General features: G+C 51.7%; 9 protein-coding genes and 1 long non-coding RNA gene across 29 annotated transcripts; 2 read left to right on the forward strand and 8 right to left on the reverse strand.

Moving 5' to 3' along the window:
• Positions 1 to 3,347: 3,347 nt before the first annotated feature.
• GPSM1 (G protein signaling modulator 1) lies at positions 3,348 to 85,530 on the forward strand. The gene is made up of 14 exons (XM_082327762.1): positions 3,348 to 3,461; positions 30,350 to 30,574; positions 31,123 to 31,258; positions 31,557 to 31,699; positions 33,222 to 33,345; positions 34,561 to 34,676; positions 34,956 to 35,111; positions 36,841 to 36,949; positions 39,992 to 40,118; positions 54,682 to 54,752; positions 58,329 to 58,508; positions 80,754 to 80,913; positions 84,201 to 84,409; positions 84,846 to 85,530. The coding sequence occupies exons 1-14, from the start codon at positions 3,403 to 3,405 to the stop codon at positions 85,032 to 85,034; spliced, it is 2,004 nt and encodes a 667-aa protein (XP_082183888.1). The 5' UTR covers positions 3,348 to 3,402; the 3' UTR covers positions 85,035 to 85,530.
• A 9-nt stretch (positions 85,531 to 85,539) lies between these two features.
• On the reverse strand, positions 85,540 to 87,666 carry LOC309597833. Its single transcript, XR_014229871.1, has 3 exons — positions 87,560 to 87,666; positions 86,584 to 86,790; positions 85,540 to 86,422 (listed from the first exon to the last, which is right to left on the reverse strand). It is a non-coding gene; the product is annotated as an uncharacterized lncRNA (long non-coding RNA).
• Positions 87,667 to 92,248: 4,582 nt separating this feature from the next.
• DNLZ (DNL-type zinc finger) lies at positions 92,249 to 93,833 on the reverse strand (the record flags this gene model as incomplete). The annotated part of the gene is made up of 3 exons (XM_082327763.1): positions 92,249 to 92,530; positions 93,200 to 93,339; positions 93,666 to 93,833. The coding sequence occupies 3 exons, from the start codon at positions 93,831 to 93,833 to the stop codon at positions 92,359 to 92,361; spliced, it is 480 nt and encodes a 159-aa protein (XP_082183889.1). The 3' UTR covers positions 92,249 to 92,358.
• Positions 93,834 to 94,013: 180 nt separating this feature from the next.
• CARD9 (caspase recruitment domain family member 9) lies at positions 94,014 to 106,852 on the reverse strand. Of its 8 annotated transcripts, none has more exons than XM_082327557.1 (15): positions 106,540 to 106,852; positions 104,452 to 105,096; positions 103,294 to 103,459; positions 102,872 to 103,095; positions 101,596 to 101,733; positions 100,822 to 101,147; positions 100,220 to 100,399; positions 99,883 to 100,032; positions 99,275 to 99,400; positions 98,961 to 99,152; positions 98,361 to 98,402; positions 97,692 to 97,737; positions 96,199 to 96,269; positions 95,369 to 95,445; positions 94,014 to 94,496 (listed from the first exon to the last, which is right to left on the reverse strand). In XM_082327557.1, exons 4-15 carry the CDS (start codon positions 103,053 to 103,055, stop codon positions 94,400 to 94,402), a joined length of 1,629 nt encoding a protein of 542 aa, XP_082183683.1. In that variant the 5' UTR covers positions 103,056 to 103,095; positions 103,294 to 103,459; positions 104,452 to 105,096; positions 106,540 to 106,852; the 3' UTR covers positions 94,014 to 94,399. The 8 variants fall into 8 exon arrangements, 7 of the variants coding, with proteins under 7 accessions (XP_082183683.1, XP_082183682.1, XP_082183681.1 ...); XM_082327556.1 differs by having other exon boundaries at positions 99,275 to 99,403; XM_082327555.1 differs by having other exon boundaries at positions 99,883 to 100,035.
• A 167-nt stretch (positions 106,853 to 107,019) lies between these two features.
• SNAPC4 (small nuclear RNA activating complex polypeptide 4) lies at positions 107,020 to 127,187 on the reverse strand. Of its 5 annotated transcripts, none has more exons than XM_082327549.1 (23): positions 126,342 to 126,572; positions 125,287 to 125,327; positions 123,950 to 124,108; positions 123,273 to 123,398; positions 122,332 to 122,410; positions 121,707 to 121,788; positions 120,740 to 120,844; positions 120,089 to 120,161; positions 119,606 to 119,770; positions 119,223 to 119,370; positions 118,103 to 118,209; positions 117,723 to 117,817; positions 116,903 to 116,997; positions 116,181 to 116,266; positions 115,068 to 115,469; positions 113,937 to 114,026; positions 113,465 to 113,705; positions 113,288 to 113,358; positions 112,864 to 112,962; positions 112,600 to 112,627; positions 109,840 to 111,944; positions 108,354 to 108,484; positions 107,020 to 107,433 (listed from the first exon to the last, which is right to left on the reverse strand). In XM_082327549.1, the coding sequence occupies exons 1-22, from the start codon at positions 126,535 to 126,537 to the stop codon at positions 108,365 to 108,367; spliced, it is 4,713 nt and encodes a 1,570-aa protein (XP_082183675.1). In that variant the 5' UTR covers positions 126,538 to 126,572; the 3' UTR covers positions 107,020 to 107,433; positions 108,354 to 108,364. The 5 variants fall into 5 exon arrangements, with proteins under 5 accessions (XP_082183675.1, XP_082183676.1, XP_082183678.1 ...); XM_082327550.1 differs by having other exon boundaries at positions 107,021 to 107,433; positions 126,348 to 126,572; XM_082327551.1 differs by lacking the exon at positions 126,342 to 126,572 and adding an exon at positions 127,025 to 127,187 and having other exon boundaries at positions 107,024 to 107,433.
• Positions 127,188 to 127,760: 573 nt separating this feature from the next.
• Positions 127,761 to 131,217, reverse strand: ENTR1 (endosome associated trafficking regulator 1). The gene is made up of 7 exons (XM_082327561.1): positions 131,088 to 131,217; positions 130,729 to 130,992; positions 130,087 to 130,160; positions 129,235 to 129,346; positions 128,557 to 128,619; positions 128,363 to 128,439; positions 127,761 to 127,846 (listed from the first exon to the last, which is right to left on the reverse strand). Exons 1-6 carry the CDS (start codon positions 131,199 to 131,201, stop codon positions 128,428 to 128,430), a joined length of 639 nt encoding a protein of 212 aa, XP_082183687.1. The 5' UTR covers positions 131,202 to 131,217; the 3' UTR covers positions 127,761 to 127,846; positions 128,363 to 128,427.
• Positions 131,218 to 131,414: 197 nt separating this feature from the next.
• On the forward strand, positions 131,415 to 138,676 carry PMPCA (peptidase, mitochondrial processing subunit alpha). The gene is made up of 13 exons (XM_082327246.1): positions 131,415 to 131,490; positions 131,617 to 131,819; positions 132,010 to 132,089; positions 132,486 to 132,568; positions 132,876 to 132,970; positions 133,132 to 133,232; positions 133,635 to 133,898; positions 134,138 to 134,230; positions 134,497 to 134,615; positions 135,096 to 135,186; positions 135,311 to 135,373; positions 135,617 to 135,761; positions 136,116 to 138,676. Exons 1-13 carry the CDS (start codon positions 131,438 to 131,440, stop codon positions 136,283 to 136,285), a joined length of 1,560 nt encoding a protein of 519 aa, XP_082183372.1. The 5' UTR covers positions 131,415 to 131,437; the 3' UTR covers positions 136,286 to 138,676.
• A 116-nt stretch (positions 138,677 to 138,792) lies between these two features.
• On the reverse strand, positions 138,793 to 149,190 carry INPP5E (inositol polyphosphate-5-phosphatase E). Of its 4 annotated transcripts, none has more exons than XM_082327245.1 (11): positions 149,064 to 149,189; positions 147,166 to 148,234; positions 145,297 to 145,420; positions 144,461 to 144,558; positions 143,634 to 143,758; positions 143,359 to 143,478; positions 142,863 to 142,970; positions 141,741 to 141,902; positions 141,031 to 141,146; positions 140,428 to 140,564; positions 138,793 to 139,301 (listed from the first exon to the last, which is right to left on the reverse strand). In XM_082327245.1, exons 2-11 carry the CDS (start codon positions 148,020 to 148,022, stop codon positions 139,169 to 139,171), a joined length of 1,980 nt encoding a protein of 659 aa, XP_082183371.1. In that variant the 5' UTR covers positions 148,023 to 148,234; positions 149,064 to 149,189; the 3' UTR covers positions 138,793 to 139,168. The 4 variants fall into 4 exon arrangements, 3 of the variants coding, with proteins under 3 accessions (XP_082183371.1, XP_082183369.1, XP_082183370.1); XM_082327243.1 differs by having other exon boundaries at positions 149,056 to 149,189; XM_082327244.1 differs by having other exon boundaries at positions 149,082 to 149,182.
• Positions 149,191 to 149,677: 487 nt separating this feature from the next.
• Positions 149,678 to 181,809, reverse strand: SEC16A (SEC16 homolog A, endoplasmic reticulum export factor). Of its 5 annotated transcripts, XM_082327825.1 has the most exons (33): positions 181,603 to 181,809; positions 174,199 to 177,444; positions 173,563 to 174,090; positions 172,831 to 172,976; positions 169,664 to 169,749; positions 168,556 to 168,691; positions 167,562 to 167,760; positions 166,242 to 166,419; positions 165,321 to 165,463; positions 164,395 to 164,456; positions 163,999 to 164,137; positions 163,501 to 163,743; positions 163,027 to 163,124; positions 162,242 to 162,323; positions 161,932 to 162,049; positions 161,578 to 161,689; positions 161,174 to 161,279; positions 160,544 to 160,684; positions 160,337 to 160,450; positions 159,462 to 159,666; positions 159,022 to 159,270; positions 158,234 to 158,322; positions 157,205 to 157,252; positions 156,867 to 157,025; positions 156,544 to 156,621; positions 156,211 to 156,267; positions 155,404 to 155,515; positions 154,935 to 155,072; positions 154,150 to 154,250; positions 153,715 to 153,789; positions 153,034 to 153,093; positions 152,050 to 152,124; positions 149,678 to 151,353 (listed from the first exon to the last, which is right to left on the reverse strand). In XM_082327825.1, exons 2-33 carry the CDS (start codon positions 177,367 to 177,369, stop codon positions 151,285 to 151,287), a joined length of 7,317 nt encoding a protein of 2,438 aa, XP_082183951.1. In that variant the 5' UTR covers positions 177,370 to 177,444; positions 181,603 to 181,809; the 3' UTR covers positions 149,678 to 151,284. The 5 variants fall into 5 exon arrangements, with proteins under 5 accessions (XP_082183951.1, XP_082183950.1, XP_082183947.1 ...); XM_082327824.1 differs by having other exon boundaries at positions 166,242 to 166,359; positions 173,563 to 177,444; XM_082327821.1 differs by having other exon boundaries at positions 173,563 to 177,444.
• Positions 181,810 to 186,323: 4,514 nt separating this feature from the next.
• NOTCH1 (notch receptor 1) lies at positions 186,324 to 230,983 on the reverse strand. Of its 2 annotated transcripts, none has more exons than XM_082327649.1 (34): positions 230,788 to 230,983; positions 229,002 to 229,083; positions 211,296 to 211,558; positions 210,588 to 210,926; positions 207,144 to 207,266; positions 206,746 to 206,979; positions 206,451 to 206,606; positions 206,145 to 206,330; positions 205,583 to 205,696; positions 204,869 to 204,982; positions 203,598 to 203,831; positions 203,156 to 203,266; positions 202,182 to 202,374; positions 201,788 to 201,933; positions 201,343 to 201,456; positions 200,224 to 200,343; positions 199,724 to 199,876; positions 199,036 to 199,264; positions 198,670 to 198,871; positions 198,371 to 198,524; positions 197,917 to 198,101; positions 197,589 to 197,721; positions 197,017 to 197,136; positions 196,794 to 196,906; positions 195,680 to 196,251; positions 194,461 to 194,889; positions 193,514 to 193,662; positions 192,679 to 192,895; positions 192,233 to 192,323; positions 191,791 to 191,956; positions 190,755 to 191,050; positions 190,260 to 190,407; positions 190,050 to 190,147; positions 186,324 to 189,598 (listed from the first exon to the last, which is right to left on the reverse strand). In XM_082327649.1, the coding sequence occupies exons 1-34, from the start codon at positions 230,843 to 230,845 to the stop codon at positions 188,129 to 188,131; spliced, it is 7,512 nt and encodes a 2,503-aa protein (XP_082183775.1). In that variant the 5' UTR covers positions 230,846 to 230,983; the 3' UTR covers positions 186,324 to 188,128. The 2 variants fall into 2 exon arrangements, with proteins under 2 accessions (XP_082183775.1, XP_082183774.1); XM_082327648.1 differs by having other exon boundaries at positions 197,017 to 197,274.
• Positions 230,984 to 278,754: the final 47,771 nt, after the last annotated feature.

Genomic DNA, 278,754 nt, shown 5'->3' on the forward strand with positions numbered 1-278,754 from the left:
GAAACTTGTTCCAGTACACTGGACAACAGCAAGGTGCTTTCAGAACCTACTGGTTTGCAAAAAAAGACAGTGTAAGGTGATGGTGTTTAATTACAGCTGCTGCCGGTAAGAGTTGACAATTATAGTGCCAGTTCAGCCTGGATTTGAGCTGGGGTCTGTCAGCTTCGGCAATCTGAATTGCAGTGCTCTTTTTGCACATAAACCCCAGCAGAGGCCACCAGCAATCCATTTCATGAGCTGCAGGGAAGCTTCCATGCTAATTAAGAGAGACCTTTGTGTTTTGGAGGGAGTGCCTGACTCTTCAGTGTGTCTGGATGATGAAGACATCGAGGCAGTGGAGGAATGCTTCTACGTCCTAGCCATCCTTAAATGATTGGCAAAATTTGCTGGTTGACTACTGTGTCACAGTTCTGTATTGCTGTCTCGCTGTCTTCCCTTCAGCTTTCTATGCCTTGCTGCTGTCATGGTTGTCTCTGCCAAGTGGTGGGAAACATGACGATAGTTAGAGCTCTTTCGTATTGTGTGGTGGTAGCTTTGGATATCAATTTCTAAAAGCAATATTAAAAACTGCTCAAGAAGTTTTAAGGATCCTGCAGTGCTACTGCTTAGCGTTGTGATCCTGCCTGTGTTTGTAAGTGAAGGTGTAGAGCCATTCAGAAACTAGGAGGAACAAGATGCTGTGCCTTAAGACGGCAGAAACAAAAAGCAGTTGGAGGTGCAGAGGTACACAATGTCTAACTACAATGAACCTTGCATCTCCTGCGATGGCTTCTAGCCCGGCTATTTTGCATCCCATCCTCTTTTTCACAATCCATTCCTCCTTTTTGCCGCTCTCTGCCGTAGCCCTTTTCATGTTTAAAGATTACTGCTCCACTTCCTCTTGATCTTATCTAACTGAACAAATCCATTTCTTTTACCTTTTCTCCTAGGTCACCCTTGTCACATTCATCTGGAGTCTTTCTAATTGCTCCGTGTCCTTCCCAACACATGACACAATGTGGACACGATTCACCAGATGAATTAGTGGCATTTTTAATGTATTGGGGTTTCTCTCTCTCTGTACTCTTGTAATTTGCCCGTTTCATTGCAGCTGAGCAATGGATCCGAGTTGTGGCTTAGGTCCAAGTACTTGCAGGGAGCTTCTTGGCATGAATATGTAGGGTTAACCAAATCCAACCCACAGCAAAGTAATTGAATTATTTCATCTAATGAATTCAAATCTATTGTGACCTGTTTGCCGCTTCTACAAGAAGAAAAAGAAGCTGAGTTTGTCAGATGATAAATTATCCGTTGCAAATTCATGAATATGAAGGCCAAAGGGGACCATTATGCTCATCTTAGTCTGACCTCCTGCATAACCCAGGCTGTGGAATTTGACCCAGCGATTCCTCTGTCATTAACATGTGGATGACTTGTTTGCCTATAGCTCTGGAATACCATATATCTGGCCAGAGCCCAAACTGGAAGCTGGCCTCCACCCTCCTTTCTTTTGCTCCTTTCCAGCATTGTTCCTCCAAAGGGCAATGACTCTAGCTGCCCACAGGCATTAAATGCCGACCCAGCGCTGCGGGCCTAGTGCAGCAAAGCACCCTCTGTCTCCTGCGGTTGAGGAGGGGCTGTAGCCAGCAGCAGCAGCAGCTGGTTTTCATCTTTTGCATTAGGATTCTTGACTTGAAGAGGGGGTGGGGGGGTGGGGGGGCACGGACAAATACACCCCCTGGAAACACTAAAATCTCTCAGGGCTGAACTTGCTTCCGTGCGCTTGTGCTGGGATGTTTGTTGCTCTCAGTGAAATCACAAAACTGGGTAAAAACTGGCTGGTGTGAGGCACAGTGTCCCAGCCTGGCCCGCGGGTTTGCCTGCGGTCCCTCCAGCGGGGCTTCTGCAGCTGGTTGCTTGGGGGTGCAGAGGGGTTCCTTTTTTTTTTGGGCGGTATGGGATGTACCCAGGACACCAGCACACCTCCCTGGGTGAGGAGGCAGCTCTCGGCAGGATGGTTTCAGCTTTCTCTGCTGTGGTTTATCTGCAGAATTGAGACTATTCCTAAGCTAAGACACAGATACAGGTTTGTTTATGGGTTTTTGTTTTGGATTTAAATGCCCAATCAACTAGCTCTGGGGAAAGAGGCTTCTGTGGTTTCCTAGCGGGGTGTTATTGATGATGTTTTTTCCGGAGCAGGGTCTCTGCGGGCTCTTGAGAGGGGCCCTTGTGCAGGTCCCCGGGGGAAACAGTCCAGTAAGTAGGGCATGGCTCTGGATTCCCTCTGACCACAGGGTTCCCGTGTCTGCAGAACAAGCTGCTAGAACCCACTGAAAGCCACAATTTATACCTGCGCTTCTTTGGGTGTCTGTGATGATAACGATGTTTAGTTTGGTGTTGCTGGATAAGTGGCACTAATTGACAGACAGGCCTTTGCTGAGCGACCAGCTCACCGACTCTTACAGGAGCATCTCAAGCCTTGGAAAGCAGACGGAGCTGGATGCAGCGTTTGAAGATGACCTGCATCCACCTCGAGACATTCGGTTGACAATAAATAGTAAAGGCCCCAAGGTCCATCAGGACACAGTTACCACAGAAAGCAAGCTGCTCTGGGCCGGAGGAAAACATCCCTTTTCCTGGTGAATTCCTCACTACCAACGATAGTAGCCAGACTTTGCTTGTGCAGACTTATGGGGAGGGCACGGGCCTCTGTGGCATTACCCCTCCTGACTCCAGAAGGCAGACACAGCTGTGCCGGGTCCTGCTCTCTGCTGCTTGCCCTAACGGCCTCCAGGTGTAGGCATTTACTTTCTAGGACAAAAGGGTTTAGGCTAAGCAAAACCAGAGACTTCTTATCATGGAATTAAGCGGCTACATATGGTATGGGGCACAAATCAGCAATGCTACGCAACCCCCTTTTGCATCAGCATACAGGGATGGTGTCTGCACCTTGCTGGGTGTGCGTGGGACCGCTGTGGCTCTGTCCTTCCCTGCTGCCGTAGCTCTGAAGGTGGGTGCGGAGGCACTGCGAGGTGATGTTCGATGCGTGTTCAGTACGCCCTGCTGCCGTGATGCTCCCCTACGCTGCGTTCCGGGCGGAGGGGCGATGGCGAGGGCAGCCCCCGGCAGCGGGGTGCCCGGCCCGGGCGCTCGGCCCCGCTCCCCCCCGTCCCACCGCGGGCCGCCCGGGCCCCGGGGCGGGCGGCAGCGCCGATGCCGGCGGGCCGGGCGGAGGAGGAGGAGGAGGAGGAAGGGCCGCTGCCCGCCGCGGGGCTGACATCAGCCGGAGGAGGGGCCTGCCCGCGAGTTTCTTTGCTCGGTGCATCACTTCCCGCCGCTGCCATACTCCGCTGCCCGGTGCCGGGCTGCAGCCGCGCCTGCCTCCGCCGCGGCGGGCGGCTCGGCTCGGCGGGGCCGGCGCCCATGGCGTGCCTGCCCGGCGGGGACAGCCCGGGCTCCGCCGCCCGCCGGCTCTACTCGAGGTGAGCGGGGCCGGGGCGGGCGCTCGGCCGTGGGGGAGCCCGGCCCCGGACCCTCCCGCCCGGCCCCGCAGCTGCGCCCGCCGCCGCGGGCAGCGCGTCCCGCAGCGCCCCGGGCAGGGAGGGAGCGGGGGGCCGGCGGCCGCGGGTTTGCTGGGGAGGGGGCGAGCGCTCGTCCGTGGGAAGTGAGACGCTGTTGCACGCGTGGGGACCCAGCGAGAGCGGAGGGAGAGAAGACGGGTGGGAGGGACGCGGCGTTCGTGGGGCAGCTCTTGCTTCGTGTGTAGGATGGTGGGTGCTGAGGTTGCCGAGAGGGAAGCTCTGGCTTTCCTTGGCACTAGCCCGGAGCGATCACCTCCTCTTAAGGAGGCTGATGCTGAAACCTGGTCTGTGCTGGGCACTTGCACGGGGGGCTCTTGATCGCACTGCGGAGACTTTAAGTCTTAGCTTTAAAATTGGGCGCTACAGAAATTCACACAAGGCTGGAAAAAAATAGCTTCAGGTTGTCGGGCGTTCATGAAAATACCATATCCCGCCCATTCTTTTCATTGAGATAAAAAAATAAAAAAGTCTGAACTGGACTCAATTTGAGGCCTTACGGCATTGCTTGGAGCGTTGTTGTTTATGCTGTTCATCCTCATTGTGTTTTATTTCTCCTCCAGCAGTCAGAAGTGGAGGTAATGCCCTATCTGGACTAGAGGGCAAAAAAAAGAATGCTCGAAGTATATGCAATATAGTAGCTTTTCATCAGTTCTCTTTGCATGCTTTGCAGTAATTAGCACAGCAGTTAGTGGGTTGTCTAGTTGAATGAGTATTGGTTCATTAGGACAGCAGGTGTTTCTTGGTTTCGTTGTATTGTATAGCAACTCCTGGGAAAATGAAAAGAGAATGCAGAGTTAAAACCATTGGTCTGCCTACCGTGGTGGAGCTAGAGCTGCAGAGAAACACACTGGCTTTTAATCAGACTGGATCTTTTCCTTTCTTTTGTTTTTCTTGAAAACTTTTTGGGGAATAGACTTCAGTCATTTTTGTGAAGGAAGTCCTGGGGGGGGCTGTGTACCACTACCATGTGCCTGTCCAGCACAGTAAACGCTGCTACCAGCTGTTTAGTGAAGAGAGAATAGAAAAGAAATGGGAAACGCCTCTCCTGTGGCTTAGTCTGGGTGGCTCTGGCAGGGCACATGGTGTTAAAATTCCCTGCAGTGCTCTTCAGGCCTTGATGGTACATGTCGATGAAGCCTCTCTGTCTTTACTGCACTGTTAACTTGAGTTGTAACTTAAGAGTTTCTTCCTTAACTTCACTTGTATCCTAGTGTCGAAACTTCTAGCTTGAAGTAAATGACTCTAAACTCCATCCAGTAGGCATATCTAGGGTGACAGGTGGAACCTCAGGTGACTGTTCGGTGGTAAAGCCAAAATGACTGGTATCAGTCTTCTGCAGTGTGTTGTTTTGCCTGGGAGCAGTAACTTGGATGCAAGAACTGCAGAAGGTGCCTGTGCTGGCAGAGAGTGCCAGACCCCTTATCTGGGGGTGCTGGGGAGGTAAATTCCTTTTAGGAAGAGGGATGGGGTGGAAGGAAGTGTGCCACAAAGAAATGAAAGTGTGTGTTCATTGCAACATCCCTTGGTATTTCCCTAAATTCAGCCCATCCTAAACAAAGGCATCTGTTCTTTGTTGTGCTTGCAGCGGGCAATCTGTGTGCTGACTGGGCCAAACTCCTCTATTTAGAGAGACCAAAGTCGGGAGTATCTCTGCTACAGCAATAATGCACCGTATGCGTTTTTGGAAAAGAGGTCCTGTGCAGCTCTTTACGTCAGCTCTTGCTAACCTTTCTGGTGCCATTTATTTCACTGCTGTTGCTACAGCAGAACTGTTGGTCTCGAGGGAGACTTGTTGGAAGTACAGGGCTCTGGAAGCAGTTGAGCCGTTGTGACTCTCTACAGGGCTGGTGCATCTGCGGTGGCCAGCTCCTGGTATTGACTGCAGGATCTCTGGCCAGAGCTTGTTGGAAACATCAAGCTCTGTGATCACGCTCCGCAAACTTGAGCTGAACAAGTATTACACGAGCCCGATGCTTTAAGTGCATCCAATTCAGCTGTGTGTTGACCTCTGAGGACTGTTGTCGGACAGAATCCGAGCTGTGAAAGACCTGTTTGCAGCAGGTACCCTTCTCTTCTCCGCTGCTGCAGGTACAACCTCGCTTGCCTTTTTGCACTGACTGGCTGACCTTGAATGTGTAGGAAGCACCAAGCCCATCAAATTGTTCCCCTGGACCGTGGTTCCTGAGCGTGTGTCAAGCTCGTGCTGGGGACAAGTCCACCAGTGTCCAGAGAGCTCCGCTGGGTTTGGCCCTTTGCTTTTAGAAGACCACTCTGGAGATTTCAGTCTGGGATTGAGGCATGGGCATGTCCTGGGGAAACCATCGCTGTGCTGCATTGACATCGCGGGGACGTTATTGATCCTACACCAGAAAGAATATTAGATAATGCTGCAATCGGACCAGAAATGTATCAATCTGGCATGAAAACTCAGATAAAAGCACATCTTCTTCCTCCCTCCTGGGCCTCCCTTTCCCTTCCCCTGCCCTGTGTTCTCTTGCAGTGCTCTGTATTTTCAACAGAGCTGTTGGCTTTTGTAATGTTTACTAACTTCTCTTGATTGTGTCATAAACAGTCTCCATCTCGCTCATTAATGTCGCTACAGTGGGTACCTGACCTGAATGCGCATCGGGCAATTAGAGTGCGCTCTCAGAGCACCAAATATTTTTTTTAGAGAAGGCAATTTTCTCCTGTTCTGATGGGAAAACTGAGATGGAAGAATTGTTGGCCTTCTGACATGCAAGGCAGCGAGAGAGGGCGTAACTCAGCATGTGGGTTAAGGCAGAATAAATCGGTATTTGTAAAGCAAATTGGGAAGAAAGTCCACTGTTGGGGTGGACGTCCCTCTGGAATGGTTCCTGTTCGTTTTGTACTTATCCAAGGGATCATAACACCATGAAATATTGTGAGCATTTTCCAGGTGCTACTACTTGTTAAGTAAACTTTCACAACTTTATAAGACTGGACTTTGTATAATGCTAAAAGCACTGTTGTAGCTTTTTTTTTCCCTTTTGAATGAACAAGAGGCATGTTGCTTTAATATCCAATTAAATACCACCTTTTAGGAAGAAGATAAATGTTTTGTATCTGCCTCAGAGGTAAAAATTAGCACCACCAGCAGTGCTAGTTCTGGTGTTCATTAGGAATTTTACTGCATACTCAAGCGAATAAGCCTTCTGGTGACAGCTACTGGCTCTGTATGAACTTGGGCTGGATTTGAGCAGCAGCGTGGTGACAAAGAGCTTTGTGCCTTGCTGCAAATCCTCTGAGCCTGAGGGCTGGAGAGTTGCTGGCTCACAGGATGGCAGAGTGCGATTAGCTTGTTCTGTGGGACTGGGAAGGGGCTCGGGTGAAGGGATCCCTTTAAACTTGCTAAAGATACCCCTGAACTACTGCAGTAGCAGCTATTGCAGACCCTGGAAATGGCTGAAGTGGTGGCAGAGCTCAGGAGAGGGAGCGTGCCCCACTCGAGCAGCCGGCTGGGGTGCCCGGCTGCTGGGGCGCCCGGCTGCTGCCGCCGCGGTGGTGTGAGCGGCCAGTCGGTCCGGCTGTGCGCGCGTCCGAGCCGGCAGCGCTTCGCCATGCGCTGAGCGGCCGGGCTGGGCGGGAGGCAGTGCGAGCAAGGGGCTCGCGGGACTGGCTTGGGTGTGCTGACGCCTAGGGTAGCTCTTGGTGGATGGATGGGAAGAAACTACTTGTATGTCTTTGCCTCATAAAAATACTTGGAGTTGGTGCAGGTGAAATCTGTTATGTAAGCAGGCCCTACATAGAAAATACAATGTTTATGTGATTTTTAACCTGTTTGAGCTTGCTGGCTATTTTACCTGCTGTTTGTGTCTGACTTGCTGGCAGATTTCCCCTGTCTCCCGATTCCGATGTTCCAAATTGCCACAGCTGTCCTCTTCTTGTCTCCCGGTAAAGATTTTCCTGCTGAAAATGAGTGTTGCGAGTACTGTGACTGAAGGTGGCCTGTCCTGGACGGGCAGGTTTGCAAAGTGGGGGCTAGTTGGCATCACAGTGAAAATGGGGTGTTTTGCACTGCCAGAAAGCTGGAAACGACCCCTTTTTGTCTCTTTACTCCATAGATCAAACTTGAAATTGCTTGATTAGTACATTTGAGAATGCTGGTTTAGAGGTTTCTAAAAGACTTCAATTTTTCTTTTGTAGGCCTGTGCAGTCGGTCTCCGTTAGGCAGAAGGATGTGAAAAACGGGACAAACATTTCTAAAATAGCTGTGCTGCATAATAGGTGGCCTGAGCAAAAATTATATGATAGCTTAGCATGCAGTATTGGTTTTGTTGACTTCTGTTTTGGGACATTTTGAACAACTCACTCGTAGTTTCAGCATTTGTGAGTAATGTGGTCATCCCAAAGCAGAGCTGAGCAGAACATTGAGCAGCAGGGAGAAGGGACCCTTGCTGGTCGGGCCTTGGACTGGGAACCAGTGTCTGGCTTTGTTGCAGGCTTCCCCAGGACCTTGGGCATCCTTTCTGATTCTTCTGTGTTTCACCTTGTGGGATGTGGGGAGAGCAGCTCTATTTTCCTTCTCCTTTTGGTCTCTGATATTAAATGGGTAGAGGATGTGCCCTGTACCTGTACAGTGCCTAGCACAGCGTGGTCTTCATCTTACTTCTGACCTCTAGGTGCTGCTGCAATACAAACAATCCTTGTCTTCAGGGTGTTAATTTGACTTGTATGTGCACATGGAAATCAAGTTGAGATGACACACTGATTTTTTTCATGTGCTGACTTGCACTTCGCTGACTCAAGATATGCCAGACCTCCTGCTCGTTGTGCCTCGTGCTTCTGGGGTGAGAGCTGTCCCTCTGGAACTAGTTTTGTTTTTTAAAACAGTATTTCAGTATCCTGAAATACTTTGCATTGTATGAGGCATTTGTGCCAAGCAGACTAGGAAGAGAACTTTGTGCGTTGGCCACATGTTCATGGGTTATACGGCGTTTGCTACTGTGTCAGCTGAAGTCAAATAAGTTTGTGACTCGTGTGTGTGGCCTGAGGGCACCCCTTGAGGCCAGTTCCCTGTGAGATGAACATTAACACTCTATTTGGTCACCCCAGGGCCTAACTGAATGGAGAGCTGGGTCTGGAAGTGAGGCAGCCTTTGACCCATCCCGGCTGGGATGTCATCTGTGAAGCTCGAGTGAGCCCTGCCTCCCGGTGCTCCGTGGCTACCTACCGAGGTGCCTTTTGTTAGCTGTTGCATTAGTCATCAGATACTTTCCCAGGAGGGATGCATCTGGAAGAGCTCATGGCAACAAGGGAGATGCTGTCTGGAAAGGGTTCCTATAACCAGGAGATCGGTGGGGGCCTGGCTGGGGCAGCCTTAAGGTCAGAGAAAGTCCTTGGGGTTTGTAGTGGTAACAAGGACCTCTTACCACTGGATCGCAGTTGGATCATGGTGACGGAGTATTGCAATTTAGTTGCCTCAGTGGGTGGTGTGTCCTGCTGGATCCAGGTCTTGTCAGAGCTTTGGCTGGTGTCTGCAGCATGGCTTGCTTATGCCACGTGAAAATCTTGCGTGTAATTAATTTCTGTTTTCCTGGTGGACGTAACTAATTAGGGATCTGCTGCCTTTTATTTTCAAAGTTAGGGGAGCAGTGCCTATTGCACCAAAGGATGCAAACTCTTTTTGAAGGCTGAGAGATTCATTTGTTATAGAAGAGCGATTTTAAAATTCCTTTGTGGCCATTCCTCTCTTCAGGCAAATGCAGCTGAACCATGACCACTCTGGTGACGATAGCAGAGACCTGGGAGGACTAGAAATACCTGGGTGAAGGAGAGAGCAGTGGGCTGCATAGCTCAGCTGGCATTCCCCTTCTCCAGTTCAGTGATGAGAGCGTCCCAGACATTGGATTTATTCCTGATACATTACATAAACCACAGGGGAAAGCCTTTCCTAAGTGTGTGCCTTGAGCATGAGCAAAATCATGGCCAGCAGCAGGAAGGCTTCAAATTGGATATGTTGGCAAAAGGCTGGGGAATCGGCTTCTTTCCCCACTGATCGAGGCCTGCAGGCTTGGAGGGAAACATCTGCAGTACGTTGTGCAGATAGGAAGGGATTTTATTTTTTATGGACTGGGGCTAATAGAATGACTTTGTTTTTTAAACAAAGCTCATCAGGATGGAAGATCCTGCCTGGATTCAAACCAGTAGAGTGTGTGTGTGTGTATGTTCCCATTAGAGCAAGAGGTCTGCAGCCCTGAAGGCTGACTGCCCTGAGGGGTGACGTGCCCGCTCCTGGTTCCCTGCACCAAGCTGGCCGCTGTGCTTGCAACGTTGCTGGTGCTTTCAGCTGGAGGTGCGTTTGAAGCTTGAGCGAGGCCAGAGGAAAGGCAGTGGGGAGATGGCAGTCCTGGGGCAGGACAGCCCTCCCCTCGCTGCTCTGCAGGACCACGCTGCTGCCACCTGCCCAGCCCTCCTCATCCTGCCCCGAGGTGGAGCTGGGGTGGCCCTGGCTTGTGTCCTGGGTCCTCTGCACAACCCGTGACTTCCCAGCTTGTCCTATGGCTTCCTGCGTCTCTGCTGTTTTAAAATGTCCTCAGGACACAATTGTGTTACCGCACCGTAACCACATGCAGTTTGTGCTCTCCCTGGAGCAAATACTGGTATATCACAAGCCTCATCTCCCTGTGCTCTCATGTTCCAGCCCTGTTTTCTACTCTGGGCTGCCTTGTCTCCTCTGCAACAGATCAGGCCTTCTTGTCGCTAGAGCATATAAACTGTATTTTTTATGCTGGTGTGGTTGCTTTTTTGCCGTCTTGTATTTTTGCGGTTTAGGTGATGTCCAAACTTGTGTTCAGCCTTCCTTGAAGAACAGGTTTGAATTCTGTCAAGTCTTATGCTGCAAGAAGCCACCAGCAGCAAGTTTCCTGAAGTGGAGGGATGCATCTTATTTAACTCTTGATGCTATTCTGCTTTAAGAGCAATTTTATCTCCAAATTGCTGCTCAAGTGTACCTAATTTCCCCCTTCCTCCCAGTCCTGCTCTGTGTATTGCTTTGATCAGCCAGCCTAGCTTCCAGAATTCAAAGCCACTTCCCTGTTATAAAAAAAACACGCCAACAAAAGCCATGAAACAAAAATTCATCCTGCGTCTGGGCATGCAGGCTGTGTAGCCTGACCACAAAGTGAGGCTGTTGAATTCTGGGCCTGGGCTATTTATATTGTCGGTGGGAAAGCTTTCCATTGACTGAGCTGCTCCCTCCTAAAGACACTCTTAATTAAATGTTATTTGACAGATCTGACTTTCTAACTGGCTTAGATTTAACTGGTATAAATGGAATTTTTTTTTTTTTCCCCCCACTGAAAGCTGAAGAAAGTAGGAGTAATCTTGTTGGAAGGCTACTTGCATTCAAAGTCACGACTATCTGTTGTTTAATGTAGTGAGCTGTAAAAAAAACAAACCCTGCACAATCAGAAAGGTAGGAGTCCTGCCCCGCCTGGTGAGGAGAAGGGGAAGGGGCCAGCAGCTGCCTCGGCTTGGAGGCAGCAGCTCTCTAAACAATGCCCAGCGATGTTATGCAACTGCCTAGGGAAGGAAGTGAAAATTTATCATTACAATGCAGTTTCAAGGGCAATATTAAATGAGCAATTTGCAGCACAACCCTGTACTTAACTGACTTGACAAACTTCTCCTGGGATAAAATGACAGAGCTGGTAAGGGCAATAGCAGCGGCCTCTGCTCCCACCAGGAGCGGAGCAAATACAGGCTCTTTTTAGAACTGAATCTGAGGCATTGGGCCGAGAGCCCTCAGCGTGGGCAGCCAAACCCCAAACCAGGGTAATGCCCTGATCCTGCAAGTGCCTGACTGGTCCCTGGCCCATGGAAGCCTGGGGAGCCAGCACGTGCTGCAGCATCTCATTGATATTTGATTGCTCTTCCTTCTTTCCGTGGAAGCAAGACTCCTCTGCAAGGCCCTAGACACTGGAGCAGCAACGCAAACTCTGAATGAATTACTTGGAAGGCAGTGCTACTATCTGATCACCACCTTCAGGGTAGAAATAAATAGCTTAAAAGTCTTCTGCTATTCCCAGTTTTTTTTTTCAGCAAGAGCATTTTGCCCAAGGATGACAGACACTGGAACCACAGGCCTTTCCTTTCTGACTTTGAGATTAGAAATGATGTATCTAAAGAAGCTTCATCTTTTGCTGTGAGTCAGTAGCTCTGTGCAGCTGCTAAACCTGAAGGAATTTTGAATGAAAGATATTGGACTGTCTTGTCTCCCCTCATGCTTTTCTGTTACCCTTTGCATTTACACCCTCTGGAGCAGCCAGAGGGGCTCTTCTCTGGGAGCTGATGCATCTTTTCTCCAGATGCTGCAGGAGAAAGATTAAGAAAATGGATTTAAAATGGGGAAAAAACCTATGTTTTACTAAACCCATAACTGGGTGTAGAAGCCATTTCATGTTGAGCCCTAGCTCCACCTGAGAGCAGATGTTTTGTCTTGGAAGCTGCTTTTAAAAATGTATGGATAAAACTTGGTGCCATCAGTTGATATATGCAGTTTGCTCTCTGAGCTGCAGAAAACGACGGCTGCGTTATGCTCCTGGGAAGCAGCTTTGAACACGCGCCGTACGCAGGGCTCCTTTCCTGCCCTGGGGATCCAGCTCCGTTTCCCGCCCACGCTCTGGCTGCCAGGGAGCAGACCGCGATGGCTTGAGCGAAAGCAAAGCGCTGCCCCTCTGAGCCCCTTTCCTGGCTGCTGTGCAGAGCTTGCTGTCGCCATGGGTCCGGCTGCTGATCCATGATGAGACCTGGGGCAAGTTATTTGATTTGCAGCCTCGCTCATGCTTGCCTGCCCTGTATACCCTGTGGAGGAATGACTTCTGCTATAGGAGCGCAGCAGAGTCAGCACAGCGAGACCAGCTTCGCCATGGGGCTTGCAAGTGTTGTGGCAACACAAATAATTAATAGTTGTGTTGAGTTCCTGAGGGGAACCTTCAGCACACTGCTGGGACACGCAAGTGGTCCATGTGTGTGCAGTGGAGTTTCTCCATGCCTTGATTAAAAGGGCTGCACAGCTGTGCGTGTCTCCAGGGAGAGTGGAGGGGTTTGCTGTAGCAAATGGCTTTGCCAGGTTATACGTTTCCATGACTTTCTTGACGCTCCTGTGATTTTGCAGACCAGCGGGGTATATTTGCTCTTTGGTGGGTATCCCAGCAGGTGCCTTTTCTGAACGCTCGCCCCATGCGGCACGCTGGGGCTTGGCTGGTGGTACCTCCCGGGGCGCTTTGGTGCAAATTGCTATGATTTCCTGTGCTCTGGCTTGGAGCAGCTTGAGTGCAAGTTAGCTGTGGGGCAAGTTTCTCCTGTGGTCCCTGCTGCACAGTTGAGGTTGTTCTTTGTGCACTCCATCTGTGGAGTCTCTGTTCATGCCCGAGGAGAGCTGGAAAGCGCCAATTAATATTAATCTCTCTGGGGCTATTTGTTAATTACTGTTATTCATGGTTTGTATTTATGGTACTGCCTAGTGTCCCATGCTGCTGTGCCAGACTGAGTGGATCCTGAAGGGGTTATATCCGTTCAAGGGTTTCAGAGTGCTTGGTAAACATCAGTATTTTATTGCAGCCTTTCTGGGAAATATTGTTCCTGTTTTCAAGGGTGAGAAATTGCATAGTCTTCAGGGTGAAATGGAATATAGGTGGCAAAGCTGGGAGCTGAACGTCCTGACTCCCACTCCTTCCCTTCAGCGCTTCCTTACCCACGTCACAGTGAGGTTAATTGTCAATTGAAGAGGAGACCTTGGCCTCGTCTTCTACTGAACCGTGCAGGGCAGTGCAGCACTTGCCTTGCACGATATTACAATGGTTCTGCTGTTCTGCTTAATATGGGAGGGAGCAAAAGGTTGTTTAGAAGGAAGTTACCAGCTGGTGAATTAAATACCAGGCTCTGCCCATTTACAAGGTGTGCCTTGCAAATGTGGTGGGAACGCTGCAAGCCACAGGCCCCAGGGGAGGAAAAGGAGCAGCCTGGGTGGCCATGGAGTCTGGTCACCATGAAGAGCCCAACTCCAGGCTTGAAGAAAGCAGGAGAACAGCCCTGAGTTGTTAGAGTGCTCAGGTACTCTACATAGTTATCTATCTCTCAGGTTTTGGGAAGAGAGCAGTTTTTAAATTTAAAAAGGGAGAGAAGGACACAGGGAAAAATGTTCCCTGTCAGAAAATCGCCTGCAAGTTAAATCACGTAAGAACTGAGTGGAGTTCCTGGGTGCCCTGCCTTGAGGGGTGGTTGTCTTTGGGGTATGGGGAGAGATGGAGAGAGAAAACCACACATCTCAATCCTTACAGTCGGGCAGGAAGCTTTTGGTATGGGCAGTGGCTTTGAGGAGGATCCTGTCGTTACCGTACTCCAGCTACGCTGTTGTGAGGTTATTGTATCACAGCTGATACCGCATCAGGAAACAGCCCCTTTTTTAGCAACTGTCTGCAGAGATTTGTGTTGGGAAAATGGCATTGGGGATTGTATCTTGCTGCAAAACACAGAGGCCATCAGATCTGACTTGTTTACTGGCCAAGCTTTCTGCAGCATGAAGGCAGGAATGTAAACCACCAGTGACTAAACAAGTGACAATATCTAGCGTATCATAAGCAATGTGCGTTTCTCTTTCCTTTCGGACAAATAAGCCCTTCTGATTTCAGCGAGGAGTAGCTTGCTTGGGAAACCCATGGGCCAACATCTCAGGGTGAGTGAACAGGGACTTACATACATAAAAGCAGATGAATGTCCTGGAATCGTGAGATTCCACGTGTGCCTCGAGGCATTTCCTGGCCTCTGAGTTCAGCCGAGCGTCTGAGCTCCTGCATGGGTCTAAATAATAAAACGTATGAGTTCACTGCGACGCACCCAGAATTTTAAGGCTGCAGCCCTTGGCCAGCTCTTGTATCAATTGCTTCCATCAGGGCTGTAATCCAGGAAACTGCAAGCATGAACTAGTTGGTTGATTGAAGTCTGTGGTTTGGTGCTTTCCTAGGTAAAGCCACTGGAGAAAGGGAGGCTGTCGTGTTATCTGCATTCATCCCTTTATGTGCACCACTGGGAGTGCAAACAGCAAACGTGTGCCAGCAAATACCACAGGCTCTGTGAGATCGCGTTCGACGGGGAGCTTTGACAACAGGTTCAGGTGTCGAAGGAGTTAACAATGAAATGGTTGAAAATACCCACTTTTTCCTCTGCTGTTCTGGAAGAAAATGAAAGCTCGCTCTGCAAAATGTACATTTTCTTCAATAAAGTCATTTTTTGGCATCAGTGTTTTTGGCAGAAAGTTGTCATCAGTCATGCCATTGAGCGAGCACTTTGCAGAGAGCTGTGTGAGAGCGCAGCAGTGGAAAAAGAAAGCCTGTGAAAGCTGCCTGGGTGTCTGAGGCACTGGCCTCCACCAGAGGTGTCCTGCCGTGCCGTACGCCCGCAGGAAGGAGCGCCAGGGCCGCGTGCCGTGGCTCTGTCCTGCCACGTGGCTGATGAGCACGTCGGCTCGCCCGCGAGCAGGCGTCCTCCGTGACGTGGTCTGTGCTCTCTGTGACCAGACTGGTCCTGGGCCCAGCATCCAGGGCTCTCCCTGTCCCTGTTTTAAAGCCAAATACGCAGCAACACAAGGATGAGGAATGAGCAGAGAAAACTGTTGTGTGGCCTGCCCTTGGCTTCCGCCCCCCACTGAACAAAATGACACTCTCCTGTGGTGGAAATCTCTCCTTCTGAAGGGCCCTGGGTGAGGGTCTGATCAGCGTGATTTTGGGGAGTCCTTTCAGGTCTGCTGAAGCAGGGTCAGACTCCAGCTGCGCTCGGTGAAGCTCCAAGCCCATGTGCAGAGGGCAGAGCTCGCCTGCCCGGGGCCAGGGTGGCTGTGCTAACAGCAGCCTTAGGAAGGGAAGGAAGGAGGTACCGTAGGGACCTGGCTCCCAACGAGAACTGAGTCATTTGTCAAGGCTGACGGCTCTCTCTGAGCTGGTTGCCTGAGGCTAACGTGGCACACAGACAGGAGACATAAAAATATATCTATCTAAATACACACACAGAGGAGAGAAAAGTAACAGCTCAAAACATGTGCCTAGAATTAAATAAAAAAAAAAAAATTCCCAATTAAAGCCATGTGTGTTGGAGGATGTAACTGCTCCTGAAAGGCTCGTAGAGGCTGTTTGTACAGCACAAACGCAGCCACTCCGTAATGCCCTGGATTAAAACAGGAGGCTTCTCCAGCTCACGAAATCCGTGTGGAAGCAGTGTTGTTCCTGCGCAGCAGCAGCTTCCACAGCCCCCCCTTATGCGTTAAGGTAAGGAGCTGTCTCGTCACCTGTCTCGTCCTCCTGTCACTGCTGCCTGCGCTCCTGGAGCATTTCTCTGTGCAGCCTGCTGTTGTGCCATGTCTTTCTTTTACTCCTAGACGATGATGTCTCTATACAGGAACAGATTTTTTTTTTTTAATTTTTTTTTTCTTTCTGAAGACATGCATTATTCAGTAGTCAGGATAAATGAACTCCCTTGATTTGGGCATGTGTGTAACCCTGATGCTATATCCTTCCTGCTTTCACCAGCGTAAGGGAGGAGGGGAGCAGTGAATTCTTTCGGTGCTACAGAGCAGCATGTGTTCTGTATAGAGCCATTGCAATACCTCTGAGGTTGCAACAAGGAGCTAACCTAAACATAAAACCGGTCTGTGGAGAGGTCTCCACTATCCATTCCTGCTCGTTCTGTCTCTTCAGCTGTGTGTTTCCATCAGGCAGGAAATACACGATATAACAAACTTCTGGCTTCATCCTTTCTACGTGCACAGTAACAAATGCTTGCCGTGCCGAGGGGGACTGTGCAGCAGCAGGGACAGTGAGGGTGAGAAAGAAATACTGGGGGTGAGGGGGGGAGGAATCGGAAGTTAAAGCCGTGAAGGACATGGCCTTAGGAAGCTTGATTTGGAAAGGGTGTCCCCTTCCCAAAGGATATCGGGTTCTGCCCCGAACCCAGCAGGTGTGGCTATAGGTGCGGTACAGCTGCGGGGCTGGTTGCCGCTCGGTACAGCGAAGGCAGAGCGTCCTGGTAAGCTGAGGATCTGCTCCGGCTCTCAGCTGGGCTAGGAGCCTCACCTGGCGTCCTAGGGATGGGAGAGCGTCTGCTGTGGCATAACAGTGGCTGTTGTGTCAGATTGGAGAGAGAAGTGCCGAGGTTTGGAGGGAGTCTAGGATATTTTGTTGGAGTTGGATGTGCTGCAGGCCTTCACCCTACCTTGTGAGGAAAACAGGAGGTTTTTTGGCATGGAAAAGCTTAAAAATCTGATGCTTCATCCTTTTATTCCCCTTACCAGAGGCTCAATTCCAAGAAACATATAGAAGAACATAATTTTGTTATTTTTTTTTGTAATAAGTTTTGTAGTTCTCTTAAAGCAAATCTTTATATGGACTAACTCACGATTTTATGGTAGCAATGAGAAAATTATTAGGGAGAGTAGTAGTGTTGTTGCTGTATCCAGGAAGACTTTCCAATAAACATGATGTTTATACAGATTCCTCCTATGGAAGAGCAGGACCAGAGTCCAGATGCAAAGACGTAGCATGCTTTCATCTATGTGGCAAACTCATATAACGATATATGCTTGCCTGTTATTTACGCACGTGATTGAGTTACACTAATACCACAGTGTCGGAGCAAAACCTGATGTGGTGCTGTGTCAGGGAGGAGCGGGGACTTGCCTCCGTGTGCTTGATTTGTACAGACGTTCAGTGCAGTGGTGCCAAGTGTTTCCAGGGTAGATGTTATCCGTGGAGCTATACTAGGACAGAAGTGCTAAAAATTTGGGAAAATGCGGTGGAGGACTAAGCCACGCGATCTTCTGGAAGAAGCAAAACCAGCTTGCAGGATGCTGGAGCTCCAGGGTTCCCCGCAGAGGCAGCAGACACCCGCCGCAGACTGTGCCGCACAGTGCTAGACGGTGGGTCTGTTCCCCTTGGCTTAGCAAAGCAGAGCGTCATTCTCCCCTTGCATGCGAGCTGCGTTGCCGTGAGGCGATGGCCTGGCCGCCTGGGAATCCTGCCGCACTCTGATTTATGGGCTTGCAGATTAATCGGATGGCAGGCATAGATTTTTCCATAATGCCATGAAGAACCCAAAAGCACTTTTGCTGCTGTTCTGCTGAGCCTGGGTTTGTACAGAGGAGCTGCAGAACCTGTGTCTAGAGATGCTGGCAGGGACTGCAGAGGACCCCTGGCTGATATCTGAGCTCTTGGGGAGCCTCTGTTTCCTGGTTTTTCAGACAGATGTGGAATATTATCTTCACAAAATCCAGAGGGGTGCTCTGTGGCTGTGCCAGGGAGAACAGCAGTGTCCTGCGCCTGAGCCAAGGCAGCCTTTTGAATGCATGCATGCGTCTGGGCTGATTTCTGATTTTTAGCACCTCTGAAATTTTCAGGGAGAGCATGACAATGCTTTTAACAGCCCTCAGAGTGTGAGACAGCTGCAGGAAGAACAATGTAGAATTGATGCAATCTGCTCTGCTACAGCTTTGCCAATGAAAATCTGTCCTAGTGTCTGGTGTCGCTTCCAGCCTGGACGCGAGCTCTGCCCACCTGCTCTTTGCGACCTGGGAGAACCACCACGTCTGTTTTCCTCTGTGGCTTTCTCTGATTTGGGCACAGAGGACTGTAATTGCTGAGGGAGGAACTATCACGGGTTCTTGCTGGCGTGCTCTTGCTCACTGTCACCCTCTTCACTGGCTTTACCAAGTGGCAGTTTGAAGAAGGAGTTGCTGCTTGTTTGGATTTGCTGGACTTGATTGCTTGGTTCCTGCTAATTGCTTTTCAACAAGTTCTGCAGAAAGTAAAGGAGGGCCAGGTTCACGCTGTTTCTGTCACAAAGATCACATCTAAATCCCTTTCAAGTGTGCGTGTTGGTGCAGAGCATCCGGAGCAGTCTCTTGGTGAGCTGTGATCGTTCAGCATCTCCCTGGCTCAAAGCCTGGATGGCCCAGGAGCATGAGATCTGGGGTGTGTGTTTCAGATAGATCCCAAAGGCCTCTCTCTTGGACTGAAATACTTGGCTTGGGGCTGAAGGGAAGCAGATGAGACAGGAAGGGAACAGAACCAAATTGGCCGTAGGTTGCTGAGGAGTCAGTGGAAAAACTGCGGTGTGAACTTTGTCATCGTTGCCTTTTACCCCGCATTACGACGACAGTCCGTTTGCCGTGCCCTGAGCACGGGTCAGTGGTTTGCCTGGGTGCGTGGGTAGGAAGGAGGCAGTGCGCAGGGAGCGCGTGCCGCTTCTCCGGCTGCTGGCGCTGGGCAGATGCAGGGAGGTTTGGGATGAGGCCATGCACGTGGAGGGGCACACGCAAAGGGCTGGGTGGCTGGGACAGGCAGAGGTGGCTTCCTTTGTCCGTCCGGGCTTAACCATAATACAGTCCTTAGTGTTGCTGGGACTTGGCAGCGTCTTTTCAATATGTAGTTGTTTTCCTGCTCCAAGGCAGGAGCAGCTGGCAGGTTGAGAGAGGAAGGAGAAGGGGGGGGGGGGGGGGGCTGCAGTTGGAGAAGTTTCCAGGCAGCTTGAACTGAGAAAAGACTTGGGCCTCTGGCCTCTGCATTTCTGGGAAAACAAGACTTGCTTTCATTTGGCTTCAGAAAAGTAGTCTGGGTGTGCAGAAAGGCAATCTCCGAAGGCCCCTCAGCCTGTGCAATTGGCCAGCACAACTGAAACAATTGTGCCAGGGGGTGTTTGTGGTGCTGAGCTTGACCCTGCAGGTGGGTGGGGTGGCAGGATCCCGGGGCAGGAATTAGGGGCAGGCTGTGGTGCTTCGCGGTGCAAGCTGTCTTATAGCCTGAGTCCTGGGCTGCGTGCTCACCTCATCTAAGCTGAGCTGTCACCGCTGTGTTGTAGCTCCACTGTGGTCCGTGAGAATGCATCCCTGGCTCTGATGAAGAGGGCAGGAGGGGCCAGGCAGTCCCCTCTCATCCCGGGAGAGCAGCTGGGCTGGGCTCCAGGCTGGCCCCGCGGGAGCTGGCTGCTGAGGCCCGCTGTGCGTCTGTGGGAGGCAAGCGTGGAGAAGTCAGCTGTGGAGAAGACGCGTCTGAGTCTGAACATCTCTCATCTCATTTACAGTGCTTCCAAATTTGGAAAGATAATCCCCCAAACCAGAATCCAGCTGTTTTCAGTAACAAATTTGGCATGAATGTGAACCCTTGTACACTGGTGGGTAAAAGAAGTTGAATAGCATAAATAAAATGGGTAATAAATAAATAAATCGGCTGTTTTCATTGTATAGCTATTTGTTTTTCTAATGTATATCATCACTTTAACCCAGTGTATTTTGTAGCAGGAGCAGTATGCTGATTTAAATCGCAGCATATATTTTAGTGAGAGGATGTGCTGACCTAATTGCCAAAGTGATGTTATAATGAAAAGCCATTCAGGCTGCGTGTCCTCTCTTGCCCTCTGGTTTCTGGAAGTGACTGAAGGAAATAGCACTTCACTTCTGGTGAAATCATCCCAAGAGTGTTGTTTCATTGCAGTGTGATGGATTAATTTCACTGAAGGCACTAGCACTGACTGTACAAGAAAGCAAAATGCTCTTGGAAAACTCGGGAAGTTTCCCTCATTGTGCTGAAATCAGAGTTCAAGTATCCTGTGACAAAATCTGAATGCCTAAAAAATCATCCTGATGCAGGGAATGTTTTGCTTGCTGCTCTGCACGGCAGATTTCAGATGTTAGAGCTGTTACCTTTGACCGTGGGCTGCAGGTACGGGGGTGAGAGAAACTACTGACGGCACAGATTTAGCATCTGCCTTTGTGCCTCCGGGGAAGGAGAGAGCATCCTCAGACACGACCATCGTGGTCCGCTAGCATTTGGCAAGGTAGGGCTGCTGGCCTCTACGCTTGTTGTCCTTTAGCTCAAATGGTAGGTGGTGGTGGTGGTTGGGTTTATACCCTGCTGATGAGCTGTGCAAAGAGATTATGATCCAGGCTCTTCAGAAGGTTTCAGTCTCACTCTTCTTGAAAGTGAGTTCTCCTGCGCAGTCCCTCTTCCACGGCATCTTGACCAGTTCATATGTTTGGTAGATTTTATTTTTTTTTTTTTTAAATCGGGAGTCAGAACATGTTTTAATGAATTAATTTTGGAATTGGTATCTCCTTAATCATAATTTCCTTAGACCCTGGAAAGTATTTGCATTTTCTAATTTAAGTGCTTTGAAACTGAGCATCAAGTGAAACTGTTAACCAGGCTGAGATGAAATTCACATTTGCACCTTAATCCCATCTGAGCTCAAATGCTGCCAGTTAATTACATCCCATCGCGACCCTTTGATATTTGAGTAATTTTGGAGGACAAAGGCTTAAATTTGTGCTCATTGCCTTTTAGAGGTTTCACTCCTCAGATGACATAGAAAAATTTCATTGTGTTCTCTGTTCTTGCTATTGATTAAGCTGTATTCGTGGGAAGGATTTGGTACGTGAATTCAAGATAATTATTACCAGTGTATAATTTATTGAGAGCCCAATCCTTTCAGGTGTAGAGTGGGTTTCTAGAGGTGATGAGTATCTTAAGCTCCTGGAGTTGAGGGCCTCTCTTTGGGCAGGGCTGGATCTTCAGTGATCGTTTGGCATCACGTTGAGCTGGTGGCGCGAGCTATGAGAGCATCCTTGCCTAGGTGGAAAATGCTGCGCCTCATCCCTAGCAGAGGCTCCAGTCTGAGCGGTTCACTTGGTGCTTGCAAGAGAGGACCTAGCAGAGGCGCCGGGAGCCAGGGCTCCTGGGTTCCTTTCCATTCTCTACAGCTGGCTCACTGTGGGCAAGTTATGTCTTGCTGTGTCTTGGCTTCCTTCTTGCAAAATGGGGTAATAGCTACCCTCACACCTTTGCAAAATATTTTGCTGTCCTTAGGTTGAAAAGTCTCTACACGTACCAGTTCAGCATCATAAGTTGCTTCACAAAATGGACTAAACCAGCAAATAACTCTGATCTGCCCTCAGTTCTCACCATCCCCATGGATCGAAGCGACAGAGGTAGCCGTTCTGTGTGGCCCTTGGTCAAATGGAGAGTTGTGTGAGCAGGGGAGTGCTGGATGACTTTTGCTTTCAAGCAGGCAGTAGGGAGTTTGAATTTCTGACAATGACGTAGCTTGTTGGAGCCATTATGAATTGAAATGGGGTCTTATTCAGCTCTGCTAATAAGAGGGTAAATGCAACTAAATACAGCTGTCTTCCTCGCTGTCATTTGGTATTTATTAGAAAATATGCAGTGGAATTGAATCCCTTGTAAGTACTCTGCAGCTAATGGTAGATAGCAATTAACTGAAATGACTACTGTTGAGCACTGATGCTACCATTAGAGAGTGGAAGAGGAAATCTGGAGCCAGCACACAGACCCAGTGTCTTCCAGAACTCCCTGTAGTTTTCCCCTCTGGATTCTCTGTTTCATGCCCTTACCAAAAGGCTGCGGTGAAAACCGCTTCATCTTGGTACTCCCTGGAGCTCCAGCTTGAACAAACACTTCTCAAACAGCAGTAAGTGTGTATGTATACATATTATTTTATCGTTTTCAGTTTGCGAGTCACTGAAAGGACTCGCTGCTACCAGTGGAAGTGTGTGGAGTGGAAACCTTCTCCCCGCCAGATGTGCTGGTGGCACAGAGCTGCCTCTGCAGCACCTCACGGGCTTCAGGAGCTGTGAAGGAAACTGGCCCAGACACGTGGAACTAATTCAGAAGCTGGGAAGGGCTGGGTGCAGCATTCATCGTTTCATCTTTGGCCTTTCCTCTCCAAACAAAACAAGAGGTTTTGTTTTCTTCCCCTCGCTAATAAGGTGACACGTAGGTCAAGGTGCCCCAGAGGTTCTGCCCTCCATTGACTGGAGGGAAACCCGCTTCCATGTGCTGGTTTCAAACTACCAAAAGTAGTTTGAGTCAGGCTAATTTCATGTGTATCTTGATTTGTTTGTCAGCCTTCCCTGCCAGCCTGTGTTTGATATGGTGCCTTGTGGGGAAACTGCTTGTCAGGAGGGGATTAGTGCTTGGGTTGTGACGTGGGTGGGAAGCGAGGGGCTGTGCTGCAAGGAGGGCTGTCGGCAGGGTGGAGAGGCATTGCTGGCCGCGTTGCACAAGAACTGGTCTTGGGAGCGAGCTAATTGAGTATTTTCATTAGTGCCTTCCCTGCAAAGCAGAGCAGGTTGCTAATGGGCGTGTTGATGATATGAGGTACGAGCAGTGCAGGGGAGGATGAGTATTGAATAGGAGGAACTGAATGATTGATAGGTCTGGTGTCATGGCAATGTGATGATATTTAATGGTATGAAGTTGCAAACACGTGTACTTAGGAGCTAGTAATAAGATTTTCTTCTCAGAGATGGGAGCTCATCGTTTGGGAGCAAGTGCGAGAGGGAGGCAGCTGTGTACGTGCCGGTGGCGCAATGACGCGAGCCCCCAGCTCGCTGTGAGGAAAGCGTCGCTCCATGAGGAGCGCGGACCCTGCCTGGGGCAGAGTAGCCAGAGAGAAACTGCCCAAAACGTGTTGTGACAGTGCCCCAGGCAGAGAAGAGCAATCCAGTCTGGCTTGCAGTGCTGGCCCAAGGCTAAACAGGTATAAATTCACCATGAATAAATTCGGGCTGTGCATCAGGAGGACCTGGGATAGCTTTCCTCATGTAGGGAAGCCCATGAAAACAGTCCGACCCGCCGTCAGGTGCAGCATGGGCTTTGGCACGGGAGAAGCGTGTGCTGGTTGGTGTGGGGCGTGCGCTCCCTCCGTCGGGTCCCCGTGTGGCGAAGGGGAACCGTCCCCGGGGAGCTGGAGCAGCTCCCACCTGGCTGTGTTATCTGGTGGTTCGGAGTCATCAGCTGCTTTTCATGCACAGGAGCTGTGCGAAGGCTGGGAAGGAAATTACTGAAGGGGAATAATTCCCAGCTTGATTACTTTCTATAAGGATGTGCTGCCAGTTAATTATTTAAACGCATATTTAGTTAGTTAAGGCAGTGAATATACATTTACACTGAGCACCTGATAAACTTGATCCCTTTTTGATTGGCAAAAAATGTTTAATTGCCCCTGTCATCAGTGCTCTGAAATTACATTTATTTTTGTATAAAATTCAATCAGATTGCAAGTAAGATGCTAAAATCTGTAGCTTCATTAATTCATATCAATAGATGTACTAAGGGGCTGTTTTACTACTGTTGGTGTTTTCCGTGGGTTTTTTTCTGCCTTACCTCCTGTCTAAAAGCTTGGGTTTTATTCCTGACTTTAGAACTACAGCAGCTCTGATTGGGAATGAGTTTTGCAATCGCCCCCACTAATACGAATCAAATACCTATAAATATTATTTTTTAAGGCAGTTTCACCTTGCGGGCAGGAAGAGGTTCTCTTGCCCTGTGAGACTTACAATATTTAAGGCAGCAGACAACCATCTCCTAGTCTGTCTTGTGACATGATTGTTTTCTGTGTCGCTTGGTGGATTTGTTGTCAGCAGGGTAAGTGCTGTGAGCAAGACGGTCCAGACAAGGCAGCCCTGAATGTGTGAAAGGGAGGGCTGGAGGAAGACAAGTTTAACTGCTGGACGCTGTACGGTCTCTTCTGCCTGCCTGGAGCGGACGCGGGGCTGAGGCGCAGACCTGAGCGGTGGGACGTCGCTGTGTCCTACTCTGGCTTCTGTGGCCCTGTCTCCTGCGCTGCAGGAGCTGCGGCAGCCCGGAGCTTCAGGTCAGCGCACAGCCCACGAGCCTGCAGACCAGCTCTTGGCTAAAGGCAGTCTGCACTGTTGTTTTCCAGCCTGGCACGGGGAGGATGCGTGTGGTGGTGTCAATGCAGTTTTATTTTCTTGGAATATTTAGCAAGGGAGGTGCAAAGATTTTGGGGGAGAGCAGGGTGTTGGGAGGTCTGACTGTAGGTAGCTCCAAGCTTCTGAACACACGTTATGAGTAGCATTCCCCCTCTGGGGACCTATATCGTCACCCAAGTCCTAATTATAGTGCTGTTTTAACAGCAGTCATGGTGATTGTTGTTAATGGCACTGATAACACCTTGTCCTGTTTGCTTTGTTTCTTACTTGGCAGTGTTCTTGGCATCCCCAGTGCTCCCGGGACCCTTGCTGCCTTCTCCATATTGCTGCGTTGATTGAAAACCTTTGATGTGTGAGAGTCCTTGCATTTTGCCCGTGCATCTTTTGTAAAGGAATGTTTTCGCTGTTAAGGCGAGGCAGCCAAAAGGCAATCTGTGATACAGATCATCATTAGCTGCTATCTGACAGTGATGGATGACCCTGGGAAACCTTGTTGTTAAAGGCAATATCTGCTCTTCCTGTTGGTCTTGGCTCTCTCTGCCTTCAGATCAGTTATCCTTTAAAGAAGCTGAGGAGGAGGGAGGGTGGCCCTGCCCTGTGTTGGATTGGGAAGAGACTTCCTCATCCCTGTCACCGCATGGTGGAAGGTCACCCTTTTCTGCCTCTCACAAGTGTCAGAAGCAACATCCATTCCTGGGTTTGAAATTCGCAGCTGTCGCATTGACGGGGGCCGAGTGATCTGCCAGCGTTGTGCCACTCACTCATTCCTCTGGCAGAATGCTGTGCAGATTGCCTAACTCATTTGTGGACAAACATTGGCTTTATATTTGGCCTCTTACTGCTTTTAAAAAATTTGTTCTTTTTGTTGTTGTTTCTTAAACACATATATTGCCCTTTTTGAAGTACCGTTTGCAAAAGGATCTCTGGGAGCCGCCTTCATTGCTGTTTTACAGGTGTGCAGAAGGTGCGGAGGAGCTGTGGGGCTTGCTTAGAGCTCCAGTTGGGAACTGATGCTGGGAGTCTTTGCTGTACGCACCAGCTCTGTCCTCATTTCTAGATTGGAACTGGTGTCTTCAAAACTTTATTCTTACCTGGCCAGACTTGACATGGTCTGTCATCTCCGCACATTCAGAAGAAAACACTTTGCTATACGTGATGTAGTCTTGGTTTGGTCTGGGACTTGATCACCTGGGAAGCTTGTGAGACCTTCCTGGCTGCTTGTGGTGGGTCTGGCGTCTGGGATGTGACTTCTGCTGCGACTTGGGGATCCTGACTATCCAGAGGAACATGCAAATCTGTACGAGTGGTTTGCACTGATTTAGGGCAAGGCTTATGAATGGGGCTGCTCCAAGTGAGCATCCCCTCCTCCCTGCGTCTGTGTTCAAACCCAGTGGCAGGGACATACCATGCTTTAGCTAAAAGGTTGAGTGGTGGGGGAATTGCGTTAACAAGCTCTAGCATCTTAGCTGTGGAAGTAAGAAAAGCAGCTCGTGTTCTGCAGTGTCTCTCTTCTGAACCACACCATATGGCCAAGCCCAGCACCTTCAGCTTGTCAGCAGTAATTTGCTGGCTCAGGAGGGACTGAATCTTCTTTTCTGGTATTAAGACATGAACAGTAGGTGCTTGCTGAGCTGAGGTGGTATAGGCCCAGGCGTGTTGCCTGTATGTCAGCGGAGAAATTTAATACCTGGGGGGTGGGGGGTAGAGGGCTGTGTCTTCTCAGATGGGGATGTTTTGGAGCCCATTTAAATGGGCAGGGATGTACTCCATGGGATCTGCCTTCTCCTGCTTTTCCCCAGTCTGAGAAATGCTCAGATCGCTTCTGGAACTTGCAAAGCTTCCTGGGTGGCAGATGGATGAGGCCTCATTAGAGCCCGTCGAACTAACGTATGCTTCTGCCCAAAGATGATCCTCTTTTGGAGGAACCCTGAGCTCCTCACCTGACAAGGAGAGGTTCATAGCAGCAGAAGTCCTTCCGCTCTTGGAGCGAAGAGGCGCCAACAGGAACAGCTGATGCGACCACAGAGGCAAAGCGCTTTGGGAAGCGGCCAGTTCAGAAAGGAGGGAGCTGCTTGCCTTCAATGCGGGCCGTCTCATGGACTCTTCTAGGGCCCTTTTGCTTCTTTGGGCAGCACTGAAAATATGTGAATGAACCAAGACACTCTCTTGTTTCTGGATTTCAGCTGTGAACTCACCTATCTGATACCTGAAACCAACAGTGGATGAAGAATATTTCTTAGGGGAAAGAGGACATTACTTCTCTAGGTCTCTGGAAACAAAAGCAATGCTCCTTTTTCCTTCCCTTTCAAGGGCAGCATATGGAGAGAAAAAGTGTCCCAGATAAACAAAGTTCAAGATTCCAGCAACTTGCTGGTAATGTTGCCCAAGCAGATGGAGTGAAAACTGGAGAGCAGTGTGTGTTGTACGGACATGAAGATGCCATCAGCATCTTCAAGACCCTGGATCCTACCTGTGAACTTAACGGAGAGACCTGTCTGCAAAATCGTTCCAAGCAGACCTCAGCCCCGCTGCTTCCTTCTGCCAGTGGGCTTGGAGCTCTGGGTTTACGTTCAGAAAATGCGTAACCTGCAGTAGAAGAGGTAGGGGAGGGCTCAGGCATGTGCTGTGGGAGGAACGGGGGCTGTAACCTGAGTCTGTCTTTATTCACTGTTTTCCCTCTCCTTTGCCACTCTGTCAAGGTGGTTCAGGTTGGCTCACTTGAACAGCAGATTTCTATCTTCTGCCTAAATCGCCCTTCTGGTCTTTTCTTATGGACAGTTGAGCTATGGCCTTTGGAAGCTGTTGTACGTGTAGTGTTTTAGTGTGCTTTGTTGTTAGAGTTTGTTTGTTGACCTTTAGTTGGTTCCTCTGCCCTCGGCATCGTGTTTGAGTGCTTTTAAGCCTGCAGTGACTGAACTGCATGCAGAGTTGCTTCCCAGAACTAGCTCTGGTGTGGGGCCCTGAGGACGTGGGAAGGGCAGGTGGGTTTTAGAAGTGGGTTGTGTTTCTATTAATAATTGCTATTCTTTACTCCTGTCCCTTTTGGTGGCAACAAAGGCTTGGCAGAGGGCGATGCAGAGAAAAAGCCTCTTTCTCCCTTCCCCTTCCTTGCTTAGGTCCCAAACTGAGCAGTGATGTTAATTAGATAAGTCAGACACTCTGCAAAGCAGCCTGGTCAAGGACAAACAGATTTTAATTAAAGGCTGTGTGCACTGGGAGGTCATGTCCCTGCTTGTGCCTGAAGAGTTACTGTGGGAACACGGGGAAGGCACCCAGAGAGCGTGAGTGTGTGCACGTGTGAGTGTATGGGAACGCAGGCCCCGAGGCACACGTTTCACGTCTGGTTGTGTTTCCACTGGCAAATACAGCCTGAGCGAGATGCCACCCTGGGGGGGTGTAGCTGGGTTTTGTTGCTGTAGGGTTTTCTGCGTTGCAGGGATGGGAACCCTCACTTCCAGCTATTCACATCACACCAGTTCGAGCTGAGCTAGACTGCAATGCCATCAATGAGGGAAATTGGTCTCCAGCTCAGTTTTTAGACTGTTTACAGTTGGTGAACTCAGTTTCTTAAAGATAACCTGGATATTGGGAAGAGTTTTTTGTTTGTGTTGAAATCTAAACTGAAATGATTTTGAAATTCTATCTCTGCTGTCTTCTAACTGGAATCCAACATTAATTCCTGTGATGGTGGCTCATTCCTGCATTTCAAATCCTCTCAAGATTCATCTCTGCTAAGCTGCCTGAACTTAATCTTGCTGATTTGAGTATAAGGTGTTCCTTTTCTTTCTTCAGTCCCAAGCCTTCTTTCAGCTGTTTGGGCCATATTGGCAGAGACTTGTCGGTACCTGGTGACACTAGATAACCGCTCTAGTGATCTACAGACCATGAACGTGCCTTGGCACTGATGGAAGTTTGGTATGACCCCCAAATGGGTCCCTCTAATTCAACATGTTGTAGCAGAAGCTCATTCTTACTAATTTTTCATGTGGTTTAGCAAGAGGATCAGTAGAGAGAAGCTAAACATTTTTACTCTTAACAGGCTTAATATTTTTATTTCCCCTAGCAAACAGAAGTTGAGGCAGGGACTGATGCTGCACTGGCACTGCGAACAGCCTTCTTGCACAAGTAAAATAGCCACCCAAAGGTGGGCTTTGCAGTGAGCCTAAAATCAAATATTTGTGTGGGAGTTTGGGGTGGGAGCTCAAATGAGCTGCTCCGCAATCCCGTTCTCCCTCTTGCTACTCGGTGGTTTTGGGAACAAATGAACACTGAGACAGGAGAGGTCACAAGTGTGTTTGGAGGAAAAGCCTGCACCAGTCTTTCACCGTTTTGTGGGTTGTCCTGCTTTGGAGGATGCCGTTGGGTTGCCAAGCATTGGGTGTTTGGAGCCAAACGCAGCCGACTCAGCAGGGAGATTGCCAGGCAAATAGGGTTGGATTTTAGACAGTTTATGCACTGCTCATAGAGGAACTGGCTTTGTTTCCTGGCAGCTGAGAAAACACTGTTCTGCCGGTTTGTAGGAAAAATGTATCAGGATTGGTATTTTGTACGTGCATCTCCCCATGCCCCTTCGTGGCAGGGGGAGGCAAGTGCTGGGTGCAGACTTGGGCAGAAGATGCCGGAGCGCGGACCTGGAGCAGGAGGAGCTCTGTCCCGAAGCTGGTGTGCACGGGGTGTGTGTGGGTGCACATGGCAGGTGCTGTCCTGAGGGAGAGAAGCCAGAGCAGCGCAGGGTGCCCCGGCTTGGCCAGCACACCTCGGCCTTGGTCTGCAGAGACCCTGCTTGCAGGGGCTGGGCCTTGGCTCATCACAAGGGGGGCTCTGGGGAAAACATCTTCTGGCGCTCAGCAGGAGACGTCAGCTGGGCTGCTGCTATTGCAGTGGCGATGAGCAAGTTCTCGTAGTCCGGGTACCACAGTCAAATTTCCTGCAAGTGCTCTTTGACTGAGAACAGAACAGAAACTGCCTTTGGACATTTATTTATATATTATGCTGTGTCTATCTGCCTCGTGAAGGGGCTGGCTTTGCAGCAGGCAAGATGCTTCCAAATGTAAGCTTTCAAACACATGCTCTGTCCCTTCTGAGAACTGGAGGATACACATGGTCTAACAGGGATGGCTGTAACTTAGAGAGGACTTGGAGCACTCAAAGGAGCACGCTTCCTTTCTCTTGAAGCACTATCACTGGTCTCGCTCCTCTCTGCTGGCTTGCAGAGCACTCACTGAGAGCACGGCATGCACCATTGCCAAAGGTGTCGAGAAGTGCAAGGGAGGAAAGCTAGGCTGGAGGCTAATGTGCAGAGTGCCTGTGGAAAAAGTGACAGCAGGGGAGTTAATGAAAAGCAGACACCAAGCACTGGAAGCTGCTCAGCCAAGAAATTCTGCACAGTCCAGGGTTTTCTCTGGTATCTAATAAAAATGTGTTACAATTTGGCTACCCTCTCTCTTACCCCAGGGAAAGTGGTGCAGGCGTGAATAGCCTGGGTCTGTGGCTTCTACACTGTGCACCACTGGGAAGAAAAACAGATGCCATGTTACTCCTGTGATGTGAACGTGCGTCTTGAGAGCCAGGAGCCCCGAGTTTCTTGTCCGGATTCCTGCCGGGAACCCAGGGGCTGCCTTTGGCCACTCGCCCATGCGGTCTGTAAATCTGGCTGCTCCTGTGCCTCATGCCTAGGAGGCTGGCTTCTTAGAGGGGCTGAGTGCCCACCACGTCCACTGAAAGCCGGTGTCCGCACCGCTGAGGTGTGCCAGCTGCGTGTCCCCAAGTTATTATTGCCCAAACAATGTTTGACCTGGGGCTGGTGCCTTGGTGCTTGGGGCTGAATGCAGAGAGGCAGCTGCTGCCTGGAGGGTGGCTCCCTCCAGGGTTGGGGTTTTTTTTTTGTAGGTTTGGTTTTTTTGTGGGGTTTTTTTGTTTGTTTGTTTTTTTCTGGTGCAGTGAGCTGCACAATGAAGTAACGTTTTTAACCGTTGCATAGCAGCATGGGTGTGCTGCAGTCTAACTCCTCTAGAAATGACGGTCTTGCTTTTAGCAGAATGGAAGCATCCTGCCTGGAACTGGCCCTGGAAGGAGAGCGCTTGTGCAAGTCTGGGGACTTCAAAGCTGGGGCAGCCTTCTTCGAAGCAGCGGTGCAGGTGGGGACAGAGGACTTGAAGACTCTCAGTGCCATCTACAGTCAGCTGGGCAATGCCTATTTCTACCTAAAGGAGTACTCCAAGGCCCTGGAGTACCATAAACACGACCTTACCCTGGCCAGGTAAGCATGTCAGCAGTGCTTTGTCCTAATTAGACGTAATCTGTCAGGGCTTGAGCGAAGGCAAGTTCTGTGGGGTCTGAATCCAGCAGCCTGAGGGAATCTGCCCCAGAAATAAGCATCCAAAACTAGCCCTGAGGCATGGGGTGACTGTCCTGTGGAGAACTCAGGAGGCAACAAGAATGGGCCAGCCACCTTCGGAGCAAGGAGGTGGAGAAAGGGGTATGGATGTGAGGAGGGCACTTGGAGCAAGAGCAGCGCAGTGTCTGGTGCTCCTATCCCCAGGTACTCATTGTAAGCACACCTGAAGTCATTAGAGCAGCTCACCTGAGACAGCAAAAAAACAAGAATCTGTCTTGAAAATTGAGAGAGCTTGTATGAAGCATTCCAGTCAGGTGTGTGTGCTGGGAACTGCTGGATGTGGTGTGTGTGTCATGTTGTGCTTGCTGCAGCTTGGCTCGCTGCAGCTTGAATTCTGCCTCTCAACGGTTGGTGAATAAAAGTCTGTGAGCTCTTTAACACCTCTCTTCTTTCCTCTGGTCATCTTGTAGAACTATCGGGGACCGCATTGGAGAAGCCAAGGCAAGTGGCAACCTTGGGAATACATTGAAAATACTTGGGCAGTTTGATGAAGCTGTCGTTTGTTGCCAGAGACACTTGGACATTTCTCAGGAGCAGGGAGACAAGGTAATTGGTTCATGGCATCCAACAGGATATATTTCCTAGCTTTAAAAATAATCTGTTTGCAAGTCAGTAAATGTGATATGGTGAAGGTGGGCTTTGGAAGGAGGTGGAGTGTAAAGCTCTCCCTTCTGACTGCATCACAGGTCTCATGCTGCTGACAGTAACAGCTGCCATGACAGTGAAGATGGGAAAGGAAAATGTGGGCCCTCCTGACTTTGACCATCTCTGCCCAGCAATGGAAAGGTCCATATTGGGATGTGAAGTGTAATACCTTGCTGCTCCCTGTTCTTCCTCCCTTTAGGTAGGTGAAGCCAGAGCACTCTATAATATAGGAAATGTTTACCATGCAAAGGGAAAGCACTTATCTTGGAACATGGCCCAAGACCCAGGCTACCTGCCTCAAGAAGTCAAGGAGACGCTACAGAAAGCTTCAGAATATTATGAGTAAGTATTCAAGCTTGGCCAAGCCTTTCTCCTGCATGGAACAGGGCTGGTCAGGCATCAGCGATTGCTAAAATGCACACAGATACACCTTTGCTGAGCTCATCCTGCTCAGATCATAATCTGTATTTGTGGTGTTCTTGTTCTGCTGACAGCTTTCAGGGTCTGTAGGTTAGCTGACCTCTGACAGCCGTTAGGCTAATGATAGCTGTATGGGGTGCAAGACAATACCGAGTCCTGTTGGAAGCATTTCTCATAGAGGGGATTTGTTTCCTGGCCACTGAGGATGTGGGAGCTCTGGAAGACGTTTCTTGCAAAGAATGAGACTGTGGGCTCAGCGTTGTTGAAAATCGGGCCACTGAATGAGATTTTGCATGTTGTAATGAATTAGGAATATTCCCCTGAGGTGCCCAGTTACGATGGCAAATGAATCTCAAGGAAGGTGAGAGAGGGACTGCAAGCTTTTATAAAATTAGACCTAAAATTCATCCTGGCATTGCCTTGGTAGAACTCAGTGGTAGTTTGAAGTATAATCATGCAATTATGTTCAATAGTCTGCTCCTTCTCAGAGCTGCATTTGGAAGCTAAACTATTAGCTCCTGTAGCCCCTGCTGCTCTCTGCTGGCCTTGATGAGAAGGATCCCTGTGTGTCTCCATCGCTGGGGCCACGAGCAGAGGCTCCCCTTCACCCAAGGGAAGAGGCTTTCACCTGAAGTCCCAATTGTCCTCCTCATGGATCTGTAGTTTATCTTGCTTGTAACATTCCTCCCTTTCCTAAGTAGTTTCAAAGATCACTCTGATGTCCCACACAAGAAGGTTGTCACCAGACTTTTGGGCTAATGTTTTTCTCCTTGTGCTTCAGAATTTTGCTTCAATAATGCAGGTTTTTTTAAGTAGACTTTTTTAAATTAAGAGAGTGATAAGATCTTATATCCATCGTCTCATATCTGAGGATGTGATAGTGCCTGTATATAACTCACCATCCTTTTTCCAAAGAATGGTGAATGTAGCCTAGCCAGTGGGTTAATTTGCACCAACTGGGAGCTCTACGCTTCCCTGTGTGTGCTGTATGTGTAAAGGGGGGAAAAATAAGGTAAAGAAATGCTGGGAAGCTCCATGAGCAGAGCCCTGGCATGGGACTGTAGATCTTGCTCCTCTCCCTACGTTTATCTCTGTCCTGCTGTAGGTAATCTCCTTTCTCCTATGCTCCTGGTTCTCCCCTGTACAGTGAGGTGGCCATTTCTTATTTAACATGGGATCCTATCAGACCATCAGCGTGTGAGCCGATCCTGTACACAGCTGCGATTGCCTGAAGTCAAGAGAGCAGCAGGCACTTACACCACTGGATCTGCACAAGCTCCCAGAGCTGCAGCTAGCATAGATCACCCGACTTTCACCTGCCAAGGGTTGCACAGGACAGGCGGCTGGGGAGGGGAAATGCCTTCTCCAGGGTTAGCTCTCCTTTCTTTACGGTGCGAGTCTCTTCGCTGTGTCTCACCAGACATACTGCTCTAACTTCTTTCAGGAGGAACCTGTCCCTGGTGAAGGAGCTGGGGGACAGGGCTGCGCAGGGCCGTGCTTATGGCAACCTCGGCAACACCCAGTACTTACTTGGCAACTTCAGTGAAGCTATAGCCTTCCACAAGGAGGTAGGAAACTGCTGCACCTTGTTCCAGGGGCCTGGGGCTGAGCCTGGCTGTGGGGGAGCAGCCTTTCTTCTCACCACAGCCTGGGAAGTACAGGGAGGCGTTTGCCCTCAGCTGTTTTTCTCCCTCCTGTGCGTACCGCAGGGTCTGGCCCTGTTGTACTAATGCATGCTGAGCAACATCGTACTCCGATCCCCATCAGCACCTAACGAGCAGCGTGAGGGAAGGGTGCTGTTGGCTTGGAGACTAAAGGAGGTATCTAAGGGCAAATTGCAGCTGTGCCTAGCAAGGCTTTTCTGCTCTTAATTTGTATTGGTCTAGAGTTTAATAAATGCAAGCCATGAATTTAATTAAGCTGCTGAAAGAGCTGTTGATCAGGAATAAATGTTGCTTGTAGAACATAATAACTTTCTGTAAAGCTTTACAGAAGGGTGAGGTGACACAGTCCCTGCCCCAATTGAAATGCAATTCAGCTTCTAGTTTAGAGTATAACCAGTTTCCTTCCAGCAGAAGGTGCTCAGCCGCTTGGAAAGTCAGCCCTGTCATAGCACTTCTGATTTTTAAATGCTGGAGGACAGCAGCCAGCAGTGCTTTGGGAGAAGGGTCTTGAAAAGGGGCAGGAAAACTCTGTGCAGTATTTGGGACCAGGAGCAGGTGCTGCAAAGTGGAGGATGAGAGGTGGGGAAGCGTGGGGAGCAAGGGGCTGTGAGAGGAGAGGCAGGACTGAGCTGCTGGTAAGGGCAGAGGTCTGGGGAGCAGCTGCAGCGCAGACGGTGAGAGGGAGTGCACACACATGCATGTTTGTTCTCTGCCACAGCACCCCACAAAGTGACAACCTTGTTCTTACACGTTAGTTTGCTGATCAACCACATCCCTTCACAGCCTGACCTACAGCTCTCCGTTTGCCCCTCTATTCAGCTGTTGAAGTATGTGCATAACTCCTTTTGCACTTCAGCTAAAGAGATGTGTACTGACCAGGCTGGAGCAGGAGTTAGAAGAGGATGCAGCATTACTCCCACTTCCCCAAAGGTCCTTTCTGATCCTGAATTGCAAAAGAGGGAGAGATTTCCTGCTGCATCCAGCCCTGATAGGCATGTGCGCCGCTTCCTTGCTGGGTGGGAGCTTTGCAAACCAAGAAGTTAACCTCCCAGAAAAGTTGCTGTGTAACAGAAACCTGGCAATGGCCAGCCTGTACTCACTAATCTGTGTCTGCTGCAGCGCCTTGCTATTGCTAAGGAGTTTGGGGACAAGGCAGCCGAGCGGAGAGCATACAGCAACCTGGGCAATGCACACATCTTCCTTGGGAGGTTTGACATCTCTGCCGAGTACTACAAGTAAGTGCCAGGGGCTAAGGCAGACTCGGGGCACGTGTTCCCTGGAAGCCTTGACCTATTGTAGTGAATGCGTAGGCTCAGGGGGATGTGACAAGGGACCTGGAGGCCAATTGCATGTGTGGTACTCAGCAGTGGCGAGTAAGGCAGCCACCTGACAGCCTGCAGTGTGTTACAGGCATCAACTTCAACGCAGCACGTGCCAAAGCGGTGACTTTCCTGTCGCCTTGCAGAGGTGCCCTGCAGTGACCAGGTCTCTTCATTTCCATCTGTTCCATGCAGGAAAACACTCCAGCTCTCCAGACAACTCAAAGACCAAGCAGTAGAAGCCCAGGCCTGCTACAGTCTTGGAAACACGTACACGCTGCTTCAAGACTATGAAAGAGCAATCGAGTACCATCTAAAACATCTGGTGATAGCACAGGAGCTGGGAGACAGGTAAGGGACTGCCCCAGGAGAGGGGCTCGGAGCACTGGCCCTTCCCTCTTTCCTTACTGTTTTCTACTGTTGGGGCTAAAGAACAGCAACGTGTATTCTTAAAAGTCTTTAGAAATCTCTCAGAATCCAGGCTTTAGTCCAGTCATGTGTCAAAAATTGTAACGTGATTGACACCTTTATCATGTCATTCAAACCTGGAGATTGTGCCCTTAAAGCTATGTCTGCGTGGGCTGAGTGAGATTTCTAATAAGAGGTACTTCAAGAAAATGCATTGTATTCAGTGCTTTGCCATGAGGCTACTGCTGCTTTATCCCAGAATGGCCCCTCTAAAACTCCTTCAAGTTCACAAAAATTGTATCTTCCTTAGAAACTGTGTGGTTAGGGCATACATACATACATACGTACATACACGCCACTTTGTCCTGTTGCTCTGACGTGATGCTGGAAGCTTCCATGTAGAAACAAATGACATAACATAGAGCATGTGGAGATTATATATTTTGCTTCTTAGCCTCATTCCTTCTTCTTTAGGAGGCTTGGCCGCCTTTTTTTTTTTTTTTTTTTGGAGAGAGGTTGGTTCCTTTCTCCTGGATGCTCTCTCTGTGATCTTGGAGCCTTCTTGCAGCTTAAGTGACTTTGCAGCTGCCTTGTTCAGTGTTATTGCTGCTGGCTCCTGGGAAGCTGGCTGTCCTCCACTAGATGGAGCAGAGACATTAAAATGGGAGATCTGTGGCACTATCCGGGCAGTATCTGCTCAGAGAAGGTATAATCCCACCCAAGGGTGAATCATGCTGTGGGGGTGCGGGCTGTGGGCTCCTGCATTTCTGGGAACACACCCTATGAGCAGAACGTATTGAACAGGGTGACAAGAAAAATGTTTAAATGCTGATCAACCCGCCCAAACCTCTGAAAAGGGAGTTGCAGTCACGCTGAACCTCCCCCTGCGCCCCCATGTGCTTTTTTTATCCCATCACCCCCCACATCTGCTCGTTTGCAGAGCTGAGCAGGCTCTGATGAGCAGTAGGGCTCTCCCTGCTTGTGCAAAAAGGTGCTGAAGCCTGCTCCAGAGACACCTCGGTGTCTGGCACGGGCTGGGGGTGAGGGCTGCCTGAGGCAGGTTTCACATTTGCCTCCTTTCTCTGGCTTCTGAAAACAAGAAGCAGCACCCTGGAGGCCTTGTGGAAATAGGTCAATATTTTCTTGGCTGTTGCATGCAGTTTCAGTTTGTGCATGCATCCTGGGTGACGTGGGGCTTGTATTTAGCAGGAGAATGTTGCATGCCCACAATATTTCCTCCTTGCCATGTTCTTGTTAACCTGGCTCTGGGCTGTTGTTGAACAAAAGGGCTGGATGTTACGTGCCCTCTTGATGTGTTGTGCACCTCTGGAGAGGAAGCCTTGCTGTGCAAGGTGGAAGCTGGACAGGAGCTCTGGCTTCTGCTCTCAGGCTGGTGCTCACAAATGAAGCCACACCATTCTGGGCCCTTGTTACACTGTGGGTGCAAGCCAATTTCTGAGGCTATTGCTCATCCCCTGATCTTACTGACCTTCAGCATAAGAGTTTAAGATGTACAGTGCATTTCATTTTCCTTTGCAGAACCTTTCTGTAGGTGAAAGCATAGCTAGGAGGGACTGGCTGTCAGTGCTCTCGAGGAGGAGGCCCTGAAAGGGCTGCTGTGCTGCTGGGTTTTGCCCAGCATTTCTGTGGTTGACAGTTTCCTGTTTTGCAGGGTGGGAGAAGGAAGAGCCTGCTGGAGTCTCGGAAATGCCTATGTCTCCCTGGGGAGCCATGAACAAGCTTTGCACTTTGCAAGGAAACATCTTGAAATCTCCCAAGAGGTAAGAGAAATTGGTTCAGATCAGAGGGAATCAGTCCTCCCTGTTGAGAGACTTTATTTTATGCCAATAAGTTATATTAATGTAGTTCTTCTCTTGCTATGACTGCTCTGGAAAGCCCTTGTCTATGTGCTGTTTCAATGGTGTCTTTAGGAACTGCAGAGCTTGGCTGGAAAATATTCTTTTTATGGGAGGCTCCCAGCCTTCCCCTTAATTACAGCCAATACATTTGCTTTACGTGGCTCAACCAATATTGCTCGGTGAGAAAGGTCCTGGGGACTAGCTGTCTCGTCTGCTGGCCAAGGTGGTGTGCACCCAGCTGGTGTGAAGGAACTCGGATACCTCTTGGCGTCCAGTCTGTTAGTAAGACCCCTCCTTTCCTGAGCACAGGGCTGAGAGATCCTGACTGAGATGGACCTTGCGATTCTAGCTGTGGTCTGACCCCATTTGCTGGCAAGTTAAGTACATGAAGAAAACAAGGCCAGCTTCTGCCCAGTGGCGGGGTGCTCTAAACCTGCTGTACTTTGCACTGCAACAGAGTCTACGTGTGCCCAAGTTTATCTCCTCTCAGTGGAGCTGGCGGGGGGTCCCAGCTGTGAGGTGGTAACCTCTAGCACGGTCCTAATAGAACCGATTGCTGACGCTGGACGAGCACAGCCTGCAGCTAGCCCGGTACCGCTGCCGCAGCATTTGGGGTTTCATGCGTGCAGCTACACTGGCTTTCACAGATGTGCTTGCCCAGCTAGCTGCAGCTTTCCTGGTGCAAGAACATATGGCATTTTTAGGTGGTTCAGAAGTACAGAAAGCAAGAATTCCATTGTTTGCTCTTTCCAGTGTGTTATGAGGAAATTGCCCGTGGCCTCTTTAGTCTTCCTCAGATGAAGAAATTGCCCTATTGAAGTACTAATTGAAATCACCATATGTAAGTGCTTTGTGTGTTCTCCTGCCTGTCTGTTAGGTTGGCTAAGTCTTGGGGTAGGGCTGATGTACCAGCCTAATTATGTATTTAATTATACTTATCAGACATGCAGAAGAAATACTGTTCTTTGGCCTTGTGCGTTTTAGGACAAATTAGCTTTTCCAGCTTTAGTCTGCTAGGACTGTTGCAGCGCGGGGCTGATTGCTCAGCCGCAGATGCAGCTCGGCCCTGTGCAGCGCAGATGAGGGGCGATGGGAGGACAGGAGCAGCAGTGCTCCTGCTGACTTCTGGGGCTGGAGGGGAAACCCGGCGGGGTGGGGGTTCACAGTGGTGTTTCCATTCTGGGGTGATGGCTGTGATTACGGGGCATGTCAGGATTAGGTGGCTAATAAACTCCCCCACATCATTAATTATGGAGCAGTGCAGAGACTGTCTGTTTGTGAGGAGAGCCTGCATTAGCTTCTAGCAGCTAGTGATTCTGTTAAAAAGCTGATGTTTTATTTTAGCCTTGGGAACCAAGTGAGCCACTTGTGCTGTTGGGGCAAGCACCAGCATTTTGCCCAGGGAAAACCCAGTGAAGTTAAACCTTTGCACCCTGATGTGTGTAGCTCACTTCCCATCACCCTCTCCCCCTTCTATCCTGACATAAATCTGATGGTGATATTTGAATCCAAATGAAATCTGCTCAGGGTAAGCACATTGGAGGCTGCTGCAGGGTGATCAGAGGTGACTGAAATTCTTTTTTCTGAAACAGCTGGAGTGAGGGATGTGTATCTAAAAAACCTTGGAAGCTGTCCCAGCCCTCCGACACTGCTCTGGCGTGCCTTTCCCATCTCTGCCTGTGGCAGGGGCTCCTGGGAAACAGAGACACCTGAGCTGAGGGCAGAAAACAGGGCTCTGCTATGGTGTGTGTGTGTGGTGGGTCCTGCCTAGGATTGTTGTCCTGCCAGTGTGCTCCTCTGATGTTAATAGGGCCTTGGAGAGGATCTGGAATAAGTGGAAGTCAGGGAAGCATTGAACAGAGCATCAAGGACTGCGAGACCTAACCAGGACATAGTAATTTCTCTAGAGATGATGTCAACAGCAAATCTCTTGTAATTGGCAGGGGTTTTATGCCTGATAAGCCATTTGATCTGCCTCTCTTTACTAGTGCTTGGGGCTTTGTCGTGAATAATGTGGGGATTTATGATTTTGTTCTAGGATGGCTCACTGCAGTCTATCTCGAAGGACCACAAAAGAGCTGTTGCAAGGCATTTAATAGGGAGTCAGGCTTCTCCAAGGGAACAGCCAAGGTCTGTTACGGAGGCTGCTGTTCCTCTAAAGATTAGAGGCTGTTTCTGAGTGACCTCTCTGTGTTTGCTGGTGATATGCAGCACAGGAATTTTCTTGTTTGGTTAAACTGAGGAGAGCCCAGCAGCACGTCTTATAACTCTGCATTTTAAGTAGCAGGAGCCACTGGAAAGATCTCTTCCTGAACATGTAACATCATCTTCCTCGGCCTCAGGCCAGTGAGAGATGGGAATTTGGAAAAATTTGGACTCCAAAAGATTTTTGGAGACTTGTGTGGGTAGATCCCTAGGAACAACTCAAAGCTGTATGGATCTGAGCCAGGAGAGAAGGGCTTTCAGAGCATCCAAGCCCTGAGTGTGGCACTGCCCACGTGGCTGATAGTAGTGTGGCTGTCTGGTGCTCAGTAACTATGGAAATACTTGAGGAAAGGGGCTGAGAGTTTCAGGGCTCTCTGCCAAGCTATATGTGGCTACGGGACGGACCAGACGTGCACGTTTACCTCTGTCCCAGTTCTGTAGCAGTGGGAGAGCTGTGCCCCCTCAGTTCCTTGTACCGAACTCTGCAGAAATGCATTTTGAGGTGCAGCCGGTACGCAGCACAGCATGCGTGGACCCTTGCCCAGGTTACCACTGCGGAATAGTTTTGGAGAGTTGCTTTGGTGTTGAAAGCTGAGCTGTATGGTCTCTCGGGGTGTCTCCAAGCTCTCTTCTGGCTGGCTGTTTGTTTGCTTTGATATGGGACTGGCAAGGCCTTTGCTAGGGGTTGTTTGCTTCGAGGATGTTGCCCTTTAACCAGCTGCCCTGTTGGTTTTCGCCCTGTTGGTTTTCACCCTGTAGATCGGGGACCGGAACGGTGAGCTGACAGCACAGGTCAACATGGCCCAGCTCAAGTCGGCCCTTGGCTTGGGCCCCGGCGATGAGGACGGGGGTACAGCTCATCACTATTCTGGCTACGAAGCACAAGGTGAGTTTCTGGGCTGTTGCTGGCATTGCACGGTCTCCTGAAAGATGTGGTATGGTGCGTGGGGAGGGGAGGTGTTTGCAAGTGGGCAACATGGGAGGAAATACGAATGCCAGAGCAAGATGAGGCTATCGGGTGCCTTTGCCAGAAAGGAGTCTGTGGTGTGTTTGCTCTGTGCTTTCCATAAGCTGCAAGGGCAGGGAAGGATCCACCCCAAAGAGGGCACAGAATGAGTTAATGGAATTAATCTGCATTGGGAATTAAATTCCACCTGCCAAGTAGCAAATCAGCTTTTGTCTCTTTTAAAGCTCTGCAGGGCCCTTTTAACTGATTTGACTGATAAAGCAAGCTTTCAAAAGGTGACTGGCAGGGATTTTTGGCCGCTCTTGTTCTGATTAGCACCCAAGGAACCAACCCTACAGCATGGGCTGAAGGCAGGTTGTGAGCATCAGCACATGCTGGGTGCCGTCTCACCTGTGGAACACCTGCAGTGATGCCCAACTTGGAAACAGAGATGTGGCCAGAAGTCGGTCACAGCAGACAAAATGGCTTTACTCGCTGCGCTGGGCCCTGGGTTGTTCTGCCTCTGCTCCCCAGGGAGCAGGAGAGCACAGCTGAGTCCTCGTCACAGCACGCTGTCAGCCTGACGTGTCCCCAGCTCGGGGACCGTCTGCCTGTCCTGGAACTGCCCACTGCAGACATTTGTGGGTGCCTGGCATGGGGCGCTTCCAGCTGGGTGCTCTGTTGCTGTGGACAGACTTATTAATTCACACAGACGAAACCGCATCCCAGGAGGTGCTGGCTGATTAAATATGACCTTGTTAGTGCAAACGTTTCCTCAAGCTGTGTGTTCTCTTTCCTGTTGGTAGAACTGGCGTAGAGAAGATGATGCTCGGGTTGAGGCACGGTGTTCTGGGAGGGAGAAAGACTGGCTGCGTGTTTGCTCTCTGTATCGATCTTGAAGGTGTAGCCTGCTACGTCAGTGCTGAATCTTTTCCTGAGAAGTTGAGCTGTGGGTGAGGGAGCCAGCGTGCCCTGCTGTGCCCCATCAGGAGCTGCACTGGAGCTGAGCTGTTTGCTCAAAGGCCCTGTGGGCCACAACGGCTGCCCCTGTCTCCTTTTGCACGTCAGGCCCATCTTTATAACTGCTGGGAAATATATTAGCTAGGGCCTTCTGTTCATTCCTGGGACCTCGTTAGGGGCTTCCTTTTGGCAAATTATTTTGCTCTGAAAGGGGAACAGGAGATTAACCTTAATGTTGCTGCTGCTCCTGGGACAGAGTGAAGTGTGGAGGAAACACGCTGATGGGGTGCCAGGTCCCTCGGGCTGGGGAATGGGGTGCAGGAGGGCAGCACCAAGGACCACATGGGCGTAAGCACTGCGTGCTGAGACATGTTTGACTGGATGCGTGAGCATATTGTGTGGAAGAGCTGCACCGGGAAGGAGTCAGGCCAGATTTATCTGGGAGAGGAGCTCTGCAGCTCTGACTGTATTGCATAACCAGGAGCACACAGCCTTTTCTTAGCTGGAAATAATAAAAAGAAAAAATAAAGCAAGAGGGTCTCTGCTCTCATAACTTACTCCCTGTTGAATCTGAGCTTGAATGTAACCTGCTATGGACTGGTCTGGTGTCCCACTGCAGGCAGGATGGTGCGCTTTGGGGGTCAGGGAGGGTCTTGGTCCAAGCAGAACCCTTCTTGGGGAGGGCTGAGCCTGGTGTGTGGCAGTGTCCCCCCCATGGGCGGTGACAGAGCCCCACTGTCTCCCTGGCACAGCCCCACCAACCACATCTCGCAGATTGAGACTCAGCGAGTGTGCGGCGCTGAAGGGTTAGGAATTTTGCTTAAGGCACATGGCAAGCCTGGCCAGTCACTGGGCTTAACTCTGAAGGTGAGGCAGGGCAAGGCTGAGCCAGCATGTGGCCTGCGGGCTGCTTGCTGCCCTCCAGTGATCCAGATGTGCCTGTGCTGTGTTAACATCTGGAGCCAGTAGTGATTTTTCTCATCGGACAGAGCCGGAGCCATGCTGGTCTGTGTGCGTGATCGCTGGAGAGTGGGAAGAGGGGCTGAGCAGCCGTAAGTCGGGACAGCCTCCGCTGGAGGTTGCAGTGACCTCGTTAATCTGTGGTGTCATTGCTCACGTTCCCAAGGCTGGGGCTGTTGTCAACAGAAGGACAGAGTGTTCTCTGGAGGAAAAACAGCAAATGACTGAGGCTTGCAGTGCGGGGAGGGAGGGACCGCAGGGCCAGGGGCAGGTTCCCTTGCAGAGTAGGGCTTCCCCAGTCAGTGGGATGTGGGGGATGCTGCCCTCGCCGGGTCCTGGAAACTTGCTGGGGAGGTACAAATCAGCTGGGGCTGTGCAGCAGCATCTTGTGCAAGGAAGGGAGCATGAGTGTTGCAGTGCTTAGCCACCTGCGGGCTCTCTGGTGCAGGCATCTCGGGTGGGAAGGGTGCTGTTCCTGTCACATAGAGATTTGCAGAGATGATGGGTCTGCAGGGCAGCCTGTGGAGAGGAGCCTGGCTCCCTTGATTTCTCCTTAGCTTTTATTCTGGCTTCAGCTCTCTTACTCTGAACTTGAGTGGAGGATAAGAGAGGCCACCAATGTGTCTCTGAGCCCTTGAGAAGAAGGGAGATGTATTTAATGGCTGCCAGGAACTTTGGTACCCTCCTGTGCACCTATTAAATGATTAGAAAAGCATAATTATTTATATTATTAATAGCAGCAATTTACAGCAAGAGGAACATCTGTTTCTGTAATAGGAAGCAGGTGAGAGAGTTGAGATTCAAGTTGACTTCTGAACCAGCCGTGCCTTTTGATGTCAACAAATCTTGTGGTGAGGAGAGCTTTCAAACATTCTTCCCTTCAGATTATTTTCCCTGCTTAAGGTTATAAAATGTCTGCATATTCATAAGGATGCTAAAATCATCTGATAGGGCAGGCATGTTATAAAACACATCAATTTCATCAAGCAGGTAGAATAAAGTTTCATAGCAAACTTGAGTTCTGGGAAAACCTGTACCATTGGCTGAGAAACCCTGAGGCAGACCATCAGGCTGATGCCCTTCCCAGGTTACTTCTGCTTCTAAGTCTTGGGCATTGCCCTCCGCCGGGGACCTGGCGGGGGAAGGAGTGTCTGATGTTTTCCTCTGCTGTTTTGGCTCCTCTTGCTGAGCTCTTTGTGATTTCAATTAATATTCTTAGAGCAATTGGACGTCAGAAGACAAAGCTGGAGGCCAGGGAAGTGGGGCAGTGCTGCAAAAGCCTTGTGAAATCAACGACCTTGTCAAGAAATGTAAACAGAGAGAGCTTAAAGCAACAAACAAAGAAGAAGAGAGTAGCTAAAACATGAAGCAAACAAACAGAGGTGGTGTCTATTTCTCCAAACACCCAAAAATTTGGCCCTGAAAACTGGTCTTGCCCTCTTACCTGTGTGTGTGTGTCTATATATACACACACACACCCACCTCCCACCCACACACACACCCTGCAAGTTAAGCATCGAGTACTGGTAGACTTTTGGCTTTGGAGAGAAGTAAGGGAACTTGCTCTGCCTATAAGGGAGTTGTTTTGTAGGGGTGAAGGCAACTGTGGACAACACGGAGCTGGGAGATGCCCCATGGTGCAAACAGCCAGCTCTGCCCTCGGCACCGCTGCTGGATGCGGGGTGGGAGTGCTGGCTGCCCGTGCCACCCTCGCTGGCTGCCCTTTTCTAGATCAGTTTGTTTGGGTTGAGGTGTCGGCATCTGCTCAGCCAGGAGTCGGCTGTGCCTCGCACTCCGCAGGTAGCGGTGAATCAGGAGTGTGGAGCTGAGCCCTTCCTAGGCTGAGCCTGGTGGCAGCGCCTGGGTGGGTAACTTGGGTCTCTGGTGCACACTGAACAGCGCTGCCTTGCAGTGTTCTCCTCTTCAATTCTTCCTTGTCTGGAAGCTGGCACCGGCCGGGGCAGCCTGCCAGCTGGGAGGGCAGCACAGAGAAGGGGCTTACCCACCACCAAAGGGGCGGAGGTGCTGGACAGAAGGCAGAGAGCAACCCTGTCCAAGCCTCAGTGCCTCTCCAAAGTGAAAACTGACTCTGGGCTGCTTTTCATTTGTTCTCAGCAGCACGTCAGCCTCGGTCGTCATCTGTGATGGCAGCTGTAGTGTTAGGAGACACTGAGCAACACCTCTCCTGGCAGCTGGGTGTAGGTGGGGAGGGATGCAGGTGTTCCGGAAGGCGTTGGCATGTAGATGCTTTCAGAGCATTGTAAACTGGTTTCTGGCATGGTTTCTGTGCTGTTTGCAGTACGCAGACACTGCTGCCCAACCATGCTCGACAAGCTCTGAGGGCAGGAAAGGACTTGGCCGTGAGCTTGGCTTCCCCCGCTCTCTGCACATCATCTGCTGAAAAAGGGTAGGCACAAGGCGAGTCTGCTTGTTTGGTGTTCAGGGGCCTCCGCGACGGGTACTGCTCATCCCCGCGTGAGAGGCAGCCGTGCTTCAGGTTGTATTTTCAGGTGGTGAAGTGGGCAGCTGAGCCTGGGTGAGCGTGAAACCCTTCTTCCTGAGCAGTAATCAGCTCTGTGTGGCTTTGAATGTGGGGCTTTGCACCCTCAATGCAGTTTTGAGCTTGCCTTCTTCACAGGAATCTTTGAACCCTTGGATCAATTAGACAGGGATAAAAGAAACCTGCTTTTATGTTTCCCAGCCTGTTTGTTTTTGTTTGTTTGCTTGCTTTAAATATCTTTGAAGTATCTAAGAAGTGTTTAGGGCTGCTGAAATATGCTAGATTGACCAGCCCTCTATTGATGCAAAGCAAGAAGGAGGCAGTGCTGCTAACCCATGCCAGCCTGTGCCTCGGGCCGGGATGCTGCCCAGGGCCAGGGATGTTCCTTCTCCATGGTTTGCTCAACCCTTCTGCGAAGGACTGTGCTGGATGACAGCCAAGAGATGTGGCCCTCTGAGACCAGCGTCCTTCTGACAGTGGGACAGCCCTGCTGACTGACTGCCATTGCAGTGTCTAGGGAGCGTTTGCTTCTGTTGAGGAGGTGAGTACAGGGGTCACATCGCTAACGGCTTCAGCATGGAACCTGCCCTCTTCTTAGCGGTCAGACTGAGTAAGCATAGCAATTGAAATTGCTTAATATTAAGTATCCTCAACTATATTTGATTTTTCCCAAGAGCTGATGGGCTGCAGCTCAGCCTTTTTGCATTCTGAAAATGAAAGCCCAAGGCTGTGCTGGTTAATTGTACCTGCTTATGCAGGGGTTTGATGGATGAGGTTGTTGACTGAAGCAGAGTAGCTTTTGGCAAAGTGGAAGGCAGAATGCAAGGTGGTCTGGTTGCTTTATTGTGCTCTAACAGATGCACAGTGGAGCCTTAGCTTCTGAGCTCGGAGGAGTGCCAGCGCAAATGTTCCCACGTGCCTCCCAGTAAGGCATCTGCAGGAAGGTGTCCAAAAAGACCTGGGTCTGTGGTGGTCCTTGCTGTGATGCTCGAGGGAGCAAGGTGGGAAGGACAGGAGTGCTGCTTGCATGGGGGGGCTTCTTGGGTGAAGATTTAGGGCTTCTAAAGGATGCCTCCTCATTATCTTCGTAATGAGTCGTCTTTAAATCTGAGTAACCTCTGCTGTTACAGCTCTTAAATCATTCCAGCAGCACTGATGGGGGCATGAACCTCTGAGTCATTTGGATTTAAACTGAGTAATTTAGCACTCAGTTCAGACTACCCCAGTATTGGCTTTATGAAGTTTTAAAATATTCTTCTCCAAGTGTTAAGAAGTATTTAACGTTGTTCTTTCATCTTGCTTTATACACGAGCCCCTTCCCAGCGTCAGTGTAAAGTACAGCAAGACTTCTCAGCTCACAGCAGAGGAAATGCTCCAGGACTGGAGGAGAAGATAGTGTGCTAATGAAACTCAGGTGCTTGTTTTATTTTGATGCCAGGGGAGACCGCAAGTGCTGGAGAGGAGGATGAGGAAGAGGCCAGTTCTTGAAGCCTGTGGCAGAGAAGATACAACGTGGCTTTTGGCAAAGCCATCCATTAAATCAAGGAACCTCTTGTTGTGGGGAGAGCTAACTTTTTGGAAATTGTCAGTTCCTTACACAAACTCCTGCTCCGAGCTGGGAAGCCTGAAGTTCCCGTTGGCTTCTGTTCCAGGCTCCTGCAGCCATCCCAGCTCTGGTGTCTGCTGCCTGGTTCCCAAATGCACTTTCCACAGACAGTTTCCTTTGGTAGCCAACATGCAGGAAATGCCTATGGTTACGATGATCTTCTGTCTAACAGTACAGTATTACTATTAGGAACAAGATGCCTCTGCTTACTGTATTTTCTTGCAGCACAGAGAAAGAAAGAGACTGAGAAGAAGAAAGTTCTCCCCCAGCTAGAATTACTTTTTACCTCTCAAAGGTTTTTGTATGGATGACCATGGTCTGCTCTGGCATTTCACTGAGCAAGGCAAGGCCAGACCCTCAGCATGGGTCACCGTTATCTCTTGACTGACCTCAGGAACCGCACTCCTTCACTCAGCAGCAAGGCTGGCCCCTAGCCTGGCAGGGACAAGCACTCAGACAACAGACCTTCGCTTAGCAAAGAGACCTGGCAGCTTGTAGAGGCAGAGCTCATGAATTCGAAGTCCGGTGTGGCCAGCCATGTTCCAGTAGCTGGAAAGTGCCTGGCTGCTGCAGTCTGGTGACTGATTCACAACAGGATCCCGGAGGAGGGGTCAAGTACATTGCCTCTCTTTTTAGAGGGCTTTACTGTGAGCGTGTGATCGCTGCAAAGCTCTGCTATGTGCGTTGCTCTTTCTCTTGCCCTCCCTGAGTCAGTCTGTAGGACACAGCTGCTGTAATTGGGCTTGTCTAGCTGCTGGAGATGTTGCCGCTGTTAATTACTGTGTGTCACTTTCTAGCTCAAACTCAGTTTCCTTTTGATCTCTGCTTGTTCAACACAAGCTGATAATGGAAGACTGGAGGTCATGAGACTCTGCTATACACTGGCAGAGAAAAACCTGCTCTTAGAAGAAAGCTAGGTGTTCCTGCCAAGCCTTTCACACTCTTCTTGAATTAGCCCTGAGGTTACATGCCTCCTCCCAGCCTGCTCCACCCAGTTGAGTTTATCTCCCAGAAAATCCTCATGTCCCCACAACTGTTAATCTGTAAGCAGACCATTGCCTGGGGGAGGTTATGGTTATAGGAGGCTGCTTCTAAGGTGGCTTCGGAGCTTCCCACAAGCTCCAAGGCTTGTATTTGACTGTCTGTTAGGTGTTGCATGATTGGGTGCTCTGCATTTTCTAGGTCCTGCAAATACGCAGCAAAATACTTCATTCTTTGACCTGAATTGCCAACACTTCATTTGCAAATAAGCCTTATTCCAGCCTTGTCAGTTAGAGAAAAGCTACTGCCCATTGCACGTGTGAGGGAAAACTGGAATCAAAGATGTGCCCAACATCATGGCAATGAGTAATAGTTGTAGGGCTACAAGATGTAAGATCACCTTGTACTCAAAGATTGCAGCTTTCCTGAGCTGCATTGGTTTTGCCCCCACTCGGGGAAGGTTAACTCCCTTGTGCCATCTCTGTTTCCAAGGATGACTTTTGCTCCAAGTCTTACCTCTTCCACGTGAATGTGAAGGCTCTTCTGGCACGTGGTCCAGAGCGTCTCCTTACTCCCTCTCCCCATCTGAGAAGCCTCTGTGCTAGCTGCTCACCCTGAATGCCGTCAGCCAAATGGCAAGGGGCTCCTGGGTGCCATGTCTCTGTGCAATATTGCTGTTATTTTCAGCCAGTTGTTCAGCTGCCAGACTGGATTCTGGAGGATGCGAAACTCGGGTGACACATATGCAAAGCATCTTCTCCCAAATCAGGCAGATGAGCATCTTGATTCAAAAGTAACTTCTCTTTATTACTGCATATTGTATATACTTTTTTTAAAGGAACAGTTTTGTCACGGAGAAAAAAACCTGCAAAATTGTTATTCTGGAGAAGGTTTTTGTAGTGCTCAGGATCTGTCTGGAAGGCTGATATTTGCTCAGCTGTGTGCTGTCTGTGTGCCAATGAATACAGCACATCAGAGCAAACATGCTGGACCCCGATCTTCCCAGCTGAAGAGGTTTCATTCCTGTCCTTTTGGCTCCCAGTTCTGGCAATGGAGAGCTGAGGATGGAGGGCCTTGCGTTGGGACCAAAGCACGTTCCTGAGGAAGTCTGATGTGACACCACATTGAAAACGACCTCCCCACAGCTTTCCCTGGCCCTTAGCTATGTGTTGACTTTATTATTTTCATGTGTACTGTCCTTTATGTTGTCACCTATACCTGCTCTTGACTTTTGTCTGGCTTGTGCCAGAAAAGCCCTCGGATAACTGATGGGGAGAACAAGGTTGGTTTGCCCAGCTAGCCATATCCTCAGACGCAGAAGGGGCCAGAGCTGTCAGGATTTCCCTGGTCCTTTCCTGTCTAAGGGATGGGGGCTGAGCAGATGGCCCTTCCCATGGATCGGCATGCCACAGCTTGGTGCCAGTATTTTATGGCGCAGTCATCATAAATAGCTGATGTTATTTGCTTTCTCTAAATAGAGGGAAGTATTGTTCTATCCCAGTAACAACTGGGAAAACAAATGCCAGCATTTATCATGCAAGTGCTGGCAATAATAGAGGTCAATTGGATTTATAGTGCCAGAACCCATTATGTGTTTGAAGACTAATTAAAGCCTTAAATGAGATGCTTGTCCCACTGGAGGCTGCTTTTTTTTCTTCCTTTCCCCTCTTTCTTTTCTTGCTGTTGTTTTTTTGGGTTTTTTTTTGTGTTTGTTTTTTTTTTTCTCCTCTTTGAAGAGCTTGCAGTAATAACGGAGCACTAGTTTGACAGAGCTTTCCTGATTAGATGTCAGCAGCGTATGATTTGAGATGCTCTGTGTGCATTTGGATTGCTGGACCGTATCTCCGCTGTCACTTCTGAGCTTGGTAGGGTTTACAGACCAGTCTTCCACCCTGAACAACTGCCTGGCTGGTCTGACTTAATCATGTTGAGCAATATTTAGAGTTGTCTGCCAAAATCAAGGTTCTGAAGTGCTGGGGTCTGTACAAATGTGGGGAGGCTGGAAAAACTCACCCAAAAAAACCAAGTCAGTATCTCAGTTAATACAGGTACGGAGAGAAATGACCTTTTCATGAAAATACAGCGAGTGCTTATGCCAAGCTTTGTTGTGTTCTTTGTGGTGCAAAGCTTTTGCTCCGTGGGGTAACCGCTGCCGCTGAGCTGTGCGTGCGGCTCAGCTGGGAGGGCTGGAGGCAGAGGGGAATGGTGTTGGCCATACAACCTTTACCTCTTGGTCTTCTGTGGAGTCCACTGTCAGGTTTAATTCTGCTTCCTCTGGTACAGCCACCCCAGAGGGATACAGCGTGTTCCCAGCCTGCAAATAGAACTGTCGCTCGATCTGTGTCGGGGGGGTTTGCTTCGTCTCAAGCAGGGGATGGAGTAGGCAGCTCTCCAAGCTGCTGGAGATGGGGGAGAGCCTAGGAGTTATCAAAGCACATGTCAGCTTGATGAGAGCTCCTGGCAGGGCTCCCTGAGTCGCTGCTACGCATGTTCTGCTCGATCTTGTCAATTCTGAAATCTCCGGAGCGCCAGCTGGATATGGAGACTGTCCATAGAGGAGCAAAACTCTGCCCACACTGTCTACCCAGCTTTGCAAATTTACATGGGGTGATCCCATCACCATCCTATGATAAAACACCTCCGTGTGTTTTCTCTGGCTACGTCTCACTTTGTAGCAAGGTACTGTTAGAGAATTTTTGCTATGTGAGCATTTCTCCTCTACTTGCACCCTGAAAACTGAGGACTCACTTGTTGGAGGGCCTGCCTGCGGTACAGGAATAGGGTCCTTCCCTCTGGAGACCGTACTGATCCTGCCCTTCCAGGCAGTGTGGAGCTGGTGACAGATACCAAGGGGACAGGAGAAGAATGGGGGGGAAGATGCTGTGCTCGCTGCATGCACCATGCCAGCTCTCTGGTTTAGGCTCTCCATCAGACATGCAGGGTGCAGTGTTGCTCTACACTGGTCGGCTTAAAAAGCCCAAGGAAAGCAGGGAGCCAAACCCTGCCAAACTTCTGGCTGCGAAGAGGAGATTGTAGATAAAGGTTCCTGTATCCATGTCATCCCAGGTAGCATAAGGATGTGCAGAGGGACCATCACCATGTCTGCAGGGTGGGGATGTGAGACAGGATAAAGATGGATATCTGACATGGATATGTTGGGTTAGTGTCCCAAAGACAGAAGAATAAGGAGTATTTGTGAGATGGGGGATATGAAGGAGCTGGAGGAAGCAAAGATGTCTCATACGCACACGAGTCAAGCACATAAGCATCCCCCTCTGCTCTGTTGCAGTAAAGTTCCCCCTCCCTGGAGTTTGTTGCTCCCTTCCAGGGAGGGGGGGACTGCTTCATCAAGTTTTAAAATACAGGAATGTGAAAACCGTTAAACTCGCCTCAGGAACCAAATTGCAAAATCAAAATGTAAAAAAAAAACAACGCTTGGTTCATGGTGATGTTGAGATCATGGAGGGGGGGAAGAGATTTTGAAAAAAATATTTAAAAATGAAACAACAACCCTGAGCCTGAGCACTGAAAAGAACAACATCCGAGGAGCTCGAGGAAAACAAGGCATGAATACGGCCAGTCAGTAGCGTTGCTCAGCTGATGTTCACAAGAAGGTTTCAACTTGCTCTATTAGAGACCTCAGTAAACCTTAAAGACAGAGAGAGCATTTAGAAATGCCCCTGAGGTTTTCCGTTACTCTGCAGTAGGCTTGGTAAACATGCCAATAAATACTGGGGAGAGAGGAAAAAACCTTCCAGAGGAACAGACCAAGGTTTTCAGCTGCTCAATCCTTTGCATCCACGGCTGCTGCTGCCGCTGTTGATCGGCACTGGGGAGAAAGAGGCAGAGTTGAACTTTTGCTGAGTATTAGGTGGTGCTGCAGGTATTTCTGGGAAAAATAACTTGGAGGAGGCTGAAAGTTACATCTGGAGCCATCTGAGGGAATGTCCTGGTCGGAGACAGAAAGTTAACGGGACTCCTTCTGTCGTGGGGTGCTTGTGAGTATGGAAATCTCTCTGCTCTCCTGGAAGATGAGTACGTGCAGGCTACCGAGCGCGTCTGCTGTGGAGTAAAGGGGAGAAGCTCCTGGAAGCGCGGTGGGAATTGCTGCGTCCGTCTGGTTTATGATAGTCCTGACTGATAGGTAGCTGCTTAATTTTTTTAGCTGTTCCTTTTAATGGCGCTGCTTGCTCCACCTGCGGGACAGCTCCCAGTGAGTGGGGGTGGCAGAACCGTGGGCTTTTGCGAGACCAGCGTTTGGCCCCAGCATTGGTCGTGTTTTTTTCTGGAAGAAAATAGCTGAGTTGGATGGCTCTGAAGTGGAGTTTGTAACTCAACTTCTTCCTCTCTTAGCTCAACTGAATGTGAAATCCACATGGTAACAGAGGAACGCCAGCATCAAAACAACTGAAAAAGACAAATTGTTCTGTGTGCCCTAATTGCTGGGGTAGTCTCAGCTGACTATGTATATTAAATTAACAAAGGGGAAGGCAGGTTTTCTCAAATCAGAGATTAATGGTTTCTGGCCAGCAGTTTAATGCTATTGCAAATGTACAAAAGCACCTGAGGACGGAGGTGTATAATTAACGACTCTTTAGACTGTTGGAAATGATGTGTGTTTATCTAATCAGACACACTTTGCTTCTTTCTTGCTTTCCTGGAAGTGGCTGTTAAAAGCCGCTGTGACGCACGCTCGCTTCCAGATGCTGGCCTCGCCTCTTGGGCATTGCTTTGAAACCCAAACGTACCATCTGATTAAGTGTTTGTAGGTGTCTTTTATTCCAGACCCACCTTGCTGCTCCACACATACAACCGTAGGTAATTCTGAGGGAACCGAGAGCCATGAGCAGCTATAGCAATGTCCAGAACGTCATCGCGTGTACCCGGGAGCCACGGGGCAGAACGCGCTGCTGCCTTCCCCTCGCTGAGCTCCTGCCTGCCTGACGTGGCAGCAGCCAAAATCCCTTCGCTCGTTTGGCAGCGTGGGAGGACGCTTGGGGCCGGCGGCAGCCCTGCCGCTCCGTGCCGATGCCCACAGGTTGCTGGTGGGAGCGTGGTGGAGCGATGGGAGCTGGGTGTGGGGCGTCTTGTGTCTCCTACTGAGTTGGTACAGGACCTCAGCTTTGTTTAAGAGCTCTGGGTTCTCCCAGCTGGACACTGGTATCACTGATGCCCCCAGGGAGCCTGAGCTTGGGCAGTGTTTAGCGTATGGGAGTCCTGTATGGCGTGAACCGGTCTCTCTGGCAGGGTGGGGGGTTGTGCTCACTGAGAGTGGGTGCAGCTGACTCCATTTTATGGTGGGAGAGGGCTTGGGCTTGATGGTTTCAGCTGTCTTCATAGCTGAGTGCACATCTAGCCCATAATAATAGATGTGTTCAGCTACCAAATAACCATATCATTTGGTTGGTATCCAACAGCATGAGCCTTTCCCATCTTGCTTACAGGAGGTGCTTAAGATAGATTAGCAAGCATAAGATACCTTAGATAAAATATATTAGTAAACATAAGCAAAGACTGGAATAAAAATGGTAAAATCAAGAGTTCTGCCTGCTTTGTTGAGGGCAGCAAAGTCCTTTTTTCCTGCCAGCTCCAAAGGAAGGGCAGTCCCGTGTCTGAACCCCTGCCAGCGTCAGCAGCAATTGCTGACCTTCCGGGATTAAATCCTGTTGTTACTGAGCTGCTGCCAAGCGAGCAACTGGCTTTGCAGTGCGGAGGGCGGTAGAATTCGGTAGGAATGGTGACTGCGTATCATTACATGTTTTCCTTGCTCTCTGGCTTTATGGTACGCTCACGTTAATATCTGTTCTGCACCTATTCACTAGCCCTGCTGTCAGTCCCTTCTGAATTCAAAGCCTAGTAATGAAGTCACCTTAAAACGAAGCTGATGCTAATGTGCTTTTTGGAGTAGAGAGACAGAAACGTGCAGAAACATTTTGCCTATTTGAATCTTTATGGCTGCAAGAGGTAGATCATTTCAGGGTAGTGAAGAAGCAGCGAGGGGCAGTGAAATTAGCTTTAGGTCATTTATAACTAACGTGTCATTTATCTGCATGACCTTTAGTGAAGTCCCAGCTGACCTGAGCTTCTCTTTGTATCTCATGAAGCGGAGCAAGGTTGAACTTCTCAAAGCAGCGGTGTCTTTGGAGTTGCCGTAGCTTAGATACAGCTGTGGTCGCATCTAGAGCCCTGGCTGATCTGGATGTGTGTTTGTGCAGGAATCCCTGCTACCTGGTGGCTTTTTCCATTTAATCCCCATGTTCTGCTTACAGTCGGTCTTGAATTAGTTTATTAATTTTGTGCCTTCTCTCTTGTTAAGTTTGTCTAGCGAGCAGCTCAGTGGCACCCTGCGTTTGAACAGGATCCGTGGGGCTGCTGTAACATAAGCAAGGGTGCTGTTGGGTGGTGGTGGGAAACTGGGGAATCTTTACGTTTGGTGAGTTTGCTGTTGCAGGAACCACACAAAGCTCAGTGGTTTCCGTTCTCAGGGCTCAGCATGGGGATGGGTTTCAATTCACATGCGTTCATTCGCCCTCCCCCAGGATTTCCCCTGAAGCTTGGAAGTTGTCATGGGACCTTGGGTCCAAAGCTTTCCTTTCTGCTCTGTTTGGTGTTGCTGGCGTGGGATTTCACGTGGTACTCAGCTAAGCTGAACCTTCAGGAACGATCAGGGAAGGGGAGCAGGAAGGTGGAAGGGCAGAAGTTTTCCCAGACGTGGTGGAAGGCATCCCAGGGCCATTTTGTAAATCCTGGCTGTGTTAGTGAGCAAGGCAATGGCAGCTGGAAGCAGGTTGGAGGGAGACGTGGAGGTAAAAAGAGTTTGGAAAGCAGGAGTCAGAGCTGAACTGTGTTTCACCCACTCTGTTATTGCTAGAATACTACGTTAAAATGAATTTTATGAAATCTCAAAGAAATATAATGAATGCTGTCAAATTTTCTGATTTCTCTGTCAGCTGCAGGGCAAGGTTTTGTTCCCTTTAAGGCTGGGCCTACGATAGTTAGAAAATATTTGCTCCCTTACTTAGTTTTCCAGCTCCTGTGACTGTAGAGAAAAGCTCAAAGCTGCATCCCAGCTATATTCTTTAAGTTAAAAACACAAAGATAAAGCAACAAATCCACATATTTATTAGACTATATTTTTGTTATGATTTTTCTCAATGTCAGCCCCCTGACTTTTGTTGTTTGGAGCGGGGTTGAATTCCAGAGACCTCATTTGAGATCAGGGTTGTAGCGTGACCCAGCCACTGGTTCGATAGCAAAACCTTCACGCAGCCCTAGCTGTTGCTGACTGTGCGGTGATAGTGTTTTGAAAAAGACCCAAAACAACAGAGGAAAAAAACATGTTTGAATCTCAAGGACAGCACAGCTGCAGCATCTCGTCCTTTTGACTTTGTAGTTAACTGGAGTGGAGGGTCTGCCCTGGTTTGAATTTTATCTGTGTGACATTAGTGCTGTCGGTGAGTGACACCCTCCTGATGCGAGAGTGCGTTGTTTTGCAGGAGCCAGGCCAAAGAGACTCCAAAGGAACAGCATGGACAGCTTAGACCTCCTGAAGTTCCCTTCTGAAAAGGTAAGCAAAGATGTCTGGCCTCAAAGATTAAGTATCAGTAGGAATCCGTAATGGCTTGTTGACTGGCTTCATTTGCAGGGAAGTATGCAATTAGCAGATATCATTGGAGTCAATGGGATTAACCAAAGAGGGTTTCTAGAGAGCTTGGAGGAGAGGAACAGCTGGTCTAACTAAAAAGGCACTTAACAACTGAAAGCTGAAAAAGCCACTTCTATGCTTTTTTTGAAAAAACAGCCCTTTATTGAGAGGATAATCATTAGCATTTTAGCCCCTGTAGTGGCTGGTGGCAAATCTCAATGCCTTATTAGCCCGGCGGAGTGCTGCATTCAGCACAAGTAGGGAAGGGGAGGTCAGAAGCAGGAGATGGTGCGTTGCAGGAGGCTGAGGGCTTTGTTCCAAGGGGCTCTAAGGATTGCCTCTGCTCTGCTTCGCTGCTGGAAATGTCAGATCCAAGCAGATCAGCGTTTTCTCAGTCTCCCCAGGGCAAAGGCTGTTTCTACAGTCAGCTGGGAGGTACTGAGCCTTTCCACCTACAGGGATCATTTAAGTTTCTCAGAAAATCCAGTGGCAGGCACTGGTGCTGCCATGGGGCCCAGTCATGCCTGTTTCCAGAGGAGGTGGCCAGGCAGGCAGCCGTGCTCTGCCTTTTTGGAACGTCTTCGGCACAAATAACGTACATGCATCCAGTGCTTTCCAGGCACGGCTCTCCTGAGTGTTCTTGGGAGCATTTCCCCTTTTACAGAAGTGTCACAGAGCGAAAAAACCTGCTCAAGATGCAGGTAGGTGCAGACAGTCAGTGGGAAACAACCTCAGGCTTGCAAAACCATTTGAGTACCTAAACATCCCAGTAAGCAGTGGGAGGGCCAAACAAAAGCTCTTCCCCGAATTAACTGTCTTTGGGAGTTAAATGCTAAATACACTTATGTATTTTTATTAATTCTCCCAACTGCCCACTGGCCGTTTTGGCTCCTACCTGCTTTAACCAGTGCAGCTCTGTCCCTGGGGGGTTGATAGCAGGGACAGCGATGCCCAATGTCGGCATCCTCATCGATGCGTATCCTCATCGCAGCAGCATGGCCCAGAGGACTGGTAGGGACAGTTTTGGTGATGTGTGATTTGCTGCTAATGCTGTTGGTTTCTTACTCTTTGCTGTAAAAGCTGAGCCTCATTCAATAATTCAGGCAGGGTTATGGGATTTCAGGGATTTCACAGGGAGGATGGAGTAAATAGGAGCTGTGGGTAGTCCATAACCGTGGAGTCAGACATGAGTTGTCCTGTTCCCCCTGCAGTGGTCCTGTGGAGCATGTACAAGTCCACCTCTCCTTGCGAGTGTGTTCTGGATGCAGTTCCCCTGCTGCGGCTCCTAGGGAGAGGTGATTACAGTCACGGGAGAGGGTTGTTTGCTTCAGGCTTGCTATGGTGAGGGTGATAAGATTGTAAAGAACAAATCAGTGGAGTGAACTGTGATCTCTCTCTCCAGCACCCTCTCGTTATTATCTCACCCTCTCTGCCCTGTGTCTCTGCCAGAGATAGCCTTCAAGCCAGCAGGGACTCCTTGTACCGCACAGGCCAGGAACTCTTGTCCAACGCCTCTGCATGGAGCGGTGTGTCTGGGCAGAGCCTGTCTGCCAGGATGCACCCGCGTCGGCTCTGAACGCCCCAGCACATAGTGGGAATGCTGCTTCCCTGATCATCCTGCTCTCTCCAACCTCTGCCTTATTCCTTGTTTTGAGCTTCCCTGGTTTTAGCTCCCAGCCATTGGTTCTTGTTTATTCCTCTCTCTACCAGACTAAAAATCTCTTTATCACATGCCGGTTTTTACCCTGAAGGTGCTTATGTGCCATAATTGAGTCATCTATTCTTTTTGTCATGAACTGAACAGTTTGAGGGCTCTAACTAAGGCAGTAAGGCATTGTAAGGCAGTTTCTTTCCAGTTCTGAAAGCTACTTTTGTGGCTGCTTTTCAAAATGCGGACACCAGCCTGACTGCTGTTGGTCCCATCGATAGCGTCTAGGGAAATGAATCTCTCCCTGCTTGTTCTCACTATTCCTGTTCGTATTGCAAGGAATGGAAAAGTCTTTGGCTACAGCATCCTACTGTGTTTTGGTGTGCTGTGACTTCAGATCCTGTTCAGTATCCTTGGCTTTTCAGTGTACGTGCCCTTAAATCCCAACCTCGTGGGCCCTTGGGTCATCTCCTGAGCTGTGCTCAAGCTTCTTTCCCCTGCATCGTAGTTGCCACAGTGAGGACACCCTGGGGAGCCCCCTCAGTGCTTTATGTATGATAAAGAGGCAGTTTGCAGCCTGGAAACACCGAAGCCCAAAGCATTAAGCAGGTTTAGGCACTCAGTTCCCACCAGTTACATGTAAAATGCCTGGTGCCTTTAATAAGTGTCTTTGGAGCTACACGCTGAATAGTCCTGCTAGTGCTTCTGTACGAGGGCCTCGTCTGCGTGACAGCAGTAATGAGGCTGTTCTGATAATACAGGCAGGGCCATTAACCTGAGTCTTTTGACAGAGAAGGAATAGGGTTGTGTGCGTTTTGCAGGAGCGGGGTGAGAATGGAGGAGCCAGGCACAAGGCAGGGCCTGGAAAAGCAAAGTGAGGAGCTGTAGTGAGAAGGGACAAAAATTAGAATTTGAGAGATGTGTAATCTCTGTGACCTCAGTTTCCCCATGCATTGCACAGGGCTGATAATGCTATATTTTATATGTCTATGGGAGCACTGAGCAGAAGCATTTAAGAGAGCAAAGGAGGACAGCAGTGAGAGAACAGGGGACTGCTTGTAACCATCTGTTGTAGTTAGTCGTGTTATCCTGCGGTCCACACGTGCTTCTGGTAGCATGAGGGTTGGCAAAAGAGGTGAATGGGACTTTCATGTTAATCTGCCGTTTAGGAAACCATTGGGATGGGCCTGTCTTCTTGCTGAAGCCAGTGGGAGACACTGAGGCAGGCAACGCTCCGTGTGTGCTGGGAGCCAAATCCTAGAGGTGGGAAATGCTGTGGAGCATCTAGCATAGCCATGTTCCCTGGGGCATGGTCAGGTTATCCATGGGTCAGTGTGGGCTGCAGCACGGCTGGGCACTAGGAAGAAGTGAAGATACAGCAAGTGGAGGGACTCGTGCCAAGAGTTTGGTATCCTGAGCAAGATGAGCGTGCCACCCTGTTTGCAAGAGGTTTTTATGAGTGCCGTTGCCAGAGATCGCTAGCAGCGGTGACTGCTTCTGGACCTTTCATCCATCATTCCCTATGCCTGTAAATAAACCAGCCATGTCTCTACCTCCATCCCTGGATTTTTTAAGAGTATGCTACTTCTCTGTGCCTTCTCCCTATGGAGGAGTTGACTGTGTGTTGTTTGGGTGATGTTTCCTCTCCACTCGTTAAAATCACCCATTGCGGAGACAGGCAAAATGTCCTCATTTAACTCTGCACATCGTGAGTGGCAACTCACACCATCTAAACTCCACGTTAACTTCTTGCTTCTGTGCATCTCCTGTTCAGTGGACATTTGCCAACAGATCTCCACGTAAACCTGAGACAGGCAGTTTTTGCAATGACTATTTCTTGCTTTCCCAAGGACCAGAATGGGGACAGCCATCACGTGGGAGACATGAAGATCTCTGGAAAAGAGTTCTTGTCATTACCTGCAAGGTCAAAGAAATACCGGGAGCACCAATCCAGTTCAGAGAGAAAGTCCCAGGGGTCGAGTACATCGCCACTGGATGCCAGCGAAGTCCGAGTCCAGGTGTCACAGTCGGTAGGAAGATGTTTTTTTCCTCCAGTACTGATCTGGGAGTTTCTTATAGCATATTCGTTCTTACCCCGTTTCTAACCTGGTATGGGGGTGGCAGTGTGGCCTGTTGGCTGGAAAACAGAGCCTGCGTATAGCTCTGCTGTTGACTCTTTGGGTAACTGTAGGCAAATCATTTTGCCTTTTTGAACCTTGGCTTCGCTATCCATTAAGCAGAACAATGGTAGTAACCTCCATTGTGAACTAGTTCATGAGAGCTTGGTATTTAGTGGTGGTATTGGTAACCTTTTCTTGAGGGATGAGAGTTTAGACCTGAATTTTCCTGAGTTTGGGACTGTCAGGAGGTGATGCCTTGAATTCCAGAAGAACAGAGCGATTTGGAGCCCTTGCTGTGCGGAGCCTGGCTCGATCAGCCTCCTGGGGTTCGTGAGGCGTGGGCTTCAAGAAACAGAGCCCTTTTCAGGTTTTTGATGAGCAACCAAAAATGCTGTTTGCCTTTGCCAAATCTGGGACCTTAGGTGTTGTTTCCTCTCATCTGATCACGTGGATGGTCTCCAGAGTAGCAATGTGCAGAGTGGTCTCTTTGAATTCATCAATCATTAGGCAGAGATGATAGAAAATCATTGTCTAGGAGTTAGGTGGAGCATGCTTCCTAAAGAGCAGCAGCTGGCAAGAGGAACTGGCCCTGATGTCAGTGATTTATGGGTTACTGGCCTGCAGTAAGTCCTGTGTTGGGCGTTGAAGAGCTCGCTCAGTCTGTGCTTGGCTCCCTGGAAGGTGGTGGGGATCCGTGTCCTGGAAAGTTCTCCATGTGCCTTTTTGAAGTCCTTAGCCTGAACAATTGAGCTGTTTGCTAAGCCATTATCTTCTGGTTGTGTGGATGTTTGTTGTGACACATGGCAAATACAACGTGCTGGGGAAGTTTCCTGCAGCTGTGTTGGTTTTGTTCTCAGTCCTGGAGACAGGAATCACACCCACAAGCGATGGCATGTTTCTGGATTGTGGGAAGGGGCTTGGAGATATTTGAACTCGGTGATCTCAAGTGAGAAGCCCCAAGTCCTCAGCTCGTTGTTGCCAGGAGATGGAGCATAACAGCAAAGATTTAATGATTGTATGGGTTCTTGAAAGTGTTTGGGCTTTTGCTTTATACTGAGGCTGTAACACACTTTCACAGTCCTGTGATCATGCAGTGATTCCAGATGGAATAAATCCAAGCCAGGAAAGATAGGCCTATTTTTTCTTGGTATTTAAGAAAAGCAAAATAAAATATTTTCATGCTGGCTAAGAAAGGGTCTGAGCTGCAGAGCTTGGGATGCAGCCTGTCTGTAAAGTGGGGCTGCTTGGAAGTGTTTCTAGCACTGAATCCTTTGTTTCTGGTCTGCGGGTCACGAGGAGAACATGTCCTGCTGTACCTGTGTGCATGTGCGTATGTACACATCCCTTTTTGCCCACAGGCATTCCTGATTTTCAGTGCTCTGACCACTGGAGACAGGATCTGTACACCAACTGGGTTTTTTTTTAGACTTCTCTGAGCTCATTCTTCATTCCCAACAGTGCTCGTGGAAATGTTCTAATAGGAAAAGCATTTCCTACTGCTCACCTACTGCAAACATGATCATTGAGAAGGAAAACAAAGCTCATCTGAGCCAGAAAGGAGATAGCAGCACGAGGGCATCCAAGGCAACACAAAGGCAGAAAAAAACCCACTTCTGTCAGAAATAGCCTTGTATTTTTAACTCAGACGTTCAGTCAGAAACCAAACAAAAGTCATGCTCCATCTAAGAGCAAGGCAAAAAGCATTCCTCAGGAGTGTAGCTGTGAGTACATAGGCTGTGTCTAAGAAAAGGCCCCATGGGACATTGCCAAGCACCAGTGACCTCGTGATAGTACGCATGGGGTTTTGGTGAACGTCCATGAAAGAGCAAGTGTAGGCGTCCGCACTCCAGTCACAGGAGGTGCCCGTCAGGCACCTGGGCTACATGATGGTTCCTGGCTCCGATGGAAGTGTGCAAGCAGGTGAGGGACACGCTGCTCCTCCCACACTTCAGGGGATGGGGGACCAGGCAGGAGGGATGCAAAGCCCAGGGTTTGCTCTTGCAGAGGGGCGGCTCAGGCTCTACCTGACTGCTGCAGTCTGGTTCTTTCACCAGCTGTTCTCCCAAGGCCTCTGCCCTGTGTGCCCTGGCTTTGCAGTGTGTGCGTGTTAGCTCCCCACTTGCTCTGGTTTTGGGAGCTGAATCCTGAGGGTATGTTTTTATTTCGGTTCCCAGGCATGCCTGGTGCTCATGGTAGTGAAACAGCGTAGAGTGAATTCAACAGGATCTGCAGAGCAGCAGTGTGCAGAAAAAAATGACATCATCTTCCTCGCAGACACTAAAGAGAAAATAGATCAATGCACTCCACAGCGCTCTTGGCTGGAAAAGGGTGGCTGCCTGTCTTAACGTTTTAAAGAATGCCCCTGATTTGGTATCTAATGGACCGTAGTCCATATCCCATAAAAATAACAGTGACAAGTGTTTTATTGGGATTTTCTACAGAGTTATGTAGGACGATTGGGGTTGCGGTCTTTGTAGGCAGATGCTCTGAATGGCAGAGGGAAGTTTGCTTGGCAAAATGCAGGTGGGACACCAAAGCCTCCCAGCATTGCTCTCGGTGGGGCATCCTGCCATCCTTCCTTGCCAAGGAGGCCAGGGCCCCCAACTAGGTTTTGCCCCTGCCTGTGCACCCACAAAGTGAAGGCAGGCGCATTTATATCCCCTTCCCTAAAGTCTTCTGAAACACCCTCAGAAATCCAGGAGCTCCCCAGAAACCAGAGCTGGAGAGGCTCAGGAGTCGTTTGAAATTCTGCCCTGGTCCCTGCCATGCCTGGTGGTGCTGCGCGTGTGCTGTTTGTCCAGGCGTGGGAATAAATGGTCCATCACCCCTGTCGCAGGCAGCAGAGCCCTGCTAGCACATGGCTTACACCAGCTGGTTGTCTTCAGACTGTGCCTTGTCACACACGAAATACCCTCCAGAAAGGGCCCTTTTGCCAGGAGAACGTCTCTGCAGTGTGTTCTGGTGGACGAGGCTGGGTCACTTCAGGTGAATTTTGTTTTGTGTTGGTGCTCCCAGCTGACAGCTAGGCCAGCCTGACTTTGTAGCGTAGGCTAGACCTCAGAACGTTTAAAGTCAATGTCGTCTTGCAGGTACGTGCTAAAAGCGAAACAACCCATTGCCTCGTGTTGTGTGTTTGTCCCTGTCTGTCAGCGGGCTGCCAGGGCCACATCGGTCTTGTGTATGGGAGTGTGGGTGGGCTTTTTTGAAAAGCTGTAATTCCCATCCATGTGAGAATTTTTAAATCAAATGTGGCAAACCCCACCCAAGATGGGGGAGAAGCTTTCCTTGGTCAAGCTGTTCAGACAAGAATCCCACCAGATTCCTCATTTTCTGAATGCTCAAAGCAAAAGTCCTCTTTAATCCACCAATAAACAGCAAGTCCTTAATTAGAGGTGAGCTCTAATGGTTGATTTAAGGTGCTTTTATTGGATGCCGCAATACCCGCTGTCCCATCAGAAGGCGTGAACACAGACTGCGCACGCAGTCCTGTGTGCTGCTCTCCCATGGTCGTTTTGCAGAGGGGAACAGAGGCTCTGTGCAGGGATGCCCAGGAAAAAAAACTCATCCCAGGACTCCCAGGCCCCAAGCAGAGTGCTGTAATCTCTGGATAAGTCCTGCTGTCCACACAGCCACCGACCTCCTTCCCAAGGGGCCGTCCTGCAGTGGGCAGCTCCCTGGGACGGGGAGGTCCCGCGGGTGCGGTGCCTGAGTCAGAGCTCCCGGATTCACTGCCCATCTCTGCCACCGACTGCCTCTTGTTTACCTCCCTCTTCCCCATCTGTGTGATGGGGTAATGCTGCTTCCCTGCCTACCCTGGGGAGGTTACAGAGGCGTGATGATGGCTGTAAAGTTGTTTGAGCTTTGGATGGCAGGAGCTGGGGTGGTGTTATTAGCATTGGTGATGATGATGCTAATTACTGAGCTGCTGGGAAACTCCCCATGGGAGGAGGCGGGAGAGGGGAGGGGAAGCAGGGAAAAGTGAAGGGAGGCGAAGTGAGCTTGGGGATGGAGAGGAGCCTGTCCGTGCTGGCAGCTCTGTCGGGCCCTGGGAGAAGGGCTCAGCCTGTTGGCAAAGCCGTGGGGATGCTGGGATGGATAGGAGAAGCCATGGCCCAGGTGCTGCGTAAGGTAGGAGAGCGTGCCAGGGCCTGCGGCAGGTCCCTCCATGCGGCTTAGACCTTCCTGCCTTTGCTGTGCAAGATGCTGGTGTTGCACACGATGGAGAGCTCGCGCAGGAGGGTCGCGCCACTGGCGAGGCAGAGAGATGGGCTTCCTTACCCCTCCCGTGGCCCTGTGAAGTTGGGGAATTTCCCAGCCATGGCTGGTGGTCGCCAGGAGGAGAGGGACCGGCACTGCCTGGGTCTGGGGGACGGGCAAGGGCAGGGTCCTCTTCACCTCTGAGGTCAGCTCTGGAGCTCCCGTGGGAATACTCAGGGCTGTGAGTGCCTGGTTCTCCACAGGCAGAGCAAAGGTGGGTTTGGTCTGGGAGAAGCTGGTGCGGGTGAGATGCGTTTGGTGACATTTTCTCTCTGTTGCAGCAGAGCCCTGAGCAAAAGTAGCCGCCTTAGAGCTCAGTCCCTGTGCCCGCAGTTGCGGGTGGCCAGATCCGAGTGCTCCCTGGGACTCGTGCACCACACACCTGAGTTTTCTCTCTTTTCAAAGTAACATCAAAGCAGAAGGTTTTGTACCACATGAAGCTTGCAGACATCAAAGGCTTGCTCATAAATTTAACCCCTCTGCTCTGCTGTGGGGATGGTCATAACGCTCCAGCTCTTGATTGACTTGGTAACAGCTGTATTTTAGAGGGTTACTAGAAGGATGGGATTTTTCTAACACTTCAGAAATATCAGAGGTTGTGTGTCCCTCAGTCCTCTCTCTCAGAGAGCAACCACTGTGGAAAAAGGAGAGGGTCCACGGAAGAAAGGGGCTGTGCGTTCCTGGAAAGACTGCCGGGGACCTGCCTCAATTCTGGGCCTCGCGTTTAAGGTCAGCACCGAGCTAAGGTCTCTGAGGTCAGTGGGACTGTCAACATGCCAGCGTTCAAGGGCTAAAACACTTTACTGGGTCAAGGTCTACCAGCTGGAACAAAATCATGGAGGGAGGTAAGGATCAGACCCAATCCTCTCCCCTCCTTGGGGGAGAGGTGCTCTAGAAACGGTCCTGTTTGTCTGGACTCTCCTCTGCCCAGGGGAGTGCATCAGCTCGAGGGAGTGCTTCCTTGCTCTTCAAACCTGTCCTCCACCCTGTCCTCAGCAAAGACCATTTATAGTCAAGAGAAAGAAGAGCCGTGTTTGAGTTTAGTGACGACTTGCAGAGATGGGTTGCTGATGTATTTAGACACTGAACAATTTGCAAGCACGCTGCATCGCCAAACATTCCCTAGGACAAATGTTTTTATAAAACCTTTTTTATTATTACAGTGAGAAGCAACCATAAAAGAAGGGAAAATTTTGTGGATCATATCCCCCTGCCCCAAAGGCAGGTTGCCGGAGCTCTTTTGATGGTTTTCTCTGTCATGATTTACTAGGGGATTGTCAGGTTGCAGGAGCGATGCAGAGAGCAGATGCTCGTGGGTGACCCTCTGCCTGGCCTGCAAGTACAAGCGTTCAGTTCCTGGTGCCACTGGGCAGGGAGCAGAGCTGGAGGGCAGCGTGGCATCCGTGGCAGAGCCGGGCAGGAGGGTCCCGCCTGTCCTTGCTGAATCGCTTGTTGTCCAGGCAGCGCTAGGATGTCAGGTGCCCCCTCCGTCCCCTGTGACTTCGCTGTGGGCTACAGAGTTGGCCAGATGCATGCCAGGGTGCAAGGATAAATACGGCTGCGGGGGCGTCCTCCCAGACACTTGTGCTCTGGCCCCAAAGCATCTTTTCCCTCGTCGTCTTGTATTGTTTGAGAGAAGATTAAACTGATATTTCCTTGCAGCCCCTCAGGAGCCCGAACATGGGGGGTTGCACCAGGCAGTCTTTGCGGTGGCTGGCTGTGCATCTTCCCTCTCTTTTAAGACGAGGTAGCCTCTTTGTCTCATTGATGTGTAAACTACCGCAGCTATTGCAAGGGCAGTGCAAACGCGCACCCTCCTTTATCCCACAGCCTTTATGTTTTGTTTAACTGCGTGGGTATAATTATGCCATTATCGTGGGTCAGGCTTTCTGGTGTAAGCGTGCTCTGAGAATCTGAGAGCAAGGGGGATGGAGAGGAAGAGAGAAGCCAGAGCCAGGGAGAGGGAAGGCGGCTGCTGCTAAATTTAAGACTGTTCCTATGACACCTGGAGGCTGCGGTGCTGGTGTCAGTCCTGTTGGAACTGAGCAGGTAAACACTCGGCCATGGCTTATTCTCATAATGCTTTATCTTCCTTTTCGCTTTGTGGGACCTTCTGTGGTGCTTCGGGCAGATGCAGACCTGGGAGAGAGGCTGAGATATTTCCTAGCTGTGGAAGCAGGATGTGCCGGAAAACTTTCTGGAGGGCTCAAGTCTGACAGGTATCAAGAGGCTCTTCCAGGGATTTGGGCTGTTTGGAGAAGCAGCCACTGATCTGGTTGCCTCCCCAGGGTCATCTTAAATTATCTGACCTTTCTTTCCATATGTCTGTATGTCTTTTTGTTAAGCTCTAGGGCCCTTCTTTTCTTTAGCTCCTCTACTCTGACTCAGGTGGGCTGGTTGCATGGATGCTGCATGAGCCAGGAGAGATTTATAAAATGGTCTCCCAAATCTAGAGGTGCAGCAGAGACAGAGGAGCCAGAGCCAAGACTCTCGTGATCTTTGCAACACAGAGCCCTGACACACGCTGTTCCTTGCTGGGACTTTGGTGCTAGCATGGGAGGCAGGGAAATAAACGGGCAGATAGAAAAATCTCTGCAAAATAACAGCACAGAGATGGTGGGGGGAGGCAATAGCATTTTCTGGCTTGCACTGCCTCTGCTGCATTCATTGCCTCAGAGGTAAATTATCAGTTTCTTCCTTAAATATTAACAGCTGCCAGGTAATGAATTCCCCCTCTCTGTTTTATAATGGCACTAAAATTGGGATTTGCCTTGGTTTTCTCTGTAATTATCCAATGAGTGTGTGAGTGAGAGGGAGGCATGGCAGAGCTGGGCCTTGCAGGCTCTGCTGCAGGCAAGCGTCGTGCCTGGGGGACTGAACCCAGGCACGACCCTTCCCAGCGGCAGCACAAGCAGTTACGTGAGGCTTACGGTTTTACGATCCTTCATTAAGTTACTTTTTCCTCATGCAGAGGGGTGGGTTTGGGAGGTAGGCTAGCTTACACAGTTGGAGCGAAAGCCAGAATTACCTGCCAGGCTCCTCGGCATCCCACGGAGGAGAAGCTGGTCCTGGCGAGGTGTGGTTGGGAGAGTGCGTGGGGAGGGAGCAGCATCCCCGGCAGGGAGAGGTGAGGCAGGAGCCGTCCTGATTCTTTGGAGGGCTGGGGCCAAATGCTGCACTTGCCTTCTCTCTGGGCAACTCCCTCCTCACTGGGGATGGTACCTGTGTTTCGAACAGCTCTGTGACTTGAGGTTTGGTTTTGTGAGAGACCAGCTGTCTTCAGAGAGCTGTGCATGGTTCCCTGCGCTCTGCTGCTGAGTAACAGTCGATGCAGTGCCAGTCCAAGGCTTTTCCTTTGCATCCTCTGCCTTGCTTATCTGAGTGGCCAGAGGAGGCTTCCTTAAAATCACTCCTGTGGAGTCCAAAAATGGGAGCCCAGAGACTCTGCCTTACGTGCCTTGGGCGCGATGGAGACGGCTGCCTGGCTTGATTTGAGAAGCAGCGATTGTCTCTTCTACCCCCAGCTATTGCTTATGAGAAGGTTACGGGCACTGGCTGCTTTAACCACCCTTTGCAGCCCGGTCCCAGGGGTGTCTCTGCTCAGAGCAATGGGCTTTGCAGCACCGAGGAGGCTCTCAGCTGATGCTGCTTTTGTTTTGGGAAAGTGACTGCTCTGTTACAGAGCCCCTGAAGGTGCTGTGAATGGTTTTGACATGTCTTAATTTAAGCCAGGAAAAGGCCAGACTGTGACCTCTGAGTCACCTGCGAATATTTGACCCTTTTGGGTGCTGAAGCAGGAGAAATGACCCTTACAAGGTGCCCTGCACAGCACAGGACAAGTGTTAACTATTCCCTCCCCTTTGTCCTGCAGACAATATGGAGGACAAAAGCCAAGTAGAAATGAGAACTGTCACCACTTAAAAGGGGCAGGTAGCTCCCATGCGCTCTGTGGGACAGGACTGGTGTTGGCAGGGCAGATGGTATCTGTATGGACCACAGCATGATCAGTATCCTTTATCTGGGGCGGCGATGGGTTGGGGTCTGCTTGCTCAGGGCTGGTCCCAGAGCTGCCCTTGCAACGTCCTGCCCACGTGCGGCTCTGAACAGAAGCAAGGCAGAGGTATCGCTGCCTCTGTGCCTGTGTGTCAGCCCCTAGGCCTTGTCCTTGGTGAGATGCTTCAGTGCTTAAGGTCCCAGAGATAAAGCTGAATTCCTTATCTTCCTGTCTTCAGGATAGTCTTGTTGCTGGGACACCCTCTTTCTGCTGTTTCCCACTACGCCTGTCCCTTGTTTTTCCTCCTCCCAGACTGAGGTCAGGTAGTGAATCAAAGCTGTGCTGTGGAAAGGAGATAGGAGGCAGGATTTAACACAAGCCTGTGCTTGTGCATCAACCGCATGCAGAAAAAAGAAGGTACTGGCTGCCCCACGTGCAGGATGGCTGTCCAAGCCCTCAGCTGTGCAGAAGTTACACCAAGGACCCAAGGTCTGGATGCTTCTCAGATCCCTTGGGCTGGTGATCAGGGGAATGTATGAAAGCATGTCTGAGACCCCATATTCCATCCGTAACTGCCTAAGTGTGGAGGCCAGTTTTGGAGCTGGAAAACTGTAAGAAAGAGCCTCTTACGAGAGAAACCTGCTCGAGGAAGGAGGTAAAAACTGAACTGGTTGTCCAAGGTCCCCCAGCAGACCTCCGTTGGAGATTACGACAGAAGGTCTTCAGACCGGCTAGTCCAGTGGTCCAGGCTGGAGCTGACTAACCAAGCTACTGAAATACTTTCTTCTTCCCCTGACTCATTGTAACTGAGTTTTCAGTTATTGGCACTTTGAAGCCATAATTGAGGTCTGCTTTCCTCCTTGCACAGCCTTTTCTCCCGGCAAATTGTCAGCCATCAAGTGGTATGAGACAGTAAAAGAGATGTTACACTCACCATTTCCTAGAAACTGTCACTTTAAAGAGAACAATACTAAAAAGAGGGATGAATCGGAGCCAGACCCAGAGCAATAAAACTCCAAATGTTTGACTTCTCTCAAAATCTGGAACTCTTCATTCGTTTCTAGGGTCTCTGCCGTGCCTGGGGCACTTCGTACGTTCATAGTTCCGGCCTCTTGCGTTTAATAAACTGCACATGCCAGAATAGCTTAAAAAAAAATCATAGTCCAGGTTCTCTTTGGATGTAAATCAGCATAACTCTGCTTAAATCACTGGAGCTGTGATGACACCAGATGACACAGGGGCCTCCAGTGACTGGGGATTTTGTTTGGTTTTCTTGGATGAATCTCTCTTGCTCAGGCAAATGCGAGTGCAAGAGGCTGTGCCTGTGTTTTGCCGGGGTGCCAGCAGTGGCCTGTACCTGTGCCAGCACCGGGGGCTGAGCTCCCAGCTGAGGCTGGGGGGATCTGGCACGTAAGGGAGCACCTGATGGATCCAGCCGGTCTCCGTGCATGGACTGAGGCTGGGAGGGGAGCGCGGTCTGGCTGTGCTTGCTGGAGCCGTGCTGTGTGCTTTTCCATTCGTTGGTGGGGCCATGTAGATAGCCTTTTCTGTACCAGTAACTTGGATGAGCTCTTTATATGATCTATATTTAAAAACAGGGAAATGCACCCTAATAATATGGGGTTTGGGTTTCACTTAAGGACAGACCAGTAGCAGTGCAGGAGCCTGTATAATCAGACTGGTTTTGTCTGTACCCTATCTTTGATAGTGGCTGTTACCAGCTGCTGGACACGGCTACGGTGCTGGAGACTCTCCCAGAAGACACAAACACAGCACAGCCTTGGGGCAGGTTTGGCTTTTGTCTGTTATTGCCCAGCTTTGGGGAGGCCAGATCTCAGCCTGTGAGCAGCAGCTTGTTCCGTGTGGTCACTTGGGTGTCCTGCCCAGAGGCCACCCTGCTACCTTCGTTCATCACCAGCGCAGCTCCGTCCCCGGCATTGGTTTGCGGTCAGGCAGGAGAGTTCAGTGACCCAGGCGATGGGCAGTAACCTCCTCTGGTGGGTGGCTGTTCTCTAACCCACTGCTTATGGATAGATGCGGTCCCGTCCAATGCCGGTCCTCTCTTCTGGATTTAGGATAGCCTTGGGGTGAGCAGCGGTTTTGGGATCTCTCTGGGCTGTCCTTGGGTCTGTGCTTGGACTAGGTGCAGGAAATGGAGGCTCCCTGGGAGCTGGCTGAGGGTCCTGCACGGTCACAGGAGTAAGGAGGAGGATAATCCAATAATCAAAGGAATCCATAAATCAAAGGAGCCTGAAATGAGGAAGGTTCAAGTGCTGTTTCTTGGAGCTCTCATGATAAAAAGCTGTCGTGGCAGCAGGAGGGCTCCCTCTGCCCCTGTATGAGTGTGAATACGGCTGTTGGGGGAGATGTCAGGGTTAGAGGTGCAGGCAGGCAAATCCCAGCTGGACAGGAGGAGGTCTCCCTGCTTTTGGCAGTCGCTGCTGGCTGCCCGCTGGGCAGGGCACAACCTGCGTCCGGGGTTAATGTGGCGATCACCAACCTCTGCTCACACCTCACCTTCAGCCTGCGTCCATGTTTCCCATTAGCACTGCTATTTTTGAGCCTCCCAAGGCAATTAACACCAATTAATCTAAAAAAGCCTAAATAATGGTTTTTCAGAGCCCCCGGCTCCTTCTTGTTCCCCATGCGGCCCTGGAAGACTGCAGCCCGAGCCTGGCAGAGAGCTGAGCCCGGTTAAGTGCTTTGTGTGCAGGGACTGCTGGGGGGAAGCTTCTTGGGGAGACGTGCAATTAGAGGAGGGCCCCGAACGATCCCATGGATCCAACTTTTCCATCCTGGATCATGGTGTGTGTGCCACAGAGAGAGCTGCACTTCCCTGCAGTGCTCATTGTGCTGGAGGAGAGGGGGAACCAGCTTGCAGAGGTGCAGCCCCCTCAAGAGCCAGCACAACAGAGTGAGAGCACTGAATATGCTTGGGTGCAGGAGGTACAACTCCCCTGGGACGTGCAGAAAAGGCCCTGGCGGATTTTTTGCCTCTATCTAAAGCCATTTGCACCCTAGTATTCTCTGGACACTGTCATGTGGAGCAAATCAGCCTCCCCGTCTTTGCCTTCCCCAAACGGGGCGTAATTTCATCTTGCCCTTTTAAACAGCATGTACCAGAGCAAGAGCTGCTTTTGCTGATAGGAGAAGCAGTTCCTGTGTTTGCATGTGATTTTTGTCTTACCTGTTTAAGCTCTTCTGAGAAGGGCTGTGTCTGACCATCGCTGAAATGGTAAACCCACGGGTACCGGCCCCGGGATCCTCCCTGCCCCCAGCAGGGCCAGGATTTCATGTTTTGTGGGGTGCCTTGCATAACAAGGCCTTGATCTTGAGCGCGGCTTTCAGGCATTACTGGAATATGAGTAAATAATAATTAAGATTTGGGCGTTTGCTGCAGTGAGGGGTATTTATATGAAGGTTATAGATGTGCGTTATGGGTGCTAATGAAGATGGGTGTGTGCGGATCCACTGACTACCTTCACCCAATCGTTACCACCCCTGGTAAAGGTGCTGCATCTGTTCAGCTGCTTTTTAAACAGCGCTGTGCTAAGAGCAAGTAGGTGTCTAAATAAAAGTATGTTTCAAGAAAGCAGCACAATTTTGGCAATCCGGAGACAAGTAGGCTTTTTTGCAAAGCGTTTTGAAAGCAAATTGTCAGTAGGTTCCAATTTCAGATGCACCGAGCGCAGTATATTGTAGGGAGGAGGGCATATCTGCTGCTGGGGGAGCGTTGGATCACTTCCATCGCTGAAGAGGAGCGTGTCCTTCGCTGGCAGCGGGCTTATAGGCACCTGTCTCCTCCATCACCTCCTACTCCTCGGTAGGGCTGGAAGTGGGGAGGTGGTGCTGCGGTCTAGTGGATACAGTAGGTGACTGGGAGTTGAGCACTAGATATTAACCTTGGCTTCTGTGCTAATTAATCAAGAATATGGGTTATATCCTTTAAAGCAATGGAGTTATTTCGGTTTAGCAAATTACTGCTGCTCAGCTGAGACTCAACAGCTGAGCGTGGTCCTAGTTCCACCCCCCTCCAACTGCAAAGTAAATCAAGTAGTGCAGCCAGTTTCAGCTAAAACATTGTGCTTTGCTGCTTTGGGTGTGCTACGGTGTGCACGGCCAGGTACTGCAGCTCTGTGCGAGCGTGAGCATCAGTTACACTCCAAGAACTTACTGCTTGCTGGCGTCTGCCTGTAACCTGAATTGTTTTGAGCAAGTAGTTCAGGTTCACTCCCAGGTTTGGCATTTAAGGGATCCTTCAGGTTTTTGATGGGCCAAATTGACCTCTATAGCTGCCCATCTTCTTCCATAGACTGGAGAGACTGACCTGGAATGATAACGCTTCTAACTTGTCTCCTTGGTTAGCAATTTAAGCTTCAGGTGCTAAATCTAGGCTTGTTTGTTTCTATTAAACGGCGACAGGGAAACCCAGCCTGGCATGGTAAGTGCTGTCAAAACCTATGTGGAAAAGTTGCTACGTTAACTACGGAGCATTGCTGTAGCTCTTTGAGGACTGTTTGAATACCCTGGCTAATGTATCACCTCCCAAAGAGAAACCAGAAGTCGTTTCCATGCCACAGATGCACTGGTCTCAGCAGTGGGGACTGGCTGCCTGACCTGTGATTCCAGGGTGGGTTACCGAGTAGCTGGGGAAAAAGTGTAAATCCAGTATTAATAAGGTTGTTGCACAAAGCGGACAAACCTGAGCACGGTGGCAGTAGCTTTCAGGCAGTCGGATCGGCACTGCAAGCAGCAGAGGTGTCAGTAACACTTCAGCCAGACACCCGTGCAGGCACGCCACGCTCCGTCTCAAAATAAAATCAGAAACGATATTGTCACCCGCTATTGATCCAAAGGCGTGGATTTAAGCTGCGCGTGGCAGTAGGGCATGCTCCCAACAGGTCAGCGGTAACTGTATTAGGGAAGGAGGGAGCGTGGGTGAGTTATTTTGATTTTGTTTGAAACAATAAAACCTAAGTTATTTGAAATCTTAACAACAGAACCAGCTTTTAGCACCGGCGTTTATAGGGATGAGTGGGCGAGTTGTTTAAAGGAAAAAAAATCTTTGAAAACAGTCCAAGTAAGGGTGATAATTTCATCCTACAAGGGAAGCGCGGTGCGCACGTCCTGGGTTTGAGCAGCCCGTGTATGGTCTGCAGCGGGGCTGTGGCGGCGCAGTTGGCAAAGCAGGCTGAAGGGCACACGCGTGCCACGGGCACGCTCGGGCGCACGCCCGCAGCTCCCTGGCGTGAGAGCTGGAACCCGCAGTTGCAGGTGGTGTCTCTGCAGATCACGGACCTCTCGCTCTCCTTTGCTGCATCCTAAACCCAGATGCAAAAAGTCGTTTCCTCTTGCTCTTCCAAGCACCAGCCTCTTGTGTGTGGGCTCTGCTCCTCTGTTATACCCGTCTTCTGCATTTCACCCTCAATACCAGCTTCAGATGCTCCCTTTCATAGCTGTCCCAAGTCAACTCAGCTCTTCAGGTAAGGGGCAGAGTCTCAGTTCTGGTTTGTTCCCCTCTTACCCCTCTCCACCAAAATGCCCCTTAACTCAGCCCCCCAGCAGTGCAGCAGCAGGGAAACGGCGGCCGCAGCGCAGGCGTTCAGCTCACGCGAGCTGCAGCAGCGTCTGTGCCCCCGCACTGAGTGTGGCAGCAGGCAGGTCGGCTGTGCCCTGCCCCTCGCCCTTCCTTGCCCCTTCTTTCCCTCCTCAGTCGCTGTAGCATTTCTGAAAATCACATCACAAACTAAATTGAAGTTTAGTGTGTGAGCTCCCCAGGCAGTAGCTTAGTTTGAGGCCGATTCCCAATTGTCTCTTGCCTTCCATAGCCTGTAGCACCAGAACAAAATAGGTGCAGAGTAATTGCCTTTTGCCCGCTCTGTCCTGATACTAGGATTTTGCAAGGTCCTGCGTGATGGAGAGTTGGCCTCTTCTGGCGCACGAAAGATGGGGCGGCCGCGCAGGACAGATCCTGGCCACATCGCTGGTGTTTGGGCGGGTCCATCTTGCATGTCTGCAGCATCCCCACCGTGGCAGTTCTGCCTGTGGCTCGTCAGCACAGGGTGTTTTATCACTTCTTGCTTCAGAGCTTGTGTGTGCCCCTGAGCACAGCCTGACCCCCTCCCCGTCAGCCAGATCGGCCTCGTGGCTACCGATGGATTCGCAGTCCCCAATCGTGGCTGCCCCGGCCTTGCTGCTCCCCTTCTGGAGATGCTTTATGCATCCGTGATGCCTCGCCCTTGGGTCCAGGATCATTGTGGAGCCCAGTGAGGCTTCACAGCCCCTCTGGGGGATAGGGGAGGGCTCTGGGGGCTGAGACCCGCCGTGCCCTGCGCCCAGCCTGGCAGCGGGCTGGGGCCAGGGCCACGTACAGAGCCAGGAGTCCTGATCTTGGGTGCCACACAGTTTCAGTGTTTCTAATTCCTGTGTGACTCCTGGAAATAAATTTACTGGTATGGAAAGGCACGGGCAGTCCCCAAAAGCTGCATTTGTTCAGGATAAAGAAATTTCCTACTTTTGTCATGAAAAATGAGAATGAAGTGTAAGAGGACAGCGTGGACAGAGAGCCGAGAGTGCCAACGGGGCTCTGTCCCTGTTTTGCCACTGCCCTGCCAGGTGGCCTTTGCAAGCTGCTCCTCTTCCCATTGACCCATTTCAGTGTCAGAAATTCACATTTCACAAATGGGAGGTAAGAACAGCTCTTTGGCTGTTGTGTGGCATTTCCATCTTTCCGTGTTTAAAACCTTCTTGCAATTAGAAATTTCCCTCTGTGGAACAGTGGTGCATTTAAATTGAGAGATGCTTATGGCTGAGCATCTTTGGCTCTTGCAATAGGACAAAAAAAATCACGTATCTAATAATATGTGGAACAGGAGGACTATCAGGAGCTAAAAATGGTCCTTCAATATTTTGGTGCTTTAAATCTGAGTGATCATATTGTGTCTGTATGTGCACAGTGCCTTTACTGTCGTGGTGCGTGTGCCTGTAGAGCTGAGTGTGTTTGCAGATGTAGTTTAGGAAAATTGATCCCAATCTATTTTTAAGGTAAAGTGTGTGTGGTGGGTAGGAGGTGAGGAGGTGGAAGGAAAGCTAAATATTCACATAGCTCCACTGTGTGTTTAAGAGCATCATCTAATAACACTGGGATCGTGGCAGCGAGGTGAGGGAGAGAGGAGCGCTGCGCTGGGGTCCACCCCCTCGAGCAAGGGCACAGGAGTGACTCCGGGAGGAGCGCGGCGAGCTGGGCTGTCGCTTTAAGCTGCATCTCGCACCCAGCGGGTCACTGGTGCTGGCGACGTTCTTCACATGGCTGCGCGCTCCGCATAAATCTCTGCTCCGCAGCCGGAGCGGAGCTGGGGAGAGCTCTCTCTGGCTGCTAGCAGTAGCTGAAGAGCATCGAAGCGGCAGCCCCGCATCGCCAGTCTCAGCCCTGCGAGGTGAGGTTGTTCTTGCCCGTGGACATGTAAAAGCTGGAGCGTGGGGAAGAGCTGGCTGCTGAGGTCAGTAAGTAAAACTCGGTTTTTGTTTGTGTTTCCCTTCTGTCCTCTAAAATGAGAGGCTAGATCGGGGGTAAGAGAAGGAGGTAGAACAGAAGATTTACTTGGGCCAGGGCTTGGATATTGCCTGTGTATGCTTGTTTTTGTAAAGTTTGCAGGTAGCTTCACTTTGAACTTTTTATTGTTAATGTTTTTGCAACTTTCTGGGCAATAGATGCAAGCAATGCACAGGCTGCTCGGGTGTCTGCCGATGTCTTACAGCAGAGCGTGGCGAGCGCGGTCGGTGGTTCTCTGTGCCTGGCTGTGCTTGCTGGGGGAGGACGGGGTGTCTGCCAGCCAGCCCTGCCTGTCGGAGGGAGCGTGGCAGCAGTGCCTAAGGGTTGGTATTGAAAGGGAAGTGCTGTCCTCAGCAAAGACTGGACAAGTTTAACAGCTTTTCTGACTCTGAATGGTGAAGGTATCAGACTCCAGCCAGCACCGAGCTGTTGGTGGCTGCGGACTGGGAGAGCCCCGCTCCCAAGCCCAGAGACAGTGCTCCGGACATTTCACCTCTCGGTAAAACAGGCTGAGGCTTTTGGCCAGGGGCTTCCTTCCACTCCTCTCCTCCAGCCCCCCCCACTTTCTGGGAGGCTTGCTCTAAACCTCTCCTCCAGCGCCTTTCACCAGGTGAAGTGATGATGTGGGGAAGTTGGTTCAGTGCCTGATGCACCTGCGAGGTGACGGGGTTTGGGGTCGTGGTCACGCCAGCGGTGCTGACCCCCACCACGGGTGTTGGGGTGGTGTGGGCAGAAAGCAAAGCCACGCACAGGGGACTGGCAGGCAGCGGGGCAGCCCAGGACAAAGTGCTCCCAGCACTGGCAGTCACCAGCACCACCCCAGCCCCCCTCCTATCTGGTGATTTTGAGGTCGGCTGCCTTGAAAAGCGAGGAGGTAAGCAGTCGTGATGCATCTAGTTTATAGAGGGAGAGACAGATAAGGCATGGCACGCGGGCATAGATGTGTTAGGATGAATGTCTGCCAGGCCTTGGGCAGATAACTGCCTGCTAGAACAAGGGGCACAATTTTTCCAAGAACTGTCTGCAGTCGAGAGCTTGGCCCTGGGGACAGATCGCTGGGTCCTGTCCCAGCTCCGCCACTGCATCACTGCAGGACATGGTCAAGTCACGTCATCTCCAGGTTGTCTCCTCGCTGAAATAAGGCAAGAAGGAGGAATCGTTGGTGGACACGTTTAAATGCCAAAGCAGTGCTCTCTGAGGGGCTGCTGTAGGAGTAGCGGTGAAGACTGCTGTGTTATCCCTGCACCTGCATCTGTCCTCACCTCGTCCCTGGCCTGGCCCACACCAGAGCCAGACCGCCTTCGAGCAGCAGCTCCTGAGCTGCATCTGCTGTGCCAGACCCGCCGAGGTCCATCAGCGGCCGGGCAGCGGGTCCTGCCCGCAGGTAGGACAGCGCCGTCCCCCTCAGAGGGCTGGGCGAAGGTGGAGTGAGCAGTCCTCGAGCTTGATGAGTCCTTGCTGCATTGGGGCAGGTCTGCCAGAAGTTGAGCCTGGAGGAGAGGTAGTGGACCAAAGGCAGGCCAGCGGCCTGTGGGGACACCGGCTGCGAAAAGAGAAGCTGATCTGACGGAGGAACAAGGTTTGGCCCTTTGGGTAGCTCATGAGAGCATCTGCAGTTGGTCTGCTGGGCAACGCTCCATTTGAAGGGGACGTTTCACCCATGCATGGTATATCAGGTGCTTTTGGCACGTGGCAGGAATTGCTGGGGGGCGTGCCATGGCTCTGCCAGCGCAGAAATCATCTGCCATGGTCCTCGGGGGCCTCTGGAGCCATGTCCTAGAGCAACCCGGGGGCGTGTTGTCGCACGGCCGTGATCAGACAGGCTTTTGGTGGGGCTCAGCAGTGAATGTGGGGAGAGCGGCATCCCGCCCTGGCTGCCGCTGCTTCCCAGGGCCCCCTCCGGCTCTACCCGAGCTGACTTTAAGCCCTGTGGGGGCAGCAGGAAGCTGTGGGAGAAGCCGCCGTCGCCAGAGCCGTTCGGTTGAGGGTATTTCTAACAGCAGGTGCCGGTGCGCCGCAGGGGAGCGCAGCCGGGGCCGGTGGTGGGTATGGGCTGCTCGGATGCTGAAGCGAGACTGGGGACAGGGGGCTGCTAGGAGCTGGAGCCGTGTGGTGGAGCAGAAAACCCAAGCCACAGTGCCAGTGGCATTGCCCTGCTCTGACCAAAGACTTAGGGCTTCTGGCCCGGGATGTGCTTGTGGGGCAGAGCATGAGGACGCCCCTCTGCCTGCCAGGGAGCACCATGTCCTGCTCCACAGGGCCCCCAGGGACCTCAGGCATGGGAACACCATGTGAAACTAGCACAGAAATAATTAAAATGTCCTCTGCTGATCGCGGGATGGGGCACTGGAACGGGAACGTGTCAGAGAAAGGCTCTGCTCTGCAGAGGCACCGGTGGGCAGCCATGTCCAAGGGCAGAAACGCTGCGGGGCATTTGTGGGCTGTGGCTTCGGGTGTTGGGAGCTGGAAAGTGGTTTAGTTCTTGCAGTTAGGCCTTCTACATTTGTTTAATGGCTTTCCTGAATCGGAGTGAAAATGGCCAAGGGGGTTTAGGCACAGGAGTCCGTTCTGACTTTGTTCTGCTTTGCCTGGGATCGCTTCAGCCTTGGCCTCACCTGCGCACCTGGAGCAGCCGATGTGAGGGGTCTCCCCGTGAGATGCTGGTCTGTGCCCTGCACTCCTGTGCCCGGGGGGCAGAGCCGGGCAGCCCAGGACCTTCTTGGCCAGAGACTGTGGAAGGTTTTACTTAGCATGAGTGAGAGTTTATCGGAGAGGTAATAGGGTGCATTTGTGCTCTGTAGGGCAGCGACCTGCAGCCTGGGAGAGGCAGGGGCTTGGGGCAGCCCCAGCACTGGGGTCTCCCGACCCCTCCTGAAGAGCCGCCCGTCCCGGCCGAACAGCGGGGCTCCCTGGGGCGGCATCGCTGCAGGGAGAGGAGCGGCAGCAGGCTCCCCATCGCTCCCCGCAGCTGCTGTTCGCTCCCTTTCCAACACCTCAGCTGTGTTTTACACATCCTGGATCCAGCCTGGGAGGTTAAACAGCATGCTCATCCACCAGCAAATGTATGCAAAAGCCTGGATGCCTTCCAGTGAGGGAGGCCTGTTTCAGGTGAGCGTGTCCTGCTCCCAGGCTGTCCTTAGCCAGGTTGCTCAGTTCTCCGATGAGCCGGCAGCATCCAGGTGGAAATACCACTCACAGAAAATGGGAGCAAAGCTCTGACCCCCAGGTACGGGGCCTCTGCCTTGCCTGGGATGGTGGCCGTCCCTGTCCTGGTCGGGGAGCAGGAGCAGAGATTCCATGCATGTCCTGGTCCCCACATGGGGCGAGACACGCGTGTCTCTGTGCCCGTGCTGAGGGCGAGCACGTTTGCAGCCAAAGCTGCGCCAGGGGTGATCTCTGCAGCGCCAGCAGCCCCCGTTCCGCAGGTGCCAGCAAAAGCCCCGAGTCTCTGCCCAGCACAAAAGGGGTTGGTTTGCGGCTTTGCCCATGATGGAGGCTGGCGAACCAGAGGAAGATAACAGTTGTCAGAATTTGGGCAGTTGTGGTGCTAGAGATGGAGGATGGTGATGAGGCCAGACAGAGACACCAGCCGTGGGGTAAGAAGTGATCTCGGGGCTGGAAACCAAAGCTGCTGCCCAGGAACCATTTGGGGCTCTGGGTCTTGGGCCCGTGGTGACCGGTTGTTGTGTGTCTGTGCTATCACAGGACTGTTGCTCAGCCCCGTTAGGGGATGCCCTGGCTCTTGGGAAGCCTCCTGACCGTCCTGGATGTGCCAAGCCCTGGGCAAGCACAGCTCGGCGGCAGACGGTGGGCCCCAGGGTGTGATTGCACATCCATCTGCCCTTGCAGCTCGTTCCTCGGGGCCAGGAGCAGACTGCGAGTGGAGGGAGCCAAGCGCTCCGCGCCTTGTCATATTTGGGCATTTTAATTAGAGAGGCGCAGGCCTGGGGCGCGGTTTGGCTGGGGCAGCGCTGGAGGGAGCCTGCCGTCAGCGGGTGCTGCTGCAGGCCCTGCGGCTCCCCACGTCCCGGGCTGGCGCAGCACGTGCAAGCCCCAACGCTGGCCCACGGGCACCGGCCTCCTGCCCCTCCGGGTGCCACCGTACTGGGAGGCACTCAGGCGTGCAGCCAGCCCTGTCCCGCACTTCACATGCACCGGCTGCTCTTCCGACTGATTCGGAGCTTCCTTTCCTCTCCCGGGCACGTTTTGAGCAGAGATCCTGACATGGGAAATTGCAGGGTCCCTGGCAGGATGGGCCCCGGGGGAATCTGGTCTCTGCCGGGGGGAAGCCCCAAGCTGGGGGCTCTGACCAGCGCTCTGCAAGGCAAAACTTCTCCTGTGGACCTGCGACTGCTCTGATTTACTCTGTGCGTTTGCAGGGAAGCTAGAGGGAGGTTTGGTGTGAATGAGCCGGCTTCCTCCTCTAGCCTGAAATTTGGGTCACGCAAGCCAACATAGCAGAGCTGTGAGAGATGTAGTTCATCCTTGGTTCAAGCCCAAGCAAGCTTTGATTTCCAAGGTGCAACTGTTGATGGTTCAGAGGGTCCGTCCGAGCCGCTGTTTCATTAGTGGATCGGCACGTGGGAAGAGGTGAGAGGGGTTTTTCCCCTCCCTGATCAGCTCCCACATTGCTAATGTTCCTCTCTGGCCCGCTGCTAATTTTGACGCTGCCCTAAATAGAAGCTGAGTGCATCTCATCTGCTTCGCTTAGCACACGGGAAAATTGTTTCCCTTCATTTACTGAATCCAACTTGCGGCTTTAACCCTGTCAGCACAAGGCTCTCCCCAGCCCAGCCCTCCCTTGAAGGGCGTCGTGTGCCTCTGTCCCGGTGAAGAGCTCTCTGCTGGGAACGGCACCGCACGTGGTAGGAGAGGGAGGGCTCCCAGCTGCCCAGGGTGGCCACCGACAGAGCTGGGAGAGGGGCTTTGCTTCGTGCACAGCCAAGGGGATCCCTTTCCCCGCTGAAAGGCCTGGCGCTCCCGGCCGGCTCTCCCTGCGCTCTCTCCGGTGGGGTGTGCTGCTCCCTGGGAGGAACCCGGTGCCCCGTCCCAGGCTGGCCTTCCCCAGCCCCGTGCTGGAAGGTAGCTCAGGAGAGGCAGACCCAGTTGTAGGAGTTTTGGGTTCGTTTCTGTTGTGGTATTTTTTCCAGCATCAGGTGGGACCAGCTCAGCACGCAGGGACCCTTCCTGAGCCTGGCAGATGCCCCTCTTATTGCTGTCTAATTTTATATCCCGTTCTGAGTGGCTCCTCGGAAAGATCGGCTGTTCCTACTGCTCCGGCTGCTCCAGAGCAGGACTCCGGGTTCGCTCTCCCAGCACGGGGCACCCAGCCCCTCTCTGCACTGGAATTGGACCCAACGCGGTGCTTTTGAAAGGCTGCCTTGAACGCGAACCTTCTGCAGTGCGACTTAAATATATCACTGTCTAGTGCAAGGTGCTTATTTGGGGCTCTCGTGCAAGAACTGTTTTCCTGAAAAACTATAATTTTGTGTCATTTGCAGCTCGGTGACTGTTACAAGTGGTGTGCTGAGGACACAGGAGCACCGAAAAGAAGCATTGGGGGCAGTGGCCTGTAAAGGCTAAATTTAGCTGGTTAGAGAGGATGGTTGAGTGCTGGTGTGCCTGAGCTCGAGCTGAGCCGCAGCTGGACACAGGACAGCGCGTCAGCCAGGGCATCCGCACGGTTCCCCCTCGTCCCTCGCGCTCCCGACCACGGTCCCTCTGGGAGCCCACCCCTTTGCCAGCCCAGAAGCTCCTCTTCCCCGTGGAGCTGGGCCAGGATGAATGCTGTCCCCTTTCCTCCCCTCTTTCCCTTTCAGCCTCCGGTTTGTTCCGAGCGCTCAGGATGCCCTGCAGCAGCAGAGGCTGCTCTGCGCGAGGCTCATCCGCTCGCTGGTAGGAGCTGGGCTCCGGTTTGGGCTGCAGAAGTGCCCAGAGCCTCTGGGGTCGGCCACAGCGCGAGTGACCTGTCAGAGGGGCTGCGGCTCTCCACGGATGCCTCTCGCGGAGCACAAGTCGCAGAGCAGCTCTTCACCCCATTCCTATTTGGGGGTCCCTGCGGGAGAGGGGACCTTTGTGATGCTCTGCCTGTGGCCTCCTCTAGGAGGACGGTGTTAGATTGTCCACACCGAAGGTGGCAAGAGAAAAAGGGAGAGGTTATTTCAGAGCCAGGAGGACAGAGAGACTAAGTAGCAGTGACCCCATTAGGCTCCAGACTGCGGGGCTTGGCAAGCTGTGGCCACAGCCCGGAGAGGGCACGACGCATTGCCGAGGCCACGCCAAACGGAGCGATTGGACACAGGGAGCTGTTTGGGGCATTCTGACTCTCTTCTGTATTTTACTGTCCTTCCAGAAAATCAACCGGACCCCGTCGGATGAGGAATGCTTCTTTGACCTGCTGAGCAAGTTCCAGAGCAACCGGATGGATGATCAGCGCTGCCCGTTGGAAGAATGCCCATCGGAGGCTGCAGAGGCAGCTGCCACACCGGTCCCTGCCCTGGAAGAACGCATATGTAAGCACCGATGCGTTTCTAAGTCACTATTACTATGGGAGTGATGCTGCTCCCGTGGTGTGGCCAGCTGTCGTGGGTTTACTGTGAATCCTGTGATGTTTTCCCCAAGCCTCAGCTCTCTGAACTCAGCTGTTCTTTGGCAATCTCCATCATTATTTAAGGAAGAAAGAAACATTCTTATGTTAATGGTTGCTGAGGGAAGGGCTGGAGAATATGAACTAAGGCTTGGAGGGTAAACCAGCAAGAGAAACGCAAAATATACTTGTTTTTTTTCAGTACGGATCTTTTGAAGGTCTGGCCTTCTGAACAGTGAGGTTGGCACGAGGACTTCTGCCTCTGCCAGCAGCTCCAGGAGGAAGATGCTGATGGTCATTACTGGGGGAGCCTTGTAAGAGCCTGGAGAGCTGGGGCGTGCAGAGGGCTGGGGGGGCTTCCACAGGCAAGTTAAAGCGTTGCCATGGAGGAAAAAACTTCTGGATTTTGTACGGTTCTTGGATGCTGTGGTGATAGGTGCTGTGTAAGAACAGAGAAGCCAGAAGGATGGATAAACAGTAGGAAGCTCCAGCAGGCAGACAGCTAGCTCACCCATAGGAAGAACAGGGATAAATTGAGGAAGCTGTCTGACAAATAGATGGGACAGGAAAGGCAGGTCAGGTCTGTGTTTGCTTCGGTTTCATGTCTTTTTTTATGATACGGTGTTGAGGTCCTTTGTTTAAACCAAGCTGGAGAGAAGACTACAATGTGCAGGTCACACTTGCACGCTTAAGCACCATCACAAAGGGCTCAAAAGCACTTCATGTGAACCGGTGGATTTGTTTATCGGTTTCCAAATGAACATGAAGTACAAACAGGAGACGAGGAGACCCCTGACATCCCTCCGAGCGCGGCAAGAGCCGCAGCACAAGGCTGCTTGGAGAAGTAGGTGCCAGGAGCAGGGGCTGGAGTGGCAGCGAGAGCAGAGCAGCGCAGAGGTCAGGCTGCGGCAGGAAGGCAGGTTGGCTGTGAGGTGAGCAGGTTTTTATCTTCTAAAAATAGGGTGGAAATGAGCATCGCTTTTTCAAGATACACATTTCTGATACAGAAGTGCATTTGGCTGTAACAGCTGTGTAATTTAGGAGAATCAGTTTAAAATACGAAGCTTTATAAAGAATGTACAAGTAGGCACACGTTCTGTCCAGCTCTCCTTTGGCCTCTGAGCCTTCCCGACGTGTTATTTTCAAGGTTGGTTTGTGAGCTGAAGGGGAAGAAACTCATCTTTGCATCAGCGCTGAGATTTTGTGTTTCCGCAAGCTGGGGCTCTAAAAAGAGCACGTAGTGTCGGGAGGCTCGGGGCAGCCTCTCCTCAAGGGCTGTGTGCTCACTGGGACGGGAACACCCGTTGGGCTGGGCTTCTTAGGGTTTTCTATTGCTTGTCCCTGTCCCCAGCGCAGCGTCTGTTGTTTGGGAGCGTTTCGCTGCCCAGCAGCTGCCAGGAGCCAACGGGCTCTTTCCATTGAGCGCTGCCCGAGAGGCGTTTCCAGGGCTGGGGGCTGACTCACTCGCTTTGCCCAGGGCCCGGCACTGCTCGTGTGCTGCGCTTGAAAATCCTCCGTTTGTCCCCTTGTTGCTCTGCCCGGCGCGAGCCCCTCGGCGGTGCCAAGGCGATGGCGCCCGGCGCGGGCACGCCGAGGCTGGGGTCACTGCCTGCGCAGGGCTGCGCTCCGGCCGCGCGGGGCCCGACGGCTCCTCCAGCGCTCCACCCCCAGGGCTAGAAAGCAGCAGGCACGTTGGTGTCAGGGTGGGATGCTCCCGCCGAGGGTTTGCAGAGTAGCGATCAGGTGTGTAGGTTCTGGACTGGGACCCCCTGCCGCCAGCTCCTGCCAGCCCCTCCCCGGCAGGCTGAGCCCAGGCTGGCTCGGCTCCGCTCTGCTCTGCGGGATGAGAAGAACCAGACCCCACGCGTGTTTTCCTCACGCGTGCTGTGACGCAGGTCCTGCAGCTCGGGACGGCCGGAGCGTCTGCAGGGCTCGCCTCGGCAGCGCCTCTGCTTGAGCTGGCCCAAAAAGGCCGGGCTCCTGGGGGGCCTGGGAAGGATGTGCCGCCAGGCGAGTGGCTTAGCCAGGCCTGGGCTTTGCTGATTACCTGCCTGTAATTACACCTGGCCCTCGGGACCGCGCAGGGTGCCCGTCGCTGAGCCACGCAAGCGCTCAGGAGCTCTGTGCTCACCCGCAGTTGCCCGTGCCCGCCCTGCCCCCTGCCCCGAGCGAGGTGTGGGTTGGCCGTCGCACAGCGGTGCCTCTTGGCTCGAGGTGGAAATCCGAGCGGAAGCAGCAGCAGAAGCTGCCTGTAGTTGTGCTGGAAACAACCGCAATCGCTCATTAACCGCTGCTGGTTAATGTCTGGGCACTGGATCTTCTGGGCTGAGGTGGCACCTTTGGTGCCCTCCAGGAGCTGGCCAAAGCGCAGCGCAGAGCAGGGAGCCCCTCGCGGGAGGTCCAGCAGCGGGAGATGTGTCCGTGAGGTTCTGCTCCTTACCCTGCCAAGGCACCTGCTTTCCCCCTGTGCTGCCTGACGGGTTTGCGTGTGCGTGGCGGGCTTGTTGCGGGAGGCGTGCTCTGGAGCGTACCGGACTGTTTTCACAGCCCGGCCCCATAAATTGGATGTGTTCGTTTAAGAAGTTTGTTGGCCGGGGAGCGTGCTGGAGGCAGCGTGCACAGCCCTTGGGGGAGCTGCGCTCCAGCTGGAAATGGAAACTGCAGCTCTGCTGAACAGGAGCTTTTCTGCTTCCCCCAGGGAAGGCAGGGCAGAGGGTCCCGCTGAAGGCGTTGGCTGCTGGGCCGGGAGCTGTGTGCAGGCAGGCTCCTCGCAGCCGGTCCTGCTCGCCCTTCGTGCAGGGCAATGGCGGGGATGCAGCCCAAGGCCTTTTTGGGAGGCGGGTACCAAGGGCTGCGCTGCGGCGCCGGCCTTCAGGAGTGGGAGTGAGTGGCTGCAAGATGGGGCAGTGGGTTTTGCTCCCCGTAACGCTTGTGGCTTTGACAGTAGGTTTTTGCTCGCTTGTGTTGCCGGCACTGGGATTGTTCGTGCTGCCCCACGTGGGGTGGAAGGAATGCCGATGGTCACGCACGAGGCCAGCATGCTCTACAGCATGCTCTCCAGGGGAGCACGTAAGGCTCGGCTGCAGCCCGGGTGGTTCAAGAGCAGTTTGGTGAGGAGGGGGACTTGGGCTTTCTGCAGCCAGCAGAGCTGCAGCTCTGGCACGAGCAGGCAGAGCCGTGACCCTGCTGCGTGCTCCTCTTCCCCGCTCACAGCACAGTCCTCCTTAATGGCGTCTCCGCAGACGGAGGAATTCTTCGATCTCATCGCCAGCTCCCAGAGCAGACGGCTGGATGACCAGCGTGCCAACGTGGGCAACCTGCCAGGCCTCCGGATCACACACAACAACCTGGGGCACCTGCGTGTGGAGGGGGACGCCCAGGAGCCCGGGGATGAGTTCTTCAACATGCTCATGAAGTGTCAGGTACGGGAGGGGACGCAATAGTTTCTCCCACACAGGGCAAATCGCCATCCCCTGATCCCACCTGCCCTGCCGGGAGGGGCTGTGGCCAGCAGCTGCCCACCCGCAGCCCTGGGCACCCAGGCAGGCCCTCGTCTTTGCCTCCAGGTCCTTCTTTCTCCCCTCTACCGGGGGCTGCGCTTTGTCCCCGCTCCCCAGGCGAGAGGGTGGCTGCAGAACCCGCCTTCCACGCAGCGCCCGCAGCCCTGGCCTGGGTCGCTGCTCTTCCCTCGCGCTGCAGCCTGCAGCGGGGTGCGGTGCTGCGGGTGCCGCTGCCCTGCGCCCCGACGGGGAGCGCGTGCTCCGGACACCTCCTGGGCACTGCCCCCAGCCCTTTACTTCCATGACGGGACCGTCTTGTCAGCGCTCAGTCCTAAAGCCTGTTCTCCTCCCCGCGCAGTCCTCCAGGATAGATGACCAGCGCTGCGCACCACCCGACTCCATCCCCCGCGGCCCCACCATGCCGGACGAAGACTTCTTCAGCCTCATCCAGCGCGTCCAGGCCAAACGCATGGACGAGCAGCGGGTAGATTTGGCCTCAGCCCAGGAGGAGGCAGGAGAGGAGCAGCAGAGGCCTGGTTCCAGCTAAGAACTGGGGTTTGGCTGGGGGGGGGTGTTTTGGTTTAATTTTGTTTTTTAAAAAGAGAAAAAAAGCGTACGTGGTTTCAAACCCGAGCGCTCCCGCGCTACCGCAGACTTCTCCCAGGAGCCGCACCTCCGCCTGGCTGCCCTGCGCAGGCAGTGCCACAGGAAGGCCCAGCAGGCGGGGGACGCTTTCTAAACAAGGGGTTTTTAGGACACACGGCCACTGCAACGCTGGGCACAGCACGAGGGAAGGAGACTTTGGCAGCCCCTTTGCTTAACACCTGAAAATCCAGGAACCTGTGCCGCCAGCCACACGAGGAGCCCGGAGCGGGTAGTTAACTCCAGCCTTGATGTCTTTTATTTCCACAACACTTTAAATTTAATGGGGGAAGGGAAGAGCATCTTTTCCATTTTGAAGTCCTCCTGTCTTGCCTGCATCGCGAGGTGACACAAATTGCTCCGGATTCTTCCCTGGAACGTCTTGCGCAGCTCTGTTCTTTCTACAGGAGGAAATGAGCCCGTCAGAGGCTCCAGCGGTCCTTCTAAACCTCGCCCCAGCCCCAGCCATGGTCCCCCCCACCTTAAAGTTTATTTTAGGACTCTGCAGCGAGCCCTGCGACACCCCCTCCGCTTCCCCAGCTGCAGTCCTGTGCAGAGCTGGCCCGGGAGCTCCTGAGCACGAGCAAAGCCTTGCCCGCCCTGAGCTTCGGTGGGAGTTGGGTACCTCTAGAGAAGAGCCCTGCAGCCCGAAGCGCGGCCCCGAGGCAGGGGCCTGTGCCTGGGAAGGGTGGAAGGAAGGGAAGTCTCTGCCCATCCGTTCAGCACAAGGCAAACGTGGGCAACTCCCTGCCTCTGGTGCCGCTGAGCCAGAAGTCTCCTGCAGGACTCTCCTGCGTGCAGGTGAGTGCGCCCGAGGCAGAAGCCTGCTTTTGGCCATGGCCTGCTCCGAGAGCCAGCACCGTTTTCTGGCCATGGCTCGTCAGGAGAGCGAGCGGAACCATCCCCTCCTCCCTGCTGTGTCCAACAGCAGTCAGAGATAAAGGCCCTTCCCTCCCCAGTCCTGTGCTGAGCTTCTCCCCGTCCCCGCAGGCCCCGGCAGAGCTGCCCTCGCACGGCGCTCCTGTTCTGCCCCCTCCCTCTCCAACAGCGGGGCCCGCGGGAGCTGCAGAGCGGGGTGCTGGCGGGGAAGCCGGCTCCACCCCACACACACGCGCAAGGGCCCGCATTTGCTTTCATTCCTTCCCCTTTTGGAACAGCTGGAAAAGCAAGCCCAGGGAGGAGGGGAGCAGGGATCCAACTTCAGGAGGTGGAGTATGTTTCTTTGCTTGACCAGATATAGGCTATCTTGGACTTCAGCCACTCCAGCAGAGTTCTGCCAAAGCAGATACGTTCCTATAGAGAACAAATCAGCACTTTCTATTTGAAATGCATTTGATGGAAACATTTCCAACCAGCAGTTAGACCAGTGATGCTGCTCATCGGGCATCTTAACCTGCCTGCACTGACCACGTGGAGGGGTAGCTGCGTTCTACCTGCTACCAGGGAGCACTCACCTGCTACGCTGCTGCGTGGACTGCCTGGCCGCGGCTCGGCCTCCCTCCTGGGGCTGCTCAGAGCTCTGGAGAAGGGACAGGAGGACCTGCCCAGCCACCGACGTACCGACCCGGCCGGCGTTTGTGAAGAGGAGGACAACGGTGAAGACGAAGATGACTTACCCGGCTGCAGGCTCGGGCCTGTGCAGCGCTCAGCCAGGTGGTGAACTGGAATCTGACCGTTAAGCTTTCAGAGGTGTTAATTATTTGCCATATACTTGAATGTATGAGCTTATTTATTTTTTACATGTGCATTTGCTAATGTCATTTTAATGGGGAATTTCCAACCCACAGGTACTTTTTTTTCTAAAAAATAATCTGCCAAATGAATTAATATATTAGAAATGAATACAGCTCAAGGGGAAGGGGGGTTGTGCTTAATAAATATTTGTGTCTAAGCTTCAGTGACAAAAATTCATTTCTGTTATTTCTGGGCCAGCCTGCCTGCTCTGCCGACAGCAGAGCTAACGCTGGCCCTTCGGAATGGGGGCGGGGGGTGGTCTCTTGTGGCTGACCTGACCGCGCGTAAGTGTTGAGAAAAGGCTGTGTGCACCCCCTGCCCTCCCCTTTACGTTAGGAGCACACAGGTCTCTTGGGCAGCAGCCACCACCCCCGGCTCTGCCTGCCTGGCTGCGGAGGGAGACACAAAGCCCTGAGCGTTCCCCGCCCGGAGCAACGGCCCGAGCCCAGAAGTTACCAGGCCGACGGGTGGACAAAGCAGCCCTGCAGCGGCCGAGAAAAGACTGGCTTTTCTCGGTCAGCTCGAGCCCTCCTCTAGGAACGCGGCCGAGTTCCTTTCAGGCCCTGCCTGGGGGCTCCGGCTCAGCCCCGGCTCGGTGCCTTCTCGGCGCCTGGCCCAAAAGCCGCGTCTTGTTTCCCCAGAGGGCAGCGAGTGCTGCGCAACGCCCTGGCATCAGCCCGTAGCGAAGACACTCACAAAGCAGTGGGCAGCAGCACCGGCTCATTCCAACGCAGCAGGCGTGAGCAGGCCACTAGGCTTCGCTGGAGAGCGGGCCTGAGAGCAGCAGATTTTGGATCCTGAGCCCTGTGAGGATAAAGCCAAGTCACAGCTGGTCTTCCCACGCCTGGCAGACTTGCGCTGGCCACTGCCAGTCCTGATCAAAGATTAATGAAGAGCCACCAGCTCGTTCTCATCAGGCGTTCTCACGCCGCTCGCTGCCTGGACACCAAAAGCCTGTGTGGGGCCTGGGGACAGAACCCTGCCCCCAGGTACGCAGCAGACAGAGGCCTGGACCCCCAGAACAGGTGAGTGAGTGACGGGGTCTCACCTGCGGTCTCCCTCTGTCCTTAGCAGCTGAGAAGGGAGCACACACGCTCCAGTAAATGTTCCCTTTCTCAGAGCGCCTACGAGAGAGAAAGAGCCCCTGTGAGCAGGAGGTAATGCCCACCATGGCCGCTGCTCTGCGGTCGCAGCCAGGGTGCAGCCCTTCCCTCTCCCGCGCTGCCAAGGCACCCAGGGCAGCAGAGCCTGGTCCCACGTCGGGAAGGGCTCTCCGGTGCTGACACCCGCCGGGCAGAGGCGGGATTGCCGGGGCCCGTGCAGCGCTAACGCGGACCGACTCGCTTCTCAGTTTTGGATTGCTGGGCGCTGCTGCAACTGTAAAGTGTGAGTTACTACGGAGCAGGGTGCTGTCCCCAGTGCAGGCCTGAAGGTGAAGAGGAACTCTAAAAAAAACCAGCAGAAACACAAGATTCCGATCGCTCCCACTCAGCTGTGCCCATGCCCTGAGAGGCGCTTGCGAGACTGGGCTGATGTGGGGATTTTTGCATTGCTCAACGGCCAAGTCACATCAGGGCTGAGCCTCCGCACTCACCCCTCCCCAGAGCCTGGTGCTGTTACTGCTCCAGCCGTCATTGAGCTTCATCTGGCTGGAAGGGCTCCCGGCCTGCGGGAAGGGATACGCTGGCCCACAGCACCCAGGCGCTGTGAAGTTCAGTCTGGAGCTGGACGGCTTTCGGCAGCTCCCCCCAGCAACCTCCCGGGACCCCGCCAGGCCAGGACACAGCCGCGGGCCAGGTTAACTCCTGCACGGCTTTGCAGTCAGGTGGGGCCGTGCCTGCACTGAATATCCCAGCCCAGGGACGCAGCGTAGACACGTGCACGCAGGTTTGAGTGAAGGCTCGCTTACCCTGGCTGTGCCTCTCTGCCTACGCTACAGTAGGACCTGGAGGCCCAGAACCGACCTGTCCGACCCTATGCAAGCAGCATAAATAAGCGGCGATTCGTTTCGCAGCCCCCAGCGCCCCTCCTCGCTGCCCGCACTGCTGCTACAGGAAAAGAAACGTAGCTGCCCGTTCAGCAAGGCGGGCGCATCCCCTGGAGAGGCTCCCAAGCGGCTGGTGGCTACAGCTGCGCCCTCCCCAGCGCACCCGGCCTGGCGGGGTTTAGAACCGCCATCGCTGCCTAAGGCAGCGGAGGCGCAGTCCCGTGCATCACACGCAACATGCTCACACACGCTGGTAGCAAAAAGCAGCAGGGGGTTCTGTCAGGAAGCCCCAGCCACCGAGCCTCTGCACCCCCAGCCTCCCCCTGCTTTGGGCCTTCCCTCAGCCTCTCCCCGCCCCACAGGGCCCCCGTCACCAAACACCACCGCCGTCCCGCTGAGCGCGGGCCAGAGCACCAGTAACCCCCGCAGCTGCAGACGCGACCCATCAGGGTCCCACACCGGGCAGATTAACTCCGGAATTTGGCTGCACTACCAAAGGAAGATTTGCTCAAAGAGGCAGAAAACAAGAGGCAAAGTATTTACCGTTTTTGCAGAAAAGCTCTCATAGGACAGGAGTCAGGAACAGGCTCCGTTCCTTAACGGACGCAGTGTTCAAGGAAGGTGCAAACAGCACTATGTTTGCTGCCCAGCCTGTGAATGCTGCTTTGCCCCCTCCTTGAAATCACCATCTCCCCTCCGTGCCGCAAAGATTTACCCTGCCCAGCTGCCCCTTCGTCGCTCTCCTCTGCTCTGCTGCACCAGGCCTTCACCTCACTTGTTTCCCATCTTGACGCACCTCCAGTTGAGGAGAAAGGCTGCTTCTCTTCTTCCCACTCCCTCGTCTTTAGCCAAAGCAAGGTCTGCTGGGCTCCTCCTAGACAAAGCGTGCTCACCGCTGTCCTCTTTCAAGAACAGACACACTTCCCTGTGACACATTTTTCGGAAAAACACACTTCAAAAAGCAGCACAAAATTCCTTTTTCACCTGCAATCTATTAGCAGCAAACCCTTCTGCATTATATGCAAATTCCCTCGCATAACTGCAACCCCCTCCCCTGCCAGCTGAAAGCCCCAGAACGTTTTGTCAGGAGAAGCACCGATTTCCCGCGCTGTTGCAGAACTGCAGCCTCAGCCCCGGGGGCTGCAGGCCCTACGCCCCCCGCCTGCTGCAGAGCTCTCGCGGACAACAGCGAGCAGCGGGCTCCCTGCGCGCCAGCCCCTCACCCTGACGATTTGCCCGCTGCCTGTAACCTGCTGCCTCCTGTTCTGGCCATGATGTGGGCCTGAACCTTCAGAGCAGCAGCAAAAATACGCCGCCCTCCGCCCTCAGACCCGGGTGCTGCAGAGCCAGGCAGGCTGTCCTGCCCCCAGCGCACCTAGGGCCAGAGGCGCCTCGACTGGGGAAACGCTAAAATCTGGTAACAGCCAACATGCACAGACTTTGCTACCGTGTTTACTGTAACACAGCAAAAACTAGCACCACCTTTCTGTAGCTGAGGCACAGGAACAGGTAGGAAAGGTAAGGAAAACAGCATTAAAAAAATCACGTTGTACATGAACTGTTTCTGAGGCCATGTGGATCCCGCAACAGCTGCTCTGTTCCACCCCATCAGAGGCGTCAGTGCAATGGGAGGAGAACGCTGATTTTCAGGCAAAATGTAATAAACCAACAACTCTTCCAGCAGAGCGCTAATACAGGCCAGCAACTTGCCACGGGCTGAGCACGCAGCAATGTTCCGAGATGCAAGGCTCCTGTTTCTTAATCGATACGTGGATCACTCTAGCATCTAGTCATCTCAGAGCGCTCCGCATTTCACCAGGACCCGATCACGCACAAGCCGGCTGACGGATGAAGCTCCTGCCCCTCAACGCCGTTTCATCACTCCGAACTTACGTACCAACAGGAAAACATGACTACTTTCCTGTCGCTCTGCCCCATGCTTATAATGCAACACGTATAAAATGACGATGAACGCTTCAGATGAACGAAGTAAACTCATTAATACTCATTAACACATGCAACGGCCTCGCTGAACACTGGGCTGGTTAAGGACCACGAGCACCTGGCCACGCTGGGCTGAAAGAACTGGGTTTCTTCAGCCCCAAGACACAAAGCTACGGGGGACTGGGTTTTGCTGCTTTCTACAGGTCGCTAATGGGAGGGCACAGAGAGCAGGGAGACGGCGCTCCTCAGCAGCGCACAGTGTTTGGGAAGAAGCTGAAACCAAAGAAATTTCAGTCAGGTGTTGGGTTTTTTCACTATGGGATTGGTCAAATACCAGAACAGGGGTCCAAACAAGTTGCGGGATCTCCATCCTCAGAGATATTCAAGACAAGACCCTGAGCATCCCCCTCTGAACAAGGGGTCGGACTAGAAACCCCCAGAGGTCTCTTCCAACCTGAATTATTCTTTGATTCCAAGTTTGAAACCATAAGAAAGCAGATACTTCGCTGTACTTCAGGCTAACGGACCTCGAGAGAAGTTAAACTTCCATGCAGGCAGAGGAAGTAAGCCCTAACAAAGTGCAATACGATCACCTCGCTGCCCAATTCATCGCTACCTGAGTGTTATATGCTGGTAAAAACCTACATTTTTCATTTATTAAATTATTATTTTTTCTTCTAACTGATCTTAACATGCAGCAGTAGCGTTAATAAGCACCTCAGTGTCTGTCAAGTAACTCTAAGACAACTTTCTAGGTGCTCTACTTATCTCCAACATGCTTCACAAATATTAATTTTGCCTTCACGCCCACCCTCCCCCTCACCAACAAGGAAGTTGTGTAACCCCAACGCCGGGGAGCCGCTCGCCGACTCACCGCCCCGAGTGGATTCCCGCGCGCGGGGGCTGACGCTCCCACAGGGCGGCTCACGCTGTAACCCACAAATAGAGAAGACTCAGCCCTGATGCGAGGGGCGCAGAAGCGAAACTCTGGAAGATGGCAAGGGAAAGGAAAAAGGAGCTCGTGACTGCAGTAAGAGCCAGCGATCCCACCCTCCTGCAGGGTTCTTTGGGCTTTGCAAACTCACACAGGGTCGGGGCGCGTCCTCCTCAGCTGGTACCAACTGCCTCTTCTGCTCAGCTGCTCTGCACCTCCACCAGCTCTGCAACCAGAGAGCGGAGCCACACCTGGGCCAGGCCAGGAGCCATCGCTAAGGCCTCCAGCTGCAGCTGCGGCTCCCCAGGCCACAGCACACAGACAAAGCATTACCAGCTCCCTTCTCAACACAAAACGAAGCAGGGGCTCCTGACACTGCCGAAGCACCGAGACTTGCCTAAAAGTCAGCAAAACAAGTACCATGAAAAATACCCACGCTCCATCTCTAAAAACTTTTGATCAAAAAGCAAAACCAGCTTGATCAGAGGCAAAACTACACAAGACAAAGACACACAACACAGAAAGACCAATGCCCGAGTTTATTTTAAACATAGAAATTTCCCATTGAAATCAGGGAATAAAGGTTAAGAGTCTCTCTTGCCATCAGCAGAACGACACAAATCCCATTCGTCAGGTCTGTCCCTTGCCGCCAGTCTCTGGGGGGGCTTCCCCGCTTTCTCCCTCCGTGGGCTGACCTGGAGACCCGGTATCTGCCACGTTTTCCAGAAGCAGTTCCAAGGCTTCCTCGCCAGCCACACGTCTCACCTTCTCCCCTTTGGCTGCCAGGATTTCCTCGATATTCCTTAACAGCGATTTGAAAACCAACAGTGACACCACCGCAAAGGCCAGACCTAGGAGCCAAGCGCAGGCTTGCTCTCTCATGCTTTGCTCTCAGGATTAAGCTGCGCAGTGAATCACACACGAGCATCACCACGGTGTTTCTCCATAAAGAGTTTAGGGAGCAGATAAAACCACCCAAACCTTTTGAGACTATTTTCATCTGTTAGGATCAATAATTTAGCAATTACAGCTAAGCAGAAATTTTTAAAGGTATCTCAGGGAGTTCAAAATCACTGAAATTCAGCAGCAGATGGGTCTACACGTTTGAAACGCTTGGCCAGGGAAACCTGGCAGTGATTTGATAAAGCCTGAAGGAGAACAGAAGAACCCCACACGCAGTAAATTCACCCGCTGACACCAACAAGGATGCCTGTGCGCCACACAGCTTCTGTCGCAGCTTTACACCATTTATTTGGATCCTAGGTAGCGGACGGTCAAATTACAGGAGATTATGAAGCTCAGTTTGTGTGCTTTAAGAAACTGAATGAAACAGAATTATACCCAGCAAAAACTTTGGTTTTCTCTGAACGACGTTTTAAAAGCATGGAAGAAATAACGTAGCAGGCTGCGGAGGATCCAGGTACAGCTCGGCAGCCCCTTCCCTTCCTGACCAAGAGCGTGGCACACCTACCTCTTTCCTTCCAGATCTGAAAACCAGCCCAGGTTGTCCGCGATGACGTGGTGGTTCCCGCAGCCCGGACACTTCACTATCACCACCCCGCTGTGGTAGGCTAACTTGGAAATTGATTTTGCTGACCGGGTCTGGCAGACCTACAAAGCAAACAACGTGGATTTTATGACCACGGTAACTGCAGCTTCTGGACCTTTTAAGAGAAAACCGCTTTATTTACCTGATCAAAAGGCCTCTTTCCCCCCCCCCCCCCCCCCCCCCCCCTCACCTCTAACTACTGCAAGGCGGCTGGATCGCGTCACGGTGCCGTGCAGCTTTGCAGTACCACGCTCCGCGGACCGGAGGCCGGCCCGCCGCGCCCCGGAGAAGGCGACCTTTCCCCGGGAAGCGCCGTTTACCTCAGCCCGCGGCGCCCCGGCCCTCCCACGCCGCCCCGGCCGCGCCCTCCCGGCCCGCCCCCGCCCACCTTGCAGGTGTACACCAGGCGATAGTGCGTGGCCCGCGGCTGCCCCGGGGCGGCGGAGCTGCAGGCCGGGCGGCGGGGCGGGCGGCGGAGCGGCGGGGGGCGGCGGGGCCGCCACGGCGGCGGGGCGCGGAGCAGGGCCCCGGCCAAGGCCCGCGCCGCGCGCTGCATGGCGCTGGCGCAGGCGCGCGGGGGGGTCGGGCGCTGAGGCGGCGGCGGCCATGTCGGGGGCGGGCGGCGGCCATGTCGGGGGCGGGCGGCGGCCATGTCGGGGGCGGGCGGCGGCCATGTCGGGGGCGGGCCACGGCGACCGGGCAGCGGGCAGCGGCCCCGGCGGCCTCCTCCCTGCGCGGGTCGAGGCCTCTCCAGCCCGGAGCGGGGCCTCCCCGGTCCGCAGGGGCGTCGCGCCAGGGAGCCGCCTTCAATTAAAGAGCAGCTCAGCCCGGGCCTCGTCGGGCACGGAGCGGGCACTGCACACGCAGCCTCGGGGCTCTGGACCCTCATCTGTTTAAATCCTGTTTGTTTTGTTTATTACCCGCATCACTGCGCTTCTAAGATAGAGATGGATGAGGGGACATAAGAGCTAAAAAACACCGTCCCGTTACAAACACAAACTTCTGATAAATATTTGTTCCAATGGCTTTAAAAAAAAAATCTTAAGTCCACTGAGAGAGAAACAGAGGGCATGGCCGCCCCCGGCCCAGGCCGGTGTTTCCCTCGCAGGTCGGCTCCCGCGCTCAGGAGCCTTCGGTGTCGGTGTTGTCACTGCCGGTGGTGTTCTCCCAGTCGGCCTCGTGGTGTCTGTCCTTCAGCACCCTTCGCATCGCTCTTTTTCTGAAAACAAGATGACATTTCATTTTTAGCCGATGTTTTCCGCAAGCAAGTGGCATTTGAATGCTTTGGGGAGTTTACTGGGCACGTTCAGCATGTATCAATGCACTTAGTGCTTAATTGGACGTGATGGTTTGCTCACACCCCCAACATAAAGCTGTGACGGGTAGCAAGCACAGGGTAAAGAGAATTGGTCTAAATTGACGAAGACGTCGTTACATTTCTTGAAGTGTGGTGTATTGTTGATGCTCAGTTGAAGAAGCTGACAAATCCTACCCAAAGTCCTTTCTTTAATAAAAATAGTAGTGTCAACAGTCAGAAGAGTCATGCACCGTGCCATTAGGAGCACTTCTATCTAGTGCTAGAACTAAGGTCCCTGTTTTACATGGTTTTCATGGGTCTCATGCTCCATAAAGGCAGGGAAAACACCAGGCATTTGGAGAACGGGCCTTCAAATGAGCATTTGGAGAGAACAGAGGGTGGAAATCTCCTCCCATTCACAGTCGTGGGAGCTTGGTCTTGAATGGCAGCAGCACGTCAGATGGACAGTGAATGTCAGATTTCACTCGCACAGGAGAAATCTATTGAATTTATTAAACTCGCAATTCTTTGGAGCCACCCCCGCTACCCTGCTGTGGAACCATCTGCGTGGTCCAGAGCGAATGCGATCATTGCTGTCTTGGCTGCCTCTGGTACTAAAACAGGAGTCTCAACCAGTTCAGCTAGAAGCATGAGCCTCTGAAGATCTGTAATGACTTTATGCCCTCTCCAAGCTTGGGGACAGGGGATAAGACAGAAAAGAAGTACATACAGCAAGCTAATCAGTTAAGTCACACGGGTATGTCTAAATTAGTCCTGCTTACTAAAGTCCAGACCTTCGGTAACGCTCAAAGCAGTCCTTCATCCTCCTCCGCTCCTTTTCTGCCAGCTCCTCGTTGGCTAAGCCACACTCCTTGAAGTGGAAAAAAATCCAAACAAATATGAACTGGATTCCTCTGAAGATCAGATCAATGTTAGCACCAGGTAGTGCAAACCTGCTCTGCAAATGTGGCTCGTTCTGAGGCTGATGCACTGCACCTGGCCTCTGCAGGTAAAAGGCTGCAGACCACCCAAATAAGCTCGGCCATTTCTCCTCTCTGACTTGTTTGTGCAATGAATCATTTTACATTTAAATGAAGGAGAAAAAAATGGGAACATATGCCTTCAGATGTCCAAGAACGGCTGTTCGCTACCAAAACCCTCATCCAGGACAGCAGTCCACTGCGTACAGCTAGCTTCCTGCATCTGCTTGGGCTGCAGAATGAAGGACAGCATGTTCATTTCTGGGCTGTCCACTACTGTGTGTGCAGGATGGTAATACATCTCTTTCACATCTTTATTCTCTCCCATTTGTAATTTGGGATTCTGTTTCCTGTACCAACAGTAATACTGCAGACAATTCAACTGGAAAACATCCACACCCGGAGATGAAGGCCAGAAAGTTAATAGAAGTTTCTAGGCACAGATGGAGAAATAACCACCATAAGTGTTCTGCTGTTCAGAGCTCACCCTTCTTGGAGGGTGAATTTTGCACAAAGTGCTCAGATTTTGGAAAAGCAGTAGCTGCTTACATGCTTCTCAAAGCTGGTAAATCCATCATTAACAAGAACATTAAAGATCACGAACCCCAGTCATAGCAAAGGAGAGCCCACAAAGATTCTCTTACACTGGGTGACTTTGGAGGCAGACTGCTCTCTTGAGTGCCAAATTTGTGGTTTTGTCCTTCGGGGCAATCTTCTAAGAGAAGGAGAAGTCACAACTTTAGTCATAGTTGCCATCGCCAAGTAACTTCTCCCTCCGCCAGTTCGTCAAACAGCAATAGTTGTGATGTAACAGCTGCCCAGCACTACAGAGAGTCAACAGCAGAACTGAAACCAAGCCTCAAAACGTTCAGGATTTGGTCTTGTGATCAATGCACGAGTCACTTCTCATTTTCCTTGAACCCTAAATCTTGCTTAGGGTGATGGAATTCCCCATCAGGCTCAGAGAGAGACAGCAGCTTTCTAGTTTCTGCTTATGTAGGAGCAAAACGAACCGTTGCAAAACGGCACCTCTGCTTAGCATCATTAAAAAAAAATAATCATGTTGGAGGTCACCACAAGAAATCATGTTAATCATTATTTTAACCATAATTTGTCCCTGTTCCCCAACAACTAAGTTGTGCTTATCAAGGCACTTAACATCAGACCATAGTTTAGTGAAACTCCTTATGTAGTGATGAGGTATCATGATGCATGTTTTTGAACTGAGCGAGGTAGAATAATAAAAGGCCTTTTGGAGCAGTGTTGTTTAGCTTTTGTAAAAAACCTCCCCTCTCGATGAATGAAAAGATCATTTAGATCTTCCAGGCGATCAAAACAGAAAATTTCTTCTCCTGTGCTAGCTTCCTTCCTTTCTCAACATATTTGGAAAGATAATTTCTTAGAGGAGCCTATTAATTTTTTTCCACACTGCTGAATCATTTCCACTGGGGATGCCACAGAAACAGAACCAGTGACCACGTTAACTACATGGTTCTGCTTTTGTGAAAATTACCTGCAACATAAAAGGGAAGAGGGGAGGGAAAAATCCCTGGAGCAAGCCGCATGGTCCAGCTGAAGTGGAAGGATGTCTGCTCTGGTCTCAACTCTGCCACAAATGCAGGAGGAGTGGGGGGAAAAAGGCACCCAGGAGCTATTTCTCAAAGGCACCAGGTGATTTTTCCTGGACAAATTCAGTAGACAGGTTACCTCAAGAGACTTGAGGTCCTAGAATAGTCTAATGATACCACTTTTCCCAGGTCATCCAGCTATATGAAAGACCCTTTCAGAGACCATGTAGTAAAAAGACAGCCTGGGGAGCTTCTTCTCTCAAAAAAGCTTTACAAGCATTCACTGTTCCCAGCATCTGGGGACATGTGCTCCTTGCTATAGGTGAGAAAGATGGTAGTATGGCAGAATGCCTTGATTTCCAGGTACCTGTTCCGAGTCATCTCAAGGAGGTCTTGCTCAGCGTGCCAGGCACACCCCACTGAGAAGCATCTCCCACAGACTGAGTCGCCAGTCAGACGACCTGTTCTTCACTAAAAATAAAACCCAGGAATGTCTTTTCCTGTCCCTTTGAAACACTGGACCATCCTCTCGAGAATTCTACTCTATGTTTTCCCAAGAAAAGCCTTACTTTTAGTCGGCTGTGTATCTTCATCTAGATGACCGTGAAGAGTAAGCTATGGGACAGAAACAAAGCAAGAACATGAGAACTGCCGCTTATTCTGTCTCACACAGTAGCTAGGAACAGATGGAGGGATATAAGAAACAGGACATGCGTAGAACCGACCTCTCCTTAGTGCATCTTGCTGTCAGCAAAACAGGAGATGGAGCCAGCAGTTACAGATCTACTCATGGATTTATCCTCCATGAATAGATTCAGTTCCTTTGGCCTCATTTATGCTTTCAGCCTCCAGACAATGTGACAATCACTTTCACACTGGAGTTATGAGCTAAGTGAAAACTCTTTACTACAGATGTCCCCAGGGTAAGACTTATTTTTGCCTCTTCTCCCACAAGAGAGACAATTAGAAGCAACTCAAAATAATTCAATTCCCCCCCATTTGCTTAGCCTCAACAAATCTTGCTGACTAACTCCATAACTGTGTCCTACACTTAGAAATCTCAGGACACAGGGAGATTCCGTCACTGGTCTGTTTTGCTGCCTCTGTACTTTCTGATATCACTGAAACGAGCCTGAGCCATGGATTGAAAACTGCTGTTACTTAGGGAACTGAGCACAAGTGAGGAATTTGAAACCATCCCAGAAGAAAGTAAAAGGTAAACAAGGCACCCTACTCACTTCCTGGGAATCTCTGGAGGAGGTATCGTCCAGATCAGAGGTCTGAAATAAAACCAGTATAAATTAGCATTCCTCATAAGCAAGGAAGTGGTCGTAAGGGAACACAGAGGAGACTGAAAGCTCCAGAAAACAGAGCAGTGTGGACTTCCTCCCCCCTACACTCCTGTCTCGCCACTTGGAGAAAGTACACAAGGTGCCACATTAATTGAAAGCCCTTGTATATCTAATTTCATTCCAGAACTTTTAGCACCCTTACGCCCTGCTCCCATTTCATCCAAATGGCTCATACATGGTCTCTAAATAGAGTTCACTCCTTGGTGGTTGAGGATCCCCTCATCATCTTTGGCCATGCTCCAAACACAAACAGAGAAGGCCTCCGCTTGCATCAGTCCAGCTTATCCATGCCTGGAACCAGGGTGAGGTAATAGGAACCATCACGTCTTTCTAAACTCAGCATTGGCATGGAAATGGTCACCCGAGCAGCTGGCCACCGCCTGCTGAATTTGAACGGGTTCGGTGCAAAGGCCTCGGAACAGCCACGCTCTGGCCCTGTGCTTGGCTTCCCAACCCGTCACACAGGTGACAGCCCCGCAGACATACCGGTGTGGGTAGCTCCAGTTGCAACCTTTTCAGCTTGGCTTCAGTAGCCAGTAACTGACTCTCCTTTTGGAAGAGCTGCAGTTGCATTTCATCACAGCGCTCCCCCAGTTCCCGAATCTGCTTGCGGTAAGCGTCCCTCTCAACCAGGTTCTTGGAGTACTGCATATAGAACTGTTCTCGGGTCAGGAGTGCCTGGCGTAAGGGACAACATGTCGTGGCATGTCATGTAGCAGTACATTCAGCATTACAGTATCTGCCCACTTCAAGCAGCGAAGCAGGGATGAGCAGCAGCTCCAAGAGGAATGTTTTATCACCTGGTCTCTTTCTGAAGCCACTTCCTCCATCTGCTGCAAGACAGCTTCAATCCGTTTTTTATACATCTGGGAGTCCTTCCTCAGAGATGTGCACTGTAGTTCAAGCATCTCTTTTTCCTCTGCATACTGCTGAAACAAGGTCAAAAGCACCCTGCTTGTGGGCAGAGCCCGAGCTAGACTCTCACCACTTCTGCTCCGTGCCACAGGTTGCTATGGCCAGACCTCCATGCAATGTCAAAGCTCAGCCAGACCGTCCAGTTGGAGCAAGGCCAACCAGAAGGTTGGTCAACATGACTAGGAGGACTGCCAACATGATGGCTTTACATGTACCTGAGCTGTCAATCATGATAAAAGCTCCCATTACCCTCCAGGCTGAGGCAGGGACTGTTAATTAACACAGGCATTAACAGGTAACAATTAATGCTACAGACACTGAATGCTAAAATATTAGTGTGCCTTTTTTCAACAACTATAACACAGACGCTAGAGTAGAAGCAGCAAGGATTGCTGCTGAGCAGCTCCTCTGCTCCATAGGCAAGACACTGCAGGTGCTTCATCTGCCTGTCTTGCCCACTGACCTCAGCAGGAATTTGCAATGCATCACGTACTTTGTCTTGGAGCACCTCGGCTTGCCGCAGCTCCTTGCGAAGGCTGTAAATGGTGTTCATCAGCTCCCGGCGTTCTTCTAGCATCTGGCTACAATCATTCTCCAGAGTCTCACTGGAGAGGCTCTTCTCCAAATTCTGTTCCCTGGCAACCTGCTGGACAAAAAAAGTGAGATACAGCAACTCCATGTTAACTCTCCACACAGCCCTATGTGCTCTATTTGACTTGGGAGAACAAGGTCACAGCTGACCCACACAATCTTCAGTGCAGCCCCACTGCTGCCCTGGCTGCTACAAATAATCACTTCTCAGGAGTCCATATCCAGCCACCCCCACCAACCTGGAGCGTGTTCTCCAGCTCCTGATTCTTGGCCAAGAGCAACTCCTTCTCCTGCTGGATCTCCCACATCACCTCATGGCTTGGACGCTGCTCTATGGCATGCTTCAGTTTCATCGTGTGCTTACGCTCCAGTTTGCAGTCATCCTCAGCCTTCATGAGGCTGTGCTTCAAGTGATCGATCTACAAGAAGGTTCAGAGCTTATCAGTAACAAAGAGAAAACTCTGGCCTGCAAAAGCGGTTCTCACTCCATTCCCCAGACAAACATGGGGCAAGTTTCTCCCCCGCTTTATTTTCCTCAGGATGCTTGGCTCTGGGGACCAGAGTCCTGCCTGTGTGCTACGTGGATACAACATGTTGCTCTCTTGAGAGGGCCCAGTCTTGAATGAGGGGAAGACTGTTAATTCTTCACAGCCTAACTTGTAATACGTGGGCCTACTGGGCTGAGCTAGGGACCACCGAGACATGCCACCTGCTAGAGAAGATTCACAGAACCTCATGCTGGACTGGTCCAGACCATGCTGGGCAAAGACAAGTCTGGTGCACAGCACAGCCTTCCAGGGATCAGGTAGGAAGGGGGAAGCTTTAGAAAAGGGTGACTGACCTCTAGGATCAGGTCCCGGTTCTTCATGAGGGCAGCGCTCTTCTCCTCGCTCTGTTTGGCGTAGCTCATTGCCAGGTTGTAGTTCTCGTCCTTGCACTTGCGCAGCTCCTTGCTCAGGCTGTCCCTCTCCTCCTTCATCTTCTGCGCCCGCTCTTGGTGCTTGCGGAGCAGGCTGTCCCTCACCCACATCTCTCTGATCGTGTCCTCTTTGGTGTGCAGCCACACGGTGAGCTCCTGGGCCTTCCGCCGCTCCTCCTGCACGGTGCTCTGCAGCTTCATGATCTCGTTCATCAGGAGCTGGCTCAGGCCGGATTCCCCAGCGGTGTCTGTTTGGTGGGCAGGCATTAGCCACCGCTGTCCTGTCTGCTCCCCGGACACACATACAGCACAGGTTCCCACCCACTTATCACTGCAGCTCGGGATCATCACATGCCACGCACAAGCATGCAAACCCTGAAGACACGTGTGACCAAATTATCCCCGCTGTTTGCTCCCTGCTCTGTGCCTTCCTACACCACAGTGTCACTGACAGAACAGGCAGAAGGAAGAGCCGATCCCTCTGCTTCCTCCTCCACCCTCCCAGGTCCAGCCTGTGACACCAGACAGCAGCGCCATTCGTGCCAGAACCCTTCCGAAGCACGCAGGGAGCAAGCCAGGGAACGCTCCCGACTCTGCTCACCAAAGCTGGGGAGAGGCAAAAGCAGAAGTGAACCCCCTCTTAATTTGCACAGCAACACCAAACGAAGAGCTGTTTTTTCAGAACACAAACATTACCTATAATCATAGAGAAAACCCTGCTGGGCTCCTTGCCAGTTATTTTCTTATACAGTTGTGGATAATAAAGCTCAAGACTCTCCAGAAATGCCTCAAAACCCTTGTGTCCCGTTCGCTGAAGAATGTCCAGAAGAACACCTGAAATAATAGCAACAGGATATTCTATTCATTTATTTATCTCTTTACCTATTTCTAACAACAAAAAATTGCTCCACTTTCTCCACATGCAGATTAAAGGCCCCGGGATCAAATCCCCCCGCCGATCCTAAGCCAATTGCCCAGTAACTACACAAAAGTATTTTAACTGTGAAGGAACAGTTAAAACTTAACCCTTGTACCTGCTCCTACTACAGCGGGTGCAAAAAGCAGGTCTCGGAAGAGCAGTCTATGTTATCCTGCTGATAATTACAGAAAAGGTAAGTTAAAACAAAGCACCACGACAGTTTCTGCAGCTCGAGGCTCCACTTCCAAATGCCAGAGGCAGACAAGGGAATAAAGGGCCACTAGTGTACGAGCACTGTCTGTAACTAGAGAGGTAGCAGGAACAAGCCTAAGAGAGCCTGGACTAAAAAGACTTTGGGCTCATTTCCCTACTTTGTCTAGAAATACTCTGTACCAAATCAAGCCCAGGGGGCTTCTTTCTGTGTTCTGCAGTTTTCCAATCTGGCAAACAGGGAAAATAAATTTTTTCAATGACCCTCACTAATTTATCAGTAAGAGTTAATCCAATCTAAAAGAGGTACTAATAGGATAATGAATTCTGCCATTCTCTTTGGTTGGGACGAGACCAGGACTGTATAGAACAGTCACGAATGATTTACTTAATGTGCTGCCAGTGCTCCCTCAAACACCAGAAGACAGGAATGAGGGACAATACATGCTGCATTAATCTTGGAAATCTCCCCCTACAAGATTGTTACACAAAAATAGCCTCGTGGGTCAAACCGAAGCAACTCCCTCCCTTATGCTAGCCTAAAGATCCAGAACACCAACAGGCCACACACCCTCCGTGCTCCTGTTACCCTGACACAGCTCGGGAATGCACCGATAGAGCCATCTCCATTCCTCCTCTCCCCACAACGATGCGCTGGGGAAGGGGAGGGGAAAGGGGCTGCAGAGCAGTGCCTACAACGTTTGTGTCTAAACACAGGCAGGTGGTAACCCAGAAGCGATGCGTTCCTTCAGGCCCAGTCCGTTAGCACGCTGTTGCAATCTGCTCCCAAGAGCTGACAGAGCACGGGAGCATCTACGGAGCCGAAGGCTGCGCTTCACCCACCTGCCTTCCGTTTGCGCATGACCAGGCTGGGGTCGTTGAGAACTTGTTCCTCGTCATCATGGCTGATCACTTTGCACTGGCGAAGATAGGGTGTTATACGGGAAGGATCTATCACGGAGATCAGCTTCACCCGGAAGTTCTCCAGGTTATTCCAACATGTCTCATCACTATCTTCTTCCAACATGTTGGTGAGTGAAAAGTATTAGTAAGCAGTGTTTTCCTCTCTTGAAAAAACAAAAACGGAAAAGAAACAAGCAGACTCTAAGCCTTCTGAAGTAGTGGGGGGGTGTGGTGAAAGCAAGTATGTTAACAGACTGAGAATGGAAAAGTGTCTTTTAGATACAGGAACACATCTCCCATGTAGTCTTTAACTCAGCGCTTGCAAATCACCTGCAGAACGCGGCGATACGCTACAGTCATACCTGAAAGAACGGTGCGGTACCAGACTGGAGCTATCAGCAGTTGCGAGGCTAGTGCCAGTGCTGCCGATGCGTACGTGAAGGAGAGCTAGCGTGAAATTCTGAGACAACAGAAGTCACCAAAACTTGATGATCTCCCTCCAACCAGCTGAACATCTCCCAGATCTCACTGCAGGAGGAAAGTGAAACTATTTAGCAACAGGTCCACTGGCAACAGGCAAGTCATTGAGACCCCCATGAACAGAGGAAAATCCAACTAACTCTAGATTCCCAACAGCGTACCCCAAGAAGGTGCTGTCAGATCTCACTGACTTCACCATGAGTTCTCTAGATGCTCAGCTATGCTTAGAATTAAATCTTTAATCCCCATAAATAACACAAAAAGGATGGAACACAACACAGGATAAGCTGATGGCAAACCACAACTTTTCAATTTGAAACTAAGCATCCACTGAAGAAGTGAAAACATCTTTAAAGCTCTCCTAATGAGCTGTTGCCTCTGCTTTACAAACAGTTCACTCTTCCTTCTCCACCTCCCAGCATTCGAGAGATCCCTGTATTCTGTGTGACCACAGAGTCACTACATCTAACACCCACAAAAGGCTCTGTGAAACCCCCCAATGGCAATAGCCTTAACTGCGTTCAGCTGTAATCATACAAAAGCTGTTTTTCTGCATGCTGTACTTTATCCGTGTGCAAGGAAGGGGAACACACAGCTGTACACAACTTTCACTGTAAACACAAGAGGTGCAAATCGTGCACCAGGAGACCACGCTGCCTCTCACAGAGATTCCACCTCTTCAGCTTCAGCGATTTACACTTACAACCACCACCCACACGACTAGCACGCAGACGCGCCGAGAGGCCATGGGAGCACTCCTGTTGATGAAGGGCGCTTCTGTGTGTTTGCTTGGTGGGAGCTTGCTGCAGTGCTCCCCTGCAGCAGCTCTACTCTGAGGTTACGAGTTACCTGCTTCCTGACAAGAGCCTACTATTAACCACAGGGTCAGAAAAACTCCTTCTCAGCCTGGAAGTGCGCAGGTAAACAGATGCAGAAAACCCAACACTTCTATACACATGCTTCATTGCTTTTTGAATAAGAAACTGGTATTATTCTTATTTCTTTGCCCCTTTGTGGTCAGACTGTTCCATAATGAGTACCTTCTGAAATCCCAGTCATTAATTACGATGCTTATATCACATGTAGGAGTTGACTGCAGTAGCCCTTGTCATTTCCAGGGGCTCAGGAAGGCTGCCAGGAACCTTAGTATTCACATTTTTAGTCATCTTGTTTAGGGGCAGGAAGGGTGGAAATGGAGTTCTGGCTATCAGCAGCTATACGGGGGCTGGGATTTCACACACATCTTACTGCATCTCTCTCCGAGGTCATCTCAAACCTTCATTGTTTTTCTGCTCCAGCATAGAGAAAAACTCCAAACATCTTCAGCACGTACTTGTTACACATTACATTGTCAGTTAACTTTAATGAGCTGGACTGATAGAGAACTAGTCATTACTTATCATGCAGAAAATACTCTGCCCTGCCTGACATCAGACCAGCCCCAGCAGATTACAAGAAGTGCATTCCCCCGTTGATAAACACCACATCCTTAAAAAAAAAATTTCCCTGTTAATATAAACCATCCTGCATTACCTGGACCAACCTGAGCCTGTGCAGTCAAAAGCCTCCTTGTTTCCTCTCCTGGTCTAGCAACACTCGTCTGTGTCCTGTCTCTGCGAAAACTTGTCTTGGATGCAGCCTCCCTTTATATTCTGGCTAGAGCAAAGATCATTCCAGGAGCAAAACTGGTTTGAGAAAAGAGAAAAGGGGAAACTACTCAGCTATACTCTGAGATGGGAAACGGAAGGGGCGGGGGGGAGATAAAAAAAAAAAAGGGGAAGCCAAAATGGGTGATGGGGGAGGAGAAAAATGCTAGTTGCATTGCGAGTCAGCAGCATTACATATGCAGTGATTTTAGACTCATTCTGGCTTTGTTTTCCAATCTGTACCGCTGAAGTACCAGCTAGGGTCCGGAAAGTTTCTTTGTGTAGTCATTAGAAAGACTAAAAACAGTGAAGGTCACAGGCAGAGGTCTGTCCAGCTGATTTCAGGGGACAAAACAAGCCACAGAGTTAGAAGGAAGAGGCTCTTCAAATGGTCTTTCAGCTGTTAACATAACATCTTTATACAGGAAAGAGGTGGCAACAAGAACTCTCTCTTGGTTTAGAGTTCAACTGAAAAGGATGATTTCTATAATGATGCCTCTAATTTTGGATGTCCTTAAGCTTCAAGCATAATTATGACAACTCAGTATTTTGAGGGAAAGGGAGTCAAGTCTTGGCAAAGCAAGGAACATAACCCACGATTCCCAAATTACAGGCTGTGGCTCTAACAGTAATTAAAGGAGCAGCACAGCAAGCAGCATTGTGATGATGTTAAGCATCAACATCGTACCTTTGACTGCCTCCCCGCCTTCCCACAGCCCTAGAACTGTAGCTGCAACAAGAACTCGCTAACAGTCTGTTTTAAAAAAGTCTTGAGAACGTACATGCTCTGATACCATGGCAGCATGACACATTTTCCCATTAGCTTCCCACTCTACTCTTTGTTCTGCTTTCTAAGTTTCTGGAGAGTTTCTCCATGTTATCATTAGGAGTGGGGCAGAGATGCTCAGAGATTCTTTAAGCCTGTGCTTCTTGTTAGGCATTAAATTAGCTTCACACTATAAAAAGATACAGTACCTCTATTAGCTATGCCCTTGCTGAAGGTAATCAGAATGTCTGCTAATTGACCAATCTAGCCTGAGGAGGTTTTGTTCTGTAGTAACAGATCAGTTTAATCCTGAAAAAGAAGGAAGGCAGCCTCTTCTTACAGTTATACGAAGTTTTTCCACAAGCACTAAGATTACAAGGGCATCTCTTGAGCAGCATTTGCAAAGGACCACAAGCGTTTAGAGCACAGATCACATTTACTAGCAGCGCCTCGCGGTAACGGCCCTGTGGTGAACAGCGCACAGAATTGCATGGCTGAGCTTCTGCCACTTCTGAATTTCTTGCAAAAATGTTATCTATACTGGCTTATGGAAAATAGAGTATGCAGCAAGAGGAAAGCCATTTCAAAATCATTCCTTTTGCTCCATAATGTCCTGACACCCAGTTACAGCAACACTGGTACCCACTGTCCCCTGACCCCAGTCCTGCCTGAAGGGCCCTCATAGAAGAGCTGCAACTCACAGCGCTCTAACTCACCACTGCACTCTGGGGAAGCTTAGCCACTGCAGTGGAATGAAGCTTTCTGCAGCACTTTCCTACTAGATTTTATCAGCTTTGACTCAGCTAGCTTTGCATCTCTCTGTAAGACAGAAATTGCTGTTTTGTGAATGAAGAAACAGGTTTTTGTTAAGTGATTTGCTAATGTCTGTATGAGGCAGGCTGTGGAAGAATCAAGAAAGAATCCAAGCCTAATTCAATCCTGCAGTTTTAGCCACATGCATATTCATTTTCCACATTCTCCCTGGTTTCCATGCAGCTTGCAAACTTCATTTTTCTCATTAGCAATCACACTCATACACACAGTATTAAAAGCACTATTTACCAGAAAAATAAACACACAGAATACATCAGTAATTTTTAAGTGAGAAAAATAAAACATCTGTATTTCAACAAATACTCAAGACTCATTTTGATACAAAATTAATCTGCTGCTTATTCAGCAGTATTCAGTCAGTTAGCTATCAAGCAAAACCACTGTCACAGCACTAAAAAAACACCCAACGAGCAACATATTCTGAACATGGATAATCACTGACATAAATAGGGGCTACCACAAAAAGGAAATAAATAACCATCATTGCTAGTTTCCCCAGATCTCCAGCAATCTTCCCCCCGGCATCTATGGCAGGTGCTAGTTTGAAAGAAAACAGAATTGGTCTATGCCTGAAAGACTTCCCTCCAGCTATTTTGGTTCATTTTTTGCAACTTCTCTAAAGATGCAGACTTTGTCAGGCGATGGGAAAACCAGTCCAGCCATTTTCCTCTCTTCCTCAGGTCCGTCTAGCCAGTTTGTTGGAAGTGTTAAAAGTGAATAGTGCAAAGAGTATCTCCTACTGCCGTGTAGGAAGGCAGACCTCATTCAAGCGATTCCTGTAACAAAGCACAAACAACTATTAGTCACAGCATTTTTATAGGGAAGCTGCCCTTTTGGAGTTTCTAAAACCAATTTTAAAGAAAAAACCCAAACAGTCTCATCCGACAACCCTGCAAGTCTACCACCGTTCACGTTCATTCAGTCTATTTCACCAAAAGCCCCAACAGATATTAAGACATCACACACCTGTACCCTATAGAAGCTGTCCTGTTATACGTGTAGAGAAATGAAGCCATATAAGGGAAAAAAAAAACCCCACAAAGTTGTTCAAAGATGAAGTGTTAGAGACAAATGCCAATGAAGTACCCACTGGTCTTAAGTCCCAGCCTCCCACCAGCTTTTAATACTATTCTTCACATCAAGACTCACGAGCCAGGCTGCAGAGGGCAAACTACCCAAAGAGCTGCTGCCACTCGCCCAGGATCTAGAGGATTGCCTGACAACCCCGAGCAAGGACGTCTTGCAGCCAGCTTGCTGGAACCTGCAGCAAGGATCTACTTTGGCTTCTGCTGCAACGTTTAGCATTCACACACACAAACTCCCTCTTCAGCAGCAGCTGCCCAGGCTTTCCTGTCCCACCAACCATGACCCTCTACTAGCCTCATGTTAGCAGCCAAGCCGGTAGAGTGCTACCAACTAGGTATAATACTAGTAGGCAGTAGCATGGACTACAAGGCTGCTAAATGTTTGACCTTCAAGCAGACATCAACTTTCCCTCCCCCGAAAGTCAAAGTATTAGCCTTAGTCTATGACTAACGGTTGATTGTAGAACTCTCTGTCCTAAGGGAACAAAAGTCGAGATAATTTCAGTCCTTTCCTAAGGTCATGACTCATTGTCTAAGCTGTACCGCAGACAAATGCATTTCAGGTTCTCTTCTCAGGCAAGAAATACAAGATTCACTGAGTAGCTACTAACACATTTCCTTCTCACACCCTCCTCCTTTTCCTGAAGCGGGCACTTCTCCTGATTTGAGGAGCACTGGCATCAGCCACATCAGTGCAGGAGTCCAGGACAGACTGTGCAGCATTCTCTTCAGCTCCCATGCCCTGCAACATAAGCAGAAGAGACTATCAACACCATGAGAGCTAGCGTAATTGCAAAAGAACCCCTTCAGCCATCTTTTTATTTTAGGGAGCTCAGCAAGATTTCCAAAACAATCTTCCATTTATTTTCAAAATTAAGCATGGGACAACAACATTTTATTACCAATGTCACAGCAAGCACAAAACATCCCCAAGTTTTCAGAGCGAAACCTTCAGCCAACGCTGGCGTTTCTTCCTGCTTCTGCTACCACTACCAAACTAGAGCAATTCCTGCTGTAGCTGCTGTCTGGGCACAACCGTTTGTTACGGGGGTTGCGAGCACAACCATTCACTAGAGAGGCTGCACGCCTGCCACAAGCGATGCTTTAGCTTTCACTGCTGGAGCCAGACAGTGCCCCAGACAACACAGGTCAACACAAACTTTTGCTTTCTCATAAAGCATACCCCTACCACAAACTTTTCACTGAAAAGCACCAGGAAAACCACCTGGCTAAAGCATTAATAAAAGGAGCAGGAGGGAGCCTGGTGGAAGATGACACAGGACAGAGGCTGGCAGTAAGGCCATCAGGCAGCGAAGAATTGCTGGTGAATTTTGGGTGAACGCCTCACAGTTCAAACTACACTGAACTTGGCCCAGACTCAAAAGTCAGAGCCAGAATAGAAAGATAACTACTGACTTTTACTATGGGAAAGCTCTGATTTTTAGGCAGCTTTGCCATCTTTCTGTAGAAAGAGCCATTTACCTTGTTTATTCATCTTCATTAGTGTTTTGTTTGTTTATTTTGGAGCCACAATGAATTGAAATACAAATTTGAGCTGCACAACTTCCTGGCATGTCCTGTAAGGAACAGTGCTGGGCAGTAGTGGATTTAGCTTAAAAATCAGAGACTGATTTTAGCTTGACATTATGGCTTACATCGATCCATATACTCTAATCAGCTCTAGTCATATAAAACAATTTGGGATGAAGACCTCAAATATCAATAGGAGCAAACATACACAATTCCCCTGATATTATTGTGGTTTAAAGGACACATACAATGAAAAATAAGGGCCTGATTTCAAAAATACAAGAGTCAGGGCAGCAGATTATAAACTCTAAGTGGAAGGGAGCGTTGATACCCACTTCTGGGAACTATCATGTCAAGTTTAACGTGCTACATAAAACAGACTTTTACCCTTGTGAGGACTAAGGGCTCCCAGCTGAGCTAGAGAGCTTTTCCTTTTATCAACTGCAAAACTATGCTTGTTCAAAAGGACTAAATTTCTGCTACGCTTAAGAACGGTGGGGGGTTTCACCCTGGATTCCAGTGCAATATTCAACTTTCTGCTTTTAGTCCCTGGCACCTCTCTTTTACCTGATTTAGTAAATCAGCATCTTTGTCTCCAGGCTCATCACCAGCTGCCCAATCCGACCGTACACCTGTGAATTCATTCCCAGAACTCTCTTCCTCAGACACTTCCTTCTCACTCTGCCACTCCTCTTCATCACTCTCTTCATATTGCTTCCTGCTGGCTGACAGAGTTGTTGCCACTTTTGGAGGAGACAGAGTTGCTAGTACAGCTGGGAGTGTAAAGGCCGCTAGGAATCTGGCTTTCAGTAGGAGGTAAGCAGGGTTATCACCGAGTTTCTGCTGCACCAGTTCTCCGATAGCGTGCAAATCAACCCCAGTGCCCTCATCCTGACTGGCGTCAGAAGGCAGAAGACATGCCGCTTGCTCTTCTAGAGCTGCTTTCTGCAGAAGTAGCTTCGAGAGGGTTTTTAAGTTGCACAGGAAAGGTGGCAAATAAGGCAACCTGGTGTGCAGTGATGGTACCTGGACACCTTGCTTCCCATTCAGCCACTCCCTCACTAGCCCCTCATCTTCAAGGGAAATCAGGCTAAAGTCAAGCAGATTCTTCTCCGCACTGGAAGTGGTTGGCTGGGGTGGACTGTCAGCAGGCTGCGTGGTCGGAGGTTTGCAGGCAATAGGTCTATTTCTCAATGCTTGCGCAGCAAAGCAATCAGAGTTCCTTGGGACGTTGTTATGGGGAACTGGATGTCCTGGCTGGATCACAATCCCTTTCGTGATGATGCCTGGATTGGAAGATGATCCATTTGTTGTAATGGAGCCATGGCTCTTTCCCAAGCTAGGGAGATTCGACACACATTGGGAATCAGACCCTTGAGTGCTTGCAGGTAGCTGCGCTTGGGGCAGCAGCACAGCATGCAGGGTTGGTGCATCAGGTGGAAGAGCAGTCTGAGCTGCAGAGGAGTCAGAAGCCTTGGAGAAGCCGTCTGAACACGCAGGCGTTGCAGAAGAAACGCTGGATGTGGTGCATCCAGGGCTCACTGAGGTCACAGGTAAGAGAATCGTGGGATGGTTAGCTGTCTTTCCCAAAGGTACTCCTTCTGCTAACTGGGCACTTGGTGCTTTTGTCTCGGCACTGTTGGGGTGAGGCGTATTGGATCCAGCTGGTACAGGAGGCGCTCCTAAGCCAGAGACATTGCCATTGGGAGTCACAGTTGTCTGACTTCTCACAGCAGCAGCTGGCAGTCCTTGGGGAACACCCACCACAGTTTGTACAGCGGTGGGGAGCAAAGCCTGGGGCGTTACGACCCACGTGAAAGGCAGTATGCTGTTGGGAATCAAATGCGAACCAGTTTGTGGAGTTACAAGAGCAGGCAATAGATTGACTGGCCTCTGCTGTGGCCCATTACTATTCAGCCCACAGGTAAGTGGCGTGGAAAGAGACAATTTGTTGGTGCCAGACTCGATGCCAACAGGCACCACTGTAATCTGATGTGGCAGAAAAGCTTGGTTTTGCAACACTACTGAAGCTGAGCTACCAGCTAGGACCTGACCATTGCACCCTCCCTGATGTGGGGCCTTCTCTGCTGCAGCTGGATTCATGCCAGGAGAAAACCCTCCCTCAGGGCTACTTTCCAAAGCTTGCTCTTTTAGTTCCTTATTGCATTGTCGTTCTGTCCCTTGTGAGGAACCAGGGCTTTCCCCAGTTTCTGGCACTGATGAGGAATGGTTTTCGAGCACAACAGCGGTAGAAGTTGAACCTGCAACAGATGTAAATGCTGGCAATGGAGCTGGTGCACACTGTACTTGGCCGTTTGTACAACCAGCTGCTGCAGGTTTGCTCCCTGCTTGTGCAGAAGGAATGATTTGCTGTGGCGGGTGCTGGATTATCAGAGGCCCTGAAACCAGCATCTGTGGGGCAACAAATACTGTCCTCTGCATAGCTTTCTTAGCCCGGGATTCTCTTAGCCGCTTTTCTCTCAGTAATTCTGAGACAGTTTTAGGCTTCTGCCTTTGCGCTTGGGCTGGAAGAGCTCCTTGCACGGCAGGAGCGCTGCTCTCAAAGACAGCGGCGGAAGTCTCCCTTGCTTTTAAGGTAACAGGTCTCCTGACAGCATTCCTTGGTATGCCCCTTCGCGAGTTCCTCTGAGTACAAGATTGCGATGAATTGCCTATAGAAGAGAGGAAATAAAACTTAAAAAAATTAAAAAGATAGAACAGTGTTTTCAAAAGCCATTCCTTAGCTATTAAGCATCAAGTACCCTGCACAGGAAGTAGCAAAATTCCTGTTTGTGAGAGTTCCTACAACATTATAGTCTTGATTTAATCAAGCCCCATCCTGACATCCTTCAGATAACTGATGCAGCAAGCTTACCACTTGTTCAGTAATGATGTAATTTTCCCCAGAAATCACAGATGGGCTAGGAACGCACCTTAGCACCGCACACGAGGAATTGTACTGGTCAGCACTACACCAGCACTTCGCAGCAGCCAGGATGACAACAACAAACTGGGGTTTTGGTCGGTGCCAGCATGTTCACTACAGCCTACAGCCAGCACCTTGCTGGAGAAAAATGTAACAGCCATAGTCTACAGAACTGGTGGCCCAATGCCACTGGTCCCCCAGCCCTTCAGTATTTTTTCAAGTCCTTACCAAAGGGTAACATATTTAGCCAATAACTGAAAATCCAAGAGCTAGCAAAAATGAGCACGACAATGTAGTTTTGTTCCAAAAGTTCTCCTTCAGTTATATTGGTCATTAATGTAACGGTGATGAATTAAGTGAAAGTTCTTGCACATCATAAAAATAAATGTTCTGGTAGGTACCTGAAGAAGTCTCCATAGTTTGGGAAGCCTGCCAAAAAAATTATATTAAATTATACTTCTGAGATATCTGAAGATCATTAAAACAGCACAGATGTGAATCAAACCCACATCTGCCAACATCCTATACATTTTATTATGCTTCTGAACCAAAACAAACCGGTAACACACGCACACAAACAGGACTACTGGCCACACACAATGAAAAATCTCTACTTTAGTCAAGAGTTCAGTGGGAAAAGCTTAGAAACAGATGATGTGCCATACCTGCTGAGGCCTTCTTGCATTAGCCCTAAGCAGCTCTGCCTGCCTTAGCCTTCTCTCACGAATAATCTTCATGCAGCCGTTGGTATCAATCTGAAAGAGCTGCAAGATAAGAATTTCATTAAAATTTGACCGAGAACAAAAATGTTCTGGTAGAGCCAGTGGCAATACGAGATGGATGGGAGAGGCTTCACATGCAAGATTCTGGGCACATTTTTTACACTTACAGAAAAAATCCTCACAGTATTAAGATTTTGGATGCAGGATTTATTTAAGAAACATCATATGCAAGCCATGAGGTCAGATTAATCCAGTAATTAGATGATTAGTTTAAGGAACAAAGATAAACCCTTTATTTAAGCAAATTCAGAAATAAAGATTACCACGGTTTGAAAGCAGATAATGCTACTAAGCCAGTAAAACCTACCTGGATGAAAAGCGTGAACAGAGGAGTGCTTACGAGACTGACAGACTTAATCTTCTCTTGAATGGAATCAGCTAGAAAAAAGTCCCAACATCAAAATCAGCTAGGCATTCTCTTACAAGATGTCAGAGAGCAGGGACAAAAAGTAGGAGAGTACGATCCCTGGTGGGTGACGACTACCTTTTGTCTGATGAAAAGCCATCTTCCCAGTTTGCAAGGTGCAAGGCAGTAGTACATTGCCCACCCAAGGTGTCACTGCCATTAGAAGCTTTCTGTCAAGGTTCATTCTTCTCAAACGCTCTCTCTCTTGACGATAAGTTTTCTCTGTGATATTCTGCAGCCCCTGAAGCTTCTGGCCAACAGAAGTACTACCTCCAGATATTTTTGTTAAAAAGGTGGCAGGTTTTAGCATCTTTGATTGCTGTGCATGAACAAAGACATAATTAAGAGTTCCAATCAGGAAGGTTATACCATAATTAGTCCCAAGACAAACTATTCATGGTGCAGTTATGAAGGGAAAAAAAAAAAAAAATTACGAGCTTTTCCTCTTGAGACTTACAGCGCAAGATTTGTAATTCTATCAAAAACCATTTCCCACTAAATACAGCCTGGCAGTGCTCACATCACAAGACCAGACAGAAGAGGCACTTACAAGTTTCCTCTGAAAGCATGTGTTATTTCTTAATACTCTTCTCACATTCTCCAGGGTAACCCGTAGCACTTGCTTTCCACATCGGGAAGCCTTAAAACAAAAGCATACAAGAAAAGATAAAAGGGAAAGTATACCACAGAAAATTACTTGCACTGACTATACACAGAAGGTAAAAAAGTTCTCCACATTCCTGCTGTTGGAAGTATCTTATTAAATGGGATCAGCCCTGAAGTGCAGATGCTTACCTTACCTCTTAGTCCTTGTGCATTATGACACCACCAAATCCCTACTTTGTAAAAGCCTTTCTGTGAGGTATCTACAAAAACCCACACCGAGGGCCAAAATTTATCGGATGCTTCTCTTTGCATTTTTTGGCTTAACAATAAAAGGGAAGGAACAGGAAGAGGTTTGGAAAAGCCACTGACTCTTCCCTAAACTTCTACTAGTAAAATAATGCTGTATCTGTAATAAAAATTAAAGCACTTGCAACCCTTGCATACCATAACCCCCAAAACACACGACTTCTGTAACCAACAAACTTGTCATCAGTGCAACTGGCCCTGCCATCTAGGGCACACGTGCAATTCTTAACACAAAAGTCAGGACATTTTTGCCTACGTGAACTTAAATAGAAATTTTTACATTTAATATTTTGCTAAGGAGTATCTTTCTGCAAAAATGCGCTAGGAGGGTGGTACTGTTTCAGTGCCTGATTAGGGGTGAAAACTCAACTCAGAGTCAGATACAGATGTGTAAGTAACTTAATTCTTCCAAACTTTAAGCCTATACGCCCTAGTCACCAGGGCAGAGAGACACCACAATTCACTGGACAATTCTGCTTTATGAAGACACAAAAGAAATTTTGTTCATGTGACACTATGGGTAGGAAAACACAACTATTTTCTAGGTGATGCATGGGGAGGCAGTGCTAGAAATTTCTGTTTAATCCCACAGCTCAGTTTCCAACAGCACCCCCCAATGGCATAATGAGAAAGCAGCCAACAGAAGTGCAAAAAAGATTTTGCCATCTACTCATCACATACTCTCTTTACTGCAGCAACTGCACTTCCTGGTCCCTTCTGATCTAAGCTCCAATCCCATCAAGAACAGACTGAGAGTCCCAGGACTCACCTTGTTCATTACTTCTACTGGATTCTTCACTATGATGTCCGTTGAATGTGGACGTGCAATGCCCCTCAGGAGGGTGTTCAACTCCGACGATTTATCGGCAACTCTGTCCTTGTCTCCATCACCCCCTGCACTTGGAACTTCGCTGCTACTGGTGTTTGCATCAGCACTCGCGGGAGAGAAAAGGGATGGAGTTTGGTATCTTCCTTTGTTTGACTCCTGCATATTTGTCCGTGTTGGTATCCACAAATCAATGCTGGGAAATGCACGCTTTTCCTTGCTTGTCGTCTCCTCCTCTGAACTGTCTGAACTGTCTGCTAAGTCCAGTTCTATGTCTTCGCTGCTACTCTCTGAAGAGGTGGAACTCTCTTGCACGTGTCGGCGTTTTGCTGGCCTAGATCTTTTCTTCTCAGTCAAAAAAGGCACAGAGAAGTTTTAGCCAGTGTTCACCCTGGACTTGCAAATCTCTCAAATTAAACAGTAAGTTAAACAGTTTTATGGGGCAGTATCGTATCAGTAAGGTGTGACTTCCAAATGGATAGTTCTGCTGTACTTCTGCCAAGATTAACTAAATCCAGTGCAATCTTTGGACACAGATTTTTATTGGTTTAGATTCTTGTATGCAAAGGAAAAACTACAGATAGAGACAAGTTTGTGTTAAGAACTGGTGCACGTGGAAGTACAAAGTGCAGTGCCCCATCTTGACACCTTCGGGTTTCCATGACCCCTTCCCTAGGGCAGGCGCTTTGCCAATGGAAACAAGACTATCTTTAACATGGTCTGAAGCAGCCAGAATTTCTGGAGCGCCTGCTACCAAAACTGGCAACTCCTGAGGTACATACATGAAACCCTAGGTATATCCCAGCCTTACAGGCACTTCAAGGCAGTAAAGAAATTCTGGATAACAGACAAATATGTAGCAAATTAACTTCAGACCTTCAAAACAAAGGCTGCTTTAACACATCAAAAAATTAGTCCATGAACATCCACGACAAAAATCTTGATTGTATGAAATCAATGTCAACTTTTGTATTAATTTCATGGGATTTCACTTTTAGTTTAGAGAACCTTAATTAAAGAGATGGGACTGTGACATAGCAGGATTTTTTACAATACCTTAGACCCAATCATGAGTTTCCACTTGCTTAGACATTGGGAGCCAGTCCGATGTGGCAATTCGGAAGCTATTTTACTCCAGTGACCTAAAAAAAGGACGCAGAGCAGAGCGTACCAATTAATGCAACAAACTGAACGACAGGCCTTTTCAGCGCAGAACATTATACACATATTACACATTTCCTTGTATAAGAGACAGAGTTACTATACGAATGGATCTCAAAACCTTAATACCCATTTGTGTTCTTCCATCAGACTTTGCACTACTATACACTCAGCTAAAGTTAGAAACTACTACAAAATGAACCAATATCGAACACCCTAACAGAACCACACACTCCCTTGTAGCAGTAAGAAAGCGCTTAGAAGAAAGCTTAAACTGAATGCTGAAAAGCTTCTATTTGTTAAGGAAAGTTGTCTTAAGAGAAAATAAGAGAGCTCTTTCACAGGCTGTTTAGGGGGGAACTCGACCCTCTAAACTGTCATAGCTCTGACACCTTGCTAACACAGCTATAGAACTCTGAACTACCCAATCCCTCAATAACTGAATTTCCAGGAACAGGCTACACAATATAAGGAAGGTTGCAATCACCAGTACGAAGCAGAGCCTTCTAGTATCAGCTGCAGGGCTTAAAATGAAAAAGGAGAAAACTTAAATGATAAATTCCTTAATAATACTTACTTCTCTAAACTTCTAAAGATTAAGCCACAGAAATGCTTACCCAGGCCATGCTTTTGAACCAGTTCAATTAGCTGCTCCTCTTCTTCTAAACTCCACTTGCCTTTCTTTACATCACAGTGCAATGCTTTTAAGTACCTTCAAAAACAAAAACATTAAAGGAACATTCAATCCTGCTCGTACAGTTCTGATCATCACTGCATACTCTTAGGCTGAACAACACCAGCATTCCTTATCAGATCTTTCCTTTTTCTAAGGGGTCCCATCCCTACTCCCTTAATACAGCACAGCTACAATCTTTGTTCTCAAAAATATCAGGCCATGTGATTAAGAATTACAACAAGCAGCTGTAAAATGGGTCACTGAAATTAGGACATACTGTACTCTGACTCTCCTGAAGTTGGGTCCAAGGCTGAAAATTGCTCAGCACCTCATTATTGGTGTTCAGTTACAGGAAGTCACGGACTAGATCATTTTCACAGACAGACAGACAATACCGGGATGACAACCTTCCCTCCCTGCATGCACTCATTCACGTTTAGTGACCCCTTTGCTTTATTTTGAACAACATCCTTCCCAACTTCTGCTAACCCACAGGCAACTATACTGAGGGAGCAGCATGCCACTGGCAACGATGCACTGTTCTCTGTTAAACTCAGTTTCAACTTTTTGACTTCGGTAACTACAAATGCAGGGTTATGTGGAGACAGTGTTACAGACTATATTTAGACCATAACCACTTTTAAAAAACAGCCCTTAAGGTGACACTGGTTTAAGCAAATCAAACGTATTTGTAAAATAAGTTGCATCTTGGCTCTCTGTAATAAACTTGAAAGCACAGTTGCTACATTTAGCGTACTTACCGATCTCTGCACTGAGCATCGCTCCTCCCTGGCACTTCTGTCCGAATTTTATACCAGTCACGCGCTCCATACTTTTTAATCGCAGCCAACAGCATCTACGTTAATCAGACAAAGCAAGAGTTAGGATTATTACGATGAAAATTTCAATAGGCCTGAGACAGAACGAGTTGTATTTGTTTCCAGTGTGTTGTAAATCTCTGAACAGAAGTGTTTAGGAGCTTCTAAGCCCTCTTGACGTGTAAACTGCCTGTCTTGGTCCACTTTACATTCCTTTGTGCCACTATTAAAGCTCAGATGTATATAGTCATGCAACATCTCAACAGTCTAACCTTTCCGCTTTTTGCACCCTGCAATTCTAGGCATCAGAGAACAGAGCTTACAGCATCTTCCTCTGGTGTCCAGGGTCCTTTCTTCAAACTGGGGTCCACGCTCTTTGTCCATCGGTAAATCAGCTGAGCAGAATCTCTTCCTTCCATGTAATAAGCAACTAGAAATGCAAAGGTGTATTTTAAAGTCTGTTGCAAACCACGTTGATCTTCCTTTACTTACATTGTAACTGTGATATTTTCCAACAGTGGATCGCCATAAGGAGCATTTAAACCTCAGCTTAAATACTTAAACAATGGTACACAACAAGAATTGGAAGAGCGTGGCATACACAAAATGTTACTATTTATAAGAGCATTATTCATACTAGAGACACGATGACCCAACGATCCATCTTGCAACAACAGAGAACTAGGAAAGGTTTCAGCTCCACTACATAACTGACAGGTTCAAGACACCAGGTGTTACGCTCACCGGTTTGGATTTAGGACCCCAGATACTTGGTTATATTTTCAACTCTACTCCTCACCAGTCATACTGCCTCCCATACTTCTGAGGAACAGAAGCAGCAGTACTGACCCCCTAGAAAAGGCTTCTGGGCACAGCGCTGAAAACTGCCAAAACAGCTGGCCATGAATGAATACTGGCTTTCTAGGGAAGAACTTTGATGATTTTGCTACAAAAAGCAAAGCTCACACAACCATCAGTACTTGTTAATAACTCTCAGCCAGTTTCAACCAAATTTCAGAGATGGATAAAGGTTCCAAGAAATACTATATCTTGTTGATAGAATGAAACTTCCAGGTAGGTGCAGGAAAGGCATGTATCACTGCTCCCACCAAGGAGAAAGAGAGGGAAAACTCAACCATCCTCCTTCATTCAGCTCACCAACGGCGATTTTTTAGAAATCGGTACATCTGTAGTTTCAGATGAGCCACAGCATTGTTGTGCCTTGTCTAGATCACAGGCTAGAAAAGTAAGGTGAAAACATAAAACTGTGGCTGTCTTGGAAATGGAAACATTAATAGGAAATAAAACTGCATTATTTGCTTGAATCAGAGCATGCTGGGTACTTTAGTACGCAGAAACATTAACAGACATAAGCCTGGTAGAATGAAAAAACCCCAACCATTACGGGTGAAGGGAAGACATTTCTGCTTGTAGGTCACTTACTTTTCTTGTATGGGATATGACTTCCTACTCTCATCTCTTGAACAAGCTCTAAAAGCATCCGATCTTCATCTTTGGTCCATTCTTTCCTTTTCAAATCTTTGTTATAGACTTGATACTTCTGCAAGCACTGGAAAGGTGTCCTGTTTGTCTTAATATAAGAAAAACAGAGCTACTCAGATAACTGGATATTTAGGAGGATAAAAAGCAAAAGGGCAAGGCTAAAGTACCAAACTTTTTTGGTACTGTTCTCGAACGCTTCTCAGAAAAGCATTAATTAACAATGAATTAACATTAACATCATTTTCTGAAAACTGACATGAGGCACAGTTAAGTCAGAATTAACTGACTTGTCGTCTCTTGTTTCTGAGCTCAGAAGACCTTACCCCCAGCTCCTGGGCTATAGCCTGCCAGTCCAGATAACCGTGTTCAGCAGCTATCTTCTTTAGCCTCTCTATTTCCTCCTCGGTCCATTCCTTTTTGTTGATGCTTGGATGCTCCCAATTTTGCCAAAACTTCCTTAGTTCTTCTGAACTACGTTGTCCATCAAACTAAAAGAAAGAGCAAAAATCTGTTTTGTCTTGTAGCTGGCACTGAAACAACCGTACAGACAGGAACACCGATATATGGAATATATTTTGTGTTTCACATACATCTTATTGCTAAGTTTTCCAGATTTAAATCATCAAATTTAACCAATAAGATCAAATTTTCAGTGCTTCTGTGCTTGCCAAGTTGAGACCACATAACAGTCAACTTCTAGAAATGCACGATGGGAACAGTGGATGCAAACTAGACCAGGTCAGGTAATTCTCAAGAGAAGGGACACAGATATCAGAAGTAATAAAGCAGTTGATCTCCCAACTTACGTGGATGTTTGAAATTTTCTCCCAGTCATGCTCATCGAATCTGTTTCCTAACAAGTCACTTTCTGGGAGTTGGCTAAAGCAGAAGGTACAAAGAGAAAGAACGAACCACATTACATGGTTAATTAAACAGTCACTTTGTCTTCCTGATCTTGCTTCATCTTATTCCTCCCACCTATTACTGACTTCCACAAGAACTGAACGCTTACTACCTCAAAGCATCAGGCTCTTTGACATAGTAACTTTGCCCAAAACAATGTTTCTTCTTGAAAAACAGTCCCATACAAGTTGATATTGGTTTAGCAGGAGAAACGATTAATGCAATATCAAAATACACTGCTCCAGATGTGTTAATAATCAAAAGCTCTCTGCTTCCTTGTTGCTAAATCAAGAACTATTTAAAAAACCACCTCTGTATTGGGTGTAGATACTATGTTTGTGTATCAAGATTCCAAACACCATTCTTAGTAAAGAACTGTGGAGATGAGAGCCCTGCAGAGTTTGAACAGCACTTAATTTTTTGCAAGTCAACACAAATAAAGATTTCTCCAAATGTCATATCTAGAAGTGCTCAAGGAAGGAGGGAACTTTAAGAAGTAAACTCCAAGAACAGACTTTCATTTTCACCAAGAACATAAAAAGAAGACTTCTCACTTAATTGCCTCTATTTCTCGCTCCACTTCTTTGATTTGCTTTTCCAAGATCTGTTTCTCCATTTCAGTCTTGACTTTCTCCAGTTTCTGATTCCAATAACTCATCCTGTTCAAAGACATTTTTATCATTACTACTATGACTACATGGGAATGAGGTCAGTGGCATCAGAAGATGCAAGGCAAAGACGGTTTCCCCAGAAGTATCATTCTTTACTTCAAGTTTATTTCCACAGTACAGAAAACTGTTGTTCTAGGTTTTCCCACACACCACACTCATTGTCCTACTTTTGCCCCTTCGATGCACATCAGTGACCCAGAACAGGTCTCCGATTAATCGTACTGGTAGTTACAGAGAGACCCAACGATTGCTGCAATGGCAACAATGACTGTACCAACTCCAGGCACAGAAATCTCTCCCTGGACACACCACTACGACTCAGTACGTAACACAAGTTCAGCTTCAAGTCCTGTAGACTATTTTAAATTATACTACGGTGTCAATGGGAAGAAACAGATGGCTATAAAATGTCACAATACAAAACAAAACCTCTCCCCCTGCCAGATACCCACAAAACAATCATCAAGCGTTTACAACCCAACCCGAATGCTGTAACCTCTTGCTTACACGGTCAGAACCTTGCAGTCTGAGACCCTTTGGTACCACATGCACACACGGATAATATAGACGTCAACAAAGAACAAAAAATGCTGCTACCTACAGCAGTGTCATCCTCTGCACTGGCGCCCACAGGACAGGGGAGTCTGAGGACCACTGCTGTAATTCACAGAGCGGCTCTCCCAGGCCCAACGGTGACAGTCAAAGTATCTCTGCTGTGTTTTGTAACCTTCCTGAATCGCAGTTAACACAAGAACTTGCTGAAGGAAGGTGGAATCTCCACATATATCCTCTCCTTCCTTCATGTATAATGTTCTGATCAGGAGAAAGAAGATTTTTGCACAGTACTTACTTCAGTAACTTTGGCTGAAGCAGGCGCTGCAAACGGTCACTTACTACTGATTTCTGCAATAATGTCTTCTCTCTGCTTTTCCCTAAACCAAACAAGGTAATCGAGCATTCAGATATTAGTGCAAAACCACTGCCAAGAAAAGGAGAGATCCGCTGCTTTCAATACCCCGTCAAAGTATCCCCCAGGTCTTCAATAAGAGTTCCCCACCTAAATCATCAATGTCACGTCTGACTTGGGCAAGCTGCAGCCTCTTGCTCAGTTTTAGTTCCAAAGGGACCTCAGTAAAGATCCTCACCCAGGTGCTTGTAACCATCTAGAGCTGTAAGAGTCCCTTGAACTTCTCTCATCTGAGCACTACCCTTGCATGATCTCAATTGGTTTTGGAGTGCTCACAGGAGTTGATGCATCAAAACAAATGCAAATGAAAGAAGGGAGTCATTAATCACTCACCGAAACAATTTATAGAGCATCCCATTTACTTTTAGCTACTTTTTTTGTGGAGTCAAGTATGAAATATCAGGTGTTGATGTTCAACTGCAAATTGCAGGGGGGGGAACTAACAATATGAATATATACATTTGTTATAGCTCTTACAGAACGCTGAACAGCACACAGAGTTACTTACATTTTGTTGAAAGCAGTTGTTCAAAGGATTTTATGCCCTGAGCTGCCTTTTCCTTGGCATCTTCATTGGCAGGGGGGCCCTAACGAAGATTAGAAGGGTTAGATACATTGGAAGAGTCAGATACACAGAAAAATCGCCCTTTCTTCTTAGAACTCTAGCATGAACTGCTACAAAAAAGACTGGTAACAAACTTGTGCAAACTGTCACATTCGAACTGCTACGTTACCTTTTCTAGCACTAGCTCACAGATACACCAGAAGACATAAGAAAACAAATACAAATGGATACTTTAAGCAAGTAAGTTTGTCCATGGTTACACAGCACATTCTCTCCTCAGAGCCAGGCCTGCTCGCGTTAGCTGACAGTTGGCTGAAGAAGCATTTTGAACATGAGGACACATCTTACACATGTTTGGACCCTCTTAAGATGCACTACCAACTTGGGTAGGATTTAACAGAAAAATTACCAGTCATTGCTTGAATATTATATTAATATATGTATGGTGACAGTTGACATCTTAGCTACGACAAAAAGTCAAGATCTCCTTTTGCTAGCGACCCTTTAAAAACACATGAAAAAAGTAGCAACATTTGCCTCAGAAAACTCAGTTTCACAGACAATCAGATTTCAATGAGTACTTTAAACAACAGCATGGAATTGGATCGTGGGGTGAAGACAAACAATCAAAGTTAAGTCCAAAACAAGAATGTTCAAGTGCCCCATGGCTGGAATGCCACTCCTCAGAACTCACTTTCAGACGTCACAGCCAGACACGGGTTGAACAAACATTTCCAAAAGAGGGTAAGTAAGCAACAAGTGAGGAAAAAAAGGTTTCAAACCGAGGAGGAACATTCACAGTTACACAGCTGAAATGTAACAGTTACAATTTAAACCTATCATTGAAAGACATATCAGTATGTAACCTAGTTATATTTACTTACAATTCCTGTTGTTTTATCCTTAAAGTATGGCTTCATAAAATGTCCCAAAAATATATTTGCTGGTAGATTTCTACCATCTCCTGCCTTTGCTATTTTTGGACCACTGAGCTCGCACATCATTTCCTTCTGCAATACAAGAATTAAACAGTATCAGTGCCTCCTTCCAGTTCCTAATTTCAGACAGCAGTGGCTGAGCCATCACAAATATCCCAGGCAGGGTTCAAATTTGCAGCACCAGACTGTAAATCAGTGTATGTGTTTAAGACAGGATTTGGAACTTCCTAAGTCTGTATAGTACACTGCAGATGATTTGGAAAAAAAAAAAAACCTAACTTGCTACAACAAGCTAAAATATAAGATATAAAATACCCTAGTGGTAGCATTTTTGGTGATAAGAAAGCACAGAAACATCAGTCAAATAAGCCATTCGAAAGGCCCGTCAAGTGACACTGGTTTGAACTGCCAGGCAGAAAATGAACCTGGTTCCTGGCCAAGCAAGCTGAGCACTGCACCAGCACGTGAAGAAGGGACTATGGCTGCTGCAGCCGATTCCACCGGTACCTGTGATGGATTAGGAATGTCCCGGGAAGTTTTACTGGGCTTGATGGGCAGGGGAAGATGGGAAATGGCAACCCAGAAAAGTGCAGGAATGAACATTTTACTCCTGTTTCACTCACCTGCTGTTCTCTGTTTTGTGCAATGAGAAGCTCGACTTCCTCAATCTTTTCCTGGATAACTTCCTGGTACACATGGTTCATCTGCAGACATGTTTCTGGATCCTGTGGCAGACTACTTTCAATATCATCATCGCTACTGTCATCTTCTCTTTCCATTTCCTAGAGGGGAAGAGGGGAAGAGGGGAAGAGGGGAAGAGGGGAAGAGGGGAAGAGGGGAAGAGGGGAAGAGGGGAAGAGGGGAAGAGGGGAAGAGGGGAAGAGGGGAAGAGGGGAAGAGGGGAAGAGGGGAAGAGGGGAAGAGGGGAAGAGGGGAAGAGGGGAAGAGGGGAAGAGGGGAATGCTTTAAAAGCAGGTATGTAACAATTATTTTTGTAACTCAATACTTCTATTATCTTACAAAACTGATTTTCAAAAGAATTGGAGGCACATAACTGTTTTGTCTCTCCCTGGCAGTTGTTCTGAACACTCCCAGAGGCAGCGTTACCAGCCTCGCCTAGCTCCCCTTCACCCTGTTCATTAGTTCAGCCTGCTGCTATTTGAACCAAAGTCTGACTCCAAACCCTGCCAACACCTGGTCTTGTGCCATCAACTGCAAAACTGTAAGTAAACTGCAAAATACTAGTACTTGACACTGGGGCTCTCTCACCTGCTAAACCTGTACTTCAGAACGACCCCTTCAGATTTCCACCTCATCTGTGCTTCTACTGAAGCAATTCTTATTTATTACCACATGCTTCAGACACAAAGCAGGGCTGTTTCATGGAAGTGCTCTGCACCTGGGTCCAACCTGCACCAGCAGATTTGTCTTCACAAACTAGCTTCTCCTTTCCTGTGCTGTACAGGTGTTAAGATACTTCTCTGCTAAATGTTTTTATACAAAGTCTGAGAAAATATTATGTTTAAAACAACACCAGAGGTAAACATATTTGTAAAAAGTCTTAGAAGTAATTTTCCCCTCATCTACAAACCCCGTATTCTTCAGGTACAAGGAAGTAAAACATTTCTTGATCACAAGCTGATCATTTCTTTCTCACGTGCAATTGCTCTGCAACCTCCCCAGAAGCCGGTGTGTTTCCAGTGACAGAGATCAGCAAGCACTGGAGCAGTGAGGCCTCTGATCCCTCTCATTTGTTTTCACATAAAGAAGTCTCCCTATTACACTTGAATAACAAAGTCCTGGACAGCAGTAACTAAACCTCCAGATCTATTACTAATCCTTCCCAAGCTACAAAGTCAAGCCAGCTGCATAGATTTCCCCAGAACAGAGTGAAATTCCCCTTCCTCCTGCTCCATTCAACAGACAGACAGAAAGATATGTTTAAAGAGAAAATAGTTACCATTTCAGCATGAGAATCTGAGTCATCATCTTCACCATCATCTGTTAGACAACAAAAATACAAAAATGCTGACTGCAGTGGGATAAAAAAAGAAAAGCTTCACATAGTATCTCAGATGTGACTGTTAAGAGTTTTTGGATACTGCCAATATTGTCAAGTAAAAATGATATTTATTTTTACTCCATGTACGCACTTTTTTGTTCTAGAATAGGAAAAAAGAGCAGCTCCTGATAACTACAGCAACAGTCAGGCTGCATCATGGCCCTACACATCATGGCAAATTACAGGCACCAGAGTGTGCAGCCAAGTGAACATCGCAACCCAACAGAACCCATAAACTTGGAAAGCACCTAGGAGCCCTTCCACACTCTTCAGCAATATTTGATTTTGCATTCAGTGTGGCTACAGACTTCTGACATACGTCATTCAGCCTTGCATGATCAAAACACAGGTGGATGTGACACCTGTGGATGTGACACCTGACAGGCCTGTGACAGCCACCAGAGGTATAGCTACCTGAACTATTACCACCCCCTCTTTGCTTTGAAAAATTAATTTTAGGAGGCACAGGCAGGCTGCAAAACGGAGCGGCTCACACAGCAGAGTTTGTGCTGTCCATTAAGATAGCGTAGAAACAGCTGGGATTTAACTATCGCCAGTATTTGGTAGGCTGTTGCGTTTCATGAGTCAGCTCATTACCACCTGCCCTGGCTAGAAACCTCCATCGGGAGGCGTGACGGCTCTCCAAACCTTCCCCGCTAGCTCGCCGTGGGTTTCATCACGAAAATATGCAAAACACCGGTGCAAGACGCTTCCCCTGCAAGGACGCTCGCTAAGGAAAGCCCTGAGCAGACGCCTCGCCTCAAGTCCTCCAGAGCTCGTTCCCAGCACCGTCTGTGCGCAGCGCCCGGCAGAAATGGCGGGGTTAGCACAAAACCGAGGCGAGCCCCTCTCCCGCCACGCCGGACGCGCGCCTCAAGAGCCAGAGCAGTAACTTAGTGTAGGAGCAGAAGCACCGGTGGAGGTTGGAGGGGCGAGCCCGCGTCCCGCCGTACCCGTACCGGAGCTGAGGCTGGAGTCGGACACGGCCACCTCGATGCCGGCCCCGCCGGGCTCCAGGCTCCGCTCCAGCTCCTCGATCTCCCGCCGGATCTTCTCCCGCTCCGCGTTCAGGTCGAGGGCCGCGGAGGACGGCGCGGCCTCGGCACCGGGGGGCCGGCGGGCCCCGGCCGGGCCCGGCCACCGGGACATGGCGGCGCCGCAGGCTCCCGGGCCTGGGCCGCACGGCCTCGCCACGGGGCCCGCCCCCTCTCCCAGCGCCCAATCACTGCTGGGCGCCTGGGTCAGCTGAGCACCCCCTCCACACGTGACGCGAGCCAGCCAATCGAGCGAGCCGCCGGTGCCGCGGCGGGGCGGGGCTGGCGCACGCGGCCGGCGTGAGGACGCCGCCGGGTCCCCGCTCCGCCCCCACGGAACCGGTTCCGCGGCGGCCGGGGCGAGCGCTGCACCCCGCCCCCGGGGGCCGAGCCCCGCCGCAGCCTCGGGGACTCGCCGCGCCGCAGGAACCCGCGCAAGCCCTTTTCCCGCCGCGGCGAGGAGCGCCCTGACGGGGACAGAGAGCGGCGAGGGCAGATCCCGCCAAAAGCTGGGGCGCTCGGGGGTCCCCGCCGGCAGCCGGGGGCAGGGGGTGCAGGGGAGGAGGGCCCGTGGGCCCGGCCTAGCGGGAAAAGGGACCTACTCTTGTCCAGTCGGGTTTTGGCGACCCGGCGGCCGCACGGTGGGTAGAGACAGACAGGCGGGTTCTACAGGAGCGTGAACGGCTTCGCACGTCGCAACGGTACCAGAAATTAACTTTTAAGGAACGATTTCCGCGTGAAAGCAAAGTTCTCTGTTCGAGTCCGTTTTGTAGTTTTACTGTCCATCTTCTGACATTTCAGAAATTCTGTCTATCGATTTCAGGAGATCGGCGACGAGCTGCAGCGATTCCGCTCCGGAGAGCAGCTGCCTGGAAGGTGGAGAGAGACAGCGTTAGGCTGGGGAGGGAGCAGCCCGCGGCGGCGCGGTGGCGGCGGCCCGCGCAGTGTGATTTTTCAAGCAGTTTCTCTGGACTGAAACCTTTGCTTCTTGAAGTGAAGTACAAGACACTTAAGAGAAGTAAAGTATAAGAGAATTAGAGAGTCTAAGTACAACAGTTTTATATTAAGTACAAAAAATAAGACTTACACATTCTAGTTACTTTTATTACCTGAACTTGGAAGAAAATACAAGGCAGCTAGTCATGGACTAGCTGATCTGGCTTACGGAATACAAGAACCTGACTTTCAACCCTAAAAAAACCCCACTGGGGACATTTAGCTGCAACCTCAGTATTAGACGAGCGCCTGGGATAGCCTGAGGGGAGTCTTCGTAAACCAACTCACTTTATTGAAGAGCGGGAGTTTGTTATGACCGTGAGGAGGTTTTGTAAGGCAGCGTCCGCATTTTGTTTCACCACGGCCAGGCTCGCTGACTGGCCCGACCTCAAGGCTTCATTCTCCGTCTTGTAATTCTTCAGCTGAACCTAGGGAGGGAACAGACAAGAGCTTTACATGAAAATAACCACAAAACTCCAGTAGATGCTTTACAACTAAAGCAACTAATGAATACATGATACAGCCATTCATTAGGTACAACAAGTAACGAATAGATCCCATATCCAGACTGCCTGGAGAGAATGTTTTCCCAGCTCCAGAGAGCAGTTTCTGACAGAAACCAACAACTCAGAAGCCTTTATTAAAACTGAAAACGCACGCAGCATTTTCATGACAGCCAGCAGCCTTCAGTTCTGCTTGTTTCACTGAACCAATCCCATGTTACAGAGTGCTGTATTCCAACTCCGACAGTGGCGATGGAAGCTGCTTCCTACCACTGATGTTATCACCTACAACTACCAGGCTCTGCTGAGCTACCTGTAACATCTCGTGAGGTTCTTTCCCTTCTCTGTCAGGCACCTTCCCGTTATGGCATTCATAGGTCCCAAATATCACACAGCATTTGAACACGACATGAAACTTTGGCATAATTGTAAGTGAAGTACCACACGTCGCAGAGATGAAGGTAACTGTCTGCGTAGAGCTGAAACGTTCTAGTCCAGAACATCTCCTACAGCACTCGCTAGGAAAAGTCAGGCGTAGTTAAAAACTGTCAGTATCCTTTTTACGGGCTCAATTTCAAGGTGTAGGTGCTCAGCCCCAGCACATTCAGCAAGGCCTTAAGAATACTGCTTCGTACCTGAAGTAACGCGTTTTCCTGCTTCAGTTTTGTAGCGTTGTTTTCTGCTTTAACAGCCCGTTTCTGAAACGGAATAAAGATTATTTATACCAGAGCAGTGCTTAAGACACAGCAGGCAGTTTGAGCTACATAGGAATGCACAATTCCAGTATATAGCTTGAAGCGATACGGTTTGTGTTACACCACCTCTTGTTCTGAACGCTTTACGAGATGGGGATAGTGCCCCCCGTCACGGCTGATCAGCTGTTTCCTCCCCTCCCCATTTTTCCTTTCAGATATCCTCAAGTGCAGTCCATCACCTCCAGCCGTTGTTTTTTTTTCCATGGACAAGAGAAAAAGGTACTCAGTATAAATAAGCAAGCAGGAAAAACGGCTCTTAGGTCATACAGGAGGTGTTCTCAGAAGGCTGCAAAAAAGCAGTTGAAGGTGTTGATGAACCCGAAAATGGTGTTTCTGCAAAGACCTCCCTTACTTTAGGTAATGAAAGGAGTTCTAGACTGGACACAGTATTGTTATAAGGGAAGAATCTGAGCCCATGTCAGAGCTGTTTAGTGCTCGCATGGGTGAAGCAATCACTTCAGCTTCCCTCGCTCTCCGGGGGAGGAAGGAAAAGGAACAGAGCTACACAGTTCCAACTGCGAACAAGCTTCTGCTACTATGGCAAACGCCAACACTTACAGTCATCAGCTGGAGGTTTTGTTCCACGTGCTGCACCATTGCTTCCAAATCCTGCGCTTCTTTTTCTTCTTTAATTTTGTTTTCCTCGAGCTTTCTTTCAAGCTTCCTCATCCTTAAAAAACAAGGGACAAGGTTCAGTAAGCACTTGTAGCATTAAATACCTGAGGAAGAAAATTCTAGGGAAGGATCAAGAAAGTCATTCTTTCACATTACAAGAAAAATGAAGTCTTCCCACAGAAGGACACTTCTAGGCTGCGGCTCTTTGTTCAACAGCTCTTAGCATTAATGGGGACTATACAGCTGAATGCAGAAAGGCCCTAGAGAAAACAGGGCCGTATTCTGAAACAAATGGTTACCCCATCACCGTGGAAGTTGCCGCACTGCGAGGAGCGGCAGAGTAGAGGATTCAGATGGGAACTTAAGAAATTGCCACCCGAGATGGGTCACCAGGCTGTTTAACCTCAGGAAATTCAAGTCTCCCAATATCAAGTTACTCACCAGCAAAAATAAAAATGGTTTTCTTGCGCCAAAGGAGAGAGACTAAGATTCATTATTTTGTTAATCTGAAGTCTCATGAAATGCATCCTGTCAAGCCCTACCCTCATTTCCACTAACCACCTAAACTGCATGAAGCACAAGCCACGCAAGCACACTCATCGGATGTCAGCTTGCTACTTACTTTCCAAGCCTTTTTCAATAAGAAAACCGGGTTTGTTAAAGCTTTCTAATACATAGCATAGATTTCAACTACATTTTTCTTCTTTAAAGACGTTGACTGTTTCCAGCGAGCACCTCTTCTAAGACAACTCCTTGCTTATGTGGTTACTTTCCCCCATACTGTGGCTTACGCACTTGTCTGCTTGAGTTTCAGTGAAAATCTGAAGCTTATTGATCTTGCTTCTCAAACTGGCATTCTCTTCTTTTAGCTAAAAAATAAAAAGTCTCATTAGAAATGAGGGTGTAGTTTCACAACACTACTAACACTCCAAGACCAGTACCATAAGAAATAGTCAGCTTTAGTGCTGGAAAGTTTTGCACTTTCTATTACATTCAAGCTTACTTTTGCAGTTAGTTTTCCCCTCTCAAAACCATTTAACTTCACTAACCCTGCGGGGCACAGAAATGTGGCACCAAGCAACCAGTGCAGATGTGACTCATCAAATGCTGTTAATTCTAAATTAATATGACCTCAGGAGCATGAGGAAGTCACCTGGGTCATGCCAAAAGCAGTAGGACAGACAAGGTACCAACTCTGGCTCATGCTGTACAGCAGTTTTTCAGACCTATTTCTCTTTCGCAAGCATCTCTAACAAGCTGCCCATGTATCGCACAGCCCTTGCTGGCAGCACGCTTTAAAAACACTGGAGGCTGACACCAAGTTTCTGTAACAACCTGACAGCGGAGCTTACAGCTCGCTTGACAGAAGACAGAGCCCGCAGGCGGCGTTGGTGTCCGCCCTGGGAAAGGTGCCGGGAAGTCGGCCCGGGTGCTTACCTCCTCGTAGCTGGGCTGCCGCAGGGGGTGAAAGCCCGGCCCCGGGGGGGGTCCGAGGGAGGCCACGCTCGGGTCCTCGCTGCCTGCCAGCCCCGCGAAGGAGCCGGCGGAGGGCGAGGCGGGGCCCGCGGCGGCGAGATGGGCCTGCTCCACGGCCAAGGGCTGGTAGCTCCCGCTCCATTCCTCCTCCTCCTCCTCCGCCTCTCCCGCCGGCACCGGATCCGGGAATAAGAGGGGGCCGAGGCTCGGGCCGGGCCGCGCCGCCTGCGGAGAGGAGAGCAGAGCAGAGGGGCTAAGGTGGACGCGGAACCGGCGCCTCAGCGCGGCGGGGCCGAGCCGCGCCTCCGCCCGGGCCCTACCTGGCGGGCAGCGCCCGCCTCCTCGCCGCTCCGAGCCTTGCTGCGGACGAACTCGCGGAAGGAGAAGGGGTTGGGCTCGGCCGGGCCCGCCGCCGGCAGCCCCCCGGCCGCCATGGCCGCTCCCCCACCCACCGCGGGGCGGGGCCTCGCCTCAGAGCGGGCCCCGCCTCCCCTCAGAACGAACCAATTAGCGAGCGGTCGCCACAACCTCACCCAATCGCGACCTCACCCGGGGCGGCTCAGCCCCCGCCCACCCTCTTCCGGGGGTCAGCGCGGCTGCGCGCTGCCGCCTGCCCCGCACACACGTGACCCCGCGCCGGGCGGCGGGGAGGCTCCGGGGTGACGGCAAGATGGCGGCCGCCATGGCGTGGCTGCGGCGCGGCGCCTGGGGCCCGGCCCGGCGGTGAGCGCCGCCTCCGGGGAGGGGGGAAGTGGGGCGGGGGGGGGAATGCAGCGACCGGTACCGGCCGCGGGGGAGGCGCCACTGGGGCGCTCGGCCTCCCTGACGGCGGCTCCCGCTGTCCCGCAGGTGCGGGCTGGCGGCCGGACGGAGCTACAGCGGCGGCGGCAGCTACCCCAGCGTGTCGCTGACCTGCCCGCTGCCCGGCGTGCCCAAGGCGGTCTTCGCGGCGGCCGAGGGCCGGGAACGGTTCGAGACGCGGGTGACGGTGCTGGAGAACGGGCTGCGCGTCGCCTCCCAGAACAAGTTCGGGCAGTTCTGCACCGTGGGCCGTGAGTACCGCGGGGGCACCGGGCCGCGCCGCTGCCCCGGCCTGCGCTGGGGACGGCCGCACCGGCCCTGCCCGCAGGCCTGGCCGGGGACGCGGCGGCGAGACTTCACCTGCCCCGGCTGCCCGACGTGTGCGCAAGGACCGGGGCGGGAGTACGAATCGTGCTGATTTTTTTCTTTTCTTAACGCTAGTTCTTATAAATTCGGGATCAAGACACGAAGCGAAATACCTCAGCGGCATCTCTCACTTCTTGGAAAAGCTGGCCTTCTCCGTGAGTACCGTGTTGTGGTAGGGGGGTCCCGGGGTCTGTGCGAAACAACCGTAAATCTGCACAGCAGCGAGTGACCGGAGAAGCGCGGGAGCGGCCAAGGGCAGGGCCCGCTCCCCGCAGTGGCACTCTGGGGTTGATCCCTTTAAATAAATGTTGATAACTATTAATATTGATATAATATAGTTATATTAATAGATGGTGTTAACTATTCCTACTTAATTATTGTAACAATAATTATATTTTGAAAGTCTGTTTTGCTTTCACCTCCAACGTTAGTGAGTATTTCGCAAACCATTTGACTTAAAGAATGTAGAAGATGCTTGTTCTGGGCTACACTGAAGGATTCTAAGGAGTTACGGTTTTACTAATTCATAACGCTGGTATCTTCTTTCTTAGTCCACAGCTCAGTTTGGCAGCAAAGATGAAATTCTCCTCACCTTAGAAAAGCACGGGGGCATTTGTGACTGCCAGGCATCGAGGTATGACGCTCTTTCTCTGCGCTCTGTTACCTGAGTGGTTGTAACACTGACAGCAGTTTTTGAGTTGCTTTTTCTGGTGTGTGACAGTAAAAGCCACTTTCAGCTTCTAAGCAGCAGAAATCCATTTGTGGCGACTGCTAAGAAGCTGCAAAAGAACCTGAAAGAATGATAAAAGTCAGTTCTGTTTCCTTTTGAATGCATTTAATGGTAATGGTCAAGCAGCTTTATCTGTGATTTCCTGATGCGCATTTACTGAACAATCCTAGATGTGACTTCTCCGTGCGGAACCCGTCTGCTTGTGTTGCAGGGACACCATAATGTACGCGGTTTCTGCTGATGCCAAAGGCCTGGACACAGTGGTCAACTTGCTGGCTGATGTAGCGCTGCGGCCCAGGTTATCAGGTCTGGGAACATAAGTCTGTCTCAAAAAAAACCCTTCGAATGCATGACTTGCTATTAGATTTCAGAATTCTTTGTTAGATCGTGCACATCAAGAAGTTATCATGTAGCAGTTGGGTATTTTGCGTGGTGGTTGTTATCTCTTTCTTTCTCTCTTATTACAGATGAAGAAATTGAGATGACTCGTGCGGCTATACGATTTGAGCTTGAAGACTTGAATATGAGACCTGATCCAGAGCCTCTCCTCACAGAAATGATCCATGCGGTAAAACACTGAAAAGCCTACCTTGCGTGCAGTCCCCTGTATGAGACATGCTGCATTCTCTTCCTCAGTTTTTCCTCAACTTCAGGGTTTATTTTAGATTTTTCTGTTATTCAGTTAGATTTCAGTGGTAAGAGGGAGAATTTTGCTGTCCCTCCGCTTTGAAATCCTACGTTCTACACACATGAAACATTTTAACGTAAACTAAAACTATCTATAACTTATCTTTGTTGACACGGGTGACAACATATTATTGAGTTACACTCACATTAGTGAAATAATGCTCGGCCTTTCCTCTCTTACATGTCTCAAACAGGTAGGCATAATTCTAAAACAGAAAGAGAAGGGTTAGATGGAGGGGGGTGAAGTAATATTTGTTACTTTAATGTGTCTGTTTCCTTTTAGGCAGCCTACAGAGACAATACAGTTGGACTGAACAGGTTCTGCCCAGTGGAAAATACTGACAAAATCAATCGAGAAGTCCTGCATTCGTACCTGCGCAACTACTATACGCCAGACAGGATGGTGCTTGCTGGGGTGGGAATCGAGCACGAGCAGTTAGTGGAGTGTGCGAAGAAGCATCTGCTTGGAGTGGAGCCGGTGTGGGGCAGTGCGCAGACCAAGGACGTGGACAGATCTGTGGCTCAGTACACAGGAGGCATTGTCAAGGTAAAAGGAAGGTGGAGGGGGCATCGTGCCTCTTCCTCTCTGTTGGAGGTGTCGATTTGGACTTCAACTGATTTCTCTGTAGGCTTTGCTTTTTTAAAATTACATACTGTTCATGAATACGAGCCAAAACTGGCCACGACAGCCATTATGTGGGAGACAGGTTAATTATTGGGAATGTATCAAGGTGGACACAACAGAGGTGAAAATTGGTCTTAATAATTTGTCTGCTCTTCCCACAGGTTGAAAAAGATATGTCAGATGTGAGCCTGGGCCCTACTCCCATCCCAGAGCTCACCCACATCATGATTGGGTTAGAAAGCTGCTCATTTTTAGTAAGTATTAACCTAAAATCCTTTGGTTTGGGTGCCCTGTACTTGAAGAATTCCAGAATACTAGCTCATTGTGTAAACATTGGCACTCTTGCTGCTGTTGCTGCATGTACAGACAAGCAGCTTTTCCACTGACAGTCTGAGGAAGGCACTGACCTTTACACTCTTCTTGTGCCCTGTTTCTTTCCGGCTCTTTTTCTTCCTCTCTACTCATCTCGGACCCTTGAGAGCTCTGCTGTTAGCTGACGGAATTTCTTGTTGCAATTCAGGAGGAAGATTTCATTCCCTTTGCGGTATTAAACATGATGATGGGAGGTGGTGGCTCTTTTTCAGCTGGAGGGCCTGGCAAGGGCATGTTCACCCGACTGTATCTCAATGTGCTCAACAGGTTTGTTTGCCTTTCTGTTTAAGGGATAGCAGAAACAGTCTTCTCTAGCAGGCTCACATAGAAGGCTTCATGTTTTGAAAGCCAACACCCCTAGGTTTTACATCAGCTTATTCCACTTGAAACATACAGGACCGATTTGTCAGTGGGCATTTTGAGAGGGTGAAAATAAAGGGCACAAGTGGCCAGGAATCCTGTCTTCCTCCGCTAGCCCAATCCATCCTTTAACCGGGGGATATTAACAGAACTGGCAGTAGGTACCAGTAATACTGCTCTGTATTCTTCTGGGTTTGGTCTCAAGGATGCAAGTGGAGAGAAGGAAGTAGATGGCACATGCAGAAATTGTCAGAGGCAGGGATTGACGATTGGCACTGCTCAAAATCCTGAAAATGCCCTAGGAGGGGACTCGCTGTCCATGTTTCTTTAATTTTTACATTCAAATTCTCTTTTTTTAATTTTTAAATACTGTTTGTATACTCACAGGCACCACTGGATGTATAACGCCACCTCTTACCACCACAGTTATGAGGATACAGGTCTCCTGTGTATACATGCCAGTGCAGATCCAAAACAGGTATAGAGTCCTGTATTCAAAGACAGGTGTCCTTCAAAAAGTAATCACATCGCTTATTACCAGACAGTAATGTTAGCAGAATAAGCATTGTTCTAACCTTCTTTCAATTGTCTGTTGTTCCTAGGTTCGAGAGATGGTGGAAATCATCACAAGAGAATTCATTCTAATGGCAGGAGCAGTAGGAGAGGTCAGCAGCCTAACTTGCAGACTACGCAGATCACCTTTGAGATGAAATAATGCGTTGCACTGGCCTTGCTAGGATGCGTTTTTGTAGATGCGTACGATATGTATTTCTGTAGAAGAATATAGTAACTTTAGCGACACACTCACAAAGAGGGAGGTGTTTGCAGAACTCTTACATGGTATCTTGTATTAGAGAGCAGCAGCCAGACTTTTTGAACCTCTGTTCGTATTTGCTGCTCATTTACAGGTAGAACTTGAGCGAGCGAAGACGCAGCTGAAGTCCATGCTCATGATGAACCTTGAGTCTCGGCCAGTTATCTTTGAAGATGTGGGAAGGCAAGTGTTGGCAACAAACACAAGGAAGCTACCTCACGAGCTCTGTGCCCTGATCGGTGAGTAGACGATGCTTTTCCTTGCCTTGACTGAATTGTAGGCACGGTTGGGGCGGGGCACCTTACAAGCATATTCTTGTAGCACAGATGAATTGCCTTAGAAAGCCTAGGGGCATAAATGCTACAGATACATATTTCAAACTGATCTTCTCAATTGCTTGCAAGCTAGCACAACGCTTATTTTTGTCAGAAGGAAGGAAAAAACAGAAGCTTCTCTACCTTCTCAGGTAGAGAAGGTCTAAAGTTAGTGACTGGTTTTCTGAGCATGGGGTCTGACTCAGCATCATCATAAAGCTGCTTCGTGCTATTTAGAATGTAGTTGTCACAACTCTGTGTTTGTTTGTTTTTCTGCAGGTCAGGTGAAATCTACTGATATCAAGAGAGTGGTCACTAAGATGCTTCATAAAAAACCAGCTGTGGCTGCACTGGGTGACTTAACAGATTTGCCCACTTACGAACACATCCAGGCAGCGCTTTCCAGTAAGGATGGGCGACTCCCTCGGATGTACCGGCTCTTTCGATAAAGCAGTGCATCCTGCACCTCTGACAGACTTAATTCTTTTTTAATATGTTTTTGAGATTATAATATTGCTGCAAGCCCTTCCCCCCCATCTTTCCAGGCGTACTGTGCAAACATGGAGCTATGCTACAGCTGAACAAAGCTGCTTCAGAACACTGGACTGTGAAGAGCTCGTTATGTTGGGCTTAAAGGCCCACCCTGGCTCTGGATGAGTACTTTGACCCTCCGAGTAGGTTACAAGAGAAGATGGGTGTATACAGCCTTCTCTTGGCACTGCGGAGAACATAGCAAGCCAAAATATTCATCGCTACCGCTGAAAGCGTGTATCTGAGAAGAATTAAGTCACTGCTGTGTGTTACCTCTTAATCATATCAGCAGTAGAAGTGGGGCTGTCACACTGGAGGCCCTGGTGTGCGCCCTTCTTGCGGAATGTGGTGGCATGTTAAAGAGCTTGGCTGATGTATCTGAATTCAAAGAATATTTATAGCTGTTACCGAGGTGAACAAAAGACTTGCTCAAACTGAAGTAGGAAAATACTAGTAGTTATCCATGTGAAGTTAGGCAACAAATCTCCTGCAGTCCAGGTTTTGTTACAAGCATCACGGATCCATTTCATCAGCGTGATTTGCCATCTGTAGTACTACTACAAGTCACATGTCTGGAAATAACTTCATAATTTTGCTAGAGCTCAGAGGAGAGTAGACCTATGGCGTAACTAAGTTTCTGTGGAGTTCATCTACAGTGATTCTGTGCATAATGCTACACGGACACTTAGTCTAGAATGAAAGTGATCCTGTTCTTTGGGTTTTTCACTTGCAAGTGAACTATGCTAAAGAATAAAAGCTCTTTTACTCCGGAGATGGTATACAAACAAAGTTATTAAAGGAGTTGCTGCTGCTGCACCTTAAACTCGTACCTACTTTCTCCACTTAAGGCCTTGCAAAAAGAAGACATAATTGTCAGTCTCGCAGCAGAGATGTCGCTCAGCTAGGAGTCAAGATCAAGAAAACGACATTCAGAAAGCTTATGATCTTGAAAGTGACTGACACCATGTTACAGACAGGCATGAAGCTAAATGCCACACGTGGGACATACTGAAGAAATGCAGACCCAAAAGAGGAAGAAAACGTTGGATTTCTATAATCCCCTAACATATGGGCTTAAAAATGTAGACAGCTGCATTGCAGCACTTCACTGGCTAGATGTGTATCGTAAGGAGCAATCAAACTGGGAGCAGAACTCTGAGGCAGCTATGACCTGCTTTCTCCCCATACCTTTCCTCATGCAACTAGAAGAAAACATGTTGCATGGCTTCTTGTGGAACCCAGTATGGAAGTCCTATTCAGTTGTTGTGTATGTTTATAAGAAAATAAAGAGACCTCTAAATGACTGGAGCAAGTAGTAAGAGTTCTGCAATTCGTCAGCTAATGGCGGGGTTTCTTGAACTGGTAGGTGAAATGCGCTTTGGTTGTTCACGGCAAACGATCCTAAAGAAATCTGTCCCGCTTTTCCAGCTGAAGACAAATGGCTCAGGTCACCCGAACGGTAAGCATGCATCACACAGTCAACGCTAGTTCTGACAACCCTGCAATAAAAGCTGGTTCTCATTTAAGGTATTGCATTAATTTATTTTTATTCCTTTAAAAAGAAAGGAAATCCCAATACCTGATGGCTACAGACAGGTCAGTGCCATAAATGTTTGTACCGCAGAACAGAAGCTCTGTCTTGGACAGGTTGCATAGTTAGCAGCACTTCTTCCAAGTTGTTTGCATGGTGTTTTTGTACTAAGGTGATTAATGATCCAGCCGATCTGTGCCCATGAAGAGTTTTTAAGTATTAGATGTACTTAACATTTTACCAGTGCCATACTGGTCCATGTAGTATGTTTAGCCTTAAGACAACACTACTTCAAAAATAGCAAGTTATTCACAGTTCACGGAATTGGAAAAAAAAAAAAACCCAAAAGGAATTAACTGTAATCAGAGGTAATGGAACTCCGCGGATCTGACTTGCTGCAGTTTCTCTCCATACTTCCCTAGTACTCACTTGACATCTTAATCACTTTGGTGAAGCATCACACAGTAGCTGTACCTAGGCCGTTATTTTCAACTCACGTGTCCTGCTGCTGAAGGCAGGTAGTGTTTTATCACCCCTGGGGAGGGCAAGTGAGCTAAGGAAGGAATTGTTTCAAGCAGTCTCAACAGCCAAATACATGGTGTGAGAGATTGATATTCACCCCCTTAGTAACAGAAGGCCTATAGAATAATTATTGAAAGGCAATGTTTCTACACTTCAAATGTACAGTAGTACATTCACACAGATCTTGCTGTAGAGGACCAAAAAAGCCCAACACAGGAGCACCATCCTCACAGAAAACTGGCAAGTCCCCTAACTGGTCCCTGTTACGCATTTTACAGAACACAGTACGCTTGGCTACAGATAAGGAGAAAAAAAGATGAACCCCACAATCTACGTAAGCTAACCAGATCAAATCAAACAGACAAACAAAAATTTTCACCTTTCTGCAGGCTTTTCTTAGGTCCCCTGCCCCCGGTCATGCCAATTCCAGAAGCTGTGCCCCCTGCGTGGAGTCATCTTAGGACCAAGAGACTGCATCTGGTTGCTTCCGAAGATAGTACGATTAAAAATAAATCAATTACATCTGTTGGGATGGATGTCCTAAAGAACTGACTCCGTTTTCTTCAGCAAAAGCACTTGAGCTACATGGATTAGCTCATGCAAATGAATCCAGGATGAGGTTTAAGACATTCGCACAAGCCACAGCAACTGCCAGAGGTGCTTAAGCAGACAATTCCCTGCAGAGTTTGCCGTGGCCTGAAATCCTCTTTCCGGGCACCTCTACCACAAGCATCGCAGAGTTCTCAGCTCAGGAAATGCTACATATGCTGCTGGATTTTTGGTCCTTTTGCTCTTGCCGTTTCTGAAGTTCCCTTGTAATCCGCCTCTTTATTCCGATTAAATAGAGTTCTCGGTCAAACTGCCCTGCAGCCAGGGGAATGCTACAATATAAACACAAGCAATTACATCAGGGTGCAAATACATTCTTCTTGTTTGCCCAACGTTTCCCAACTAGTTCATACAACAAAGGCCAGAAACCTAATTTCTACTTTCTTAAGGCGTTCAGCTACTGCTGTGGGAGAAAATGGGTAAAACAAAATTCTTCCACAGCAACAAGTTACGGTTTTTCACAATACATTTAAATTAAGAAAATATTGGTTGTAAAAGGCAAATGTACTTTCAATTTAAGCATGAACATGCCTGCATTCATAAGGGACACACATGGAGGACATTCTTTATGACCCTAAACCCCAAACCACTCATTTGAAAAGCTAAAGTAGCTTAGTGTTAGCTTGGTGTATTCGCTGGTATGGGTCGTGCACAACAGTTCTTACCTTGGTCTGTTCTAGAGAGGCCAGAAGGAAACCCCAGCAGCCCAGCTTCACAGACTCTGCAATATTTCTATTTAATGGGTATTTAATACCCATAAACAAAAAAAAAAATCCCAATTCTAATTGCACTGCTGATCAAGTGCTTTGAGAAATCACCATTTTCTAGATACCTGGGTCATGAAATCCCTGAGCACGCTATTCACAGAAAAGAGAGAGACTAAGTTTCAGTGACTTAACCAAATCTTCTAAGGAGTTCTACTAGCATGGCAGCCCACAGTGGACATTTAGAAACTTGGAGGATCTCAAAATACTCCACTGACATACTGCTGTGTTGAAATGCAGCCACCACCGGGGAGAGAAAACTGCATTGATCCCAAAGAGGGAAAGAGGAACAGAAGAGGAAAGCTGTCCATGCTGATAGGAAAAAACCAGAGAGCTGCATCTCAGATGAAACACAGATTTATAGTCAATTGCAACGGACTCCATTTATCTCCCTCAGGAGGATTAAGGGACCCGGCAGCAGGGATTTCAGATGTCAGTGCAAGGTTTAAGCGCTCTTACTGCTCTGACCACTGAGAGCATATATTGGGTAAAAAACAAACAGGCTGCACAGTGAGCTACACAGGATTAATGCTATTTCAGGGCCTCTCCTGAGAGGACAAACTGAACAGGAGCATATCCTCAGGGTCACTGGAGCCATGTGCAATCGTACAGAGTGGCATAAGGAGGTACTAACTTGTCTCTGCCAGGCCTCACTTTCACTCGAAACAAGGCAAATACAGGCCGATGGTCTGAAGTTTTGATCACAGGACAAGAGGAATACTTGACAGCTTGGATGTCATCTCTGTACCGACTGCGGTATACAACTCGATCCTGGGAGGCAGAGAGAAAGGGGAGACTGATGGTAACTCCCTTTGCATATCCACCCTGGAAAGCAGCACTGTTCACAAGACAAATCCATTCATTTATCACACTCCACTTAGTGAAATTAAGGATCTTGGACAGGGATACATTAATGAAGAATGAATCTGATCCTAATAGCAGTTCTGTGCCCAGCTCTAAGCAAAGCGGAGAATGCACTGGAACAGGATGTAAGGCAGGGAAAATAAGATGAGCAGCCTGTGCCAGACTCCCCCTGTGCTCACAGATTCAACAATCCTTTCTTCCAAACCAGTTCCACATGCCCTGTTGCCCTTAAGCAACAAATCTCGGCACATCCCTATCCCATGCAGGCCAACTGTGGAAGGCAGCTTTTTCCCCACAGGTGAGAATCCCCTTTGGAGGCCGATGGGAGGCTAGGCAGCCCTTCCGAGCACGCTGCTCTGAAATCATCTCTTACCGTGTAGGAAGGAGTCCTTTGTTTGGAAGTGGTGTCATAGGTGTCCTTTCCTATGTCAAACTTGTAGGAAGGACGGAAATGAATGTTAGCCTCTTGGAATCCTTTGAAAATAGACCCTGTAAGGGAAGGGGAGAACAGCATGAACAACGAATTCCTCCTTCCCAAGAACCCGGCACACTTTCTGCATTTATTCAACACTGCTTAACTAATGCTGGCTAGAAACAACAGCCATGTACAGACATGACTAGACAAACCTGGGCTGGGGCTCCAGAAAGTGAGCAAGCTCAAGTTCTTACATAGTGAGGATAAAAAATAGCCAGTGGCTCTTTAGTCAGTGGCTATTTAAACAAAGAACACTTGGTGCTTGCGCTTCCCCTTCCACTGAAAGCTCATGATGCTTTGCAAATGCTAGCTATTCAGATCCAAATGCCCTAGACACTGTGACAGGACGGTGTCCAGTTTATAGAGGAGTCAGCTGAAACAGAGCAGTAAATGGTTTGGGAGATGACACTATACATAGCAAAATGCTACAGCAAAAAGTCCCTTGTACAGACAGCCACTGTGTTCGACAACTGCTGACTTCCTTTTTTAGGGAATTTAACAAGAGAAAGCAGGGAACGTCTCTAGGAAATAGGGATTTGGCTGTAATTATTTCTATGCGTAGATATCTCTCTTCCCAGTGGCTAGGGAGAAAAACAGCCGTCTCTCACCCCTACTCATTTCACTAGTAAGCTGGTCATACGCCAGTAGCTTGGACACATCTGTTTCTGGCTTCTGGTTCAAGATGGAATCCACAGTCTCGCGATCCTTATTTAGTCGGAAGTTGAAGTCACCAAACCAGAATACTTCATCAAACCGAGTTGTGACATCACCTGCAAATTCAAACCAGAAGTATCAGTATAAAGGTAAACATCCTGAAAAGTTCTGAAAGCAAAAAAAAAAAATCCCAAACTTATCTTCCCTGAATCTCCTTTTGACTTTTGAGGAAAATTAAAGTATATGATGTAGCTACACGCTCATTAAAATGAAACTCACTTAATTCTTTCGAAGTGAGAGCTGTATGATGCATAGCTTGCTGAGAGTGCTGCTAGGTACGTTCAAAGAACAGGCATAAATTCTTTTTACTACCAGGAGATATAATACTTGAGCATGTTTTCAGCCTGTGACCATTACAGAATGTGGTAATAAAAAACCAGTAGAAAATAGAACAGATGTTTAAAAAATCACAGAAGAAGCTGCAAAGAGACCAAACTATCTATAGGACCTAAAAATAGTATGAACACAAAAACCTAATGCTACACTGCAGACAAAGAGTAAATTCATCTTCCTAGAAAAAGGGCTTAGCTATATATCTGGGCGCCATGTTAACAGCTCAGTACTAAGAAACAAGAATAGGATTTGGCAAACAATATGCTGACCCATGCATACACAGATTGAAATAATGTTCTTTCTCTTAAGCTTTGAAACACAGTAATTTCTACTTGTTCTAGAAAACACTTGGGAAGTGAAACACATCCATAATATTGATAAAAATTGCACCAAAATGATCTTATTGCTGTTCTGAGAAAAAATACATCACGTGAATATTCCTTTTGAATTTTCTCTCTCCCCCTCCATTTCAACTTTTTCTCTCAAATTCCCCCAAAATTATGCCCCACCTAAAAAAAAAAAAAATCACGTGAATAATAACCATCCTCAGAAAAAAGACCCGTGGTCTCTTTTTATACCGTCTCAAATTAGCGCTCTCATTCTCGCTTCCTTAGTGTAGACCGAAAGACAATGCACAACCTCTGTTCTTTTGGGCTCCCACACAAGCATGGTTTCACACTTACTAGAACTGGATCGATATGGGTTTGTGTCCGGAACGTTCTTGGGAAGTGTAAGGGCTTGAATGGTTTTATTGTAGTCCAGCTTCCTCTCATTCACCTTACTGTCCCCAGCTGAAAGACAGAAATCCCATTACTGCCAACGATGCGTCATTTTAATTCAATTACCTTTTCTGGTTATAACGGGAGCTTCCAAAGGACATCAGACATTTTCCACATGTAAAATGTAACACTGACCCAGGGAGCATACAGACTGAAAGATAATGACAGAAAGTGTGGAAAAAGGGACACGATTGTGCAGAGTTCATTTCTGTTTTTCTAAACACAGTTCTTTTGCGAGTTTGCTACCAAAAAATCCTCCTCCCTTATTGTTGTCAGCAATCCTGAGCTTTGACTTCAGTCTGTCCTGCTCCTCTATCCCCCTGCAGCTTTTTTACCTTTGTAAAGCAATCCTCCTCCTCCCTCAATCAGGACCCTTCTAACAAGACTGTAAATGTCTCACATGTGAAGTGGGAGGTGATGAAGAGAAAGGAGGTCCCAAAAAACGTGAAGCAGATTCCCAGAGCTCCCTTGGTTTTGATCTGAGATACGATTCGAGTTGTCACCGTGGCATACTCCACTTCTGGAAGGAGAAGAAGCAGCTGCTTTTACTGAAAAGCCTCTAGAGACGGTGAGCAGGGAAGTTAGGGGAGGGACAGCCCTGGAGAAAAGGACAAGACACCTGATGGCAGCAGTCCTTTCACCTCCCCACTCTCCAGCTCTTACTGGACCACATACCTGAGCAGAACCAGATCAGGTCCCTCCGAATGAAGACGGACATGTACAGCACCCCATGTGCAGCAGAGTAGAGCATGACGTAGTGGGGGCCTAGCGTCTCTTGCAGGCGGATCTCCCACTCTCTTCTGCAGGAAAGAACAACAGCTGGATCGCAAGGACAGTACAAGAGACAATAACCAGGAAAGGAAATCAGCATTGTGAAAACAGAGCAATCCCTCTGATAAAGAACAGCAAGTAAGCGTAAGCAAAACCTCCACCGCCACAGCGATGCTGCAGTGAAGGCTGGTCAGTTTGACGTGTAACTCCACACATGCCGTGCAGCAGGCTCTGCGTGTTGGTGAGAAAGTATTACTGCCGCTGCACTGAGCAGCTTGCAAATCTGAGGAAAAGAGAGTCCCACTGGGAAGATACCCTAAAAAAGCAGGGTCTGACAGGAGGCTTCAGCCTGCTCTTCTAGGGTTGGTCAATCTCAGACAGACTAGAAATTTGCAGCAATGTACTACTAATGAGCACGGGGCTGCTAACACTAACAGCCAGCCCGTCAGCTAGCTCACAGCCAGCTCAGATCTACGCAAGATGCCCACAGAAATCAGACAGGAGTTTTTGCTGCCCTGACAACAGGACCAAGTTCTGTATTTACAGACTTTTGTGACGTTTTCCTCTAAAACCCATTTTCCCTGGTGCTCATGCAATGGAATTCAGAGTCTTACTAAATGGGTTGTTTATTGAAAACACTAAGAATATGATGGGATTATTTCCAGACTAATTAAAACCAAAGTAATTAGTTAACAATAGAAGAGGATGGTTCATTACATTGTTTTTGCTACCTGTCTGGACAGCCTTCTTGAACCCCAATGACATACATGTCCTGGGCATAGTCAGGATCTGTTGGTAATAAGAAGTCATCCAGATTCACTGGAAGTTCCTATTATTTAAAAAAGAAGAAAAAAAAAAAAAGAGAAAATAGCAATATTAGTTATGCAAAGATTTACTAGAAAAGTACAAGAGAAGTCCAGGCTAAGCTACAAGTTCCACAGCATATGCAAACAATTCAGGCTTCAAAAACTAGGTTAAGTGATAATACTAAAAATTCTTGTTCCCAAAGGCAAACTTCAACTGCTGTCGCTCCAGGAGTAACCAAGATTCCACAGTTCAGCCATGTGGGCCCGTAATGTGATGTTTCTAATTTCCTGGGATCCTTTCTTTTTACCAAGCTCTGAGGCCATTTACTGAACACCCCAGGGGCTGCTTGTGTTCTTCCAAGCATAGCTTCTCAGACACCCGGCAGAATCAATCTTGAATTCCTAGGCTACGTGAAGATGTAGGCAGGAGGCTGTGTTCTTTATCAGAGACGTTCTCCCCATAAGCACTAAATCGTCAGTCATCTTCATATGACTCTAATTGGAACGGAGCGTAAAGGAGCTGCCACAAAAAAACAGCGGCACTAGCAAGCTCACACCTGGTATCTGAGGAACCCCGTTACAATGACTCTCTCACTAAGATGAACATGCATGAGAGCGCCTTGTAATCTGATAAAGATGATGAACTCAGGCTGACGAGGAACATAGTCACAAACAGAAAAAAAACATCGCGCCAGTCCTTGCAGTAAAGATGGGGTAACTTTACCACTGCAAAAGATCTGTGGAGACTTATGTGCACATACCTTCTGACCCTGCATGTTCCAGGTGGCCACAAAAATTCCAATATTCCGATCAGGGAAATATTTGCTAAGTTCTTCTGCTCCCAGTAAGGCACCATTCGCCAGAAGGCTGCCTTCCAAATAGCTTCTGTGAACAGAAGACCCGTAAAAGAGCATCTAAGGAAACGGCACGACAGTTGGAATAATGGTTTGTAATGCTTGAATCTTGTGTTAATAAGAACGTACCTTAGCTCAAGAAAAAGGCATTTAGTATTTATATATTGTTCTACTTGCCTGAAGTTCCTTATAAAGTTCCAACCCTTATAGAGAGTTCATGGATCATATGCAAGAAAAAAAAATTATTGTCATAAACCTGCCTCGTCAAAGCCAGGACACGAGTACGATGGTGAGACTGAGGCTGCACAGGTTCTGTGGTGAGAAGACTTAAGCCATCCAAAGTCTTCAATCCCCCTAGTGCTTACTGCAGACACAAAATGGAGCGATTGGTTTGGTATTTGAGTATCTTGAAGCAGCTCAGTTTACTTAAAACGTGAAAATAGCTCCACCATTCCCAATGTTCTGGCACCAAGTTGCTCCTCATCAAGGATTCAAACTCACATTCTTCCTTCCGCTCAGCTCATCAAATTAGCTTTCAAGTAAACGATTTGTTGAGCCTGAGGTCTAAAAGAACATCTCATTCGAAAAGGATAGATCTGCCCCACATCGCCTGCCTCTCCAAAGAACACGCTGCTTACAAAAGCAAGGGGTATTGGCAAAAGGACTGCAAGTTGAATAAGCATTTTTAATCTTGCTTAAGCTCTGCAAATAATGTCAGGGAATGCTGCACAACCCACTGATCTACCCAGCTGCTCACCTGACTCCAACAGCTTTGCAGAGGGAAGTGAAAGAAAACCCCTTACAGCAAACAAGCAACAGTCTATCTTTGGGGCTTTTCTACCAGTAACACCTTAATTTGTCTCTCAGAATTATTCTTCCCTGTACCACTGATTCCCACTCTTTGGATCAGATCAGATTTATCCCTCGAGGTCTTACAGACTGTTGTGTATCTATAACACGCAACCTTTAGCTGAGTACTTGGTATCCTTTACCTTTTAACGCGTTTCCTGACCTACGCTATTGTCAGTAATACTCGCTGCGCTGCTTGCGCTGTGTGCTGGCACGTCTTCACAGACAGAGGGTCTGCAGCCAACACAAGAAGAGGATTCCATACACTAGCAAGCAGATTAATAATACCCACCTCAGTTCCCTCCAATCAATAATCTAAACTTAACTAAGAATGAAGACAAATGAGCAACCAGAGCAAGAGGTCAGGGTCGCGCTAGGAGAAAGTGGTGAGATCTGAGTGGAATGGCACTATTCCTTGAGAGAATCCTGGAAAAGCTGGGGCAGAGGAGCTCCTGTGGGACACTGAAGCAGTACACAGTACGTGATTTGATCCTGCCAGAAGCCAAACAAGCTCAGCATCTGCAGAGGACCCTCAGCACCTTACAGGATTGTGATAGTACTGCATGATAGAAGCTAAAATATTTGGGTTTCTTCCTGCCATTTAATATTTCAGTTCAAGCCCAATGTACTTTTAGATTTTTTTAAAAAAAGTTTTTTCCCAACTGTTAGCATGCACAGCTACATTTATATAACTTACATTTATGAAAAACAACACCCAGCTGAAAGGAACAAATATAGAGTATTTGTACTAATCTCTTCATCTTCAAACTGTTTCCAGTCTCCACAGGAGGTTAAACACCACAGAACAACTTTTGTGCTTTACCCGTCGGTCTGAAGTTCCCCACCTCTGCCCAGCAGGATTCCGCAGCACAGCTGGCTCCCTGCTAACACACCCCAAACTTTGCCACGAGAAGCTGGGGGACGTACCTGCTTCGAACATCCTTGGAGCGAATGGGGGTGAGCAGGCTGAACGTAGATTTCATGGAGTCTGTGGAGCAATTATCATAGACCATCCCGTTGCCATGTAGCCTGCTGTCGCTCAAGCTGCTGCTCACCCTCCCGAACTTGTGCTGAGAATAATGTCGATAATCCATATAATCTGAGTCAATCTTATTAGCTGTCCTCAGCGTGTGAGAGGCCACATTGAGCTCCATAGGTGGCAGAGGTCGAGCCGGCATTATTTGGGACAGCCGGGGTTTGCCACCTGCAAACGCTTTCCCCCGCAGAAGCCCACCAAAGGCACTGGAGATCTCGGAGGCTCGTTTCCCCAGGTCGGCGGAACCTCCTCTGCTCTTCCCCACGGGACTGGTTTCCGAGGCGTCTGGTGAACTGTGCAAGGAATTCTGCTGGCAGCACTGATGGCAGGGGCTTGCCCTACCCCTGACGGGAGGGCTGAGGGACGCTTCCTGCAGGGAACCGTTGGAGGAACTTGTCTCATTGGGATCAGTCAGGCTTTCCTGACTCGTTCTAAACCGCCTCCACCTCCTCCAGCTTTTCTCATCCAGAGATGCAGCACGCTCCAGCCGGGGTTTCCGAGGAGGCCTTGGAGTGATCGATTTAATTTTCATATTAGCTTTGAGTTCATCTGGTAGAAACTTTAAGGTTTCATTTAAAGAAGTGCCTACACTTGGAGGATCTTCAAAGGTAAGCACCCCATTGCCACCAGCCTCCTTCTTTGCTGCTTTGCCAGCTTTTTTAGCGTGCAGGTCCTGTACTGCTCCACCCTCCATGCTCTGAGTAACGCATGCCCCTGAGTGCTGTGGAAATCCATTTGGAGTACTCATTCTCCCCCGGGTACCAGCTATGGACACTGCTCCATACGAAGAGTTCCTCACAGCATAGCTTCCTTCCCTTGCTTACCCCACAGGTTCACAGGGCTTTAACCAAGCCAGAAAGACACAGAAATGGAAGGCAGCTCAGTCTTTAGTCGAGAACGAAGGGCAGGTGTATGTGTAGGCAGATGCATTGTCTGCAAAAATTTCAAGAGGTGGGATACCTGGATTTCCCCAAGAGAAACACGTAAGAATGAAAAGTTATTGAGCTGCGAGCTCTGCTCCTTAATCAGAAAGCAAGCTCCTGACAGGGCCTCCCTCTAGAACAATTCAAACCTTAACATGACCTTGTTAGAAAACCAATGTTATTTTCTTTTTTTTCCAAGAGCAGAGCAGTGAACTGACTTCCTCGCTGCTGTAGGCATCACAGCTGCGTACAGACTTCTCTAAGACAAGGTTGTGTATACTGTTAGCATGAAAGGAAATCAAAACTGCACATAAACCACAGCTTGTTCTTGCTGCACAGCGAGTCACCGGTACAACCAGCCTCCAGGCTGCCCACAGCGCTCGCTGCCAGAGGCCAGGAAATTTCCAGTGATCTCAGCTTCCACGGTGATCTCACAGCGGGGAGATCGCTGCCACCTTTTCTTGCTTTGTGCCAAGCCCCGGCCGCTGCCGCTCAAACTGAGAAAATATCCAAGGAGCAGCCTTAGGGAGATGGGGTTTAAGGCAAACTCCTGCTTAGGGGGGGAAGCACCTCGTTATCCTACAGTTATCGCAAACCGAGCTTCCCACCTGCAGCGGTACGCTCAGTAGCTCTACGCTGGAAATGCAAAATCCTGCCAAAGCACACCAGAAGGCTGGTTTTGTACCCGGGGTGAAGCCGCCCGCTCTCGCCGCTGACCAGACGGCAGGGGCGGCTTCGCCAGCTCCTCGCACCTCGCTTTCTCACCCACCCGCCTCGCCACGACGACCCCAGCCCCGGCCGAGGGGAGGACGGACCGGACCCCACCCACGGGCCGCCCCCCGCGGACGCGGCACGGACCCGCTCACCGCTGAGAGACCACCGACCTCCGGGCCCGCTGCCGCCCGCTCCGCTGCGCCGGCCTCGGCGGGACTTCACCCGCCGCTGCGGGCGGGACGCGGCCCGGGCCCCGCCGCAGCCACCCTTCCCCGCGGGCCCGGAGGCAGGGCGGGCAGCCGCCCCGGCCCGGCGGGCGGGCAGGCCGAGCGGGCGGCGGTGGAGGCCGCCCCAGCCCCGCTGCGCGCCCGCGGCCCGGCCCGTAGCAACGGCGGCGAGGCTGGGCCCGCCCCGCGGGCAGCGGCAGCGCCCCCTGGCGGCGGGAGGAGCGCACCGCCAGGCCCCGCCCTGGGCGGGGGGCGATAAATAAATAAATAAATCGAATAAACCCACGACCGTCACGATCCATGCCCGATTAAGGCGGCATTTAAATAAGCAGTTTAAAGATAGCATTTTACACTTTTTAAAAAAAAAAAAAAAAGTTGCTTATGTTAAGTCTACAGCTTCAATTTCGAACATTTCAATGAAGATACTCATGCACAGCCCCGCGTCCGACGCCGGTTCCAGTACGGACCACCACCAAACGTACAGGAAAGGTTCCTTCACCCAGCTTGCTACGGCAATAACCACAAGAAGTAGTAAAATGTGAAAGTGCTCCAGAGCGCAAAATATTTTATTTAAGAATTTACAGTGTCAAATCTTACACTTAGGAAAGATAGCCGCTCCCACCTCAGAGGAAGCCTTCTTGAATTAAGTTGTTTGGCAGTCTCTACTGAAAGGAGAAAATAATCAGCAGCCTGGCTGAACTAGAGGAAAGCCAAGCGTCTGACCAGGTTTCATTTATAGAAAAGTAAACCACACCGACTGCTGCTGACCACGTTTGGAATCGAGTATGGACCATTATGCAAAGGTTTCTAATCCCCCCAAACAGCATTTTACTTCTGCTACATACAAACCTTTTAGGACATACGTAAGGCTATCGAGATCTTAGAAAGGTGGTGTTATTCAGGAAAAGAAAAAAAAAAAACAAAACACAACTGGGGACCAACACTGGCAATTTCACATTCACATTATTTCTACTCATGGGCAGAAATTCAAGTAAAATCAAATAGTTTGGTGGCAAGTTCTAAATAAAATATGGCCTAATGATTTAATAAATATTTAAAGTTTATTTCTCTCTTTGCAGATAATTCAGATTCTTCAGTGAATATGAATGTTGCATATCATGGTTTTCGAGATTTCCTATATTAAACCTAAAAATTTCAAAGTCCATCAGTAGAGGTCTAATCCGTCTACTTTTAGTATGTTTGAAATTCAGCTGTTAGCTATTTAAGACCTTGGTTATTTTAGTAATGGAAATTCAAGAACAGAGTATTACGCTGATTCTGGCACTCAACGGGAAAAAACTTCAACAACCTTCAAGCTGTTACCACCTTAATCGTACAGTGCCAGCCGTTTGAGAGAAAGCAAGTAACCGTATTGCACTTAAAAGAACACTCACTCGTCAAATAGTACAGCATTGGCTATTATACAGAGAGCTTCTTTCAGACTATACAATTTGCTTTACAAGTAGTCTAAACCACAAACTACATACATACTAGGTAAGATCCAAATCAAATTAGTATTAGATTACAGTCACAGTTTTCATTCAATACAGGTCAATTTATTTGGATGAGCTGTGGCCCCCTCCCCCCCTTCAAAAAACAAACCAGCAAGAGGCATTTCCCAGATGAACAACTCCGATTTTACACACTGACAAACCAAGTCCTGTTTGATAAGCATGACAATTGTGCATGGTCCTCTTAAGGCCACAGAGCGTTATGTTACAATGTGCACGTGTTTTTCCCCTGCTGGGAGGGGAGCATCCTTCAGAAATTAAGGAATCCCTGAAACTATGTCTTCGAAGGTCACACCTAGTAGGTTTAAAATAAACTTAAGGAATAAATTGCCTATGCAATTTACACATAGTTTTTGTAACAGACAGCAACTATTTCCTCCCTTGTGTCTATTCTTTATCACAGCAAAGCTATTTCTAGCCAGGTTTTTTAAAAGGAAAAGTTACATATATTTCATGTTTGGTAATGATTTGCGTAGATGAGGTGCAAGTAGGGAGACCCATGGAAAAAAATCACCCATCGTTATATTTCTGTCATGTCAACTGCAGCTAGTACTGATACCATGTGCCGTAAGATTGAATAGTTCTTTGTATACCCAGAACACGAGTGAGAATTCCAAATACAAAGCCATTGTGTTCTACTTCAGTGTTGGATACTTCCTCTGTCCAATTCTTCCCAGCCTTGAACTTCCAGGGGCTGCAGGAGACTGAAAAAGGAGAACAGGAATAAAAAATGCTCTGTAAAAGCGTCATACTGGAAACAAAATACAAAAAGCCGGCAATAAAAGTTTTGAACGCCAACCTGTTTACTTAGACCAGTCTAGCACCTGTTTATATGCACATTTAGCACTCTACATGCAACAGTCCAGATTAAGCTAGTAAAACACAAAATCAAAATGCATCCAAGGTTAAGACTCTGCTTGCCAGGTGATGTTGACTATCAAAGCTAAATCACACCTCAGAGGCACCAGATTTTCACAGCAGTACACATTTAAACAGTTTTCTTCTTTGTGGCTCTAACCAGGCAAGGGAAACTCATCCTGCAGTAGCAAGAGCCTCGTTCTATGTACAGCAACCCTTGCTGTAATGCAGGTACCCGTGACAGTGAGATGGCCTCTTCTGTCACACAACCTTTTAACCCTTCACACTTGGTTTGAGAACAGACGAAAAAGACTGCAGTGTAGCAGCTGCTGTTCCATTACTTTATCTTGCAAAATTCCCAAATGCTGCAAAGGCAGGGAAAGCCCAGAGGCAAACCAGGTGACAGACTGGATTATCTCACTTAAAACAAGAAGGTTCAGCACGACTACGATTTACTCAAGCAACATTTCACGACTTGGTTTAACAGACAGGGCTAACAAGTCTATGGTTTTGTTCGAAGTAAAGATGAGGCCTTTACTCACTTGTGCAAATTGAGAAGGATTGTAGAACGGTACTGTTCCTGCTGAAGGTCCCCCCGAAGGTGGTACAGTGGCAGGCTAGAAAGTAGATAATAATGAAGTTACAGAACTGCAGAGCTTCACTGCCTCTCAAATGTGGTTTGCTTAGTCATACAGAGAAAATATTCACAGTAATAATGCCAACAATACGGACAGCGCAGCATATTGTAACAACTGCAAAAAGTGCTGGTACAGTTTGCATCCATATCTTTAATATTAAACTTGCTTTATGTAGGAATTGGCAAAACAATGTCACATGCATAAACTGTAAATAGCTCTGAAAATCCAAAGCATGCAAAACCAAAACAAGACACCGGTGCGACTTCACTGAATTAGTACCTTCTGCTTTTGTTAGTATGCCTTAGGACTTGCCCCAAAATAAACCATCTACATCAAGTTTTGCTTTACTAAGAAATATCAGAAAAAGTTTGTGTCACCCCTTTATGGTGACCCCACAGTACTGGAACTTACAGCAGAGATGAAGCATTCCTTTAATTCCTACAGGGGCTTTTGCAGATGAAACAGGCAATGGTATTGTTACCGATTTGAGACTGGCACCAGCAGAATGACAAGGTTTTGCTTGTGTGAGTCTTTTTAGGAGGTTTTTGGGAGGGTTTTGTTTATTTGTTTGTTTAAAATCAACTGACTTCTTTGGTATCCCAGGAAAGAGCTGATCAAAATTATTAAGTGAATCTCTTAGGAACATGAACATAAACAAAAAGCATGCCCAGACTACATGCATTCTCATAAATATAAAAAAAACTCTGAAGACCCTGTTTGAGTGTTAAAAGGAACACTACATCATTAGTCACTTTTAACGTTATTTCTGTGAAATGAGAAGAGGGGAAAATGACTAGAAGTAGCATTAGTAAGTATTTGAGCAAATGCAAAATAAAGAGGGGAAAAGTAAATAAGTTAACATAAATGAGAATGGCCAGCCACATGTACCTGATTAAAATGCTGGCTTACTTCACGTGATAATGAACTCATTGAACTAGAGCGCGAAAGCTACAAAACAGCAAGAACACACAAATACAAAAAAACACAAATAAAAAAGTCGTCATGCATGTCACTGCCCCAAGCTTTCAGTTGTTTTATTTAATTTTAAAAGTCTCACTGCCAAAGGTTAAACCAACTTCAAGTTAAAAAAAACGTAAAGCCAGAAGTTAGTTTAAATCAAAAGGACTTCTTAAAGCACAAAATTATGTAGATATAGAAAACATTTAGTAGGAACAAAGGTAATGTTACTCTGCCTGGCACATAGCAATCTATTCTCCTCTTTGTGTCTCGCACTTAATATTAGTGAAATTATATGCATGCACGGAGGCAAGAAGAGATCCTCAAACTGATATTGACATTTTACTCTGAAAAAGGCTTCTAAAAGTCTACTTGTATAGAAAAAGGAGATCACACTACAGAACGTAGGCCATAGAGGCTGAACTTCTCGTATGGACTGAGAGGTTTTTCCTGTACAATTTTGGAGGCAGTCATACGATTCCATCTCGGCTAGTTATCAGCAACTGAATCAGTTACTTGTTGGTTTAGATGGCCCATGTTAAGTCCACTACAAATTAAGGGTTAAAATATGCTGCACAGGTCATTAGCTAACTACTTTGCATCAAGCCTTACCTCGCCTGATTGGGAGCCATCAGGGTTAGAAACAGGAAGTCCAGATCCAGGAGGAAGGATTGCAGGGTTTAAATACTAAAGAAAAACAATGCACTTCTGTTAATCTTCGTTACTACGATGCTATTTCACATTTCTGCTATAATGATCCTACTGAAGCAAAACAACATTACAATACATCAAGCCAGGTGAAACATGCAGTGTGTGGCTACTTCCTATGTTATCTTCTTGGTCCCTTTGGTCCTTTTCACAGGCTTCCCACTTCCATTTTCACTTGCATTTCTCTTCTCCAGTTTTTACTAAAATGTAGGCGTTACGTTTGTGCGTAACAACAACATGCTTTGTACATACTGTGGCTATGAAACTACTATTCAGAATCATGAGGGTTTTTTAATCAGAAGTTTGAATTATATATACAAGATATTCTTCCTAACGCACCTCTGGTTCAACAGCTGCAGCAGGATCTGTGTTGGTTTGATTTGCAGCTGGTGTGTGCTCTGCTGCACCACTCCCTTCCATCGGCTGGGGCTCCCCTGGAACTACAAAGGAAATGGGATTTAGCCAAATACACCATACCAGGGCGTTTGACTTCATAGAATGAGAAGCAGAGACATCAGCAGAACTGAATTTCTACAATACCAATCTTCTCCCAGGAAAAAGGTAATTTAAAGAGGGCAGTGTCAATGTCTCTAGATGCCCCAGTCTTGTTACAAGTCTGCAAAAGCAGGAGACGCATACAGTTCATAGAGATAACCTGGGTGCACCACAGCACGTAGTGAAAGCAGGAGAAAAAAAAAAAAAAAAAGACGGTAAGCAAGTGTGCAGGTATGACCTCCCCCTTTCTTTCCCTGAATAGCAATTGCGGAACTAGGAACAGGTGTCAGAAGTGAGCATGAGATACTGAGCAGCACAGTTCAAGTTTTGCTATTTGGATGGCCGAGCCACTCTGCAAGGGGGGGAAGGCAAAAAAAAAAAAAAAAAAAGGGCAAAAAAGAGGACCCCTTTGTTAGCAGCATGCAGAGCTGGGCTCTACTAACCCATTTGTTTACTGCAGTTCCCAGACTAATTCTACTTCTAAAACAATTTGGAGTTAATGAGATTGAACATTCTTAAATGTTCATTAAAGGCTACATAATACACACACCGGCAAGATTGACTTAGATGACCATATAACCATAAATAACCATACAACCCCCTTACAATTTTACCCGCTCATGACACACCTGAGTTTGGAACAAATACATTTGCAGGAATTGGCATGGGTGCCAAGGGGGCAAATAAGTCTGATGGTGCAGGAACAGCACCGCTTGACTTGGTTCCACCTGGATTCAGGACATCAACATAACGGGCTCTGCTTCCAGCTAAAACAGAAAAATCCAGAAATAAGCCTTGTATTAGTCAACCCTACCTATGTCTATTTCAAACAGCCTGCTGGTTAAGCCGTCTTTCAGAATCGGAAAACAATGCTCCAGGAATAAAACAATACTACCCCAGTCACAATACCCTTGTGACAGCAGTCACAGTGCAGAAGCTAGGCACAAGCAAAGCCAGCAACAGCCACAGCTCCATGATATCACTGAGTTGCCAACTGTTCCCAAACAACTCCAGAAAAGCCAAGACTTCTGCCTTCACATTTTATGCAATAGCAAATCTGAAGTCTTCCACACTTCAAGCATTAATGCTGTCTGTTACCTGCTCTTCTGGAGAACATGTTGACAGGGGCGCTAGGTGGGCCTCCAGGTCCAGGTGGAACAGCCTGAGGAACTTTAGGAAATCCTGTTGGAGGTGGTGGTGGAGGCTTACTCTGCAGGGAGAACAAAAAAAAAATCCAGCCACATCATTGACTGAGTTTTAAACCAAGTATCCGTCTGACTTCTCCTTTTCCTTACCTGTTCCAGGGCACATAAAATTATGTATACAGACATACATCTTGAGTGCAGACCAGTAATCCCCATCTTCCGTCTGATAAGTTAACTAACGTTAAGTGGCATTTCTACAACCCATCTATGCTCACTCTAAAAGGAAACATTTACAATAGTGGTTCTTACAATTTGTGTTTTGAGACAGATCCTTGAATGACAAGGACGGCCAGGATGTGCAATTTTCTTTGCTTTGCAATGCATTACATTTTCAAAACTACAGACTCTTCCTACCATTCTTTCCTATATTCTGTTTGCAGCAAATCAATTAACAAGCAATTGCTTAGGTGATGCCAACCTCTATGAAGAGATACACCAGACTAAGTTTAGAGTAAATTCCCTTGTAAATTCGATCACAACTACTGGATCCACACCAGCAACTAAAAATACAAATGGTTCCATAAGGATGTAGACTATAAGAACATGTAACCTGTTTGTTAGTTTCAAAAAATGTTGCACATTTTAATCCAAATTCAATAAAAGGAAACTCTTAAGAGCCAATAGCATATTAAAGAAAATTGTGTGCCAGTACAGATTTCAATTTTCCACTTGGAGAAATAATGAGTTCTCAGATTTTTACCTCTTCTTCTGGTTCATCCAGATTAACCCAGCGTTGTTTCTGTTCATCCCAAACAATCTACAAGGAAATCACAGTCAAAGATTAGGAGTTCAAACACACCTGTAAAGCAAAAAAACAAACAAACAAACAAACAAACAAACCACAAACCAAAAAAAACCCCCACAAAACCCAAACCTGTAACTTTTCTTTTAAAAAGCCAGTCTTGGAATAAGCATAATCTTGAAAGTTTTACACACTTTTCTTTACTTGTAAAAACATTGTTCATCTGTCATCCAGGAAAACACTTTGAACACATTACAATGTATAAAGTTTTTTGTGATTTAGGGGCCTTACTGATTTGTTCTTGTCATCTGGAAGGTGAGCTTCATTCTTTCCTTTTCCCATCAGCCAGCGAAACCAGGTTGCACCAGTCTAAAAATAAATGAATCTATTCAGTTAATTCTCTCAACACTGTCTTTACAGGCAGATTAAAAGAAATATTCATGCAACAATTCACTTTCTGTTAGGGACTTCAACTCTGAGCCCAAAGTTGCACCTAACAAACAGAAAGAAACAGTTTAGACAGGACGTCCTATAAATCTCTACCCCAGACCAGGAGTTACCACATATACCAACAGATCTCCTCTGGCTACAGCTACCTTTCTTAGAAAGTTTACCTTTCTAGGTGCTGCCTCCTTTTTTATTTCTTTTTTAGTCTCTTTCCCCACAGGAGCAGAGGGAGAAGGAGAGGGCTGTTTTGCTGCAGAGTTGGATCTCTCTCGTCCCACAGAATGAGCAGAGGACTCTGAAGTTGTTCGTGATCTTCGCCCATAGCCCTGTATTACAAATATACAGGAAAGCACAAAGCTGTCACTGCTGGAGTGATGGATTACATTTCATTTTGCTAAACAAATTCCTTCTTTAGTTAGTAATAGGAAGAGATACAAAAGCATGTAAAAATAAACATAAACAACAATGAAGATTTAGTGAAAGAAACAGCCTGCTCGTGGCATACCATATGTGCTGAAGACTGAGATGCAGATCTGGATCTTCGTCCTGGTGCCTGGTTAGATACAAAGCCAGGACATGCTTAATAAGCAAGCAGCTAAATATCTGACACAACATTCACTGTTTATCAAGAATTCCCACACAATTCAAGATATTCAAGCTGGTTATTTGGGTACTTCTATCTTCTCTGACATGTAGGAGGTGCAGAGAAAGAGCTGAAGTCTGGCCAAGTAATTGCACTACCATGTAACTGGTGCATTAAAAAGAGTTAAATCAGGGCACTGCTGTGCAGGCTAACCAGCCCACAAGAAGAAAGATAAAAAAATGCTGCACGAAGGAGTGGTTGCTGCATTTTTTTGCCCTCCAACATTAGGTTATTCTTCTAATGGCCGTATAGCAACTCAAGCATTAAAAAAAAATAAAAAATAATAATAAAAAAACCCACTTTTTTCTACAAGTATGGTTAACTTCTAATTAAAACGTCTCCCCATCCTTTATCAGTTGCCAAATGTATCCCTATTAAAAATGTTTATATTAATTCTTTCAAACAATTGTCACTTCAGGAGACTAAACTAACTTCCAAGGAGATACCAACTTCAGTGATATTTAAACAGTTAAAATAATATATATATTTAAAAAAGGGGGTTGGGATTTTGATAAAACACCTTCTGCGTTTCCGCCTGTGACCAAGTGGTACTCAATATTGTGCTTTTAAAACTCAGTCACAGAACTGTTCTTTAGGGCCTGCTTGCCTCACTTGCTGATGTATGCCACAAGTTTTCTGGCTATGAAGAATCATTCTGGGAGATGGGAGAGGAAGGCAGGGCAGAGAAAAATAAACTAAACTCTTTGGACAATACCCTGGTATCCCTCCTCCCCCTTTTTAAAAAAAAAATTCTTTTTAGAGAAGAAAATTAAGAAAAACTAAGCTTCAAGTCTTGCTGAAAAGCAAGATGGACTCCCAATACACTCTTGTGTTTGCAAATATCTGCAATGCAGTTGACACTTGATGAAGAGATGTATGAAATAAAGATACCATGTTAGCCATCCTGCCATAGAAATCCTCCTCTCTCTGTTCAGGGAAAGTGTTTTGTGAAGGAGGCTCCGGCGCAGTTCTCTGCACTCCTTAAGAAAAAAATTACATGATGTTAGCAGGGGGGAAACACAACAACAACAACAACAACCAGCCCAAAAAGCCTCCAAACACCACAAAAATACTTTTAAGGCAAAAGTTTTCACTAGTTATGAATTTTGTGCTAGAAAGAATCTGGTCTTTTAAAGAATGCGAACTGCAGTTACTGTGATTTTTTTTTTTCCCCCTCCTGCAGGGTATTACGTTTGTTCTAAACACAGGTCAGAACAGGCTGAGGGATGCAGCCATCAGCATGGGGCAGTTTAAGGTTCTTCACATCTCTAACACATCTCTGCCAAACTTGCATCTGCCTGCCTTCACACGTGTCAGGTTCTGCTGTCACAGAATTAAAACTTATCTGGGTCCTAGAAGCTGACGGGCAGAGGCAGAAACCCCTGAGGCTCCCATCACAGACCCTGCAAACAGAACTGCCAGTCCCAGTGCACTCAGTGATTACCTGTTAGGGTCCGAACCATAATCTGTGAGTCTGACCTCTCTTTTAAACTAAGCCAAATAAGGACAATGAACACCGTAACCTTCCACAGATGTTTCTGTACCATTACATGGTGGTGTTAATTTCATTACCCAAGACTTGACTTACTGTTTTCTAAATATTGAGATATTTTGCATTTTTCCCCAAAATACTTCATTCCCCTTATAAGGAAGGAAAGCTGTTTACTAAGATCCCAGACCTGTTTCCAGGTTTGTCTGCTCTTCTGACCGTGGTTCAATTTCTTGCGGTGGCCCTCCTGGTGGTAATGCTGACCCTAAATACAGTGGTGACGGTTCAGTTCCATACGGGTTTGAAAATCCTGGAGGTGCAAATCCAGGTCCTGGACCAATGGGCTGAGGAGCCACTGAATAGAAAGGGACACTTCGGACAGCTTCCTGGTCACCAGGAGGAATCATACCGGCTGACCCATCAAGGACAGCCTGAGGTACTGCAGCACAAAAAAGTTAAGAGTTATAACTAAACAGAAATTCCAGTGTGTGAACCTTTTACCCTATGAATAAAATGATACTATGCAGAAGTGAAATCTCACTGTTTCTACCACCCTCAAGTGGTTTCTTATATCAGACACCTGAAACACTTATTTTCTCTCTGTCATGAAGAATGATATGAAACACTAACCTGAAGGCATCAGCTGCACGCTTTGCATCTGTTGAGCCATATTGGGTAATAAGGAGGCTAACAATGCATTTTCAGCACCTGGACCCATGTCACGGCCAACTCCTGCTCCATCACATTGACTAGCATGGTCTAATTCAGAGCTTGGCGTACTACACGCATACGGTGCTGGGGTGGATCTGTCTGTGTTATAAGCTATTGCACCTTCCTGCACAAAAAAGCAAGATCTTATTAACTGTACCAGACAAAGTTCATAACCAAGGGAACACATAACAAAGGAAATCTTAAGAGTGAAAACAGCACACAGTTTTTTTTAGGATTTAGTCAAAAAATGAGTTGTCAGCCATTTGCAGGCCAAGTTCAACCAAAACATTTAAATCAAAACATTTTTTTGTTTGCTTCTGTTTTTTTTGGGTTTTTTGTTTGTTTGTTTTTTTAAATGGAAGCTTAGTTAATTAGCTCAAGGTTCAAATTTCTAACAGATCTCTTTAAATAAACGGTAATCATTTCCACTCTGTTACAATCTAGCTATACTAACTGACACACAACTTTTTTCCTGTCAAGCAGATTCTCTGCTTACAGCAGGAGTTATTGCAACCTAATGAGCCTTGCAATTCTCCTTGCATTACAGTACTAAGAAAAGCTTGTCTCATATAATGTACACCACCCTTTGACTATTCTGTATTGAATCTCAGGGCACTAAAGTGTGGTAAATCCACTCGGTTTAAATCATAACACCTGCACTTTATGACATGAATATATCATAAGGTCACTTCGTATATTTCTGTAATTAGCAGTATAAACAAAACCATTTAACAAATTTGATTTACACTAATCTTTAAAAGAGAATACTTTGTGTTGAAAAGTACATTCTGTACCTTGATCTGTCCATCCACATGTCGAAGCCTTACTAACCATGAAGGTTCAATAAAAGATTCCTGTTCTGGTTTTTCTTTTATCTGTGGGTCAAACAGGCGTAGCTGTGATGACATCTAGAGAAAGGAATCGTTGCAAAGTTTAAGTTAACCAGCCAACAAAAGGCAACTGTAGCCATAGCTTACCACCTTACCACCACCTTATGTTACCTGGATTAGCTGGCCAATAAGTACAGGTGAATAGTAATGTGGATCTTTAAGGACAGTTCTGGAAATCACTTCACAATAATGGAAAGCCTGAGCAGCAAGTCCCATTTCAGCTAGTCGGCAAGCATAGATGAATTTGAAAACCTATGGAATGCAAGCAGGTGAAATAAATCAAGTGATCGGAACATACTTAAGTACGAAATGAAAGGCAGTCTGTCATTTCAGTTGAAAGCTCAAATATCCCATTATCACATCTACATTAGGCAGGGAAAAAAAAAATAGGGGAAAAGCATTCAATTATCCTCTTCCACCCAACGTATCCAATGGAAGTTACCTATTTGTCTACAGCTAGTGCCAACGCATTCTGCTGGATTTTTCCTTTGGAATATAGCTACGATAACAACAAAATTTAAAATTCAGAAGTTCAGAATGCACAGATGAAAAACATGAAAAGGAGATTTAAGTGACAACAGGAAAAAAGCTATCTTGCACTATGTTATCCACGAATATTTCATGTTACAACAGATAAAATATTTGCTATGCTGAATACAGCACATGAGAGATTAAAACCTCACATAACATCTGCCAAAATACAAAAAAAATGATAAAAAAAAAGAAACAGCTCTTCATCACCTGGAAATTGGGCAAGCAGCCAGGCTGAGTTCCTAGTGACTGTGCATATTCATAGGCTTCTGTTCTTTGAATGGCTTCATTGGTGGCAAACTTAAAAAATGGCAAGCTATTCGGGAATAAGAGAGGAAAAATATTATTTAACATTGAGATTATATACGCTGACAATAAATAAAGACAATCAGAAATAAAGTCAGAAACATAGCTCTATTAGACACACAATATCAATAACTTCTACTCCTCAAACAAGGGCATGGCATCAAATAGTTATCTCAAAAACCAGCTGTGGCTTGTGATGATAAGGGGCGCAGCGCAACTCAGTCTCTCAAGCCATTAAGCTTTCATTTTTGCACTTAAGAAGTCGTGTTTTAAAAAAAAAAAAAAAAAAAAAAAAAAGGAAAACAAACCTATGATTTGATCCAATTAGGACAAGCTTTGTTGTCTTCCTTGTGTAAACTCCAAAACCAACTTGGGCCATAAGGTAACAAAAATGAGCAGCATCCAGCAGGCCTTTAGAAGCTGTAGAGAAATAAGTGACAGAACTCAGGATATTTCTTCTTGTTGGCACGCTGTAGTTCAATGTCCCGTATTGTTTTGGCTTTGCATTCAAATACCTTCACAATAGAGACATGCCCATATAAAACTGTTCCACTTTACATTTTACACAGCAATTGCTTGTTTTCAAAAAAATAAGCTGAGTAATTAAAGCTTTCAGAAAGCTTTTCCTCCAGTCATCACCCTGTTTGTTCCCCAAGAGTTACCAAGAGTGTCTCCCATGGTAGCAATGGTCCTGGATTCCAAGTCCACATTATTGGTCAAGTTGGATAACACCATTGCTAGATGAGGCCTCCAGTCTCCCCACTTCTCATCTCCACAGCACTAAAATTAGAAGAATTACTTAGTCAAATCAGTGGCTGGAGCTCTGCATGGGTAAGTGTTTCAACCTAAAAAGGACTAAAACAACTTATCTGACAATTCTAGGAAAAGCACACAGGAAGATTACTGTTGTGAACTACACTACTCACTGTAGTACCTCTTTAGTCTCAACTGCAGCTCACGCTTGAATCTTACCGTGGATGCAGCTGGCATCCTTCCAGACATGAGCTGGTAAACAGTCTGCAGAGGGTCATTAATTGGGAGACTGTTGGCAAATCTACAGAGACATTACAGAGAAAAAACAAAACACAAATACAGGGTAAGCACTTAAAATGTACTTGAACAGTCTGGCAGTTAATCTAGTTTAGTTTAAGAGAAGGAAGTGCTGTTTGAAAATACTACACTGAATAAGCAATTGCCCAGTGGATAATGTTCAAAAGCAAAACATTATTAGTTAACTGGATCTGCCCCTCTGACATAGGTCAGTCCAAGCTAGGAAAAACCTCAGGATTCTCCCCTTGCCAGCTGACTAGACTGAGTACATGATTTCACAAGCTGAGAAAGCCAAGAGAAAGGTTTTCTGTCTACAGACAAAGCATGCAGGAACACAGCTGCTTCTTTCAGGCAAGGAGAATGAAGGGTAGGACAGAGTTACATGGCTTTAACAAAGCTGACAGCTGGGTTTTTGCACAGTTTTTTCAAAGCCTGTCAAGCAAGCCCACAGATGACACTGTTCAAATACCCCTTAAATGGAATGAGTGGCGCAGAATAACTTCTCAGGTTTAGCTTTATGGCCAGAAGGCCCCAGAATAAAAAGTAACAGATGACAACTGAATATACAGGTAAAATTAGAGCATAATTCTTCCATGAGCTACTAAGGATAACTCATGATTTTGACATTAAGGTTTCTGAGCACCAAGTCTCTACCTCGTTAGCAGAATAGGTAGCCATATTTTACTAATCAACAAGCAAAACAGTACCTGGTCATAACTCTTGCATGTGTTCTGCTGTCCATTTTGCTGGCAAGTAGCAGAGCATGACCCCATAAACCATGCTTCATGGCAGACTCCAAGGCATCCTAATTAATACAGAAATTGGTTTCCTGGGAATACCTTAACATACCACTCAGATAAACAATGACCATTTTACAGTAGTAGTTTGTGACTATTTTACAGTAGTACTTTGTGACTGAATGAAAAAAAGGTTTGTTGACTGAATGAAAAAAAACATTTGTTTAGATCAAATGCTAACACATCAATCTAATTTTGGTTTACGATATAAACTGTAGGGCATAACGTTCTTCCATATCAGCGTGGTGTAGCACCATGAAATATTATATGCACTGCAAGTTGCAAAAATGATTTTAACTAATGCCTAGAGCTTTAAGATTTGTGAAAAGTAAGTAAACAAAATAAGACACATGCAGTATTTGGAACAACAGTATAAGCATTCACCTTCTTGCGGCCATAAAGCAGCAACTCTCTGAATCTCTCTGTCTCTTTCTCAATACTGTCAATCGTGGTTATAAGACTGTCAGTGAGAAACGAGAGCTGGGCTTCACCAGATTCCTCTTCCACTTGTTCCAAAGCCTCATTAGTGAAATCAATCAGATTTGCCTCATTAGGGGACTTCCCAGGAAGCCACACTGTTTTATGATCTCGGAGCAAAAGTTCAGCCAAGTCTGTTCCCACAACAGTCTATACATGTAGAGAAAAAACAAAAATAAAAAAATCCATTATTTCAACATTGCCTTCATTTTATTTGCCACTTCAACAACGTGTGAATATCAGCACCCCTGAGCCCCTGAGGACAACTGACCAGTTTACCTGTTCCATCAATCTGTGAACTATTCCAAGATAAGTCACTATACAGGTATTACTGTCTTTTACATAAATACCATTTTGTGTATAAAATATTTTAGGATAGATAAAAATTCAAGCAGTGAGACATACCCCATTCTGCCTGCACAACAGTACAATGAAGTCCCACAGCAGACTTGCAGATTCTTTGTCAATTAAATTTTCGTTCTTAAAGCACTGTGTAGCTTTATTTTGTGCAAAATTAATAACATCCACTTTATGGGTGTCATCCCTGGGGGGAAAAAAAAAAGGGAGAAAAGTTTTTAAAGAGACATTAAGATCATAATAACATTAAGATCAATAAACATTCAGATCATCATCGTGATTAGGATAAGGAACAAATTTAAAGCTCAGGTATTATTTAAGCAGGTGAAAGCCACAAGTATTTTAAGTCAGTTTAAATCCTGTGACTTGCAGACAATTAAAAGTTCGATGAAGAAATTAATTCTGAATGCATGGAAGTTATTGCTGAAATCTGTAAGAACATACTTAGCAAGAGGACCAGGAAATGCTCTCATCTCTTCTTGTTCTGGAGAATGTTGTAACATAGTCTAAAACACAAATATAAACCATAAGAAATTCTTGTAACTATGAATTTTGTTTTTTAACAATAAAAACCCCAGACCTGAACATAACCCGTAGTATAATCAAGCCTATTGCTCTTAAACAAACTACGTATGGTGACTTGCAACATGCACAAGGATAATAAATGATGAAATCTACTTTACATGGAAGTCATTCTGTAGCAAAATACAAAAACCTTCCTCACATCTCCTTAATCATAGAACAGAATCATAGGATCACGTAGGGTGGAAAAAGACCTTTAAGATCATCGAGTCCAACCGTAAACCTAACACTGCCAAGTCAAATAATTTTCCTGATGCTGTTCTAGTACTTGTGTACAATTCTGCTCCCTTCTAATGATATTTTACCAATGAATTCTACCCTCATCATGTAAGCCCGTCCTTCCACATACGTTACATGACTTGAGTACTGCATTTCTTTGTAGCAGCACCAGAAGAATGAAAATATACCCATGATATTTAATCCCCAGTCCATCTAGATACAAGCAGTCCTTAACCCTGCAGAGAATGTACAAGGACAACGTTGTCTCTATCAACAGCAATACATTAGAAACCAACCAACCCATCTCCAGCCCTTCTAGGAGGTAAGGATTTTACCTCAACAAAACTGTAAGGAGCTGGATGATCTGATCATGATTACATCACCTCTCAGAAGAAAATAATTTTTAAAACTTCTGTTTTACTTACAATTACAGCCCAAACAGATGAATATAAATATACATGCGTTGGCATATAAAAAAAGGTCAGGGAGCTATAGATCCAAGTTCCCTACTCCCCTTCCAAAAGAAAGACCTGTATTCCACCACCTCCCTTTTTTCTTTCAAACTTTACCTCCATACTGTGTATTTCAACCAGAGCTGGCTGTCCTTCTGAAGGCAGGTTGGGCAGCACCTTTATTAGGAAGCCCCCAGGACCAAACCTAGTACAGATATGAGGCACTGAAAATTTCTCAGGTGTTGAGGGCCTTAAAGGTGCTGAAATGGGAAGAAAAGATAAAATAAGAACAAGTAACCCGTTTTGCAACTAAGTAAACTTGCTGATGTATTTATCCAATTCAGTAATCCTGCAGTACTAGTGGAAAAAACCCTGCCATTCAATTTAGCTAAACTTCATAAGCAACAATTCATCAGTTCCATTATAGTCCCAAAGATCTTCTGAAGATTTGCAACAACAAGAACAAAGCTAGATTACAGAACTTTAAAATCCACTTATTTTTTCAATGCAGGGGCTTTGATTGTTTGTATCAGACACATTTCTGCGGTCTCTGTACAAATACGACATGTCTTCAAAGAGCTAACGATATACTTCAATATATTCTGGAAAAGCTTTTCCAGAGAAACAGTGTTTTGTTCACACGAGAAGGGTAAGAAAAAATTATGGAAAAATCTGAAGTTTAACTTAAACTTTAATCATTCCCCACGAAGCACAGGCAGCGTAGTTAAAAATCTATCTAAAAAGACATTTACAAATGGAAGTACGCAGAATTTAATAGCAAATGCTGTCTAGCTACTACTGTTCTGTGACACACCCAGGTTTCAGCAAGCAAGTTATCCTTACACTGAAAAGGAAACAAAACTTTGTTCATGTGTACATACATTGTAAACCAGTATTTTTTTTTCCTGTTAACAGGCTCAACGAATATATGAAAGGCATCTCATACACTACAAATAGTAACTTAAGTGCAAACTACTACTGGCAGACAACCTCACAAGCACAGTGCCTTCCCTCCTCCTTCCCCAATGGTGCCAATACCTTGTTCTACAGCTGACCATCCAGTTTCAGTCGGGTAGCCATACTCTGTAAAAGGCTGTTGTCCATCAAAGTTAGCAGCATATCCGCCATATGGATAATCTGTGTGGAGCGACACTGCCTGCGCAGTAGTTTCATACGTATTAGCCGTTAGATCATGATTACTTCTATACAGCTGGCTCTAAATAGATCATATTAGTAATTGTTAGCAGAGAGCGTGAAGTTACACAAAGCAAGCAATGCTACAAGCATGACTCAAGACGGGAAGCATTCCCCCCCCAGCTTCAATTCTTTGTGCTGTTCATAAACCAGGCTTGCTACATCACTGCATTTGAGAAAGCCACCCTCTAAGACACCTACAGCAATAGGTTACAGAAGATAATTAATATATCTTAGTGTTCTCCCTTCGTGTTTTACTATCATTTGATCTGTTCACATCCAAGTACGTTCAGTTCTCTCACGACAGAATGTCTACCTGCTTATGTGAATACCAACATTACAGAATGAGTTACAGGTTCAAGTGTTGCTTTATCAGCAACTATGGATCAGAATCAATGTTCACCTCTGCTGTAACACTTTGACAGAAAATCTCAACTGATTAAGCCTGATGAATGCCTGAATGACTTCAGGTGCCTCAAGATTAATGCCTAAATGATCTCCAATACTACTTCCAATATTACTAAATGGATTGGAGTTCAGACTGGAAAACCATCTAAACTTTCAAGAAACATGATGAACCAACACATAAGACTACAGCTAAAATGACACGTTCCACTAGCAAAGACTGTACCTCAAAAATTACCCAAATATTCTCTGTGTTTTTCAGGTATTTGTACTTACGGCATAAGTAGATGAGTGATCAGTTAGATTTGGTTTTTGCTTTTAAAGTCAAAATAGCATCATACAAACATGGAGTTAGCCTTTTAACATCCCAAGTTCAGTAACAGCATTCATGCTTGTGATGAGAAAAACAACATAACACTGAAAGCCAGGCACATTATCAGCTACAGCCAAGCACAGTAAGGACAAACACAAATAGCAAATGGATTCAGTAGAGGAAATTTTCCATTTCTCTGTGTGTGTGGCAACTTGCACAGCTGAGTGCCGATTTTGGTTAAAGTTCTCTTGACAACTGTGATAAATATTACATTCAAAACTATATTACAAACCAGCCTTAACTTACAGAATGAAAGTTTTCAAAATACATACTCCCCAAGCTAAACCCAGAAATATTTCCATATTTCTAATGTTCCACCCACCCCTAACATACAGAAAGACCTGACTCAGCCGAAAGAATACCTGATGTGACCGTTTGAAACTCACTTGTTGAGAGCGAGAGCTGAAACTACTCTGGCGACTGTGAACACTGCGGGAGCTACGGAGACTATGACCAGAATGCTCACTGTGGACACTGCGCCTATCAAATTCATCACCATAAGGATCTCTGTGGGGTTCAGATTCGTCGTCAAAACTTCCAGTAAAACGGGGATCGTATCTCCAGTTATCTTCATATCGATCATGTCTGAAGAACAAAGAAACATACAAAGCAAAAATGAACATAGCCACCCATATCCCTGAGGGAAGTCCCTTCACTGCGTACCCATCAAGAAGAAAACTGTACCTAACTTCAGAAGGGGTTTTCAGATTATTTCTTAGATTGAGGTTTTTATTACCATACACAAACTGACATTTCTTCAAGAAGTTCATCCAGAATATTCAAGATCAAGACCAACATCATACTCAGAGTCTGTTCCAGGAAAACCTACAGAATGTTCACCCGATCTGAAAACAAGTCCTACTGCCTCAAATCCTTTTCTTAAGAGCGACGTGACAGCTCATCTCGTTTCCCTCAATGACCTGTGTTAAAGCTACAGAAAGGACTAGCAACATATACCTGTGAAATATGTGTAATACTGCACTTCAATAGTCTGTTACAGGATGCATCTGCATTCCTAGAGAATATTGAGAGGATCTGACTTACAAAGCTGCACAACACCCTGAAATTCTGACACCCGATACAACTGTCACAACAGATCGTAAATTCTCAAGGCTTTGGGGCAGATCTTCAGCAAATAAAGTAGTATTTCTGTTAGCGCACGAACAAAGCCTCAGCCTTTGCCTTAATACTTACTGCCATAACTTAATTTTCTGGTGACACATTTGACTATGGGGGACTCAGCCCTGAAGAAATCAATACCAGATTCTCTGCCTTCACTCAGCCATACACTCTAGTTCTCTGATCGTCATCAGCACCTAGGCCCCGTGCTGCCCTAGGTCTGGAAAGAGCATTGAGAGAACATGGATCAAACGGACAAACCTGTTGCCATATGGATACGCTTCTCTCTTCTGGTAAGGGTTTTGTTCAGCATCATACCAATACCTCTGATCATAACTTCTAGGATCTCTGTATCTGGGGTCGTATGCTGATGAGTAACGTTCCCAGCGACTTGGATCTTTGGAAAATAAACAGAAATGGTTTAGGTATTGGAAGTTGTTGCCCGCAACCTTTTTTCTATTCCTTTCTCTTTAATTACATGCTGATTTGGTCCTGAAGCATATAGCAAAACCAAAATAATGTACTTAAAGCTAGATAAACATGTCCACTCATTTTTGTTTTTTTTTTTTTTTAAAAACCAAAACAAAACCCTAAAAAAAAAAAAATCAATTTCACACCTTTCAGAGAAACATGGTTATTATAGTCAGCTAGATACTCTTGAAAGGACAGTGTTTACGATCAGACAGGTAGATCTTTTCTAACAACTTTAAAACTCGATCATAACATGATAATAACTCAACAACTATTGACAGAATCTTTGTGATCAGTCTTCAGACGGTCATGCTAAATGTCTCAGGATGGGGACAGATGTTGCTTAAAATCCTCCCAGGCACTACACAAGCAATTATCTTCAGATTACCAATGCCAGTACATCTCTGTGAGCATTCAGACAATTAGGGACAAAACCCAATTCTAGTCACGAGTCCGTTTCTGTTTAAACCCACCTAAAATTTACTTTAGAAGTCTGTCTGAGGGTTACACACCAAGGATACACCCCAGTGAATGACAGGCTTGCAACACACTGAAGAAAACTATTTTGTAGACTTACAATGGTGTGCTTTCACAATGGAAAGGCAAATTGAAGGCTCGCAGTGAAGAAAAAAAAAACCTTAATTTATTTTCTATTTACTACTTCTATCGAATAAGAAACATACAGGAAGGATGGCACGTATTCAGAACTGAAGTAGGCTCAAAGATCAATTTGCAACAAGGACAACTTTATTCTTGCTTGTTGTGGAAAGGATATCAGTTTTATTAATATGGAAAAATATAATAATTCTCTGATCTTAAAAGTTCCTCTTCCCCATAAATTTTTGTTTAAACGTGCAATTTTCTATAGAAAAATTCAGAGTTCATTCTGACACCTTACCTCCATAATCATATGAGTTTGGGTAGTAGCCTGGATAATAATCATTCCATCCACTTTTTGTATAATAATCTTCAGTATACCCTTGCCTGAAAGAAAGCGTACAGGTATAAGAAGTTATTATTCCTCCTTCAATCTCTTCTAAAGCCAGCAGGAGATATGAAGAACTATACGCCACGACTGATTAGGTAGAGTTTCATATTTAAAATAAAGCACTTAGAGGAAATCAAGGAATCATAAAATTAAGACTTTACAAACCAACACATCACTAAATTGTTGTGTGCGATAAAAAGCTGGCAGCCCTTACTATACAATAATTTAGTGATTTTTGTAAACTGCTTTGGTGATAAGTTTAATTGCTTACAGACAATTAATCACACAAACTACTGCTACAATTAGCACCCTATGAACTGTCTCAACAGAGAAGTCAGTAATTTAACAATTAATGAAATAATTGCTCCCTCAACTTTAACAGTGTGTTGTTATACACCTTATGGTGATGGAAAGAGGACTACGGTGTGGAGAAGAGGTCATGAAAATGGGTCAGGCCATGAACTAGCACTCGCATAGGTAATTCTGAACAGAGGGTTTCAGCTTCTGGGGCTGCCATTGCGGTGTATGTCACCAGCGTTAAACAGAGTCAGAAAAGAAACCAAGCTAAAAGGCACTACACCTTTCTTTGGGTACCTGGCCAAAGAACTCAGTGCTGTATCACCTTGTTCGACTTGGAGCTGGTGCCACTCTGTGGCTGGCAAGCACGCAGAATACTAACATTGCAGGGCTAGCACTACTGTAATCCCAGTGCTTTGTTTTCATTCTGCACTCAGTCTGTTTCTCAATCTCAGCTTTTCAGTAGACGCAGCAATGTTTTGAGTGTTAGCACATCCTTACATTTACTACTTCAGTGAGTAAATGAGATAGCATTGAGATGCAATTGTAACACAGCACATCACTACACAACTAATTCCAGGCACCTTCTAGGTTATTACCCTTCTCAACAGGCTTGGATGGACAATAGCGTGTAGAAAGGCTTGTTTTTCATTTGAGCAAACAAGAGAGGACTGAATACAAGAAAATAGTCATTTACAGAGCCCATGTTAGAATACAGATTGTCCAAATGAACAGAACAAGCACAAGAACGTGACTAAAACCAACACATCAAAGTAAGAGTCAGTGCATACATAAAAGATAATTAGAATACTTCTGATGGAAAAAGAAAAGCGTGGCCATTATGTGAAAAATCATGAGCCTTTATTACATGACATTTTTAGGACACCATCCCACAATTTCTGAAAAAAGCTAGAAGATGAACGTTAGCTCAAAAATGTAGTGTGTCTACATATATGTACGTACACATCTATGTATATACATGTGCATATATGTGTATGTATATACATGTATGTTTATATCTACACATGTATATACATGTGTATAGACTCACAAACACACATATGTAGACATACATGCAGCAGAGGTCAAGACATTTAATGCCAGTTTGGAATGACAGGAACTTTCATGCTCCCTACAACTGATCATACAACTGATAGTGCAAACTCCAAAGCGCCAAGCAAGTCAAGCGATGCTCCTCCCTGGAACGTGGGGGAGGTTTGCTAACACAGCACCTACCTCTGCAGAGGAGGAGATTTGATCTTATCAGATCAGGTTTATCCACCCAACCAATCTTCCCAGTCTCCTTCAGAAAGATGTCATTCTCCTCCCCTCCCCAAACAGAGTTTACAAAGCTGCGTCATCAGTACCGGTACATTAAGGGCAAGTTTCAGACACGCTATCACACTGACTTTGCCGCTCTTAGGCTCTGCTGCCCTGCAGTACCATACCCCAGTCCACAGCCGACTGCACTGTCACGTCACACATCAACACTGACAGAGCTACTCGTAACAGGCTTTGATCTGCCCAAAGCCACCTACAGGAATTTCAACGTCTTATAAAAATAGTACATAAGAGTACACATCAGGAAGTGCTGCCAGAGGTTATCATCTCATCACAATATCTCACGGTGCACTTAGATTCACTTAAGATGATGATAAAAGTTATCACATGCAGCTACAGCCATTGCTTTGTACTCCTCGATACACCTCCTATAATCTTCTAGAGGTGGTAAGCAAAATGTTATGTTTTTAATTTGGAGACTGCTCCGTGAGTGAAATGCCAACAACAACAGGCAAATACTACAAAGGGTTTCATCATTTCCAGACAGATAACTGGGGTTCTCTCTTGGAAACCTGCAAACCCACCCACGAGATAAGGCAACAGTAACATTTTGTCATTAACTTAAAGTTCATACCAATCACTTATGCAATAACCATCAGAAAGCAGTAATCCCTGGAAGGTAATTTGCTGCTTCTTGCTTGAGAAGTACTAGAGATCTCATTTCTGCTTTTTATTTAATATTTGCCAGTAGCATCTGAACACATTGTTTCCCTCTCAGATTTTTTTATTTCATATAATCAGACAGACCCAGGCTTTTAAATTTTCCTAATTCATGTGCTACCTGCATCAAAACCTGTAGTGAAGTCAGTGGGTGAAACAGGCCCACACAGCACCTTTGCTACGTGGACCACAGTTTGGGAATTTTGTGAGAAAGCTTATCCACACAGCTGAAGTAATCATCAGACAAATTAACCTGACGCAGCACCAGGATGTTTTCACTTGATTCACCATCTCTCTCTTCTGAACATCTGAAACACCGTAAATCAGTGGGCCACATGTACTGCTACGCTTGCAAGGCAAATCCCAGACCAATGTACAAAAGTGCCATTTATTAACAGAGGTAGGGGCCACTGCTGAAGTACTAGCCAGAAACTAAACTAGTATTGATTAACAAACCCACAGCCTACACTGCTCGTTCACAGCGCATGTGAAAGAGCCAACCTCAGCACCGAGCCCACCGCAGCGACTCCTGCCTGGCAGAAACACCAACAACCACCCAGAGAACTGGATGAAAGGAATAATAAGGCTTTAGCGACAGAAAAGACTGTGGAATCATATCTTTTTCAGACGTGGCATTTGATACGGTCCGCTCCTACAGCGGCACACAATGAGCCTTTCAACTTCCTCACTGCAGCTTATGCTATAAAACTTCAACAGGCATCATTACACTCACTGCTTCAGGGTATACCAGACCTTTACTCAACTCAGGAGTTGCATACCTAGAAGAAGGCCTGTCAGAGCAGTGACTTGCTCTGGAACTAGGACGTTCAGGCTCAGAATACCGATAGCTCCCAGGCTCCATATAAGCAGTGCTGGTGCTATCGTAGTGTCTGTACCGTGGGTCATACTGTCCGTAGGTATCCTCCTAGAAAAGAGATTGACATGTAAGGTCAGAGGCTTCCCACCTCCAAGGATAAACCTTTAAAAACAAACAAATCGCCATACACACCACAACTGTGATACGTGAAGAGACGCAGATCAATAATTACAGTATAGCTTTCGATACCTGTTGTGGCAAGTTATATTCAAGTCAATTACTATTCTAAACTTAAAAAAAACCCCAAAACATTACGTCTGGACTAAAGGCAGTTCAGCCACTATGCTGGCCACTTTGTTAAACTGTCAATAATTCAGGCAGCAGATGGGAACCAAATCTGAACACCTGGGCAGCTAAGACAGTTATAACTGCCAACTTTTTCCAAAGAAGCAAATAAATTGCTATCAGCTAACATCTGTGCCAACTAGAATTGGTATTAGCAGTTGCTTTAAGTGTTTATAATCTTTGTAATGTAAGTTTTGATCCTGCTACCTGGATTTTCCCTACAATTAAATACTTAACATGAACGTTATACTGAACGTTGATCATGACACAACTGTTTAAACTCATAATTCAAAGATAAAAAATTACTAATACATACTGAGGGAGAAGGAAGGGAAAAATAAAAATTTACCATGTAATAAAGATGAGCTGCTGTTCTGGGGTCTGCAGGAGGATAAGGTGGCGGATACGGAGGCTGGTAAGCATCGTAAGGATGTCTGTAGTAGTAGTAAGGGTTCTGGGGAGGACCAAAGGCATCCTGAGGAGTCTGAGGCAGGGGTGGACGCTGCAGGTCTTGTTGCACATTTGGCATGACTGACTGACTGGTGGTGGCAGAAGGGGCTGTGGAAGTTGGAGCACCTGATGGCTGTCCAGACGCTGCTTGCTTCTCAGGACTCGTCTGATCGTACCTTGTTGTCAGCTGCACTGAACTTGCCTCTTGGGGACCCACAGGTTGAGGATGGTTACTCAGCATCTGGTTCTCACGCTGCTGCGATGCCTGCGTGGCTTTAGTCCCTGCGGCGATCTGGTAGTTTGAAGGAACAGAGGACTGCCCAGATGTTGGTTGCTGCATTTGAGCTGCTGGCATTTGTGGTCGAGATGGCAATGCTCCCTGTACAGCTCTGTCTGATACAGCCTGGTGCTGTACATCTTTTGTCACCTGTTGATAGAAATGTTGTTTGTCATGCATCTCAGGACCCACCTGACCAGCACTACCAGCTGACTGTTGAGGATATGCTGGACCACCAGAAAGTGACTGATTATGCACCTGTACGGAATTACTTGCACTGCTTTTCTCCAACGTCCGTGACACTGTGAAGTCGAGCACTCCAGCAGCTTCTTCTTTGCTATTTGAATGATTTGCAGAATTATTAGCCTGTACTACAGAATTAACAGGGGGGACTAGTGCACTTGCACTTCCACTGGGGAGATTCGTCCCAGGAGAAACGGATGAGCTAGATCCTGGCTTGCTAACAAGTTCTGGAACAAAACCTTCCATATTAACATTCTTTTGCCCTTCTGGAGCCAAATTAAGCGGAGTTTTCATAAGCAAGTTTGCAGGCTGATTAGAAGCAGCATCAGAGGAATTAACAGGGCTTTGTAATAAATTATGCTTTAACAGATTAGTATTTGGAAGTGCATTAACTAATAGAGATCCAGCTTGCATCACAGGTAACGGCACGTTTTCCCCAGAAACGATCCCACCAGCATGTGACGTTTGGGGACCCATTGCAGGCTTGTCCCCAACCCCAGAGTCCTTCATTGGCTGATTGTTTTCATTGCTGCTTAGCTGATTAGATAGAGAAATAGAAAAATTAATTGGCTGAGCCAAGTTATAGCTTTGATTAGGCTGAGCAATCAGGATAGGCTGATTTTGCAAAGACTCTGTAGGTGGAGAAGACAACAAACTTGCATAACCAGAACTTGCCTGGGACTGAAGTGCCTCCTCTTCTCCCATTTTGGGAGGATTCTCAAGATTTTCAGAAGCTATATTTCCATCTTGGGAAAGCTGCACAGCAATAGTCCCTGGTTTACTTGGCTGCTGATTAGACAGGCCTTCTTCTGGCGGCTGAATGACTTCTACAGTTTGTTTGGCAGGTACGTACACTGCAGGAGCAGCAGGAGCTAGAAGAACATTTCCCCCAAAATTAGGTAACTCATTATGAGCCCATAAAGTTGTTGCTGGGCTATCACACTTCTTAACTGCTCCCTGAGCTCTTGTGGAGGACCTTCTCTCAGATACTGATTGTATGTTTTCCATAACAGGTCCAGAGTGCAACATATTTCCAGCTTCACCAGGGACTCCAAGAGGCAGTGCGTGTACCTGAGGCATGAAAATAGTTTCCAGATTATCTGGTGGCTGTTCAAGATTGCCTGGGGACGCAGCCGGCACAGCTGTATTCTTCTTCATATTCTTTTGGTTTGAGTGGTTCTCTCTTAATTCAACCACCATCTTTGCTTGGTCAATCTCTGCAGGTTTTATACCAACTCCGTGGGACCTCACAGGTTCAAAAGAACTATTTGCACTTGTCTGAAATACTCCCGTAGGCTTAGGAGGACTTGGAGTTGGAGGCTGGGATAGATTGCCATGGTAGTTCTTGCCCAGGTTTAGCTCACTTGAATCGCCTCCCAAAGGAGAGGAGTCAATCTGTTTAAAGAAGCTAGCAGATGATTCGTCATCAGGCTTCCCACTTTCTTGCTGAATAAACGTACCAACTTGCTCTTGAGGTCTTGCTGAGCTAGAAGCGCTCCTATGGCTAATGTTGCTATAGTTTGAAGAGACACTGTCTGGTCGGACAGGATGAGGTAATGAATCAGGTGCCTCCAAATTTGGTCCTCCTTCAGCATGGCTCACAACAGCATTCTTCGGAAGCATCTGACCTGGAAAGGATCCATATCGGTACAGATCAGGACCAGCAGCAGGGGATGAAGCACTGATGTTCTGTGGTTCACTTGGCAGCACTTCTTGATTCTGAATGCACTCCAGGTTCTCAACATTTTCATACTGTGACCCGCCATTCCCAGGGGCGTCACCTATACGTGCCTTGTCGTCACTAACAAACATAGAGTGCTTAGCGGCCTGTGCCTCCTGCTGACTTACAATTTTAGGAAAGTTCTGGACATCCATTCCTTTTTGTACCATCTCATTGGCTGAACCTGTACCAATCTGCGCCTGACAGAGAACATTAGCTGCAACCCGCTGAGGATGCATTGGCTGGTGATACAAGGATGCCGAATTTGGCTGACAAGCATCAAACTCTGTTTTCTCAACTATGTAATTTTTTTCAGATGAAAGTATTTCTTCATTTTCTGCCTCATCCCCTTTGAAAAACATGGAGAGAGTTCCCGAATCTCGATCTGTGGGAATATGTCTATTTGATGTTTCAGACATATCTGCAGACTGGTTCTGGGGGTTATTTTCCTGAGTTGTAGGAGCGACGAAACTGAAGTCTTGCAATGGTGGCTGGGGGTAAAACTGTTCCTGGTATGGTTGACTTAACCAAGTGTTAGTCATTTCTGCGTTCTGCCTAAACACGTTTCCAGGTTGGATGCTGTTCATGTGATGACTGCTATTTGCAGAGCCATTTTTCCCATTCTTTTCAGAACCAACAGATAAAGGCGCTTGCATGATATTTTGTGGAATACCTTGGTGTACAGGACCCTGCTGTAAATTTGTCTGTGGAGGAGGATGAGAAGTGCTAACAGAAGACTGAGAAATGTTATGAGCATCAATCTGAGAAGACGGATCAGGATAGGGCACAAAATTTCGAACTGGAGACTGCAGGTTACCTTGAACAGGCCTCCACTGAGACGCAGGCTGCTGAGGAGGTGGAGGGAAGAGCGCTGTTGCATTGGGTCCTGAAGGAACATCATTTGGATCTCTACTAACATCTTGTCTACCTCCAGGTTTGTTTGATGCAGACACCATTCCAGGATGCACACTGAATGAATTTTCAACTGCTGCTCCTGTATTATAATGCAATGGTACTGCAGGCCCATGGAGTCCAAGATCTGCATTTGGGTGCACTTCTGTAGTGCTATTTATACCATACCCTGGGGACGGCGAAGGAATCGGAACATTAGAAAACGTACTGGCATTTATTCCTGGTTGAGATACGGGAGCTGATAAAGACGTATGCGGTCCATGAGGATTGTCCCCTGCACGCGATGGCGAAGTATGCATAACGGCTGGCTGCGGAAACACCACTGGGGAAGAACTTTGCATAACGAATGCATTGCCCTTGGAGGGATTATCTAAAGGGGAACCCTGTGGAGTTTGTCTGCCAAATGCAAAAGGGTCTGTCACAGGCTGCACTGGGGCAGCTGTTGCATTTGCTCGTTTACTGAGCGAGCTGTTTCTCCAGTACATGTTCCGAGCAATGCCTGCAGGAGGTGGAGCTGCCGCTCCTGCTGGAACAGTCTGTGGAGGCTGCTGCATGATGGCCTTCTAGCAGGGTCAGATGCTAGACGACAAACTTGTAGTGGATGCCGCAGACAGACTCCTTCTTCCGCCCTGTTAAGGCAAAACAGACGACAAGTCAGTTTCCTTTCTCACAATACATGCAGCACTTAAGCAATTTTTATTTTAGAAACAAAATTACTCAAAGAACTTGAAGTGGAAAATATCTCTCTCTTCTCCAGAACGCATAAGAAATTTACACATAACATTTTATTTCTAAATCCAAGTCCAGTATTAATGAAGTTTAATGCTGTGTGGTAACAATGCACGTTATTTAACAACCATATTAACAAATAGTTCCAAGTAAGAGTAATTAAACACAGTTTGGTCCTGTAGAAATGTTAAAGTCTCAGACTGTTAAAGCACCAATGGTATTACACTGTTACAGTTCCCCAAATGTGTTTTAAGCAGAAGTATGCATCATAGACAAGACACAGCAGCAGTCAGCCTACAAGAGAACCTGCAAGTACTATGGCTCATTTAATTATAAAGAGTGGAGAAATTATAATCTAACTCTAATTATGTTCGAGACGATCTTCAGCTCTGTTGCACTGTTGCTCAATGTGAATGGACCTTTTTACAGGTAAGATGAGAAGCAAGCATCTCCAGAAAGAATTCATCAGATGATATTCCCCTCAACAGAACACAGGCCATTTTTGTTTAATAAAGAAAACATTGTGTAGGATAGTGGTGTTATTTATTTTGAGAAAGGCAACTGGGTTTTCATCACAAATATTCTTTCTTCTAGGTGAATGCTGCATAATAGTAAAACTGCATTTGAGAATATAAAAGACAATCAACACCTCCCACCTATTAATTAATCAATGTTCTCTCTCTAACACTAGTGGGACTTTGGCACGGTATCAGTGATAGCTATATTTCAGGGTGGAAAGGACAGGCACAGTATTCCAACTCTGCCAGCAAGAACTCCAAACAATCCCAGTTAGGAATTTGGTACACAGGAAGTTCAGTAAATTAACCAAGAACATGTATTTTTCAATTTTATCACCCCTTAACAATCTGGGGAGGAGGGAAGCTGACAAAACTAGAGTTCTTCTTCAGTACTTCTCCAGTTCAGCTCAGTGAAGCTTTAGCAACACCATAGTCTTGTTTTCTAACAGTACACAACAAATATAGTTTGTATCATGTAAAGTACCCAGGGCAATTGTTTCATACCAGATACACTTCTGTTTATAGAAGACAGACAAAAGCTGTGCAATTTTTAGTTGGTTTTGGTTTCTTGGGTTTTTTGTTTGTTTGTTTTTAAGATTCAGCATCTTAGTTAGAGTAATAAAATGGGAAGCCAAAAAAGTCAGACGTTTGTAATCAAGCCAAAATTTTAATGGCTATAAAGAAGTTCAAATGCAAAACACTTCTGGTTAATAAAAATACCTATTGAGTGAATACTGCATAATTATAAAAGATTTATAACTAAAGACCATAAAGATTTATAACTAAAAAATTCCAATAAAAAGCATACTGACCAGAACCACACCATGATCTATACAGACCTTTTCGGACATCAGTACAACTTAGCCTAGGGAAAAATCTCTTCTACTCATCACTGCAGAATCCAACAGTCCTATGTATAATCCAGGTCCCTCTTTCAGAGGGCCTGAAGTACCAGTCAACAGCCTCTCAATTCCTCTCCCCATATTCATATGTTTCATAGCAATATCTTAAGTTAAGACTTTGTAAATTTGTTAAAATTTGTTTTGTTAAAATGGGAAAGAAGACCTGAAACTGACTTCAACAGAAAAGTAAGAAACAGAACACTTTCATTAGTTTCATGCATTACTTGCGTTTGTCTTCAACATTCTTTTTAAAACACAGCTGCCTGTTGAATTCCTATCAAGGAATACTCACAAAAAGGTTTTAGTGCTTTGCAATCTTTTCTCCTACTATGATACCGAGGCGGAGGTTTTCCAGCTGGCCATGCTTACTGCCAACCACGTTACCAGGAAACCCTGCCCGAACACCCACCTCAGTTTCCACATGCTTAAGAAACCCCGGGGTTTTCGGGACATCCCCATTTATTTTTCATCATGTTCTTTACTCTATTAACCTAATTGCAAGAACTCCTTCCTCTCCGAATAAACTCCTGTTTTTATGCAACATACTGCAAAGCAGGGAGGAAAATAAGCTAATTAAAACATCTGCCAGACAGTTACCTCCTGGAAAGCACTAACTTAACTGAAGAAAATGCTCGTATCCGCCTAACAGTTCTGTTCTTAATAGAAAAGTTGTTTCTGAAATACAGGTGAGGACAAAAGCCAATTGTTTTTACAACTTAAATACCCACTTCCAAATTTCTAATGTGGACTTCACTCCTTCCAGTGTCTTATCAGATGTACACAAAGAAAAAAATTCTAATACTTTACCACACTTTTGTAACAACCAGTACCACTAACCAGCTAATTAAAATAAGTGTAGAGTTCTACTTTAAAGCGCTGCCTTGCCATTCCTGTAACAACATCTCCAATGTTGCATTACAGAAGTTCAATATGAGGGTATCGGATTCCTTACAGAAGGAAAGTTAATATTAACAGACCGCACACAGTAGTAAAAGCATGCAAGATTTGAAGAATTAAGTCCAAATAAAACGAACGCGCCCGTGTCAGGTAATTTAAACAGAAGATATCAACTCGGTGATACTGACCCTCCCTGCCCCCAATCCAGTATTAACAGAAATGCTGATTTTAAGAAATTTATAAATGAGAAGTAACTATGTAAGTTAGGAGCAATCCATCTCTGCTTTATCTAGTTTGGAAATTCTTAACTTTCAGCAGGTTTATTCATAGATAATGCAGAGCAGCCTGCTAAACATTAGTCACCAGAAATAACAATTGCAGGTGGTGTTCCCAAACATGCCAAGAAAATGTTACCAAAGAGAAAAAAAAAAAAAAGTTAAAACTACCCTCTAGACACGGCCATCGACAAATCTCACCTGACAAGCTCTATAGCCATGATTAGTTTTAAACTCCTCTGTGAAAATTTATCTGCATGAAAGAGTAATTTCTTTGGGGGAAATTAATTTAATCCTATCTCCAGGGGACATAAGCTAAATAAATTACTCTTAAACAAGTATGCCCACAAAGCAGGTTACAGAGTACTAATATTAATTCTCATGTATGCCTGTACGTATACACGTGTTTGCATGCACACGTGTACATACCAAACAATAAATAACATGTTCACATACACAGATTCCTAACAACAGGAATAAAATTAATAAAAACCCTGCAGCAATCTCAAAGACAAGAATAGTTGGAAAATTAGATTTGCAGCTTTAAAAATCAGTATCTGGGACACTAGTTTTTCAGATTTTTTTTCTACGTAGGCAGCTGCACATCTGCACACATGTGGATGACGCTCAGACTGAACACATTCTACACCTTTAGTATGGCTGAGAGCTTCCTACCGGCTGTCTCATAAACGGCAACCACGGTTGCAAATGTTATCCAGCGAAAAGAGCTCTTTGGGAATCAAAAGCACAGAGCTTAATATGATTCACAGACAGCAGCAGCATGAAACATTCCCATTTATTCTGCAGAGGAGACTGACTACCAGTCCATCACACCAGCAGGTCCTGAGCACTTTGAGGCAACTCAACTACTGAGTCAGCACCAGTTGCTACTCCAATAAAGCGCAGACCTATGACACTTGACAAAAACAACCCCGAGTTGCAAGAAGTATCGTGTCTCCTCAAACGAAATACATCATAACGAGCGTCGGGCGATAGTTCTGATCGCAGGATCTCTTTTTCTCTCCCCCGCCCCACAAAACATTACTCGGAGCGCCTTCGGCGTGGGCGCCCGCCCCGCCGCGGCACTCGGGGCGCCCCAGAAGCACCCCAATCCTGCGGGAAAGCGGCCTCGGCAGCGCTTCGCCCCTCCTCGCGGCACCACAGCCTGCCCCGACCGGGACCGGGGGCCGAGTCCCGGGACCGCCGGCGACCCGCCGCCTCCCTGCGTTGCGACAGCCGGGTGCCACCGCCCCGAGGCCCACCCGCGCCGAGGCACGGCGGCGCCGGGCAGCTCCAGCCGCGCAGAGCGGGGGGGCACCGGCCGCCGCCAGCCCCGGGGCCCGCGCCTCAGGCCCTGCGCTCCTCACGCAGCCCGCCCGAGACCCCCCCCAGCCCCCCGGCTGCCCCCGGCCCTTCCCTCCGCCGCCCCTCGCCCCGCGGCAGCGCCCGGCCCGGCCCCGCCGTACCTGGCAGCCCCCCGCCGACCGAGGCCCCTCAGCAGCGGGCGCCGCCCCCCCTCACGGCCGCAGCACCGGCCCCCTCCGCCGCCATCTTGGAACATCCGGCTGAGAGTTCCGCCGCCGTCCGCCGACGTGTCACGGCGCGTCACGCCGCGTCGCGCGATGACGCCACGGCGCGTGCGGGGCCGGGCGCTGCGCACGCTTGTTTGTGTTTCTTTCCCGCCGGCTTCCCCCGCCCCTTCCGCGTTCCTTTAAAGGGAAAAGGGGGAAGGCAAAAGTGTCGGAGGGTAAAAAAAAAAAACAACAACCCACTAAGGGCGGAAGCGACATCAGCAGCACCCGCCTCGTAGCGCCCCCGCCTGGCGCAGGCGCAGCGCGGCTGCGGACCCGGGGGTCACCGGTTCGAGTCCCGGCCGGGGCGGCTGCGGGCGCGGCCGGTGTCTGCGCCTCCCCGGGTCGGCGCGGCGGGGCCTGGGCTGCGGGGGGCCCTTCTCCCCGGAGGGGAGCCGCGCTGCCAAGCCCCTGTCCGCCACGGGCCTCGTTTCCCCCGGCCGGGGTTTGGCGGAGCGGGGGTCCTGGTCTCCGCCGGGCACGGGGGGGTCCGGCCCGGCCGAGAGCCCGCCGGGACTTCCGAGCCCTCGGCTTTCCCGGGGCGGGTGCAATGGCGAAGGCGGCCGCCAGGGCGGGACAGAGGACCGCCGGCCCCGGCCCGCGGCGGGCGCTGAAGGCCGGGGGACGAGCGGGAGCAGGGCGGCTCAGGAGCCGAGAGCGAGAAAAAACTGTTATTTTGGAGGAAATGTACGAACCTGATCCTTGCTGCAAAGCGAGGTCCCTGCCCCACAGGTCCACGGGGGCTTAATTTGCGGAGGGACGTGAAGAAGGATGCCGAGGGATGCGAGTGATGCCAAGGGACGTTAATGATGCCGAGGGACGTGAGGGATGCCCAGGCCCGGAGGGCTGGCGTACGGGTGTCCGAAGGCTGCAGCGTAGCCGGGGTTCAGCCCCGCTGCACGCAGCCGTCCCTGGGGCGCGTTAACTTCGTGGCTTGTAAAAGCACTCCTCCAGAGAAGCACGTGTTTGCATGTTTTGTTTTTTTTTTAAGAGAAGATTGTAACATGATATTAAACAGTTATGTGCAAGTCTGAAGATTTTACTCGCCTCTGCTCTGTGTCCTAGCTCTGTGTTGAGGGTCTGTTTCATGCAAGCACGAAGCTTTTAAGAGGCGAGACCCTGTTCAAGCATAAGAAGGACGTGTCTCACGGTGCCTCGGGTACAGGCGGCGGCCACTGTGCAAGCCTTGGAGGGGGAAAATACAAACAACCTAAACTGACCTCTTAACCAAGGGTCCTAAACAAACATCTTAATCAAGGGTCACTATCAGCGCAAGCGCTGTTCCTGCAGGCTCGATCATTAAAGCAGGGTAATATCCTCAAAGCCCGGTCCAAGCAGGGGAAGCAGCACTTTGATGCTGGTGTGGGAACCAGAGGCAGCCCTGTGATTTTTAAAGTGCCTTTCATCTCCCTCTTTTGTAGGAACATTCTTATAAACCAGCTTGTCAAATACAATTTCCCTACACCAGCATGAATTGCAGATAAAGCTCTGGTCCTCCCTTGATATTTCCCCCAACAGGTGTAATCTGAGGAAACATGACTTTAATTAGCCTGATTGGCTTTTTAAAAACATTTATGTATTCTGTAAATACCATCAACAGCTTACAGCTGTATCCATAGCTATATATTTACATTACATATCTAATCCTCTTCTTATACACCTATACATACACATACACAATGCAAACGCTAATGATGGGCTCTCACCTTTGCTGTTCTCCTGGTAAGGATGTGATTGTAAAGAATTGTCACATTAAGACGTTCAATCCCTTTTTGCCCTGAAGCTTTCTAACTGATCTGCTGTGCTCAGCAAATGCAGCCAGTTCTGGACTTGAGAGTGACCCATTACAAAGAAAGAGGCTTGCTGGCGGGAAGAGGACAGCGTGTGTCCTTCTCTCCCGCTTCATCAGCTCACTCGGGGTATGACACAAATGATACTGACCTTTTCCCATTAAATTCTGATAATTTATTCAGCCTTCAGGTTGCAGGCAACCATAAACACAGCCCTGCCCCAGGAGCTCGCTATTAAAAGGATCGTTCTCTGAGTTCAGAAACAGGGAAAATGGCTAAAGGAGTTTCTCTTAGGAGTATCGGTATTCTGTATCAGGTTAGCCAACTCGGACAAGCTGAGCTTTATTTATTTACTCATTCAGTTGCTGTGATTATCCAAACTACCCCAGCCACATTAACCTGTGTGCAAATCAAGAGAGGCTACACCTTAGATGAATTTGGCTCCTTTTGTACATTCTTAAGGGGGTGATTTGAGCTGCAGTAACACTTCGGCAATCAGGGTTCAAGCAGCTGTTAGCAACTTTCTGAGCAAACACCAATAGCCTGGAGGTAAAAGCAATACAGAGTAGCAATTTCTAAATGTCCCATCTAATTGAGCAGGAATAATGAAAACAAAGAATAAAAAAACCAAGCCCTCCAGCATGTAAACAAATAGTTCAGATGCACCGATTCCTCATAGCATCAACATACCTGCCATCCGAACAGCTTGGTGCCAATCTGCTCTTGTGCAAACATTTCTGAACCCTTCCCTTGGCATGGGATATAATTTTAGTGCTTGTCAGCCTTTTTCACCTGGAATGCCAAAACAACTGTGCTTGCCATGACCCATTCATTCCTCGGCATCTTCTGTTGACAAGAGAGCTTGACATTCAGCTCCCAGCATCTTTACCAACATGAGGTAAAGATGAGCTTGCGGTTGGACAGCGTGGGTTGGTTGGAGGGGATTGGGGAAAGGCAAATCCTTCCGCATAGAGGGTTGGTGGGAAAGTCCCAAGTGTGGAGGGAGGGTTTGAAACTGGGGCCACCTCTCTCCTTTCTCATTTAACTTTGCCTTAGTCCCAGCTGGGGATCTGTGATCCCACGATCATCTCATCTACCCGCTCAGGAAAGCAGGAACGAGGGACTGGCAGGAGTTTTTGGGTCACCAGGCGCCTTCATAAATGTAAGAGTCCTTGAGGGCTAAACACTTAAAACCTGTGTATCCTTAACCCTCTACTGCTTAGAAAACCTTTTCTGACTTCTAGTTTGAATCACCTTGTGGCCAATTTATTAGTATCTAGTCATGTGCCGATGCAGACTTTTCTGTTTTGCCTCTTTCCCTGGTATTTATTATTATTATTCCCATTATTTTCCCTCTTGTCTCGTTCTGTCCCTGGCGTGAGCATCTCCCCGTCCCACTGGCAGCACGGAGGCATGCCGTGCTTGCAGCCAGCCATGGGCACGGGCGCTGGGACGCGTATGTGTGGGAGAAGCCTGGAAAGATGGGCTGCGTGGGAACACGGCTGGATGTTCCCAGACGCGATTCATGGACAGCACATGTGCGAATCGCAGTGAAGGCAGGCACACTTCATCTAGTGTATCCCAGATGGGATGCAGTGAGACACAACTGGAGGGAAGAGCACGTCTCAGGAAGCCCATCTCCAGGGTGTCCCTTGGGGTAATGAGATCCTCATTGGCGAACCATGTTTTGCAGGGGGAAGAGGGATTTGTCCGCAGTTAAAATACCCCTTTCCATGGCATTTGCAGGGAGCGCACACTGGCACATCACCTCCCTGACCTCTGAAGCTGCTGCGTTTCGCTGCTGCTGGGTGGCACATAAAATGTCACTGCTGCAGCACCAGCTTCCAACCGGTTGTACAGCAAATGCCTGGCAGCCCTGAATCCGTCTGGGGCTGGATACCGGTACATGTACACACATGCCCGCTCCCTCCCCGGCCGCAGAGTGGAAAATACCAGCATTCCAGGAGTTACCAGGCTTATCTGACTTGGGAGGAGGTCCACGGCTTGGCTATTTATATCCAGTTATTTGGGGACTTTGCAGCTGCATTTGGACTACAGAGTCCCTATGGGGAAGAAAAAGAATTAAATTAAATTACCTTAAAAATCTTGAGTGCAGCAAGGACAGCAAACGTTTCTGCACGGTGTTTGTGCCTGGAGTGGCCTTAGTGAAACTTTCCGTCGGGTGCTGCTGCCCCTCGGCGGTGTCGTCGGTGGCTTCCCAGTTCTATCTGTGCAAGCCACCACATCCGAGAGCCCGGCCATCTGCTCAGCGCTGTGTGTGAAGTAGGAAGCACGATACGTAACTCTTAACACCACTCGGAGAGGGCTCTGTTTCCACAGGCACCATGTAATTAAAAGCACGTGGCCATTTTTTACCCTTGGCCGTCTCATCAGCCAGAGAATGCTCCTAAAAATCTGATCAGAAAGCAAAGTCTCAGAGTGACAGAATACAGTACTTTGAACATGCATGAATGACGTTCTTTAAAACAACTTTTCAATGTTTCTCCTTGTAGATCCTGACCGAAGGGCAGAGGCCTGAGAGGACATCGGAGCATCCACGGCACAGGTAAAGGGCTCCCTGGGCAGAGCCCTTCCTGCCTTGCTCAAACCAGACGTCTCAAGTCGGTGAGAGTTTTGCACAAGTTAAGGAGAAAGTTTCATTGTCCAAAGCCCCGCTCTGAGCTTTAACATAGAGAACAAGGCGTTAGGAAAGTGCTGGTACATTGTGCCGAGAGGCAGCCCTGCAGTATTGAAAGACAGCGGGTATCACGCCCAGATTTCAACCAATCCGTAACAAAAACACTAAGTTCCAGTTTTAGTAAAATCTAGATGCCCAGAAGCATCATTTATTGCAAATCAGTTAACCAAAAAAAATACATCATTTTTGCAAACTACAACTTTGCATGTAGATAACTTTATTACAGAAGATATCTTTTCTTAAACTACACTCTAGTTTATAAAACATAGGAAGATTCAACACCACGTGATGTTTTTATCACTCATATTAGGCATGTCACAATAACAATGGTCTGAAATGTTAACTAAGATGAGTGCTCAGCAAGGCGCTGTGCCTTGAGAAATATCCATTTTATTTGGTGTTCTAATAAAAAGGAACGAGGAAAAGGAACCCTTTTCTTAGGTTTTCTTGATTAACTGCTCTCTATTTGCCTGTCCCATACACATGTCTAGCCTTAGGGTGTCTGCTTGCCTTTGCACCCGAGTGAGTGATATTCCAACACCTCTATAAGGTGATATATTTATGATATATTTAAGACTTGCTCATTTAGATTTTTGAAACAAAATCCACCTTTTCTTAAAAAAAACATATTTACAAACATTAAATCTGCCACAGGCTTATACTATATTTTACATGATACACAGAAAGAGTGTACATCAATATAAAAAAAGATGCATCACTCCGGACTAACAAGAACAAAATGTTAACGTTTCACAGCACAGACTCGGCTGCGCTGTCCTTCGCCCTCCTGTTTAGCCAGTCCAGCATCCCACCAAAACCAGCAGCGCTTTCCACTGAGCACCCAGCGATCACGCGGCCAGAGGAGCCGGACACGGGCGAGCACTTGGCGGTGGCAGTGTTATAATGCTTTGTAATCTCACTCAGGTTGTCTGCATTAATAGACACGCCTTCTTTAAAATAGGCAGGCCATCCTTAAAATAAGGATGTGGTTTACAAGTTTATATTGGCATTTATTTCTTAAACAGTTACTCAAATGCAAACACGAAAACAAAAACAGTAAAGATATTCAAAGTAAAATTAAGTCTCCTTTGTGTATAAACTCCACAGTTATGGGTTTGGTATATACTCCATAGTTATGGGCTTGCTCTCTTAGAAGTTTGGCAAATACACTTCCTTTTGGTGGGGGACAGTATTCATGTTTTGTAGGGGTTTTTTTAGCTTAGAACCTGTTCTTACAGGTCTATAATCCTGATTCTTTTTTGATCATAAAAATCATTTAAATATATATTTTTTATATATATAAAAACAAGAGAGAACAAAAATTTCTATCATCAAGGCAAATGTACAACTATATAATACTGAAATTTAAACAAAGATTCATGACTGGTACCATAAAATGTCCTCTCAGATATAATAGCAAAGGAAACATTTTAAAGTACATTTCAAAAATCTGTCCATACTTAATTTTTTTTCCCCCTAAGGGGTGGTGGTTTCAGTCAATTTTTCCTTCCCCTTTTCTTTCTCACCTCTCTTTCTGAGTTGAAAGAGAAAAAAATAAATTAATGGCATTTCAGAATCACAAATTGCTGCTTATAGCTTTATATAAACATTTCCTCTCAAATCAAACACAATGAACCCCCCCAAACAAAAGAGAATGTCCTATAAAAACCTAATTTTTTGATTTCTTGAAACACAACTGGTGTCCCACATTGAGTTCTTAACAATAGAACATATAAATAAAAAGGCAGTGTTTTCATGTAAAATAAAAAGTACATAAATAAATACTAAAAAAAAAGGAATTAATTTGTCTTTTTTTTAATAAAAACATATTTAAAAAGGATCCTTTAATAAAAGCATCCAATGTCCTTTTAAAAAAGATCTCCCTCGACCTTCTAACTCCCACTGAGCGCCTGTGTCTCTGAAACACCGTCTTTTACTTGAAGGCTTCGGGGATGTGTCCCATCTGTGACTGCATACTCGTGGGAGGGCTGGAAATGCCCTCGGACCAGTCGGACACATTGGAGTGAGGAGACGAGCTGGACCACTGGTCCGGCGACTCCGGAGACGGCGTTAGGAAAGGGTGGTCGGGCACCTGGAGCTGGTGGCTGGGGGTGTTGTCCAAGGGGGAGGAATAACTGTGCTGGGAAGGTGGAGTTAGAAACTGCGTGGTGGTCATGGGCTGGGCGAGGGAGGATGGCAGAGACGTGGGCAGCATCTGGGAATCTTGAGGCAGGATGGTGTGGACTGCCATGGTACTGCTGCTCGCTGGCTGCATGTCGGGCTGGCTCAGCTCGGTACCAAGGAAATTTTGGCCGATGTGGCCGCTTGCATTGGAGCTGGGGTTGTGATGCTGCTGCGGCTGCTGCTGCTGCGGCTGCTGCGGGGGTTGCTGCGGCTGCTGCTGCGGCTGCATGTTTTGCTGCTGGAGCTGTTGCTGCTGCATCTGCTGTAGCTGCTGGCTCTGCATCAGGTGAGGCTGGGAAGCCAGCCGAGTGTTGGGCATGGCCTGGTAGCTCATCATCTGCGACAAGCTTGTGGTGGGCAAGCCGTTGTGCAGGGAGGTCATCATGCCGTGTTGAAGGTTTTGCGTCTGCTGATGCGTCCCTGGTTGCATATTGCCTCTCATCGGGTTGTACTGGTTCTGGACCATGCCGTTCTGCAGCCTGGTGAGCCAGTCACACTGCCCGTTCAGACCGGCCGCTCCGCCGACGGAGAAATTCATCGGGGCGTTGCTCATCACTGTGCTGGGGCTGGAGACGGGGAGGTGAGAGAGACGCGGCGGCACTGAATCGAAGGCCATCCTGCTGGAGTTTCCCATGGCCATATCCTGCTTCCCCGCCATGTTGAGGTGATTGATGCTCATGTGGGCATCAGGCATGCCTGGCAGATGATTCAGAGGCATGGAAGGGGACTGCTGAAATGGAGAGGTCATCAGTGGAGGAGAGGCAACATCCGACAGGTACCCATGGGGTGATTCCAGGGAGTCCACTGGAGACAACACACTGGAGTTGTCAAGCAGACATCCTTTTCCATCTTGTGATTTTTTCCTCCGGGCTTTGAGGTCTTTGGCATCCTTGCCGTTGCAGCTCAGGCCCTTGGTACTCGGCTTCCTGGCCTTCTTGCCCTGGACGGCAGGTTTCAGGTTGCCGATGTAGCTGTTGGGAGAGCAGAGGGGTGGGGACAGCGTGGGTGCCCCCAGCGGGCCGTTGTGCAGCGGCGGGCTCCGCACCAGGTTGTACTCGTCCAGCAGCCTCACGATGTCGTGGTGCATCCGCTCCTGGGCGATGTCCCGTGGGAGCCGGTCCATGTGGTCCGTGATGTCGCGGTTGGCAAAATGGTCCAGCAGGACCTTGGCGGTTTCATAGCTCCCTTCTCTGGCTGCGAGGAAGAGTGGGGTCTCCTCCTAGAAACCCAGCAAAGATGGTTAGGCTTAAGTTCACAGATTCTCCTGGCTAACGCTATCCTGAGCTCCATACCCAACACCATACAGCTGGGTGGCAGAGACAGTAATCGTCTCTCCTCTGGTGAGAGGTTTTGCTGCTGCTTGTTTCTACCCTGCTGAGCCACGTCCTTATACTGATATTAAACCAGGAACCCTACGAGTGACCCAGCACATGCGAGGAGATGGCCACGCTGGCACTGTACCACACTGCTCACCAAGCACAGCCACTCAACATCACCCGTAGGACCAAATCCCACAATGCTTCTTTGAGCTAAATCCAACAGCTTCATTCACAGAACAATCAAATCAGAGTCTCAGTGCCAGACAGCTTTGTATTTTAGGCAAAAACTACCCATTAACAGACTCCCCAAACGGTTCTTTCCTTGCCTACGTCAGCCCAGGAGACCCCTACCTTATTGTTCTGCATATCCTTATTGGCACCGTTCTTCAGGAGGACTACCGCGGCTTCAACGTTATTCACAGCAGCTGCCCAGTGCAGTGCCGACTTGCCTATGGAGGAAGGCCATGACATACAACGCACATTAGTGAGTGGTAAGAGTAACAGCAAGCAGCCCTTTCCTTCCACCTCTGAGGACGCCCGTGTTTTAGTTGTCTGCAGTACCTAGATCATCCACGGCGTTGACGTCTGCATGGCAGTTGATGAGATCATCCAGCATGCCCTCCACAGCCAAGCGAGCGGCCAAGATCAGAGGAGTGGTCCCGTCGTGCATTCGGGCGTCGAGATCGGTTGCCCTGTTCCTAATCAGGATCTGCCGCAACAAGGGCCAAAGCGTAGGAAACACAAACGTTAGGAGGGACAGACAGCAGACACGCCAGGTACCCAGGTCTCAGGACCTCCAAGCCCCTTTCCAGAGGCTGGTCCCTCCAGTCCCCCCTCCCAGTCCAGGGGTGCACATCCAAGAGCAGCTACGGGGTTGCTGCTTTGCTGTGCCCTGCCCTGAGACAACAGGGACTTCAGTTTTCAAGACTTCCACCCCGCAGCTTGCCAGGGCCAGCTGGAGACCCTGCGATAAGCTCAGTCGTGTCACTGACTCAACATTTAGCACCAGAACCTTCCCCAGAAAACCCCGCAACTGGTGGTGAAAGGATCAATTACCTGGAAGACTCCTTGGGCATCGGCAGAGACGGCGGCGTGGAGGGGTGTCCTGCCCATGTTATCCTGGATGTTTGCATCGGCACTAGCTTCCAGCAGGCGCTTGGCAGCATCCGAGCGGGAGTACCTGGCAGCCAGGTGAAGCGCCGTCTCGCCGGTGCGGTCAGTCTGGTTGTGTAAGCTGGCGCCTTGGTAAATGAAATCTGAGATGACGGCGGGAGCATCGTCTTCCTCTTCGCTATTGCCGGTCTCCAGCCCTCCTCCGCTGCACGAGGCGATCATGAGGGGGGTGAAGCCATCTGAAAAGCACAGGGGAACTCGGTGAAAAAAGGCTTTTTACCCTTCTGTAATGCAGGCGGCTCAGCAAGATGCTCTGTCTGCGATAGATGCTTATTCTCGTGGGTGCATCAAGACTGAGTTCCTGACTGGTTCTAAACATCAAACACGAATATCCTTCCTCTGATATGGATCTGAAATTCCTTAGTGGTATCTCACTGCTCACTGCTTTTCCTATTTCATCTGCTAGCTTGCACACTAACATGCAAGGTACAATTTATAAGGAAGGTTGCACAAAGCAAACTTGAGTACGGTACAGCGCAGCATTAAATAGTTTTGTTATTTCAGAGGACAGTTTCACAGATGTGAGGAAGACCAAATGTTTGTAATAATTTAAAAGCCTATTAACTATTAATATTGTTAAAAACCTGAAAAGACGACTGTGAAATGTGCAGTTTGGTGGGAGGAGAGGAATCCAGGAGTGGCAGAGAGATAAGCTGGATGATTTAATAGGTACTTCTTCTATATTCTCTAATTATCCTCTCAGTGATTAAGCAAAAGAGATCTCATGGAAAGCAAAATGTGACAGGGTCTATCTCTAAATCACGTAAGAAAGCAACCATGCAATGCAGAATGGCTAGCAGGGACTCGGTACTAGCAACATAGATAGGTAGGGCTGTCTGGGACTGCTCATCTGCAAGGGGTAAGGGAGGATTTTAGATTAGCTGACAAGCAGCCCAGAAGTGGAAGGAGTCCACCTTACCGGGACCTCTGACGTTGACATCCATACAGTCTGCATCGATTTCCCCCTGCGGTGGAGTAGGCGCCATGGAGGATATGCGCAGGTCAGCGGCATCCAGGTGCTGCTGGGTCCACTGCCTGTGGTCCGTCTGATCGTCCGTGTCAGGCAGCATCGCCTGCTCCTCGAACTGAGGAATGACAGTGGGAAATGAGCACCGAGCGGAGAGCACAAGTCAGGGTGGGAGGAGGGGGCTGAGCTCTAGCGTGGGAAGCTCTGCAAGTCTCAAAGGTGCATTTGTCACACGCAGGTTTGCAAAGGAGCCGGCAGCAGCGATGCGCAGCGCAGACTGGGCCCCCGAGGGTCCCTCCGCTCTGCTGCTTTCTGCAGCGCTCTGCTCCTTCCGTGGCAAAACCCAGCGAGTGACGACTTGCAGCACAGAAAGGGAATGTGGCAGTGAGCTTACCCTGAACTTCTTGGTGTCCAAGGTCTCCTCGTCACCCCACTCATTTTGGTTGTCATCCATCAGCGTGCCGTCTGAAGCATTTTTGAGGGGTCTTTAAAAATAAAACCATACAAAAAATTAGTTCCTCTGCAGGAACTAGTCTGTGATGGATGGTGTTTATCTACATGCACAAACTGAATGAAGAATCAACAAGGCAATTTCCAGGAGGTTCCCCTCAGGTTGCCTTTCATTTTTTATCAAGTGCAAACGGACCACGAAGCATTTAAAAACCTCCTCCAGATGGGAACACTGTTTTCCCCATGCAGAACTTTAAGAAACCCGATTTTTCTCCTCCCCGCTACACCGATATGATGCACTAGAGAACAAAATTGCGATGGGTTCTTTCAGAAGAGCCCCGAGCAGCCCCGCTGCGCTGTGTTTAATGGGTTAGCAAGCAAATTACTCACTTCAGTCCAACAGAATCCTCCCCAAGTGGTTCTCGTCGCTTCTTCTTGCTCGACTCTGTCACTTTGAAGCCTTCTGGGAACCAAAGCTGCCCATGCTCCCTGCGCCGCTTACGAGACACCAGTACTCCCACTCCAATGAAAGCAAGCAAGACCAGCGCAGCCACCACCACGTACATAGGATACAGCTGGGAGTTCTTCGTGGGCTCAGCTGTTTCACCTATGAAACAGTGGGGCACAAAGAGATGCTGAGACATTAAGCTGCATTGCAAACCAGTGACAGAGTGGAAATGAAGGAAAATTAGTTAATAGAGGTACCTAAGTCTGATCTAAATCAGCCCCCCCAAAATAAGGTCATTTTATACGCTATTAATCAGAATTGCAAACTATCGGCAAATTCTCGGCTGCACAAGCCAGCCTGCATCAGGAGACAGCTTCACTTTTTTCTCCTTTAAGGAAAAGGATTAGCAAACTTCAAATCATTGCGCTTGCATTGAGCTGTTAAGACAAAAGGATTTAGGGGGGATTTTCAAGATACAAACTTCAGCTCCTTGCATGTCACTGATTGATTGGAGCTGGTTGGGTTTTCTTTTTCTTTTCTTTTTTTTTTTTTTTAATAACTTCTATAGTGATAATGATTTTGAAATAAACCTGGAATAAGCAAAAATAATAAACTCTTTTTGCAATTTTTTTAAGAACAGACAAAGAAAAAAGAAAAAGATGCAAGGTTATTAAAACCAGACTGTGCTCAAATGCAGCCAGCTGACAGCTAACTAAACGTGCATAAGGCTGGGAAGTTTTGGCTGTCTCTCCTCCCCAGCCAACCAGCCGTACTTACTTTTAACGGCTTCTATTTTGTAGGGTATGTTCAGGTTGCCAAGGGAGGCCAAGGCACCCAGGAACGCCGCCACATCGGTTGCGCTCTGGAAGCACTGGGAAGATGACTGGATGCACTGGCGGTTATCAATTTCCAAGTAGACGATGGATCTGCGCGAGAGAAGAGTCAATGAGAAACACGGAGCAATGACCACACTGAGAAGACAGACAAGCCCTGTCTCCCTTCCCTCCTTAACCCCCCATCAGTGGGAATTAGAAGGTGGGAACCCATCTCCTTGCTTCCCTGTGGCCCAAGCCCTGCAGCTCACACTCATGGTCTACTGGATTCGCCTCAATGAATACTGTGAAATCTAACCGCTGATCTACAGGAATGGAAGGGAGTCTCTGCTTCACAACGTTTTAAAATTACCCAGCCACTACAGTATCTTAAATAATGCTGTTTGGGAGCCTTCAGATCTTTTCACATCAGTTTTGCTGCTCTAACTCCTTTGCTTTCGGTGGCTTTTGATTGAGCCCACGGAGAGGGAGAAGGTTAGATCTATATGTTTATACCAAAGATCTCTAAACACAGTTTGCAGTAATTGAGTTTACAACAAAGCTCTAGAAAGCATTTCCCAGGGAGAAACTGAGGCTTAACTTAATGACTTCCTGAAGTCAGACAGTCGGTCAGGCCAACCTCTGCTTCCAGGTCCCACCCAGCCCAGCCCCGGCTCCCAACAATACACAGGACTCCTTCAATCGTGAGAGTCGGTGCAGCATTGTATCAGGGATTCCTGAGCGATCGCTCGCTTTTCCCACATGAGAGCAAAATCCGGTTTCTGTTCACACAGAAAGCAGCGTCTAAATACAATTATCTGGCCTACATCCTTCCCTTTATAGCGTGTTACTATTATCAACACAGAACACAAATGCTGCTCAGTGAAAAAGGAACCTGTTGGTCCCCCTTACCCTCTGATGTCCATCTGATCGAGCTCTCTCTTCTGCCTTCTGCCAGCCCTGGAGTAGAGGCTGCTCTTTACTTTGTTGATGACAGCACTAGACATATCTGACCAGTCCTCTGTTGACCTCTTGATGTAATGCTTTTTCAGCTCCTCCTCATTGCCATAGTATGGGAAGATCATATACTCTCCCTTGGGGTTCTTCTTGAAGACCACGTTGGTGTGCAGCACGCGGCTCAGCTCCCGCAGAAAGTTGAAAGAGTTGTTCTTCAGGTTCTCGGGAGTGATCAGGACCACCACCACCAGCGTGCCATCTGCAAGCTTCTCTGGCATGTTGTTTGCACAGTCCAGACCATCCCATTCGCACTCAAAATTATTGCAGCCCTGGTCACAGTGACCATCTGAGAAGTGGTCTTTGCAGTACTGATCATACAGAGGGCTGGGCAGAAGAAAAAGAAAGGCAGAAGAATGAATGAGACCAAGTACTGCGCATATTACCTATCTGCTGAGAAAATAAGTGGTGGTCCACAAGGACCTCTCTTTTGTATAAATATTCTTCATCCTGATAGACACTAAGCTGGTTTACATAGAAGGCAACTGTTTCACACAGCGCCGTAAAGCATTCACCTCTGCAGGTGAAAGATAGCAGCTGTTAAATTGTAAGTTGCAATTTAGATGCCAGAAAAAGGGACAAATTACTGTGACTCAGAGAAGACGTGGGGACACAGAATCATAAAATCGTGTAGGGTAGAAAGGACCTTTAAGATCATCAAGTCCAACTGTTAAACAGTTACTCAGGCCAGAGTTTGTCCAGGAATCTGGGATGAAGTTCCCGCTGTTGCCAAAGACAACGTTTGGTAAATGCCTGGATGTTAACATCATCGCGTTTTATGGCTGCTCTTCCCTCTGGGGTCTCCCTGCACTGAAACTCACTGTGCTACTACTGTGAGTTGAAGAATTCACTTTTATGGCATGATACAGGCAAGGGCAGGGAAGCCATCTGGAACGAGCCAAACCCAGAGAGCTTCCAAGTGTATATAAACTTGGTAAGACCACATGAAAGTGTCGTTGCTTGAGTTGCAGCCCCATAGGAAGCAGAACAGAAGGTAAAGGGTGAACAACAGGTCTGCACTTCAGAGCTTTAGCAGATGCAACCAGAAAATACCCCCAAACGATCCACACAGAGGTCATGGCTTTAAAACAAGAGGGTCAACGAGCAAGGCACTTACTTGCACTGCCCTTCGTATTTCTGGCAGTCAAATCCATCGTACAGGCAGCCAGCGTTATTGCACTGAGAGTCGCACTTGCCGTCGTTGAAGTACTTCCAGCACTGCAGAGACTGGGAGCAGTTCTTCCAGGGGTCGTTGAAATTGAGGGAGCAGTCGCCCCCGTCCCAGCCGCAGGCATGGTTGTTGCATTTCCCATCGCAGATCTTGTTGCCGGCATACCCCGCGCAAACTGCAATCTCGCACTTCTCCTCAATTTTGGGTGGGATGATATCCTGCCCGATCCCACCCTGGAAATCAAAGTCGAGGATGTGGCAGTTGAGGCCGTTGAAGTTGGCAGGGCAGTTGCAGCGGTAGTAGGGGGAGGCATCGCTGAAGAACTCGCAGGTGCCCCCGTTGTAGCAGGGGTTGGACGTGCAGGGGCTGCTGGCCGGGTACTGGCACTCGGGACCCGTGAAGGCCGGTGTGCACATGCACTTGGAGCTCTTGTGGATGGAGATGCAGGTGCCACCATTCAGGCAGTGCAGGTTCCCACAGGAGCGGGAGTCGTTCTCGCAGGTGGCACCCACGAACCCCTGGGGAGGTGACAGCAAAGAGGGAGTCAGAATCACTGACGCTGTCCTACGAGCAGTCTAACACACGTGTGTGTTCTGGGAAACTCGGCACAAACCCAGTGAGTCAGGGCACGGCTCTGGTGCGTCCTCTGAAACTAGTATGGGCAAGAATAATCTAGGATGCAAACCCCATTAGAGCATCCCCCTCAAAACAAAGGGAGCTCTTCTCTGTAGCTGCCTGCTCCACCTTTACGTGGTGCAAATAATGGTCAACCAGGCAAGAGTCTGTCCTACAGAGCTGTGCGTTGCACCTGCAGGGCTGAGCCACCCTGACCCTAACTCAGTCTCCTTGCAAGCGAGGAGGGAATGCACATACGGATACACCTCCCTCCAGCGAGCACCCACAGCAAAGCATCTTCCCCTCCATGCTTACCCCTGGCTATCCCAGCCAGGGAAACCTCAGGGGCTAAACTGGGCCCTTGAGTGTCCCTCTGTGCAAGGGGCTGACTTGCAGGGCCCGTGCAACGTCCCATGCTCAGAGCTGGCAAGGAGCAGGTACCTACCGGGGGGCATTTGCAGATGAAGCCACGGCCGGTGTTGCTGGCAACCGCGCACGTTCCACCGTTCCTGCAGGGTTTGCCTTTACAGCCATCCACCACAGTGTCGCAGCGACGGCCTGCCGAGGAAGAGGAGCATGTGAGGAGCAGAGGAAGGCGTGCGAGATGTGCGAGGCGGCTGGGGGCTGCAGGGCTGAGCGCTGGGAGCGGGGGGGGACGCGGCGCTCACCTGCATAGCCAGGTCGGCACTCGCATTTGTAGTCATTGACCCGCTGCACGCAGTTCTGGGTGCCGCGGGCGTCGCAGGGGTTGGACAGGCACTCGTTGACGTCTCCCTCGCAGCGCTCCCCTACAAAGCCAGGGGGGCAGATGCAGCTGTAGCCACCTACCCGATCCGTGCACTTGCCATTGTTAAAGCACTTGGGCCCCAGGGTGACAGGATCAAAGAAAGGGCTGCAGTCATCCACATTGATCTCACAGTGCACCCCTAGAGAAATGGGGGAACAACCCACACAACTCATCAAACAGTATCGGGGTGCCCGGTGGTCCCTTGTGTCAACCTTCCCTGCGAAGGGGCTGAGCCTGACCAACTCAATGGCAGTCTGAGCCACCGCTCTGGCAGGAGGCACGCAGCACGGCGCAGCTCACGTCCAAGGCTGCGCGGCCTTGATGGCTAAGCTCGCAAGCAAACACGAACGTCTAGCGTTGCATTTGCTTCTGCTAGCCCGAGCAGCTAATGAGCAGATAGCGAGGATATCTACGCTCAGCCCACTAATGCCCCAGCCTGGGGAATTAATTTACCTTGAGTTCCTCTGGGGCAGGAGCATTTGTAGGTATTGATGAGATCGATGCAGGTTCCTCCATTCTGGCATGGGTGGGACAAGCACTCATTGATCTCCTCTGAGCAGTTAACTCCATGATAACCAGCCACACACTACAGGGAGGAAAGAGAGGAACTCTCAGAGAGGTTCACTCAATTCCCACATGGCTGCGGGAACACAGCCAGCACCCCAGCCTTCAACTTGGTAAAGGGGCACCGAGCCAGCCTGAAGCTGGGGCAGCTCCTTGGGCAGCAGAAAGGCAGCAACTGGTGCTTTCTCCCTGTGCATCTGCCCCCCACGGCACCCACCTCACACGAGTAGCCTCCCAGGTAGTCCGTGCAGGTGGCTCCGTTCTGGCAGGGGTTGGGGGAGCACTCGTCCACTTGCTCCTCGCAGTAGCTGCCGGTGTAGCCGGCCTGGCAGCGGCAGAAGTGAGTGTTGCCAGTGTCCACGCAGAGCCCTGAATTCCTGCAGAGATGTGCTACATCGATACCTGGCGGGGAGAGCAGAGTGAGACGCGGGGACCTCAGTGACACGTCCTGGGACCTCAGCCACGTCCTGGCCACCGCATGTCCCACCGGGGATCGCAGCCAGGACTGCAGCCTTGAGGGGTGCACGTTACAGCAATCCTTGAGATGGCTCTGGTTGTGCCAAAGATCTCTGCCCAGAGAACTGAGCATGTCCCTGCTCAGGGCCCAGCCCGGGGGACACCTGGGGATGCCACCGTGGCCTTGTGAGGCCATACACATGGCAGGAACTTACCTTGCTGCTTAGCAGCCACCTCGCAGGAGACGCTGGGGACATCGCAGTAGAGCCCTGTCCATCCGCTGTTGCACTCGCAGCGGTACAGGTTGTTGGTCTGCCAGCACTTGCCTCCGTTTTTGCAGGGAGAGGAGTCGCACCAACGCACCAGGTTCTGGGAGGAGCAGAGCAAGAGATGGGGGTCAGGACCCAGCAGGGCTTCTGCAGGAGTGGAGACTGCAGTGACCCCCCAAATCCCCACAGCCAGCACGCACGGACGGACACTGGGGTCAGCGGCCGACAACCCAAGGCTCCTCTACCTGGCAGTTGAGCCCGGTGTATCCCTGGGGACAAGTGCACTTGTACGTCCCGTAGCTGTCCTGACACGTGCCCCCATTCAGGCATGGCTTGGAGTCACACTCGTTAATGTCATGCTCGCAGTAGCTGCCCGTGAAGCCAGGCGGACAGACACAGGTGAAGGTGTTAATGCCATCCACGCAGGTCCCACCGTTGAAGCAGGAGCTGGGAACACAGACATCACGTCCCAGTGAGTCACCGCTGGTCGTGCTCCACGCCAAAGCCCCCACAAACTGGCCCAGGGCTACGGGGCAGCACAGGGACCTCAGCCCCTTGCTCCCAGCCCCGACAAAGGCTGCGCCCGCGGCAGGAGCCGCACCGGGCTGTACCTCTCCGTGCAGTCAGGCGTGTTGTTCTCGCAGTGGATGCCACTGAAGCCGGAGGGGCAGGTGCAGGTGTAGCTGTTGACACAGTCGGTGCAGTTGGCGCCGTTCTTGCAGGGGTTGCTGGCGCACTCATTGATGTCCTCCTCGCACTTGGGCCCACGGAAACCAGCCAGGCACTCGCAGAAGAACGTGCCGATGCCATCGGAGCAGGAGCCACCATTGTGGCATGGATCTGGAGAGGAGGGATGTGCATGTGAAGAGGCAACGGCCCAGCCCTGGCACAGCAGCCGTGTCTGAGAGCTGCCCTGTAGCACTGTCCCCACACACACACCCCGGCCATGCAGAGGGATGGGACAGAGCCCATGGACCAGGCAGAGGCCAGCCCAGCCTCACCAGGAGGCTGGGAACAAGGAGGGCACATGGGACACACTTGCTCACTGCCTGCACGTCACTCTCCCCCCCCAGTCTCCTTCCTGCCGGCTCCCATCTGGCCTTGGACTGACGCAGCTCAACTTGGCATATGCTTGAGATGCCCAAAAGCCCAAGCAGGGCTTGCAGCATGGCCCAGGCCAAAGCAGCGGACAGGGCTTGCCCACGCCCAGGGATGAGGATCCCAGCCCCAGGAGGGGCAGAGAAGCTGACGGCTCGGGACCAGGCTGAGCACAGTCCCCGGAGTGGCCCCTGCTCTTACTGGGATTGCAGTCATCGATGTCAGTGTCGCAGTTGCGGCCGGTGAAGCCAGTCCTGCAGGCGCAGCGGTAGCTCCCGTTGGTGTTCTGGCACGTGGCCCCGTTGCGGCAGGGGCTCTTCACACACTCGTTGATGTCGATCTCGCACGTCTGACCTGCAGGACAGAGCGGGACAGGGACCCTGTGGGCTGGAGGCACTGGCAAAATCCCCGGGGACAACGACGACATCTTGGGTGCCGCTCACAGCAAACCACCCTCACCAAGGAGTGTGGGTGATGGCAGTGTCCCATCCACTCGGCTGAGCCGTGGGCAGGTCAGGACCCTCCCCGAGACTGGGCACTGTGCAGGGCTGCTCCCATCTGGCAGGGCACGCAGGCAGCCACCTGCCCGCTGCTCCCCAGCCACGCTCCCTCCCCTCCATCTTTCACTCCCTGAGCTGCCGAGGAGAGCGGGGCGCCGGGGGAGCTGGTGTGCTGAACCCCCAGCCGGGCCATGCCCTTACCTTGCCAGCCAGAAGGGCAACTGCAGGAGAAGCTCTTGTAGTCCTCTGACTCCCGGCACTCGCCACCGTTCTTGCAGGGGCCGCCGGCGCAGGGGGCCAGCACGTCCTCGCAGGTGGCTCCTGCACAGGCAAAAGCACCCGCTGACACGCTCTCCGAAACAACGGGTGGCCCAAGACCCTGCTAACCCCGTCCCCCGCCCTGGGCTGCTGCCAGCCCTGGAGTACACCCTGGGCTTCCCCATTGCCCCAGGGCCGCCCACCTGGGGCCATCTCCTCCATCCCTGGTCCCCCGTGACCCCGGGCCCCCCACGAATCCTTTAAGCCTTGGCAATCTGGGCTGCATTAAAGCGCTGCACGCTTCCTTTGGCAGGGAAGCGCCGCTCAGGGTGTCTTTCCCCCCTTGCGCTCCCCCCTGTCCCTCTCAGCCGCTTTTCCTGTTTACGTCCAGCCAAGGGACACGTTCCCTCCGAACCCTTATCTTCCTTGTCAGCCAGTATCTCCCAAACTGGCCTTTGCTATTTTCCAGAGCCTTCCCCTCCCTGCCTGCCCCGTCCCCGTCCCCCCAGGGGTTTCTATGGCCACTGCTGAGGGCAGGAAACAGCTCATGGCTTCCTGCAATTGTGCACCAGTTGCCGCTCTGCGCGAGCGGAAGCGGGAGGCCGGCAAACAGGAATTGGCTCAGCAGAAACCCCCGGCCCCTCAGCCTCGGCTTGCTTTTTCCAGCGCGAGCATCATGGCAGGAGAACAGGGCCACCAGCAGCGCCGACCCCCCAGGGCGGTGGGGTGTGAGTGGGGCGGCCGCCTGGTGCTGCTGCCCCGGGTGCAGGCTGCGGCCGAGCCACTGCCTCGGTGCCCTCCAGGAGGAGGAGGAGGAGGAGGGAGGAAGCTCTGGCTGGCCGCTGCCCAAAGCTCCTCCAAATTTCCTCCAGCTGTGCTGCAGCACGGGGAGGTGGAGCTGCAGCCGTGGGCAGCCCCACGGCAGGGCAGTGTGAGGGAAGCCTCCGCGCTTGATGCCGGCTCGTTGCACACGCAGAGGGACCGATTTGCTGTCACACTCGAAGCAGCAGCCCTGCGGAGCCCTGGCGAGGGCCTGGGGGGGCACGGGGCGCTCCCCCTCACCTGTGTAGGGCAGGAGGCAGTTGCAGGTGTAGCCAGCGACGTCGTCGATGCATGTGCCCTGGTTCAGGCAGGGGTTGGAAGCGCATTCGTTGATATTGGTCTGGCAGTTGGGTCCTGCATTAAGAAAAATAGACAAAAGCGGCTGTGATGGAGGTGTGCTGGTGGGAAGGGGCTGAGGGTACAGTGGGGACATGGTGACAATGGCAATGGCCCACCCATCGCCCTGAAACAGCCTCCTGCTCTCAGCTCCAGCCATGGGCACCCAAACTCTGCTGAGGGTCCCCATGCTGGCTGCACTGCCACTTGTCCCAACCAGACCTGGGGTCTCCACCATCCCCACAGTGAAGCCTCCAGCCCACCTACCATCATGGGGACACCCACCCAGAGCTCCCACCAAGGCCCCGGCGCGGGAGGGATGGGGCAGCGTCCCTGGCTGCACGCTTACCGCTGAAGCCCTCCCTGCAGGTGCAGATGTAGCCACTGGTCATGTCCTTGCAGGTGCCACCGTTCATGCAGGGATTGGATTCACACTCGTTATTGTTAATGTCGCAGTTTGTCCCACTCCAGCCTGGGTCGCAGTCACACCTGTAGCTTTAGGGAAAAATTGGGGCATAAAGCACAGGATCTGGTCCAACCTGGCCCTCCCGGCCCCACCAGCCATCATTTACCCAGCAAACCCTGGCCTCTAACTGTGCCCCTGCAGGGAATCATCCTCTGGCACTAGCACAGACAAGCACCGGCATGGGGGACGGCTGCTCACCCTGACTCTAACCCTGACTTTGCTGGGTGGCCCTTTGGTCCCAGCAGCCCCCCAGTAGCCCCTGCACCCTCCAGCCTACCCGTTCAGCCCGTCGTGGCATTTCCCGTGGATGCAGGGGTTGCTGTTGCACTCGTTCACTTCAGACAGGCACTTGGGGTCGTGGAAGCCCTCGGGGCAGAGGCAGGTGAAGCCGTTGATGCCATCCTTGCACGTGCCCCCATTGTGGCAGGGGTTGCTGGAGCACTCATCGATGTTGATGTTGCACATGTGCCCTGGGAAAGGGGTGGGGGAGCGATGAAACACTACCCCATAGGATGCACGGCACGGCACGGTGGGCGTGCATTGCCTCCCAGAGGGCACCCACCAGCCAGGTCCCCCTCCAGCCACCCAGGGAACGGCTGCCAGAGGCTCAAATCTCTGGGCACATGTGTGCCAGCCGTGTAGGAGCGGGCTGCCCTCCGGGTAGGGTGACTTCACACCCCTGCATTGCCCACCTGGCTTAATTAAATGTGACTGGGAAGAGGCCATGCCCTGGGCTCGTTTGGTCCAGGAGGGAATAACACAGGGAGCCGGTTTCAGCCTGTAACCCTACCTGCCGTGGCCGACAAAGTCAGGCTTTATTGTGGCTCCCGGCGGGCAGGAGGACAAGGGGCCGCGTGAGCGGGAGGCGGGGGGGCTGCTCCCATCAAAGCCCTCCGCCATTTCCAGCAGCGATCAAACAAACCAGTCGGACAAGGCGGCAACCTGATACCCATGGGAGTGGGCGCAGCGGGAGTCGAATTCACAGCACCAGACACCCCTTTGATTTAGGTCTGAGCCGGGGTCACCCTCCTGAGCAAGCAGGAGCACTGGAGGGTGCAAAACCTCTGGCAAGTGGGATGGCAGCGTCCCCCCTCCTCGCTGCACCCTCGCCCTGGCTGCGTGGGGCACCGCCAGCTGCAGGCATCTCTGCATTGCCACGGGAACAGGGAACATCCCAAGGCTCCCTGGCATGAGGCTGGACCCGGACCAGGTCCCCAGGGTGCCATGGTGGCCGCCATACCCTGTTCTCACCTGTGTACCCCGGCTCGCAGGTGCACTCGTAGCCGTTGATCTTGTCGATGCACTTGCCGTAGTCGCAGGGGCTGCTGGCACAGTCATCCAGGTTGATCTCGCAGTTGGGCCCTGCGGAGGAGAGTGGTGCTGTTAGGGGGTCCCCAGCCCTGCTGACGAGGCAAAATGAAGCCTGCCGGCACCGACTGCTGCCGCCGCTCCACAACAAAGCGTCTCCACCACAAGCGGCTCCCCAGCTCCCGGCTGGGGCGTGGTTCCTGCGAGAGCCGGGCACCAAACCGGAGGAACTTGCCCTCACCCAGGACGCCCCAGGCCAGCCCTGGCATCAGGGCGGTTGCTAGCAGCGGCCCAGGGCCAACCCGCCCAGGGACAGGGATGGGACCGGGGTGCCGCACAGGACGGCCGACCCGTGTGGAGCCCCCGGGGGGTCCCTCCTGCTCACCCGTGGTCCCTTTGAGGCAGAGGCAGTTGTAGGCGTTGTTCCTGTCCTGGCAGGTCCCTCCGTTTTTGCAGGGCTGGCTCTGGCACTCATTGATGTTGATGTCACAGCGGTGGCCCGTGTAGCCGGGCTGGCAGAGGCAGGTGAAGGCAGCGATGCTGTCCTTGCAGGTGCCGTAGTGGCACGGGTCAGGGTCGCACTCATCGATGTCGATCTCGCAGTGAGTGCCTGAGAAACCTGCACAGGGACACAGGGTCAGGATGGGGGACACGGGGTGAGGATGGGGGATGCGGGGTGAGGATGGGGGACTCTCCTTCCCACCCTGGTCAGGTGCGAGGCAGTGCACCGGGGTGGCTTGACCTGCCCACCCGCCCCGCCGCGAGCCCCCGGACCCCCGGGAGCGGGGCGCAGGCAGGGGAGCACCCTGGTGTGCCGGCGGCGGGGCTGGTCAGACCCCGGCTCGCGGGCTTTGTCCCGGGGTGCACAATGACCTGCATTAAGCCGCCTCAGCTCAGGAGCGGGGCCCCGCGCTCGCCCGTGGCTCGTCCCGGAGTGCGCGGGGGGGGCCGGCCGCAGGCACCCCCGAATAATAACCCCCCCAGCAGATCCTATTCTCCTGGCCAGCTCCCTCCCCGCCGGGTTTGGGGGTGGAGAGCTGAGGACAAAGTACAGCTTTGACTAGACCCCGCCAAGCCCACATAGCAGCTTTTCATCGGGGCTTGGCATTAGCAAGACACTAATTAGAGGCCATTCAGCTGGAAGATTTCTGGCGGGAGCTGCTCCACAAAAGAGCCACTGTTTGCCACCAGGGCTCAAGTCATCATTTTGTGCAACCGCTCCTTGGGTTTCGGTCGGCGAGCCCCCGCAGCCCTGCACCTTGCGTCCCCATAGAGGCAGCTTTATTCCTTCCTTCCTGCCTTCCCCCTCGCTGCCGCCTGCCGCTGAGGCAGGGAGCACGGCGGGACGGCTGCTGCAGGGCCACACCTAATGAGCGCTGGGCTCCTTACGCCCGGCTCCGGGCTCGGCGGGCAGCTCAACGCGCTCCGCCGACGCCTGGGAAAGGGACAGTCCTGCCCCATGGGAGTCACATCACAGGGACCATCCCCGCTGCCGCGGGGTTCGGGGACACCCCCCACGGCAGGTGCGTGGGGAGGTGGGCACTTGTTAATAATTCGGCAACACAGTTTTATGGCACATCACGGGGCAGAAGGTGGCTTGTTCCTGCCTGGCAGGGTGGGACCCCCGGAGCCCCCCGGGATGCAGGGACCCCTCACCTTCGGTGCACTCGCAGCTGTAGGTGTTGGGGCCGTCCACGCACTTGGCGCCGTTCTTGCAGGGGGTGCTGGCGCACTCGTCGATGTCGAACTGGCACAGGTGCCCGTTGAAGCCTGGAACGGAGGGAGAAGTCACGTCCCGGCGCAACGGCCGGACCCGCCAGCCTCCCCCCGCCGCCGGGCAGATCCCGCCGGGTCCCCCACGTCCCGGTCGGGGCGCCGTGTTTCCATGGGGACGGCTGCTGGGGGCCCTGAATGCGGGGCTGCGACCCGCCATTGAGAGCATCTTATTTACATCTCTAGAGGAGCAAAGTCTCTGAACTTCAAAACCTCCTTTCACAGATTAACCGTCTCCCCATTCTCCGCTCCACCCCGTGACTTTGACACCGCATTCAGAGCTGCTGGTGCGGCCCCCCCGGCCCCCAGCCCTCCTTCCCAAAGAGGGGCCTTTTCAAGTGCAAAGCCGTGGGGTTTAATCCTCCTTCCCCTCTCCCATGGGCCGACCTGGAGCAGCATCGCCTGCGCGGGGCTCAGCCCCTCACTGCAATGGGGGAACCCCCCACCAAAAGCGCCGAGAGGTGCTCAGTCCCCTCTCCCCATTTTCAGGGGGGTCTCTGAATTCAAGGAGCCCATTTTCGGCTCCTTCCCGGCTCAAGCTGGGATGCATCATGGCTTTGTTTCCTCCGCAATGGCAGTGGGATGGACGCCGCGTACCGGTGGGGCACTCGCAGTGGAACTCGTTGATCTTGTCGAGGCAGTTGCCGTTGTGCAGGCAGGGGCTGCTGGCGCACTCGTCCGTGTTGATCTCGCAGTAAACCCCCTCGTAACCTGCGGAGAGACCCAGCACACCATCAGCGGCACGGGGCCAGCACAACGTGCAGGACAGGCAGGTTACACCAGGGTGCATTTGGTCCCCCCATCTTTACAAAGGCAGCTCAGGAGCTGTGCTACAGGTGGTGGGACCTGATGCACAGGCTGCTCCACGGTTGTCCACCTTGGATCTCCCTGCCCTTGGCTTGATCCAAGCCAGCAAGGTTGGGAAGAGGAGTCCAGAGCAGGGCTGATGGTGCCCAACTCTCACCTCCCATCCTCCCACCGCTGCAGGAGACTATGCAATCTTTATCAAGCTCTTTCTTTTCGGTGCTGTCCCCAGGCACACACGCCTCCCATGGCTTCTTACCCAAACCAACACCAAGCTGAAGCTCAGGGGCACCCAGAGCGCGCCCGCCACCCGCACCCAGCACCAGGGCAGGGGTCTGCAGGGCCGCCCACCCACCGGGCATGCAGATGCACTGGAACTCCCCAATCTGGTCCAGGCAGGTGGCATCATTCTGGCAGGGGTTGGAGAGGCACTCGTTGACGTCGATCTCGCAGCGAGGGCCTGAGTAGCCCTGCAGGCACTGGCACTGGAAGGACCCCTGGGTGTTGATGCATTTTCCTGCGTGCTCACAAGGGTTGGCTCCTGCAACACACAAGCGCAGCTCACAGGACACGCTCCCGGCTCCACACGAGCTCCCGGCTGCACCAGCGCTTTCTCCAGCTGCTCCTCTGCCACCCGCGCGAGCTCAGCCCCGGTGCTCACCCAGCGAGCACTCGTCCACGTCCTGGTTGCAGGCTGGCCCCATATACCCCGAAGGACACGTGCAGATGGCTTTGCCGTTGACGGGGTTGGTGTCGCAGTTGGAGCCCTCGTTGCACGGATTGCTGATGCAGGCATCGTCAAGGTGGCACAGCAAACCTGGGCAGCAAAAGGCAGGTGCACGTCAAGGGTGCTGGGCACGTCATCATGCACCAAGACCTCAGCTAGGAGCCAAGGGACATGCAGGGAGCTGCCACCCTGCACTGCGAGCAGGGGGCAAGATGGGATGGGGCCTCACCCGTGCGGCCGTGGGGGCACTCGCAGTAGAAGGAGGCTACGCGGTCGTGGCAGGTGGCCCCGTGGAAGCAGGCGGCCATGGCACAGTCGTCAATGTTCTCACTGCAGTCCTCGCCCGTCCAGCCGTTGACGCAGACGCAGTTGTAGCCGCCATGGTTGTTGTGGCAGGTGCCCCCATTCTGGCAGGCGTTGGGCATCAGCTGGCACTCGTCCACGTCTTCAGTGCAGTACTGACCTGCCGGGGACAGGGCACCTGCATGAGGCTGGCGCTGCCCAGCTCCCGCAGGCTCCACGAGCATTGCTGCGGAGCAGGACGTCTCTCCCCACCCAGTCCCCAGGGGCAGGATCCATCCTCCCAGCCCAGCCCTGTGCCACCCTCGCTACCGGTGGCGGTGTTACCTGTCCACTCGGGTGGGCACTGGCAGTTGTAGGTGTTGACACCGTCCACGCAGGTGCCCCCATTCTTGCAGTTGTTGCCCGGACAGTCATTGATGTTCTCCTCACAGTTCTGGCCCGTGAACCCTGTGCAGAGGAGATGTCTGCCATGATGCCGACTGACCAACTGGCCGTGCCACTGCCTCAGTGCCCCGCCACCCCCCACCAATGGCAGGTTGCTCGTTATCGGGTGCCGAGCGTGCGCCAGGCGCTCCCAGCCCGACTTTGAAGCCAGCCGCTGGGTTTCATCCCTAGCCCCGTCCCAGCTCTGCTGGGGCTTGGGTCTGCTGCACAGATTTCCCTGCCAGGGTGCCATCGCCAGAGCCTGGCAAGCGGCGGTGGCTTCCTCCGCGCAGGGCAGACGGGGCGTCCCTGGCGCGGGGCTCGCCTGCCAAAGCCCCCGGTTCTGGAGACACTTGCTCCGAGCAGCAGAGGATCCGGCTCCACGGCAAGCCAGGATGAACCGGGGCTGCTCCCACAAAGGCTTGCGGCACCCAGTGCTGAATCACTGACTTTTAATTTCACATGTAAAGAGCCTCATCAGCAGCGCGTCCCCCGGAGGGGGATCCAAGTCCCTGGCAGGGTGAACCACCGCCCCACGCGGCGCTGCGCTAATCCCAGCCCGCCTCTCGCGCGCTGAGCCCGGCTGCTTGGGTTTATGTTATCGCCTCCACCTGATAGTGTGGCACGCATGGAAACCGCGCCGCCCCCGGCCTCTCCCTGCAGCGTCTGCAGCAGAAATGAAATGGCCAGGCCCTTCTCAGGGCATCTGCCAAGCCACCCCGTCCCCCTCCAACTGCCACTTGGGTTAAGAGCTGCATTTCGTAAGACGCTCAAAGACCCTGACCCAGCCGCCATCAGGCATCAGCCTTCCCAGCCCACCCAGGTGCTCGGGGTCGGGACGGCAATGCCAGCCCGCGGCAGCTCCCCGCAGTGCCGGCGTGCACATGCAGCTCCCCCAAACTCCCCAAGGCGTTTGGCAGGTCCAGACCAGGCTGCTCCCCCGCGCAGGCAGCTCACTCCGTCACCTCCGCTTCCGTGGGGAAGGGACTGGGGGCCCAGGCTCATCCTCTGTGGGACCCCAGACCCTGGCCCAGCTGGGGGTTTTCCCCTCACTCTCTCCGAAGGGCCGTGCTTTCCTCTCCCCCGTAGCCTCAGCCCCATCACAGGAGGAGCAGCAACAGCTATTTACGATTACTGGTAGGAGTCCAAAGCAGATAACATTGATTTGCACCTCATTTTTAAGCAGCTGGGCTGAGACTGAACAGCAATAACTGGCAATGTCCTAGATACCAGGATTAACTCATTTTGAACCATCCGAATGAGTAATTAGTACTGCAATTACTTTAAACTCAGGGTTACATTCTACAGCGATGGCACGATAAAAACAGCCGAGATTAGTTTAACTTGAAGAAACCCGGTACGGCCAGGCCTCTCCGGGAATGAAAAGGGGACATTGTTTCAGGTCTGCTGCGCTGCATACCAGCGTATCAATCACCCTCTTATCATGAGAAACAGCCCCCGGTCCCTCCTGCCTCTGCCCGAAGCCGATGCAGCTCCTGCAGCGAGCCACGGCGGAGGTGCCGAGGGACCCCTCGTCTCCCCGGAGCAGGGACCGTGCCATGCCACCCCGTGGGAGGCGAACCAGCTTGTGCAGCATGCAAATCTCCTGGAAGCGGCCCACGAAGCCGCAGTTGGGCATGAAAGCACCAATCCCCCCCCCCCCCCCCGGCATCAGGATGCTCCCGCAGGGCCATACCTCATCCCAACGTGCCTGATGCTTGGGCTGCTCCGCAGAAAGTGCCTTGTCAGCGGAATGGCAGGGCAGGGCCAGCGCCGCTCCTCCTGCCCCCTCCACCTGCCCATCCCTGCGGCAATGCCGCTCTGCCAGGCCAGGGCTTGGAGCTGCTCCCGCGGAGCATCGCCCCTGGGAGCTCCCGGCCGCACTGGCTCATCCTGGAAGGAAAGCTTTCCTTCCCTGGCACTGCTCGCCTGGTCAGCCCCAACACCTCGCTGCCCCTAAGGACAGGAGCTTTGCTCCAGCCTGGGTGAGCAGGCATGGAGGGGAAGCAAGAGATCTTGCAGGGCCTGTGTATTTTTGATGGTTAATGAATCTCCTGAGTTATCGCAGCCAAAAGCTTTGGGAAGGCGATTGAACCTCTGAGCCTGTGTCAGAGATCAAGACGAGATCCCCTGTGCTGTCCCGTGGGGATCGCGCATCTTCCCCCAGCACTGGGCTGGGCTGCCAGCAGGACGCGGGTACGTCTGTGCCGGCTGGAAGACCCCATCCCCAGTGGCGGTGGGGCAGGAGCTACAGCGGAGGGAGGCTGGGGCTCCCTGCAGTGATGCCAAGCACTGCCCAGGGTGCAGAGCAGAGAAGCCACCTACCCCTTGTCCTGTCCCAGCCCCTGTGGGGCTATGGGCGACCAGAGGAGATTAAAGCAATCCCACGAGAGACTTCTCAGGCAGCTTAGCACTGCCCACAGCTTCCTTCCAAGGGAGAGGATGGATGCACCCCCTCCGCGCCTGCTGCAGCTGGCCAGCGTGGCTGGCTCAGGTGAGAAATGGCATTTGCCCCCCCAGCAAACACAGCCCGGTCTGAGCGTGTGGCTGCACCAGGCGGCAGCGGGGCTCTGGGTGCGCTGGCCGCCTGCCAGCAGGAAACTTCGCTATTTCATTTCTCCAGCCACCGCAGGGACGGGGGAAGCGTGGGGCTGCGCTCAGCCCCTTCCGCTCCCTGCCCCGACCGCGCTGCAGACCGCTGCCCGAGGGCAGAAGCAAAAGGGCTTGCTGGGGTCAGGGGGCCCTTTCACAGCCACTTTTCTTTCCCCTGGCACGTAGGGTGTGAAGCTCCCTTGCAGGGTGCTGCGCTCCTGTATAGGGTGCTGAGCTCCCAGGACAGCCCCCACTGGGCCCCCTCCTGCAGGAGCCCTTCATTTCAGAGGCTGTAATTCAGCTGGGCTGCTCCGGCGCTTGCTGGAGGGAGCAGCAGCGAGCACGGAGAGCGTCTCCCTTCTCCAACTCCGTTCACACTCGGAAACTTTCCAAAATAGCTATTCCGGGCTAATTATTCCATTCTGGAAGTGGATTAAGCTAAAGCGGAAAAAGGCACTCTTATTCTGGAATATGAGCATCCGCACAGGGGCCTCTGCTGAAACCGTTGTTTTGGAAGAGCTATTTTGGTGAATCACCAAGTATAAAAAGCCCCCAGATGACCTCTCCTCTTCGGGCATCGCTGCCCAACGTCTTCCCAAACACAGGTGGCACAGCGAGCCCACAGCTCCTCATTTTTGTCCCTCCCAGAGCCATAGCTTGGGGGAAGATTGGGCACTACTTGTTTGGGGGGGGGGCAAAGGGGCTGCAAGAGGGTCCCCTACCCCTGTCCCCCACCTCGGAGGCAGCCCCTACCTGGCAGGCACGTGCAGTCATAGGTGGTGTCTCCGATCTGGCGGCACGTTCCCCCGTTCTGGCAGGGCGAGGGGTTGCAGGGCACGTAGGGGTGCTCGCAGTTCTGCCCGGTGTACGCTGGCTTGCAGGAGCACTGGTAGGTGCCCACCTCGTTGGTGCAGCTCCCGCCGTTCTTGCAGACGAGCGGCGAGATGTTGCACTCGTTCACGTCCTGCTTGCAGTTGGGCCCGTGGAAGCCGGCGGTGCACCGGCAGATGTAGTGGGCTTCGAAGGGGACGCACTGGCCCCCGTTGGCGCAGGGGTTGGAGGCACAGGGGTCAGCCTGCTGGCAGGTTTTGCCTGGGGAGAGCAGGGAGGGAGGATGAGGATGCAAACTGCAGCTCGGGCACTCGGTGGGAGCAATCTTTGTCCCGGCTCTGGGACTGCGTTCATGGGGGGTGCAACTAATTCCCCCCACCTCTGGCCCTGTAAAACCCTCACCCGTGCGGGAGGCTTGCAGCTCACCCAGCCAGGGACCCTCCCAAGCCCCAACTCGGGTTTGCAGACCATCCCCCCACCTTTCCCCCAGCCCCGGAGGAAGGCAAAATCAGAGGCAGTGCCCTTCTCCATCCATGGGGGGTTTTCCAGGAGCAACCCCTGTCACAGGCTGTCCTTCTCCCTCTGGGCCGGGTCACCGTGTCCCCATGTCACGCGTCGGCACTGCCTCACCTGACCACCCTGGCGGGCAGCGGCACTTGTACTCGCTGAGCGTCAGCAGATCGCAGGTGCCCCCGTTGCGGCAGGGGTTGCTGAGGCAGACGTTGTCGCGGGGCGTCAGGCAGAGCTCGTCGGTGAAGCCCAGGCGGCAGGCGCAGGTGTAGTCCACGGTGCTGCCGCGCACCACCGGGGTGCAGGTGCCGGCGTTCTTGCAGGGGGAGCTCAGGCAGGGGTTGGGCAGCTGGCACCGCTCGCCCACGTGGGCACTGCTACACCTGGCGGGGGCAAGACACGCCATCAGCGGGATCGGCCCCGAGGGGCTGGGGACACCCAGCCACCCCAGGGACCGGCTCCGGGAATACCTCCCCAAGCCCAACCCTGCACCACATCCCAGCACGTCGGGTTTGGCAATTGCAAGGCTCTGCCCTGGCCACGCTGAGAAGAGGAAGATGAAAGAGGCGCCGGGAACAAAGGCGTCCCCCATCGAGGGGCCTGCACTGACTTGCAAAACCGCAGCCTCCAGCGCTGACGTCCTGCTTCCCATCAAAACATGCTTTTTTTGCTCCCCCCCGCTTACTGAAGAGGAAACCAAGGCACAAGGGGGGACGCGGTGGAGCCGGAATGGGCACCCCATACCTGCACCCAACCCAGGGCCCCTATGGACCCTGAGGGAGAGGAAACCCCGCAGTGGCCCACAGGGCTGAGCAGCACGGGGACAGCCCTGCACCCCTGCCTGTCCCTGCCTGCACCAGGGTCCCTGCTCCACCAGGGTGATTTTTATCCTCCCTCCATCCTAAGAAACCACTTATACATAATCAAACATGGGCTCAGCATTGGTTGGTAGCAGGTGGGACACATTCCTGCTCCTCGCAGCCAGCTAGGATCTTTCCCGATGGCAAACTGCGCAAATTGGGACGAGTGGCGCCGGCCACCGCGTCCCTCTGCGTGGGAGCCCTGAGAAAAGGCCCCCTGACGCGGCCACCAGCTCAACCATCTGTCACTGTTGGCCGGCAGGGCTGGAGCAACTGCCTGCTGCAGGACTGGGGCAGGTGATGGGGACACACCGCCAGGGCAAATCCCGGCGAGGCCGGGCAGGACATGGGGCCGGCAAAGGACCCCGCAGACAGGGAAGCTGCCCCCCGGGAAAGGGAGGACAGAGCAAAGCTGTGCACAGAGACCGAGGGCGCCCGACATCCAACGAAGATCCTGGGGACAAGGCCCTTCAGCACCTCCCCAGCACAAACCCTCCCATGCAGCATCTCTTGCGTCGCATCTGCAGCACGAGATGCCACGCATTTTGTCCCCAACCAGCTCTGCTCACATTACACTGCTTCCAAAGGGGGATTTTCTGCCCTGGCTGGGCTGCGCCGAGCAGCCGTCGCGAGCAGGGTGTGGGAGGAGCGAGACGACGCCAGCACGCTGCTGTCCCACACCGCGATGGCAATGCCACCGCAGCAGTGCAGGGCACGCCGCGCTCAGCTCGTGCTGGGCTGCCAGCTGCTATCGGAGCCCTTGAGAGCAGAAATAAATCTGGGGGCAGCTGCCACAAGCTCGGGGTAAGGTAACCACCACTGGAGGTGATGGCTGAGGAAGACAACAGCACCCGGGCACTGGGGGACTGTGGTCCCCGCTGTGCTTTGGCAGGTTGGGGCTCAGGGCACCCACCATGTACTCGCACCCGTCGCCACCCGAGCTGTCGGGACCTTGCATCCCTGAGCCTTGTGCATGGCCCCCAAGGCTCCCGCGGCAGGCAGGGAGGGTCCCGGGGAACGCTGCAGCCCCACGGCTACAGAGCAGAACACTCACCCACAAACCCCACCAGCGTGCAAACCCCAGAACAAGAACGTGGGGCTCCTCCGGTGAATCACAGCCAGCAAACCCCCAGCCTCAGCCGGCCCCAACCCAGAGCTGCCATGCATTGCCGCGCCACGCCGGCGGCAGGACCATGTTTCGGCCCCACTCCCCCTTTCCTCTTCCCCTACTTTTTTTTTTTTTTTTAACCCAATTCTGATTTCATTGTTGGGGATTGTGTGAGAATTTGTCAGGATTCGGAGACATTTTGAGTTAATGAGACGGCATTATCCAGGCCAAATGAAAAAGAAAATGTGTATAATAATAAATCAGGGCATCTGCTCGGCACACAAAGGGCGGCGGGGAGCAGGTGTGCATCCTAATGAGGCAGAGCAGCTGCCGGCGCCCGCGGCCGATGCCCGGCTCGCCGGCGGCTCCGAGCCTTGGGCGCCGCGGCCGTGGGGCGACGGCGCTTCTGGGTGGCTGCGCCGCGGCCCCGCGCGAGGGAATGCGAGGGCTGGGGCCGCGGCCGCCTGAGAGGGGCCATTGTGCGGGGCCCGGGCGGCCGGCACAGGCACGCCGCCGGCAAACCGCTCAAGTGTGCAGTCATCTGTTAAAAGCACTGCTCTCCCCCGCCTCCCTGCACCACACACGCTTTTTTTCTTAAAACAATCCTCCGGGCTCTCGCGGCGGCTGGCGGACAGGGAAGCGTCACGAGATTCTCCAATGGGAGAAAAAGGCGGAAAAAAAAAAAAGGAATAAGAAAGAAAAAAATTGATGCTGGACAAAGAGCCCCAGGGGCGGCGCGGGAACCACCGAGCGCGCGGGAACCGCCACGGCGCGGGCTTTGGCTCGCGGCGGTGCCGCCATGGGCAGCCAGGACCAAGAGGCGATGCTCTGCATCCCAGGCCGAGCCGGGCGGCTGGTGGGGCTATCGCTGGGGTTGGGGTTTCTGCGCTGTGGGGCTTAAATGAGGCCGGGGCGAGGAGCTGAAAGCCCTCCCACCCAATTAGTTTTCGGACCGTTTCCAATTTCAGTGCAGGCAAGCGGTGGTTTGAGCTCACAGATGGGAAGCCGGAGCAGAGCCCAGGAGCCCGGGCATGGTTATTAGCCAGGAGGTTAATTAGTGATCGGAGGAACTTCCCTGGGGGGCAGGGGAGCCCCTGCCTGAAGGCACAGGGGGCTTGGGGCCACTGGCAGGGCCCGGGCTGGGGGCTGCCCTGTGCCCGCTGGGCAGCCAGGGTGCCTTCCAGGCTTTTACTTCAGGAAACCCCTCAAGTTTCATGGAGTTTGCAGGTTGGGTTTTTTTTTAAATGGCTTTCTACTTGTTTAAGAGCTGGTTTATGGACGCAATCAGCTCAAGAAGTGAGGAGGGTGCGGCAGACGCCGGGGAAGGGCTCGGCACGGTTCTGCCCTGGCCAAAAGGGGCTGAGCTGAGCGATGGGCACACGTGGGCAGGCAGGACCGGGTACGCTCACGCGTGGCATTTCTCCTCCCTTCACGGGGGTATTTCCAGCCACTGAGAAGTGCTGGTGCAGCAACTCTTCAGAAAAAAAGCAATACAACACAGGCACCCTTAAAATCCGGTAGTCGCTACCATAACCCACAGAGGAGTTTGCAGCAGAGCGGGGCTGTGCAGCACTGTGGATGCCTGGTGACTCCTGAATCACAACCACAGCCGTGGCAGGGACGGGGACAGCCCTCGCATACCCACTGCACACACCGCACCAGCTCCCGGCTCGGGAAGCCCTCTCAAACTCCATCCACGGTTTCTAAGTCATCTCAGTTTCTTTTCAAGGTTTCAGAGCAAAAGGTCTCTGATGGCAGGGATATCACTGTCACGATAGTGATACTGCTGCTCAGCAAGAGCATGAAACGAGGACACCAGACGCTCCTCTGCTCGCACACGGCAGCGTGCAGGACATGCCCACGGGCAGCCTCGCACCCAGCAGCCTCGACACCGCTCCTGCATCATCTGTAGATGCTTCTGCACAGAAACGACGCTATTCCTGCCCACGTTTGCAACAGCAAGTCTGAGACGAGGCAGGGAAGAGCATGGCTGCGGACCGAAGCCACGGGATGAATCTCACTGTTTCCTCCCCATGTGGGTCCTGGAGCTCACTCACAGCCGGAGACTCTGGAGCTGCATTTCAAAGCCCAACAACCGCAATGGCTTTAGAGAGTCCCGGCTGCAGAGGAAAGCCTGGAGACAAGCCTCGCATGCAAAGCAAGAGATCAAAAACCAGGTGAAGAATAAGGCCAGCCCAAGACGTAGTTATTTTTCAGCTCACCCAGGTCTGGAAAGACTGGATTCAGCAGAGCCAGGCTCAGCTCCCAGCCGTGCTGCAACCACATCATGCGTCCACCTACTTCTCCAGGGGCTAAAAACCTCTCCTAAAGTTCAGCCCAGAAAGCTAAGCTTAATTTTCTGTAAGAAACATACCGGCAGGTGGTGGCGTCAGGGCTCCCAGCTGAGCAGACATGGAGGATGCGACGTCCCCGCAGGCTCAGCCAGGTGAAGATCACCCTGTGGTTTTTCCTTTGGCATTTCCCAAGCAAGGGCTACCCAAACCAAACCCCAAGCAGCTTATGGAAATTAGCATAAGAGACATTAAAGCTATGCTTTAATTATAGATATATGTGTTGGCAGAGGACAGGGCGGGTGCTCCAGGATCAAAACATCTCAGAAGGGCCATTAGAAACCAGCTCTGAGGCAGGGAAAGGCGGCCAAGCTCCCCGGGGTCCTGAGGAGCCTCCATGAAATCCCCGGAGAGGCCAGCGCAGCCATGCTCCCAGCCTCACGTGTGACGCACACCCCGTTCCCGACCCAGGCAGGAACGGCTAAAAATACCGGTGTCTCTCCCTCCCCTGGGCACGCAGCTGAGAAACGTTTCCGTTGACTCATTAACCTGCTGAATAGGCATCAAACGCTCCCAGCCGCGACCCACCCCACTGGGTGACGGCATCCCGACCCTGGTGATGGCCGAGCCCTGCTCCAACGCACGATGCTCCCTCTCCCAGCACTGTGCTGGCACCAGGAGCAAGTCAGAGCGGACAGTCTCACAACTCTTCACTTCTAAGATGTTTTCTACGTGACCTAACCAAGGGACTGGGGCTGTCACCGAGGCACCAGGCAGGACAGGGGACAGCGATGCAGCAGCTGGTCCCCATCCCTGCAGATGGGGATGCTGCATGTGCTCCTTGGAGGTGCCAACACACCGATTTACACCCCCCCAAGCTCTGGGGATGCTGTCCATCCCAGTGGCTTTTTGTTTTGGGGGCCAGGCAGAGGCTGGGGGCTGGATTCCCATGACACTGGGCTGCAACGCATCTTCCCCCTCCACGCCGGCCCCGAGCAAGCACCCGCGCCCAGAGCACAAACTGCTGCGAGGGGGGAGGCGCAATTAATAATGCACCGCGCTCCCAACCCATAAATCTCCGGCACGATTCACGGGTGATGTGAAGGGTGATGGAGAAGGCCTTGTCCAAGGTCAGACAGCGAGTCCCGGGGGATGGCCTGGGAACGGGAACAGCGGCCCCGAATTCCCACCCCGCTCCCAGCGCCGAGCCCAGGCCAAATCTGGATCTGCTCAGTGTGGGCACGTGCATTTGTTATGTCTGCTGTACATCCTTAACAAGTTACAAACGACAGCCCAACACTGCAGTTATTTCAGCAAGGCTCCAGAAAAGATCGGCAGATCACATAATCAAAAGCATGAATGAGCCGCAAAAATATCAGAGAGCCAACAAGCTCTGCTGCCACGCCGCTGCCCCAGCTTTGCATTACACACGTGCTTGCCCAGGCGCTGCGGCTTCCAGCACCCCCTCGCCCCGCGAGCAGTGCTGGCAGACTTGGGGTGCCCGTCCCGGCCCCCGCCAGCCCGCGGCCCCCACGCCGGGTGCTCCATGCGTGCGGCTCCGCGCGCGCCGCCGGCCCTTTGTTCGCTCCCTCCCTGCTTGCAGCGCGCAAGGGTTTTCCTCCAACCCACCAGCAACAGGTTTTGTCCCTCCGCAGCAATGCGGGCACTGAAAGCATCCTGAGGCAGATGTTTCTGCGACCTCTGACCCAAGACTAATGTTTTCCTTTCTGCGCTAAGCTGCCATCTGCCACGGCCAGCACAGATGACACCCAGGCACTCTCGCAGCCCACCCCGCCCCGGCACGGCTCCCGCATGGTGGCACGGGCGCTTTGTTCAAATTTGGGATGTGTCAGCCCTGCACAAGTGCAGCCTGGGGCCCGGGGGGTGTTCCAGAGAGGCTGGGTGCATGGGGGATGCCCTGGGTGCGGGGGCTCAGCAGAGGCTCAGCCTGCATCACCCCACAGTTGAGAACGGCCGCGCTCACACCACCCACTGCTCTCCTGCCTGGCCCCAGGGCATCCTCCCAAGGGCCGAGACCATGGCAGGGCTGGAGGTAAAACCCACCTCGGGCTTAAAACGCACAAAACAAACCAACAAGCAAAATGAAAACCAGGTGTAAGCTGGAGCGCAGCCACTGGACACGCAGGGGCTGTCCCCCATCCCATGGGAGAGCAGGTCCAGGTGGCAGCCCCAGTCCGCAGGAGGGGACGGGGGGCTGGTGGGGAGCCCCATCCCGGACCCTGGCCCTGCATCCAGGCTGCCTCTTATCTGCGCTGCTATCACATAACCTCTTCCTCACCCTCATCTGCTGGAAGCATCAACGGCCGCGGTTGTTTTCCCCAAGGTACGAGCACCGTGGGAAAGCCAAGGAGGGGAGGCTCGGGTCTTTACTCAAGCCCCGTTTTGGGGGTACTTGAGACTAACAGGGCCAGGAGAGTCCCTGCTGCCTCTGGGACAGCAGCGAACCCAGGCGCTGGGTGCAGGGTGTCCCCCACTGGGGGCAGCAGCCGCACCCCGACACCCATCCCTAAGATGCAGGCTGGGCTGGGGGGGATGCTGCTCTCTGCTCCGCGGTACCCAGGGCCCGGAGCAACCATCCCAGCCGAGCCGCCCTCCCTGCACCCCAGAGTCCCCGGCAGAGCCACCCCAGTTCAGAAACCACGACCGTGACCTTGCGTGGTGCAGAGGGTCCGCACTGAGGGACCATCATACCCGCACAGCCCTTTGCACCAGCAAACACGCTGCATGACCGAACGGGCGCCCGTGCCAATGCAATCCGGACCCCGTGGAGTGAAGTGGCCAAACGTGAGCAGGACACTCGGGTTTCACGTGTTTGCTGGCAACAGCTGAGGGAAGGAGAAATAACCATCAGGAGAGTCTCCCTTAGCTGCACACAGGACCACAGCCACTGCACGCTGCTCCCCACCGCAGAGCGGTGACACGACCCTACCCCATCGTCCCCACACCTCTTGGGGTAACCGTCATCTTTGGGCTTACGAGCGGGAACCACAACTGCCTGCTTTCACACCTTCCCCTGTGCAAGCCCAGCAGCTGCAGACCCTGGGCGTTAAGCTTGCTTTCCATCAGGCATCCACGCACAAGAGTCACTTTTCCAGTTGTGCCAGTGGCTTCCCGTCTGGCACAGCCTGGAAGCAACACCCCAGCTTTCTCCTGAAGTTACACCCTTCCCCCTAAGACACGTTTGCTCCGTGCCAGACCCTGATCTCCCCCAGCTCCAGTCCAACCAGAGAAAGGGCTGGTGCTCGGGGATATGTCTCTGTGTCACTGAGAGAAGAGACCTGCTTCTCATTGCATCTTCCCATTCCATCTTAGTCCATTTATTCTTATTTCATTGCCTCCCCACAAATCCCTCCCGCATTCCTGCACGAAGCATCATCGGGGACCGCAGCTGAGGATGACTGTCTATGGGATGGCTTCCCAGCGGCATCAGCCTGCCTTGGGAACACCCCGCCAAGCACGGGAGCACGCTCCAGAGCCAGTGGAAGGCAGACAGGCCTGGAAAACGGTCCCGCTGGGAAAGCAGAGCTCAGCACCCTGTGCTCCGCTCCCATCTCCTGCCCTGGCATCCCACCCTGCTCGGGGTGGCACGGCACCCCTGGAGCCAGCAGAAAGAAGATGGGTACAGGGAGACGAGGAACAATTTTGGACACTGCCCTGACATCCCTGGGGCACGTGCGGCCGTGGATGCTCCCTCCTGCCCTGGCAGCCCGGGGCTGGCAGGGGCCACTTGAGCCCCCTCCCAGCAGCAGGCACGGCCGGGCTTACCGCGCCTCACCTGCAGCTTTGCTCTGTGGTTTCTGGCACACGCGTCCGTTAAGAAACCAAAGGCTTCGCCACGGCTCCCAGGAGAGCCAAGGCAGAGCTGCCCAGCTCCCCCTCACCCACGTGGGGCACCCTGGCCGGGCGATGCACCCCAAAGTTCCCGCTGGCCCCGTCGCGCTATACCGGCGCCGGCATGGCCCCACAAACACCTCCGTCAGCCGCGACGCAGCTCCCAGCACCAAAAACCAGCACTAGACCAAACCAGTGGTTTTTTATGAAGTCCCATCCAGGCCCTGCTTTATTAAACACTCTGGGACACCAGCCTGGGAAAAAACCCAGAGTTTCACACAGAGAGGGTGGTTGGCAAAGCAGCAGGTTACTTCGAGTGACATCAGGTTAATAAAGCAAGAGCAGATCTCCAGTCTTGTTTAATTAAAAAAAGCAAACTGCAATCCGAAGTCTTTGATGTGTTTTTTTCGTTCCATTTCATTTTTGACCTAGCCCAAGCCATCTAATTGAGATTTTAAGACCCAGACTTTCATCTGGAGAGAAACTAAAGGAATTCCCAAAGCTGGATATACTTATGGATGGGAGTGGGGAAAAACATGCTAGAGCCCTGTTCCTCCTACCAGCATGAAGGGGAGAGGGGAAAAAAAATGGTTTTGTTTCTTAAGCAGACATTAGTCAGGACAGTTTGGGAATCAAAGTTCCCATTGTAATGAAAAACAATATAATCCCATTACTAAGCAAAGTGGCCAGGCAATTCACAGGGTGGTAACCGGCTACCTGGGAAGGAGCTGCCTTTCAATGGAGCTTCATTCACAATAAACATGAAAGATGTCGAAGGAAGAGACCAAGACAAAACTCGCCTCATTCCCACCCTCAACAATGGCTGCGATGAATTTTTTTTTTTCCCCAGTTGATGTTTTTTATATCCTCTGCCGATGTAAATCCGCACAGCCCCATTGTTTGCGGGAGCGGGCTGCCCGGCGCTGAGCTCCGCTCTCCCTGCTCATCCCGGTCCCTGCTCCTTCTCATGGAGGAGCCTATCTATGGGGCGACCGTGAAGGATGTGCTTCCAGTGGAGGATCCCCAGGGAAGACAACCTGGGCTGAGGCCAGCAAATGGTCCCGCTGCCCACCCGTGGGGCAGGGGCGAGCGTCCTGGGGCAGGTCCTCAAGCAAGCGCCCACACCGGTGACCGGGGTGCCTCTTAGACACGGCTCTTTCCATCCGCGCTGCGGCCCAGCACCTGTACCATTCCAGAGCACCCACTGCAACTGCGCCCTGTTTTGATTTTTCATTTGTAAACATTTTCCCTTTAAAAATGTTTTATTCTTTAAGGCAGCAGAAGGAAAAGTCGGAATTTGGGGGAAATGAGGAATTTCCACCTCCCCAGGCCACCCGCCAATGCAGCGCTGCTGGTGCCTGAGGCCACCCTCCCTTCTCCATCCCTTTGGGGGTAAATGCCCGTTTTCACCCGCTCTGGACACAGCGCTGCCCACACTTGCTGCCCGTGCAGGGCAAATTCACGTTGCCTTGCTCCCGGGAGCTCTGGCACGCACGCAGTGCTGGTGTCACCATCTCACTAAGCGATGATGAACTCTTTCCCCCCCCCCCCCCCCCCCCCCCAAACCAAGTTTTGGCTAAACATCGTGCTGCCCAAGAGCCAAATATGGAAAATTCCCACCCGGGACACGCGTGACCCCACCATCCCACTCTTCTAATCCTGAACATAAAACCTGAGATTAGGATCTGAACAGCCACCAAGAGTTTAAACAAGCTATATTTAGCTCCGATATTTATAAACAGGAGGAGAGGGGGGTTTTGCAGAGCACATGGGTGCCCCTGCGGCACAAACCCTACCAAAAGCCAGAGCAATTCGTGCCAGGGCTGTTTTGGTGAGACGGTGAGTGGGCAAAGATGCCAACGGCCGGACAGCGATGGATCCATCTGCCCCCAACCTCACAGCCATGAAGCTGCTGGTTTCTTTTTGCAAGCAAAGCAAAGCTCCCAAAAATAGTTATTAGCAACAAAAACATTGCTTCTTTGGAAACCATGGCCCGAGGGACATAAAGCACCTCAGAGCAGACGGGTATCTGCTCCCGGGATCTGTATCCTGGGATTTCTGTCGCTGCCGAGTTTAACCAAGGAAACGGCAAGGGAGGGAAGACTCTGCCTCCGACACCTTTTGCCGGCAGAAATCCCTGTGTCAACATGACGCCCTCGCCGAGGGAGCGGGGACAATGGTGGCGGCTCTGCCCTCCGGCCGCAGCCCGCATTCCTGCCCCCCTCCCCTGGAAACCCCCCTTTTGTGGGGAGCAGCAGGCCCTGTGAAAGGGCCGTCTGTCGCCCTGCCTTTTGACTTGGAGGTCTGTGTCTAACATTTTAATAGGGGCTGGGGGCCGGGGAGAGGCCCCCCCTCCTCCCGGGCAGCTCCCCCCTGGGTCACTCTCCCAGCCCGCCCCGAAGCCGGTACATGGGGCTCCGGCCGCCGACAGCAGCGGGCGTAAACCAGTGGTGCTTCACATCCCGCTGTCGACAGCCACATTCCTCCCCCTGCCCCGAGAGGAGCTATTCCACGGGTTCACCGGCCGTGAGTGCCTTTGGGAGGGTCTTTTTCTGATCCCCCTGTGCAAGGATGCATCGGTGGGGCAGGAGCGCTGGGGACACGCTCTCCTCCACCACTGCTCATCGACAGCAGATAATTTCCATCTTAAAATAAACCACTCCACGCTCACAAACACTCAGCCCCCCAGGCAGCGATGCCCACGGGGAGCGTATGGTCCTTGGGGTCCCCATCGCCCCGCTGATGCCGGCTCTCTCAGCAAGGGGACATGGGACAGAGCAGCTGACAAAGTGAAGAGCCCCAGTGCCAAAGGCTCCTTTCGTTGCTGCTCTTGGGGACAGTTGTGGTGGACACAGGTAGCGTCACATCACGCCAGGAGCCACAGAGGAGGATGAGGAGGAATCGGCAGCAGGAGGCAAGGCTCAGCCCTGCAGCCCCAGCCCGGGACCGATCCTGCACAGCCCTGGAGGTCCAAGCAAAGCCTGGCACCGCTGCTCTCAGCTACACTGACTTTAGATCGAGCCCAAAGCAACAGGCTCCCCAGCCCGTCGGTGCTCCTCCCGGCACCCAGCCCTCCCAGCCCACCACCACAAGGCCGCTTGCCTGCAGGGTGCCCCTTCTATTAAATAAGGGCAACGTTATAGCATCATTAAAACTTAATAAATCCATTTCCCATATAAATACCATTAAATTCAGATTTTGGGGAAGGGAATTAGGGTGAAAACTTGTTAAAAGAAAATGACTCCTGCACAAATAAATTTTTGCAACTTGACTGAGCGTGAAAGTTTCCCATTAAAATGCAACTCCGCTCCCCTTTGCTGGAAATGTGCAAGAGCCTAATAACCAGGGCCTAAACATTAACTGTTTAACTGACTTTTCCAATATTAACTCCAGACTGCTGTGGGGGAAGGGGAAGACGTGACAGGTGAGAGCTTGAGGTAGACATTAATTACTGCTGTGCGAGGGAAGCACACCCAGCACACACCGCTCACAGGCTCCCAACAGCTCTCTGCAGACAGACGTGGGGCTTCACCGGCCGCGAGCAGGGCAGGAACCCCGCTGCGCGTGGGGCGGTGGGCAGGATGCTGCTCCATCCTGGGGCAGGGCTCCCCACAGGACGGGCTTTAGTCGTGGTCCTGATCCTGCATCTCTCACACCGAGCACTGCATTTGCCAACAGGCACCTCCATCGCCTAATTCACCTCCATGAGCCGGGACGTGCCTGGCAGGTCGTGCTGCTCCATCTCACACCAAGACAGGTTTTGATGTTCAGATAAGCAACGGCACGTGGAGGGAAACTGAGGCACCAAGCAGACCTCACTTGATGTATGTGGAAACCCTGACACTGTCCCATTCCACAGACCCCTGCCCGTGGGGCACTCACCAACACGGGGAGGTGAGACGAGGTGACCCGACCCGCCAGACACGCGCTAGAGCTGTAGATGGAGGCGATGCAACGGGTCCAGGCGCTGCCGTGCACAGAGGAAGGCAGAGTCCCGACGAGGGCACACAAGTCTGAACGGGCACCATCACAGCTCAGCCAGATGGCCAGCTGGAAGCAGCTCGGCTCTCAGCAAGACTCAGATGTCAAAGTAAAGACTGGGGTGTCCCCAGGTGGGCATCTCTAACTGTCCTGGGGCTCTCCAAGCAGGCAGATGGGAGCTGCCATGGTCCGGTGTCATTAAGACCTAGTGGAGTGCTGCAAAGACTTCCCAACATCACACGTGATAGATGTGCAAAGAAAGTTGTGCTATTAAGTCCAACTGGGGCTTCCTCAGCCCTTCAGAGCCCCCGCTCTGCAACCCTGATCAGACCCTGCTGCCATCGGCGGTGCCAAAGCAGGGCCCTGACCCTCATGCGTCTCTGCTCCTGCTCCTGGATGCCTCCAAGCTCAGACACCCAAGAACCAGAACTGCAATGCCCCACTCAACACCCGAGTAGCATTTCTCCTGCTCATTCCAGATCTTTGGCCGATGCGAGCTGCTGCAGTTCTACCCCAGACCAAAGCATGAGCACAGCACTGGGCTGGTGAGCGCCCAACACAACGCCCGTTGCCGGCAGTCCTTGGATGGCAGTAACACCGACCCGCCGCTGCCGATACCTGTCGAGGCCAGCCCCAAGGAGCCCAGCACCGCAGGATGGAGCCCTTCTGTGGACGGATGGACTGAGGAAGCTGGGATGCCTCTTCCCTGCAGCAAATCCAGGCTCTTGAGGGCACCACGCAGCATGGCAATGTCAGGGACCTGCAGGATTTTGGCACAGCCACTTCCAGGCACTGGGGCTCGGCGCTGTGTGCCAAGGGCGTGCAATGAGATGAAAGGACCATTCAGAAAGCATCTGGAATCACCCCAAACCTTCACCTCTCGGGCCCGATGGTCTTTCTAACTCTGGCCCCCAAAGTGAACGGCTGCAGGAGGTCAGCCCAAGACCAGCCTGGGGAGCAGTAAGCGAGCAGCCCAAGTGCCCTGTGGTGCTGCCCCATCCTGGGCGGCAGCAGGAGCCGGCTGGACACAAAGCCACGTACCTGCAGTGAAGCAGACAGACCCCGACCACCTTTTTGGTCCGTGAGATGGAGGCAGGACTCAACCGAGACCCCACTGCAGGTCTGCTTTCCCAGGGGGGTTTAAGTTGTATCCCAGAGGCTCTTCCACGCCACAGCCCCAATACACGGTCTAAAACCTTCAACTGGAGTTTGGCGACACGTTAACCACAGAGAAGCCTCCATCCAGATCCAGAGCTTACCAGCTCTCAGTAACTGCACCCCGAGGCTACTCTCTCGTTAAACACACTGATGCTCTATAAATTTCACATTCCACTCATGTACGCACACTGTTACCATTCGGGACACCTACCAACACGAGCAAAATGAGGGTCAGCACACCTCCAGGCCTGGAAAGAGCAGGTTAATTTCCAAACAATGTTATTTTAAAACTTGCTAACTGCCTGCTGATGATGTTATCCAAGCCCTTAATTGGTGAATAGCTTGGCCTTGCAATGACCAAGCATGTTCCCTCATGCTATATACAATAAACCGTAACAGCCTTGGAGGTGAGACCAGGGTATGTAGTACCAGCTGGAACAAATGGATGGATCGTGGCTTCCAGCAGGTAGGAAGACAGCAAGTCAGGATTTCGGTGGAATAAAACGTACCCTGTATGACGAAGCAAGCCACCTCCAGAAGCTGACCACGGAGCAGAGCCCCGTGCACGGCACCACACCGCGGGATCACACATTTAACAGCTGCAAGTACCTGGCAGGGAATAGCCCCTCTGATCTCAGGTGGTGATGGCCACTGCAAATACCTCATCCCCTCTGGATCCTGGGGAGCCCCTGAGCAACTTCATCTCAGCAGGCATCACCCCACCTCTCCTGCTCATCTCCGTGCCACAGGTACTGCTGAGGGACCTAGCGAGATACCTCCTCCTGAGCAGGGCCCATGCTGGCCCCTGCCCAAATGTAGTACAACCCTCTGGCCATCACAAGTACCAAGCCGTGAGAACAATCAAGCAAAAAACCTCAGCCCAACCAATAAAATCCCAGTGCAAGTTAGCAGGAGTCAGTGGGACCACCTAAGCCAACTGATAACCATCAAGACGCCTTGCAGAGAGGAGAGACGTAAACAGAGATTCTTCTAGAAAAGAGCTAAAAAATCCCACTGCTGTCCCAGGGACCCCACCAGCTGGGCTTCTCAGCTAAGTTTCTCTTCCACTGGAATCTGCAACAGGTGACACTTTTGTATTTTTAATCTACCCTCTTACCCATTTCCACCTTGTTCTTTCCGAGAATGAGCTCAGACTCGAAAGAGCCATCAAGAGTTCTCAACATGGCTGAATCACCGCTCATCTACTTCTTTAAGAGCTTCCTCTGGTTGATTGTTCAACACTCCACCCTCTTCCTCTCCAGCACGGAGACTGCATTTTTTCTTTGTTATTATTTCATGGAAATAACGTTGGGTTAAAGCACATGAGAAAAACCAAACCAGAAGGAAACTTCCGCCCTTTGCAATGAGATAACAATAACTGAGCAGTTGAATAACTTGAAGGGCACGGAGAGCTGCAGGGCTCAGATCACTCCTGTCTTCCTGGTTGTCTCCTGAAAGAGTTTTGAGCTAAAATAATCATCTCTTCCCGCGATGGTCCCCCTCTGAATGTTTCTCCCAAGGTTTCTGGCCTGCTGCCCGTGGAAGCTGGTGGTGGCAACGGGCACCAGCTCAGGAGCCATTGCCCCGGCTGAACTACAACACCGCACTGATTCATAAACAGAGGAAGTACTTTAGCAAACTGACTTTTCCCCCTTTTCAGCTCAAGCCTAGTGATTAATTTAACTTATTCTTTTCCTTTGCAGTCCCTCTGGCTTCTCTGGGCAAGAGTATGACAACCCAGACACAGCTCCTCTGACTTTAATGGTGAAAGGCTGGTGGAACGGGGTTTGAAACTCAGCCCTCTTTCATGCCATCTGCTTTTAACTAGCGGAGCAAGGGAGGTCCTGGGAATAAGCGTCACATGGCACAGCAATCTAAAATCAGCCCCGCTCATTTGCAGGGATGCCAGTCAAAACTATGGTTATCCAACAGTCTAATTAGGAGCTATCACTAGAAGTCAAAACGACCTTTTGGAAAACCTTCTCATTTTGTCTGGGAAAATGCCTTAGTCAAAGGCAAGTGCCTTTTCTGGAAAGCCACAGCTCCCCAGCGCCGTGAAACCACGCTGCAATACCGCAGCAGCCATCGTCTGCAGACTGGACCTTTTCAAGCTCCAGATCTGGTGCAAGTACAGAAACACCCCGCACCTTCAGCTGGGGTCCGTGCAAGATGCGCGAAACTCTCCTGCTGCTGCTCTTCCAGCACCGAAGACGCGGCTACCCCTGCCAAGCTGGAAAACAGCTCCAAAGGCGGCTTAATTAGGCCGCTTCTGTTGCGAGCCCTCCAGCTGATCAAATGCTCAGCCCTCTCCATTCAATTAGAGCCCTGCTTGCCCCGGACTGCCTGGCAAAGGGACAAGCAAGATAAGGCACCTGGAGTTTTACAACCTATCACTGTAAAATAATAAAGGCAGAGAAAGCTCCTCGGCTCACACCGGCGATTCCCTTTCCGTAACAGGGCTGATAACTCGCGTTTGGTGTTATCAGAGTCGTCTTCACGTAACCCAACTAGCTCTCTCCCGCCACAAACGCCGGGACGCTTGTCCGCTGGAGTAGCGTCTCCCTCGTACGCTATTTATTTCACTCCACTTTCTAATTGGATTTGTGGGGGCAGCACAATGGGGCTTTATGGCCAAACTTTGTTAAGTGCCAGGCCGAGCGGAGATGTGGCCAGCAGCCAAAATGGTGCATTTCACGCAGGCGCCAAAGGGCAGTGCCAAGCTTTTCTGCGTCTGGTATCTGTGTTCTTGGCTCTGCTTTGTTTGAGAAGCTTGGAAGCAAAACTCCTCGTAAAGAGATATTCAAACAAGTGAAAAACCAGGATTTTGCGAGCTGCTATCAGATACCTTGGAAAATTGCACCTCCTCCAGTCTGGCAGTACCTCTAATACCTGCTCCCGTTGTCCACGGAGCGTACCCTGCACGGGACAAGTGCTTTAACACACTGAGAGCACACACCTTGGTTTCCTGCAAAAATAACTCGCGCACACTCGCGAAGCCATGCCGGCATCTGCAGCCAAGAGAGGCGGTTATTCACAGCTAGCAATGAAAAAGTTCTTTAAAGTTAACTTTTTCTCTTAAAAAAAACCCTCCCCAAGCCTACTTTGGAGGCTTCTCCTCCAAATAGAGCTCGCACACATCAGATCTAATTAGATTCCATCACCATCTGCACATGAAATGTAAATCAGGAGTTGCAGAGACTTAAGAAAAAAAGGGAAGAATGACCACAAGGAAAAGGAGGGGTGTAAGGTTGGGGAGGGGGTGGAGGGTTGGGCATTCTGGGAAGCCATACATGATTAGTCACACAGCATTAATCTGCCTCCCTTAACAATAGCTGCCGAATTTCGACCGAATCCCAGCTGTCGCTCTTTGAATGAAAGAAAACAAGATTTAGAGCGTCAAGCGTTGGTAGGGGCTTCTGTGCAAAAAAAAAGTGGCGTGCATTCATTAGTGGCTCACAAAGGGACCCAGCCTTTGTCCATTAAATTGCTCATGTGCCTGATTGATTTGCTGATTTATTTGCACCAAAGGGTTGGGGGGCTCAGCTTGGAGAAGGGGGTGGGAGGTGCCCGGCTACTGGGCAGAGTAACGGCACCCAGGCAGATTTGCAAAAAGCAACACACATTGTCAAGGGAAACTGCCATTCAACAGGTTGGGATTGGAAATGCCTTCAGGTTCCTCCGCCGAGGACTTCCTATTTGGAAATTTGGGGTGGGTGGGAACGTCTCCCCGCCTGCTCTCAGCTCAGGCCACGTTCAACAGGCAGAGGGGAAATCTGGCCGGAAAACAGAGCCTTGCCCATTCACATTTCTTTTATGGAATAGTTTTAAAAAGGGAGCTGGAGTCTTATTCATTTCTCTTGGTTATTGTTCCCTGGGAGCCTGGAGTGAATCGGCCATCGCTGCGGTGGGTCGGTTGGTCCTTCAAAGAGTCCCAACGCTTTACACATCCGTTTCCCCACAATCGGCTTGGAGAAAGCTCCTGCCCGGGTGCCAGGTCCTGCCAGGAACGCCGGGCTGGACCGCAGCTTGGCACCGGCGCTGGCAGGGCTGCGGGAGGAGGTGGCCCTGCTCCCCCGCCTGCCCCGGGTGATGTCCCGCAGACCCACGGACATCAACGGGGCAGCACCAGCAGCCAGAGCCACGCCATGAAATCCCTCTTGAACGTTTATTGGAGACGTACTGGACACCGCACCACGAACGGCCAGGGTGCAAGGGACTGAAAGGCGACGCTTCGGGGCCAGGAGGGAGTAGCTGGAAGACAGACAGCCTCCCTCCCCACCCGACGGTCCAACGAGTGCCGCGGGCCGGCCTTACCTCCTGCTCCATCAGCAGGGCAGTCTGCATATGTTAACACCAGCAAAACATGGCCCTTTGCCCATGTTTTTCCACCCAGCTAGGAACAAAGCCCGATCCTGCCAAACTCGCGGCGACTCCTACACAAGCAGGTTATTCTTGCCACTCAAGGAAAGAAAACGCATCTTGCCCTATTAAATCCAGAGCCTTCAAAGCAAAGTCAACATGCATGTCAATGCTTTGGTCGGGGGAGATGAAAATCCTCTGGCTCCTCCATACTTACTGGCACACCTCCGTCCCGTTGAGAAGAGTTGCACACTTGCCCCCGTTGAGGCAGGATTCGGCAAGCTGCATGCACCGTAAACCTGCAAACAGAAGGAGAGCGTTAGCCACAGCGCAGGTCCCGGGTGGCAGTGGGAGGGGGGGCTGCATCCCCTAGCATCACCCGGAGTGGGGACAGGCTCACCGAGCCCCCCGGAGCGCCCTGCCCCGTGCGGCCCGGTGAGAGGGGGGCTGCAGCACCCGGCGGCCCCCACCCGCAGGGTGATGGAGGTGGGCAGGGACCGCACGGCCCCAGCGCCGAGAGGCTCACCTAAAAATAAACTCGGGGTGGGCTTAAGGGTAGGCTCTGCCTTCTCCTCCAGCGGGAGGACTTACAGAGAGAAACCCCAGATCAGGCTCTTGAGTGACAAATGCCATTTGGGAAAAACCATCCGCCCGAGGGCCCATTAGTTACCATTAACTCAGTAACGAAATGAGTCGCCCGTCACAACCTGCTATGAGTAAAGGTTTCATTGTCTGGTCCTCAGAGCCAAATTCTGCACAGTTACCACAGCAACTCCCTGAAAGTACCAGAATCGCTTGCAATTTCCACCCCGGCTCGCTCTTCCCCTTCTCTGCCCCGCTAGCTCTTCACGGCAACCGGTTCTGCGACACGCGTGTGCAGCCAGAGCAGTTTCACATTGAGCGACTACAGCTTCGCACCGCCACCGCCAGAACCAAACTTCTCCCCGGGACGGCTGCCGAGCCCCACGTACCCTGGGGACACCCCGCTGCGCTCGGGGCTCTGTCCCCAGCCCCGCACGTCCCACGGGGGATGGAGTGGGGTGCTGGGGGCCGCTCCGGCCTGGCAAAACTTTCTGCAAGCTCTGCCTCCGAGGGGCCGGGCGCCAGGCATGGCTCTCAGCCCAGGCTACCCCGGTGCGGAGCAGGGTGAAGGCAGCCCCGCTGCTTTCCCTTCCCCAAATCCTCCCACGACGCCCCTGCTCCGGAGGAGGCTGCTCGCTTGGCCCCGGGGCGGCGGGGGGAGCATCGCAGGGCCCCGGCACCCCGGGACGGGCCGCTCCCCGCTCCGCCCCGCACCTCCGGCCACTTTTAGGGCTCTTTTCCCCGGCCCCGACCGGCCGCCCCCGACGGTCGCCCAGCGCTTTGCGGCGAAGCGCCCGGACCCGCCCCGGGGCCGGCGCCGAGGGGGGGGAACCCGGGGCGGGGGGGGGACTCGGGGCGGGGGGGGACCCGGCTGACTTTCAAGAAACAGGAAACCGAGAAAAATTTGCAAAACGGTCAAAAGCTCTCGCAGAACAACAGGCAGGAGCGCGGCCGCCCTGCGCGCCCCTCCGCCGGGCCGAGCCCGTCCCGAGCTCCGGCTCCCCCGGCCGCCCGCCGCACCGAGCTCCGGTGCCCCCGCCCGCCCGCCGTACCGAGCTCCGGTGCCCCCGACGGCAGCGAGCGCAGTTGCCCGCGGCACCCCGCGGTACCGAGCTCCGGCTCCCGGCGGCCCCCAGCGCCGTTCCCCCCGCCACCTCCTCCGGGGCACCGAGCCCCGCTCCGCCCGCGGTTCCGACGCCGCTCCCCCCGCCGGAGCTGAGCCCGGTCCCCAGGCATCCCGCGGCACCGAGTCCCGGTTCCCACGGGGACCCCGCGTCCCGGACCCCCCCGAAGGCGCCGCGCTCCGGCGCCCCACGGTGCCCGGCCGGGACCGGGGCAGACGCCGCGCCCGTCCCCGCTCTCGGCAAACTTCCTGCCGGGCGCTGGGGCGGCCGGTCCGGGCCCGTCGCGGCGGCCCTCACCTCGCGTCAGGGCGGGCAGCAGGAGCACCAGGAGCCCGGGCGCCAGGAGCCGCTCCATCCCGCTCTGCTCCCGCCGCTCACAGCCGCATAGATCCGCTGGGCCTCGGCCGAGCCGAGCCGAGCCGAGCCGGTGCCGGTAGGCGCTGCCCCGCCGGTAGCCCCAGACACACCGCGCCCCAGCGCCGAGCGCAGCGACTCCGAGCGCCGGCGCCTCCCGCGGCTGCTCAGCCCCGGCGGGCCGGGCCGGGCCGGGCGGGAGGGCGGGGGGGCGGGACGGCGCGGGGCGGGACGCCGCGGCACGGCGCGGCACGGCGCGGCCCGGGATGGGACGGGACGGGACGGGACGCTCCTCCCTACCCAGCCCGGGGGGCCGCCGCTGGGAACCCCCTTTCCCGCCACGGAGGGTCCCTGCGTGGGACGGGAGTGGGGCTGCGGGGTCCGCGCAGCCCCCCCGGGCAGCACCAGTGCAGCCCCCGCCATGCAGGCGCTGGACACCGCCGGTGCAGCCCGCCCGGGCAGCCCCGGACACCCACAGTGCAGCCCCCCCATGCAGCCCCCCCCACCCCGCAGGGCAGCCCCCCATCCCGAGTGCAGCTCCAGCGCAGCCCTCCCATGCAGCCCCCTCCCAGCCCCAGCGCAGCCCCGACACCTCCATGCAGCCCCCACATGGTCCCAATGCAGCCCCCAGACATCCCCAGTGCAGCCCCAGACACCTCCAGTCCAGCCCCCCCACCCCAGCCTTGGTGCAGCCCCCCCTCCATGCACACCCTGCATAATTCCAGTGCAATTCCCCCCATAGTCCCAGTGCAGCCCCAGTGCAGCCCCCTCCCAGCCCCGGTGCAGCCCCCTTAACCAACCTCAACCAACACAGCCCCCCCAGTGCAGCCCCCCCAGCCCCTGCACAGCCCCTGCGGGCTGCAGCACCTGCTTGGGGGCCGCAGCCGGACCCAGGCCCCCAGCCTGACCCACAGCGTGTCCGTGCAGGGGCCCTGGGCACATAAACCATGGGTACACACGGGAACGGGGGACCAGGGCTGGGGCTGAGCATCCCCTGGGAGTCACGGGGGAGCTGGGCGCAGGGTGCGCTCAGGGGCACGGGGTGGGATTCACCCTCAGACCTGCACCACGACGCAGGTGCGCGCAGGTACGCCGAGCCACTTCCTACCGCCTTCACCATATGTGCAGGCAGCTGCCTGTGGAGCTGGGGTCGGATGTTTTTTGTTTTGTGCTGTGAACTAATGAACTCGCAGCAGAGCCCTGGCCAGCTCGATGCGCCGCATCAACAAATAAACAAATAAATTAGGAGAAGCAGGGAAGCCAAACCCGGGAGGCAGCCCGACAACCCCCAGATGTGCGCAGGCTTCCCCATGTGAGCAGTGCTGCCTGTGGGTCCCCGCGCCCTCATCCCCGTGTCCCCAGAGCCCCGCTCCAGCCCCCAGCTGTCGCTGTGCCGTGGCAGAGCCTGGTACCCAGAGAGCACCACTGCTGGAAACAGCCCGTGTGAGGGTGCTAATAAGTGATGCTTCCTTGCAGGGTTGTGGGGGCCAACCCGCTCAGCGAGGCTCACCACGACACCGGTCCCCTGCATCACGCCACGGCAGCCGGTGTCTGCCACTGTGGTGCCTGCAAAGGTTGGGGGCAAAAGCTCGGAGCACAGAGAATTTGGGGTACTAACTGCCCCGGGGACGGGGGCACCTAAATCCCATCAGGCTCCTGGGACTCCCTCAGAGCCCCTCTGAGCTGTGGCTGTTGGAGGCTGTCGGATGGCTCTTTTTACAGGTCTCAAATATGGGGACACGTGGGGCCAGCTGCTGGCCTTTGGCTGAAAGCTTGGGAAAGAGGAAGAGGAGCGAGGGTCAGCAACGGGTTAATGGGAAGGAGGTGACACCCTTGTCATCTGTGTCTCTCATCACAGGGCACCTCTCCGCCAGCCCCCGGGCTCATCGCATCCCATGCCAGGCCCGGTGTTATCCCACTGCTTCCTGTTGTAAATTATTTCCAGAGCAAGTGTGAAACAATTAAACAAACTGAAGGGCAGAGTCTGCTCCTCAGATCAAAGGAGCGAGCCCTGCAGCGGTACCTCACTCCCGCACTCTCCCCTCCTTCCCTGCTCCTCCTGCATTCGTCGCTTTGGGCTCTAAAACAGTGCCCTGACGTGGGTTGGGGAGTCGGGGCTCTGAGCGGAGCACGGTGCCGCTCGGGGTTCGGGTGCTGCTGGGATCTTGAGCCCCCTCTGAAACCTTAAAGCATCCCGGGGAGATGCCACTCGCTGCGCTCCGTCACGGCGGAGCAGGGGCAAGGCCAGGCCATCGGCGCATTTCAAGAGCAAAAACAGATGCCAGAGGATGCGAGCGCTTTGCTGCAATGCCTCGTCACCCTCACTTTCTACCCTTGGCAGGGAAATGGGTGGTCCCCCTGTTTTATCCTCCCTGCAGACACGAGTAGGATGGCAGCAACTGGGCAATGGGATGCGGGCCCTGCCACCGCCCTGGCTGAGCAATGTCCCTGTGCCACCACAACTGTGCCACCATCGTCAGCCTCAGCAGGAGGCAAGGCAGCTGCGAGGGCAGCCTGAGGTTCCCACCGCTCGGGCTTCCTTGGAGATGGAGACTTCTGCTCTCCTTCTCTCCATCTTCTCCCTTTCTCCCTCCCCGCCGGAGCCCAGGGAGCAGGGAGCATCTCAGCTCTACCTGCCTGGAAATACCGGCCGTAACTTTGCCCGGGCTTGTTCTCCACATGCAGAAAGCACCGCGCATTCAGCTTAGCTGAGCTCGGGGGCTTGCTCCCCGAAAGTTGAGGGAGCTCCCCCAGCCCCAGCAGACCACTGTGGCCACGCCTGGGTACATGAGGCCATCGGGGCCCCGCTGTGCCCTGCGCCGTCTGGGGACGGAGGGGTGGTGATGCCGCCGGCCGTGCAGTGTGGCGGGATGCAGCGGCAGGACCGGGTGGTGGAGACACCCAGCCCTGCCTGCTGCCCCGGCCCTGCCGTGGCGGACACTGCCGGATAACCGGGTGTCCCTGGCACTGGGTGCCCTCGGGGTGCTGGACACTCACGAGCCTGGGGCCGAAAGAGCACGTGGGAAGCCACGTGCGAGCCCTGGCCCCGGCTTTCCTCTGCGGTGGGGAGGGTCTGCCCGTGGCAGCCGGGAGCAAGGCTGCGGATAAATGCAAACACACCCGTGCGTGCAGCCGTGCAGCCATGCCACCTCGCCCTCTGAACATAAACGGTCAAATACATCTATTTACTGCCATCACTTGGGGGCTGCCATGACCCCGCGGCACCGGGGAAGGTTTTGCCATGGGGGAGGTACGAGGTTCCTCTGTGGTTTCCCACGAGCAGGACAGGGGCACGAGCGTGTCGGTGCGAGGATGGCTCCTCCAGCCAGGCGCTGCTGCGAGATGCTCCGCTTGAATCTGGTGCCATCCTTCCCCTGGTACGGGGGGGATCTGGTGCAAGATCCTCGCAGGGAACCTCCTCGAGTTTCCTTCTCCCAAACGCCTCCCCCAGAGACTCCTACCAGTTAAAGAAAAAGGGGAGGAAGGGAAAAGTCAGCGTTCAGCATGAATCTTTTTGCAATAAGAGGTGAATATGACATAAATCCAAACAAACTTTTTCTTTTCAGTGGTCTTCAGGGGTTAAAAATAATGGGATTTTAGGTACTTTTAAAAATAGCGTGCATAAAAGGCTTTAATAGGAACCTTGGCAACTGTCCATGTGATTAGTGATTTAAAAACATAAAACCTCCACACACGTTTAAAAGTTTTAATAAGTTAAAATTAAATGAGTGAAACTCTGGGAATATTTTTTTGTTACTGCAAGCTAAGAAAATTATGTCCGTTAAGCAAAATTTAATACAAATATAAACAGGTAATGCACATCTGTAAATTATTTTCATGTCTCCAGGGGCTGGAAAAAAACCTAAGTGAGACCAGCATTCTTATATATATTTTGCCTTGACAGCTCAGGAAAAAATTTGCCAAAAACCAGAGTTAGAGCACTGGGCTGGCGTGGGAAAGTTGGTTTAGTGAGAAATTTGCCCTAGGCTATTTAAATAAAAACAGGCGCTTTTTTAATGGCAAATGCCTGTTAAATACAACCAACGCGGCTTCCAATCGCCTGAGTAACTAGTGTGCCTATTCCTTCTTGACACTTTCATCTCTTTATCATCGCAATCAATATTTTGCTCTTATACATTCAGTGCAATAAAAATAGGACTGATAAGGCAGACATCAAACTGGATCTGTCCTGCTTTCCCCGCCGTGCTTGGTTTGGCATTCCTCCGCCAGCTGGTTTTTTGGAGCCGCACGCAGGGTTAGCCCTCCTCGCGCTGGTACACGCACCCGCAGCCTTGCTCACACTCTCAAAAAAAGCAATTTTTAGTAATTAAGCTGAATCAAAGTGGGTAGAGCATCCTGGAAAGTCTGAGCAGATAAAAATACAGCCTGTCATGGAGTTTGCGATGTAAAACTATCCCAGCCAAAGCTGCCCCATAATGGGATTAAGCTGCGATTCCCCAGGGCACCAGAGAAATGAGGCTGGATTTGCAAGAATGGTCTAAGTCCTGATCTTTCTTTTTTTTTTTTTCCCTTAAATAGTTGAGTGGAGGATTGTGAATGGACGGCCATAGGATAAGTCACACCGATCGTGCCATGCCTCCGGCACGGCGGTGATGGCAGCGCCTCCGGCAGCACGTGCCCGCGGAGGATGACTTTCCTCCCGGCAGCGCTGTGGGGATCGGGCCCACCAGCGCGTCCGGGGTCGGGATGGGACAGAGGACAGCCAGCCCTCGCTGCTGGGGGCAGAGGTTGGTGCCATGCGTGTCCCTGCCCCGGCACGGCTGCTGCGCCCGGGCTTGGCACCCATGCGGTTTTCCTCCTCACGGGCTGCTGAAACTGGTTTTAATTGCAGGGTTGCTTCTGGCCATCATTTCTCAGTGTGTAAAGTCAGCTTAGTAACTCTCACCCACAGGATTAGCGACAGGCGGGGAGACGTCCCGGAGGAGCGGATTTCCCCGCACTGTTTGTACCTGGGTGAAAGGTGCTGCTGCGCTATTGCGCTATAAAATCTGTGTCACGTTTAAAATAAAATGCCTTTATGGGCTGCGAAGGGAGAGCAGGTGTTGGGCAGGCATCCCTCAGCCCGGCCCCGGCCTCGCCGTCCCTTGCGCTGCGCTTATCCGCCTCCATAAAACAACTGAAACATTCGCTGTTGTGTAAACAGAGGCCGATGGGGTTTATGGAGCTGTGGGTGATGATGTGCCCGGCCCCACGCCTGTCCCATCCCCGCGCTGCTCCCTTGTGGGTGCCGGGGCATGGGTGCACCCACCTGCGTGGGCTGGCTCGAGATGCAGGGCCCCCCCGTCCCTCGGTGCATGTCCTTGTCCCCTCCATGCTTGTTCTTGTCCTTGCCTGCACCCAGGTGCTGCAGACCGTGTGTCCCTGTCCCCCGCCCTCCCTCGCCGGGGTGATTCCTCGGGGTGTCACAGGCACCCAGCTCAGGGCAGGGGGTGGCTCTGCACCCACCGGCTCTCGCCCATGGGAGGGACACAGGCGGTGACCCCGGCTCTCTTGAAGCGCAGACCCCAGCCTTGCCCCCAGCCCTGGGACCGTGCGGGACACGTTTGCACCCTGCGTTTCATGCACATCTTTCAAACCCATCAGTTTCTTTGCTTTTTCTTCCATTCCTCCTTTTCCTGCTGAGGCACATGGGACTTTTCATCATCTCAGCAAAGAAATTGCTCACCAGAGTGTGTGGAGGGGCCAGGATCAGACCTCTTCTGATATTTACATTTAAATAATTGAAAACCATTGCTCGCAGCAGTGAAAACCCAAGCGTGATTCTCTGCGCACAAGCCTGGGCATGAACCTGATACTGGATTTCTGGACCGCCGCGCAATGCCAAGCACATCTGAGTTACGCTGGCATCCCCGCAGTTTCACCCAGCTCCGCGCTGCTGGGATTTGCCTCTCCCAGGGCAAGCACTCAAGAAAGACGTCATGCCGTGCGGACAGTCGCTCTGTGCAGGTTTTTGGGCAGGTTTTTTGGGAGACGTCTCTCCCAGAGACCTGGGCATGCCCATTCTCGCTTCTCTGGCCTGGGGGGACTGGGGTGCGGGGCACTGGGTTGCAGGGTCCTGGGATGCCACCGACGCCGGCAGGTAGTTTCAGGGCAGTTCAGTGCCAGCTCTGTTCTCACAGCAATGGGATTTGGGACCTGGGAGCTCCTGCGCCAGGCTGAAGCCAGCTGAAATTCTTAAGTGATTACAAAAAGAGGCTGAAAAAGTGCTTTCCGCACCCCAGCCCTTGCTGCTTGCTCTGTTCATGGGCACTCCCACCCACCGCCCCCTCTTTCCTTCCGTGTGGAAACGGGAAGATTTGGAGATGTTTCATCTTGCAGAGCGGCTGCAAAGCAGCTCTTTCCCCCCCAAAAGGCATGCTGAGGGGACCGCGCATCTTCTGCGCCAACGCAGGGCATTTTGGGCTATGGGCACCTGGGATGGCAGCCCTGCTGCCGGGGTGGTGTGGGGGCTCCTGCGTCCCCCCCGCCATGGCCGGGCACATGTGCGAGGGCTGCTGTTGGGGAACGCTTCCCACCCAGCTCTGACCTTGGTGCCTCCCAGCAAAAACACCTCCTGGAGAGGGGCCAAGCATAATAGCCAGTTCCTTCTACTCCCTTCCTTCCCAGGCAGCCACATTATCACAGGGCTCGGCCGCGAATCAAAGCCAGGCACACGAAGATGGGAACCAGGAGAAATCGGCCGAAAGATGCCGTTTCCGCTCAAAGAGGAGAGGCTGCGGGGCACCGGCTGCCTCCCCGGAGCCGCCTGCTTTGTCACGGGGTGCCCCATCGTGGTGGGCTCCATGCCTGGGAGGGAAGGAGGGAGGACCCCCCCAAACCATGCTTGGGTGCACCCAGGAGCCCCAGGAAAAACCCTGTCATGCCCAGAGCATCCCTTGTGCCGGGGCACCGGGGGTCCCCTGCCCTGGGCCGTGGCGGTTCCCATGAGGCTGGCTGCGCTCGGAGGCTTTCATGGTGCCGCAGCCGGTGCCAAAGGGTTTGGAGAAGCCCCAGAGCCCATTCCCCAACCTCTGCCTGCTGGCAGCTGTAGGTGAGCGATTTATTTCCTGGAAAATCATTGCAGATTTTCTTTAGAATTAAGCTGAAAAATAAATTAACAAAAAAACCCCTGTGACGCCACAACCCTTTGTCCCTCTGTGGGGTCCTCTCCACGGGGAGGGATCACCCTGCTTGGTGAGGGCTGCTGCCTGCTGCATCCCTCGGCAGGACGGGGGCTCTCACTCGCGCTGTCCGCCCTCGGGGTCCCGGCTGGCCCGCGGGGCTTCTCCCCATCTCCACACATAGAGACGGTCCCGCTGCGCCCATGCCGCGGTGCCGGCACAGAGCTGCTGGCACGGGCTGGGCCGTGTGCCGCACCACCCACCGGCAGCACCTCTCCCCGCGGCACGGGCCAGCATGGGTGGCGGGCTGGGAACCGGCCGGCAAAGAGGTACCAGCAAGGTGTGAGCCCTCCCCTGCTTCCCCGAGCCACTGACTTCAAAGCCCGGTGACCTTTCAAATGCAGTGGCTTTTGCACGGGGCGGTGGGACTCACAGCTGTGAGGAAGCGGAGGCCGTGGGGGGATCTGTGCACCCCTGGCCAGGGGCTGGAGGGATGGGGCCGACCCCCCTGCTCCAGTACGTGGGGACGGGGTGATGCTGCCCAGTGGGACCCCCGTGCTGCCACCAGCTCCCCACTCCCAGCAGGAGACTGCACCTCACCGGAGCGGGGTCTGTCCTGGGCACGGCCGGGCAGGGCTCTCGCTGCTGCCTGGACTTTGGAGCACAGGAGCTGTGTGGCAGCCCAGGCGCTGCCGAGGGTAGTGGCATGCTCGCTCCCTCCTGCTCCGGCACCACGCCAAGCTGTGCCCCCGCGGCACGCAGGCTCTGCCGCGGCCCTGGTGCGGTTGGAGCTGCCACATTCAGAGCCATGGTCCCTGCCGCACCGTGCAGGGAGCTGCAGGCGCCCGCGAGACGATGCTGCCATGAATGTCCAGCAGCAAAAACACATCAAAGCCCATCCTGATGGCAGCGAGTAAACAGGAAGGGAGAGAAAGACAAACACAGCTCCTTGCAACTGTCAGGGGAGAAAAACAATTCTCTCTCCAGGCGGGAGAAGGTTTGCTGCCCTCTCGGCTGCAACCCCATGGAGAAATGTGGCAAATGAGCCAAATGAGCTAAATGAGCCAAACGAGGCAAACGAGCCAAAAGGGCTTGGGACCACCTGCTCCAAATGCTGCCTGGTTCATGACTGTGGGGGGCTGAGCCCTGCTAGCAGGGGCTGCAAGGGTCGGGGCTGCCTGTGTGACTCCTGCTGCCCACGCACGCTGGGGCATCGTGCTGAGAGCTCTGCAAGCACAGAGCAAAGTGGTTTGGGGAAAACTTGTGGAGACAGGGCTGAGCGGGACGGCAGCTGCACTTGGTTTTGCAGCAACAGCGCAGGGCATCGCAGGCTGCTTCGTCGCCCACTGCCCCAGTGCCTTGCAATGAGGCCGGTTCCCAGGGCTGCCCGATGGGGCTGCACCGGGGTCCTGTAATAGGATTAGGGGCCTCTTTGCCTGGTCATCCCTTCCTAATCCCGCCGGGACGGGAAAAGTCAGGCTTGGACAAAAGGCATTAGCTGTCCGTGCCTCGTCGTGGCCCACTGACCTCTGCACAGGCGTCAGGGACGAGGCACCAGCCACAGACCCCTCGCTGCTGCCACACGGGTGGTCACAGCCGCCGGCCATGTCCCTGTGCTGCGGGGGCTGCCGCCAGGCCGGCGGCACGTGCTGCCACGTCGGGGCCCCAAGCGTGCGGGGCATTGGGCATGGGAGCGTTGTGCGGTGCTGGCACGGCTCCGCTGGGCGTCAGCGGGACGAGCTGATTCACCGCCTCGGAGCAGCTGCTGTCCAGCAAAGTTCCTGTTTTTCAGTGAAATCCCCAACTCTCTGCCTGGAAAAAACAAATGGGAATGGAGCAGGTGCCTGGCCCGGTGCAGGGCGGCTGCGAGGGCTCAGCCTGGGCTGTCTGTTGAAAACACAAACTCCAGAGCTGGACCAGTCCATACTCAGAAACTGATGAAAGCAAACTCAAAAAACTCCCCCCGAAACAAACCCCAAACTCAAGGGTTTGGGAGGGAGTCAAACCCTTCTGCTTTAGAGCATGAGCCAAACTCAAAAGGTGGGAAAATTAAAATGAAACTTTCCCTGGAGAGGGATTAGCCCCCACATGCCTGCTGCCCTCCACCCAGCATCGCTGCTGCCTGCCGCACCAGCCCGTGGCGGCTCCTGCGCCCACCCAGGGTCCCCATTCCTGCAGAGCCCCGGGCAGCGTGGCCAAAACCACCTCTGCACCCATGGGAGCTGACTCAAAGGGTCAGACCTGGGCTGCCCCTGCCGCCGGGCTTTAAGCGTTCAGGGGTTATTAATGTGTCTCTGCAGGGTCATGGCGGTGCGGGAGCAAAGCGTGGTGCCCGGGGAAGGGGAGCGCATCCCCACCCCGCAGCGCTCCCAGGGTCGGCTGGCAGCAGCCCTGGGGAGAGCCTGGGGTGCCTCCTGCAAAGTGCCTTTAGGGAACGTGAAGGTGAAGGGCCCAGCCTGGCTGTTCCCGCATCCCAAACCACAGCCGTCCTGGGGTGACACCCAGCACAGCACCGCCGGGGCATCGGGGCGGGCACGGGGGGAACGGCACCCGCGCAAAAGCGGGTTGGCTTTAGCCTGTGCGGCTTCAGTTTGCTGAGCGGGATGTTTTCAAACCTGCACTTAAGGGAGGAGGTTTGCCAACGGAAATATGTAACCGACTGTAAATAATAGCTTTTATCTGCAGCAGTACCCGTGAAATGAATGAGCTCCCCGGCAGCGGCGGGGCAGAGCCAGCAGATCCGCACAGGTGACAGCAGAGGGTGTTGGGTTACCGGCTCCCCATCACCGCCAGAGCCCCCCGATGACTTGTGACAGGTTCATAAGCTGAGAAATGTGATGCTTTGCAAGGTTCAGTAAATATTAGGACTACTCCTCCCTCTTTCTGGTGCAGGTTTAATTGCTAGGATAATTCATGAGAGCACAAGGAAAAAAAAAACATCTGGGAAAATAGGACCTGTTAAATAGAATTCATTAATAACGAAATAATTGTTCCTCTGCATGTGATTCAGACAGCTGCCTAATTGTTAATTACCTCGATATGAGAATAACAGGTAATTATGAGGCTACATCACAAGGAGCTGACTTTTTTTTCTTCTTCCTTCTTTTCTTTTGGTGAACGCTGGAGACGGAGCGTGCCCCGGCAGGTCACGCCGGGACTTGGAGGAGAGACACTCCCCAGGCAGGGTTCCTCCTGCGGGGGTGAGGTGGGAGCTCCAGGTCGCAGCCACGTCCTGAAGCTATTGCTGCTCTTGGACATAGATCCCGAAACACACAACTGTCCTCAGCAGGGGAGCTGGGGACCGGCCACCTTCCTCATCCGTGGGACCGGTCACCTTCCTCGTCCATGGGACCCTGCCCATACGGAGCCCAGACCTGGCTCTGCACTGAGCAAACAAGAAGCAAAAGTTATTGGTGACCTTGGCTGTCAAATTCGCCAAGATTACTTTATTCAAGAGACATTCTTGAAATATTTTATTCCCATTCGCCTGTTGCAAAACGTGCTTTCTCTACAAGGGCACAAGCACAGAAACGTGCACACACGCAAACCCACAGGCATGAGTGTGCAAACACACACACCCCCCCCCATGCAGACACGCAGCAAGTATCTGGCAGAGGCAGGACTCTGCCTTAAGTTTTTTTGGACCAAGAAACATTGCTGACTTCCATTTTCTAGAGGTGAGAGGATATAGAGACAGCCAGGCACTGCTGAAGGTGATGATAACATCTGTGCAATTAGTGACGATGCTGCTGGTGATTTCCCATCACTGGTTTCGTGCAATTATTGCCTTTGGCTTCTTCCGAAGAAGAGATGCCAGCCAAGAGATAGCCAAGCAACGGGGAAATCGGGACAGATGAGTGTGGATGGAGAGAGCTGTCTGAGAGCTGATCAGAGGAGGAGGCAGCTCCAAGCGTGGTCCTGTTCTCGCTCTCCCCTCTCAGGGCCAAGTGCCCTTAATCCCCTCCATGCGGTTTGCATTTCAGCTCACTGGTGCGCTTCACATGACACACGGGAGTGCCGGTGACCCCGTGGCAACGCAGCCCGTCTGCCTGCCAGAGAGCCAAAAGTGGGGTAAGAAAACAGATCAGGGGCTGAAGCTGCTGCTCAGGAGTTGTCTTCAGTGCAGCCAGCGAGGGAGAGGAGCGCGGAGCGTGGCAGCAGCCCTTGCTGACTCCCACACCGGCTGCGCACGCTTCACGGGCCTGATCCCGCGCCAGCGAAGCCGATGTGGTTTCCTGCGTGCAAGGGGAGCAGGTCAGCAGTCAGCAGAGATCTCTGCGGGATGCAGAGCTGGTATCAGTCCCAGAGAAGGCCACATGTCTTTTCCTTCAGCCGTGCGGCCAGCCGGTGCTGGGGAGCATGAGTTGCCTTGGGGCCTTGAAGCTCTGGGGTTACCCAGACGCAGGCTCCCATCCTGGCCATTTCCATCGTCCTGAGACGAGATGCTTGCAGCAGCCTGGCATAGGGACCATGCACCCTCTTTCAGAGCCCCAGCCAAGGGATGGCAGCTCTCCAGCAACTGCTCTTTGCCCTGCGAGGGTGAAGGCGACGGGGCAGCGCTGGCCCCGCACCCGTTCCTGCCTTTGCTGGCGGTGGTGGCCCATGAGCAAAGCGCTTGGAGCCAGCGCGGGGCAGGACATGCCCAGCCCGGCAGCCCTGACCCTGGGCACATCCCGCTGCCAGCAACGTGCTGGGGAGGGAGGGATGCTCTCCTTCGCATCCCAGCTTCCTGCAGGCAAAAATAGCTACGGGCCCTGGGTTCCTGTGTATCTCGTGTATTTATAGTGCGAATGGCTCTGTAACGCTCTGCTCTTCTGGCTTTCACCTGCATTTCGGGGAGGAAATACCGTCTCCCTCCCGTGCGTTCGTGCGCGTCTTTCACACCAGAGAGGCCTCAGCACTTCCCACAGGCACTAAATAAATGAGGTCCCGGCGGCGAGACCTACGTGACCACGTCCCTCTGCGCTGGCTGCCAGTCCTGGGGACAGCACCGGTCCCGGCCGGGACCATGGGTGCAGCAGTGTGGGAGGCATTGAGGGCACCCAGTGCTGCCCTCCGACACCTGCCTTTGCACAGCAAGGGCAAAGTCTGCGGGACGGCAAGATCTTTTCAAGAAACAAAAAAGAAGCAAGCCTGCAAGCCAGCTCCCGGCTCGGCGCTGCCCACGCGAGCCGGGGCCACAGCCACCGGCATGCGGCGGGGCGATGCCTGCCGGCTTCGCTCGGCTGCCTGGGGGCCCGGTGGCGCTGGTGAGGGCAGGGCTGGCACAAATCACCACCCGCAGTGGTGACAGGAGTTTATTTTTCTAAGCAAATCGCCAAAGAGGCTAAATATACATTTTCCATTCAGTTCCCCAAAGCAGCGATAGCCTGGAGCCTAAAAATAAATCCCTTTTGATTGTGCCTGGGCCAAAATTAGACTGCCTCCGGACCAAGCCCTGTTCAACTTCATCCCAACTTGAGCCCGCTCTCTCCCTCTGGGCTCCCGGTGGCGCGGGATGGGGTGGCCCCGTGTCCCCCCCACCTTCCCCAGCTCCAGCCCCGGAGGTGCCGCGGCGGCACGTGCCGAGGAGTGGTGGTGAGCAGGCGAGCTCCTGCAGCCAGCGCCTGTTGCAAGACTTATCTGCTGGAAGAGGTCGTGTTTTGCAAGGCTTTCCCCAGCTCAGGCTGTGCCGGGTGCCAGCCCGAAACCCAGCGTGCTCCCCCGGCGCTGCCTTCCCTGCCGCACCACGAGCCTCCAGCCTGGCTGCTGCCTTGGCCCCAGCTGCCCAGCGGCTCACAGCCCCACTTTCAGCCCCTGAGGTCCAGCCCCAGGGGTTTTGCCCATGCCCAAGCATGTGAGCATGGTCTGAACGCTGCTCCTCCATCTGATGGGTGCCCACCTCGGAGGGCTTTGGGGACGCAAGGGGCCAGGCTGAACCGTGGGTGCCCAGGGGCGGTGAGCCCTTGACCACCCCAGCCAGACCCAGCTCGTCCTTCCCCCTGCTGTGTAAGTCGTAACTGCTGTTACATCTCAGTGAAATAACACATTTGAAAGAAAGGGGGAAAAAAAAATACCCTAAACCCTGTAAAACTGAAATTGTAGTTCTCCCGGGATGCAGCGTCTGAAATATTCCCACAACCTTTGCATAATGCATTGCTCATGTCAGACCTCGGGAGACAGAAATTAATAGCTAACAGCAAGCAGGCATGGCACACACGTGGGCTTTCCTTCGCTCTGCGCTCCCAGAGGCTCCGCGCTCTGGGGATATTTTTTCTTTACATTCAGCTCAAATAATTCTCGTTTAAAGACACGAGAAGAAAAAGACCATAGAGGAGTCAAAGAGTATTTGTGCCAAACAGGAAATATTCAATAAATGTTTATCCTCTAACACAATGGTGGGGTTTCGAAAGTTTTCTATGGATGTGATTTAAGGCTGGGGAGGCGGAGGGGCTTTTCCTCCCCCTCCAGCCTCTGGATGAGCAAGAGCCGAGTTTGGGCTCTGCCTGTGGCACCGAACTCCCCATCCAGGCGGCTGCTCCTCGCTGATGGAGGTGTGAACCGGCCCATGCCGTCCCCCCAGTTACACCCACTCAGGGATGGAGCAGGAGTTAAAGACTTCACTGTCAGCCAGGACACTGCCCTGGGTGGGGTGCTCGGTGCCTCAGTTTCCCCGCCGAGCCCCCCTGTTCCTGGGAGCACCCTGCAGAAACGGGGCCGTGCTCACCAGCCCCCCTGCAAATCCGCTCTTTCCCTCTGCTTTCCTGGTCCCGGCTGCTTTTTCCCAAACCTTCCTCCCCTCCCCCCCAAAATGTGAAAAAATAGCTCCATCTGGATGCTGTTTCCACCCAGGCACAGGCCCCGGGGCCGGGAGCCAAGAGAGCAGCGCCTGTGAACGGCAGACGTGGGAGCCGGAGAGGATGTGACGGGGAAGCTGTGAGAAAAGCCTGAGGTCGGCAAACCTTCGGCCTCGCCGTGGGAGCCGCTCTCCCTCGCAGGAGAGGGCTCAGCAGCCAGAGATGCGGGGCGATGCCAGCCCTGAGCCCGAGGGACGGTGGTGGTCCGGGCTGGGGGATGGCAGGGAGAGGTGCAGAGGGATGGGGAGAGGAGGGACAAATCCTGCCCAGCAGCTCTGTGCTGAGCCAGCGCTGCACTGGGGCCCCGTTTCCATTCCATTTTGGAGCAGGGCATCCCATGGGGCCGTGGCGGTGGCTGCTTCAGGCTGTTGGTGTGGAGCAGCCCCATGGATGCCTCACCGCTCCTGCCGCAGCAGCTCCAGCCCTAAACCCTCCAGCCACCGCTCCGGGCTCCCCAGCCTCGGCCATGGGAGGGGACGGGCTGGCTTCCCGCTTCCCAGACTTCCCACGCCAGCACGTGTTATTTATGACTCTCAGGTTTTCAAATTAAACATAAATTAGCGGAGACGGGGGCGGGAAGGGGGGGTCCCACCGCGTGGCGACCACCGCACGAGGAGCAATCTCGCTGCAGGAAGGGGGACAGTCACAGCCGGCACGGGAGGAGTTAAGCTGCCCGGCGTGGGGAAGCCACCTCCATCCTCCAAAATACAATCGACCAGGAAATAAACAGGAGCTTGTGTTTGTTTCAGTTCACAAGTGAAAAATAAAAGGATTTCCTGCGGGCCGGGGCGCCCGGGGTCCCGCAGCCCGGCCGCCGAGCCGCCCGCCGCCCCGCGCCCATTGTTCGCCCCAGCTCTGCCGTGGGGGACATTGTTCCCTCAAAATGTCCCATCAGATAAAGGAGCTGAAAACGGCTCCCTGGGCTGTGCCAGCGATGAGTATTCCATGGCCACTAGCACCGGCGACAGCAAGCCCGTGGGTTTTATCCAGACTTTGGGGGTCCCAGGCGCAGCCCCCAGCCCGGGTCCTGCAGGCACCCCACAACAGCAGGCAGCAAGGGGGTCGTATCCTGCCTTCCACCCCAGGACCGGGATGACAGGCAGGCAGCGATGCCCCGGCATGTTTGTGGGTGACCCCCAGCACCCAGCAAGTCCCCCCACCCCAGCTGGGGCTGCAGCTGTGGGTCGGACCCAGACCTGGGGGTCCAAGCAGTTGAAGGGTGCGGGGAGGTCCGGGGCGGCACACGAGGGCTTCGCACCCTCTCAAAGAGGGTTTCTGTCTTCCTCTTTTTATCAGCCGAATCTCACTGAAGCAGTAAAACCTCACATTTCCTACTGTTTAATGATACTTGCTGACTGTAGTGTCACAACAACCGTACCGGATGAGTGGAAACAAAACAAATGCTAGAAAAATAACCCTGCGTGGAGGCACGTGGGAGTGCCGAGCCCTGACGGCCACGGGGCTCCCAGCCGGCAGAAACCCCTCGCTGATGCTGATGCTCCTGGAAAGCAGCAGAGAGTTCAAAGGGAAACCTTTCTGCAGCCCCGGCCCTGGCCTGGGGGCACCCGCGGGGTCTTGCAGGGCTGCTGGTGGTGCTGGTGGTGCTGGCGATGCTGGTGGAGGTAGCAGTGGGCTGCACACCTCGGTGTGAAGTGCTCGGCAGGGCTGCAGCACGCTTTCACTGCCGGCCTGATTGATGTGTTAAGAGCATCTGAAAGCAAGAGGGATTTTGCATTTCAAGTCATTCCCCACCTGCCACCCCTGAAGCAGGGTGAGAGCACTGCCAGGGACCCGCCTGGGGCTCCCTAAGAAACCTCCGTGCCCAGGTAGGAAGCATTTCAGCAGAAAAATAGAAAAATAATAAGAAGAAAAATAATGTGGGGGCAGCTGTCAGCCTTTGCCCTCATCTTGCTTTCGGGAGCATCCTGGCCATGCTGGTTGAGTCTAGGGCTGGCGTGGTGGGTCTGAGCTCCTCTCCGCTTGCCTTGCAAAACTCAGGTGGGCTGGACTCAGGGCTCAGCCCGCTCGGGAGCTTGCTCTGGGTACAGGGTGCGATTTGGGGCTGGCAGAAAGCCTGGACCCTTGTGGAGGGGAGTCCCGGAGATCTCCTGTCTGTCTTTGCCGCAGCTGGTACTGGTAACTGGCATCACCTTTCCTTCCTGCTGGGAAAGTAAACCTGCGTGAAGAGCTTCCTCCTCTTTTATTCCATCCTTAGCTGGTGAGCTTTGAAAGTCCACGTACTGGTGGCCTTGTGGTCTCTCCAAGATGTACATCTTTAACATGTCCATTACCCCACTGGTAAATCACAGCATGGACAAGCAACCAGCACCTGCCGTTGGGTGACCTTGACCCTGCAGCTCCCTTGGGGGCACAGGGCAGCTCTGCACGCCGTGGGTCCTGACCCAGTCCCCTGCCCCAGCTGCCACGGACAACTCACCTTGCTTGGCTCCAGCAGGAGCTGGGGTGGTTTTGGGTGCCGAGCCAGCCCCTCTCCAGCTCCTCTGATGGAGCACATGAAATTTGGGCTCATGCTACCACACGGGAGCAGCTCCCACTTAACTAAAACCCAACCTGCTCTGCAGAAACGCTGGTGGTGGTGGCAGCTTGCGATGCTCATGCTGGTTTTGTGCTGGGGGTGTCAATAAGCATCTAGAAAAGCTGGAAACCATCACCTGGAGGTAACACAGCAGCTCCCCTGGGTGGGGGAACAACCATGGGGACCCGCTCGCGTGGGGTTTGCCGGTCTGCAGCCGCTGGGGAGCACCGCGCTCTCCTGGCCGCGCCGTGGGCGCCAGGTTGTGCCGGGAGAAGGTCCCTGGGGCGGCGCAGCATCGCCGGGGCGGGCAGGGGGTGCAGGCAGCAGGATCGCCGCGGCAGCCGTGGTGGCTCGGTGACTTGCCGGGAGCTGCAGGCTGCGAGCGCTTCCTGCGATTTGGCCCTCGGTGAATAAATAACCGCACACAGAAGCAAAGACAGTGAAGGATCTCGGGCAGAGTAAATATAGTTCATAACTTCTTTTTTTTTTCCTTCGGTCTGATCCCAAGCCCTGTCTGTTTGTACTCTTGCCTTTGTTTTGTTTTTTTTTTTTTCTGCTGTGTTTTTTTAACCAGTGTTTGATGGCAACCTCCCAACGACACGTTCAGGCTGCTGAAAGCGCCTCATTTTGCTGTGGCCGGGGCAGCAGCTTTCATTGATGGTTCGAATCACCAGGCAGCCTCCGGGTTGGAAAAAGACAACAATACTACGACACTCGGAGGTATTTCAGAGCAAAACTTGCCAAAAAGAGGATAAAAAATGGTTTGGGTTTTTTTTTTTTGCTTTTGGCAACTGTAAACTAAAACCTCTCTGGGTCAGAATCGCTTCTCAGCTGATGGGAGCGTGGCTCCGTGGCCGAGGCCGCAGCTGGCCGAGCGGGGCAGCGCTGGCCAACCTCTGCTCGGGCACCCTGCTGCCACCGGCTGCCACAGGCCCCTCTGGTTTCCAACTCACTAAATCGAGTGCCAAACCCAGTGCCTGGTTAACCAGCACCCAGCTGACATTTCGGGAGGTTTTGCTTTGCAGATACAGCTAATTGCCATGTTGGAGCTGATGGTGCAATGCATACTGTGGTCTTACCGGCACTATAGGCTGCAAAGTGCTGTGTCTGGCTTGGGTTGATTCACTTTCAGGCATTTCCCCCTCCCCGCAGCTCCTTTGGGGATGTTTGTTGGTTTTCCTCATCAGCAAAGTTACAAAATGGAAAGGCAAAAATGTCTCCTAGGTGGTGGCCAGGCGATGAGACACCCCAAGCCTTCCCAGTGCTCCTGCTCCGATGCCCTCCTGCTACTCGCTGCTGCTCCTCCTCAGCAGCTTGTCCTGGGGACACCGCAAACTTTTGGGGGTGACGGGGTGTGCAGCTCCAAGCACGGTCCCAGTGCGAGGCCTCGGTCTCCTCTTGCTCGTGTTTCAGTAGAAACCGGTTGTCCCTGGGGTGGTGGGGCTGGAGCTGTTGTGCACATGGGCAGTGCCGGCACCGCCTGCACCGGGGCACGGGGGGGACGGGGACGGGGGCCATCCCAGTTGCTCTTTGCAGGTAGATGAGAGATTTCACACCTATCAGCAAAGTGAGGCCTCGGGGGGTGGGGAATAAAAATACCCGGAGGTGTGTTGCCTCTGGGAACGCTCGTCCTGGGAGCCAGAGCAGCCCCACTGTCCTCTTCTGCCACCCCTTGCTCCCCTGCCTGGCCCCTGCGCCCCGCGGGACCCCAGCCCAAGGGTGGGAACGTGCCATTCCCCTGGGGCCGCCAGTGCAGACGGGCAGGGAACAGCCCCGCTCTGCTCGGAGGAGCCGTCCCTGAGGAGGAACCGAAACCTGCTCCGTAATGGCAGGGAAATGCTCCCCATTGGGGCGGCAGAGCCTGCCTGTTGCTCGCCCTTCCTGCAGCTGGTTGGGTTCCCAGAAAACCAGTTTCCAGAAGGTCCCAGAAATTAGATTTTGACAAGCGCAGCTTTGCAAACAAATCCAGGAATGATAATAGTGAAGTGCCCAGCCCTGCTTTGGTGTCCTTTCGTTTTAATTTTCTTGCACGTTGCAGCTTTCCACCAGGGCCCGGCGGTGGCTGGAGGGGCTGCATCACCCACAGCCCCTCTGACCGCCGAGCAGGAGCAGACGGAAGGGTCCCCACGCCGGCGCAGGAGCCCTCCGCAGGGATGCTGTGGTGGAGCACCAAAGAAATGCATCAGGTGCCGGCGAGGCTGAGCTTCTGCTCCTGCCCTCCTGGAGATGCCGCCTCCTCCCTGGCTGTGTCCCGCGGGGCTGGGGCAGATCTGCCAGCTCAGTTGTCCAGCAGCCCATCACCCAGGCCTTGAGCCTGCAGGTCCTCTCCTGCTAGTGCCAGCCCATCACCTAGGCCTCAAGCCTGCAGGTCCTGTCCCACCATGTCCATGCTGCTCCACCTGCCAGGTGAGGAAATACTTAAAGAGAAGCAACATGGCAGGGAAAGGGAGAAGTGGCTCCAGCCATACTCCAACAGGTCGCACAGATAAGGCAAGAGATCTCCCAGGACAAACCTGGGGGAGCGGGGGGAGAGGAAGCGAGGGGCATCCCCATGGGAAAACACATACATGTTCGGGCAGCGAGAACAGAAGTGCTCATTACTCATGAAAAAAACCCACAGAAGTTCTTTTCAGGCATTGGCTTCCAGTAACAAAGCCAGATTGATGGAAAAAAGTGCTTTTATTTTTCATTCGCCAATGGAGAAGCTAAAAAAAGGACGCAAAGAATAACTGGGGGAATGTAAAGAGTCAGCTGAGGGAGCTGGGTCCCAGGGGCGTTCAGACAATGCCTCCTGCCCCCGGGCTTTTAATTATTGTGCTCAGGAAATCAAACAAGCGTGCTATTATTTATTCGGAGGAGGCATCGGTTTCCGTGTGTTTTACAGGGGTTTGCCTGGGCAGCCCACGGGCATGGAGGGATGATTCCTGCTGAGGCTGCTTGGTGCATGAGGAGGGACCGGCCAACCTGTTCTTGGGTTGGCACCGGGCAGGGGGTGCGTGGGAGAGGAGCCATGGCCCCACCGAGCTCCCCAGGCAGGCGGCATTGCCCATTTTGGGGTGCTGAGGGGGCGAGCAGGGCCACAGCTCAGTCCTGGTGCATTCCCATTTCCCAGCAGCTCGGTCACTTGGCCATGGACCCCGGGGTCCGAGCTGGGACTGGGGTGATGCTCCCCAGCCCACTGCCGCATCCCAGTGCCTGGCGGGTGGGCGCTGGGCATACGCTGGAGCGTCCTCCCCTCGCCATCCCCTCCTGCTCCCCATCCTCCTTTCCTCCCCGGTCCCCCTCCTCCCGCCCCGCCGAGCCCCGAAAGGAGCCCTTGGTATGTTGTGTGAGTTGCAGCTCAAGTGAGTTTTATTCAGCTCCACTAACCTTGGCAGACAGACCCCAGGGAAAGGGACAAAAGGACAATTGTTTGCAGCAATTTTGCCCTCAATTGGTTTCCCCATCAGCTTGCAGAGCGGCACAGCCAGCCAGGCACTGCCTGACTAACAGCATTAAATTCAACTCGCACTGCTGTGAGTGGGGGGGGGCAGAGGAAATTAAACTTTTGGGGGCTGCTTATATCCTTTCCATGCACAAAATCTGAAATTGAGGAAGGGAAAAGGCGGTGAGCCGAGCTGTCCTCACGGCCCTGCTCCCTGGGTGGGTTGTGGGATGGCAGCTGGGGTGCTGGTGCCTCCATCCCCGGCCCCGCCGCTGCGCCCAGCTGCGCCGCATGCATCCCCCGGCCTGAGCGCGCTGCCCTTGGCGGGGGCCAGCTGCCTGCACGCCTGCATGGCGACGGGGCACCGAGCCGCTTGCGCTCCAGCTGGAGCCGGCCCAGCGCCGGGGCAGCGAGCCGGGTGCTGCTCGTGCCGGTGTGGCTGATGCCGGTTCCGCTGCCCCCCATCACCGCGTCCTCGTCCCGCGCCAGGCTGGCTGCAGGAACCCCAAATGGAGAGCGTCTGCACTCCAAAGCGTCACTGATGTGAGGTCAAGCCTGGCAGAGACCCTTCCTGGAGAGTCTTTCCAGAGAGTCTTTCCAAAGTCTCTTGGCTACAGAAAGGCCGTTGGGGTAATTTAAGCCACCTTCCCGCACGCCCACGGCTCACTGCCGGCCCCCCCGAGCCTCCTCATGGCCGGAGAGCCGCTTGAGCAACCGGCATGTCTCTGCCAAAGATGTTCAGTTTTAACCATAGGGATCCCAGCGGAGGGAGGGTCCAAGATGTCTTTCCCTGCTGCTCATCCCCACAATTCCAGCCTGAACCCTTTCTGATCTCTCCCTGCTGCCACGATGCCTGGCTGGCGTTTGTCCCCTTAGGGTCCCCATGGGAGCAGGAATGCCCACCGTGCCTCCAACACGAAGCCTTCCTGGGAGCAGCCCGGCCGTTAGGAGCAGGGAATCGTCTCACATTGCTAAATCAATGCAGCCCCAGCCAGCCACGCAGGCATGGCAGAGAGCAGCTAAACCATTCACCACCGTGCCCAAGGCTGTGCCAGCAAAGTCATCCCAGGGCCAGCACCGCAGCCGCCCGGCTGCCCCACCGACACGCTCCCTCGGGGAGAGCGGGTCCCGTGGGGCGAGGAGGGGGAGCTGCCTGGGAAGGGGGGGCCTTGCTAGCCCCAAAAGCCCTGGTGCTGGTGTGTTGCCGAGCAGGGTCTGGCCAGCTGTGCCCGCTGGGCTCTCCCACCAGAGCTCTGGCACCATGGCTCCGGAGTTGGCTGGTGCTGGAGGGACACGGGTGGTGGGTGGCTGGGGAGGGCAGGAGCCATGGGTCAGCCAGGCTTGGCCACCTCTCCTCTCTGCCCTGGGACTGCGGTTGCTGTAAAGCCCAGTCTGAGATCCGGACTGTAACGAATGGGTTGGTTTTGGCTGGACCCCAGCTGGAAACCTGCCCTCACCGTGAAAGCAGCCTGTCTGCGGAAATGCGGTGGTCACCCCGGCTCAGGGACCTCCGGCACCGAACCACCCCCTGCCCACGCACCTCCGGGGGCGGCACGGGGTGGTTTTGGTGGGATGGGGAGGCCTGGCCGTGCTGGGGGGCTGGCTGGGATTAGCCCAGCTGGGACCCTTCCTTTCCAACTGAAGAAGGTTTCTAGCACTCCCAAGGCAGGCATGAGGACCCCACGCATGGGTGACGTGTCCGCACAGGCGGCACGGTCCCCTCTCCATGCGCCCCGGGACATCTCTGCACATTTGAACTCCAGGCGAGCGAGTTTTGGGTGGCTGCATTTTAGCAATGGGGAATATGCCCGGGCACATCCCCGCAGCGGGAGGGTGCGGGGAAGAAGCACCATTCCCCATCCGCCCCTTGCCGTGCCGTACCTCGGTGGACGCAGGGGCACCTGTGGCACTGGGATGGTGTGTCCCGGACCCCACGGCCCCGCGCTGGGGAGGTGGGTGTTTGCAAAGCTCACAGCCACTGCTCTGCAAAGGGAACCTCATCTGCTGGCTGCAGCAGTGGCGAGGAGCAATCATAATTAACATGGCCCCGGAGGCCAAATTCCTTTCCTGGCTTTGGTGGGTGGGAGCTGGGTGGGAGTCGAGCCGGGGGGGGGCTGCCCAGCTCAGCGGCAGTGCCTGGAGCAGGAGGGAGTCCTTGCGCGAGGCAGCCCAAAATCAATCTGCTGTGGCATGGCTGGGCTCGGAGACTGGAGGTACCTGACATCCAACAGACTGAAACGGCCCGGGAGTTGCTCTCTGTTGTTTATCTCCAGTGTAATTAGGTAATTAACAAAGCAAATGAATTTTGGTTTCTATCTTCACGGTTGGATTTGGCATCGTGTTTGCCCTCATTTTGGGGCTCTGTGAGGAGCGTGGGGTGAACCAGGGTGTGCAAACGCTCCCAGCCGGTCCTGCCGGCCCTCTGGCACCTGCAGGCACTGCCCGCGGCTGGAGGTGAGCCCCGGGCAGACTATGCAGGGCTGCAGGGTGGCTCAGCATCCACTGAAACTCCCTGATTTTCCATGAGGTCTGTGCTCCCAGCACACTGGCTGCAGGAGGGACAGGTCCTTGGGACAGGGCAGTGTCTCCAGCAAGCCCATGTGCCCTGACCTGGGACTTGGGCGTTTCTCAGGTCATTGAGGCTTCCAGCACAGAGCCTTTGAACCATTTGATCCTGTGCCTTGGGAAGCAGGAGCTCCTCTGGCTCTGCCACAGTGGAGTCTGCAAAAATGCATGCCTGAAATCTTTCGCAAACTTGGCTCTGAATTCCTACAGAACAGACTTTTCGCTTCCCTGCTCAGTCCCTCTTCCCTTGGCCCGTGCGGAGGGGGAGAGGTGGGAAGCGGAGCTTTGTGCCATCCCGAGCCCATCACTGATGGAGATTTTGGGGAGAGACAGGATCATTCTTGACAAACCACTTTGCATCAACAGTCAGCCCAGACTACTTTTGCTGCAGGGACTGGCAAAGGGAGAGGCTGCGGAACAAAGGAGGAACTTCTCCACACATACCGCATACAAATATTTGCCATAGCAGCAGGAACAAAATAGCAAATTAGCAGCAAACGAGGTGATCCTGTGCTTGGTCCAAGTTACCCGGGTTGGAAAGTCCCACTGTAACGTTGCACTGGGCAGGTGAAATGCATCCTTGGAGCAGCTCCAGCTGTGCCAGCGCAGCTGACACCAGGTCAATGTATTCCTCCCTGCTGCTTCCTTCCCCAACGGCTGCTCGTCCACCAGCTCAGGAGAAAGGCAGGAGGGGAGGGAGGCAGCCCCCGGCGCGGGCAGGAGCTTGGCTGTGCCGAGCGGTGCTCAGGAGGCAGCAGGCATGGAGGGGCCAGGCAGCAGGACAGCCGCTGGCTGGTGTTGGCAGGGAAATGCCATGGTAACCCGCCGGCGTGATGCTGAGCACCGCGCGTCCTCCCCACGCTGGGGCCCGGGGAAGAAAAGGGGACAATGGGGCCAGAGAGGCAGAGCTGCCTCCCCAAGCTGTCCTACTTCGCTGCTCTGCCCCATCTGTGAGCTGTCAGGCACCCGCCCGGCTTCGCCCTCCGGCTGCTTTTCCAGCGGGGCTGGAAACCCCCCCACAAGCAGCGTCTGATGGGGGGGCCACTGCCCCGGGGGAGCCCTAAGCAGCAACAGGCAGCCGGTCTGGGGGGATGCTCAGGGAAGGCGTCTCTGATAAGCGTGGATGGCCTTTTGGCTGTCGTAAGTGTGTGCAAACAGCCTGCAACGAGCCAAGGTGTCTTCTTGGGACTCATATTTCTCTTTTTTCTCTTTTTAAGCAGAGGCATGGACACACAGCCAAGTGTGTGGCCGGCCGGGTGGTTGCCAGCCCAGGTGGAAAACCCCAGAAGGAAAAGGCACCTCCAACCAGCCTCCCAGTCACCAGCCCTCAAGAGACAAGAAGGCAAAGATTTTCCCATCACGGGTCCCCGCTTTGCCATGCATGAGCAGATGTGGCGTGGCTGACACCTGCTCCGTGCACTGCGCCACGTCTCGGTGTTTTGCGTGGGCACGGGGACCCGCCGTCTCGGTGGGGTTTCTCCTACCGCCGCCCCCAAGGTCTGTGGGTGTGGGGTGCTCCTGCGAGCTGGAGGAGGGAGCCGGGTGCGCGGGGAGGCTTGCACGCCCCGGCAGGAGCCGCGTGGGGTGCAGGAGCATGCCCAAATCAAAGGGAGAATTTAATTAAGGTTTCCGACAGAGCAAGATAGTGAAATGAGCAGATCTGGGCCCTCACCAACAGAGACGGGACGACTCCCTCTGTCTGCATCGGCATGCCAGGGATCATTTGCATTTTTAAATAGAGCGTTTTTTAATTGATATTGTGCTTGGATAACACGAGGAAGGAAAACCGTAGAGGCCTTTTCATGTCTGGGCCCCAGCTCTCCTGCAGAGCCCCGGGTCCCAGCGGGAGCCTGGCTCTTGGGTGCTGCCAGGGTTGGGGTGCCGGGGCAGGCAGGGCACGATCCTGCTGCCTGCAGGGATGGAGCGGGGTTTTGCTGTGCTTCTCCCTCCGCATGCCCAGAGCCTGGCATTGCAGAAGGGGAGGATGTGGGGAGGTTTGCACAGCGCATTTTTTAAGTACTTAGGGGTAACTGTGAGCCTCCGGAGCAGGTCCCAGAAGCAGTTCACTCCTTGCATATACACCATGCCCAGCATCTTCCCTGGGTGCTGGCAAAGTATTTGCCCTTGCACTTGGCCTCTCCCCAAAAATGCTCAGGTGTCCCCTTCCTCAGGCATCTGCAGGGGGGATTACGCAGAGCTGGGTGCACCGTCCGCTCCGGAGGGAGTCTCACCCGCTGCCGGTCCATGAGCGCCCGGGCTGTGCCAGCGGCGGGAGGGGGAGAGGCAGCGCGGACACGCTCGCCAGGAAAGCCATTTGAGGAAACGACACCAAATAAATCAGGCAGATTCATTCAGATCCGATTCTGCCCCAGAGAAAGGGGCGCCTTTGTGGGGAGCGAGGCGGCCGAGCCAGCCGTCCACCTGCCCCGCAGCCTGTGCCGCCGGCTCCGGCGCCAGCAGCAGCAGCTGGCCCGGCCGCCCGCCCCGGCGCCTGCCAAGGGTGCCAGCACGGCCCTAAATGCTCCCTTTGACGGCATCCGCCAAGGGCCAGGACGAGGCGCAGGGCTCAGAGCTGCCGGCCATGAAGCACTCCCAAGCAGAGCATGGCGGGGTTTGCAGGGTGCTGGCAAGGGTGCAGGGTGTTGCACCCCAGTCCAGCTCGGCTCAGCTGACCGACTTTGAGCCAGGCACCGCCGGTCACGGAGCAGATGCTCCCATCCCCTCCAGAGCTCTTTCTCCCCGTTGCTATCTTTAATCCCTGCACCAAGGGCAGGGGGACACAGCCCCCCACCATTTGCTCTGATTCTTGGGATGCTCTGCATGCCGCAGAGCCCCGACCCCATCGGGGTCGACCCCAGGGGGGCTGGGAGAGGGGCTCACGGGCCTTTGATCTGCCCCACATCTTCCCCCCAGTTGCCAGCCTGGATTACGACCCCAGCTCGCCTGCACCCCATGCACAGCTGAGCCCGCGGGCGCCGGCACGGCCCCGGCACAACTGCGGCCACATCTTTCGCGGGCGGCAAGTGGCTGGGGTGGAGAAGAGAGGAGCCACTGCTCATTTGCCTTCGTTATCTGGCTGCTCCCAATGTTCTTCTTGCAGTTTGGGGACCTGGAGAGGTCCAGGAGCTGCGACGTGCCGGGGAGGGAGCCTCCCCCTCCGCCCCGCCAGCTGTGACACCCGGGAGCATGCGCCGTTTCCGGAGAGGAAAATGACATAATTCATACCCAGAATAATTCCCTCCTCAGAACAAACCCGGCCCTATCTCCTGACTGACAGCGAGGCCCCAAACCCCTCTCTTGTTCCCTAATCTCCAGCTCAAGCCGTGAGAGACGGCGGGAGGTGGAGGAGAAGTCCCGGACGGTGGTGTTTAAGACATGGGCATTGCAAATCAGCGCCGGGTAGGGGGGTAACAGCTCCAAAGATGGCAGACTCCCTAATTACATACACTTAGCCAAGATTTTTGGCAACAGCATCAGAAAGGAGCTAAAGCTGCATAATTCCTTCTCACCCCAAAATAGCCCCAAACAGATACGGCTGAGGTGGGGACATGGCCAGGAGCCGCCCTGGGGACAGCAGCCATGGGGGTGGCATTGCTGGGGGTCCCTGCAGCCCTCACGCACCCTCTCCCCATGTCACGCTGGCTCCAAGGGCAGTGGGGTGGGGGGTTTCGGTGCCGGACCCCCCGAGCCCCCCCGCAGCTGCCCAGCTGCAGCGGGACGTTTCCCACCGGGGCCGGGCTGTGGCTCGCTGCCGCAGAGGGGCTGCGCCTGGTTATCTCCCCAACGAGGGGCCTGGAGCCATCAAGATCTGCTCCAAACAATCGCTTCCTTTCCCAGGCACCTTCCGAAAAAAAAAAAAAAAAAAGAACAAAAACCCCCAACAATAATAAAAGAAAAGAAAAGAAAAAAAAAAAAAAAGCAGACTTTTCCCAGTGCTGGAGCATTTCCCTGCCTTGTGTTTTCCTGCCCCCACACATCTTCCTCGCCCAAGGATTGTCCCCAGCTGGCTTGAGCGGGGCTCTCCACCGCTCCAGGCTGATCCTCGGGGCTGGTGAGGATTTATCCTGCCTCAAGCCGGCATGGGAGCATCCATGCTCAGACCTGCAGGACCGGGCGGGCAAAACCCTGCTGGGCCGCCCTGGCACTACGATAGGGATCAATCCTGCGTGATGGGGATAAATCCTGCATGCAGGGATGGGGCTGCGCTTTTCCGCTGTCGGTGTTTCGGGAGCCCTCGTGCAGCTCTGTTTTCATCTCACCCCATGCCTTCCCCCAGCTGAGCCCAGCATTTGGGTGACTTTAATAATGACATCCCCTTCCCAGATATTTTCCCTGTAAAAAGGGAAAGGCTGATGGATTTATGGGGTGGATTGCCCTTTCCCAGCTGCAGGACTCCCGTGGGCTCCGGTGGGAGCACGAGCAGCTCCAGGACGGCTCTGCGCTGCGGCACGGCGGCTGCGCTTCACCGCAGAGCGTGAAAGTGGGGCTGCCAGGGCAGAGGCAGAGGATGCAGCCCCATCCTGGGACGGCTGCGCTCCCCCCTGTGAAGTGCTGGTTCTCAGGGCTGGCCATCCCCCGGGAGCCCCGGAGAGGCAGATGCGGGGGCTGAACCCAAGCAATGCCTTCTGCCACAGGGACCAGCCGCGTCGGCCGCGGGGAGGTGTCCATAATTCATGGCAGCCCAACCTGAGCTGCTCGTGATTGTTCCCAAGGCCGGGTTTGTCACTGGGGACAACGCCAGAATCTGTCCCCTGCCCCTTCCCGGCCCCTCGACTTCACAACCTGCACAAGGCAGGGCTCGACCTGGCCGCTGCCCCCCTGCCTGCTGCGAGCCATGTCCCGAGGTGTGCGTGCACGCCTGTTCTTGCACGCACCCCCGTGCCCGCACATGTGCACGCTCATGCATCCACAACGCTGCTTTTCTCTCTCCTTGGCTTGGGAAGCAGCAGGCGGGATTCAGGCATCGCTCTGCTCAGCACTATGACATTTTTTATGACTTTGGGGCCAAACTCTCTTCCCAGCTGGACACGAAGCACCTGCACTGGGCGTTTACAGTAATCTGGCAGTGATTTGCTGGCTCCCGAATCACTCAGCTTTGCAGCACACGAGAAGTGTGGTTACGGGCACATCTAAACACAGTTTTAAGGGAAGCCCCGAAGCTGCTCTGACTCCCGGCCGTGCCGCGGCGCTGGCTGATGGGCACCCTCTGTCCCGGGCCGGCCTCGAGGGGGTTGCCTGCAACCGAAATGAGATGGGGCCACCAAAGCTCCTCCTTTTTGGGGGCTAACGCCAGCCCAGGAGAAGCATCCCTTCACCTTGTCCATGCACAGACCAGGCTTTGCTCCCGCGGGCTGGGGCTCTCCTGATTCATCACCGTGCAAAGTCCTGGTGCTAATCAGGCTAATTGGTGCCAGGTGAGGAGATGAACTGTGGGCCAGAGGGGCTCTGGGGCTGGGGAACTGCAGCTTCCCCTGGCTGGCGCGGGGCGGAGGGCTGTGTGCTGCCCGCAGGAAGCGAGGACGATATCGCCCCTCGGCCGCTATCTTTCTCTCTCGCGCTCACAGTTTCCCATGTGCAGAGCAGTTGGCTCTGTGCGATAGGGCCGGGGCAAGACAGGGGGAAACTACCCCATTTCCCAGCCTGGGGGCTTTGTGTGTGCGTGGACCCCCCTGCTCCTGGGTGCTGGGCTCGACCCTGCACCTCTCCTCGTGCCCGGAGGCATCTGGGGGCTGCAGAGGCTCTGTGCTCCTTTTGGGGCATCCCTCTGGCTCAGCTCTGCTCCATGTTTTGTCCTTGGTGCCCAGGGATGAGCCCTCGTGCTGTAAAACCCCTTCTGCCCCCCACGTTGGCTCATGCCCCCCGATAAGCATCCCGGGGTGCGGCGACGCCTGGCAGGAGGGCTGTGCCCAGGGTCTCCCACTGGAGAAGATTCATCTCCCAGTGATTCATCCTCCCTCGTGTGGGAGCTGGGACCCGTTTCGGTAGCGTGTGTTCCTGTTTGGTTGTGGCTTTGGTTCGCTTCGTGTGTTTTTTCTGCAGCAGCAGAAGCTCCCTTCCCCTCGCGGGCGCCGGGAGGATGTTTATGTCGGAAGATGGGCTGGGTGAGCGGCCAAGGGACCCAGCGCTGGGGCCGAACCTCCAATTATATTACTTTCTCCACAGTACCAACTAGACCTTGGTGGGAACAGAAGAGCCCGGCTGCATTTCTGGCACTCGGTCAGGGCAGTCCGGGCTGTCCCTGGCACATGGGGAGGTGACCGAGCGGGGACAGATGTGCAGCACACCCCATCCCGGCTGAGCTGCGGCAGCTCTCCTGCATGGGATGGCCACCGCTGAGCTGCATCCACCAAGAAGCGTGGGCAAGGCTTTGTGTAAGAGCTTTTTTCCCCTGTCTGCTGTGCACGGGATTGCACAAACAAATGCGTTTCCCCTCCAGGCTTTTGCTGCCAGCTAATTATGAGCAGGGTTCTCCCCCGTCCCCGAGGCTGCAGCACGGGGTGGGGTGGCTGCCGGCTCTCCCCAGGCTGGGCAGCCCCTCGCCTTCCCTGCTGCCCTGAGTTGGGCTCCCAGGGACCACAGCAAGGTTTTTCCTCTATTTTGGGGGATCCTCAGGGAGCAGGACTGTGGCTGTGCCAGGGAAAGGGGTGTTTGTCTGCCCGCAGCAGGCTGGGATGGACCCACCGAGCTGAGCCGGGGCGATGGGTTCGCGTGCATCGCTCCCAGCTGCCTGCAGTGGCAATTGGTGCTTTCCGAGGATGCGGGGTCAGGATCGGCCTACTCCAACCCACCGCCTCATTTGTCAGTAATAAAAATCATCGTTTTGAATCTGCAGCGTGGGGTAGGGAGGGAGGGTTTTCCCGAGCCCCTGGGCCAGGGCCAGGCACCAGCGTGGGAGCGGGAGCGTGGCCGGGAGCCTGCCAGGGGGAGCCCTGCGGTGCTGGCTGCTCCCCCAGCACCTGGCCTGCTCCTCGGTAGGGGAAACTGAGGCACAGGCTGCCCTCGCTGCCGGCATGGTGGTGAAATCAGAGCCAGGTGCTCACCCATTGCAAGCCTGAGACCCTAAGTGGGGTTTTTTCTTTACAAATTGTTTTTTTTTTTTGCATGTTCCAAACCCCCTGTTGTTTTGCAAGCTGAGGGTCTTTCGTAAGAGGAGGGAGAGGGAAGTTTTGCAACTGCAGAAAACCTGCACGTGCCTTTTGAAACCAAGCCTGACCTCGGGGCCTGGTGACTGCGCCTCTCACTGCTGCCCTCCCCTTTCTGCCTGGAAAGCCAAGGCTGAAGTGTCACTTGGGCTGGCCTGGCAGCAGGATGGGCCATCCCTGCCATGAGTCTGCTTGTGCTCAGCTGAGCTCAGGCAGGAAGGGGAAACATTGTAGGGTGGTAAATGCAAAACCCCAGTGCTTTGTACCATCTCCCTTTGCTCTGTGGGAGCCTCTTTGTGCTCCTGGGCTGGACAGGGAGGGTGTGATGGATGTGACGGTACTGCTGACCCATCCAAGCCTCCCTGGCTTGCAGCCGGAGCCAGGAATCTCCCCGTCCCCCATGGCCATGGCTCTTGCAGAACCACCGACCTCCCTGGGGACATCTCTGGAGCCGTGTTTGGATCTGATTTGAATTTCAGAGCAGCAGGATCTGGCCATGTCCGCTGACCTGCAGCGGTGGGGAGGCAGCAAACGTGCACCCTCGTGAGCGCTGCTGTGCACCTCGCTGGCACGAGGCTGGTTCCCGCGCGGAGCTCCCCGTCCCACGTCCCATCCTCCTCCTGCCGGAGCACGGCACCGGGGAGCTGAGCGATCTGGAAGGACTCAGTTACCTAATAGGAAGGGGTGGGGGTGGGTGTGGGTGTGATAAATACGTGCAGATAATTTTACTTCAGGGTAAGTCAATAAATTACTAAAGAGCCTTTGATTGTGCTCTCAGTAGTGCATGTTGATTCAAAAACCTAAGACATTTAGCCTCAATTATGTCTATTTGTGTGTCTTTCCTGCCTTGCTTCTCCGCTTCGCAGGGGAAATAACTCTGCCTTGTCTGTGTTCCCACACCTCTCCCACCTCGGCCCTGCTCCAGATTTTGCTCCTGTCCTGATAACCCTTCCAGCGGCGAGTGGGAGAGGATCAGCTCTTGGCACGAATCCTCTCTGGCTTTGGCCAGCTTTCTGTGCTCACTTTGACCAAAAGGACACAAAGCAAACGCTGCCTGTGCATGACGCTGGATGTGGCCGGCCTGATGGGCAGCAGCCGGGGCAATGGGATGTTTAAGGGCCGGCCAGAGCTGTGGTTTCCCCCATTCCCCCTCTGGCATGGTGCTGGGATGATGGGGAGCTGGCCTTGCTCTGCAAAACCAGCTCCACGCTGCAGGAGTGCAAACCGCGTTTCCCCGTGCCTGCGTGGGGGAGACCCTGGCCAGGCAAAGGGCCCTAAAGCCGGGTCCCCTCTGCATCTCCAGCCCGGCAAGCAATGCTCCCGGTGGGCTCTGGCACGGCACCACTCACCCCGTGCAGCCTCTCAGCTGCGTGTGCTGGGAGCGAGCCCCCGCCGGGGTGGATTGAAGTGATGCTCAGACCACACAGGTCCCTTAAGCCACCGAGAATTCGGCTTTAAATACAAGTTGTCACTGGCACTGCTGCTGCTGCCTGTGCTCGGTGGCTGGGCTGGGGACGTGTAGCCACGCGAGGGAACAGCTTGCTGCGCCGGAGGGCTGGTGTTATCAAAGGAGCGAAGGACTGCGCCGGGGATCAGCTCTGCTCTGCTCTGGGGCGATGTGCGCTGAGCTGCTCCCGTTTCTGGAGTAGCCCCGGGACTGCGCTCCTCCGCCTGCCCCGGGGCAGGGCCGGCAGCTGGAGGAACCGGCTGGCAGAAGCATCGCTGCGTTTCCTAAATCAGGAATGAGAAGGCAGCCTCCAGAGTGGGAGTTCATGGTCAAAGCCCCTTTTGCAATGGATGACGTGAGCTGTCAAGGCCGTGTCATTAGAAACGAGCTCCTTCCATTGGAAAGATCCTTGCTTCTTTCTGGGAAATCTCAGCAGAGGGTCATTAATCGCCAGGCAGGGCAGAGCTGTCTGCTCCGTGATGGGGCATGGGTTTAGCACACGTGCTGACGGTGGATTTGCCATACCGCTTCCACCGAGTGCTCTGGGCCAGCCTGGGAGACCAGCTGGGTGCTGCTCCGTGGGTGTGCAAGCCAGGTATGCAATAGGAAGCAAGGATCGCTCTGGAAACCAGAGGGCATCATTTCTGTTTCTGGACTGACTATGTACATGTTTGTGCATGCAAATTTGACAGTGGCTTTTCAAGTGCAAATCTCCTGTGAAAACAAAAAGGAGTCCCGAAACTGGAGCGCATGTTGCATTGAATTAAGCTGTTCTTGCAACATCTACCCAGAAGCTGTGTCAAGATCCTCCTTCCCTCGTGCCCTGCGCCTGCAGAGGTGCACCCAGCACCTTGTTTCTTTGTGCTCTGCCATCTATTTTTAGCTTGCACAGAGGAAGCACGCATTACCCTGCGGTAACCACCCACCCTCAACAGACACTTCTGCTCAGCGGAGTTGACACACAACTTAGTCAAGTGTGCCTTACTGCTCGGGGCTTCGCATCAGCGAAGGTCATTACCTGATGGGATTAGACAGAGAAAGGGAATGGCACGGGGACGTGGCAGGGACGTGCTGTGGTGCTGCGCCGGCACGAAGCCTGCGGGCAGGGAGGGACAGGGCTGCTGGGGTACAGGTTTTTACACCGGGAGGTAAAACATAATCCCTAAACGTTCCCAACATCCCACGTGGCTTCTCCCAGGCACTCAGGTGCTGTGGTGCCTTCCCCCGGCAGGGTGCAAGGCTCCTTGGAAAGCAGCCCCCATTCCATGGGTGCCTCTGGACAGGCTCTGCCGGCTGCCGGGAGCTGTCAAAAGCCAAACGCAGCAATGTGGCCGTGCTCAGGGCTGAGCACCCCTCCGGCTCCTGCAGGGCAAGCGGAAACCTGCAATGCAGCATCAGCTCAAGAGAGCTGGGTCATGGCTGGAGCAGCCCATCATGCAAACTGCCCCGGCTCGGCACGGTTCAATGCCCCCAGCCCCTTGCCGCACAGCTAATCGGTGCGACAGAGCGGGTTCCTGACACGTCTGCAGGACGGGACCACACAGCACGGGTGACACAGGGCTGTGGCAGCATCACCAGCCCGGAGCGTGTCCACAGCCTCGGGGCTCTGTACACCACAAGATGTTGAATCACTACTCGGGGCTATTTTTACCCCCTGGGGCAGGCTCGCTGGGTCATTCACAGTTCCTAAATACCGTGATCAGACTTTCATAAATCTCACCCAAAAGAGGAAGTCTGGGAAATAGAAACCTCCTGCTGCGAGCAAGGCGGGCTGAGCTGAGGCCAGGCACCGGCGGCACCGCGCACGGGGACCGCTTTTGCCGGAGGAGGGTGAGAGGGATGGAAAGCACCGAAGCCCTGACTTGCTGCCGTTCAGACCTGACATTTCAGAGCTCCCCACAGAGATGTTTTGGCTGACATTTTACTAAGGCCACCACAAGGACAGCCTTCTTCCACCTCCTCCTCTGTTCCTGGCCTCTGCCTGCTTGCCTTAGTGCTCCCAAGCAACCTGGCACAGCCGAGCTGAGCTGAGCTGAGCCGAGCCAAGCCAAGCCAGTGCAGGGGAGCAGTGCCAGATGGAAAAAGCCAACCCCTGATCTCTTGCCCGAAAGTCACACCACACCCAAGCATCTGAAAAGGCTTCACTGAACGGTTTGTTGGCTATTTTTGTCATTGCCTCTGCCCTTCCTGGCCAGGGCTGAGACCAGAAACAGCAACGCCACAACGGAGAGGATGAGACGGCCATGTCCTGGGCACGGACAGAGGAGAAACGCTGGGAGATCTTGCTAGCAGGGTGCCGGAGATGTTTGGGCATGTTAGCATCATCGGACCTTGATGCTCTGGACTTTCTGGGTTGGGTCCTGGTTGGACCGCACGGAGGGGTCCTGCTGATGCTGCCGGGGTTTGGTAGCAGGCTGCAGGCTGAAAAGGAGAGATCTGCGGAGATATGCAGAGCACAGAAACATTGCCATCTGCTGACACGTCTGGGCATGCAGTATTGGACCCTGCCATGCCGCTGGTCACCATTTGCAAATGGCCCAGGTGTGGGATGCTGGCTGCTGCCCCCGCTGGGCTAACGTCTCCTCGGCCAGTGGCAGGGCAGGAGCGCAGCAGCACAGCACGGCTGCAGGAGGGCCAGGCGGTTGCACCAACATGCAGCGCGTCAAGTCATGGCCGCAGCGGTGGAGGCCGGGCTCCGACCATGGTGCTGCAGGTGCTCTCACTGCTCATGAGCCAGGAGACGATGGAGGTCGCCCTGCTCATCTCGAAAGAGTTAATGAACCTTTACCCTGCTGCAAAGAGAGACTTCAAAGTGTCGGGGCAGCATCCAACACGGCAGCCTCATGCAGACAGAGAGGGCAAGTCTTGGTAATTACAGCTTCTTATGCAAGAGCTGCGAAAGATTTGGGAAAATGCGCACTTGGCTGCAAAAAAAGATTCTGATTCTCCTCATCTTTTCTCCCCCTGAGCTCCCCCCAGTGCCCTCCAGCTACAGAGCTTGGGGATGCGTGTCTTGGACTGGATTTGCTTTGTTTCAAGTTCCCTGGGAATCTGGCACTGGCGTTACCCAGAGGAAGGGTGCTTCCAGCTTCCCAAGCACCGGGGCTTTGCCACGGTGGGCAGAGAGCTGGGTGCTCTGTGTTGATCTGGCCTGGGTCTTCTGCGCCTGCTGAGAGCAACCATCAGCCCCCAAGAGTCAAGATGCAAGCCCACAGCCTCACTGGGGGTCAGCCAGCAGCCCTGCACACCCCGGACTGCAAATTTATCCTTGCACAAGTCAGGCACCCCCGCGCACAGCACTGGCAGGAATGCAGGAGCAAACCTGTGCCCGTGAGCAGCGGGATGTGGGCTTCACCCGTCCCTGGGGGATGCAAGCACCCAGCACTGGCAGCAGTGGGCAGGAAACAGGGAGGCTGGTGCAGCTCCCAGTTTCTTGCAGAAGGAGACACCGACGCAGGCAGGCATGCAGGGGCACGCCGGGGCTGCTCGCGGCCTCCCGCCGGCACCTGTCTCGCAGCAGGATTCAGCCTCAGTGCGGGGATGCTGTCAGATGGGCGCCCAGTGGCCTGTCCTCCCCGTGCCCTGGCGCCCTGGCCCAGGAACCAAGAGATGAGTTCACCCGGTCTCTTCCCGTGGCTTGTCCGTGCTCCAGCCTCCTCCCTCCCAGCCAAAGGATGCTGCTCCCCCAGCCCACCCCTGACTTCCCCCTGCACCGTCGCTCGCCTCCCCGGGGCCACGGGCAGGTGCACGCATCTCTGCTTTCCCACCGCCCGGCACGGCCCCCCGGCTGGGCCGCTGCCAGCGAGGGCCGGGCTCATGCTCTCGGGGGGGTAGGATGGGCTGGGGACGGTGTGAGCAGCCCCAAAGGCTCCCTGCAAAGAGGCTGCTGCAGAGCTGGAGGGGCAAACAGAGGCTGGGGGAGAAATCAGGGTTCCCTGCCTGAAGTGGGTGCATTAAAACGCAGAGCTGAGCTTTTCACTCATGGGTCTTGCTGAGGTTGTCTGCAGATGAGCACCCTGGTCTAGGGCAGAAATGGGTCTGGGCGTGGCTCAGTGCTCGGGCTCCTCAAACCCCAGGGGTGCCGGGCCGTGCTTTCCTCATCCCCTGTCCTGCAGGGCAACCCCCTTTGCAGTGGGACCTGTGCTCTGTGCCAGGCTGGGCACTGGTGATACCTCTGGACATGGGGACTGAGATGGCTACAGGGGTCTCTGCAAAGCCGTGACCGCCTCGGGGGTCTCTCCAAATCTGTGACCACCACGGGGATCCCTGCAAAGCCATGATGGGCCACGGGTCCCTGCTCTGGGCTCCTTACACGACAGCGCTGCTCCTGCTGGGTTTGCTCTTCCCCATGACAGTGCCCAGGCTGCAGCAGCCCCCTGGGACCATGCGGGACGTGGTGCTGGTGCAGCGCTCCAAGCTCGGAGCAATCCTGGCTGGGCAGAGCATCCCGGGGGCACAGGCAAACCCGGGCACGTCCCGGCCTCTCCTCCGGCAAAGCAGCACATTTCCCTTTCTCAGCTTGGCCGGCGACCTGGCAGCAAAGGCAGTGTTTCACTCCTGTGTCAACATTTGGAAGAAAAGGGGGGGAAATAGTCATTTCTGTCAAACCCTGGGAATGTGGATGCCCCGAAAACAAACAGGAGCTCTGTTTCTTCAGTGAAAGGCCGTTGTAAATCTGGTTGGCTGCCAAAAAGTGATAAAAATGATTGCTGTTCCGGCACTAGAGAAGAGTTTTGTTGGAAATGTCATCCCCCCACGCATCCTCCCCCCAAATCTCAGTTTTATGAAAACACCATTTTTATCAGTAGGCTGGCAGGCAGATGTTTGGCCCGGGCCCCCATTGGAGGCCAGATGCACCCAAATTGCCATTCCCAGCCCCCTTTGTGTCATCTGTTGATTGACAGCTGTCAGTCACCACTTGGAAGCCTGAGCATGCTCTGGAGACCGGACCTCTCCCTGCCCTGAGCTTCCCCGGTGGCTTTAGGAAGGGTATTCCCCGGGGAAGGGTCACCCCAGACCGTTCCTGGGCACCACTTGCCACCTTGCAACGTCCTTAATGCCCGGCACGGGGGGGATTCGGGATGGGCAAAGTGGCCGTGCTGGGGGGTCGGGCCACAAGTGTCGTGGCTTTGCTGGGATGAGCTGTGGCCAGTCTCCAGGAAAAAGCCACTGTTCCCGGCCAGTGCAGCAGCTGCCTGCTGGGTGCGATCCCCGGCCCTGGAGAGCGCAGGAGGGAGGATGCTCTCCGTAGGCACTTACAGGGCTTTTTAAAGGGCACGGAGAAGAGAGAGCGGTTGTGTCACTGCAGCTACGAGCTGGACTTGTCAGGGCTTGTCCCATATTTATTTATGAACGGTGGCAGGTTTCCAGTGAGTTGTTTTCCTGGTGTAACATTAAACTCCCAACCTTTTGTTCCGAGGCATTGCCCCGGCTCAGGTACATCAGCCTCAGCCCGACGCTGCTCCTCATTTCAGCCAGGGCGGCATCGAGCCCTTTTCAGCGGGGCAGGGCAGGGGCAGGCGATGGCTCGGTGGGATGCGAGCGCATGAGGGCAGCTCTCAGTGTCCCCTCTGCTTGTCCTGGCATTGCTGGCTGGGGCTTTCCGGGTGAATTCATGCATCAGGTGCTGCCTGACGGGCGCCCTCGCCCTGGGCCAGCGCAGCGGTGGCAGGGACGGGGGGGGACCTGCCAAGCCCTCCAGCTGCAGGGCTGGGTGCTGCCGGCATCACTTACTTGCAATGAGGACGTTGACAGGCTGTTGCACCCATGTACCTGAAAATCAGGTGGTTTAAAGGTTAGGTATGAATGTTTCCTCTGCGCCAGCCCTGCTGTGGGTCTTTGCAGGGTCATATCCCTCATGGACAGCTTTTGGACCTCTGAGGAAACAGCCCGAGGGCTGGAAAGGGACCAGAGCAGGGTTAAACCGTGGCCGTGCAGACGTTTGAGGGCAGTGAAAGGGACTGGCCTGCCCTGCTCGGGCCTCTGAGCCTCACCTCCGGGCAGAACCCACCTATTTGGGCTCCCCTCTGCCACCGCCATGCAGACAGCCCCCATCCCTCGAGGTCCCGGCTTGAGGAGGACAAAAGGAAAGGACTGAGCCGGGATCAGCGGCTGGGGTGAGCTCACAGCCACGGAGGTGCGCATCCCCAGTGCCTGGGGGGAGCCGAGCACTGCCTGCTGCCGGGACGTGCCCAGGCACAGCCGCTTCCCCGCGACGCTGCTCTGGAGGATGAGAAATCCCACGGTGCGGAGCCTCCTCCTCCGCAGGGAGCGGCGGAGGGGAGCTGACAGGTGGAGCACCTGAGGGCACAATTCCCGATCAAAAAACCACACGTGTCCCGGCTCCGATAAGGAGAGCAAACCTCCGGGACCCAAGCGGAAACACGCATTTGCTGGGAGCGCTAGAGGCAAAAAGTGCGTACCCTGCTTCCAAGATGCGTGGTTGTTGCTTTTGCATGCTCAGATATAAATAACGATAGGAACCATGTGTAGGTTCCCAATTAATTGATAGAGTACCCAATTACCTGGGTAGATTTACCTCCCCCTTTTCTGTAGCATCCGCATGCGGTGCAGAAGGACTGCCGGAGGCGCTGCTGGGGTTGGGTCTGCCTGTCTGAGGCTCTCCTTGCCCCGAGCGGCTGCTCTACAAGGACATTGATTTTGAAGCAGGCTGTGCCTTTTTAGTTCATTGCCTGCTGTCTCTGGCTTAGCCTCATCTTCTTTTAGGAAAAACTCCCTTTTTGCAATTGCAGCCTCACTTGGGGAAGGCACGTAGGTCCGGGAAGGAGCGGAGCCCCCTCCAGTCAGCTACATCTGCTCCTGACCCATGTCCCGGTGGAAGCGCTGGCAAAATGCTCCAGGATGTCTAGGCTTTGGATCAATCCCGCATCCTTCCCAAGCACGTGCACATCTCTCCTTTCCTGAATTTTGGATGGTGATGATCAGGCAGGCTAGTAACAGGGAGCAGGATAGTGGCTGGTTTCGGAGGGCCTGGAACTGGATAAAACGTGTATTCATTGGGGAGCGCCAACATGCGATTGCTGGAAGCATGGCCCTTCTCCTGCAGGCAGGACGGGCCATTTCACACTGGCCAAGGACCCCTCACTGCAGCCCTGCTCGCCCCACAGCGTGCTCCTGCACCAGGCAGAGCTCCAGCTGCAGCCCAGAGCGGGGCACAGGGGTGGGGACCGAGCCCGACCCGGTGGGGGGACACCGGGGGAAGCTGAGAGCAGTCGAGAGAGCACAGGGAGAGAGCTGGGCTCCTTTGGCCTGTATTCTAATGATAATCAGGCTGAATTCCTCCAGACTACCTCAAGGGATGCAGCATTGAATAGCAGACAGGGAGCTTTCCCAGAGAGCTGAGCTTGCTCTTTGTGTTTTTCTCTCTCCCGAGGGAGCGTAGAGGGGCACAGGGCCCTGCTGGGGACCTGTCCTGGAGCTGCTGCCCACACCAAACCCCCTGCATGGAGGCAGCATCTCTGGAGCACGCGGTGGCTCATCGTCTGCAGCAGGGAGCCGGCTTATGCCCGGACATGTCCCACAACCTGCTCGGAGATGAGGGCTGCGCTCCCTGGACTGGTTTCTGTCTTCTTAGTGGTATGAAGGGAGCACTGGTGAAAGGAGCTGAATGCAATGTCCTAGAACATCTCAGGAAGAGTCTGGTCCTCCCCAGCTGCCCAGGAGATACTGTCCCCCAAGATTCAATCTCACCCAGTGCTAGAGCTGCCGTAAATGCAGACAGCCAAAGCAAGAGGGGGTTGGTATCGCCCTGGGACCCTCTGATCCCCGCGGCATCGTTACCCGGAGCTGAGTGGAGAGGTTATTTCACTGCCTGTTTATGAAGCAATAACTTGTCTCTGCTGCTTCTTTACCCAGAGCCCTCTCCTGTGGTCAGTCCCCAGAGCCGGCTGCACCGTGGGCAGGGAGGCGGCAGCTCCCTGCTCCCTGCTGGCACCTTGCCCGGGGATCCCTGGCCATGGAGATGGATGAAGACCCGTGGGTGACTTGTGCTTTTGGCGCTTTGCTTGATTTACTTTCAAACTCGCTAGTTTTGAGAGTCCATCCTAACCAGCCTGTGGGCTCAACCAGGGACGCTGGTGCTGAGTGGGGAAGGGGCCGGGGCTGTCGAGCCATGCGTGGAGCTGTGCACGACTCCAGTGGGCGCCTGCACCCAGCTCTGGGTGCGCGGGCAAGAAGTCGGGGTGCAGCCCAGCCCCTGGCATGTCACCGAGCACCCGTGGGCAGCACTGTGCCGAACACGTGCATGCAAGCCTGAGCCTAGAAACCTGCCACGTGGAGGGATGGAGGAACCCAAAAATCCCAACTTCACCATAAAAATATCAATCATCTCTAAACATCCGTGCGATGCTGATCCTTCCCTCCCTGCCTGGTATTTTCTCACGCTCCGAAGCTGGCAGCAGGCACTGGGAAGCAGTGTTGGAACTTGTCCTGCCGTCCCATCAAGGCCGTTTATCTCCACCATCGAGCCCTAGAGCTGGAAGAGCTGCAAGTAGGGGCAAGGCACGCTCCTGCTTGCTGCTTTCCATTGCGTCACTTCGACACGGGCTGAGCGAACGCCCAAGGGCCAGATCCCACACACACCACCTTGCCTGGTCCTGCAAAGCACAGCAGCATCCTGGCAGCCCGGTGCTACCCCGCTGATTGACAGGACACAGGCACCCTGATGATACCTCTGAGCATCACTGGGAACCCTCCCTTCCCAAAGCCTGCAAGGAACCAGTGTCTGACCACTCTGGGCCTCTCCCAAAAGTCATCGTGTCCAAGCGCTGCACACTGAGGGTGACCCCAGATGTGACCCTTGCTGTATGATGGGGATGGGGAAGCTGCTTAGGAGCCACCTTTGGAGCAGAGCATGCCCCAGGCCTGGCTGGATGCTCCCGCTGGGACGGTGGGGACAGGAGGGGATGGTGATGCTGCCTGAGTAGGGGATGATGAGGCACCTGCCCTCAGCATGGACGGCACAGCCCCTAACGCAGCGTGCTCAGTGTGGGATCCTGCTCAGAGTGAGCCTGGTTAATTAACGCAATTACGAGGCAGGCTGCTCCCTTGCCCCTCCCTTGCCGGCTCCTCCGTGAACCAATGGGTTTGAAAACCCGGCCAGCCTGCTCTGCACCCTCCTGCCACCACAGTGCTCCCGGCCCCAGCTGCCGACGGCTTTGAACACAGACAGCTAAGATTCCTCCTCCGAGCCTCGGTGAGCGCTGGCCTGCAGAGCCCCAGCCCTTCGCCTCCTTGGGGTGCCTCACCTGCACCAGGGCGTGGCCAGCGTGGCACAGTGTGGCTTGGCCGGCTGTGTGCCACCAGGACCACAAGTCTCATGAATCTGATCCTTCCCACCTCTCGCTACGCCCAAGCCAAGGAGATGTCCCATCCCTCAGTTCCCGGGGAAGCTTGTGCCTCCATCCTGGGGCCTGGAGCCTAGTAGCTTTGTGGCAGGGGGTGCCTGCCAGACGGATCCCCCTTTCCACGGAGAACCTGGCCCTGGGCACTGGCCAAGAGCATGCTCTTATCAATAGGAGAAGCAAGAGTTCAGCAAAGCATTATGTGATACCGCAGCGATTCCTGACGGAGCTGCACAGCCATGGGCACCGCAGTGGGGGTGCCTGGCGGTGCCCACCGGCAGGGCAGAGCTGCTGTGAGCCCCGGGGCACTGCTGTGCCACACTGCATGGGAGCTGGCACGGACGGAGCCGGGGCTCGTCTGGGGCTCACGGCGCGAAGCAGCGCTGGGAGCAGCAGAGCAGAGACAGGAAACCAGCCTGGTTTCCTACGCACTTATCACTCGGAGGGTTTCTTGTGTGTGGGTGCTCTGCTGTCTAATAAGAAGGCTGAGCTCCCCGTGCAGTCTCTTTCTCCAAGGTGACACTAGCAGTGACACCAATAGGGCCTCTCTGACCTCTTATTCCACCGCCTACATGCACGAAACTTGCTGGCAGCAAACAGCTTTGAGATTATCACTCCTGGGTCAGAGGAGGCTGGATTTGGCCATGTGTGCTCTGGCGCAGATGGAGCTGTGCTGGGCATGAGGCGGGGGCAGCTCGAGGGCTGGTGGTGTGGCCAAGGGGGCCGTGCCGGCAAGCCGGGAGGGCAGGAGGAGGCTTGTTTGGCTTGTGCAAAACCCACACGGCCAGAGAAAGCTTCTCTTTGCAAAGCCAAACATTAAAAAGTGTTCTTTCGGGACGAATGAAACTATTTTTGATTTGATTTCAAGTTAATATAAAAAACTAGCAACCTGACATTTAAGGAGCGTTGCAAGGTGAGAAGCTCTTGTTAAACAGAAAGGCATACATGGCTGGTGCCGAAAGCGTTAAAAGCAAACACTCAAAATATTTGTCTTTGGCCAGCCAAGTACTTGTTTTTCTAACAGAAAAAATAGTTTTGTTTCAAAATCGTCAGAATCCTCTTGCTCCCCCAGGCCTGGATGTCCCAGCGGGTTAGCTCCGGGGCGGGCTTTCCCACCCGTGGAAACATCTGAGCCCTTTCAAAAAAAAACCCTCTAAGCAGTAAAAAAATAGGCAAAGCTGCAAAAGCTTGTTGACTCCATTAATTTCCCCTTTTGGTCATTTCCCGGCTCGCCCGGGTGGGAGTCTGTTGAGCGGGATCCCATCTGCGCAGGGCAGATCGGAGGGCTCTGCTGCGAAGCGGCCGCTGGCGGGGCTGACCCAGCATCCACACACCGCGTTGGCCACCTCGCCTTGGGGCTGCTGGATACGGGGAGCTGGGATTCGATGGGCAGGAAGAAGGAAAAAAACAAACCCAAACCTATGCTGTTTTGATGGCAAGAAACCAAACGTCCCTCTGCACCCTGACCTTCATTGTGTGGGGAAGGAGGGAGCTACTGAGAAAACGTGATAAGGATTGCCAGCAGCGCCCGGGGTTGACACCGACGCGGGGTTTGAGCCGCGCGTGCCAGCGCGTGCAGTGAGCTTGCCCGTGCTCAGCAGCAGGGGAGCGGTGAGTGCCGGGGCGGCTGGGGACTGCAGCGCTGGAGCCAGCAGGACTGAAGCAGGGAGAAGGGCTGGAGGAGGAGGGCTCCCGTCTGGCCGGTGCCCCAGAAGAAGACGTGGTACTCAAAGAAAACAGACTTCGCTGGAGGAGTCAGGATTGGAGAGCTGGGGGGAAGATGCTGCTCTGGAGAGCTGCTCCGGGGGAAGTCTGCAGCGGCTCTTCCCTGTCCCCAAACTGGGGGTGCCTGGGCAGAACAGGGTGGGAAATCACCCCCCGGGGGCTGCTCTGATGGGACCCTGCCTCGTCCCCGGCCCATGGGGCACAGTGCCAGCTCAGGGCGGGCAGGGAGCGGGGGGCCGGGAGCCCTTGCCCCCCGCCGCTGGGGGGGCCGGCATGCTGTGCCGCCGCCTGCTCCAGCATGACAAACGGTACAATTAGGGCCGAGGCTTAACCGAGTGTGCTAATTTGACATCTGGCGATTTGATCGGGCTAAAGAAACTGTTTACATTCACCTTCCACTATGTTTGGTTTGCGATAGGAGCAGAACAGAAGGCGATGCTGCGGGTGTCCTGTTCTCAGCGGTTTTATGGGGGTTTCCTATGAGAAAAGCAGCGATAGGGCTGAGCCCTGGCAGCCGCCCATCCAGACCTTCTTTTCCTGACTTTTTTTTTCCTATGTTTAGCCTTTACCTCATCTCAAATAAAAAGAGTGATTTAAAACTCTTTGCAATAAAACAATTTAAACAGAAGTCAGTCTACAGCACTGTATAATGGGGGAGAGGGCTGGTGTTATTTGCTTAATTACAGGGTTTTGTTTGTCGAGTACTTGTGGGTGAATTGTTTGCAAATAACAGGTGAGTTTATTCATGCTCAGAGCCCTGAACCCTGAGATTGGAGGTGGGCTGGGAGACAGGAGGCTGGAGGGTGCCCAGGGCTGTGGGTGACCTCTGGAAAGTCCTTGCTGTCCGGTCCTGGAGGGCTCGAGGGACCTGGGTTTGGGGTGCTGGTTCCTCGGGGGAGCTGACCGCCGAGGGCTGCAGGGATGCAATGCTGTTTTGTTGGAGCTGGGTGCCTTGCACAGTACAGTCTTAATCATGTGCAGTTTATCCTTTTATAAATTGCAGATAAGGATTAACTACTTTATGGAGTCACTGTGTAAAAGGTAGTCCATTAATGGGAGCGGATGGAGGCTGCCTTGGCTTTGGGAAGCCTGGATTCAGTGCATCAATCTGGGCCACTCATTCCCAGGTGGTTCCTGACCTCCTGTATGCTCGCAGGAGATAACACCTCTCCTTAGGACTTCTTCCCCACTTTATGATGCAGACAAGGGCATTTTGGGGTGTTGGAAGGAGAAATGGCTGCCAGGTGCCCTGCTGATGCAATGGTGAGAGCGGGCGGATTCAAGCTTAGAGGTGTCAGATGTTCACAGAACTGGGATGGACGTGGGATCTGTGTGACCACATCTGGTCTCAGCCATTTTTGGGCCATCCTGCTGCTAGTGATGTCCCAGCACTGGAGCACGGGTATCTCCCTAGTGTGTCCAGACTGATGGAAACGGCAGCTGCCCTGTGTGCGTGGAGCAGGGAGGTGACACCAGGCAGAGGGACGTGGCCCCAGACAGAAAAAACAAAGTGCGGGAAGCAAACATGTCCCTGCAGCCACCCACCTCCCTCTCTAAGGGCTGCAGAGAGCAGAAGTCCAGGTGTTCAGATGGAAAAGTGTTCCCAAAGCTTCACTGGCAAGCAAAGAAATCCCAATGTTTGCAGCCTCCACACCAGGGAAGAGGCGCACTGAAAATTGTGACCGTGCTTCTATGGCTGTGTCAGGGCTCTGAAATGGAGATTGAAGCTGAAGTGATGAGGAATACATGAAAGGGCGGCAGTCACATCGCTACCTCCTGCCCTGCTCATCCGGCATCTGCCCAGACCCTGCTTGGTCAAGCCCTTGTGAGCCCCGCAGCGGCGTCCGACGTGGGGGCGAAGGGGTAAGAGGCAGCCGACCGCCTGCCTGCCTTGTGCTCGGTGCAGGTGTTGAACCAGGATCAGAGGAGAGGCTGAGCTGGCGCGGCGTGACTCATGGCCAAGTCACGCAGCACCCACTTCACCCCGCTGGCTCTCTTCAATTGCCGCTTCGCCTAAGTCTGCGCTTGCACATTGTGCTGGGGGTAATACGGAGCCGGCACGGAGCCACGGGTGATTCCTAGCCATGATCTGGAGTGTGGGAAAAGCACAATCGCTGCAAACAATCAGAGGCAAAGCCGGCAGCAGCACGCAGCGAGCCAGCGAGGAATTCGGAGGCACATTCCAGTGGGGATGACAGAGGAGGGGCCGGGAGTTGGGCCGGGAGTTGGGCCGGGAGTGCAAAAAAAAACATGCTCTGATTTGTTTTGGTTTTTCTCCCTCTCTGCAGAGCCATCGCACCCTGCTTGGCTTTCGAGTAAAGTCGCTGGGTGCTGCAAGCAGGTAGCACGGCAGGGAGCTGGGAGGCGGTGAGCCCTGGCTGGGCACAGCACTGCCCTGCTGCCAGCGGGGACCTGCTGGCACTGGGGTCAAGGGCAGCTCTGCCTTCCCCCCCATGCCTCAGCCGTGCTCCCTGTGACCGGGATCTGGGCCACGGGGACCCAGCTCCACCGACCGCGTGTGGCCGTAGTCTTCTGGCACCAGCTGCCGCCTGGACGGCGCTAAGGGCCACGGCCAATAACCCATGCGCCAGGAGCCACCCACGTGCCTCAGCACTCATCCACCGGCAGGTGTGGCAGCGCTGGCATGTTCTCCTCCTACCAAGACTGCTGACTTTGGGCAAGCTGCTTCCTCGCTCTGTGCCTCAGCTTCTCCTTCAGCGCAATGAAAAAACACACCTCTGCACCTCGGAGACCAACAAGGCTTTGCCTTGGAAGCGGTCAGATTTGGGCACGGGGACACGTCCGTGTACATGTCTGCTGCAGGCAGTGCAGGCAGGAGTGCTGGCACACAGGAGCCATGGTGGCCACCAGCCCGGTGTCACCGCCGACCGGGGGAGCATGTCCCCTGCACACGCTGCCGAGGGCCTGCAGCACAGCCTGCGACCTTGCGGCTCCCTCCCTTCCCTCCCAGCGGCTCCTCCCAGCTCTTCCTGACCCACTTTCTACATTGCACAATTAAAGCAAAGCAAAATGGAGCGGGAAGAGGGGGTGCTGGCATGGCTGCCGGCATATTGTGCGGTGACCGGCAGCACAGCCCACCGGCAGCTGCTGCGCGGCGTGGGGCAGGGCACGGTCATGGGGCAGGAGAGCGGGTGGTGCTGGGTGCTGCTCAGGCTCAGAGACCTGGGGTTGTAGGGTTTTCTCTTGTTTACTGCCCTGTGGGACACATTTGGGGCTGGGGCTGCCCCAGAAAGCCCTGCATGCCGGTGGTCACCGACAGTCCCACTCATGTTGCCGTTGTCCACTCGCCCTCTCGGGGAGGGAAAGTGTGGGGCAGAGCTGGAGGGCCAAGAGGGGACAGGAGTTTGGAGAGAGCTCTCAGCCCCTCCAACTCACAAATTCACAGCCACCTTGGTGCCCATCTTCATCCCACCCCACCAGCGTCCTCCTCCCTTGCATGGGTGCCCGGTGGGCAGAGGCTCCTTCAGAGGCACAAGCGAGGGATAATTGCTAGAGTGTGCGGGGTGCCCTGTGCCATATTTCACTCATTGCTTCAGGCAGAGCAGCCATCCGGGAGCTAAAAGCATTCAATTGTTCACTGATGCTTTTCTTTGAAGCCCTCATTCATCCTCCAAGGTCTGTATTGATTGGGGACTCCAGGAAAGCATCTGCCCTTCTCTGCCTTCATCAATGACTTTCCCACATTAATCCACCTCTTCCCTTGATAACCACACTAATTACTCTCAGCTAAGTTGACTCTGGCAGGTCACTGGAGGCTGGGAAGAGCAACCTGCTCCGCGCTCTTGCTGTGCCTTAAAGCTGCAGATCTGTCCAGTAATGGGCCCCAGTGCTGGAGGGAACTGGCCATACTGGGAACACGAACACTGTGGCATGGGTCTGACTGTGGGGCAGCACAGGAGTTCGATGGGGGCCATGCTGGGCATGTCTGCTGCTGAGAGAGGTGTTTGCTTTCCATTTTTGAGGCTTGTGTACCTCCCAGGGAAGCACCGATGATTTTGCATGGATGGGGACCCCAGACCCTGCCCTGGCTGGGTGCACATCCACACTCCCTGCCTGCATCTGCCCAGGCTTGGGGGTTCAGCGCTGTGAAGGGCTTTCCTCTGTTGTGCTGCAGGGTGTTTTAGACCACCGTGGGAGGTTCATGCCCTTCAACCTGCTGTGGTCTAGGCACAAAATGAGATCTTTTCCACTTCTCCACCTGGGTTTCCTTGGGGGGGAACAGGAGGGATGCAGTTCTCTGACCTCCTCTCTGCCACAGTCAGGCTGCGCTGTGGCTCAGGAGCAGCTCCGCGGGAAGACGCTGTGCAAGGGGAAGCCTGGATGGGCTTTGAGGAGCTGATGACCGTAGGACATGTGCCAAATGTCCTGCTGGAGGTCTTCCACGCTTACACTGCTCCCAGGAGGGTGAGAGCTGCCTCGCTGTCGCTGCTGCATTGCAGTAGGCAGCTCCCAAAGGCTTCCAGAAGACATGGGAGGTGCAGAGGGAGGGAGGTGCAGAGGGAGATGATCCTGGTTAAGTGATGCAGAGCCCGCTCTCATTGGGAATTAATGCAGAAGGGAATGTCTCAACCCATGAACCCAGAGCAGCAGAGGTCAGAAACATGCCAAAGTGACCTGTTTAAGGGAGTGTGAAAGCCTGAGGACAGGAATTGGCTCAACAGCTGGTAAAATGGGGAGGACTGGGACAAGCAAAACTTAGACACCTCAAGGGAGAGACAGGTTTAGCCCTGACTCATCTGGGATCAGCTTGGCAGCTGTGGGACAACTCCATACCACTCTTCAGGGTTATGCCACATACCCGCTGGCTTTCTGAGGCAGGTTGACTTCACTTTCCACAACATTTTGCTTGTTTAAAATATAGTGAATTAAAAAATATATCAGTCTGGCAAAGGGAGGGAGGTGTTTTATCCTGCCATGTGAGTCTCCTCCTGACCCAGAAGGTACCAGCTTTCTGCTTTAGGGCTCCCTCAGGAAAATCCTTCTTGTATCTCCTAACTCAAAGACTGTCTTTCTGCCTCCCTCCAACTGAGCGTGTTTTGCTTGCAACTTTAATGTACATCATGGGCAACTCAGCGGCTGGCAGATGAGCATGGCCTGTGCTGGTAAGTGTGGTTGTACAAATTCCCTGGGATTTGTTTAATGAATTTGTGCTTCTTCTTACCTGGGAGCAAAAGTAGCCCTTCAGGCTGCAAGAAACTGAGATTCGAGGGCAGAAAAGAGAGACTGAAAGTTTACAGGAGGGAAGGTGACTGTGTGCACGCGTGAGGAGTGTGCTGGAGCCGTCCTGAAGACAGCATGGCTGCTGAGGTCTTCACCAGCGGGAACAGTCCCGTAAGGTGAGGCTGCAGCGAGCAGAAAAAGAAAAGCCTCCAACTTTAGTAGGTGAGGTATATCACATCTTTATTTACTCATGGGTGATTGCAACATGGGCTCCCCTTCCCCGTCCCTGTGTGCCATCTGCTGTCCTGGGTGATGGCGGTAACAACCCCTGTCTGGGTAAATACCCATGGGTGGGGCCCTACGCAGGCGGATGAGCGGTGCCAGACTGCTGGGTCCCACCGACACCATGCTGACCTGCTTCATCCCCCACGGGGCTGCAGGGGCCCGGGGAGCCACGCCAGCTCGGTGTGCCCCGGCCATTCCTAGTGAGGACAATGGTGGCCGACAAGGCTCCAGCCCAGCCACAATCGCCCTGTTGTCTCCCTGGCAAGACAGTGTCGGCAAGAGCCCC

Source organism: Platalea leucorodia (genome assembly GCF_965183815.1).
Source record: "Platalea leucorodia genome assembly, chromosome: 15".
Lineage (NCBI taxonomy): Eukaryota > Metazoa > Chordata > Aves > Pelecaniformes > Threskiornithidae > Platalea > Platalea leucorodia.

Coding starts and splice junctions, on each gene's coding strand:
- PMPCA (XM_082327246.1), top strand. CDS start 131,438: ATGGCGGCCGCCATGGCGTGGCTGCGGCGCGGCGCCTGGGGCCCGGCC. Junction 132,090..132,485: donor TGGAAAAGCTGGCCTTCTCC/GTGAGTACCGTG, acceptor CTTCTTTCTTAG/TCCACAGCTCAGTTTGGCAG. Junction 133,233..133,634: donor TCACAGAAATGATCCATGCG/GTAAAACACTGA, acceptor GTTTCCTTTTAG/GCAGCCTACAGAGACAATAC.
- CARD9 (XM_082327554.1), bottom strand. CDS start 103,055: ATGTTGGAAGAAGATAGTGATGAGACATGTTGGAATAACCTGGAGAAC. Junction 99,153..99,274: donor TGGCTTCAGAAAGAGACCAG/GTGATAAAACAT, acceptor CCCTTACGCCAG/GCACTCCTGACCCGAGAACA. Junction 95,446..96,198: donor TGCCTCCAAAGTCACCCAGT/GTAAGAGAATCT, acceptor TTCCACTTCAAG/GAGTGTGGCTTAGCCAACGA.
- SEC16A (XM_082327821.1), bottom strand. CDS start 177,369: ATGCAGCAGCCTCCACAGACTGTTCCAGCAGGAGCGGCAGCTCCACCT. Junction 156,622..156,866: donor AGGAGGCAGCACCTAGAAAG/GTAAACTTTCTA, acceptor ATTTATTTTTAG/ACTGGTGCAACCTGGTTTCG. Junction 153,094..153,714: donor ATGGCTCCCAATCAGGCGAG/GTAAGGCTTGAT, acceptor GCTGTTTTGTAG/CTTTCGCGCTCTAGTTCAAT.
- ENTR1 (XM_082327561.1), bottom strand. CDS start 131,201: ATGGCGGCCGGGGGGCTGCCGGCGGCGGGCCCGGCCGAGCCCAACCCC. Junction 130,993..131,087: donor AGGCGGGCGCTGCCCGCCAG/GTAGGGCCCGGG, acceptor TCCTCTCCGCAG/GCGGCGCGGCCCGGCCCGAG. Junction 129,347..130,086: donor ACTGAAACTCAAGCAGACAA/GTGCGTAAGCCA, acceptor TTGTTTTTTAAG/GATGAGGAAGCTTGAAAGAA.
- INPP5E (XM_082327245.1), bottom strand. CDS start 148,022: ATGAGTACTCCAAATGGATTTCCACAGCACTCAGGGGCATGCGTTACT. Junction 143,479..143,633: donor CCTGATCTGGTTCTGCTCAG/GTATGTGGTCCA, acceptor TTCTCCTTCCAG/AAGTGGAGTATGCCACGGTG. Junction 141,147..141,740: donor TACTAGTGAAATGAGTAGGG/GTGAGAGACGGC, acceptor CTTCCCTTACAG/GGTCTATTTTCAAAGGATTC.
- GPSM1 (XM_082327762.1), top strand. CDS start 3,403: ATGGCGTGCCTGCCCGGCGGGGACAGCCCGGGCTCCGCCGCCCGCCGG. Junction 3,462..30,349: donor GCCCGCCGGCTCTACTCGAG/GTGAGCGGGGCC, acceptor TCTTGCTTTTAG/CAGAATGGAAGCATCCTGCC. Junction 84,410..84,845: donor ACATGCTCATGAAGTGTCAG/GTACGGGAGGGG, acceptor CTCCCCGCGCAG/TCCTCCAGGATAGATGACCA.
- NOTCH1 (XM_082327648.1), bottom strand. CDS start 230,845: ATGGAGCGGCTCCTGGCGCCCGGGCTCCTGGTGCTCCTGCTGCCCGCC. Junction 201,457..201,787: donor CTGCAGGGAGGGCTTCAGCG/GTAAGCGTGCAG, acceptor TTCTTAATGCAG/GACCCAACTGCCAGACCAAT. Junction 196,252..196,793: donor TCATCTGCAAATGCCCCCCG/GTAGGTACCTGC, acceptor TCACCTCCCCAG/GGGTTCGTGGGTGCCACCTG.
- SNAPC4 (XM_082327549.1), bottom strand. CDS start 126,537: ATGTCCCGGTGGCCGGGCCCGGCCGGGGCCCGCCGGCCCCCCGGTGCC. Junction 119,371..119,605: donor CTATAGCCCAGGAGCTGGGG/GTAAGGTCTTCT, acceptor TCTTATATTAAG/ACAAACAGGACACCTTTCCA. Junction 112,963..113,287: donor TGTTCACGCTTTTCATCCAG/GTAGGTTTTACT, acceptor CTTATCTTGCAG/CTCTTTCAGATTGATACCAA.